Below are 257,987 nucleotides of genomic sequence, written 5' to 3'. Positions count from 1 at the left end.
CGCGCGGGGTTGGTGACCTTTTCTATTTTAGTTGGCAATACTACATAAAACATGGCAAGTGGAATATGCTGATTTGGCAGACAGGCGAAAGATATGATCTTTTTTTGTCATCTGCACAAGTAGACGGTAAAGCAATCAAAACATTTGATAAGTAAAATTGTTACGACTATTCGTAAGGGTCACGAGTTACTACCGATCTGAAGGTATTTGTGAAATAAGTCGTCTTGAAGACGTGTTGGGAACCGCTGTATACTATATATCACTACGAATACAGATGATAGCTAAGAGCAATATCAAATGTTAGGAACTTACACGCTTGTTGTTTCAAACGAATTTGCCCTTCTTGCTTTTCGGGACTCCAAGATGCATAATTCACTGTTCCGAAAAAGGAAGTCCAACTAAATTCGCGCATCGTGGTGCCGTGCATTTCAGCCGGAAGTTGATAAATGTAATTGATCATCAATGTCAATTATGGCTGTAAAATAATATGACCGTGGTAGGGTTTACCTACATCAAATAGAAATACACTTTAGTCCAACTATACTGGAGTGGATACCCTTTTGAACGGCACATGACATGACCCTTCCAGAATACTTGATTACTCCAGCATTAACTTCCAATTAACGTATAATCGAAATTATCGTTGTTGCTGTTAGTCGTGGGTTTTTTATCATAGGCGCAGCCACTCGTAAAATTGCCTTTGTACCGCTTCTGTTTTCGACTGGTAGATTGTGACGCCAAACGTGTCACTATATGTCTCAAATCACGGTCAAACTAAAAAGACGGATGTAACCTACGTGATATTCGAAAATGGGAATATATGTTCTGCTGGAATAATACGACAAATATAACTAAACTTTCACATACTCCCCAAATGTGGCCCACCTCAAAATGCCCCTGTGGCCCACCGGTTGAAAATCGCTGTTGTAGAGACAATGCACCTGTTTGATGCGGGTGTGATCAGGGTAGTTGGCCTGCAAAGTTGTTGCGATCATTGCTATGCGATACCGAATGCTGTGCAGTGTGCATGCGTACTTTTTGTATAATGTTTGGATTAAAATTTGACGACAGACTGCCGAAACAGCGCGCAAAGTACGTTGTTATTCCAAAACTATCGCATAATGTTGGTGCTATTATATCCGACTTATTTACATACCCGCTCGCATATTGCCGATGGTGGACTCCTGCATGTGTGACATGTGCGCTTAGCCAGTAACGCGCGAACGATAATCATTGAAGACATAAATCAATGCTGGCTGTAATGATATTATTATTCCAGTCCAATCCATTATGAAGGTAGTTACGGGTATGCTCAAGCTGTCTTATCCGCGTTGAAGCTGCTGCTGGAATTGAAATGGAAATGGAATTCGGTTGATAGATAGGATTGGTATTGATAATGTGGAAATTTCTAGTGCGGCTGAGAATTTCGCAATGCTTTGCGGTGTAGAACAATGGTTCTCAACCTGGCGTGCGTGAAAACATTGAAGTGGGGGGGGGGGGGGCGCGAAGAAGCGGTCAACTGAAAAAAAGTTTCGCGCTTGGCGCGATTTTTGTCCAGTTCACGCGTGTTTCTCATTCCAATTTTCTCATAAGTCGAGTCCGAGTCAAGTCAGGGCATTTTAGGGCAGTGACTCAAATCAAGTCAATTCATTCACAAAACGTGATTCTAGTCTGACTCGAGTCATCACATCACAGGAATATAATGCCAATGTTCGTGGTCGCACCGTTATAAAAATTCCGATTCAGAAGATCCCCGTCCTTAAAAAGCCATTTGGTCTGTTCTATTCACCAAATGTGCACTGACAGAATATGTCAGTTGCGTTAAAATATTCTTCACCTATCCCACTTTCATTAGGGTATGTTCAGTTGGTTTATTACGGCAATCCAATAAACCATTTTCATGCCGTGACTCATAATCGTATCCGTAGACACCCGAATGCTGATTTATAAGTAATTATAATGAACCAAATTCTAATAATCCTTTACAACTGAATCATACGGAGGGGCAACGCCGCATCACTACCGAAACAGAGGGAGCATATAAATATGCCAACACATATATCGTCCCGCAGGTTAGGGTCGGTATTTTAGTGGTTTATGACTGTATGCAATCGGCCAATCATTGTATTTTGGGAAATTCCATTGTTTGCGAATACAGGTGTTGCTACAATAGAGCACCAATGATCCATATGTTATTACATAGCAGTGGTTGGGAACCTTTTTCGTCCGAACAGCCATATTTGCCATATATTTCCCTTTTCAACTCCCAAAGAGCAATATATGTCAATCGACTATTACGTCACAATTAAAAATTCGTGACGCCATATGGTAGCACTAATTCGAACTCACTACATGGGATTCGTCGTGTGCTCCTCACATGATGGTTGCCTTATTTGAGCATGCGAAACTTGAGTTAAATAGATCTTTTGCAAGTTACATCTTTTTAATTGTATCAAAACAAGTAACATTTCCAACAGAGGTAGACAACTGTAAAAGTGTGACTCAACTCTTTGCACACTTTTACAGTTAATGCGCCTTTGGTGTTTCATTACTGATTTGATTACTGATGGCTTTGTAGTCTTGCTAGATATAATTGGCGAGGTTAAGCTTCATACAAAATTTGAGACTTTTTTTCAGTTCTACGAGAGCGTTGTTCGTCTTGATGCTCCATTTGAATGCGAGGAGGCATGATCATATAAATTAGTGGCGCCAAACATGGTCTCTACAGTAGTACACTTTAGGGTTGGGACTTCGGGATCAAGTTGGAGATCCCGGGATTAGAAAAGTAGTAAAATACACATATAAGCCACACAAACAACATTTATTTATTCCTTGTAATATTGACGCAAAAGCATAAGAGCAGCAAGAGTATCATCGTTTTTACCAGGGGTCTCGAACTCAAATTTGCTCGCGGGCCAATTTCGTGGTTTCTGATGACGCGGCGGACCGCAGCATCAAATAGGGGTATGATATGTATTTCCAAGTAGGCCCTACTTGACGAACCTTGCAGACTGGCATTCCATACACATTGCGATAATGTGATTCACTATTGTAATATTCACGTTTGCTACGAAAAAAGTCATATTTTAAAATATTTTATTAAATATATTGTTGTGCTTGGCATAATTTGGCGAAATAATGAGTTATAGACAGTTAGACACCATGCGAGACGACAAATGCATCATGTCATCGTAAAAACTGTCGCGTTATAATTTCGCAGGTAGTGGACATTTGACATATGATAGCGATGCAGGTTTCTGGAGTGGAGTGGATTTTAAGTTGTCAAAACCAAAATAAGAAATTTTGTCGAATACTTGAAAATTCAAAATGCCGACGCGGGCCGCAAAAAATGTTCTCGCGAGCCGCGTGTTTGAGACCACTGTTTTAGACAATCCGCCGAGTTTTGTGACAGTGCTTCATTAGCAAAATAAGAGATATGGCGCTACGTAAGCCTTGGTAGATGCTGTTTACAAACCCCGAGAATTCATTGGGATTAATCCCGGGATCGGGATTGCATCAAATCCTGGGATCCCGGGTTCGGGATTTCCCGGGGTCCCAACACATATACCCACTTTAAGGTGTGATACGTCAATGATATAGGGTCAGGGGAGGAAAGTGAGGCAGTGCCTCACCTGTCGTCAGGACGAGTGAAGGAACATTGTGAAACCTTCCATGACTATTGGTATTTTCTATTGATGTTCATTCAATGACTAGATTTTGTACATCTCGACTCCCAAAATCACGCAATTTGCATATTTATTGTTTGAAAAGAGAGCGCGAAACGAGAGGTAAGACACAAGTGAGGCACTGACGGACAAAGCCTCGTCTGTGATAGCGCAATTCGTCGTAAATAGCTTAGAATAAATAATCACTAACATTAATCGAATGTAACTGTCGCACCGATTCCGAAAATCTAAATATTGATCGACTTCCCGATTCTCAGAGTATATTCGCAGGTAACATAACGTTGCTCTACACGCCTCGATTTCATTGCCAGTACTACAAAGCTACTTACCAATGAATGTGGATAGCTATGGCGTTGTATGTAATTTGAGTTTGTAATTGTGAATGTCACTTCCACGGCAGTTCATTTCTCGCCGCAGATCAGGAAAAAAAATGTGTATTTGAAAACTGCATTGTCACACAGGCGTCGACATGTCTGCTATTCTCTTTGATCAATTAATGCAGCGGTTCTCGAACAGGGGCGCGCGGTCCTTCTAAGGTCCGCAAGACAAATTTTAAGGACCGCGAAGCACGTTTCACAAAATTCAAACGATCCAGAAAATTCAAAATTGTTGAAATATAAAACATTTCAGACAACTTTTTTTAAACCAAACTCGATGGTGGCCCAACGTTATATCGTTAATCAACATAAAGGCGAGTGTTTTGGTGCAGAATTATTCAATTTCCGCAGGGTTGTAATGACTCGAGTCATGACTCAACTCGAGTCCGACTCGAGTCACGATTTTGTGAATTTGAACCGGTTGAATGTGATTCACGATATTAGAGTTATGCGTTCTCAGCCAAATATAGCCGAACTGGTCGCAAGAAATCGGCTACGCCCGTCACATTGACACCGTAAAATCAAACGTGTTGTTTTGTGTTGTAAGGTACCATAAGTCATTAAAAAATTGCTAAGGGGCAACGCGTTTCGGGAATTATTTTGACAAGTTTGAGAGCGGGTACATCGAATTCGCGAATGATATTGGTCGTTGGCGTGACGGCAATTTAAATTGAGGATTTTGAAAAAGGATGGCCCGAGCCCCTACCCTAAATACGTCATTGTCTTGACCTCTCTAAGACATGTTTGATTGTTTGTAATGCCATGAGAATATTTATCTTGACGGTGATGAAAATTTACTAACAAGTTAGCACAATATTGATCAATTCAGTGCGAAAATAAAAACTCGGCAAATAGCCATATCTTATACCCAAAATAGCCATATGGCTCACGAGCCATAGGTTCTCGACCCATGATACAGGGATATCCCTGTCATAATATATAGGCTTGAACATGGAGCATCCCACTGGAAGAAGTTGTTTGTTTTTTGCCATCGTTTGGCTGGTCCAGGCCGCAGGCAATCAAAAGGTTTAAATCCGCAACACAATTTGGGTTTGATATCCCCATGCGCCTTAGTAGTGCGAGTGGGTTGATGAGGCGCAGTGTGGTATTTGTTACGGTCTTTTTGATCGATTTGACCGCTGCTGAGCAGGATCCCTGGTCGTGCTTGGTCAATGGTCACCATTTCACCGATGCACCAAACGCTTGTGTTTGAAATGGTTATTTTCAATATGGCAATATGGAAGGGTGTTAATGTTCCACTATGATTTCGGAATTGGCATATGTCCAGACGGCGTTCTTCACCTGTTGTGTTCGTGTATGTACATTGGTATCGTTTCACTCTCCTTTGTATAGGACTACTAATCACCGCCAATCATTATTTCCACGTGTGCCTTGCTTTGTATTTAAACCCTGTGTTCTGTCATCTGCTAGTCTTTCGTTAAACTGCTGATCGCTGTGGGTCGCTGGTCGTATGAGTTAGTGTTTCGAGAAGGGCTAGAACGTAAGTGGTGGCGAAATAGCGTAGCGGTACAATCCGCAGCTGCAAACACCAGTGGGTTGCGCGATCAAGACCGACCGAGGTCGACTCCAGAATTCATGCCCGAGTATCGAAGATTTATCTAGGCTCCTCCTCGCCATCTCATCCGCGTAGACGATGTCTTATAAAAGCCTAGAAACTGGCCGTGCTACAAGTCGGCCGCTACGGAATAAAAATGCCTGGTGTAAATTACCGTAGTAATCGACTAACACCATGACTACCACAAACAAACAAACCTAGAACGTAACAAGTAGTGTCAAAAGAAGGACTCGAATCCACGCCTCCATCCGGAGAACATACCCGTGGGCGTGAATACAGTGCAACGCTTACAGCGATGGGCACTAACGCTCATGTCTTATTATCAATAGGGCTGGGCACAATGATTCGAGTACTCGAATCTGACTCGAGTATTAATTTTAATGATTCGAGTCGAGTAATAAAAGACGATTCTTTTGAGTAGTGAAATTATACGCTCCTCGCAACTCAAAGTTAATTTACTAACGAGAATTATAGTTTTGATACTATTTTCCACTGAAGAAGCCTTGAAACCTTGATTGGCCGTGTCGCAGCATACGAGACATAGTACAAAGCCACGAACGTTAGCAAAAATAACACCTTCCCGAAGTCATGATCCTCCCACAACATTGTCAAAAAGCACAATGAAATCGGTATGATCGAAAAATGCCAAGTATCTTTAATGTGACGGACAACAGGCACTTTATGCTCTTTCTGGTGACATAAAATGTACATATTTGAACTGTGACGTATTAAATTATGTTATATGATGACATACTGAGTGATACTCGAATACTCGACTCGAAGCGTAATACATGATTCAGAATCGAATCACTCAGGCACTAGATTTTGCTCAGCCCTACTTCTCAATACTACATTCGCTATAAACCGACTAATCAGCACAGAAACGCCAACGGTTTATCTCGCCTACCGAAAGTTCCAGTACCCGAGTTTGACGAACGGGAAATTCGTGAAAACGCGGATATCGTTCGTGCTATTAATATTGCATTCGATGGCTTATCGTTAACTCGCAATAAAATTCGCGACGCGAAGCTGAGAGACGAAATCATGAAACTAGTAAAATTATCTGTCAATTATGGCAACTGGAATCCAAACAAGCACGGTGATAATTTTTCATGGTTTTCGTCTCGCAAACATTCGCTCTCTCTTTCAGCTGAACGACGACATATGGTCTGTCATGATCAACATCGATTGTCTTCAGCGCGTAGTACGTCTTTAGTCACTTCGGGCGCGAATGACATTTGGGAATCGCCAAATGAAGAAGATGGCGCGACGTTACATCGCATAGCCTTCCATCAATCCCGACATTGAAAATCTCGTAAGAGTTGCGACGCTTGCCGTAAAGCAATAAGAGCGCCTGATCGTCAGTGTCGCGAATGACCCAAAACTTCTGAAAGCTTTGAGCGGATTCGCTCGGATTTCGCTAGTCCAATAAATAGTATAATGTTTCTCGTCATCGTCGATGCGCATTAGAAATTTCTTTTGTTAAAGTAATGAATGTCGGGTGTTGGATGTCGGATCTACCACAACCTCGTGTGTAATTAAGAGAGAATTCGAGAGAATTCTTTTCTACCGAAGGCTTGTCCGTAACAATCTTCACGTATGGCGGTCCGCAATTCATATCGAATGAATTCGATTCCCTTTTTCGGATTTGGCAATCAGCCATATTGTATCACAGTCTCTTCGCCCTGCCTTGAACGTCCAGACTTTAAAATCTAGGTTGGTAAAAAATTGTGACTGAGGAAAGGATATTCATTTCATGCTCCAAACACTTCTCGCTACATACTGATGTGCACCGTACCCGGCCATCAACTGGAAAATGCTTGCTGGCAGCCGTGCATTTTGTTAAGTTTGTGCTCGTCCTTCGATAAATCGAAACCGGTTACGCCTGAACAATAGAGCTGTTCAAAAATACCTTTTTTCTGGATTCCCGCCATTCAGTGATTAAATTGTCGCTGCACACCAAATGTGGTTCAATTCTAACAAGTATATAAGGCTCCGCAGATCCAATTAAAAATTTTAATTCATATGGAAAAATTAGAAAAAAATGTTTAAATTTTTTTTGTCAACCCCGTGAAATTGTTGAGCTGTTTCCAGAGACGATGCAAACCGAATTTGACTCAATTTCAACTAGTAGAAGCCGGGTTATTTGAATTTTTCGATGGTAATTCTCGGATTATCCTTGATTGGTGGGTAAACTCATTTCTGTACATTATGCATATTTAAATTTTTTTCATATATATATATTTTTGGGGTGTTCCCACACCCTATTATAATCGAGAAATTAGGTTCCTAGAAAATCGCGCCAAGCGCGGAAAATATTCCTAGATAAATAAAATCTGCCCAAAAGACTATATTTTATGTTGATTTACGAAATGATTTGGGTCGCCTACGATATTTGTACATTTAAAATAACTTCCATTTCACTTTTTACAAAAACATGATTATAATATATTTTGAGCAAATAATATAACAAATATATTACACTTTCAATGAATATACAATTTTTCAAATAGCTCTGTGTCCCACCTCAAAATACTCTTGTGGCCTACCAGTGGGCCATGACCCACAGGTTTAGAACCCCTGTTGTAGGGTGATCTTTCACCCACATACAGAATGCGCTGAAAGACAGTACGGCCACACGGCAGCGCTAAGCGCAAATTTTTTTCAAAATTAATAGATGAATTTGGTTGATAATTGTTACTTGCATCGGTCTCCTAGACCGTCCACGTCACGGCTACTCGAAAGCCCGACCTCATTGTTGTGTAGGCACACTGTGTATGTGTTATATAGTTTCGCGCAAGCGCGTAGAAATTTCCAAATTCAAAACTGAATTTTGTCAATAATAATTTAGTAATTGCATATTATTTAATTGCCCACATGATCATATTTACCGGTAGAACTAAGGGATGTGGTGTGTTTGAAAGTCTAGAGCACGTTAATTATAGCCTATATAATAAATTAATTGTACATCTAATGTTATGGTAATTAATCTGTTGCATGCTATTATTTCGTGACCTCCCGGCTGCTATATTTGGACATCGGAATCGCACAAATGTACCAGAATAAACAAAAAAAACAGAACCTTTTTGGTGAGACACAATCGATTCCAAGTTGTCATCACGGGGTGCGGCATTTTCTCAACTATAGTTATAGCCAAGACAGGACTATTCGGTTCCGACCATGCAGGCATGTATATATGAACAACTGACAATTGAACATATATCAACGGTGCCAAAATGCCTAATATTAAACTAAATTATTTTTTCTGAGGGATGGGGTACGCAACGCATATTAACCCCCTTAAAATCAAGACATGAAATCGCCCGAAGCGCGAAGAAAATTTCAAGTTTATTGATTATGCCAAAAATACTCTATAAATTTATGTTTATTTACGAAATAATTTTGTATCTCCATTCGTGCTCGCCCCTCCTAATTGGGGGGTTAGGAGTGCGACTTTGGTATGTCCCTACACACGTTATCATTATATGATTTACCGGCAGAGCAGATATAGAAGCGGAGTCTTCAAAGATTTAGAAGGCACGCAATTAGCCTACTCATCTTGAGCTATATATGTTCATATCGCAACGTTAAGACTATTCATGAGTTTCTTGAGGGTGAGCGTCGGGCGGGCCACTTGCAATTACTTACTTAGTTGAAGCTATAGCTGTTATTTCGTGACCTCCGGAGAAAGACGTCGCCACTCAGAAGATCGGTCACTAGTACCACAACCAATTAACAGAGACCTGTGCTTGGTGAGATGCTCACGAATCCCAATTTGTATTTTTTCACAGAGCGAAATATTTATTGCCTCTGATCGTCGCATTTGTACCGCGGGACTCAGATTGCATGAACAGGGCCATCCTGCGATCTTCGGCCATGGTTCTATCGCCGGTGATCTTCCGGGGATCGCACTTCGTGTTGGCTAAAACTTGTCTTCCCTGGTGGCCCCTTTGGCCCCCCTCATGGCTAAGCCAATGCCTAGAACGTAACAATTCGCTGATCCCTGGTCAGTTGTAAGATCTAATCCAATCATTTCTTCTCCAAGGGGACACCAATGGTAGGCAGTTATCGGGCTATCGTTATTGCAATATACTTGAAGGTATTACCGAAAGCCCGTTCTTTGAATCGTAAGATTAATTACTGGTGATGCATAAGTGGCGTAATCTACGCAATATACATTCAGCAGAAGCTTGCACGATGCGTAATGTTTCTGACGCTTTTAGACAGTTTGAGATTACTAGTGGACGATCAGCTTGAATTATTTTCTTTTCCTCCCGCGCCAACTGCAAATATGTTCCGTCTGAAGAATTTCGATACGAGGTTGTGGGCAGTTGCATGTGCCTACGGTACTCTGGTAAGTTTTCAATGTAAATAATTCAATCAATCAGGTTTATTAATATTCTCACCGCTTCAAAACATCACAAAACAATGAAAAGACAGCAAGGTGTCGAAACAACTTGGAGTAGCCTTTAAAAAGGGGCATTGCCCTCTAAAAATGATGTGGCCTCAAATTGAAGGGAAAAACGAAAGAAAAATTTCGGCCGCAGCCGTTTTCTCCGGAACGCCACCGTAATGGAGCTGTAATGTATTGAAATTTCCATAGTTGCATCACGCTCTAGCAGTCACGCAGAGATCGAACTTTATATAGTTGTCAGTCGATGTTCCGAAGGAAATATATCGTACACGCCAAGGTGGTTTGGATACCGCGTTCAACGTAAGATGATGTCCAGTCAGGAGATTTATGTCAAAGTCGGGCCTAGTGTATTCTATTTCCTTCATAACATCGGCTGACAAGTGACAACTATATAAAGTAGACTGAGAGACAATAAATTTTTCATGGCCTCCTGGAAAAGGCCCTCAGGTTGTAAGCCCCTGATGTAGAGGATGGTTTCTCTTCGGCAATAGGGGTTATAATTTCATCTCATAATGGCGGAGCCGAAATCTAGTGCCCCGTCTTATTTCGTTGTGAATGAACTGTCCTTTCATATACCAGTCCTCTTTACAGCTGATGTTCGCCAGCATCTATCTGCTGTTCATCCCATTCATGTGGCACCGTGGAATTTTTGCACGCGTCATGGCTATGATACAAGGTAGCGCAACGATCCGTGAGCATACCGTCTCTTAAAATATGTCAAGTAGCCTACCAATCGATTCTGATTGTAGGCTATATCTTTGTGACAAAAGTAAAATCCGTAAAATCTGGACATTTGCCAGGGGACAATTTGTCAGGGGAGAATTCGCCGCGTTCTGATTATACGATTTACTGGAAGATCGTCGTTTTCCTCTGCTTGGCATCATTGTTCGGCGCCATACTTTCTATAATGTGCATTAGAGGGATACGGAAGGTGCGTTTTTAGTAAAGGCCAAATCTTCGCATGTGCTGGCTAACTCGGTCGTTTAATTACTATTTCGTTACAGGAGCACCGCTGGCTGATGATTTCGTATCTGGTGTTCATGATTATCCTAGCCCTCCTCGTGGTTGTTGGTGGTTCATTGTGTATTTCCGAACTTTTTCAAAGGCTGGATCAACTCAACCATGCGATAAATTCGGAGACTATGGCGGTTGGTAACAGATAATACTGGTCTACACGATTTTGCGCCAGGATTTCTCTGGGTCATTTTTACCCAATATTCGGGCGCTGAATCCGAATCTGGTGTTATTTTTGTTCCATCACATCACGTTTTTGAAATAATATAAAGGTCGATTATTGTTACTACTTTTTCGGGATACTCAAGTAGATTTTGCTTACGTACAGTACTTAATGAAGTGGTTATTTTGTCAGACTACTTCCATTTCTACCTGAACACAATGTGAATAAACTATTTACTCTTGCAATTTGGATTTTGCGTTAGTCGAGAAGATACATCTTGCGATTTCGTACGTGCAGCCACCTCCGAGTAACAGCCAAAAGAATGCGACTATCCCAACCAAACATACTTAAATACTCATGCACATACCGACTGATACATACTCCTCAGACCTTTCATTTTCGTCTATCACTTGAAGCATTTTTGACATGTCTAATGAATTTAAACTTCCGCTATACTAAGGAAATACAAATGCGCATGTTCTACAAAAGAAGGCCAGGCAATAAACCATATATAATTCCTTCAAAATCAACTAGGTCAGAAACAACTTTCCTCGATTGCGATACAATGTGACGGTATTTTCAAACTCCAAAAAATAGTATGATAAGCCCACGCGCTCAACTTAGAGTGATAAGCAGGTAATGATGATATAGCCTACTCGTTCAAGGTAGCATGATTGATAACCATTTTGGTTCTTTGGAAAGGCAGATACCCTGTGTATTTTCATAATTCAAAGCAAGCACATAGGACCACACATCTGGGTAGGGTTGCATTTAAAACAAAAATCAATTTAAAACAAACACGTTTAAAACAAAGCCCTTGTTTAAAACATTTTTTTAACCATGACGTCAAGAATATTCAATTGTGACGTCATATTAGTTTGGCATTGACAATTGAAAATATAGGGTAAATATAGCTCCTTTGACGAAATATCTGTACTATTGCTGCTGAACCGACTATTCTGAGGGTTCCAACCATCCCATATCGATATACGTCGGTTGTAGCGGGTGGTAATTGTCCGTAGGCTCATATAACATGTTTTTTTGGAAAATATTTACACAATTATGGCATAATTTTACAACTTGTTTAAAGCATGGGCGGCCAACCTTTTCGGCCAAAGGGTCACATGAGATTTGCGAATGATTGCGTGGGCCACTTGAATGTTGATGACCGTTTTTAGTCGTCCGATAGGAGCGAACCGGAATAGGTAACGATGTGAACAAGACTATTACTACGCATCAAATCGATAATAGTTATGTACTGAAAAGTCATTGTGCATAGCGCACTCATCACCTAACCGCGCGAACCGCGAAAATTTTTCAACTTTAATTAATGAGTTCGGCCAATACTAATGTCACTTGCATATATTGCGGGGCACATCTGCACATCGCTGGGCGCTGGGCTCATTTGGCAAGGACAGGATTATTCGGCGCTTAGACGCATAAATATCAAAGATTTCGGCAAAGTGCGTCGATCATGTATCATTAAAGGTTTTATCGCCGACCATCTTTCTACGAGTGCAGACGCGACGTTGGATGTTGGACGACACGTTCTCTCATTATTGCGAATAAAGTCAGACTCAATTCAGTAAATTGGGCGTATTTTAATTTTCGGGAGGGGGTACTAAAAGCAATAATTCGAGTGACAATGAATGGCGCCAAATCATGTCAAATAAATCTACCACGAAATATTTTACGTTATGGTGACATACGAAGATCTACGAAAAATATGACTGGCCCCTGGCTACGCTAATGCCGCGGAACTGATATTTTAGTCATCAACGTCCAAAATTTCGCGGACAGGCTAATCAAATTTCTGGTTGGCCTTGCAAGTCCACAATAAATTATCCGGGTCATATAATATTTGATACTATAACTAACTTTGAGAATTATCTCGCGGGCCACTCAAAATCTTCTCGCGGGCCACGGGTTGGCCGACCTGGTTTAAAGTATGTTTTAAACAAAGTGTTTCAAAACACCGTTTGTTTTAAATGCAACCCTACATCTGGGTGATATACAATAGAGTGCGCAATTCTTCTCGACATTTTATACGAACCATATAATGCTTATTACTTACAAAATTGGTCGTTTTACGAAAGAGCAGCGTGCAGTCGCAAAATGAATAGACCGATTAAGTAAAGAGAATGATGGTAACTGAGTTAAGCATGGAGGTACTAAACACAGCCTTTAAACCATTAGCGATGTATCAAGAAGAAAACAGCTACCAACTGAAATGGTTACATCCATATATATTTTCAAATTTTGAAAAGAGGCCCTGATTGAAAGAACAGTCAAAACAACTGGATTAAAGTTGACTGAAAACTCATTCCTCTTGTTCAACAGCAGCCCAGGTTTCATCATAGATGATTGCTGTTTTACACTCACCGAAATGTCACCAACAAAGTCGAAATTTGCTCGATTTATGATATTGAGCAAAGTTCGTAGCGAAAAATTCTGACGAGATAAAACAATTATAAACGCAAAATCGGATTCAGCAACCAAATATTAACCAAAATCAATCACGAAATTTTTTGACGAAAAACACTATTGGAATTTTTAGGCCAGTGTAATTGAAACATTCTTGTTTCCAGGAAATGATAGGGGTTGGCAAGGCGATTGTGGTTTTAATGTTCCTGCTGCTGTGTTGGGTATTTGTGAGTATCATTTCTGTTAATGATTAAGCAGCTATTCTATCACTCTCAGGCCTATTGGTTAATGATTAACACTTTAGCTGCCAATGGGAATTACCAGCAAATGCCAGCAAACAATGAATTTTCGACTAGTTGCAAATCTGGCAGGGATCGGTCATGCTGATAACTGGTAACTTTGTGCATCTGATGACAATTTATTATAAAAATATTGCAATTATTTTGTTGCTTATTTTATGAAAAGCCACCTAGTGATCAAACCAAAACAAGGGTGTCCCTATCCAATTGTATACAGATGTGATTTTACAAAATACTTCAGGCAACGAAAATGCTTGATAATGACAAGTCTATTGAGTACCCTCGATTACAGCCGTAATCCGGAGTTGAAACCAATTGCGGACTTTACTGTACCCATTTGAAAAATATCCTAAATATAGGATCACTGGCACTTTTGGGGATTGTGTGAAATCCTGAATATAGGATTGTTGGCAGCGAAAGTGTTAAGCATGGGGAATGATTCATTAATCAACTATTGGCTATTGGTTCCGTATTATTTTCTATTCATTTCATAATGACACGCCGGTTTCGGCTAATGTGAAAACGCGAGCTTATTGGCGTGTGGCAATGTGTAGTCTATCTATACATGCATGGAAAAAGATTTAGGAGGGCGTATGAAATTGAGTGGGTTAATTGTTTTAACGCTGTAATATAATTTTCGATACATACATTCCAGAGCAGTTACCTGGTAACAGTAATCGCGCATGTTTCTCCGTAAATATGTAGATTATCCTATATATCATGTTTAACAAATGCGTATATTCCCCACTAGAAACCATTGAATTCCCCATCGATTGGGACCCACTGTACTACACGCATCTAGCATGTCACAAAACCCCTATTCGCGAACAATGCAATTGGCAAAAATAATATGGTTACGGACGAAATAAGTTGGCATACTTCTATGATCCCCTTGCTTTAGTCGTAATCCGGCGTTGCCCCTGACGACCCTGCTTATGCGTTGTGGTGATTCCAAGATATTTAAGTGTAAACGTGAACGTTGGAATTTGGCTTATTAATAAAAAATCGCGTGTCGGGTTTCTTTAAGTCCGCAGACCTATTGGGTCAGAAGTTGCACAGCAGTGCGACCATAGATACTTGAATTGTATATTTGTTTAACTAATACAGTGGTTCACAACCGGTGGACCGCGGCACACTAGTGTGCCCTTTACGTCTCGCAAGTGTGCCGCGAGCGATTTTTTCAGAAATTTTGAAATTATGCGCAAAATAATTCTAGTCTATAGCAAACAATTAATAATCTAAATCGAGTTTGATCTGAAGTTTGAACATCTAACATATCAAAATTGATGTTATGTCCGCAATCAATAACCCTCTTGAGTTCGCTTTACCGGACATATCGCGTGCCTTGAAGACTTAATTAAATTTTGCACAAGACGTTGATTGATCGCGGAGAAGGGCAGACATAGCGGCTCCTGTGCGACAATGCAGTATTCTAATTCTCATTGTCTCCCCAATCACCGACGATAAATGTCACATGCGATAAATGAACTCCTTTGGGATTATGACGTTCGTGTTTACAAATTCAAGTTACAAACACGGCAACAGCAATCCACATTGCGATTGTTAGGTATGGTGCCGGCAGTTCCGTTAAAATGTAGGCTTGTAGAACAACGTTTTGTATCACAACACAACGTTGTGTTGCTGTCGACGGATATGAGAATTGAAAGAAGTAAAGTAGATCAAATTATATCAGTCAACAAATCTCTTCGGCGCTGACGTTATAATCTTGGTTTGTTGAAGGTATAATTGAACTGATGCGGGTGACTGTCAGTAGGACTATTGAGGTATCGCTATCGTATCCTCAGGCGAGCTACACGATCTGCGCGGAAAGGCATTGTATAGCCGGGTATAGCCTACACCTCCTCGTCTCCGTATTCGTTAGAGGCGATCGTGCTTGACCTATTCGACCGAATGCGACAGTGAGCAGATTAATTGTCAAACAAATCTTACGAAATAGTATCTAAGGACAGCCCGAAGTTTCTGTGAAGTCGTTTATCAAGATGGCCACTTTTAATTTCGTCTGAAGACGTTCTGTTTGTTGTAATCTCGACGGGACGATATTCTGGCGAGAGGAAAACGATGTCTTTCTATCACGGCTTAGTAAGCTATATGAGGGACGCTTCACGTACAAAAGTTTACTTATAGAAGTATTAAAATAGAGAAGTTTATTTCAAAAGAAAGAAAGTACAGAAACATTTTGGATTGACTGCAGAGGTGGTCACATTAGTCAGCGTTACTACCGGTTGATATAAGTATTCTGGTAGTTTGTAGATGCCGTAAGCCAAAAAAGTTCAGAACCACTGTGATGGGCGCCGCGAACTATTTTTCATTTCCAAAGGGTGCCACGAGGTCAGAAAGGCTGAGAACCACTGAACTAATATATTCTTCATGTAAACTGCAACTGCCTACAACGGTTCCGCGTTGGCGCTTTCGCTTCTATGAATAACTATTTTTTGGTCCATTTTTACACATAACTCTGAACTCAGTGTGCTTTTTTTCCTTCTCGAAACAATGTCACTGACTCGTTCCCAATGGTTACTAATGTTAACCCACAATGTTGCTGTCGGGTGGTTATGATGTGACCTATGAACAATTGAAAAGACTCGACATTTGCTGTATTGAGGTATTATTTGATGGAAGTATTCTCTGTAAAAAATCTCCACATTTGTTACAGATGTGCTGGATAATATAGGCCATTTTCAATCTATGTCAAATCGCTTCGCGGGCTGGATGAAATCGCTTGGCGGGCCGTATGTTTGACACCCCTGATTTAAAGACAACAAAGTTGCTCAACGCGTATAAGAAGGAAAATAATATTAGTTATGATTATTCCAATCTAATTATCATAAAAACGAATGGTATTCGACCGCCGTTGCGTTACAACTTGTATTTCGCTTATCGTAATTTCCAGTCCGTAAACTACCAAGAGAGTTTTAAAAGCGTAGGCTATGAGAATGTAGAAGTTATATGAGTATTTATATCAATTTGTTAAACTTGGAAATATTTTCTGCGCTTTGGTAGGATGATCATCAGGCAATATATATTTGACGTAAACCATCAACGTAATTCAAAAATATCCAGCTTATCTTGTAGCGGCGCTACGATATGCCGGCCTCCAAGACGCATTGTAACTTGAAGAAATCTGGTTATCTCTGATAAAAGAATGCACAGTTGTCAGCTGGACAGTGGACACCCTGTTGTAAGCTAATCAAGCTAATGAGTGTGACCCACAGCTTGGGGGGGAATGGACATTTGATTCGCTGACGCAAAATGATTGTAGCGATGTAAAATAACATTTCAAAATATATTCTAATGCAGTGGTTTCCAACTGGTGGGGAATTCCCAACTTGTGGGGAATTTAGGGGTTTCTAGTTGGCAATAGACTCACCTGTGAAAAAAATCTTTACATTGTTAATTCATTCATCAAAGGTCTTTGTGTCTTTGTCAAATGCCAATCGTATCTCTAATATATCTTAGCTCATTTGCAATTAAGCAATTCGTATGATCAGTGCTTCCAATTAGCGAGAATCGATGGGACCTATATGATGATCTTCCGCATATAGGTAGTTATATATTCGTATGCGAAATGGTGTGATTGAAATCATCTGATTCGTTATAATAAGAGTCAATATGTATATGAATATGTATTCACTCGTGATCGAGACTCGCTCATTGTTGCGTAACCGGACTCGTTACATATTAAATCACATATTACATATTAAATCACATATTTCTTTCTTTTAGAGTTATAGTAGCGTGCGAAAGCATAGCTTATGACGGCTTATATCTGTAATACGCATAAGTTCTTTAACACCAGGAAGTTTATCTGAGCCATGCATTATTTGGCATTTACACATGTAAATTGATGACATCTCGCTACATTCGGAAAAATTTCAAACCCTTCCTATTTTTCTGTCGGCTTACATATATAGTTTGTGGAGGCGCAACATTGCGTTTACGGTTACCAGTTCACTGCTCAATAATTCTATTGCGTGCTGTTCAGTTTTGGGGGTCTATAGCATTATCACCGAGCTTCTAGCTGTAAGACTGACGACTTAGACAGACACCTTTACAAGCCGAACCCGAAGTGTATTCCCCAAGCAGACCACATGCATGTCTGCTATCAAACCAATACAGGAACCCTTCGCCGGGCTCAATCAAGCATATCACAACACCACAGGGTCTTAACTTTCACCAATAGCAAGTCTTTAAAAAAACAAAATCTTTCCAAAGTTTCTTGGAGGGAGCAATTTTAAAGGGTACATAGAAATATAGATTTCAGGTTGCGGGAAATAAACAAAAATAGGCTAGGAACCAACCGTCTAATTTGACAATACCTTTGTTTTATGTAATTTTGTAGAGATGTTACTGCTAGCTGTGCGTTGCCACACTGCATTAACATGTCATGAGATTCGGTTGTGATTTCCAAATAATCCCGCGTGTATAGGCTACGTTACGTCTTTGATGATTACGCATGATTACGCTGACGACATATGCTATAAAGAAACCGGGGATATCATCGATGCATCAGGGTTGTTTAAATGTATAATTCTATCCAAAATAATTAGAATATAAACGCCGGAACATTTCACCGCACCAGAAATAGAATTTCACTTGAGAGGTTGCGCAAGTTGCAAAAGTATGGAAAAAGTATCAAATATGGATTGGAAGAATGTTGCTATGGTATGGAAAAATTGTTAAATATGTTATGGAACGATTGGCGCTGGTATAGAGTATGGAATAATCCCATTCCATTCCATATCACACCATGCCCTGCTTCTTTCGTTGCGACGCAATTGTAAAAACTTGTTTGACTTACGACGCACCACTTATTGTAGCTTTTACAATAATAGCCTGTCTCGTACCAGCCGTGGTGAATTATTATATGCGATCTATAATTATTACGTAATCAAAAGTCTGATTCGAAAGCGGTGTAGTGGCACGCACCCAGTGCATCCTCCCGCCTGAGCCTTTCGTCACGCAGAAAAATGACGTCAAATGGACTTTCTGCTTTCTTTCTCGTAACATTAATCATATTTTCGTAAAAACGGCTCGTTGAGCACGAGGTACGAAAATAGTAGTAAATACCATCATTACTGACTAACATTTGCAAGTTACTGTAACGCAGATTTCTCGATCATTAAGAGTTCTTAAAGTATGGGTCGCAAAGGGTACAATTTTAGGTCGCCACAGCACCAATGAGATCTGTTAACATGTATGCAATGATTGTTGAATTTCTTGCAATAATTTTATTCGTGCTTTGCGCGATTTCTTGCTATTAGTGTTCCACAGTGGCGGCTCGTCCTATAGGGCAACTGGGGCATTGCCCCACCTAAAATTCTGTTCAATAACAATTTAACCATTTATAGACGCACAGCAATCAATATATACCGAGATCACAGCGAAACCCGCGTTCTTCTTGTGCTTTCGCTTGCAAACGCCCATACATAGCGAAGTCTCTGCGAAAATCGAATTCTCTTCTGTGTTTTCGCTTTGTGAATGCCTAGCCGGGGCTTGCCCCGGTAGCGCTCATAACAAGCTTTCACTATCTATTCTCTCAAAGCCGCGCACAATAAAGAAACGGTGATTTACTCTCTGCTATTCGTAAAATGGCCGAGCAACCGGGGCAAATATGCTTGCTCGCCCCTAAGGTGTGATGTAACAATCGTATCTATATCTGAACTCGGTTACCGTAATATGCGTTGAGTCGACCTTTGCTGGAATAGGTCGATTTTGACGGTGTTTCGCACCATGATATTTCTTGAAACTTGGTATGATATGTCGTGAAGGTAGTATTTAACACTGCTCCAAGTTTCAGGCTTGCTACTTAAAGATAATGGTAGTAATTCCGTTTCCGAAGTTCAGTGTGTGCTGATCTATCATGTACATAGTAAAGCAAACAGATTTTACTCAAAAGCCGGTATTGGTCTCCATTGATTTTGACGATGTTCTATACCGAGATCGGTCATGACATTTGGCACGATAAGTGTTAGTATCGACCGCTGTAACAAGTTTTAAGTTTGTCACTGAACTATGTGGGTGGTAATTTCGTTTCCAAAGTCGAGTAAGAGCTGACTCTTCATTTATCGCCAACAAATTTACGCAAAAGCCGTTATTGATCTCTATTGATTTCAACGATGTTCCATACCTAGATCTGTCATGAGCTTTCGCACGGTATGTCTGGATTTTAGTATCGAACACGGTGCCAAGTCTTAAAGTTGACACTCAATGATTGAGGCAGTTATTTCGTTTTCGAGGTCGAGTATGGTAGAGATGCGCGCTGATCTGATACTTAGCCTACCTACGTCATTGCGGATCTCACGCAATAGCCGGTGTCGGTCTGTGCTAATCTATAGTCTGCGTTGCATAACGAGATCGGTGATGATATTTCCAATGGTATATCTCGATGATCGCATGAAACAGCTGACCAAGATTCTCGGTTTGCATTCAAATATTCACATAATTTTATGTTTGCCAATGTCCATTTCACTGTGAAATTGTGGCCTTCAAACCATTTGCTTACAATCCCCTGTCAAATGCGATAGCTATTTCATTTTCGATGTCGGCTAACAGCTGATCATTCGATCAGCCTATTCCTCGATCTATTTTACTCAAAGTTCGGTGTTCGTCTGTTTGTATTGATTTTGACAGTGTACCATACCGGAATGGGTTATGAGATTGCGTATGCTACTTCTCGATGATTTCTTGTAACAGTATACTAAGTTACGGCTTTTATTCACGTATTTATTGATTAGTATATTTTCCAACGGCGATTTCGCAGCAGACTTATAGACTGTAAGCCGTATGTGTTGTGTCACAGTCTCCAGTTTCAAGGCCAAAATGTCCTATGATGTTCCGAGACCGAAGTTCCGAGGCTGCTGTCCTTAGTTCTTCAAAGACCATTCAAATTGATGTTCTGGATTCAATATGACAGGCCCAATCTATGAGATAAGAATTGCGTATGTGTCCGAACTCGTTGACCTTTCCAGTTAGGCTTACGCAATCTCTCGAGTTCTAGTCATTGGAATGAGTCAGGTCAAGTCAAGTGCGAACATGAATCGTATTGAATCTTTGCTCCGTACGTAGTTTACGCAGTTGTCTTTAGAGCGAAAATGAGAGGTCTAGAAGTTGTCCAGTCTATTGATCCAATCGTACGCCGGGTGCCTACGTTTTGGTTGCCTATTATCACCTGGTCGTAACCAGAGATGGCCACAGTCCGGTTCAGGAGCCGGAGCAGGATTTCAATGTTTTTTTACCTGGCCGGACTGGATCCGGATTTTGAATTTGGGGTGACGGTCGGATTTTAGCCGGATTTTTTTGCTGTGATATGATTAATTAGCATTGTTCTGGCAGGATTTTTTCGGATTCCGAACTGGACATTCACCAGCCGGATTTCTTTGGACTATGAATTTCCAATTGCCAGCCGGATCCGGATAGATTCGGATCCCGAAATTTTGGAATCCGCCCATCTCTGGTCGTAACCACCAGCTCAGTGGTCGTAACACACCAGGATCGTGTACGAAACACTTTCGGACGGGCTTAGAAAAATTAGGGTCTATCGATTTGCGTAATCTATAACTATACCATGAAATCATAACGCATGCTACTAAGGATGACCTGATACTTGATTCGTGGCATAGGGACGATTCTTAGTTCACGTACATTTTGTAAAATAATCCTTTGTTAAAAAATAAATGAATAAAACATTTGTTACCACACTTCAAGTCACGGCTCACCGGCAAACCTCTCGCGGCACCTACGTTAAAATCACTGTTGTCGGGAAATTCATGTGAGCATCATAAAGTTACTTTTTTACGTTGGAAAACGCCATTGTGACGTCATGTTGATAAAAGTCGCTCGCAGCCCTTGCCCCACCACCCGATATTGTCACGAGCCGCCACTGGTGTTCCAAGTGTTGGGGACAGCAGCCATTCGCGAATTTTATTTTAAAAAAGAACACAAATCGGAGCAGCGTATCATTAGGTAGCTCTCTTTGATAATTATTGATTTTATATTGCAAGCCATCAGGCAGAAGCATTAAACAGACATGTGGATACTGCACCCCGTCGACGAACCGGGGCTTTTGTGTCATAGCCTACTCTTAAAAACGATTGCTGCCAGCAAGCATTTTTCACTTGCCGAAAAGGTATTTAGTTTATGATGGTTAAATTCAAAACGAAGGAAAAGAATGAACTTTTCAATGACACACTCGATGGCTTAAACCAGTAGCTTACTTGTTGCAGATCTGCGCATCTTCATTTTCTTTTTGTATAACGATTTTCGGTAGATTTGTGCGGATGACATATGTTTTGCAAAAAAATGCGGATGGTGCTCCAAAAGGTTGAAAAGCACTGCTCTGAATTATGACGTCGCAATGGTAATCCCAGACAAATGTACGGACATTTGTCAACGAGTATATGTTTATTTAGAATTTATAATTCTTAAACAGGGGTCCGCGGACCCTTGAGGGTGCGACGCACCAAAGTAGAAGGTACGAGATGCAATGTGCAATTATACGTTATTTAATAGAAAATTGATCAAAATGTCCAATCACAATAATTCGTTGGCAAAATTCTATAAAGATCACTAGTCCCTTTGTACCCATATGCGTCGTGCATTGTACCCAGTATTGTTTGGATGCTCAGAGGATGTTCAGATTCCAGGAACATTATGCACCACGTTTCCATTCCGTCTCATGAGAGACCAATCACTCTGCGACCACCCGGGGATACAGTTGAACTTGCTCGATAAAAGCTTTTATTCCTTGATACGACTATATAATAACTATAGTATGTAGGTTATTATAGTCTCCATTGATCTCGAAGAACACTTGATTACAGTCACGTTAAACTATCCTCGTGAGTTATTGGGTATGATTGACGAATGTTTTTCGTCCTTACTCGAATGGATAGCATTGATTGCGTCAGATTTCTGATGTCATATGGGTGGCATTCTAAAGGTGGTGAGTTATGGCTCGTTAACAACCGCACGCGTCGACATTAGGTTGATATAATTTCAAGCGCTTCCTGGTATAGTGCTAGTACTAAATACTAGGGATGGTGTGAACGCGAGGTTCACGTTCGTGTTCTGTGTGCGAACCTCGGAAATTTAGAGGTTCGCGTTCACAACAGAACCTCGGTAGGTTCTGCACTGTGAACCTTTTTCATAGATTACAATTTTCACTTCATTGTAACATCTTTGGTTCAAATTTATTATATTTCAACTGCGGGCCACTCTATGTATGGCGCTGGCAGCATAAAAAAACCAACACTAAACGCACATGCACTTTGACAATCTAAAAAGTTTTACTTGCTTTGTTACAATAGTTTGCTCGAAATATCCAGCTTTCCGTTTGTGGATATTTAGTGACACTCTGCTGTGAGCTTGAGCCGCAATCACACAACATCACGAGCCGAATACGTGGTCATGGTCAGCGAATGATGCTTATTCAACCAATCAATGAGATTGATATCGTTTTCTGATGCAAAAAATCTAGCAGGCGTACGGGGTCAATCTTGAATTCATATCTTTACTGTATCATTAAAACCAAATCCGTGCGATTGAGGTGTTGGCTACTGCCGTACAACTTGTTAATGGGGTAATATCTGTAGCAAGTATAGAAACCCGTTTTAAACTCAATATCAATGTAGCAATACCCAGACGCCGAATACATTGTCCGGTCTGGCCTAGACATTCAAGGCGTAAGCTTATATTTCTTCTTAAGTCCTCGCCGAAATTGTTGGCAAAGCGACGGAAGATATTGATTTTATGGGAGTATTATATCCCTTGATTGCCTCAGTTGATACATTTAGCGGCGTTTAAAACACCAATATGTACTTCAGCATTGAGGCCTTATATGTGGCCCGAGTCGTCGCTAGGTATCGTGTATATTAATATAGGTTATCGCTTCATTGAAAAATAGAGATGAAATTAGCAAAATGACGTCACGTGACGTCACGAGGTTCACGTTCGTGTTCACACAGAACTTTTCAAAAAGGTTCGCGTTCACACGAACCTGAACCTTTCAGAGGTTCACACCATCCCTACTAAATACCAATTGATAGCTGTGTTGGCTACTCGGTTGTTTTAATAAATTCCCCGGGACTGGTCTAGTCATGCATCTTGTCTTCACAGATCACGCCCATCTGCGTGGTGGGCATTCACTGTCAACTACTGATGAGTGGTACCACCAGAGGATACACAAGTGCGGCAGTGCCCCTTGAATTGCGATCGATGGATGTCCAGACCAGGAGCCTCCGCGGCATGAATAGGTCGTAAAATCAGCTGGAGGTATTTTGAGCCGTACGCGGGACCGGGATGTAGGCTATATACAACCGTACAGTGTACAGTGGACAAGGACATGAACATGGACAAGTTTTCAGCACTTAATTTTTGTGTTCTCGTAATTGCATATCCCTTATCTATTCGCTTGTAAATTATTGTAGACCGTGATTGTATTCCGCCTTCGCGTCCGCCATAGCCGTGCAGTTGCATACAGTTTACTTCAATAAATGATTGGGCTTACGTCTTTTTGTAATAAAGTATAGTTACTGTCGCAAAGGCTCAAGTTCTCGTGCGATAAAATTAGATCAGTCCCCGGGAACCGACTGCAGGAGCGGTGAATAGCGAAGCGGTATGCTATACACAGATACAATGCCGATGGGTCGCAGGGTTATCTTGAGCAGTGCCCGCCAACCTTTGGGGTGACCTCAATATAAAGAAAAAATGAAATCAGCATATATACATGCGATCCCATTTTGTTCTCCGATACGGATAAAATAATTGTAAGTAGACCTAATGCTGAAGTACGTATACAATTAGGCCTGTAGATAAATGCTGGATTGCTGGTACACATACGGTAAGTGTTTCGAAACAATTATTTTTGTTAAGCTTCAATTTATTAGTGAACTGGACCTCGCGAACGCAGAATTGTCAGTGTGCTTCAAAGTTTAATTTGCAGTTGGAGCCTCGTGAATGTAAGTGGTAGGTAAGTATTGAAGGGGGAGGGGGGGGGGTTAATGGGGCTTAACTACTTAGATTTTCGCCACAGCACGATATCTGGCGATAATGACTGTTGTACTTATTCGATGGTGTACTATTCTTGATATTGCCCATCCACTTAATATCGTGAATTCGATGACTGGCCCTATAGTATGTACATCTGTGAGTACGGACTGTGGCATTAGTGGTATTTTATTCCGCTCGACGGTCTGAATTAGATTCGCCCTGGCACCGTCATGCTTGGGGCAACGGAGGAGGAAATGCTCCACGTTTTCTTTGATCCCGCATGCATCACAAAGGCCATTTTTCTTCATAACAGATACCTGGCGTCAACTAGGGACATTGAATTAAAGGACCAGCGGTCTGCTACACCAGTCTACAATCTAATTAGGATTCCAGATTCCCTGCTGGACCCTATCAGCTACCCGAAATGGGAAAAAAGATGGGTGAGCGTTTGTTTCGATACCGCGTTTGGACTTCGACGTATGGTATTTTACATATTGGCTCATATCATGCAATAATGGAGAATATCCTGCAAATTTTAATGACAGTTCAATTAATGACAGTTCAACGAATTTGAGTACAGTTGTAAATTTGCCCAGCCGTCTTCTACTTCCAGTTTAACGGGTGTAGGCCTCTTTGTAGTTTACGACACAGAATTATTGGGACAGCTGGGCGATATTTTTAAGGGGTTAAGGCGTAATATTTTGTAAATGGCACCTTTTTTGACATCTTGCGAATTTGAAAACCAGCGTCGAGCATAAGTCTACGACCCCTTGTCCAGTTCTACTTCGTCAAACTACTTGGCAGAGACAACGTGGTAAATTTCTACTCGGGTACAAGCGGAGTAGAGTTTTCTGAGTAAATAAAAATTAAACTTTTACAGGTATAGTTTAATTAAAAAACAAAAACTGTCGAGTGTGGAATTAGTCACAAATTACTGGCCACCCTCGACCGCTCGAGCACATTTTTGTGACGCCTTTCGTTTTCCGATTCAAGGAATTTTGGCATGTCTTGTTATGTTTTTTATTTAATCGTCAGATTATATTTTCGTCTGCCAAAGACACGCACACAATGCGATGCGATATACAAGACACACAATGGGTGTATTGAACAGACAAGGGGATGCTAAAGGACCCACCAGTTGGGGTCTCTTACACTGGCATCAACCTCGACCTAGTCACAGTCACAGTCTTCTTCGATATTAATCTTCTCTTTGTCGGTCGGTCGAATACACTGGTCGTTTTACGGCAGGCCGATATGTGATTCCTGATCTCCCTACTTTCAGTGCAGCAATGCCCGGTTTCGTTGTAGGTTTTTGTGAGACTCCCACGCTTCTAATAGTAATTGAAAGTTTACGACTCCACTTCTGCTAAAGCAGCCCTATACCACTAGTTCACCGGCATAATAAACAATAGTTTCGATGTCGAACTCCGTTCGTCCACCCGATTTTGCCCAGATCAGCAGGCAAAGCTAGAGGTCATGCTGTCGAATCTCAGATTCAAGTTCCGAGGGTAGTTGCACTGCGGCTTGGACGACGCGAAAAACATCGCCAAAGTCGTGGCGAGAATGATCGAAGACGGATGCGTAGTTCAAGTCAACGAGCGGCTGAACGACGGCCGATCGAATCCATCACGGTGAGGGAACGCGAGATAATGTATCGACACATAGCTCTGACGTCGCCGGCTAACGACGCTAGGACTCAGACAAGGAGAATGCGATATTGCCCGTGCAAGATTGCTTGCTTGACGGGAAGTCTTTCCGGGTGCAGTGGTGCACTCTATGATTATATGATCTGTCCGAACGCTGGTTGAATGTTTTCGGCTTGTTTATCTGCCTAATAATAGTTATCTATTCAATTGTTTCACTGCACTGAAGTCTTTGAAATATACGTCGACTTACATTACATGTGCATGTGCACAGAGGTGGTCAGTTACGAAGTACTTCTACTTTTTCGAAGTACTCAAGTAGTTTTCCTCTACTTCTGGTATTTGATCAAGTAGATCTTTTCCCGCTATTTCTACTTCGTAATATTTCGCGAACTACCCACTTACTTTTCGCTATTTTCAGTTTGTCAAGTAGAAGTAGTTTAATCGCCTAATAAGAAAAGATAGCCTGAGGAATTTCGGGGCTCTTTTCACGTACTACCAACATTTAATTTTCATAAAAGTCATGTAATACCCAGAATTTTCGTTGTGCTTCGCGCACAGTAGATATGTTGAGTTAAAAATATGTTTTAACGAAAGTATCGCTGAACATAATTTAAATACCGGGTTGCGTGGTTCCGTTCACACCGTATTGTCGCCTATATCAGATATTACATCACAGTAAGTATGCCCCCCCCCATAACGTTTGAAAGTACCGTTTCGCAATCTATCAATTACCCATTATACCTAGCAGCCCATGACGTGTCCTAATCTGAAAAAAAGTGGAATTTGACTTTTTTAACGTTACAATATATTTTCCGCTTTTTAGAAGTAGTATTTGTATTTTTCTTTCAATTACGAGTATTATAGGTTGAGTTCTAATTATAGTTTCAGTTCTTTTGTCTGGAGAACTTACATGTTGAAAGATGCAAGCAAGTGCATAGTAATACCTTTAATTTCCGGAAATAAAGCTACACAATATGGCATTTTTACGATCCAGCATATTTTTTTCCAACGTTTACTAATCGCGTTAAGTGTTTACACCGTATCCGATACAACTTCTCTGTATTGCTCTTCGACTAAACTATACGGGCCTTATAATATGGGGAAGGGCGCCATATCATGACACTTTCTAAAACGGGCTGTTCGAGTAAGCAGAGGATTAGTATCACATTTCCATATCATTACTATCATTTTCATCCCTTAATGCAGACGAATGCTTATGCTGTCCAAATTGGATACCTCCAGCTCCAGGTATGCATCAATATGAATCAAGCTCTGCACCTTTCGCATAGCTCAATTTGCAGCTTTTGACAATCCATGCGAACGAATCACGATCCTTTTCACAGCTACTTACTTACTTACTTGAGTAGATTTTAAGTCAGTAAATTCTACTTCTACTTCAAGTAGTTTTGGGTTGCTTATGGAAGAAGTACTTCTACTCGTACCTGAGTAGATTTTTTCGTCGCTTCTTCTACTTCTACTTGAATAGCTTTCTTGACTACTTTGACCACCTCTGTATATTTGAGAATACAAGAGAACTGATACGCAAAGTTTACCATATAGTCCTCATTGCCAGATTTAGTATATATAGCAGACAGGATCCGACACCTGATAAATCGGCACTCATTGACATCAGTGCCGCGTCAGAACAATCACTATTTCCCCAAATCGGCGACCATTTTAGATAACCAAATGTACATCGCTAATTTGTAATCAGTAATTCTTGATCAGTCGACGCGACGCCATCTCTTTAGAAACATCTATTTCAACCCGAGTGGTCTGAGAAATACCATCTCCGCTCTCCATCGCTCCGCTTCTCTAAATTATATTGCATTTGCACTCGTGAGCGTCCACTCCCGTGTTTTTAATATAATCGTTGGTCTGAGCAATCGCATCTGCAATACGCCTGGTGCGCAAGGCATCGTCGCTGGCATGAACTATCGCGTCTCAGGGTTCGCTTTGGCTCCTAACCTCTTTTGTGTATCTGTATACAGTATATACACTGTATAATGATTAGCGATCGTTATTTCATCATGGTTCAACACAAAAGTGACATCGCAAAACACAATGAAATCGAATCGCCGCGAACAGACTTCAAAGTGCATAATTGATTTTCGCTAATACCAAAACAAACCATCGCTGGTAACTTATTATACGCACGAAAATTAACAGCAATGTAAGATGCCAGGATGCCAATGTCTGTCACGAGGACAAGACGCCAATAAATAGCATCATTTTCGTTGGCCAACAGCTATTTGATATCGATACGAATGAATAATATTGATATGGATACTTTTACCATCCTCGTTGTATTTCAAGAGACAAAATTAGGTCCATATTTTGTCCAGTCCCATAGTAAAGCATATAGCAACAGAACAGATTTGGGTCGAGTTATCTTTATCGCCACCGCGTGTCCAAAATGAAGTGGAACTCCCCCATTCATAGGACAGACCGGATCACTCTCACTCTTGTCGCTGCTCAGTGCTCACTTGTTACTGAGCAGCGGCATCGTTATTTAAGACGTCATTATTGCGTCACATTGCAAATGACCAGTCACAATGCAGAATTCGAGGTTGATTTTGAAGGGTTACAGGGCCAAGAGCACAATAAAAATTTCTATCTTCGTAATTAGTAATGCGGTAGCTTTCGATTGATACACGTTTTATCAAATTTAGCGCTCGGCAAGCCAGTGTAAATATTCCCGTAAGTTTTCTTGTGTCAACTGAAGAGAATTACGTAATCCAGACACAGTGAACCAATCGATTTCGTTGTGTTTACTGCACCAGAAATGGTTGGATTCCCAAATTCTAGAATTCAAATCCGTTCGGCTTCGGCTTGCAATTTGAAATTTAAACCGGAAAAGTCCGAATGGTGAACTTCCAATATCATGCCAATTCTTCATATTTCCGTAGAAAATCTTGGTAAAATCCGAGTTTCAAAGCAAATTCAAAATGCGGTTAAAGTCCGACTACGTTAAATATCGATGAAAACCTGCTTATGGTCTTAAGATGGCTGAAGAAGTGTAGATAAATATGTTACTAATTATGCTAGATATTCACTGATGCAAATTTTGGTGTCAGTCTCAACAAATCCATAAATCGTTCCTTCGAATTGCCTGAGCTCAGGAATGCAACTTCCACAGGAACATACAATACAGTGCTGGTCTACGGTCAGTGATTTGGGGCAACTGATATCTGAAACGTGACTGGCCGTCTGTTCGAAATAAATCACAGAAAGATTGCGAAATACAGAGCAATTGAAAATGAAAATAACTTGGTCAGGAGGAAAATAGGAGCGGACAGACATATTTACAATATAGACAGACACGCTATATTGAGACATTCTGGCAAGTTTGACAGTCAACGACGGCATCACATCTTTCACAGTTACTGGTGCATTTAGCAGCCACCCTTCCTAGTCGTGAGATCTCGGTCGGAGTCTTGCATTTCGGGCATTCGTACTTTTCGAGGCGTTTTACTTGGAAGGCTTCCGCGCAGTGTCTTGGGTTAAATCCCACGTAAAACTCCACTCTGATCTTCTGCTTGCTATCTGATGATACGAAACCATAACGCTGCGGATTGAAAAACACGGTGACTTCTGGTTTCCGCGCTCCATCGAGGACAATATGACCATACCAGATGTGACAAGTGGAAATCTTTCCCTTGCACACCTTGAGCTTGGCTGCTTTGTCTTTCTTGAAAAACGTTCCATCCCATTCGCCTAGTAAATTCCGGTGGATAAGAGTCAAAAATGATTGCGAATTGTCAATACATCCCAACCACTCTGTTGTTCTCTCCATAGCAGCTGACGGAATCCTCATGTCTTTTATGCGTTCTTTCAGACTATAGGACGTTTTGCTGTACATGTTTGTCAATTCTCCTCTGACCCCGTTCAATGCCAGAAGGGTTGTCAGCACGTAGTGGTAGAATGTTGATAAAGATCCGTGCTCATTTTTCTGATCCCACTTTTCCACGCGTGAATGCACCTTCTTTAGTGTGTAGCTGTAGCTCTCCCTCCGTCCGAGGAGTGGGTGGCGGATAGCCTGTAGCCATTCTATCATATAGTTTGAAATGTAAGAATGCTGCCATTCGTTGCTCCGGGAGTCGTTGAGTACACCTTCGTATAATCTGATTAGCTGAAGCACGACCTTTTCGCTCTTCGCGTCTTCGTAGATATGAAATTTGGGATAGTTACCGTTTTTCTTCGTCATTTCGATTTTCAAAACAGCAATGTGACATTTTTTAGAGTATGTCGACTCGTCACGGCCCATCCAGTGCTTCAACGCCATTTCACTGCTCTTGAAAAACGTATTGAAATTGTTGATGCATGTGTCCAGCTCATCTTGCGGAATTTTGTATTCTTCAGCGTACTGCGTACACTGCACAAGCAACTGATCACAGACGCTGAATGATTCGAAAACGAATTTTCCCAGGGAACAAAATGGGATCGTTTCTTTCTCAAGACTCGCTATATTATTGCGAGTGATTTTGTTGGCGTAACCTGCTATCATCAACCGAACTTTAATCTCTCCAATGTACACATAGTTCGGATTACAACCTTTTTGGTAATAATTCTTGCTCTTGCGAAAATTTTCAACGGCGAGTCCCGCTTTTTCAAGAATACTCTCGACGAGTTTTTTGTTAGGCGCGCTTCTCGATTCTGTAATTTCATATCGTATTTGTTCGTTTAAATAGAACGCGTACATGCTGTGAATTCGGTGTAGAACAGGGTCACCGTCTGATATCGATCGGCTTTCATCACGTCTTTCCCCGTCCTTTTTCTCTTGGTGTCTAACGCGGAAGGCATCCTGGAAGCATATTTCGGCATCCTGGAAATGTTTATTTATGCCATAAAACCTCCCGAGATGAGCATGGAATTCTGCATTCGAAGGGAAATTTTCAACCAACGTCTTTAAGATACGCTTCCTGCTCTCATCTTCTGCGACATCGTCCACAATCCGTGAATATTTCGATCTGCTCCCGAACTCATCATTCTCACCCGCATATTGGTAATTTCGCTTGATAAGAATATTGGTCAAGATATCTTGAATGTGCGAAGGAATCCGCTTTGCAAGCATAGGCGATAGGTTCCTCTTAACAAATTCTATGAAATCCACTACAATGTCGCATAAGTTTTGTCGCGCTTCCAGAGTCAAATTCCGTCCTTGGTTGGGATACTCCGGATATTGTCTTTTTACAAGAACTTGTTCCAGAATTTCTTTGGCAACAATGAAATAGCTGATTTTCCATAGGTTGACGCCATCTTCAATCACAAATTTTTTAGCCTGGTGAGGCAAATCTTCAAGTGTAACAACATCTTCGTCGTTTTGCAACAGTAAATTGGAGAATAATTGTGACGGTAAAGCGCAGTGACCGTAGTAAAGTGCAAGGGAAAGATACATCAGCACTCTGTGCCAAGGTTTGAGTTCGTCACCCTTTGAAATCTGCAAATTTCCGTGCACGTAGCTTTTGACTCCGTGATATTCTGAATCGTAAGCAGTCAATCCGTATTCGAACATACAATGATCGGATCCTCGATTTACGTCATCAGTCAATTTAGCTAAAGCGCCTTTCCGTTTCGGCCTTACTGACGAGAAAATAGTCAATAAATTGTCAGCCTCGGACTTCGAAACGTTTTCAGGAACCCATATAAAATCTGCTGTCTTCTTCGTTGGTAACTTTTTACTAGATGAATAAAATCTCTGCACGTGCAGGACAACAACCTTTTCGTATCTACAGGTCTCGAGTAACGTCTTCACATCCAAAGGACTACTCCCATCCACCAAAACCACGGCGGGTAGATGAGTCTCATTGCGAATGAAACTCAATCTATTTTTCACATCTTCAATCGAAATATTCATGGATAATAATTCCAGACAAGGCGCGTAGGTTCGTAGCTCCCACAAAAGCCTTCTCGAAAATGTTGTTCCACCACCACCGGGCGGGTGAAAAATTGTGACAATACCAGACTTGCCTGTGTCAATATATTGATTTCGAACAAATTTAATCGGATCGGGCGAAATATCCCGGTTGGCGACATATTTCATCGACGCTATGATCTGCCACTCAGCTTTCCCTCCTTTCAGGAAATCTTGTCCATTCGTACTTAAACTCTCATCGGGAACTTTACTTTCATTGGATCCAATCACATCAAAACACACGGACAGCCAGTTCAAGTCTTTCTGGCTTAGAATGAACGCATCGTTTTGGCCATCCGATAGAAATTGAGGCAACGTTTTACTTTCGCACGCATTTAAGTTTTCTTTGCTCTTTTCCTTGATCCATCTGCAGATAGATAGAATCGGTACGACACAAACTGACTCTTCCAATCGAAGACGCTTCACCATCTGACCCAGTTCAGATCGCCTGTCCGGCTTTGAAGGTGTGCATAAGACGGAACAAAATTTGACCTTCTGACTTTTGAGTACGAATCGAAGACAATTCATGAATATGTCCAAACGCTCGTCATAGTTACACGGTTCCCAGATCACAACAACCTTCAAGACTTGTCTCGCCACGCAGTGATCTACCAACGAGTTCAGATGTTTCGACACGACCATTTCATCCAGCTCGGGGCATTCCACGAAATGTTTAAATTCACTATCGCAATATCCGTTGATGAACACCCAATTCGTTGCATTGTCGTTGATTGATTCAACGCTACTATCCTTGGCGTCAGAAATAGTGACGTGCCTCAATGATTTTAGTTTTTCCTCCACGTTTGCTAGCACGCCCAAAGCTCGACTCTTCGGATCAAAATCAAAAACTTTCAACCATGGTACTTTCGCCAAGTTTCGTAACCCAGGAATTCTTCTGCTTATTCGTCCGATTACTAATACATTGGAATATTTGGCATCGTTTGGATCCGGAAAACCGCTGTCTTCCAAAGCCTGGGTGTGCCGATGATACTTGTCATCTTCAGGCATGTCATCAAAGTCTTCTTCGTCGGAATCTACCAGAAAAGGGTTGTATTTTATTCAAAGGAATACATACTGCGAAAGTTAGAACCGCAGAGGTATATACGCAACATGCTGTGTATGATATGACAGGGGTGTTCAATAGGGATGGTGTGAACCTCTGAAAGGTTCAGGTTCGTGTGAACGCGAACCTTTTTGCAAGGTTCTGTGTGAACACGAACGTGAACCTCATGACGTCACGTGACGTCATATTGCTAAGTCCAACCCTATCTTTCAATGAAGTGATAGCCTATATCAGGGGTGGGCAAACTTTTGAGCCCGCGGGCCGCATTCAACATCTGAATCCGTTCGCGGGCCGCACTATATAAAATTTGGATTATAAACCAAAACGTATTATTGGTATTTGATTATATAGTGATGGCATGGAGATAATATATATGCTTACTAAAACAAACCAAACATTGTTCGATACGCGTCAGAAACAGTGACAAGATATTTCATAGGCTGCTGGTCGACCAATTAATAACCAATTTGTCAAAACTATAGAGATGAAAGTCGGTTGTCCCGATTCTTAGAACCGGATTGAAATTTAAATCTGTGAGCATCGATCTGCTCATAGATTTACTAATTCCACTTTTGGTCCAGTTCCAGGACACACAATGCTGACAGCATCATAACCATGTTAGCTTCAAGCACGCTTCTACTATGTGTAGATAAAATATAAATACCCAATTCTACGCATACAGAGAACGAATCTGCCTAAGACACGCGCAAATCGTTTTTTATAAGCACATCACTGAAATAAGTAAAACTGGAATGGCCAATCCAATCCGAATTATGTCAATCTCGTTTAGGATTTCTGTGATGTTTAGCAGTTGAAACCTTTCAAACTGCGTGGGCCTTGAGATCGGGCTCTCGCGCCAGAAATTAAACATAAAAAATAATATAGTCAGTATTTACCTTAGAACAGTGATTCTCAAACTTCTTAAGACACGCCCTACCCCTAATGATGGTGAAAGATTTCGCGTACCCCTTATCGTAATATCTCTAGACGCAACCAGGATGCTAGCACACCTAACGGAGAGTTTGATGGCATGGAAGGCTACTACTGTGGATGAGAGATTTTTAAATATGAAATTCAGACTTAAATACAGAGCATATAATGATGAATGACATGTAAATCGCGCGGAGCGCGAAAAATTTTTTCAGTCGAGCTCAGCTTCGCGCCCCCCTCCAGATGCTTTCCCGCCTCCAGTTTGAGAACCACTGCCTTAAATCGTGGTAAAATATACTACGAAAATGTTCCTGCATCAATTCGATTTTTAGTACGCGTTTTATCAATATTTTTAATAAGTTTCTTTAGACGCTCGCGGGCCGCACAATATGGTGTTGCGGGCCGCATGCGGCCCGCGGGCCGTAGTTTGCCCACCCCTGGCCTATATTAATGTACACGATACCTAGCGACGACTCGAGCCACATCATTCCACAATGCCGAAGTAAATGTTGGCGTTTTAAACGTCGCTAAATGTATCAACTGAGGCAATCAAAGGATATGATAGGCTACTCCTATAAAATCAATATCTTCCATCGCTTTGCCAACAATTTCGATGAGGACTTACCAGGGAACATAAGCTTACGCCTTAACGTTCTAGGCCAGACCGCACAATGTATTCGGCGTCTGAGTATCGCTACATTGATATTAAGCTGAATGTAAAACGGGTTTCTATACTTGCTACCGATATTACCCCATTAACAACACCTCAATCGCAAGGATTTGGTTTTAATAATGCAGTAAAGATATGAAGTCAAGATTGACCCCGTACGCCTGCTTGATTCTTTTGCATCAGAAAACGATATCAATCTCATCGATTGGTTGAATAAGCATCATTCGCTGACTATGTATTTCGCTCGTGATGTTGTGTGATTGCGGGTCAAACTCACAGCAGAGAGTCACTAAATATTCATAAACGGAAAGATGGATATTTCGAGCAAACTTTTGTAACAAAGCAAGTAAAACTTTTGAGATTGTCAAGGCGCATGCTCGTTAGGTGTTGATTTTTAATGCTGCCAGCGCCATGCATAGAGTGGCCCGCAGTTGAAATGCAATAATTTTCAACGAAAGATGTTATAATGAAGTGAAAATTGTAATATATGAAAAAGGTTCACAGTGCAGAACCTATCAAGGTTCTGTTGTGAACGCGAACCTCTAAATTTCCGAGGTTCACACACAGAACGCGAACGTGAACCTCACGTTCACACCATTCCTAGACTGTTCAACCCTTGGCCCGTGGGAAGATCCTGAGTCGCCCGCAGGGTACATTTCGCTATGAATTATATTTATCAACTTGATTTTCAAGGTAATTTATGTCGAACTTACATTTCGGGGGGTACAATTGTTTTCAAGTGGCTTATATTGAATCGCAACACACATTTTCCAATTTATCAGTCCACATTCATTCCACACAATTGTTATCGTGCTTCAAGAGTCAGTAATACACCTCTTGCTTTCTTACTTCATTGAAGTGAATCTGATATCAGAGACTCGCGCAAAATGCCTTTATTCAACATCAGATACTTGAAAGAGCAGGATTGTTCTCGGATGAACCAAATCAAATCTCCGGTGACATCACCGTTTTGCAACAACCATTAGGAAGACTCCCTTTGCATTGCTACATCCTCTATTCCGACCAATATTGTCGAACTTGGACACTTAGAGAAAAACAGTGCCAAACTTTACATTCAAATGTCGAATCGACATGCACAGTAAGAATTTTATGACTTTATTCTGGCTGTGTTTGTAATGCTTATAATTGTAAATATAAGGATGACACATATTTCTAAGATTCGAATTTTGGTGTGAGGGTTTTGCTAAAAAATTACAAATCAGCCATTTCTAAGACTACAAATTGGTAATAAACTGTAACACTACAAGCGGGCCGCGAAATCATTCGTAAACCGTATGTGACCCTTTTCCCAAGGGCTGGACACTAGGGCTCTTCAAAAATGACTTTTTTTCTCAAATCGTACTGGCTACTTGATAAAACTGTTAGGTTACCTAATTTAAGCCTACACACAAAATTTGGTTCAATTCCAGGCAGTAATCGCTTTGCTACAGGAGAATTAAGTTTCTATTTGTGATATAAAAATAAATAACGAAAAATTTGAAAATTTTCTGTTCACCCCATGAAAGTGTTAGGCTGTCAACAGAAACGATGCTCACCAAATTTGGTTCAATTCCGACCAGTGGAAGCGGAGTTATTGCCGTCGAAAACTTTGGATTTGAATAAAATAGTATTTACGGTGAGCACAACTATAATAAATAAACAAAGAATCGGTCACCGTAAATACTATTTTATTCATAATCCAAATTTTTCGGCGGCAATAACTCCGCTTCCACTTGTCGGAATTGAACCAAATTTGGTGAGCATCGTTTCTATAGACAGCCTAACACTTTCATGGGGTGAACAGGAAATTTTCAAATTTTTCGTTATTTATTTTTATATCATAAATAGAAATTTACTTCTCCTGTAGCAAAGCGATTACTGGCTGGAATTGAACCAAATTCTGTGTGTAGGCTTAAATTAGGTAACCTAACAGTCTTATCAAGTAGCCAGTGCGATTTGAGAAAAAAAGTCATTTTTGAAGAGCCCTACTGGACACCCCTGATATATACGCTACTTGATGCCTACCTGCATGATCCAAGTGCCCGCGAACCACAGACTGTGTCGCGAAGGTGGTAATAGCGTGGTACATTTCTTCGGCGGTTAATTTGTTGATCGTTGTGATTGGTAAATGTTCAAACTCTCGCGGTTTTTCTTTTACAGTTTTGGTAAGGAGTAACGTATTGCAGTGAGTAGATTTGACGAGAATCCCGGAAAAGAAATTCATCGAGCTGTTCACGAATGTTCCCGTGAGAATGAATATTCTGAATAATAAAGATGAGACATATATTACAAGTGAAAAGTAACTAAAACGCAGGATGATGCGCTCCCCGGATTATGTGTGTATTCACCAGTTTTACTGCGAATAAAGAAATTAATAATAAAAAGCTCAAAACAATACTTTTGACGATCAACTAACTCATGCATTGATATATGCGTGATTGCACATTTGTAAGCAAGATATAAGATTATCTGCTACTGTAATTCTGGTGATAGCCATTGACTAACCGTTACGTCAGTTGCCAGGAATAAATAGTCAGGTCAGATGTGTATAGTATGTCGACATGTAGCAATGGTTGAGTCTCTGTGGTCACTTTGAGGTGCGCATCACAGTACATTACCTCCGGGATGATGTATCGACTGCTTTGATATCCTTCTGACTCGGTCTTTTGCTGCTGTTGCACGCCACGGAGCGTACTAAGAAATCCGCTTCCTCCAACTGTGTTTTCGTTTTTGATATTTGGGGCTCCACATTTTGATCATATACCAATATGAGACTCTCACTGACGTCGTGCCTCTCCGTATGAGTTCCGTCACCTGAAATTGATACGACAATTCTAGATTCTAAGTAATCCCTCCATTACGCCAGCTATTGGATTCTGGATCTTAACAGCAACAATTGAGCAGGCCATGGCTTGCTAAATTGATGAGATATGAGTGCTATGGAAAGTTATTGTTACGAAGAAATGACAAATAGGTATGCATTAAATCAGTCGAAGATGAAGTAGCGCAAACGTCAGTTCCGCCACAGTGTCATATATGGTGTGGACACAAGCAAATCTCACGGCTCAGTGAAATTGGTCCACGTCACACTTTCAATTTGCCTAAAGGCAATTTGACGGTAATTTTTCACCAGCTCGCCGAGCACGAAGTTTGATAAAACGGGTATCAATCGAAAGCTACCGCGGTACTGATTGCGAAAATATAAAATTTATTGTTCTTTTGGCCCTGCAACCCCCCAAAATCAGCCTCGAATGTTACATTGTAACGAAGTTTGGCATTGTGACGCAGCCATGCCGTCTGAGCAGCTCAGGAGCAAGTGCGCACGAGAGTGAGAGTGTGAATGCTCAATCGGTTGCGCAGCAATGACCAATACGCTTGCGATTTGCGCTGATCCTCACCTGCTCCCAGACGGCATGACTGCGTCACAATATACCAAACTCCGTTACAATGCAACATTCGAGGCTATTTCTTTATCTTATCTAAACTATTTACGTATCTGCGGTTGAAGGAATAGGTATGGATGAAAAATACATAACAGATATATCCATAGGGACATGTATTTGCTCTGCGCTACATGTTAACCGTCGCAACTCCACGATTCATACTACAACATCGGTTTGCGAAGTCGATAGCGCATTGTTACATTGTGCTGCGATTGTTGGATTGTTAGCTAAAAGCAGGTGACGCATGTCTAACTGTGCCTCACTCCAGGTCATTGTTTCTCTGCATTGCCATTGTACGTAACAACGCCTAATTTTACATTCCTTGACGATTTTGAGGGAGTTCTGATGTTCTGACGTTATTAATGTGTAGATTTTCGAGATCAGTACCACAGTAGCATTCTATTAATACCAGGTATTACAAATTCTGAGCTGTGTATTAGGGCTGTTCAAAATAAAAAAACTTTTCCTTCACATTTCACTGGCTACTTGATAAAATTGTTAGGCTGGTTAAAAAACGCTGCACACCAACTTTGGCTCCATTGCAACCAGTAGAAGCGAGATTCGTGCCGTAGAAAGTTTTGAATTTATCATTAAAAGACAAAAAGATACAATTTCAAAATTTTTCTGCCGACCCCTTAAAATTGTTAGGCTGTCAGTAGAGGTGATGCAGACCAAATTTGGCCCGATTCCAACCACTAGAAGCGAAGTTATTGCAGTAGAAAAGTTTCTAATTCCATGATTTTATAATAAATAATTAAAGAATTAGTCACCGTAAATACTATTTTATTCAAATCCAAATTTTTCTACTGCAATAACTTTGCTTCTAGTGGTTGGAATTGAGCCAAATTTGGTCTGCGTAATCTTTACTGACAGCCTAACAATGTCATGGGGTGGAATGATAAATTTTGAAATTTTATTTTTTTCGCACTATGTTATTGAACTATAAATATGTGAATTTCGTGATTTTGTATTTAAAAATGTTTCAAAATTGGTCATTGATGAACGTCGATAGAAAATTCACATAATTATTGGTGTGTTTTTCATTGAAGGTTTTCACAATTTTATTTTACTCATAATGACGTCACGTGAGGCACTACTGAGTTCAACTAACCCGCACATTCAAATTCCGATTTCGACGCTTGAAAATCTGACACCAGCTTGGCAAGCGCTGCTGATGGGTTGCATTCTCTATCCTCTCGATGCGACTCCCAAAATTGCAGCATTCGAAACTTTTGTTCGCGTATGTCGTCCCTATAGTTAGCCTTTATATCGTCAATTTCATTGTCGGGGATATCCAATTTCCGGCGTGCAAACTCAAGCCAATCCGTATTCTTGATTTTTGCTATTTCCTCGTAGCAAACATCGGCAAAATTATCGGCGCTCCCTCCCGATGACATTTCAGCGTAATATACCTTTTGTCATAAGGTCTTGTGATATAGATAAACCTAATCAAGACATTCAGCTTTACATGTCCTGAGAGGCCTATGGAACAACATACATTGTTCTCGGCTGTGAAACACATATCAGGTGTTGTCATCTTTTGAGTAACTTAGTCAGATTTAAGGTCGTGCTGATAGCTTCTAGAAAAAACTATAACGCCGCCTGCCCGTCTATTTCTCCATCGTGAGATCGGAAAATAGAATCGAAGAATTACCCTCATGGATATATATATATTCATATTGATTACACTGCAGTTCAGATTTCCTATGCTCAAATGATAAGCGGAAAGTTACCGTGAGCTATGACAGTGATATACCATCACTACCAATTCTCTACTCAACTGCGTGTACGACTGACAGGGCTGTTCAAAAATAACTTTTTTCCCCGGAATCCAGCCATTCACTGATTAAATTGTCAGGTTACCCTAAAGAACGCTGCACACCAAATTTGGTTCGATTCTAACAAGTATAGGACTCCGCAGATCCAATTAAAATTTTTAATTTATTATGTAAAATTGAAAAAAAAAATTCCAAATTTTTCTGCCAACCCCATGAAATTGTTGAGCTGTCTTCAAAGACGTTGCAAAACAAATTTGAGTCAATTCCGACCAGTAGAAGCGGAGTTATGTGAGTTTTCGATGAGAATTCTCGGATTATCCTTGATCGGTGGATAATCCGCGATTTATCAACGAAAAACTCACATGACTCCGCTTCTACTGGTCGGAATTGACTCAAATTTGTTTTGCAACGTCTTTGAAGACAGCTCAACAATTTCATGGGGTTGGCAGAAAAATTTGGAACTTTTTTTTTCAATTTTTCATAATAAATTAAAACTTTTAATTGGATCTGCGGAGTCCTATACTTGTTAGAATCGAACCAAATTTGGTGTGCAGCGTTCTTTAGGGTAACCTGACAATTTAATCAGTGAATGGCTGGAATCCGGGAAAAAAGGTTATTTTTGAACAGTCTACAGCCTATCTTGCGTTATTAGTCGCTATATTTCTATCCCCCGATTCCCAGTAGGTGGCGAGTAAAGGACTATACAATACATACTTTTATCCATAGATTAGATATACATCAGTAGCGTATATTGACGGTTGCCTACCTACACGTCTGCAACTCTTACTCAAATTTCTTCACATATTTACTGCGATGCACCGATCACAGCAATACTGCTCGTAACCTCTTTTCTTCACCACTTTTTTTTCAGAATACTGCTTTTCTGCCTCCATCCCAGGTGATATGAAACGGATGGTTTGATTTCTACGTGCGTAACATGCATAACTAATAGTTAATAAATATCCACCTTTATGCATTCATTTTGTGTAACGTCCCCTGTGGTATTTTAGGCTAAAAAAGAGGACGTTCGGTAGCCCTATTTATGGTGAATACGTGATCAAACATGAAGGGATTTTTCGTCGGTTCCCACACAGCACAAGGGACGTACCAGCGCTATGTCAGCCCCGCTAAAGAAAAACGCTGCTGTTGAGCCCCGATAGGGTAATCAACATAATATATGGAGATTCACCCAGACCCGTTTCCACTACAGGTTATCTCATCACTACCCTTTTTACATACGATTCACAGAGACAGACACACGATCTCTTCATAACACACTAAGGCCGGTAATATTGGATTCACGAATGAGCCGGAATAGGTATAACTACTAACGCAAGACAATCGTCAGGTCCCTGAGGTGACCATCGGAGAAGCAAAGTCACTTGTCAGCCAATATTCGCGAACTCTCTGGCGGAACTGTACGGGTACGCATGTGAAGATAAATGGATGCATTATAAGCGTTTCCATAGTTGCATTTCAACTAAAATCCTGTCAATGCATGCATGTCGGCAATTTGAGGTCATCATGTTCCGTCTGCGCTCCGGCCACTGTAGGCTTAACGCTCATTCGTTCAAAATAGGATGATCAGATGCTCCGCTATGTCTTCATTGTAATATCGCCGAAAACGTCGACCATTTTCTACTAAATTGTGCAGGATATGATTTTCAGCGGTCCTTTCTCATTGAGTCAAGCCGTAATCATGACATTCCATTCACGACTTATAACCTCTTGGTCCAGCCCGAGCTATTAACCCCTGCGGCTGAATTCGTCATGTCGTAGAATCGTTTGATTTTTGATCCGTATAGCCGAGGTCGAATTACATTGCAAGGGTACTTATACCAGGAGGAAATTACAGACCGTGGTGCACCGGACCCTTAAGGGAGACAAGCGCCACTACCACTTTTAACCATATTAATATTAATAATGATATATTTAATTCTCATTAACTCATTAACTCATGAGACATATCCACAGATTCCGGGTAACGTTCGATTCGACATGATCCAAAAGATCACGGTATTGGGCATGGGCACTATGCATATTCTTCGGGAGGCCTTGAATGCACCACTGGACTAAAATTACACTTGTGAATCACAGCATAATTTCTGTAATATCGATCCTTCATTTTCAATCATCTCTACCTCTGCTCTGTAATCCTTGCCAATTCTTCATCTACTGCAATTATGTAATCTGACTTCTCCATGTATTGCATATGAATAACAATTTGACTGTATTACTGAAATTTTAAAAATTTACTCCAATCTCGCCATTTTCCTTTGGGGGCAGGTTGCTTCCCGGATTATGTGTGTATTTACCATTTCTACAGTGAATAAGGAATATATTTAATTCTAGCGACATACAGCTAGGGTTCAGAATAGTTTTGCTATCAGCCTAGAAGCTAGCCGTGCTTCAAGTCTGCATCTATACGGAATAAAAATGAGTAAGATTGGCCTGGTGTGAATGACCATAGTACAGTCGAAAATCGCCATGAATACCAGAAAAAACAGCAACAGATAGTGGGCCATGACGATAAAATTAGGGTTACCATATTTTGGAAATATGAAAAGAGGACACTTTTCAAAATTTCCAGACTTTCAATACTGGAGTATAATCCGTAAAAATGGACGGCTGGACTGCTGACTTCCTATATCTCAGTCGAATTTTAACCTATATCTGATCAGAATTTTCAAAATGAGGACAAAATCTCAAAATAGAGGACTTTTGGACGTCCTCCGGGGACACTTTCAAAAATGTCTAAAAAGAGGGCAAATCATCTTAAATGTGGACGTATGGTCTAGGGATGGTGTGAACCTCTGAAAGGTTCAGGTTCGTGTGAACGCGAACCTTTTCGAAAGGTTCTGTGTGAACACGAACGTGAACCTCGTGACGTCATATTGCTAATTTCAACCCAGTCTTTCAATGAAGTGATAGCCTATATTAATGCACAGTTGCACACGATACCTAGCGAAGACCCGGGCCCCATAATGTCACATTGCGGAAGTAGCCTATATATTGGCGTTTTAAACGTCGCTAAATGTATCAACCGCGGTAATCAAAGGATATAATAATCGCATAAAATCAATATATTCCGTCGCTTTGCCAGCAATTTCGACGAGGACTTACCAGGGAAGCTAAGCCTACGCCTTAACGGTCTTGGCCAGACCGGACAATGTGTTCGGACTTCGGAGTCTGAGTATTGCTACATTGATATCGCGCAGAGTGTAAAACGGGTTTCTATACTCGCTACCGATACCGCAAACAACAAGTTATACAGCAGTAGCCAGCACCTTAATCGCACGGATTTGGTTTTAATGATACAGTAAAGATATGAAGTCAAGATTGACCCCGTACGGCCGCTCGATTCTTTGCATCAGAAAACGATATCAATGTCATTGATTGGTTGCATAAGCATCATTCGCTGACTACGTATATCGCTCGTGATGTTGTGTGATTGCGGGTCAAGCTCACAGCAGAGAGTCACTAAATATTCACAAACGGAAAGCTGGATATTTCGAGAAACTTTTTGTAATATAAAAGCAAGTAAAACTTTTAAGGTTGTCAAGGTGCATGCTTTTTAGTGTTGATTTTTTATGCTGCCAGCGCCATGCATAGAGTGACCCGCAGTTGAAATGCAATAAATTTGAACCAAAGATCTTATAATGAAGTGCAAATTACAATTTACCAAAAAGGTTCACAGTGCAGAACCTACCTAGGTTCTGTTGTGAACGCGAACCTCTAAATTTCCAAGGTTCACACACAGAACACGAACGTGAACCTCGCGTTCACACCATCCCTACGGCATTGGTAACCCTAGATAAAATCGTCAAAAGTCAAAGATCACGTGGTTATACACCAGCCATACTGTTTAGACTATTTATGAGGTTCTCTCTTCGGATGACCCCATTGTACATTACTGAAGCATGCTGTTATTTCGTGACCTCGGGCGATGTTTTTGCTACTTAAAATATATAGGTATTGCTGACATGTGCCAGACCAAACTATTATGGAGACTTTTGCGAGACGCTCGCTACTCCAAATAAACATTTCATCACGAGGCGCATCATTATCCTGCGCAGGTTGCATTTGTACCTTGGGGCTCAATTTGTAAGGAAGGGACTATAGGAGCAGGCCATTTTCGCCTATAGACAACGTCCATTGGACATATCAATATCGTAGGTTTCCGCCAACATGCGGCAGTGTTCACGGTTCTATCTCTGCCAATCTTTTTATCAGCGAACTTCATCAAGTCCCATGTTGGCCGAAACTTTATACATCTTGGTGTGCCCTCCTGATGCGGTAATTGCCGGCGCCGAAATGCCCGCAGGTTGCACAGCCCTAGACTAAAGCGCCCCAACGAAACCATGCAATACTAGGAATATACCGTTTCCTAAAAATTGCGAATACAGTTACACCCATTTCTGTCAATGAAGTGACGCGGGATGGTACCCATATTAAAATCAAGAACACTGGTGACACTAAATGGAAGGAAAATTTATAGTTCTACTTAATGTTAATTTAAGAAACAATTCTGGGCCCCTCCATCTAATTGGGGGTAAGAGATGCGATAGGTTCGGCTATGGGCACCTAAGTTTCTAATTTAGCAGAGATGCCTTTTTAATATGTTCTTCCATCTGTATTACTATGTGTGTAAGCGTAAGCGGTGTGTTACAAAAAGCCTAGAAGTGGGCCGTGCTGTATGTCGGCAGTTACGGAAAATAATGAAGAATATCGGCCTGGTGTAAATGACCATAATAGTCGACAAATACCATGAATAACACAAAAACAAACAAACTATGTGTGTGCCCTCTGTATTTTAACCTTGTAAGTTAAACCTTGGTGAGTGTTTTATTGAAATACTACTTGTGATACCAAATATCGACGAAAGTTCTAATATACCAGATTCTGATTTTAGCGTATCCGCAGGATCACTTCCTGCTTCTACGTATTATTGTCTTTATTTTCCTTGGTATGACAATTCGCCAATACTTCGTAACGTATTCCTGACTGGCTGTGATTTTTTGCACCTTCACACGTTTTAATTCTGGATTCGTCCTTGGTCGTGGAGACGTAGGCTATATGTATCAGTGTATCACAGTAAGTAGGCCTATGTATCGCATTGTCGTATGCCCATTGCAAAATATATTTGGGGCGACCTGTCTGAATTACCTTTTAAAGCAGCTTAACAGACATTTCCTGTATCTTACTCTGTCAAATTCCTCGCTATCACTTCAGATACTTTTCAATGATTTGGAAAGCACCATTCGCGTGACAAGATGCGCATATTTCCGTGCTATCAATGTAAATTTATACGCGGCCCGACAGATCTAGCGCCATTGATGTCAAAACAGTCAAATATTTATTGACTAGCCTTCCGCAAGTTGATAATAACAGTCTCAAAAATAACACTCTAAATAGTCTAAACAATATTACTGATGCTAGATTGCTAGAGCGCTTCAATCGAGAGTGTATGACAGTACTTCAGGCTGTAAACATATAGCTGATGTATTGTACAGCTGATTCAGACAACTTCCTCTTTTCAGCAAGTGATCAAATTCTCTTTCATGCATCGATGCGTAATAGTTTCGTTGCCTGCAAGTCGAGGACCGAGGTTCATCTATTGGACAACAGTACAAGGACGCTGCCAAAACGTGATGGCGTCGTGTTCATTATATTGTAGGGAAATGGATGCTGAACGTCGAACATTGAACTCGAATGTGTAATGTTCGCACATCCTTTGGCCACTTGGCTGGTTTCAATCTATATTTCCTCAAGAACATTACTTTCGTATTTATACTATATGCGTTCCTTGAACTGTCTTGACTCAGGAGTATCTGCGCTCCGAATAAGTAATGTTATGGAAAGCTGTTGTGTTACTGATTCCGTTGTTACAGAATAAAGACTTTGGATTCGTTTTGTACTGTATACTGTTCTACGAAGACACGGAATGTAACATAATGTTAGAAAGTTCATTACGAACGCGACATAATTACATCACTTGATACTGCGATGTGGCGGACGGAAACGCACGCGAATATGCAATACACATGCGGTATCGCTACAGCAGAAGACACAACTCATTTAAGACGTCGAAAATGACGACCCTGCAATTTCGAGTTTAAAGTTTTGATTTATATCGTACCTGTATAGGGGCCGCAACTGCCCCACGCAAAACCCCCCAATTGAGTGGAGCCAGAGCTCGAAGGGGGCTCAAAGTTATTTCGTGGATCAACATAAATTAATCAGTATTTTTGGACATTTATGCAACCTTATGTTAAGTTTTCTTCGCGCTTGGCGCGATTTAATGTGGTCAAATATCTTGATTTGATTATGAGTGCCCCTCTCAAAAATAAACACCCATGATTAAAGAAAGAGGCATTTCCGCGTTGACTATGACCGTGTCTCGACACACCAAGTTATATGAAGTTATATACGCCCAACATGGGACTACGCGAAGTGTGCCGCCATAGAGATCGAGCAAACCTTGGCCGAAAAGGACCGCCTCATGTTGGCCGAAAACTTCGACATATTTGTCTAATTGTCGATAGGCGTCAAAATGACCTGGTAATATGAGCCCCACAGAGCAAATGCCACTCGCAGAGAAGAATGATGTGCCCGCGAAGAAATACCAATTTGGAATTGTGTGCGTCTTTTAGTTTACTCTGGTATAGGTTTGTGCGATTCCATGAATATAATTTGAAGATATAGCAGACGGGAGGTCACGGAATAACAACATGCAACAAAGTAGTTAATAACAATCGGCCCACCCGAATATGTATTATTAATAATTAGGTGACACCACCTCCATCAGCTCTACCGGTAAATCTGATTACGTGGGCTGAGAGAGAATAAACAATTTATAGTAGTAGGCTATATATCAGTGATTCCCAACTACGGCTCCGATAGCAAACTCAATTTAAACAAAAAATATAAATTCACATTCAAAAATTAGCCTACCTTTGCTTGGCTTGGAGTCTGGAGTTTATAAGTAGGGGTGGAGACATTCATCAGCTGTCGAGTAGCGATTCTCTATTCGTAGTAACGATTTCGTTACTCAACTCACGTCAAAAAGTATACTCACACTCAAATGTGTTCGAATCGGCACTCAAATTTAAGTCAGCTCACCACCAGCCTTAGTGCAGGTGATGTTGCAACACATTTTCCAACCGTATCTGACCATCAAACCAATGGATCATTCGATGCGTACAACAGACTTAGCAGCAGGGTTGTAACCAAGTCACAAGGTTCCGAGTCACAAGTCAATCGCACTTTTATAGTTTTGACTCGAGTCCGAGTCCAAGTAATTGTTTGGACTGTTCAGTCACGAGTTAATGTCCTGTGGAACCCACTTTTTACAACTCTGCTCGGTGGTGACGAATGCTTCACATTCATAATATACTCATTTACCTCACTTTTAACAGTTTCTGGTAGCATTTTAAGTACCGCAGTACTGATAGACGAAACATTAATAGTGTGCTAACTTTACTATTCTTCGAAATTACAATGAAATGCCTGTCTTGGTAGACCCATTCTCGAGTCATATGACTTGGTCCGAGTCATGCGCAATGACTCGAGTACAAGTCGAGTCAATACAAAAATTGACTCGAGTCGGGTCGAGTCATTTTGCATTTTTAATAAAATGACTCGAGTCACCAAAAATTCGTGACTCGAGTCATTACAACCATGCTTAGCAGCAACGTTATTGATGAGTTCAACCGCCGCATTGACGGAACGAATGCTTTTTTGCCCATGATGAAAATGTTTTCAAATCTTATTGCATATCATGTGGCCACTGCCCCTAGTAATTTTCAACTTGAGTTGCTAAATGTGCAGTCAGATATCGAGATCAAGCAATTATTTAAAAGTGAAGACTTACCTGAATTTTGGAGTCAAGTTCCAGAGAGAAAGTATCCCAACTACTAGTCAGCAGCCTTCAGGATTACCGGACCACGACCTAACATATCAATGTCGATTCCGCTAAATGCCACCTTATTTTGTCTCTTGTCTTTTATATTCTCTGCTTTACTTTTCATTCAGTATGCATGGCTCTTCTCTACTTCGCCTGGGCCAAGGCGGGTGTCTGATTTCAAAGACTACTCCAAGTCGTTTCGACACCTTCCTATCTTTTCATTGTATCGCAGTTGTGTGGTGTTTCGAAATGATGAAAATATTAATGAACTGATACTGATAGTGATACTCGATAACCAGTGCCCAGAAAAACGATTTTTCACAATCGACTGACCGATGACCACCTCAAGCATTTACTGCGCACTGCATTCTCTGCAATTACGCCTTTCTTTGACAGACTTCTTGAAGCTCAAAACCAATGCCAAGTTGGCCATTAAATTGATTTGCGTGTTTTTCTTTTCTTGTTGGTGTTGCTATTCGTTGGTACGTGCTTTCATGCTTTATAATATTTGTTATGTTTAATGAGTGTATTCGTGCGGCTCCAGACGTACTCTGAAATTTAAAATGCTGCTCTGACACAAAAAGAGGTTGGGAATCACGGCTATAGCCTATATGCAATTACCAACACTATTGGCATATTTCAATCATGAATTTAGAAACGTTTTGCGCTTGACGCGACTAGACGACAATAACTCACTGACTATTGATTATAACTTTGCTCACAGATAAAGTGGTGAAAACGTTCATCCCAAACCCCTATAGGGGGTTTCACTCCAATATGGGCTTTGTGTATTTGCGATGCCTATCTTCAACCGTGGAAACGTAGTACCTTCTTACGCTGTCTGCCTGTGAAGAGGGCTAGTTGGATAACAAACAAGCAAGTCACTACCTTCGAGTCACGAGTCATATCGAGTCATTGCACATTTTGACTCGAGTCAAATCAAGTCAAACGATTTTCGAAGGTGACTCGAGTCAAATCAAGTCACTGGTTTTTTGGAGGTGACTCGAGTCAAGGCGAGTCAAGTCAAATCAAATCAAGTTACGAGTCAAGTCACAATTCATGTCAAATTGAATTTTCGAAGTATGAGTGATGATTCAAAGTCATTACATTTTGCTAGATGTGTGAAAGACAGATTGTTTGGTCATACATCTTGAATCAAATAACGAGTATATAGTTTATTATACATGCAAAAAGGCGCTGTATCATTCACCCACACGCAGATCTGATAATAAAATACGTGTGTCAAAATAGATGATCGAATACGATGAGCATAGAGGTTGAAACAAATTGATTTGGTACCCATCTACACATCCGTGAGAATATAAACGCATAAACTATATTCGTTCGATTCAAATCATAGAAGAGGGCTGGTTAATGTGGGCAGCGTGATGTGAGTACTGAGCCGTCTCCGAAACAGAGATACGTTGCTATTAGATTATTATACTGCTAGTACATACACGTAAGCTGTGATCATTTCGTTTTCGTTCAATTTATTTGTGGTGTAACAATGGAGGATAAGGGAAAGGTACAATCAGTGAATGACTGGCCGCTCTCACAAGTCACACCAGTGTATCGTGAACAATCCGAACCAGGGTTGTAACCAAGTCACAAAGCTCCGAGTCACAAGTCAATCTCACTTTTATAGTTTTGACTCGAGTCAAGTCGAGTCATATTCAATTCACCACCGAGTCAAGTCCGAGTCCAAGTAAGCGAACAGAGGGTCGAGTCCGAGTCATGGTATTATGACTCGAGTCCGAGTCCAAGTCATTGTGTTGACTGCTCAGTTCCCAGTTAAATTCCTGTTAAACCCACTTTTTATAACTCTATTTGGTGATATCGAATGTTTCGCATTTATAATATACTAATTTTCCTCACTTTTGGCAGTTTCTGGTCGCATTTTCAAGTGCCAGTACCAATCTCAGCTCAGTGGTACCAATAGACGAAATTCCAATAGTGTGGTTACTTTACTATTCTTCGAAATTGCAATTAAATATAGGTCTTTGCCGTCTGAGTCTCGAGTTATGTGACTTGGTTCGAGTCATGCGCAATGACTTGAGTCCAAGTCGAGTCAATACACAGATTGACTCGAGTCGAGTCGAGTCATTTCCGTATTTTGAGAAAATGACTCGAGTCAAGTCGAGTCATGAGAAAATCGTGACTCGAGTCGGGCTCGAGTCGAGTCATGACTCGAGTCATTAAAACCCTGATCCGAACACAAACAAGATACAGAGATATTTAATCGACTCCGTTTACTTGATGACTTGAAATTGACTCGTAAATATTGCTCCGAGTCACGAGTCAATCCACATTTCTGAAGCTCCGAGTCAAGTCAAGTCAAGTCATTTTTGCAAAGTGACTCGAGTCAATTCGAGTCATACGAAAATGTTGACTCGAGTCATCCCAACATGGCAAACAAGTCGTCGACTGAATCACAGAGCCTCTTCAGTTTATATATTTGTAAATCTGACTCTAAAGGGGTCGGTGCTTCACCAACCCGGAACATCACCCCACGTCACTGTCGCCGATATCACTGGAACTTCAGTCCGTTACAGAAATTAGATGAATAAAAGTGATCCGAGCTACAAGCCCGCAGCTAAAACCACAATTGGAACGCAAAGGAGCTGGAAAAGCCGAACAGTTACACAGAGCTGTGCCTTTCAATCTGTGTGACGTTTCGCACTTGTGCGAATGAAAAAATTGCAGTGCGAATGACGAAGGTGGTGCGAATGGTGCGAATGAAAATCAGGATCAAGTGCGAATGAAAATCGTGAATAATTGTTAATTTCACTGACGTGAAATAATTCATGTAAGCCTAATAAGAAATTGAAGGTCAGTGTAACTTTTGTAGTTGCGACGCAATTGTAAAAACTTGTTTAACTTACGACGCACCATTAATAGTAGCTCTCCCAAACCTTAGTGAATTATTGTTTTAGTACTATAATTATTACGTAACCTAGTTTGGAAGCTGGTGTAGTGACCAAACTTGGACAACTAAATAATTCTAGTTGTCTAATTTCACTATATTAGAGAGAAATGCAAGTAATATAATTCTAATCTAATTTGTGAAACGTTTCAATGCTCTAATTCTAATTCTAAATTCCTGAAAATACCTTGTTGTCCGCGGCATTTTGCAGCGAGTTAGCAAGAATACCCTCTCGCGCAGGGAAATCCTGTGCCAAGCCACTATCGCATTACTTACACCGTATACTTCCAATCATAGTAGTGATTGTGACGAATAATAGCCATGCGTTAGTATAACTCCAAAGCCGTTTTAGCCAGTGCGGAATAGTGTTGTTGAGCACAGACGAATAGCATATTTTGAAATAACAGCAATAAAAATTTGAAACCGAAATCAATTTCAGCATTCCAAAATGCTTTACTTCGCGTTCTTCCATAATCACAAATCAGATCGCCGGCCGCATGTGGCCCGCGTCTTGGTGACCCCTGGTGAGTGCAAAGCGAGTCAAGCTTGGTGAACAGACGTTAACCATTCTCATGGTTATGGGAATGCGTTGTGATTTGCTGTGAAATGACCTTTATTTTTGCCGTATTTATTTCTCATTCACAATTTCATTCAATTTCCAAATTCCAATTTCAAATTCTAATTCCAAATTCTAATTCAAATCTAATTTGGAAATGCTGACAATTTTCTAGTTGTCCAAGTCTAGTAGTGGCAGACATACAATACATCAGCCCGTCTGAGCCTGCGACAGGCTGGAAAATGACGTTAAATTGACTTTCTGCTTTCTTTCGCTAAACAATCATCATATTTCCGTAATAACTGTTGGAGTAGCGCGAGGCACGAGAATAGTATACTATAGTACTATAGTTTACTATAGTAAATACCATTATTACAGACTTTGCAAGTTACTGTAACGCAATTTTTTACCCCTTCAAGGTTTATTAAAGTATGGACCGCAAAGGGTATAATTTTGGGCCGACACGGTGCCAGAGCTATCTGTTAATATGTATGTAATATTTGTTGAATTTATTGCAAAAAATCCTGATATCCATATCCAAGATCACGCTGTAGGGTACTGTTGCTAATAAGCGAGACACGAAGAAAATATGGCTTTATCATGAGAATTCATGATAAGATTTGTCCGACTGGTTTTCTGGAAAACATGATCGAAGACCGTTGGGATGAACTAGTGTAGGGGTGAGCAACGATAGAGTTCAGGCCTATGAGACTCATTCATTTCGAGGCCAGCCACTTCTATGTCAGGCCACATGAAGAAGTAAAGTTTTGGCGAACAAACCGCTGATAAGATGCTGTCCCAAAAACATAAGCGGCGACAAAACCTTGGCCAAAAATTGACCGGTGCTGATGGCCAAACCTTTCGATATGGATAGGATATGCTCCGTTGCAAGCACAAAATAGTCCCGTTCTTGTAATCTGAGTACAGTAGTTACAGTAGTACAACTGCGACACGCAGGGGAAATTAATTCACCATAATTTGAAATCGCATGCGTCAGACATGTTTTGTAGAGCTGTGTTGGGTATAGATTTGTGGTGCGCGCGTTCTGAATGTCATACATGTCAGTAAAATCGTAGCACACTACTGTAATCAAAAATGAATTCCTTTTCATAGGTGAGGCTCGGGTGGTCGCGAGATGCCCCAAAAACTCACATTTTGGCGGTACTCTGAGAAGCTGCTTTACCGTTAATAAACTGTTATGAATTCTCAAGTTAGATTGAGCCAAAGAGCAGAACACACAGTATCGTGAGTTTATTTGCTCTTCTCATTTACTCGCGAGACAGAAAATGGGAAATCGAAAAAAATAACACAAGTTGGAGCAACGTATCATAAGGTAGTGAGCTCTAATGCGCCTACTCTCCTTGATAGTTTTGGACCTTATTTTTCAATACATCAGGCAAAAGCCTCAACACAAACCGTAGCCTCCGGGGCCTGTGTCATCTCTCAAAAACAATTTCTGCCAGCAATCATTTTTCACTCGCGAAAAATACGCTGTCTTTTGGATAGGAGTGCAGAACAGATTTCAAGACCTGGCCATCCAAGCTTGTACAAAACCCAACAACTTGTTTGGCCGAGAATTTTAAGGGTTTCAAAACAATCGAAAAAAGTTGATAGCTTAAGCTACATAGTAGCCAATTTGTTGCACATCTGAACAAAATGTTGTTAAGTATCTTCATCTTCTTTTTGTATAACAATTTCAGGCTAGTTTGTGCGAATGGAGCTCAAAAAGGTTGAAAAGCACTGCTGCAACCGATATCACTGGAACTGCAGTTCATTACAGAAATTATATGACTATAAGTGAGCCGAGCTACAAGTTCGCAGCTAAAACCACGATTGGAGCGCAAGGGAGATGGAGAAGCCGATCAGTGACAGAGAGAAAGAGTAAAAGTGTCCGCAAGAGTGAGAAAATCAAAGAAAATATGAACAATATCAAAGTTAAGTTGTGGTGCACAAGGCCCGAATATGACGATAAGCGTCACGGGACTATAATTTACGCATATCACAGAATAATTTCAATTCTTCATTTTCAATCATCTCTACCTCTGGAACCCTTGCCAATCCTTCATCTACCGCAATTATGTAATCTAACCTCTTCATGCACTACATAGGAATACAATTTGACTCTATTACTGAAATTTTAAGAAGTTTACTTCAATCTCGACATTTTCCTTATGGGGGCAAGTTGCTCCCGAGATTGTATGTGCATTTAGGCTACCATAGTTTCACTGCGAATAAAGGATAATGATAATACAGGAATAACAATTCACTAAATCTCAGAAATTTTTAAAGTTTACTTCAATTTCGACATTTCCTTAGGGGACAGGTTGCTCCCGGAATGTGTGTGTATTTACCAGTTTTACTGTGAATAAAGAATACGAAAATATCAATCTATTATTATCCAGCCTAATTACGGGTTACAGCACCATGGCTAATGAATAATGTACCGCATCAATAAGGTACATAACGAAATGATATCTTCACTTCCTCGCTCGACACCGTGAGTGACAATTTTCACGTATCCAAGTTTATGAAAGTCTTACACGGCGACATATCACTGAGTTCCAGTGTAAAGCTATGTATTAATGTACCGCTACGGTTCAATTTTGTCGTCTTTTCCGTAGTTATTATGCTGTGTTTTACGCCGTTCTTTTGTCCTCTCGTGAATGGTTGGGGATCGCCTCCGTTCAGAAGTCGATGAATAAAACCTTTTATTAGTGACTGGTTCATTAAATTGCCAATGATCTTACATGAGTGTGCCTTACTTCACACGATTATTTTTCAAGTACCTTGTTGATCAATTCAATTGCCTGCTTCGTTAGCGAACACAGGTTTTCGGACAACATTGCGTTGGCTATCTCAATCCGGTATCATTAGTTAAAATGGAGCAACTCGCCTTGGATTACAAAAACCAGGTAATTATTTATATGCGCTGGTAGCAAGTATATCCATCAATTTGAGATTTGTGAATGTGTGCGTATTAGTAGGCTATACTTCTGCATGGATCCTACATGCTGATAGTTCCGTGTAATGCGCAATCACTAAAGTTGATATATAGTGTTTAGGACAGGGGTTGGCGATTGTAATTTTCCCAAGGGGACAAACTATGAGCAGAAAATACGTCGGCGGGCCGTGTCTAAAATTTAAACTATATTCTTAGGCGCAATAATTTTATTTCTAAATTCAAAGCAGTGAACTACATTGTTAACACGCGCAGATGAGCGGATGTGTTAATACTAGCTAGCCTAGTAAAATTTATTCAACTATTTCAATACTTTTATAGTCACATAAACCCCGAAAGACGTTTTTCTAATGTATGGGGGATATTACAACGTTTGTCCTGGTCTCTGCCTCTTGAGCAGTGTGTAGCTTGATGAAATATAGCCTTGTTGTCTGTCCGCATAATGCAGACTTAAATTATACTCCTTAAACACGCCAATCTGCTCGCCACAAACTAAAAGGACGGGTTTGCCTCTGACTCCAGTGCACAAATATTTAGTGCTCTTGGAATTAAGAATTTCTGTTTTCATCCCTCCCCTTTCTTATTATTGTAGCGCCAGTTCATCGTTTATGGGTGATCATGATTGCTTATTATGAGCACTGATTGACTTGTCTCCGTAATTAGGAATTTGGAAACGTATCACGTAACAATTTGAAGCGCAGGACGCGTAATGCGTGATGTAACAATGGTAGCAAACATGGTTATAGGGAAACAGTGACTTATTGTGACTTAATTTGTTACCGAATACATGATGAATCTTGATTGTGCGATTGGCTCTTGTGTGCCTTCTAAATGGTAAATAGCCACTGCCCTGGACACATTCTGGATAGTGCATTGACAGCCATACCTCGCTCACTCAAGATTGAGTAAGGCAACTGCAGAACGACTGAAACAGTCAGAATATGTATCAATAAGGTCACGCATCTTATCCTGAGATGGCATATCTATCATCATATCGTAATATTTAACTTGTTGATCCAATTGGAGCTTTTGGCCGCAGTACTTGACACATGTTTTGTACGGTGGATATACAATTGACTTCTTTTTTCTAGATTGATGCATTGTTCGTGCAAGATCAAGACAAAGAGGAACTTTACGATGCCTTGCAGCGTTACAACGAGTAGGCTAATTGAGTAGCCTATACTTTGTTGGCATTTTACCTCCTTAGATTGACTATACTTCTGCTTGCGAATGGGTTTGTATTCCACCATGGTAACATTCTGTACCACAGGAAGGAACTGGATATCACACAGCTAGTAAGGAGCATGAGACGCATCGTTTCTCATCCGCAACAGCTCGTCCTGTTCGACCATTCCCGTTGCCTCATCAGACATGAAGATCAGCAAGATTATGAAGAGGTTATGCCTCGATTTTCCCTAAGGTCGGTGTGCTGGAAAAGCTACAGCGCAGTGGACCGGTGTAGTGCCCACAGCCCCACATACGCTTTATAACTTTAGCCTAAAAATGCAATGGTTCTTGAAGTATTGGTGTAATAAGAAGAACTACATAAGTACATTAGTAGTTAGTACATGACCCATCAAAATAATATACTCGTGTGATTTAGAAGCAATATGGCTTACTGAAACAGGCTTAAAGAGCGATCGAGGCGCAGATCACGGCCGGTTAACTGAAGTGAGGTCCATAGAATTATAGAATAGAACAAATGATATGATGTACTCAAAAACTGGTTTTATTTCGCGAATTTGGCCTTGAAAAAGCACTATGCTTGAAAAAAGGGTATCAAGATGACCGGAAGAAAGTTACGCTTTCCGGATTATTAGTATCAATGTATAGATTAATTGATAAGCTAGCGGACTCCCTTCACTCTGTGTGCGAACTCGCATTGAGAATCACTAGCCAAATGCATCGTCTCATTTTCAGTCATACAAAAAGTGTCCTGTTATCGGCAGTCGGCAAAGAAAAGATAGGGTTGAGCGTACGAGGTGGTCTGGAACACAGCATCGGGATTTTCGTCATCGAAGTTGTGCAAGGTTCTCCGGCCGAAAGATGCGGTATTTCAGTAATACGATCACATTTGAATACACAAATTGTGGATATTGGAAGGTACTGTTATGATTTCAGGTCGGGGACGAGATACTGCTAGTAAATGGATATAACGTAAAATTTTGTACTCATAAGGAAGCTATCAATCTGATATCTCGAAACAAAACCATGCTAGCAATCAAGGTGAGTTCGAGTTGTGAATACAAAATTTTCAATCTGTTAGTGTCCTTTGTGATTGGTGGTTACCCCTAAGCGATTGTATGGAAAGACATAGGTAAGCACTGATGAATTTTTCACAAATCTGTTTTTCTATCCGACTTGAAGTATTTCTTTTTGTGGATGAAATTTCATATTCGACCATATGCGCGTCGAATTTTCATTTCATATACAATACATGTAAAACTTACTTGGATAAATCGCTTTGCATTGCTTTAATACCAACCCGGATATACATTGTTGTGTATGATTTCAAATTTTCTTTTCGTCCGGCATTGCATAATTGCATCATATTAATAGCAAACCGCCAACAAAATACCTCCCCAATTGCATGACGCCAGCCACAATAGGATTTGGTTTTGATAACTTTACAATATAGCCCAATTCAGGCTGCTGATCAATTGCAGTGTTTTGAACTGATGAATGTGACGGAGCTGCATATGCTTAGTATGATTACCATCGAAATTTCAAATCTGCTAGAGTTTAAGTTTTCGAGCACCTTATTGATATGCATTGATTAAATTCTTTGGATATCCACGAATATGTTTTCCTGCCCCCGGGTGAACCAAAGTGCAACTTTGACTACGTGGTATTATTGAAGTCGAAATTGGAGTAACTGCAACTGAGTTGGCTAAATCCTGCACTTATTCAATGTGGAAATGGTCATTCAGTTGTTATTTTACGCAGGTCAGTCTGTCGCGGACGACACTACAATATTTCGCTATTTAGAATGCCTCGCTATTTTGACACTCGCTGTTTCAATATTCTCTATTTTGAACGCGCGCTGTTATTTTCATCTGTAGGTGATGATGGCTAAGAATAACATAAAAAAGAACAGTAAACATCAGTATTTAAATTCATATTCATTTTAAACAGGACCGGGCGTACGACAGACAATTTGTTCATGTCGGGCCATAGGAGTTTGTGAACCAATGTCAACACACTCGTTACAACGAACTGACTATGTTCCGTTGGCTTCAGATACGACATGCAGGAATGTTCCCTGTTCCGATTGCCAACACGCAAACCTTCCAGTGGGCGTTCGCAGACAAGGACATCCACGATGTCTCGAAAAAGGAAGGCCTTCCCGGTAACAATCAGGAGAAAAGTAAAATGGTATTCGTGGAAAGGGATGGAAATGCAGCATTAGGATTCAATGTTGTGGATACGAAATCCGGTAAAGTTGAAGCTATATTTTATCGAGGTCACAATGCAGTGTTACTTTCTGACCGCATTCTACAGGTGACCGAGCCGGATTTCTTGCCAGATCTAATTTTACAGTGACTAAACAATAGTAATTTGTTTAGGAGAAATATGGTTGAATATACAATCGCTACTCATATCCATGGCCCTAGCCTACATGAATATCACCAACGACTGCATAGTGCATATACCACTTACTTTTCCGCAGGCGTGTATGTATCTTACGTAAAGGATAAATCTCCCGCCGACGAAGCAGGAGTTGTCGCTGGTGATGAGATCCTGACAGTCAACGACCTGAAGCTACGTAAAGCCACCACTCCAGAGGTCACTCTATGTAGAAACCCTCCACTATACAATTTGTCCAACGTTGTCATTATCCCGATTGTCAGATTGTATGCGCTTTGAAGCGTCCGGGGAAATTACGAATGGTGCTGCGTCCTGCACATGGACCTCACAACAAAACCTCTCGAAGCGTGAGCCTCAACTTCTCAGAATCGGTTTCCGAGGTAGCATTGGTATTAAAGCTACACAATACAATACATCGATTGTTTCATTGTTTGACTTTGATTTGCATAAAATGGGACGCAGCACTGCGAAGACGATTCACGAATCGAAGAGAGAATTGACGAGCTTTTCCAGTCAAATTTGGCCAAGAAAGCTGAAGAAATACATCATAATATTCAGAAGTGAGTCGCTATTCTTCTCTTATGCATGTATACTGTATATTGGGACAGCGCTCTCGGCAATTTGGCCAAGAGAGCGGAAGAAATGCGTCATAATATTCAGCAGCGAGGTATTCTTGCCTTATCCATGTATAGTAGGGCAGCGCTCACGCCACACAGAAAATGATGCTTCGAATATTGGTCCGTTATCAGAGCATCAGAGTAGTCATCGTTGGTACAAGTAGAAATAGAAGTAACATCGAAGAAGTAGCGAGTTCCAAGTAAGCATTCTAGTCTTAGGTTTTTAAATGAAATGTTTTAGGTAAAGGTCCATCGGAAAGTAGAAGTCGCCGACCACCCCTGGCCAGTACATGACTTTCCTCTGAAGTGGCAGTCAGGCCATGGCATGAAGTCGGCCATTGGCAAGCATTTACCTGGGCCAAAAACTATCGCGAGGAAAGATTTTCTATATTAGACTCGACTTTTATTGAAATCCATCAACGGCGCTTGTGTCAGCAGAAGGAATTTTTGCTCAATCTGAATTTTAGTCTAAGGCTACCGCGGCATGAAATGAGAATAGCACCTAATTCCACTTCATCTGGCAGTTCATTTCATTTCTTCATTTTTATTCCGTACCTGCCGACTTGTAGCACGGCCCATTTCTGGGCGTTTTATAAGACACCGCTTAGACGGATGAGATGGCGAGGAGGAGCCTAGATAAAGCTCGAACACTTTGGTATGAATTGTGGAGTCGACCTCGGTCGGACTCGAACCCGCAACCCATTCATGTTGCAGCTGTGGATTATACCACCACGCTATCTCGCCACGAAATGAGACCAGCGCCTAATTCCACTTGATCTGGCATTTAAGGGAAGATGAAAATGAGGTCGCAAGCAACGTCAAAAGCCCCGGAACCGAATCTGCGAATAAAACAGTAGCACCATTGCCGCCGCCGCCGCCGCCGCCGCCACCACCACCACCTCCGCCGGCTCCAATGGAAGTCGAAGCCGACGTACACCCGCCTGCATCGCCGTTACACGACACCATATCACTGGCTAGTGAATTCCCTCCTCTGCCTTCGGATTTGGATTCGTTAATCGACGCAGACACCAGGTCTCTTCCGATCGTGCCAAACGATACGACGGGAATGGAGGCTATGCAAAGGCAGCAACTGTCAGTCGATAGGAGGATTTATGAGTCCAATGAGGTAGTAGATACACTATTATTAGGCCTGTTTAGGCCTAAGTTTCATTTCAACTACGGTAACTCATCGTAACATTTGCAGGAACGCTTTTCGAATAGCACACAAGAAAGCAATTCATACTGGAGGGAGAGGCTGAGACGAATTAGTAAGTTTGGTCAGCTACTCTTTGCGATTGTATTGTCGTCAATTGCCTGGACCTATAACGGTATCCAAGATGCCCGGTGTGTCAGCAGGCACCATTTGCAGATCCTCGTTACTCACCAACAATTATAGAAATTCGAAAAAGCTACTTTGTGGCTTTATCGATGATTCTCCGATATGGAAAATGATGGCTTTACCTACACAAAACATTGTAAATATATTGTAAAAACCTGCTATGTATACAGCGGCATCCTTCGTTCCATTAACTGTGAAGGATTCAACTGCATGCTTATTGCTTATGTTCACATATTACGTAATTGATAATAAATAACTAATGTATCAAACGGAGCTTCTTCATCCCGTTAGTGTGGCGAAGAAGAAACGTAGGTGTTGCACTATAAACGCCCGCCGGATCTCTTGAATTTCAGTCGATCCACTGGGTGGATGCCGTCATACAAGATACTTGCGTCATTGCATTGTCTCCACATTTCCATATCATGTTCTTCAATCTCCATGATGGTAATTCGTAAGAAACAAAAAACGTATGCGCAGACGATAAGAATGAATGATACGAAGGTCGGCACTCGACATATTGTTAGGGAACGGCGTCTTTCTACGTCTCAATGTACTCGTCCTTCACTTGCAGTAAAACATTTATTGAATTGTAGGTCATCGAAGACAGCAGAAATTGGAGTCCGAGCTTAGAGAACGTCTCAAAATTGAGAGGCAAAAACGACTTGCCCAGGAGAAGTGTGTACGAGTAAGTTCATATTGCACGTGATTCTAATCACATTCATCTATTAGTGGTCAAAGTAGTCAGCGTTGGTTATTGAGTACAAGCAGCAGTAGGGTTACATTTAAAACAAAAATCACTTTAAAACAGACATGCTTAAAACTGGCCCTTGTGCCCATGTTTTATAGCTATGACGTCACGAATGGTCATAAACGGACAAAAAATATCTTTAACCATGACTACATCGTTATGCTGTATTTTACCGTCTGCGGTTAGCACCATCAGAACATCCATTCCGTACCGATGATCTATATCTTCGCGCTATAACTGTTGAACCGACTACGATATCGACGGTTTCAACTATTCCATTATGTATACGTTGACTATATCAGGTGCTAACCGTCCGTAGGTTTTGTCGATTGTATTCACGCAATTGAGGCATAATTGTACAACAATAGAAAATTAAAACATTTTTAAAGGCATTTTTTAAAACACTGTTTAAAACTAGTGTGTCACTATAGAATGTAAAGTTTTCAGTTTTTCGTTGATAAAATCCTCGTATTATCCACCAATCAAGGATCATCCGAGAATTATCAACGAAAAACTCAAATAACGCCGCTTCTGCCGGTTGGAATTGAGTCAAATTTGTTTTGCATCGTCTTTGAAGACAGCTCAACAATTTCATATGGTTGGCAGAAAAAATTGAATTTTTTTTTTATTTCCTCTAATAAATTAAAAATTTTAATTGGTTCTGCGGAGTCCTATACTTGTTAGAATTGAACCAAACTTGGTGTGCAGCGTTTTCTAGCGTAACCTGACAATTTACTCAGTGAATGGCTGGAATCCGAAAAAAGTTAATTTTGAACAGCCCTACCCAACATGGACCCTAACCCACCTCCAACTCTAATGTTCCCCTATAACCCCCCACGGCACGTAAAACTTCCCTATTTGAGAATAATAATTCGTATTAAATGAATTCATAATGCAAAATAGATTAAGGGCTGAATTTACCGAGGCCGGATATACCGAGGGCCGAGTTGACCGAGGGCCGAATTTACTGGCCGAATTTACCGAGGGCCGAATTTACTGGCAACGACACGGACATACGGTACTATAGTAGCGGCGCAATTTGTAAATAAACACTTAAACAGTTACACGCACGAAACAACACGCACTAGTGAGAAATATGTAAGTTATAGAGAAAATCTTTTTGTCTGCATAAAATAGGTTTGTTCAACTGAATAATGGTAGACTCCAACACTATTAAATGAAACAAAGAGCTACCTCGCGCAATGACAGTAAACATATTGTCATTATAGTGCTGTGCACACTACACAGGCGAGGTTAAGTAAGTAGTTCCTAAAAATAGGTAGAGATGTTCCATACTTTTAGCAGTTAATTGGAGGCGGCTGTACTTCGAAATTGCAGAGTGCAGTATCGCGATTAAAATGACAAAAGACACTACAGCTAGGTGCAATCCGTGACACAGGGATATTTCTCAAACGCAACATGCCCCTAAACTACTTTTTATTTTACAAGATAAAAAGTGTGAAAAGTATATGTAGTTTTGCCTAAAGAAGTATTCATTAGAAGTGGAAATAGTGTAAAAACATAACTAAGTAAGTGACGCAAGTATAGGCAAAACCTAGATGAATATCATATCATCATATTATATGTTCCCCGTAAATTTCTACACATACGGTAGCGCGTCGCCTATCATCCAATGTCTCAAATTATCCAGCTTCATCGCATTCGGCAAGAATTGAAAGAAACAGAGCGAGAAGAAGCGAGGCTGCAGAAACTATTGGCGGAACCGGAAAATATCGACGACATTCAATACAGCGTGGGCAGATACGGTTACCCGACCACTACAGCGGAGAGTGTCAAGGGCTTTCCGTCGTCGGAGGTATACGGGCTGGTAACGCGGGTAGCAGGAGTGATTCTGTAAATAACACGACTTCAAATAGAAGTATCATTTCCCAGGGGTTAATTAATTCGTATTTCTAGTATAGGAATACCGGTTATTCGAAACCTATCATCAGGGTTGTAACAAAGTCACAAGGCTCCAAGTCACAAGTCAATCTCACTTTTATAATTTTGACTCGAGGCAAGCAGAGTCATTTCCAATTCACCACCGAGTCAAGTCCGAGTCCAAGTCAACGACCAGGGGGTCGAGTCCGAGTTATGGTATTATGACTCGAGTCCAAGACCAAGTTTTGTTGAACCCACTTTTGTAACTCTGTTTGGTGATATCGAATGGTTCGCATTTATACTATACTAATTTCCTCACTTTTAAAAGCTTCTGATCGCATTTTCAAATACCAGTACCAATAGACGAAATCCCAATAGTGCGGTTACTTTACAATTCTTCGAAATTACAATCAAATGTCGGTCTTGACCGTATGAGTCTCGAGTCGAGTAGAGTCATTTCCGTAATTTGAGAAAATGACTCGAGTCAGGTCGAGTCATCAGAAAATCGTGACTCGAGTCGAGTCATTACAATCCTGCCTATCATAACGTTTTCATACATACGTTGTATATTTATACGAGCCGTGGCATATCACATTCCATACTTTTCGCCAGAAACAACCTGCCCCAGCAACTCCTGGTTAGTATAAAATAGGTTTACCTTTACTCAGGGCCGAAACAGCACTTCTTTAGCCCCTCCCTTCCCCCTCGACAAATAAACGTTGGTTTTGCCCCCCTCCCATACGTTGATAAATCCAATTTCTGCACCTTGTTGTGAATAAAGGCATCAACTAAGATGGAAAAAGGCTGTGCACCAAGTTTCGACAAAATCATGTTTTGAGCGTATGGAGCAAGAACTCCAGTAACTATGGTTGCAGTCTTGGTCTTGGCCCTTCAAGCTTCGTTTGATACCTTTGAATTTTTTCTCATAATCGTCACGAAAAACGTTTTTACGCCTGCTCATTTTAACTAAGCAGATTTATCCTTATTAGTAGCTAACACTATCTGTACAATAATTTAGATAAATTTATCAATGATTTATAGCTATACTTTCTAACCCAAGTGCCGACGCCCTTTTTCAGTACGCAATAAATGCTGCCTTCCCCATAGCTCATTCTGCTGTAAACTAAATAGCAGATACCTGGAACTGCTGTTTACTGCTAAAATGACGTCCGCTGCGACAGCTTGGTACATCCGAAACTGCTACACCACTCACTGCCCTAGCTATCGCACCACTTCGAAATCAAATCCTGTGATGTGTACGCCACGGGAGTTCATTTCATTTATGATGTCATAAAATCTCGACTGAAAAGCATAATTTTAGAATATTATGCAACTATAGAGATTACAATCTCTATAATGCAACACAGATACCATAGGGAAGCGATCGAAGTTCTGTATTTGGTGAAAATAAGACAAAACAAGGACGGAGGTCGAAAACAATGTTATTTCTTAGAAATAAGGACAGTTGAGTTTTCTGAGACGTGCCCCTTCAAAATAAGGACAAATCTTAGAAATAAGGACGGTATGGCAACCCTGTATGTAGACCATAGTTGTGAAGGTGATCACTAACGATACTCAAGTCGTGGTACAAGCAATGTTCCCTCTAAGCTGCGCACGTGCGCAAATGCGCAGTGCTGAGACGGTCTCTGCGCACAGAAAATCTAAGTTGCGCACAAAAAATCCCAAGTGATGACCTTTTTTTAGTAGTTACGCACTGTTGTCCAAGGGTTTGCGCAGTGAGTTTGTGAGTGTGCGCAGACTCGTCAAGAATTAGAGGGAACATTGGGTACAAGAAATGAATTAATGAAATAATGACTGGAATGAGTCTTTGTAAACGATATTATATATGAAAATATAATGTTTGTTACGATCCAACAAATAGACGCATAATCTAAAAAAACCTGTCTCTCTAAAAACCACTTTCTGTTTGATAAAAGTTACAGTTTATCAAAAGGAAGTTGTTTTGTGTCAAAAAGCATTGCTGTAGAATTAGAATTGGAGTAGACTATAGCGATTAGCGACTATAGAGAAAGCAATGCCATTCATGGCAGGCTGAGTCTAATTCAAACAGCAATAACTGAAGTCTGCAAAGTACCGTTCAGCGAATATTGGGGATTATGACTTGTATTTCCCATTACAGTGATTAGAATCGTTGATCAAACAGTCAAGGTAGTGTCACTGAGAGATGCGATTTCTCAACTATACTTCCGTGGTAATGATACATTAGGTTCGTTGTCAAATTTCCTTTCGTAAAATGCAAGTTTGGCTTAAAAATACTTCTATGTGCAATGTGCAATTGTGCATGTGCTGTGCAACGACGGAATTGAAATACGGCTCAGGTAAAAGAAGAACAAGTCTATAAAAACCAGAACACCTTATTACGAGAATTCGAAACTTATAGTATTTTTCGTCCTTTTGTATGTCAAGTGTAAGTCATAAGCGCTGAGTGATAAAATTATTTCTACATTCCAGTTCAATCTTACAACGCCTTTGAACATGGTCAATAACCAAATCAAGAAACCGACTCCCCACGACGCAAAAGAAGTCAAGTTCAGGCCTGTACCCTCAACCATACCACACACAGGCCGATTCGAGCACAACGCTGTTCCGAAAGTGAGTTGCATTCGATCAATGTACACTGTACAGTGTACAGTACATGTACAATACATAAGTTCATCAACCTTTGCTCTTGTAATATAATGATCATCGTGATGGCGACATAGCCAATAGTAACTCAACACAATATGTATGCACAAGTGTCGGATAGTTTATCCATGCCTATAAAGCTAAATAGTATTTATGCTACCACTGTCTTGTTTCAATCAATCAATTAAACCAAATCAAACTTCCCGTTGAGTGCCATCATTGAGGAGCGCAGCTCTGCTGGATACAGCGATATTTTGCCTTGATAATCTCGTTATTTTCAGAGGTCGAGTGTGTCGGTGACGAGGTATGAAAAGGAAGTTGACGGGAAGCGCGTAGTAATATCGGAAATGAACGAAAATCAAGTGAAATCAGGTATATGTCACGAGTTCAATTCCTTATTTACCGCGTGGTATAAATCAATCAATCTCCATGCAGGTTTCTCACGCCGGTCTTCTGACGTCAGAGGCATGGACATGGCGCTCATGACTACCCCGCTGAACAATCATTTGATTTCGTCGCGCCAAATCCCGTACTCCTTTGCCCGTGTAAATACTGTCAACGAAATGTAAGTGCTGCTTCCAAGGTACGACGAAAATGGGGACTTATCCAGAGTCGGATTCCCGATCATTGTGAAATCGGAATTTGATAAAACATGTAATTTTGAAATATTTTGATCCTAAGCTGGCGAATTACTGCACATAGAGATGGGGAAACTTCGTAGATTTCTGCTCAAGCACAAGTGGAAGTAGCGATTTCAAAGTAAGTAAAATCGTAAGTCTTCTGGGCTTACTGGAAGCAGTCTAATGGCATAACCACCTGAGTAAGTAATTCAAGTAGGCATGTCCTGTTAGGTAAAAAATTAAATGTTCAAGGGCCATAGTGTTGCCTAAAATACCGAATACCGTTACGCAGAACTGGAAATAGTCTAAAATAACAATCACTCGAGTAAGGTGTGCAATTCGGGAAAACCTACTTTAAGAACTCCGAAAAATTACTAACACTTCCTTACTGACCACATTTGACCGCAATTACCGTGTGACAACTTGTTCTTGGCGTGGTATCACTGTAAACGTAACGTTCAGATGTGGATTCGATACTGGAATCCGTGACTGAGTTTTGATTCACAATTACGAATCCGATCATGTCTGGTAAATTCGGAGTCACAGTTTTGAAGTTTAAAAATGTGGATGGGCAAGTGCAGGTCTGTGACCTTACCGGGCGCTTTCGACGACTTCGATTTATGTTCAGAACATTTTTCTGACGCTACGAATCTCGACACCCGATGCACACCAGCGACTATACTTCTGCTGCATTGTCCGATAATGAATTCACCGCGACCAATGGCAATGCAGACTGTTTCCGATCAGTAAACGCGAGGCCAATCGCCGAAGTACATTCACGTATATAAACATTCTGCTTTGATTAACGGCAGAAGTTGCTGAGAGCAGTGTTTTAATTACGCTTGCAACCGTATGCGCCATCTAGTGCACTTGTGTAGTGACGTATAGCCTGGGGCTAAAGGCGACAATGTCCCACAAATATACGACTTGGATATTGATTGTGATGTGATCTTATGTTCACTACGTAACGTCACGTCATTTTCGAAACATTTGGTTCCCGTCCCAAATTCTCATCCCAGCTACACCATCGTTTTGCGCGCAGCATTGAATGGAATTTCAGTCGCTACCTGTATTTTATTATTCCCACAAATTTGGACTGTGCCCGCAGCTTAATTTCCCTATATCACCAAATAGTAATACGCACATACAACTGCACGACAATTAATTTCTTCGCTTTTCATCTCTATCTGTTTTCTCTGCGTATACGCACTTTCACGGCTTATAGTACTTCGCAATGCGCACACGTAATAGGCCTACATGAGAGTCGTGTATCGGTACTGTGTAGTGTGTACGTCAATTGTACCATGTACGTTGTTTGTATTTGTTGGTTTTGAAAATTTAAATTATTATCGTAACATCTTCCGTGACTCATTTGTACTGTAGTTTGTCTGCGTAGTCTACATGTGATGATGTTAATCGCGCCTAGCCCTCGAACGTTTCTTTTCCGGGGGAACGGACGCGGTACATAGCGATGCATTCTCAGGCTTTATTAACGATGCTGTTATTGATTACGTCGTAGACGCGTAATCCGGCACGGCAGTGTGCACTTGAGAAGTAAATGCTCTGCGATAACAGCGGGCTCATATTTATTGTCTAGTTCTAGCACTTATTGCAATTCAAGGTATAAAGTTGTCGGCACGTCGCTGATGCCGAAAAGCTATTCATACGACACAGAACTCGACAGTTACAATATCTTGACTGCATCGCTGCGCGACTTGTGTGTGAGTCGGTTGAGCACGAATTCAAACAAAATGAAGAATATTAGCACGGGTCTTTAGGCGTACATCAGAATGTTGTTCAGTAACCTCTCGCGGTCTGTAACGAGAGCAATATACGTAAGTATATTGCGAGAATGGCGCGATTGTTACTACAAACTCACCCGCCGCGCAGTCTTTGCTAAAATTGAAATGTACGAAAGGGGAATAGTTCTTTTGCGAATGTAGGATTCCGTTGGTCAGTGGATTGATGCAGTGGCAAGTGTAACTAGCCAGGTATTCGCATTTCACTGCGAGATAATGTCCGTCCGGTCCGCATTCTAACAAGTAATAACGAATGTCGTAGATTATTATCCGAAGTTCACACCAATGCGTGACAATATACAATATGCCTGTCCAGATTGCCACCTTACAACAGGAAAGAAAATGGATTTCGATTTCCAGACGAAAAAACGACGAACGAGATTGCGATCACTTTGAATTCCCATTCAAGCTTCTCACAGACGGTACATACAAATTATAATTTGAAGATTTTGATCAGTTCGAATTCCCCGTCCAGTTATAATTATAATTTGGATTTCACGTCTGTGCAAAGATGGATTGGGACGGGAGATTTGAAGTAGTCCCGAATTTACTAGTCATTGCCAATGATAGTTTGATCACAGCACCACTTATCGCCCTGCGTTGCCACAGGTGTGTGGGTTTGTGTATTTTCTCGCATCTGCGGAAAGTGGTCTCTTGTGAACTGCAGCGTAATTCATAAAACCTATGCAAGGGCATGCAATATAGCGGTATGAGCAGCTTTTATCGAGACAGTGGATGTCATGGTACGAAATAAGGATGCAGTTTGTGTCGGATATTGTCAGTGGCAAGAAAACAAAACTGAAGACAAAATGTCGATTTACGTAAATTGATAAGGTATTTATCTGCGTTATAAGATCAACCTCGTCGATACTATTTTCAGAAGATGTGGGTGGGTGGGAATTATTTAGAACTCCTAAATAGAGTCACAGCGATTTCGTTAACCTTGTCACGTTGCAAGACGAATTCTGTTCATGCCTTACCACGTGTTTGCTAACGCGTGGGCGAGATTTATGAACATCAGTATACAAATCATTTCGATATAATTAGGCCTAATACAAGTATAAATTCGTCACACTCAGATAACTGGTTGCAACAAATAATGTTAGTCTTACCCGGAACGAAACGACGTGGCATGCCCGACTTTACTGCCGCTGAAGAAGAAATCATGCAGGGTGTGTTGATCGGGGGCGTTGACGGAGGCGAAGGGGTAGGTCGCTGAGGAAGAGTCGCCAAGCTGTGTGACAGGAATACATAACTTTCCGTTAATAATCTAGCAATATTGAGTATATTTCTGGTTGATATCAGAAATGGTAAAAGTGTATTAAGCGTTGCTACTCAAGTAGAAGTAGAAGCAATGCCGAAAATTTCTACTCAATTGAATGTAGAGGTAGCAATTTACAAGACATGTCATAAGTACTTCAAGTTGAAGTACAAAATGGAATATCCGAAAAGTACGCAAGCAAGTAGTGTATAGACTTAAGGAGTAGATTTGGGAGAGGTGTCGCATAATTTTAGGAGTTAATCGAAACTGGCTACTTACGAAATTACAATAAGACGTATATCTTCACGACCAATGCAAAATGACTGATGACACTATAAATAAGTGGAATATTCGAAAATATAGATACCCCGTCACCGTGATCAATGAGCTATTTCATACTTTTTTATGACAATTTCACACATAAGCGTGATGCAAACTTATCCACAAACTTCTTTACATTTCAAAGTCCAAATCGTACAAACTTACTATAGTTTTGTCTAGAGACTGTTCAGTGTTCTCTGTTCAGAATAGAATTGGAAGTAGTCTAAAACATATCCAGTTAAGTAAATAGTGCTTGTAATAATAGATTATTCCGAAAAAGTAGAAGTACCTCCTGATCAATCTGCTCTGGTTGATATCGAAGAGGCACACGATTCGCATGTGCATAGGCCTACTAATCACCTCTGTATCTTCGGTATCATGCATTATTAGTGGCGAGATAGAGCAGTACTAATCCGCGGCTGCAACGCCAATGGGTTGCGGGTTCGAGTCCGACCGAGGCCGCCTTCAGAATTCCTACACCTAAGTGTTGGAGGTTTATCTAGGCTCCTCATCGCCATCTCATCCGCGTAAGCGGTGTGTTACAAAAAGCCTAGAAGTGGGCCGTGCTATAAGTCGGCAGTTACGGAATAAAATTGAAGAATATCGGCCTGGTGTAGATGACCAATATGACCATAGTAGTCGACAAACACCACGAATACCGCAAAAAATGTATTATTAAGATTTTGTTTTACATAATATTGCTCAGGTTCAGTTAATTTCCCTAAATCGGATTAGTATACTCGAATCATATAGTTGACATCATTACCAAGATCCATTTTCACTCTTCATTTCATCTGATTCGTCTACGCAATCCGTAGTACCGTCACACAATTGCGAAGAAGAAAGACAAAGTCGAATCCCGGAATTCACACAAGAATGAGAGTAATCATCACAATCTGTTATGAAATAATTGCAACTTTATACGGAATAAAATGGTAATAAAAGTTGGCGAAAAGCCACACCTGTGTACAAGTCAGCGGATCCAGAAAACCCGGTTGATGGTATCACTAATACTTCATACAGCTTTCCGGGTTTCAGAGTATTTCCGGTGTCAAAGTAAAAATAGCCGTCACTGTGTACGTCTGATGGCTCAAGAGTTGTGTAATAATCTGCCGACACGTCCGCAAGGTACTGCAAATGAAATTAAGAGATTACATTCACAAGAATAAGCGTTCACTGAATGTATGGACCTTATCCGTAATGGGCTGAGAATAGCTCTTGATCTCATTCAGCGGAGGATACAGGTTATCTATAATTATGTGACAATGTTACGAAATAATCGCAATTATCAATCTTATTGTGAGTCAGCCTGAATTGACATTTTCGGTTACAACGGCAGTTACTCAGTGTTAGGGTTGCATTTAAAACAAAAATCAATTTAAAACAAACATGTTTAAAACAAGGCCCCTGTTTAAAACATGTTTTTATTCTTTTTATAAGCCATGGCGTCACGAATATTAGCTTGTGGCGTCATAGTGGATTGACATTGACAATTTAAAATATAGGGAAATATAGCTCCTTGTCGAAATATATGTACTATTGTTGTTGAACCGACTATTTTGAGGGTTCCAACCATCCCATATCGATATATGTCGGCTATATCCGGTGGTAAATGTTCGTAGGCTCATACAACATGTTTTTTGGAAAGTATTTACACAATTATGGCATAATTTTACAACCTAATAAAACGCAAATTTTTTAAAGGCCTTTGCTTAAAACACTTGTTAAAACATGTTTTAAACAGAGTATTTTAAAACACCGTTTGTTTTAAATAAAACCCTACTCAGTACTAACCTTTTCAACCACATTTACGTAGTACTTGGACGCGTAGACGGTCGTCTTGAATCGCACCAGAGCTGACCTTTGCGTTGCCTGTTAAATATTCCCCGTTAATTTTGCGCAAACTATGCGTATCAATGATGCGTTACCTCTTGAATTTCGATTTCAAATTCCTTTGCTGGAGCTCCCATTGCAGCCACAACCAACATACATAGCGCGCATGATCGGATTGCATCCATCTTAGATTCAAATAATTATCGAAGTAGCACTTATATATATCTATAAGTATAAGAAGTCTTGACTATTTGGTGATCTGCCTCGATTTGGTGCACTGTTTATAGCGTTCACAGTGTTTAGTGATCACTGTTCCATTTAGGTACTAGAGGGCACTTATTATATAGTAAATTTAGTATGTTCTGGACTCAAATTGATTGTTTATCGCCACAATTAGATCACGTCGATATTACAGAATATGGGAGTTGGTTAACGATTGTCGGAATCATTACACCGCAGGACACCTGCAATTATAAAATTAAATCTTTATGCTCCGCTTCTTGTCGACATACACGGAGTGTAACTCTGGTCTATAGCTTCATTGTGGTGTATATTATGGAAAATCTCCTCGACTTTCAGCATTCTGCCATTGTACACGGCAAGAGCTGGCAGTATCACAAGAAATATTGCAATTGTGAAAGCACTATCCAGCCATCTATCAGTGCTGCAATATGGTTACTTTCTTAGCAATTCAGCTTATAATATAATATATCCTATAGTCTGAACTAAGAGCTAAAAGAAGAGAAAAATCGTTAAAAACACAAAATATGATTACGCTGAATTCTCTACTACTAGAGTGCATATTTGCGATCCGAAGCTTCTGTCGGATATTTATATCTGGCCCGCCTGTTAAAAAGGTTGCACATGTACTTTACCATTGTACGTACAGGTACATTGTACAATGTACATTGCACACTGCACTCTGCACACCCCTGGGTGGGAGTCTAAAGCGAAACGCTCCGGTATTTCGCATTATGGTATCTCGCTAATGAAGCCAATAGAAAGATAGTCTTTCACCTAAGAGTCGTCGGCAAATGAATAGTCCAACTACAAATCAAGAATTTATATAAGTTTCACTGGAGATGATTGTTGCGATAAAATGTGTAAATAATTTCACGGATTTTTCCGCCCACTATTGAACATCGAGATTAGGTAACATGGCTAAAGATAGGTAAATCCACGATAAGGGGGAATTTTCCTAATTACGTCACACTGATTATTCATGTACATTTATACATTTTAAATCATTTCGTTCTTTCAAGTCACAGCCCTTGATGTTTGCCGGCACCAACCATTCGTCGGTCATCAAAGTCCAATACAAGTGATTTCGTTTCAGAATGATCGCACAACTATGCACAGCTCTAGTTAGGATCGTAATTGCCTAATCGGAAGCGATTTTAATTCCACATATAAGAATTATCCCCACGACTTACTACGGTTCGCAGTGAGAGTCATAATAACAAATACAATGCCATATTTCTGCCATATTCTGTGGGTCTGAATCTTTCTAAGGCTGGCTTCCAAATCCCAGCCCCCATTATTACAATGCTTCTTTAGTGTCTTACATGGAAATCCAAGGTTTGTAGGCTACTTACTAAATTCGTCATTAGTCGGTGGTGCAGCTATTGTCCGAATCTATAAAATAACCTATACCAGCCGAATCACAATAAATAGAAACCACTAACAAGCCCATATAGCATCCACTCCTCAACAAGCCAATAGGCCTTGGAATGCAAGGAAAGGGTATGGAGATGCTTTGTCCAATGCCGAAACGCATATAGAGTGCAACGCTGCAACCATCACCTAGATGTCACGAATCTGACGAATGGTGTCGTCTTTTATAGAACGGACGTTAAGAGCCAACATCGGATGTCTAGAACGAAACCGATAGCGAATTAAATAGATTACAAATGTTTTACACGAAACCATCGCGTCGCGTTTATGTTGATACAAAATAATAGACAGGTACACCGGGAGACTCACGAACTGTGAAGACATTTTCCCCCGGGCAGCGTCAAACAAGACTCTCTTTTGTGTCGACCCTTCCAAGTATATCGTCATTTCGGCTCATTAGCGATCGTCACGGCACTGAGTAATGCACAACTTCGGCGAAACGACGGATGTATCACCACCTGCTCATAACATGAGCATGCGCACGCGTGAACGTGATGTAAATCGTTTGTAAATCACTTGAAACCTCAAAAGATTTCTCGCATGTTCTACTAGATTATGTCGTAGGCGATTCTTATTTGGACTATTATTTGCAGATTCGTGAAGTGACTTGAAGTAGCCACTTACTTATAAATCTTATAAATTACTGGTATGTTGATTCCAACATCAAGTCGAGTGACCAACATTCGAAACTCTGATATCGAGAGTTTGAACCGGAAATGGCATTTATACTACAAGTGTTTCTCCAGATTTCTAGATGATGCCAAGCGACACACCTGCCACTCCAATGTTGGCCCTCATATCAAAGATTTAACATTTTAAATACATATATCAACCAGTGATGAGAGAGAGGATTGACACGATCTACAGCTGCAACCTACGGGTGGGAGTCCGATCGAGGTCGACTTCAGAATCCATTAATAAGTGTTGGAGGTTTACTAAGGTTCCTCCTGCAAGCGGGCCGTGCTACAAATCGCCAGCATATGGAATCAAATTAAAGAATATCGACCTGGTGTAAATGATCATTGCAGCCTAAAACACCATGAATACCACAAAAACAAACGTGATGTTCACTATTCGGTCAGTGGTGTGTTTTACCGAATATAGCCACAAAAAGTCATATATACTAAGGGGATGTGGTTTGGAATCGCGGTCTGTGGACACAATGCGTGATTACGATCAAGTTACTGCTTGTAATTCAGCTATTGGACCGCATATTTTATCCCATCCAGAATGTGCTAATCATTACAATGACAGTCAATTTTCTATAGTTGCTCGTGGCCGTTCTTTTTTTCATTTTAAGGTCCTGAAATCTACGATCATAAATAAGTTGCGAAAGACGATTTTCTGTCACCAAAAGAAGCGCCTCTACACTATCGGAATATTTCATTCATGTTCTGTGTTGTTGTTCTCGGTTATTTATAACCGAATATGTAGCCTACTCGTTAGCGTTTGCTATGTATCGTTGCTGCCGTATCATCTCTGTCTAGTCCAGGGGTGGGCAAACTACGGCCCGCGGGCCGCATGCGGCCCCCCACACCGTTCTGTGCGGCCCGTGAGATTCTAAAGAAACTTTTTAGAAATAATGATAAAATGCGTACTAAAAATCGAATTAATGCAGGGACTTGATTTAAACTTTTCTTAGTACATTTCACCATGATAAGTATATGGAAGTGGTTCTCAAAAATGGGTGGTGCACCATCCTAAGTGGTGAAAGCATCTGAAGGGAGGCGCGAGGCTGAGCTCAACCGTGTTGCATTTTTGTTGTGTGTGATGTTGATTCGTAATGTGGACAAACAAAGATTCTCTCTCTCTCTCTTTCTCCGGGGAGCAACTCGAGGATAAAAATAAATATGTAAGAGAGCTGTAAAAAGTTACCATGAAAGCTATTTAACTTAATACCCGGCCGATCGAGATAGCATTATGGCAGAGCGTCTGACATTTCATTGGTAGGTCGTGCTGGGTTCCATCCCTGGCCAGGGAGAACAACAACTTGCACGAGAAACTAGCATCCGTGGCATCCCCGCTAGGCGGAAAGCACTCCAGCATACCAAGAAGGAAAAATGTTCGTGCTGACTTGATATAACCTTACGCTAAGGCACTATCGCGATGACAATAAACCCCTTTCAGTGTCATTCGATTGGAAATGCTGTCATATCTTTTATAGGTTTCAAAGATACTTTGTAAAGCGGTGTTTTATTTAGAACTCACGACCTTTCTCTCATGTAGGAGTGCTTTCCGAAGGCCTCAATTATTTGTACATTCACCGACTCAATGCTATACTTATTCATTTGGTATTGTAGGACTACCTTTTCCATATATTTTTATAAAATACAGCAAACAAACAAATCGGTTTGTCCCTGTTTTCCATGGACACGCCGGAGATGCGATATCAGTGGCGGACGAACAAAGCTTCGAAGAAGTGTGTACGACGAACAATCATCAAATCAAGATTGCGATACATATAATGAAAAGATATGTGGGTGCCGAAACGACGTGGAGTTGTCTTTTAATCAGATACCCACCTTGGTCTAGCCTCGTGCACGAAAATCAGAGGCATGCGCACACTGAATCTAAGAAAGGAGCATAAAAGGAAGTGACGCAAATGAATGCGGCATGGTCGATAGTAGAGATGGTGTGAACGTGAGGTTCACGTTCGCGTTCTGTCTGTGAACCTCGGGAATGTAGAGGTTCGCGTTCACAACAGAACCTTGGTAGGTTCTGCACTGTGAAACTTTTTCATATATTACAATTTTCACTTCATTATAACATCTTTGGCTCGAATTTATTGCATTTCAGCTGCGGGCCACTCTATGCATGACGCTGGCAGCATAAAAAAATCAAAACGAGCATGCACTTTGACAATCTCAAAGATTTTACTTGCTTTGTTACAAAAATTTGCTCGAAATATCCAGCTTTCCGTTTCTGAATATTTAGTGACTCTCTACTGTGAGCTTGACCCGCAATCACACAACATCACCGGCGACATACATTCAAATGTAGAAAGCGAATGATGCTTATTCAACCAATCAATGAGATTGATGTCGTTTTTTGTTGTAACAAATCTAGCAGGCGTACGGGGTCAATCTTGACTTCAGATGTTTACTGTATCATTAAAACCATATCCATGCGATTGAGGTGTTGGCTACAGGTGTATAACTTGTGGGGTAGCCTAATATCGGTAGCAAGTATTGAAACCTGTTTTACACTCTGCTCAATAAAATGTAACAATACTCAGACGCCGAACACATTGTCCTATCTGGCCAAGACCGTTAAGGCGTAAGCTTATAGTTCCTGGCAACTCCTCGTCGAAATTGTTGGCTAAGCGACGGATGACATTGATTTTATGGGAGTATTACACCATTTGATTGCCTCAGTTGATACATTTAGCGACGTTTAAAACGCCAATATATACTTCAGCATTGTGGCATTATGTGGCCCGAGTCGTCGCTAGGTATCGTGTACATTAATATAGGCTATCACTTCATTTAACGGTAGGGTTGGAATTAGCAATATGACGTCATGTGACGTCAAGAGGTTCACACCATCCCTAGTAGATAGGTCATTGTAATTGGTTTACTAGCAATTTTTATCAGTTCAATACACCACAAAAATGCGATACAATTAAAAGATAGGAAGGTGTCGAAGGGACTTGGAGTATAGTCTATGGAATCAGACACCCACATTGGCCTAGGCCAGGGGTTCTCAGCCCTTTCTTGGCCGTGGCCCATTTTCCGGTTTAGAAATGTGCTGTGGCCCACCTGATATCTTGAAGTCATAATCCTGTTTAATTCGTGGTCATGGACAGCGCCGTAATGCCTATTTCTCTAAAATATGCGCATTTTCTCTAACTGATGATATTGAAATCTCGATCTCCCGGGATATGAAATCGCGCGAAGCGCGAAAAAAATTTCAAGTTGAATAAATATCCTTCAACAAACGACCAACGAAATAATCTTGGGCCCCTCCGAGCTCCCCCAATTCGGGATGTGGGTGCGGCAGTTACGGCCCTGGTAGATCATAAGCTAAAACTCCTTTAAGTAGATTATTTTCGTCCGCTGCTCCATTCGCGTCGCGAAACACAATGATCAGATCCCCGCACTGTGTAATTGGGACTTTAGTGATACTATTGTGGGGAATATTATAATCATTCTGGGCCTGTATCGAACAATTCATGGTGAATGGGGTAGTACAGTGAAGTGGAGAAAGATTTTTCAATATGCATGATGTATACTTCGTATGTCTTGTACCAAAACAACTGAAGTTGCGATGTCAGAACATTCAATCCAATGATACAATCAATTCCCGTGACTCTTTCAGTATTTACAATGATTTCTAGACCGGATATTTTACACCCACTTCAAAGATTAATGCGCTCCGATAAATCCTCAATCCATCAAGATTCGTTGTTGCCGTGGTGCAGTAGGCTATACCTCCGCCAGAAGTTGCTAATAATTTGCAATTATGGCTATGTTTAGCTTGCAATAATACGGCCTGCCGAAGTGCGGTAAATCTGTACATCAATTGCACTTCATTGCAAGTTCATTGCATAGCCCTTTCAACGGCGTACGACATATGACTTTGCCGGAATACTCGGTTACTTCAGCATTCTCTTCCGGTTATTATACGCTTGAAATTATTTTAGTTGCTGTTAGCCGTAGGACGTAGGTTGTCACAGCCAGTAGAAAAAGCCACCGTTTCTTCCGAACGTTTTCGATTTGTACATGCTGACTTCATGCTTGCCACTACGTCTAATCAGAGTCGGATGAAAAGCTTTATGTAGCATACGTATAATTAGATAATACGAATATATATTTTTAGCGGAAAACATAAGAAATATTACTAAACTTGCATTAATACTGAAATTTTCAGAATGGCTCTGTGGCCCACCTCAAAATGCTCTGTGGCCCACCAGTGGGCCATGGCCCACCCTTTGAGAACCCCTGGCCTAGGCGATGCAAAGAGGAGGCATGCATGGAGGAGGCATGTGCTATTGTGTCCGGTCTCGAGGAATGACTATAAATTTATTCAGTAGAAATTGTTTGTATTTCGACTTGAATGCGTACATGCTCGCCGACTGTCGGATAGCCGGCGAGGTGCTGTTTTACAATGGAGGTTCGGCATCGGCATACTTGATAGTCGCGTTTTGACACCTGTCCTTTCATTGTGTCGCATTTTTGTGGTGTATTGAACTGTAAAACATTGATAATAAACCGAACCGAACAGAGTGATACGATTTCTTGCATTCCATCCTGTTGTTCTTCGAGGACGTGCGTGTGCTGTGTTGGTGCGCTTTTGATTACGAGGTGAAATAGTCGTTGAAATTTGTGGGACGGTGACCGTCATCGAAATGATATATCTACATAAGCTTGGCAATTGCCGGCTTCCTCATATCTTCTATGTTTAGTCTCTAGAACACTAAATCTTTTGAGTGGCGATTTATCAGTTGCACATCCAGGCCTCCTTGGGACCTTCCTTGGCTTTATCCGATGTTGTGGTATTTGCAGTGGGTCAACCGTATTCTTGGAGGAAGCACGCAAAGAACTTCGTATTATCTCACGTATTGCAAGATGACTTTTCCCGGCCGGCTTGAAGACACCGGTTACGAGGATCGGTTGCCTTTGGTCAAATAAATATTGAGTTTTATTGGTCGATAATGCCGTTTCTGCTATGGATTTGGCTTTTGCGTGAACGAAATTGCACTTTAGCTGTTGCTAGTCTGAGTGATCCATGAAAACTACCATGAATATTCGCAGTAAATGCAAAAATTGCTATTACAGTACGTAACTGCGTATGCGTACCCCCGTTATTGGTTGATTGATTGATTAATTGATTGACTCTATAGCCACACTATACATGCCAAGAGTCAGTTGGAAAACAAAGTGAAAACCATCAGTCACTCAGAGGGTGGGCATTTGACGCAGGCTACTGATGACCTCTGGGAAATCCAAACCATTAAATATTGAGACTGTCAATGATTTATTGATTAAGCCTAATTGTTTTTTATTGATCAGCTGATGATAAAAACCTTCGAAGCCTTTATGCTCATTCAAATCTATTTATTCGTCTATTTATTTTTGAGTAGTTGCAGATTTTGAAAAGTGAGTAGGTACTATACCATATTTTGGAATCGGGAAAGGAGGACACTTTTTCGCAATTTTCGAATCCAGAATTCTGGAGAAAAATCTTGATAAAACATTAAATTTTCCCACTTATTCGTGGTCGATTGACTAAAAAAAAGGTAAACTCTCCCGCTTAGCGCCCAAAATACAGTTATTCCCCTTCATGTTTACAGGTGGCTGATAAAAAAGGTCATCTACTATAACTAGAAACAACTAACTAGAAAACACGTGTCGTCGTTTGGCGTGAATCGTGATACTGGTCTTCTGTTGTGTCACGTCTTGCAGCCATTGCTATCTCAGGAGTCCTCAGCGTCGTAGCCAGGGGATGGGTTTTGGGGTTCGAATCCCTTCAGATTTCAAACTTGTACTGGTGGAAAGCCGATCTGATTGCTAATTGCTATTAAACCAATGATGATGATTCAGATAGAAATGTATGAGTTGCTGCGGATTTGAATGATGTTATAGTTAGTTAGTTGCGGATTTTTAAAGATCTTTAGATCTAGTTGCGAGTTTTGAAAAAGGAGTAGTTTCAGTTCTATTTCTAGTTGCACTTCTTGAAATTTGAGTCATGTTTACAAGTCTGGTGCCCACGTTGAAAAATCGATATTCATTCGTCTCTGCCGACGGACTGGTGACTAGTGATGCGTGCAAAATTTCTGTCAATATCATTGGGGTGCAGCCCTTCCGCTTGATGTTGATAGCGCATAGCTTCTTGTAGACTGCTGGACGGCCGTATGTAAGATTGTTGTCTGTACTCCAAATCACAAACCGAAGTCGAGATGTCACTGCTACTCGTGGTGAGGCCATCGCGGTGTTCTGACTGTGTGTTGTGGTCTGCGTTTTTATATATCCTGTTAGATGACATTTCTTCCACTTGACTAAAAGCGGGCAGTCAGGTCTGTTTCCTTTATGAATCCTGGAAAGTGGTTGCAGATATGCCGGCATCGAAATCAGTAATCACGAGTAAAAGTGATTCAATATGTGCATCGGGCTTGCCGGCTTGATAGAATTAATTGAGTATATCGGAGAACGATAGTTTGTAATGTCGCAAATAGCAGAACGCGGTGCTAACTCGTTGAGTAGATAAGGATCAGACTATCGTTAACGGATTGGTGAGCATTGCATTGCCGTGTACTATTAAGTGTTAACCAAGTGTACTATACCTTCCTTGGAAATGTTGTTATGATTCGATAGGAAATGGACGGGCCTGAAAGGTGGTGTTCTGCAGGCCCAAAATGAGACTTTTTTCTGATAACTTGCATTGTAGTAGCCTACCAAGGCTTCCATCATATTCATTATAACCTTTGAACTATAAAGATGAACTTGCAATGGCTGTGTATTATAATTTACGGTATCTGATCACATATAGTAGCATAGTAGTAGCATATTATGCTGCTAATACAGTGATTAAGACATACGGTAGCTGCATTTATGCAGCAAATACAGTGATTAAGGCCATCAGACTTACCCAAGGTCGCACTTAACAATTCAAACTCAAGGAATGTGTCCATTGTTTTGTGAGCTGTCTGTCACTCTGTTCGAAAATTTTAGTTAAGATATTCTTGAAAAAAATTTGGTTTGTAAGTATTTTTATGTAAATATTTTGATTGACAATATTATATTATGTAATTCGATGCATAGCTTGTCCAGTTGTCCAGTCTCTTGTAGTCGGGTGATTACAGTTTTGAATACAGTATTATACTATTCTACTAATTTTTTAATCTTGACCTCTACTCAGTTTGTTTTACTATGACATAATATGTTAGAATATAATATAAATGTGATACTCGTAGTCATACCTGGATAGCCTAATAGCCTACCGTACCTACTACCATACTAGGTAGGCAATATCTTGTGTTGAACAACCATTCAATCCTTGATTTATGTGAGGATGGAAAATAACGGATTTTCATTTCTCAGATAAATTGATAACTCTGTATATATATATAAATATATGTCTATTTATCTTGGAAGCTGTTGACGTTGCACTAGTTTGACTTTGGAATTTTTTAAAAGATGTCATCGGCTACTGGTGGGACTCGGTGAGTTTTGAATTAAGTCGAGCGAATTCGGGGCTTTTCAATGTATCATCATTGGACCGCCTTCATGTTATGAAAACTTGATTTTGTATTGCACTGAGCAGTTCAGGCATTTTTATGGAAATAAAACGTATATAAACTGACAAGACTTGTCTTTTACCTATTACTCCTTCTGACAGCATTGAGATTACTGCTACTAGTAACTTGATGCAAATAATGTGAGAGTACGGAAATTTCCTACATCGCTGCCAAATATCTGTATGTTTCTAATATTGATATATTGGTGACGTAATTGTTGCCAAATTCATGTTTAATTTCCTATGATTATTAGATGTTACCGCTACACAATGTTGACACGTTGTAGACTGGCAAACTTTTTCTTCGCAATCGCTAGCCTAAGCAATGGTTTCATGTAGGGATGTAATCTCGTCCTATAATGTATAACTGACAAATATGAAGTGTCTAAAGTTTAACTGAACTGGAGGGAATTAAATGTGTTCATGATAAGTGAGCAGAGTGTAATTATAACCAGTGGCATACCATATTTTACACAAGAACGTGTGACTGAATAAACCATTTTAGCTATGGCACGAAATATTTTTCAGGTTGTAGCCCAACAACCCTAAATACAATGATAATGGTTAGTTAAATATTGTTTGGTCAAAAGTCCTTTTTGCAATGCGGGCCAAAACAGGTGTTGTAAGTACAAGTGATTGCAGTATATGAATAGATCTGGTATGAGTATCAAATTACCAATGTGAAGATATGGAAAAATGAAATGTGGCCTAGTCGACACAGTGAGCAACCAATAATATAAATGCAACCAACACATGTCGACTTGGATTTATTCTTCCAACTGGTATTTGCTGCTTTAAGCAGCCTTGGCTTACTTGCTGCAATCATAATACGCACTGTGCTCAGTACACGATCGCCTGTTTTCTTGATTCATGTCATGCTGCAATGACATTGCTAATAGAATTGATTCCAGGTATTTCCGAAGTATTGATTATCAGCAGGCATAACGTGCCAATAATGTGTCTTTTTCTAGCATATAAGAGTCTATGGTGAAGTTCATCACACATGCCTATCTGGTACTCACTTATCTTGTATAATTTATCAGCTGTTCCGACAATCTGATATTATCTCTTCATTATTATTCATATCTAAGATTTTATTGCAAAATGTATATTGCTTCTCCACACATGAGTATCAACATTTTGAAACAATGTATTTATCCTACCATAAACGATTTAATACATAATTGGCCAATTACTCATCTAACTTAAAAAAATTGTACAAACTTGAATATGGTGTGGTGTCTAAGAATTCTGATAGTACCCTATCTTTGCATTTTGCTAAGGTGGTAGTTACCAGAAAGGTTTGCGTCATTTCTTGGTATTGAAATCGTCAAAACCAACCGGGAATATGGCCTGTGCATCACAGCCATAGGATGCAGTTTTAAAATAGGCTTACTCCAGCATGTCGTATGTCCTAATACATGTTTTGAAATTTCAGAGGGCTATCAGTCCGTGCCATATCCCCTATGTTGACTAACTGGTACTTCCATTTACTTGATACTTTTTAAATATGTGGTATTCCACTTCAATTGACCAGAACCTTATAAAAATTTATAGTTCTAGTGAATAGTGCTACGTAGAGATTTGCAATACTGCTTTGACTTTTAGCAATGTCCATTGCTTGTTGAGCTACTTTGAGATTTATTTATTCGAAATTTTCATTCACTTTTCAGCGTTTTCAAAAAGAGCAGCCCAAATGGAAAGGTGAGTAGTGAGTATGCACCATATTAACGCTTATGAGGTGGGTGTATTGTATATGATATGACGTTTGCGCGTGTGCCTCCTTGACCGATTTCTCCATGTTGGCACGTCCCAGACATCGGGTAGGGGTAGTAGGCTACGTTTTTTGAAAATCTGAGACTTTTTCGATTCATTTGGTACCTTACTCTAAAATTTTGGTTTGCAAAAACAAAAAAACCTGAAGAAATGGTTATCACCTAAAATTTCCAGGTATTTTCCGAGTGGGAAACATTGTCGGAAATTCTGCCAGAACATCAGAAGCCGACTTGTACAGTATTCTGTGTCAATTTTCACCGTTTCGAACATCAAAACGTGTTATGGGGAATTTTCTGAGGGGGATTTGTTAATTGCAGTCACGCTTCAGGGATTTTCAAGAACAAGCCCAAATTCATAACGGCATACTAATCATAAACTGGTTTACTATGTCTGCAAATGGTTGGATATGACAGAGGAAAGCACACTGCGTTGTTTTATGCCATAAACCGTACGGTAGGGGTCCGATTGAGTCTTGATCATGCACTTGACCTTGATGACCACTCACTGACCACGCCCATTTGTAAATTTTCCGTGTATTTTTCATTTTTCGAGATCTGACCATGGTTGACGGCTTGTTTGAAACCAGGCAGCGGTGGCTACGCGCTAAAGCATCATTTTTGTCTCTCTGACGCCATCCTGGGGTCAGACTTGATGAATGAGAGAGAGAGATTTTTTGGGAGAAAAATTTGTTTATTTAAGCTTATTGAAAAACCGTAGACATGGCATGGGGTGTCGATCAAGGGCGGAATCGGTAGAGGCCTATACTCTGCCCACTTTTAAACTGGAATAACCCAGATTCAAATTTTGGTGAGGTCTCGGCATAGGCGCCGAACCTGGGTATGCAAGGTATGCCACGCATACCTAGACATTTTGTTAGGTATGCGGCATACCTAGAATTCGGTTTGGCATGAATCGGCATAAACCCCGATTGTGTTATTTAGAACAAATCGCAATGTATATCCGTTTACGACATTACCTGCTGCCGCTTATGTGAGCGAGGTAACCCGCTGCGCGCGGCCAATTAGCGAGATTCGTCTGTGCAAAATGTAACGCGACGCGATTTCCCGCTAAGATGATCGCGAAATTATGTCATTGATTGCCGTGCGCTCGGCAATCGTCGCTTGGGACGCTTGCCTGATTTGTCGCGTCTCCAACAAGCCTAGTTTCACTGGCTTGAAAAATCACATCAGCAGTAGGCCCGGTGCGTACTGTACCATCGCTAGCCTGCACTATCGCATCTGCATTGGCGCGCATGATACCATCGCTTGCCTACACAATCGCATCTGCAACAGGCCTGATACGAAAGATATCGCTGGCCAGTGGCCAACTATCGCGTCTCTAGCCTAGCATGCGTTTGCTCCAATCTCTCGATGGCTTGGAGACGATGCCGTTAGATGTATGCTGATTAGCGATTGTGATTAAAGAGTGACATCGCTAAACTGAATGATATCGAACGTCCGCCGACATGTGCGATTGTGCGGGCGCCGTGCATGCGTAATTGAATTCCGCTAATACTTAAACATTACTATCAGAAGATGTGTGTCAAGGCTTGAGTTGTAAAAGACGAGAAAGGTTTGAACAACCTGAAATCGGTGCCATTATAGAACAGATTCCATAACAACTCGGAAATTTTGCTTTGTGCAAATCGTTGCCCAGGTTACGTAATACGCGTTGATAAGAGTCGTATTTAATTGTTCGCGAGCGATCAGAGACTCGCTAATTTACGGCACTTCCGGACTCGTTGACAAGCTTATCATACGCGCAAGTTCGTTAACACGAGGCGATTGTATAATCGGCATTTACGCATGCACTTAACCCTCATGAATTGATGCTACATTTACCCTAATTATCAATTCCGTCAAATTATGACGTCATTCCTTTGTGACGTCATCGAACCCGCATACCTAAAGAAAATTAGTGTTCGGCGCCTATGGGTCTCGGTGTGAATTTGAAAAGTGATGGTCAGTTCTGCAAATGTGAAGGGTTAAGGTGCATTCTTCAGGGTGTAAGCTGGTGACCTCGAAATAAATTGATGAAATTGAAATGAGAACATTGGATTTGTGATATAGTAGAATGGAAGATATCACCAACCCCAAAATGATTCCAGTTAGTGAAGTACTTAAACAATGATATTCACTTTGTATTGACTAATGGTATTTTTGCTGACTAAAGCATTGGTTTGAATCTTTGAATATATGACACAGTGAGCCAGGATTTTTTCATTGGACTTGAACTTCAATTGGTCCACTACTGGACTTGGTGTGGCATTAAAAGGATCCTGTTATCCTCACCAGTCAGCACATGTTCAGACTTTTTTGTCACACTGAATAATTATGAGTTGTCTTACTGATATGTGTTTATCTGTTTCCAGATCACTGCATATTTGGGCAAAAGAGACTATGTAGATCATATCACACACACAGATCCTATTGGTAAGCTATTGAATTTTGAAAAATTTTGTATTCAGTGCCCAGTAATGCATGTTGTGATAAAGCTAGGTGTGTGCGTTCCCTTTCACGTAGTGTAGGAAGTGACGTTGACTCATTCCTCATTTCTGTGTATGTTTTAGGGATTTTAGTAGTGCACGCTGATCATGTTAACAAGCCACCATTGATATAGGAATTTTACATACAATTCTACAATTGCTATAGCCCAACATACACTTGGTTGCTTATTGTCGAAGCTTCACCAATTACTCTTATGACTTTGCATACGCACAAGGTAGGCCTAGTGTAGAACAATTGGTTGTTTTTATTGACACACCCCTGCTCAACTTTCTGACAGTGTGGCAACTCTATGCAATGTAGCTTGTTATGTGCTAGCTTAACGATTGTTTCTTGTAAGCAATCAATCCTGTAACATTGTTAGCGTTATTTGTTGAAGTTTGCTACCTTCCTTTCGAAGGTATTGTTCAGTAGGCCTAGGCAAAAAGGCAGAGTTTCAACTCCCTGATTGCAATATTATGGATATCGGTATACGGTAATAATATCACAGTCGAGTACTAATTACAGTATTAAATGACGCACTGTCACAATATTTCACACTAATTCTTAACTTTTTCTGGATATATCCCTAAATATATTATCTATATCTGTATCAATAATCTTCCAGTTACAGTGAGAATTTGGAATTTCAGGTGGCCTACTGTGCAATTTCATACTGTGTTTGGATTAATCATCTTATCTCTTCCAAGACCCATTTGGGTAGTTTTCAAATTGTGTAATCTTCAAATCTTTCAATAGCCATTTCAATGACACCATGAGGCATAGTAGTAGATTGGTCCTTACCATGAGACTTGGATAAAATTGAAAATTTGAATATCACTCCATAATAAAATGCATTATGTTTGTTGTCACTGGGTCAAACTTGATGATGATACTCCTGGTTGTAGCTTTGAATAAATATTCCCTGTGGAGAAGTCTAATTGGCAGGCAAAAAGATTGCCTGTGTCTTTGCACATATAATTATGGTCACCTACCTAACTGCAAATACTGTATGATATCGTTTCCTGCTTTCAAGTGCCTGTGGTTGAATAATAACAAGGTGGTCTTCATTAGGTATGATGGGATTCTAGTCAAAACCAACTAATGATGTAGTGCCATTGAATTTCAAGGAACTAATTAGAGTCTATGCATGATGATAAAAATATATATGGTGCAGTCGTCTGCTTTTCCTGCATGTCTAAATAAGTTCCATGCGGAAATGCATAATAACCAGAATTGAGGGTAGCTCTGCTGCTCTTGTAAACATTACTAGGAATGTATGGAAGTTTATTGCTATGAAGGTTATTTGTATGGTAAAAAATTCAAACATACACGGATACACTCCAATTTTATGGCGTAATATGCTCAATATGCTGTGCCTGAACACTGGACAGTGCACAGTCGAACATATATTGCAAGTTTGGATTATTACTCTATCTGTGCTCTAAAAATCGAAGGCATGCATTATAACGATGCGTTTCAATGGGTTGTTTGGTTCTACGGAAGAATGGAATTTCTTTTCTATTTCATTCTATATCTATCAATAAAATCAGAATATTGTGTTGGGTAAGGTTCAGTGTAGGACGCTTAACATGCACTACCACACATAATACTCAGGCCCCAAGCTTCGAATGGCATAACAGGAAATGTGGTCTTTCTATTTTTGTCTACCTGTTCCATTTCATGTCTATTTAGAATGAATGTGACGAATTCCATAGTAGAATGCATAGGCCTACCTGAACAAAAGTAAAATTTGTATCCAACCAATTTTCATAATGCACATGTTTTCAGATGGGGTGGTACTAATAGACCCGGAATACGTCAAAGAAAGAAAAGGTAACGTTTTTCACTCAGTAACGTCCGATGAACAAGGCTGAAGGCTTGTTTTATTCTAATAGTATTTGCGAAGCTTTTGTGTGCATTCCGGTATGGACGCGAGGACTTGGATGTACTCGGATTAACGTTTCGCAAAGATTTCTACACTGCTACCAAACAGGTGGGCCTACTGTACCGAAAAGTGTGAATTGGATTACCAGGAACGAAACTCTACTGAATTATGCTGTTTCAGCATCCAGCACGCTGAGTTATATTTAGCTCAACTAGAAGTGTTTGTTTGATAAGCTGCCTACTACGTCTACTCCTGTAATGTTTTGTTGTTAATTCGCATGGTACTTTAGGTGTTGATTGTGAATAGTGGGGTTGTATCTTGGCGTATTCTATTGTAGATTAATTTATGATCTCTCTCATTAACCTACTAAATTGAATATGATAAGGGTTAGGGTTTGCTTACCAAGAAAAACATAATAATATGAGGAATCTATAATTACATTGACCACCAAGTGTATCAGAATATTAGCTAATTTCGTCCAGTTATAAATTGCCCTTAGTGGGAGTTGGAAACGAATTCAGTTTAGCTAAAGGCAAGTGCAGGACTAATATCTTTGTCATCATCCAGTGAGATATCACATATTATAATCATAGTTCTCATCATTTCTATCGTTTTCACCGTTGCCTTTCCACGAGTAAGACTGGCGCGGTATTTTAGTAATGACTTCTGGGCTCTGACAAATACATACCTGTTGGTCACTTGTATCTGTTCAGTTTCTAACTTTCAGCCTGTTACAGGGTATTTTGATTTGCCTGCAATTTTTTTTCATAATGAGTGTTATTTGCAGTCTTGAAATGAGTAAATGTAGATTAGACCGTCTTTTCATATCACGAATCGCCTGAAATATGTGAATATTAGTCGGTTGCTATTACCTTATTAATTGCACCGCCTTATTGTAATTAGTCTGGTCATTACACGTTATTATTGAGCTGTGAGACCTCCCTGTGTTAGAAGATCCCTTTCCTAATTTTGAGTCTTTAAATTAACTCTTTTGCGAAACCAGAGTTGGATCACAGGCTGACTATATCGTTACTTTCAATTCAATAATGTCCTTAATATTATACATGAAGTAGCTTTAATCTGCCACACATTCGTATGTACTGCTTTACTGACTAAATAAGTATATGTCAACTGGTCATAACTAGTAAACGAATCCATGTTTTGTAACCATGCCTCTGTTGGCTTTCTCATCATGGTAATTAATGTCGCAATGTCCATAGACCTTCTGCTTTAGAAATTTTCTCTTATATTTACTCCAAATTTTCGGATATCTCTGCTCGTTTAGCAATGTCGTGAATGCGCTGAAGGACATTATTAAAATATTAGTAGTATAGTAGGGCTGTTGGGGTTTATATATATATATATATATCTTTAGTAAATATCCTTGATACGGAATACGGAAAGCCTCATCATCCACTTTCTTTTCAACGAATACTATGATTTGGTGACGATGTTGTCTAATGGACTGATGAAACCATGTGATTACATGACCGAGCCGGTGCATTTATTGCTCACTATGTATGTAATTACTACATTGAGTGGATGGCAGCATAGCGCAAATTCGTGTTCAAATTCGTGTAATGAATGATCAGATCCATTGGACGTGAGACGCGTGTCCGGCTGTCTGCGTTACCAAGCATTCATTCGCCTAACGCTCATTTAGTACTTGTGCCCTATTGATTTTATAAGGATGTAATAGTGTTCCGCATGTTGAATGATTAGCAAACTTCCCGCAATTCAACGTATGATATTGTTATGACAGCAAATATATAAATAAAATATACTTTGATTACACATAGGAAACTAGCTTTTTGGTGTGCCTTTGTGCAGAACTCGCTCCCTGATGACTGAGATTTGAGTCGGAAAATGCCTTTCATTCTTGTTGTGCGTATACCCGGTGGTGAATTCTAGGAACGGTCATGTTAGTTCTGGATATAAATAGTCTAAACTCTTCCAATCAGTAATTCCATATACTCCATGTGTCCGCCTGTATGACAGCTCTTTCCCTTTTACGTCATATTTACGCATGGGAGTTTGGCGGTGAATAGCGTATTTGAAAATTCTATGAGACGGAAGTGAGTCTTCGTGGTGGAAGTTGTTTGACTGTGGCTCGAATGGAAAGCGATGGTTTGGGGAATAAAGGGAATGCAGATCTCTCACCTTCGATGAGTGTGCAAATGTTAACCGCTAACTTTTGACGTCTGATGCCGCTCATGTGTGCGGTACGAAATTCCCTGTTTTGCTGTTAAAGTTCTAATTGCCATCGATACCGTATTCTTTTTGGTTAATTACGTAAAAACCTGAAATTTGACTGCTAAATCGAGACAAAATTTGCCTTTAGCAGCAGTGAAATGAATATTTTGATGCGGAAAATCGCCCTACTGATCATACAATTCTTTCGTTAAATCAACGTTCTCGAATGCCGGTATGTTTTGGCTGTGTATCAGTTGGTTAGGTTAATGCAGTCTGAATATCGTCGGTTCGTCGTAGCACTGTGCTGCCCAAGTTGATTTCTGATTTGCACAGCATAAATTTGCAAGATATGCAGGGTGTATTGAGGTATCTTACCAGATTTCAGAAATGTCTAATGTACGAAACTTGCTGACAAGGAGAGGTTCAATTTCAATGCTGATATTTATTCAAATACTGAGCTGAGTTGACTGGAATTTATCTGTGATAATTGTTTCAGACACTTAGTTTATTAGGACAAATCACAAGCCAAAAGATCAATTTAGCTTTTTTCAACCACCAATCAGGAATGCCCCGCCATGTGGATTATGCATAGGCACCCCTTTTCCTTTCGCATTATGTGGAAGTATAAATCACACCAATTGATCACGTTTTTTTTTGTATGCTGTTCGTATATTTTTGCACATGAAGTCACGCCGTTAACTGTATACGTAATACTGTTATCAAGTACAGTGCCAAATTGTCTACACGCCTGAAAAAAAAATTACCGGGAAAAAGTGTGATGGTTGCAGTTTCAACTGTGTATATGCCATAAGTACAGCAACTTGGTCGTCTAATTCTGGTTATAGATGGTCTTTATATGGCCGATGAATAAGGTTCCTTGCAGGAGGACCATCTCCATTAAAAGCAAGGTGATATTTCACAGTGCTCTGTGGCCTCGAAATTACCTGTGTACAAGGTTCCCTGCGTTAGTCGCAACTTTACTTTCAAACGAGTCAGACAGAAAATGTGAATTGACCGCCCGATATTAAAATAGGCATAAATTCTGAATAGCTCTGAGTGTTGAAACCAAGATTCTGCACATTACATTAGGTACCGTATGCCATATGCTATGTTGTAGGGAAATCGTTTGTTGTAACACACCTGCGTTTAAGATCCAAAGTAGTTTTAACATCTTCTTTGCCATTTGACTTTCACCGTTTATGGGTTGCCACAGCTGATCACTGATCTGCATTGTAGTTAGGATGATGGGTTTTATTCCCTGTTGCTCATCCTAGAATGCACCTGGTTTCGTTGCATGCTCATTGCTCAAGTTGAACAGGGACCCGTGTGCGACTATCAATGATGTTATGCACTTGTCAATTGTGTACAGACACCTCCTTAAAATCGAAAGCACATGTGAGTTGTGCACCATGTATATGTGCAAGTAGGTACGATAAAATAAATCGGGGATTTACAAATTCTAGGTTTTAGGAGTTGGGCGATGTTTTGATCATTTAACTCATACTCGAGTCTGAATTGAAAAGTATATTCGTATTGAAATAAACCTGAATATTTTCGGCTGGCACTCAATAATCGTATCACCAAATGTACTATTCTCTACTAGTTCCTGACGAGTGTCAGCCGAAACTATATGGGTCTCTTTCAATGTGAATATACTACGGACGGTTTACAATGGTATATCGAAGTTTTGCACCTCCAAGAAGCTCTTCGAATCTGAATTCTATTTCTGTGTATCAAATTTAATATCCAGGTTAGGTTGAATGCGATGCTCTTATCGTGACTAGCGTTTATACAATAGTGAGCACCGATTAGTGAGCGTCCTTAGTAGTTACTGATACAGACTAGTGTAGCTGTCATGATTGAGACAGTAAGCCTTGCGGCTTGCGAGACACTGGGTAATGATGTTTGCGTGGAATCACATCCATTTCACTTTTGGAATCAGATTTTTTTGGCCGATCGATTGTCATGTAAAAGGCACTTTGCGTAGATAATATTATCAAATTTTAATGATTGGCGGTGAAGTCTTAGCTTTGGCGTGTCGTACAAAAATATGATGCCTTTTACGTGTGATTCGAGATCATATATTTTTCTTTTGCTGGACCAAATGCCGGCTTACCGCATTCTCCTGTGAATGAAACCTGAATATTTCGTGTGGTAATTGTATTTCAAGGTCACTTATAGTTCTATTTTGGTGACCTATTGTTGAGGAAATCTGATTTCCTTTGACAATATCTAGGATTGAAACCACATGGTTATACAAAATACATCTTGTGTAGTAGGGTAGTAGCTATATATAATATGTAATTTTGTATAATATATAATAGGCCTATGTTATGTAGTTCAACAAATTTTCCCTAACAGTTCTGATATGGATGGCCAAGCTGAATTACTTGCTGTTATTGATCACATGGGATGAGTATTCTTGATGTAAAATCTCCTTGTTGTCACTGTACGGATCTTTAAATTGCCTAAGACATTGTGTACGTATTCCACTTAACAAGCCCTTGGAGACGAATTAATGCTTTTCTACAACCTTAATATGGGCACAGGACATTATATATTGATTTTTAGGATTACCCATACGGATTAAATCAGGATTTTGGGTTGGTGTGGCTGCATGAATATTGGATTGCCTGAAATATGCATTGGAATAAGCTTTATTAAGAGTGCAGAGTGCAGTCACCAGTCACCATGGATTATGCGACACTAGTGCTTTTTAATCTCTTAGGAGGCTATTGCATGTAATCTGAAGATTATTCACCTTAACTAAGTTTACTGCTGGTCGGATTATGACTAATATCCTGTTTGTTGACATTGTGGTGTTATAATGGGAAGTAATCTTTGTTTCTAAAAGATACTCGTATTGTAGCGGTATTTCCCATCAGACACAAAGTACAGGTATCACCGGAGATTTAGTTGGTTGCATTTCAAGATGTAGCATTATGAGTGACTTGTACTTTGAGTTAGAATCTATCTCTCAAATCTATCTTGGCAAGCCTTTGAATATTCAATTTTGTTTGATGAAGTTTCACCACTCATATACTGCAATGTTATTTTTTATGTTTATTTAAATGCCTCTCTGAATTGACCATTGCCAGGGTGAATTGATGCCCGTCATTGAACTCAAGCATTATTTTCTCAAGTGAGGTTGGATTCAATCAACCATCAACTGTAACAGTTTTCGGGGGAAACTTTTTTGTCTACAGAGCCATATTGGTTCTATATTTTCATATGTATTTTCCAAAGCACCATACAACAAGTTCAATGCACTATGTCACCACAATTCAATATTTGTGACGTCCAGTTCACAGGAACTCTAAGTTCAGTACATGGTATTTGTCATGTGCACCATATTTGCAGTGCTAAAATTGATTTCATGTTATACCACCCTATTCACGCCACACTAAATTTTACCCTTTACTTGAAGATTGCAACCTTCCATCTCTGAGAGCCATGCAGCATTCTGAAAAGAGCTATAGGCCTATACGGTATATATTGATTAAATGATTAATGGCTCCCGATCCATTATTTTCGGACCCAAGGCCTAGAAGATCGTATTGATGATTTAGGCATATCGATTATGTAATGATATGTCATTCAGGGAGATGGAACATGCTGCTTCATTATATTCATGGATTTATGACTCTGCAGTGTAATTAATATTCAAAGCAGGATTAGTGCTGTGTTATTACCGCATCATGGATATGGTAATTGATGCTTCAAGACACCGGATTGATCACCTTAATAAGCTTGAACCCGTGTAACAGGGATATCTGGACAGACTGTGCATAGTGTGCATACTCATAGGTGTAGTCACTTTACTATATGTTGTGAAAGCAGTATTGGTGATTTCTCATTTGCTGTCAATCAAAGCCTTGCATGTTTGGATTTATGGCGTAGAAAATCATATCTCCATTCTCCCAATTATGTGCTTGGAAGTCCTACAGTTTATCGAGACATAGAAAATCACACGTGCCGGTAAGCCGACAGACAAATTTTAGGCTCAATTCAATTATCTCTTCAAATTTTCAAGCAATTTATAGCACAATTTTGCACATACCAACGTCAGGCTGATATTTATATAGTCTATATATATCTATATATTTATATAATCTGATGCTGCCGTGATTGTGTGGATTTTTATCCGATTCACCATTAATTGACCCTTTGCAGGTATACCCGCCTGAAAATGAAGATGCGAAAAAACCAAGAACGCGATTGCAGGAGCGTTTGATGAAGAAATTGGGCGAAAACTCTTATCCCTTTTTCATTGAGGTAAGTGCTGCTAGTGTATCACAGGAGTGAAGGGATATAGAGCAATGTCCTGCAGTAGTTTCAAAAATAGAGGCGCAGATAGTTTTTTTCATAGGCACTATTAATATGAAAGTATCGTGAAATTAAATAAACCTCAAAAGCAGCACTCGGATTTCAAGTCGAACAAGAATGAAATATTGTTCTCAGATAATATCCGAATATATAAACCTATATAGTTTTCGAATCAGATTTCCTGCAGCTTCAAGGTTGTCATGTAATATGGTGCGAAACTAGAGGTATAATCTTTGGTGTATTATGGTAAATTTCATAGCGGCAAGTGACATGAACACTGACCATGATGGTACAGGGATATCTAGTTAGCCATGGCTCTTAATTTTATCCAAGAAATGCAGGTTGTCCATTGACTGAATGATATGAAATACATGTAATTGAAAATTTCTCCTTCTTCACAGCGGGATACAATTTAGATATAGCTTTGAGCAAGGTATGTTGCAACCCATTATGTTGGACTATGTCAGTTTACTGTTACTCATTATATGAAAGCTTGGCTACTGTTCGTTTCTATGGTCCACTAAACATGCCTTCAGCTTATATGACGCCATCAGTACAAGCAATGGAACATATCTTGTTGCTATTCCGTTCATGCATGAGTAGCGACCAATAATAAATGGCTCTCACTCAGGCTTTTTGTGGTTAAGTCTGTGTGAAGTTTCTGGAGAGGAAAAATAAAGGAGCATTTAAAAGTACAGCAAAAACACTTGGGATTGCTTTCAAGAGATACCACAGCCCAATCAATATTTTAGTCTGCCGGGACCAGAGAGCTACAGTGATCAATATATCAATATATTGGTACTGCAGCATATCTTATCTGAAAGGTAGTCTTATACATTCAGCAGATGTATAATTTCACAGTATAATTTCACGGTGCAATGTCATGGGATGTTTGGGGAATCTCAAGTACGTTTTTATGATTTTAAAAGGCTGATTCCGCCTACTTCTACTAACTGATGAGTGCCACATAGATTTTTTCTATGATTTTCACGCATTTGACTATTATGTCCATGATATTTGTAGCGCTATGATGTAAGCTGTGTTATTCAACTAGACCAGATCTGGAAGCTTGTCCATTTCACTTGCTAATTCAGGGGTTCTCAACCGGTGTGCCGATTGGACTGCTCAGATGTGCGGCGAGCAAACGTGATTAACAAGGTCGACTTGCATCAAAAATTAAAGAATCCAAATTCTGAGTGTGCTTCTATTATTTTCACCCAGTCCAGACACACAATGTTAAATACAATGCCATGAGCAGACAGAAGGACGTCGAAACGACCAAGCGCGGTCTCGCAATCTGACATCATCTTCCACCTAATGACAGTGTGGCAGTGTTCAATTATGATCTTACTTTTTGAGGCTTCTTCGCTTATTTCATTCTTTTTCTTGAATTGGTAATTGATCGGGTCATTCTTTCTTTGGGTAAGACGCTATGGCCACCGCGACGTGGTGAGGAGAATCCCAGATGAACCTCTTGACGTAGCAAAACTTGCAAATGCCTAGAATCAAACTGGGGCGTCCACCGTCAATGCTGTTGGTACGCTAACTCTCCCACAAATAGTAGTATCCGGGAAGGTGATTACTATACGAAAGGTCATCAATTGACCTTTTTCTGTTCATTTTTTCAGTAATCATCTTGAGTCTTGACATATCTTCGACATCTATGGTCATTGTACACCAGGCCGATATTGCCCATTATGATTCTTGAGATGCCAACTCACAGCGGGACCCATTTTCGCTCCAGACATTTTGTAAGACACTACTTACGTAGAACTGATGGTGAGGAGATAGATAAACTTCGACACTTATGATGGGATTCTAAAGTCGGACTCAAACCGAAGTCGAAAACGTTAAGAACCACTGTACCAATTGGTCAAGTATTGACAGAACCCCTGTCAGGTCATCTATAAAATCAAGGATTGGTTACACTTACATCTTACCCAATATATATATCTTAATCAATAGGATATCTTGTTGCTACTAGACTGGTAATCTTAGCGATCGGTGGAGACAGTCAGATTAGCCATAGTTAACTATTCTTTATATAGTTTTGAATATTGAAAACTGTTTATCAGAAGTAGCTGTAGCATAAGATCGAAACCTGAGTAAGTATTGTGCAAGTAGGCAAAACCGTTTATTCACGCTAGCTCCAATTGTTCATAGCACTGGCCACATCTTTATCTGTAACGACTCCCTACGATTTGTTGTAATGCACCAATACAGGCACCTACGCAGATGGAAGGGTTTGAAGATATCTTAAATTTACAAGGTATCAATTTATCATAGTTACGTACATGCGTTGTGCGTATATGCCGATAATACAATGATGAGATAAGCTTTTCGTGTTGACGAACTTGCACGTATCATATGTATAAGCAGGTATAAGCTTCACTTTCACACGCTATCATGAAAACTCAAAGAGAAACAAATATGTGAATTCATTTGCATGTCAGAGTCAGATTACCAACGAGTCTGGCCTGATGCGCGTCATACTATAACATCACAGATTGAGATGTCAATCAGTCCATTTCGCACACGAATGTATAGGATTCTTGGAGGTACAGAACTTCAATATAAAATTGAACATTTTATTCGTATTGAAAAGAACCGGAATATTTTCGGCTGACACTCGTCAGGCGTAACCGTCAGCGACTAGTAGAGAATTGGAAACTAACATTGTGTATCAACAATTGCTACAATATTCGGGTTCATTTCAATATGCATATTCTATTCAAATGGATAGGCCAACGCAATTTCAGTGGGGGATGTTAGATTACGTGCTTTCAAAAGAACGATGAGATAGTGATGGTAGTCTCAATTGTACACGCCAGTGAAAGCACAAGAAGAAAGCCATCTTATATTTTGGTCGAAATAGTACTGTGTATCAAGGACATGGTTACAATGTATAAATATGCTGGTATTTGACTTTTGACCCCTCCCCTCTAGCTATTTCACCGCATCAGTAACCTGTCGCTTCCCGAAGCAATCGTTGAAGTATACCGCAACTTGCATATTTTACAGGTCCCATTTTTTTTATTCCAGGTACCACCGCACTCGCCCTGCTCGGTAACATTGCAGCCCGCCCCTGGCGACACGGGAAAACCGTGTGGCGTCGATTATGAATTGAACACTTACGTAGCGGACGACGCGGAGGAAAAATTACATAAACGGTACTTGCGATGGGTTGCTCTCGAAATTGCATTTCCGAATATAAGATCGTCTTTTACGTTATTTGCAATGGAATTTGTTTTATTTCCGTGGGAATTCGTGGAATTGATTACAGTGTTTATTTGTGATCCTGGAAACAGCGCCACTTTGAGGAAGATACAATTACCGGTGGAGTACCAATGCGTTGAACTTGCGGTAGTTAATGCACTCTGGAAGTAGTGAGGTTCTATTCTGTAGCGGTGATTGAGGCTGTGCACAATCAAGTATCACTAGTTATGTTGTAATGGTATGGATGATGTGGAAAGTTGAATATGTGTTATTTATGCAACCACCAACAAAATTATGCCGGCTCTGCGCCATAGTGACTGAAATATAATATCATATTACTTGCATGAGTCAATATAATTGAAAATGTAATACCATCCTGAGAGACACTAAAGCACAGTCAAATGACACACGGTGTGATGTTCCCCCCACTTCCTACACTGATGGACATAAAAAGTCAAGTGGAAGGTCAAAAAGAGGTATGCCAGTTTCGTTTTCAACACGCCTTCAAAATGCATGCGCATGACCACTTGACCATTGATTCCCACCACCTAGAAATATGAAACCTGACTATAAAGAAAGACCTATGTCCATTGTCCAAATAGTGATTGAAGCCAGAAAAGTCAAAATCACCAAAAGGGGATGCAAGAAAATTTGGTGCTTTTCGATATCAGTTGATTTGAGTATCACGCGCTGTTATTACAGCTGCCATTTATACCGTCAGTGTTCACGGAAATTGTTCTGCGCGATTTTCACCAATCTTTTCCCCTTTTTAGGAACTCCGTCCGTCTTGCTATACGAAAAGTCCAGTATGCTCCCAATAAGCAAGGGGCCCAGCCGATGGCAGATTTACGGAAGGATTTCCTAATGAGCGACAAACCCCTATGCATGGAGGCTTCCCTAGACAAGGAGGTGTGAAGACTTCTTGCATATCTAATGTACCGTGTGGGCTCGTTCTGCTCGGGTGACCCTTGAACACTTGAAATATGCATGTCGATTCTGAAATCGACAATGCGTGCTGTTATCATCACCTTTGGGAATTGAAATAGGCGAGATGATGTGTATTTGCGAGCTGGGTTTGGCAAATGACGCCGGTAATTGCGTAGTTTGTGCCGTTGGGGTTTGAATGTGTAATAATAACGATTGCACTTCGGCGAATTTATTACGGTTGCTGATAATGCGGAAGATTGTTTCGGATGGATGTAGTTCATATGTAGAGCTGGGCAAAATCATGTACCTGAGTCTGAGTGATTTGATGCAGACTCGAATAGTAGGCGACGAGTCTTTGGGCATCACTACTTGTGATGTCATAACAGTATGAAAGATAGGGCAAGTTCAAATGCGCACCTTTCATGCTACCTCAAAGAATACAATGCCAGCTCTACACATAAAAGTAATTTGGCATTTTTGTGCCAAGCCATCGCACTTTGCGACGGTGCTGTGAGCTGATCAAGCCTTCACAGATGTCATTTCCAATAATGCGCATAGCTTTGTGAAGCAGGTTTAGGATGGTGCGGTACGACCAATTGAGGTTTCAAGGCTTCCATAGTTGAAAATGATATCTAAACCAGGGGACGCCCACTCAAAACGGGTCGCGGGCCACTTTTCAAATTCCGTAAACAAGCATGCAATATTGAGACAAAAATGCCACACAGTTTAGCCACCACGTTTTTAAAACTTTACGCCAGTACAATGCTGCGCTCTCAAACATTTGCAACTGTCATAGTTAACCACTAAAGAAGCAATACTTTATAAAAGTAGCCCAAATACAACAAGAAATGTCATGATAATCGATTTCATCTAATTTTGAACTATGAGCTGCACACGATAGCTGTCAATGCTTTTCAACGACTAAAAACACTAAGGAATCAATATTGGGGCAGGTGAGACGCGTTAATATAGCTGAAAGACTGTCTCCTAAAGCTTGATCTTGTAGGAAATCCCTAATCTGTTTTCTAAGCGCCTTGGTCTTGACACCCGTCTGGGTCATTGAACGTCAGAAGTCAATAAGCCCAATTGCCCATCCATATCGGCTGATTCTCCCCTATTTTTAATATCGATATATGGACACATTAGCTAGCCTATGTCCAGTCCAGTATGTCCTTAATGTCTGCGGAAAGACCAAGCCTGGAGCGTTGCCTGGTATGGGGTCCTTTTGAGTGCTATTCCTGTAGCAGATGCTTTTGATTCTTAATAACCGGATTAAATCGGCCTGACGGAATTTAATAATACTGAAATTGAAAATAAAGTTCCAGGAAGCGGTAGCCCTCCATTCTATTGCTTTCAGAAAAAAGATTCCGGGCTTACCGAATATAGCTTTTCAGCGATGTTTGAACCACAGATTTCGGAGTCTTTAACTCTTGAATATAATGTTCGGAAATGTTTGTGACTTGATAAGCTGCTGGCCCTTTTTCGATTTGCATGACATTAAAAATCATATGGTAAATATTGATTTCTTTACGAGGATAATGTCTGCTTCGAATGAGATCTAATTTAATAGTGTGACCTGATGTTTTGACAGCGGGCATATAAATACGTTGCAGGGGAGGTCAATTTTTTTTTTCGACTCCAAGATGTTAAAACATATTGATGTTTCTGTCTGTGACCAGACTAAGATCGATATTGATGCCACTACAAAGCCTACCGTGTTGGTAATGAATGTTTACTCTGCTGTCATGTCACGATCATTTGATAATAATTTAGCTGCTTTCATTCGCCCATTCAATGTACCAATGCTGACGCGACAATATTATGGTTAGAGTTGAAGATGCTGTGTACCATCTTGCTATTGGAAAATTTCTTTCTAGGCACATGGCGCATTCCTTTCTCAGTGTGATTTTGTAATTTCCAGTCGATTTTCATCATTGGTGTACCTAAAAACAGCAATTCCAGTAGGATTTCTGGAATGATCACGCCCTATTGTGTTCTGTTACTCTCTGTTTTATGAGCATTTTTATGTGTGAAACTTGAAAATCAATAAGTAATCCTTTGAGAATAGAGAAGGCATTACTACGTAATTGAATGGTCACAGCAGGCGGGCGAATACTTGAATTTTTGCGGACTCCCAGCTTATTTTTGGCATCCTGCGCACGCCAGATGGATCGTGGTTATTAGTGCGGCATATATTTTTCACTTTGAATTGGCGCATACTTTTTATTTTGTTAGTTGTTTGTTTTGCCTATAATCCGTAAATCCGTGATTCAAAAAGGGATAGAGTATATTTGCAATTTTCATGAGGACCACGTTATGACGATCAATTCAAAATCTATTAAAATAATATTCTGCACAGTGCACACTCCTGTCTTTTGATGTCATATATCAAGTGGGCTCTATAACCGCTGTAGGAACGAAATCAAATTTTTCCATTTTTCAAGCCGGATGCGGCTGAACTGGCTTCTTGTGGTTTGCTTTGATTTCGTTATTATTTTTGGTGTCAGCGTGAATCGATACCGCAGACAGCTGTCCGATTTGAGCCTTCCGTTTCTTGAAATAATTTTTATTGATTTTTGATACTTCTCAATGACGAGCCGTTGAGCTGTGGGTTCATATATTCACTGGCGAATATTTGAAGCTTGAATTGAAGTTCCAGTGGGCAGCAAAGATGATTAATGGCACCAAAAGAAATGTCAGAATTCAGAACATAAAACCTACTTTTGAATGTCAATCCGTTGACTAAAATCGTTGGCTGTATTATATAGCCTACACTGAACCCGACATTCGTTGACTATGCAGCCTAAGTTCGTCATAAGAGTAGACTAATCCAGATTCGAAATAAAGCCAATGTAGCAAATTGTGCTGTAACAATTAATATAGCAAAAGGTCAGTGTTTCCATCATATAGTTTCGTTCAAACCTTCTTTGTTGCCTTTAAATGAACGAGTGTTTCTGTCCGATTATTGTTAAATTATTGGAACCAATCCATAAATTTCGAATCCAGAATGCTGATGACAAAATTCTTGGAATCTGTCAGTATTTTTGAACATTCTCATGTAATAGGGGTATCCCTTCGCTACAAACAAATAATGGATTAATTAATAGGCCTAGTCACACAAATCTGATGATAATCTCGGCTTGTGTCGTGAAATAATCATGAAAAATGCATCACCTCTGTTCGAAAAATGTGTGAATGTGTGCCCTCTCCTCAGAATGAATAAATGAGTGAATTTTCCAAAATATTTGGATGTCTAACAAGTTTGTAATGAATGACTCGAGTCGTGATTTTTTGATGAGTCGACTTGACTCGAGTCATTTTCTCAAAATACGGTAAATGACTCGACTGTATTGACTAGACTTGTAATCGAGTCATTGCGCATGATTCTGACTAAGTCATATGACTCAAGACTCGGACGGTCAAGACCGACATTTTATTGTCATTTCGAAGCATAGTAAAGTAACCACGCTATTGGGATTTTGTCTATTAGTACTGGTACTTGAAAATGCGGCCACATACTGTTAAAAGTGAGGAAAATTAGTGTATTATGAATGTAAACTGTTTGATATCACCAGAGTTGTAAAAAGTGATTGTAACAAGACTTTGACGTGAAACTGAACAGTCAACACATTGACTTGAACTCAGAGTCGAGTCATAACTAGGGCTGGGCAAAATCGAATACCTAAGTGATTCGATTCTGAATCACGTATTATGCTTCGAGCCGAGTCGAGTATTCGAGTATCACTCGTTATGACGTCACAACAGAATGAAATATGTTAATTTTCAAATATGTACTTTTTATGCTACCACAAATAACATAATGCCTGTTATCCATCACATTAAAGATACTTTGGTAATTTTTTGACCATACCAATTTCATTGCACTTCTTGACAATGCTGTGGGATGATCATGACTTCGGAAATGTGTTATTTCCAGTAACGTTCGTAGCTTTCTACTATGTCTCGTATGCTGCGACACGACCAATCAAGGTTTCAGGACTTCCTCAGTGGAAAATAGCATCAAAACTATAATTCTCGTTGGTAAATTAACTTTCAGTTGCGAGGAGCGTATCATTTCAGTACTCGAAAAATTCGTCTTTTACTACTCGACTCGAATCGTTGAAATTAATACTCGATTCAGATTCGAGTACTCGAATCATTGTGCCCAGCCCTAGTCATAACACTATGACTCGGACTCCACCGTCTGCTCGCCGACTCGAACTTGACTCGACGGTGTATTTTAAATTGAGATTGACCGGAGCCTTGTGGCTTCGTTACAACCCTGGAGTCTGCATGTAAATTTTTGTTTTCAGCTGTATTATCACGGGGAAACGATAAACGTTAACGTGCAAGTCACCAATAACTCTTCGAAAACGGTGAAGAAGGTGAAAATATCAGTGCGTCAGTTTGCTGATATTTGCCTGTTCTCGAGCGCGCAGTACAAATGCCCCGTCGCCTCGATAGAAGCGGAGTAAGTTGATTTGTCGGCTTTTACCTGTCATAATTGATGAGTCGCGGTTTTTTAAAGTTTTAATTTTTTGAAACTTTTGAAGTGATGTTGCATAGGTTCATGTTTTGGAAATGGGAGTATTTACAATTGTAGACCTACAAGGTTCATCTGATACACTGGTTGAAGTGTAGAGGATTGCTGCAGCTTGTAAGGTGGTTCAGTACAGGCTGCTCCACAAGTATAGTATATTGTAAATGCTGGCCTTGTGGGATTTGGGGATTGATGCATAAGAAGCACCTCTGTATGCTCATATACATGAGCCAGTGCCTTTCATAGGGAGGATTGGATTGAAAACACCAAAAGTCACTAGCGCAATAGATATTATTAAACTGGATACAATCTGTGACAGAATGCAAAACATGGTCCTAAACTGCCTAGTAAGTAACGCATTTATATCGGATCGGTATTAAATGATATCACATACTACCAAACAACCCATAAAAACCAGTTAGCCACACATCGATTCGATAACTGCATGCTTCTCCGCCATTTGCTAATGTATTTACATGAGATTCTTTGGCATTGTGCCGGTCTAGCTGGCTAATTTCATTATAATTTAGCAAGGACTGTAATGCATACCCTCAGAATTGTTCAATATCTACACATGTAGGGATGTAATAAAACCACCCCTTTTCAAGGAGGCTAAAATGATGTTCTGTTGTACTAGTCACGTCTCTGGAACAGATGTAGGCTACGTTGTATCAAGCTGGTAGCTATTGATTTGTAAGATCAGTTACTTTCTAATCAAATCAAAGTCCAGTTTTAGGAAAGGTATTGACCATTGACGGGGAAATCACCATTGTAATTGAACTGTATCAATAATGATACCACGAATGGGCTCTGTAGGAAGCTCACCAAAGCTAAGTCGTCAACTGAAACTGATTCATTCGGTGAATTATTGATGTGTACATTTAAAACTGTCAGGTTTATTATTCCCAATGCCTATCGGTGACTAGACTGCTGTGACATCTACTGGAATTATTTCATGTACTTGTCTTACCACGCAACACTGTCTGGTATCTATCAGTTTGCAGCATTCCTAGTGAAAGTTTGTGTTATTTGCTTACAGTATTTGTTTTGGCTGTGGTGGTGGTGTGTTTTAGTGCTTTCTGACACCTGTACCGTGTGGAATGTAAGCTTTTAAAGCCGGTTCGTTTGTTTGTTTGATAAATACCCTGTCTGTTGAGGAATTCACGTATCTAGTTGAGAATGAACGTCTTTCAACTTGGACAGGTTTAATATCTTGTCTGGTGTATTCTGACATGGGTTTTTGCGTCAATTTCATTTCATTAAATTGTGTTTAATCAACTCTCTGAATAAACTCTTTGATGGTTGCTAGCCATATGGCAACCTGTAATATTTGCCTCATCACTGAATTCCGGATGTGTTTTGGATATACTTATAACATACTTATTAGTAATGTATTCATAATAAAGATATATTAACACGAGAAGCTTCCGAGCTGAAACTTTTCACTATCATTATCCCCAATATGGAAAATCTCTTGTCGGAAATATTTTTTTGGCACAAGAGGTCGTAAGCAAGGTAGTTACTCACTCGTTGGTCAGTAACAAAGTATTTCTACATCCACCTGAACCAGTTTTTGGCCGGATTACTTAATTTTAACAATTTGGATTTTGAAACGGAGGGAAAGCATTTTTTGGGATAAGTTTAAAAGACTTTGGTGAATGAACGAGTGAAATATTCCCCATATCATGGCAACTGTATACACTCTAGAGGCTTTTACCTACGTATTTCTTGTGTCATTAGACATTTTCTGTTACTCGCAGAGCCACCTCAGATTAACCACTCAAACTTTTTAGACACGCCCCCTCTTTAAGATATTGAAAACCAGAATGCTAGCAATCCCAACGGATAGTTTGATGGCGTGGAAGGTTAAGACTGTTGATGAGAGAATTCTAAAATATGAAATTCGCACTATACACAGAGCAACAACTATGAATTGGCGGTAAATCGCGCAGAGGGCGAAAAATATTCTCAGTCGACCATAGCTTCGTGTCCCCCTTAAGAACCTTTCACGCCCCCCAGTTTGAGAACCGCTGAACCAGAAGTACTAAAGCCACTACAACCCTCGACCAAATCTACTTTTTGACACTAGTTCTGGTTACCCTCGAGATTTTTGCTGAACCCGATATGGGCTGCATGTGTCATTGCAATAAAATCTGCATAATCCTGGTGATCGCGGTCTGCAACCTGTGGCCCTTTTCAGCGACCAAGTGTCTCCCAGTTCGACCCTGTGCAAAGTCTACCAGATCTGCCCGATCCTCACCAATAACAAAGACAAACGGGGCCTGGCGTTGGACGGTCAGCTGAAGCACGAAGACACGAACCTGGCCTCGAGCACTATGTGGGTATTCTGGCGGGTGCGGCTTATCGAACGGTGGTTGGAGTGGTAATGGGTTGCTGTTTGGTTTAGAATCAAGGACGGGGTGCCCAGGGAAAATCTGGGAATCATCGTCATGTACAAGGTCAAAGTCAAGCTGGTGATGGGCGGATTGGGAGGGTACGCGGTTTTATTCATTATTCTAGTTATACTCGCTGGGAGACTTGGTTTGTTTATGAAGTCTCACGTACACTGCGTCATATCTATTTCATAATTAATAGGCTTTTGGAAGTACAGAACTTGAATATAGCAGCAAATTATATATACTGATGTTGCCAAATTTATTCCACTCGAAGCTTTTCGACTGACTCTGATCAGGAGCGAACGCCTGTAATGAGGTTCAGCAAATTAGAAATATAACGTCACAACGGCAGAATTCTTACTACAAAATTTGAAAAGTGACCTGAGAGCTGTTTTGAGCTGGCGACCCTGTTGTGAAGACTATAATGGTAAGATATGTAGTATAATGTATGTGGATGTAATATGAATAATTGAATATTATAAATGAATGATTTGTGATATTTACTCAGTCAAACTCAGTGAAAGAAGTCGCCATGCAAAAAAAATACGATCCAGAAGCAAAGCAAACATGAACAAAATTTCTAGTAGGCAAGGAAGTAGATTGTACAGTTATTATTTTCATGCGCTTTACGCTTCCCTTCAGAGAATGCAGCCTGGAACTGCCGGTGTCTCTGATGCACCCTATGCCGGCGCCAGATCCAGACGCGGCTCCACCGTCGTCCAGCAGCAGTAAGAAGTCAGAACAAAAACCCGCGTCGACGGAGGAGAAGACACCGCCTAGCGGCGATGCTGGCGACGATCCAGTGCTCACACCGAACCTCATCTCATTCGACACCAAGTAAGTTCCCAGTATTTCTAGAGCCAGTGACGGAGGACGTGGCTAACTACGTTTAAGATGCACCTGTAGATTTACCAGGCTTAGCAATTCATTATATTTTCGGTGTAATCAGCGTTGGTGCTCAAGTATGATAATCACCTGTGGCTTTACCAGCCTATGCCTGGTTGATATCATTGTCAGAGTGGTCCGCATTGGTACTCTACTGGAAGTAGAAGTGCCAGCATAACTTTCTACTTGGCTACAAGTGCGAGTAGTGAATTGTGATAGGCTGACATTGCTACTCGCCTATAAGCCGTATCTGCTGGGTGATTTTTTGTAATTGTTATGTCAGTTTCGCTTGTAAAAGTCTAAAAAGTGAGTACAGTTGCCAAATATCTTTTACTCATAAGTATACCAAAACCATGATCACATTAATGGTACGTGTAGGAGAATCTGCTTGAGCCCTCTGAAAAAGGACTTCGCCGCTGTCCACCTAAGTTTGTCAGTGCAGCGAGAATGCTGTCGAGGATCGCAGCCAGGCCCATTTACCGACTGGTTCACATTAGTGGCTTCCCCGAGGACTTCCTCTTTTGAGTTCTCGAGTATTTTTTTTCGCCAGGGACGAACCCGATGACATCGTGTTTGAAGATTTCGCTCGAATGCGTCTCCGTGATGCGCAAGGTACGCTACATTGATCTCTTCCGTGTTTTTACTAAGTTTTCCCGAAACGATGACTCGCAACGCCTTGGCGATCTGGTGACTTTGAGAATCAAAAATAATACCAACATCAATCGCGTACATTTATTACAATGATATATGCGATAGCTTCAACTCCTGTGTCGTGATTGGACGTAAATCGTGAATTGAACAATGCGATTTTGAAATCGTCTATCGCTACACCCGAAGGCTTCCATTCCGGAAAGATGGCTTCGATTGCTGATAGTCCCTTTCTAATAGGCTGATTTCAACATAATGGTCTGGTTACGATCAATGCTAGTGTAGTCCTATGTGTACCAGTGTTGGGATCAAGTCACTACCTTCGAGTCACGAGTCATTTCGAGTCATTGCACATTTTGACTCGAGTCAAGTCAAGTCAATCGATTTTCAAAGGTGACTCGAGTCAAGTCAAGTCACTCGATTTTTGGAGGTGACTCGAGTCAAGTCGAGTCAAGTCAAGTCAAGTCACGAGTCAAGTCAAAATTCAAGTCAAGTTGTCTTTTCGAAGTATGAGGCATGATAACGTCATTGCATTTTGCTAGCTGGCTGAAATACAGATTGAGTGGTCATTGATTTAGAACCGATTAACGAATATAGAGTTAAATATACACGCAAGAAGGCGCTGTATCGCTCACATATACGTAGAACTGCTAAACCTCAGTTTATAGTTACCAGCCAAAAAAAGAATAGATGCGATTTGATAAGATGCAATACATTACGCATTTACAAATCGATATGATACAATTCCAGACTGCGCCAATAGTTGAGGACTGTATAAACTATAGTCGAATTCAGTTTCAATAAAACAAGAGGTTTGGCTAAGGTAAAAATAGAGAACAGAAATTACTTTACTATACTAGTTTACGATAACGTAAGCTATAAGCTTCGATCACTTCGTTTGCGTTCAATTTATTTGTGAGAGAACAATGGAGGCTCGGTAAAACGCACGTTCACTAAATGATTGGTCACTCTCACGGTTTAAAGGCGTTTCGCGAACAATCCGAACATATGCAAGATACAATGATTTTGATCGACACCGATTACTTGATGACTTGAAATTGACTCGTGAATTTTGCTCCGAGTCACGAGTCAATCCACATTTCTGATACACCGAGTCAAGTCAAGTCAAGTCATTTTAGCAAAGTGACTCGAGTCAAGTCAAGTCATACCAAAAAGGTGACTCGAGTCTGACTCGAGTCAAGTCATGACTCGAGTCATCCCAACACTGATGTGTACAAAACTTGTAATTTGGCCTTCAATCGGTGAAATTTGTAAGTCGCTGTATTAGCAGCCCCGATTAAACTGTGCCCACGGGGGAAACCGCACACAGAATTGTAGTTCAGCCCGCATTCGACGTCAAGAATACTCTGAAAGTTCCTGTATAGCGGTCCCGATTAAATTGTGTCTGCCGGGACGACCGTTCACAGACCTTCCGCGACTGATGTCAAGAATACTCTGTAAGTTCCTGTGTTGGCAACCCCGATTACATTGTATCAGCGGGGAATTCCGGAGACCCAAAATAGGGTACCGAGATTTATCCCGATGCATTATATGCGTTAATGCGTTGATCAATGTCTTGTTTTAGTGCCAAAACTTTGGCGCCGTAGGCCCTTGGGTCTCCTAGGAAACTCTGATTCGGTAACCCGCGTAGAATTATGTTTTATGTTTTACGACCTGCACTTCCCCGTCTTTCTCAGCTGTTTAAGAGCGGCCCGTCAACGTTACTCGCGAGCATGGATGTGTAGTCAATGCACGAATTCGGTCTTCATTGTGACTCGACATAGACTTGCGTGTTGTCCGCCGTTGGGATGTTTTCTTGTTTGTGTGACCGTTCGCGTTTTCTCACCGTCGATTTGCGGAAGGACTCGGGTCTCGGCGATAAAGGCTCGAGAGCGCGGATGTCTTGCGTTGTCTTGGCACGAAAAGTTGTTTTCTTTGACGCAGGACTGCATTTTTACGATGATGTTATGGATTGTTATCGTTTGGCATGTTGGCTGCTGCCGGCCCTCCTTGTTTTCCGGATCAAGTGTACTCTCTTATCCACGGCCATCGCCAATCCGGGTCAAAATTTAGGTGTTTCATCTGATCGTCAACTATGTTCTCCATGAAACTTAATGTATACAGTAGTATAGTATATTCCACATTGATATCAACCCGAATTTTTTCGGCCGACACTCATCAGGGTCAATCGTCAGCAACTAGTAGGGATTTCCAAAGAACTTTGTTTATCAACAGTTGTGTATCAAGTTCTTATGAAATCTCTGCTAACCTCGCCTTGAACCAGGGACCAGGGTTGTCATGACTCGAGTCGAGTCTTATTTGTGTATTGACTCGACTTGTACTCGAGTCGTTGTGCATGACTCGGCGAATTCTATATGATTTGGTAAAGTCTCGTGTATTGGGACCGGTTATTTAAAAATAGGCACAATTTCGTATTTTGAATAAACATGTTTGGAGTGAGCAAAATCGGTATATTATGCATTCGAGGCCTTGGATATCACTCAAGAGTTCCGCAGAAGTGGGCTTAACTTGACTTGGACTCAGTATTCGACAGTAAACACTTTGACTTGGTCTCAAGCCGTTGGTCCCTGACTTCGACCCGGACTTGATTTGGTGATGAAGGAAATATGACTCTAGTCTCTTGTTTACAACCCTAATCCTACGGTACCCAACCAAACTCTAAAGTAACCCTACCCCTCCATTGCAGATATTGAGTTCCATGGATGATCACATGAAATGCTATGAATTTTGACATATTGATAGTGAACATTGATTGATGAGGGTCATGGGGAGCATTCGATGTGGATAAGAAAGCACACTAGATCCTGTTTTCATGCATTTTACCCGGGACTGGGTTTTTGGGATTTGAAATTGCGCTAAATCTGTCTTTCTTTTATAATCCGCTGACTGTAGTAGTGTTTGCGGCGATAAGTTTATCGTGTATTTCGCTATTCAGGTTTTGACGACATCGGATTTCGTAACGCTGTCTGAGTTTCGGCCGGGACACGTCTTTTAAAACGTGGGTCGCGCAAGCTTGGTAATTCGAAGTGTTAGATTTCGTTGCCTGTTCGATGTTTTTTTGCCGTCGAATCAAACCTGTAATCGGTGGTGATCTGCTTTGGAAATGATATGTCGGTCGAAGTTAATATCCGGGTTGAAATTGTCACGATAATGAATTTTTAATACAAAGGAAACATATATCTTTACACCTACGAATGCCGCAGTGAATATGTGAAAGTAACTGGGTGCGATTCAAGCCCATACATTATTCACTTTGTGAACACCACAGTGTACGTGCGATGATACGTTTCTGCAGCATTATACTGGAAATATGTGATTACGAGAGATTTCGAGCTATACGGCAGGGGTGTGCAACCTTCGACCCACAGAAAAAAAATAGATTCCAAACGCCTATTTGCAATGGTGTTGGTTCATGATTTAGCTCGGTCTGGTACGTTTGAGCTAAGCTCCAGTAGGCTTGGAAACGCTAAAATATGCATACGTTACTTTGCACATATTGTTTTTGACAAAATGTATTCGATTTTCTGGCAAAACGGCGCGATTTTTTTCTTACACCTGTCCATGATAGGTATGTGTAAGCCTGATATTGAATTTTATGGGTTAGTCTCGCCATCACCACTACCAATTGATAAGGAGATGGTGGGCTTTGCGGCTGCTGCAATTATTATCCATACTTGACCCGTGGCCAGAATGGTTGCACGCCCCTGCGTTACCGGTACACGGCTTGTCGGTAGGCGGCATGATGTTGTTTTATTTGTCAGACCTGATTTGAAATTGAAATCTTCACCTTGAATTTTATCATTTTTTACGTTTGAATTGATTTCAGTCCTGTTTTACTATGATTTGAAGCTTACCCGTGTCGATAAACCGTGTCCAGGGTAACCGCGAAATTGAGGTACTAGCTGGCAGGACAAATTGCGTTGGTTCATTACCAAAATTAAAAAAATTCCGGTACTGTGCCGCCATGTATTTTCTCACATAACCAATATGGTTTTGTACACGAAGAAAAAGCGAAATATAATGCATTCTCCCTATTTGCTACAAATCGTGTAACATGAGTTTTTTGCTCTCGCATATTGCTGAATAACTTTTAATGAATTTACAGTTAGTAATGTCTGTACACATGTGCCTTATGATTCGTAGTTGTACGGCCCTAATATAGTAATAACCCCATATCTCATGAATATTATTTAATCGTGTTGTGTGTTTTTTTTTTCTAGTTTTATTGTCGTGCAAGCTCGCAGCATGTTCTGATTTTATGCGTGTTATCGTTGGTTACGTTACGATATGTGTAGTTGTCACTCTGAGCAAGTGTGTTATATGAAGTGTTGCGTCGCTCATTTATGCTGTCGGAAGTGCCGCGATTATCTTTGTTAATGTTGAGTGTTACGCTGGGACACATATGGTGGGGTGATCAACAAAGGCTCGAGAATGGGGCGATTACAAGGTCATGGCCCTAAATATATTACAGTCGTGAAGAGTTTAATCTATTGTGACCGTGATGTTATGTAGAAATGTTCCCTTATAAGGTGGCAGTTGGGCAATAAATAAACAGACTGGTCACTCGGGAATCTAAACCAGGTCAAAGTACAAAGATTTCAAATCTAATATGTGTCCATAGAAAATTTCAAATGCGAAATGACTCCAAATCTACGCCATCCTGGGTAGTTTACTGCCACTACCATGTCACTGATGGTATTTTGTTTTCGATCACACTGGGTTTTTTCCTATCTGGTTATTTGGTGGTGGCGCTAGAGTTGAGCATCGGAAGAACGCGCCTCCGTGATCATTTCTGGCAAATGAAGCAATGCCATATCCCACTAGCGACTAGTTAATTTGTTGTAAGAATCCAAAATATAGGAAGGAGGTGTAACCCATAAACGCAATGTTAGATGATTGCTTTCGTTACTGTTGGCCAGCATTATCTGCATGGTGTTATGTCGCGTTTGTTACTGTTCCGTAATGTATTCGTATTCACGCGACCGTCCGCGACTTGTATGCATTGTATCATGATGTAGTGTGCCGTGCAATAAGCGAATTAACCACGCCCTTTTCAGCTCGCCCGACCCCCGTCAGATTACGTATTCACGCGTTGCTCTATCTTCTCTTTTTGCTGCAGACTATTAGACGCTGCGTCGCCACAGTCTTCCATGCCAGCGGCTATTTACTGACCGTCGTCTGCGGTGTATCTCGGTGTCTCGTTTAACGGGAGGGACTGACTTTTTATCGTGTTTTCTTGCTGCTTTTAGTGTCGATATTATTAACCCGGCGGGACGTCGAAGAGCTATGAATTTCCGGCGTTATTGTGTGATACGATTGCGTCAACGTGGCGCAGTTTTAGAGAGGACCCGCATACAGACGGATGAATTATTTTGAGTTTTATTTTCTTTGTTATAGGCGTAGAGAGTTCCTAGTGGTCGGTTGAAGATGCACGCGATACTTGCACTGATTGACGCCTTTCCGAGATTCTATTTTGATAAGTCCTGGGGCTAGCGAATTTGATGCTTGAAACGCGATCTGTGTATCAACTCCAAGTTCTAATGAATTCCGTTGTTGATACCATTTCCGAAGTTCGTAATCTGCCCAAAGAGAACAAATATTCCAGGAAGTGGCACGAAGGCCCAGCATATAGTTGCCATTCAAATAAATACCCGCTAACTTATTTCGATTTCGACCAATATATACGAATCCACTTTTTGACACCAAAATCGTGTCCACTTTCGCCACGCGCATGGCCGAAGTTCTTTTTACGGCGCTAATTTGGCCGTAACGCCGATGCTTCGGTCTCAGCATCTATCAGCTTCATACCTGCCCAGTCCGCAGTTGACGCATAGCTCGCGACGAGCGTCGCAATTGTGTGTAGCGATAGCTGTCGGACGTGTCGTTGTAGTCTTCACGAGGTGTTGTTGTATTGCCTTTATTTTATCTTGTAAATTTGTCGAATGTAATTTAACTTGTTACTTGGAAATGTTTAACTTGTTTTCCGTGACTTCAAAATTAATATCAAAGTTTTGACTGCGTCAATTTGTTGTGGTCGGTGCCTGTGTGCGGGTAGGGTGACACTTATGTTGTTGGGTTGGAAAAGGATTGGACAAGCAGCTCTTTCGATTAGTTCGGCTGAATGACGAGCCTCGCAAGGACGCTCAAATTATTGACTCCCGCGTTATGTGGTGTCGTGCACAGAACACGTGTTTTAAGACTGACGCCGGCAATATCGATTTATCATACATCCCAGGAACGGGGGTGTGTTAGTGCCAATACTCAGAGCACTAGCTAAATTAGGAAGTCGAGGATATTCCATATTTTCAACGAATGAAGTATCCTGCTGGCATGCTCTTGTGCAGAGGTCTCAAACTCAAATGGGCTCGAGGGCCAATTTTTGATGACGCCGCGGGCCGTAGCGTCAATAATATGGATATTAAATGTAGAATTTCCAAGTAGGCCTTATGTTACGGAACCATGCAGACAGGCATTCCACAAACATCGTGGAAATGTAATTTTCTATTGCACTATTCATGCTTGACACGAAAAAAATCACATTTTCAAATATTTGAGTAAAGTTGTTTTTGTGCCGGGCATGATTTGTTAAAACAATGCGCTATAGACATCATGCGAGAGGATGCATCATGACCAGGGCTGTGGAGTCGGTAAATTTTACCACCGACTCCTGAGCATTTAAACCTACCGACTCTAACAGTACTACCCATTTACTTCGAAAATTATATGCCACAGTGACGGTTAAATGACTCATAATCATTAAACATATGCAAACATTATGAAACATATGATTACCGTTGGCATGCAAAATTGTTTCATTGTGGCACACAGCTCTAATTATTCACTATGCATGAAAGATTGCCTTTCTAAATATCCTTCCCTTTTTCATATTTTATCAGTTTTTATAACATGGACTCTATAATAACCTAATATGTATGAATCATTCAAACACAACATTTAGGCCTATCAAATCCTGTATAATTAAAATGTAGATAAAACAATCGAAGTGTGACTCTTGTGTATGAGTCAGCAACTAATACAGAGATGAGCCTTACTAATTTTCTCATTACACACTGTACTGATTACACTGCACACACACTCTCACAACTATTCAGAGGTGGTCAAAGTAGTCACCGTTGCTACTCAAGTAGAAGTAGAAGTAATGCCGGAATTTCTTCTCAAATAGAAGTAGGAGTGGTGGTTTACAAGAAAGTAAGTATGTAGGTATTTTATGCTTACTTTTGCCTACAAAACTGAAAATTGTCAAGTAGAAGTAAAAGTAGTCTAAACTCATAACTACTTAAAAAGTAGTGTGAGTGGGAAAAAACTACTTCAAGTACTCCAAAAAGTAGAACTACTTCGTTACTGACCACCTCTGCTACTAATAGACATTGGTCATCAACTAAATTTAGGAAGTAGTCAAATAACATATGTCTAGTCTACATGCACTTAGTCAAGTATTCAATGACTAGGACTTGCAGTCTTTCTTAATCATTTGTTCGACCCAAACAGCTAATAAGCCACACAACAAATATTTTTAATTTGGTCAAGCGGGAAGGAGGGTTTGGTTAAATTTACATCAAGTTTACAACCAGACGATATTGCACGAAATTTTTTCAAAGGTAATGAATGAATTCGATCAGTAAATATGTTACTTGCATGTATTGGGGGTCGCCTCTGTTTAGCAATGTGCTCATTTGGCAAGGACGGGATTATTTGACGTTTCAGACATACCAATAACGACGGTTTCGGTGAACATGCCTCTGTCATTTTGTGCAAATGTTTCATCGCCGACGATCTTGCATCGAGCGCACAAGCGAAGTCGCATGTTGGAAGACACGTTATTAGGCTATCTCCTAATTGCGAGTATAGTTGGACTCAATTCTGTAAATTGCGCATATTTATAATTTCCAGGAGGGGTTCCAATACTAAATGCAAGAAATGACAATAAATCATGCAAAGTGCTAAGAAAAATTTCAAGTCAAGTAAATGTGCTATAAATCTGAATATTCTTTTCACATCGCAGCCATAGGAGGTCATGAAATATAGGGCTGGGCACAATGATGCGAGTGCTCGAATCTGAATCGGGTATTAAATTTAATGATTCGAGTGGAGTAGTAAAAGACGATTTGTGCGAGTAATGAAATTATACGCTCCTCGCAACTGAAAGTTAATTTACTAACGACAATTATAGTTTTGATACTATTTTCCAATGAGTAAACCTAGGAAACCCTGAATGGCCGTGCCGCAGCTTACGAGACATAGTGCAAAGCTACGAACGAACGTTACTGGAAATAACACATTTCCGATGTCATGATCATCCCACATCATTGTCAAGAAGTGCAATGGAATTGGTATGGTCGAAAAAATACCAAAGTATCTTTAATTTGACGTATAACAGGCATTATGTTCTTGTGGTGGTATGCAGGGCCGGCCAACCCGTGGCCCGCGAGAAGGTTTTGAGTGGCCCGCGAGGTAATTTCCGAAATTTCTAATATCAAAAATGGATTGCACAGATTGTGAACTTGCAAGACCAACCAAAAATTTGATTAGTTTGGCCGCAACACTTGAGATGTGATGACTAAAATATCAGTTCCGACGCATTGACAGATCCATCAGCCAGTCACATATTGGTATATCTTCGCACACTACAATAAAGCAGAATAATTTGCGATAGATTTATCAAAAGTAAAAAAAATTCTACAAGCTTAGCGCAACATGTTGTCACTCGATTCCTTGTTTTTAATATTGTTTCCCTTTTTGTGAAAATGGAAGAACGCCTTATGTATCAGATTGAGTCTAACTATATTCGCGATTACGGGACAAAGTGTCGTTCAACATATGCGACCTTGCGTTTGCGCTCGCAGTAAGATCGTTGACTATGAAACCTAGGCACGGAAAGATTGACGCATGTTGGTCGCAGCTTTCGATATCGATATGTCCATGCGCCGAATAGCCCAGTCCTCGCAAACTTAGCCCAGCGATATACGGCAGGCCCGCAATATAGTCAAGTGACAATATTATTGACCTATAAACTTAAAAAAAATTTCGCGCTTCGCGCGGCAAGTGGCCCGCGCAATATTTCGTCAATCGAATGTGGCCCTTTGGCTGAAAAGGTTGGCCAGCCCTGTATAAAAGGTACATTTGAGCTTTGACATAGTACACTCTACTGTGACGTCATAATGAGTAATACTCTACTCGACCTAAATCGTAATGTGTGATTCAGTTAGGCTTACCATACGTCCTCTTTTAAGAGGATTTGTCCTCTTTTTTTAACTTTTTTGAAAGTGTCCTCGGAGGACGCCCTTTTGTCCTCTTTTTTGAGATTTTGTCCTCTTTTTTGAAAATTTAGGTCAGATTTAGAGCAAAATGCGAGTGATATGCCGCAAATTAGCACTGAAGTGACGCTCCGGCGGGTATTTCGGAGTGAAAAACGGTGATTTTAGCTCTGAGCGAAAAGATGACCTTTTTTTTAGTCATCCACCTGGCAATGTGGAGAGAAAAACGTTTTTTGAGCTCTGAGCGGAAAAGATGACCGTTTTTTTTAGTCAACCGATCGCAAAGTGGGAAAAATTCACCGGTTTTTGAGAATTCTACTCCGGTTTTGCAAGTTGCAGATTTCTGAAAAAGTGTCCTCTTTTTAGATTTCCAAAATATGTTAAGCCTAGATTCAGTATCATCGAATCACTCAGGTAGGCTACTCGATTTTGCCCAGCCCTAGAAATAACCACATGTAAAGAAGTAATTATGCCAACGGCCCGCCCGAATATGCTCATTGAGCATTGCTCAATTATCATTACGGGTCCTAAATTTTCCAAGACAACAGCTCACTCAGCTCTGCCATTACTCTGACTACGTGTCTGAGAGAGGATAAAAAATGTATAGCAATATTTATGCAATTACCAATATTACTAATCGTTTCAATCATAAATTATGGAATTTTTCGTGCTTCGTGCGATTGGACCGGACAAGACGCCATTTACCAAGCATAAGAAATCTCGCGCTTAGGCAGTGATGGAAACGTCGATTCCGATGTGAGTCTGGGGGGCTAAGCCCCAGAAGTCGGGTTTATCACCCCATTGGGGGCAAGACCAATGTGTTTTGTGGGGGCTGACGACGTGCTGTTTCGACCCTGCTGGCACCCAAACATTTTCAGCTTGTGGGAATTGTAGCGCACTATAAAACTGATGAAATGCTCGCGACATACAAGAGAACACCCAGCACCTGGGCCAAGGCGATGCAGAGAGGAGTTTGTTTGGATTGTGGCATTCATGGTGTTTGTCGACTACTATGGTCACGGTCATTTACACCAGGCCGATATTCTTCATTTCAATTCCGTAACTGCCGACTTATAGCACGGCCCACTTCTTGGCTTTTTGTAAGACACCGCCTACGCGGATGAGGTGGCGAGGTGGAGCCTAGATAAACCTCCAACACTTATATTTGTTGTAATCTGTAGGATTGCCAGTAAAGCTACTCAGACAGACGCGTACAAACTACCCATTTATTTATAGTTGATGGTTAACTAACTAACTAACGGATTTTTGAGTATTTCTAGTTCTAGTGGCTGATTTTGAATATCGAGTAATTGCAGTTCTAGTTCTAGTTCCGCATTTTGAAAATTTGGTATAGTTCTAGTTCTAGTTGCGGATTTTGAAAATCGGGTGATTCTAGTTCTAGTTCTAGTCGAGAGTTCTAAAAATTGAGTAGTTGTAGTTCTAGTTACGCTTTTTGAAAATCCAGTAGTTTGTACAAGTCTGCTGTTTGGTGTGTACTAGAGATGTACGGATCATGGTTTTTCGGGAGCTGGATCCAATCCTGTTCGGTGGAGTGAATTCCGGATCCAATCCTGACCCTGTTGGTAAAGATTTTCGATTAAATGCACCTTGTACGACCACAAACGATGTGATCAGATATCCATAAATCTGACTTTGGTGCACAGTGAGTGCGCGGTCGTAAAAGGAACAGTTTCACATCGTCCAAACCCTCACGTTCACACTCGCACTCTATGTCGCTAACGCCGCCAAGGGGCGCTAGTGGCCACTTTAAGAACCACAGCTGTAAATTAATGTTGTAATCAAATGATATGCATTAAATTCATCGATATTTCCGCTTCCACGGCCCGCTTCGAATCCGCGCAAGAATATTGGAAATCGCAATGAAAGACGACATCGGACATCAGTGAGGGTTACTCATGCATGAATATCTCCATGGAGACGGTTTTCAATCTCGCTTGTTATCGTTAGAAATCGAACTCCGCAAAGCCATGCACGCTTGAATATTAGATATTTCTGAGCGATTTAGTCACAATATTTTATCACAAAATCCGACAGGTATTATTCCATATTCAGCAGATATATATATATATATATATACGGGCTATGTATCACTGTATCAGGTCATCACGATTTTGGCGAAGGGCTTGTTCAATCTATGTTTTTCAAGATTTCTGGAAGTGTGTTTTGTTGTGATAAGAGCATGACATAATGTATAAAAAACAGTATCATAATACATGTAGAATACCCTCGTTTATAAGTTAGCAATGACATAAACTTGCAATAACATAACTTGACTGCATATAACTGCTGTGGACACATGCAGGCTTTCAGACAGTTGTATTTAATTAAAAAATGTTGGACAAAATGATATAATACCTAATTCGGAGCAGAAACAGCAATAGAACAACATTTTGAATCATGTAGTCATAGCTGTAGTCGTTAAGTTTTGACGTGTAGATGTGGATCATAATAGGCTAGCACTGTATCTGTGTGATAAACTGATAATAGTAATAGGTAATACGATGGAAAAGTGACTGATAAAAACAGAAAAGAATACAGTAGGTCTATATAACGTATAATAAATACAATTTATTCATAAGTATATAGAATAGATGAAAAATTCTAGGATGGACTAGATACAACAAATAAATAGGAAGAAAACGTATGTAACAGTTTTAAGAGGCAATTTTAAATGATATTGTGAACATTTCTTGTAAATTAATGACAGTAAGTGTAACAGAACGATAATATAGCACATGCATTTATACTGATGTAGAAAATCAATATTATTTAAAATATTTTCCATGCAATGCTCTAAGAACTCTGTTAAAGTGGTCTGCATACTGGTGGAATAGATTCCATATCTTCAAACTGGCTATTGATACATAGATTTATGGTGCCTGTATGCAGTAGACGGTATGCCACCCCATCATAGAAATATGATGCTATTAATGGCATTGGACCTGCTGCATAACGTTACCAATTTTGGTACATTACTGATATACTTGAACGCATGCTGAGTAATTCTGCTATAAATTCAGATATACTGGTATAAATGGGTCTTGTGTCTGATATTTTGTAAAGTAAAACTGATTCAAAATGTCGGACGCCGAAGAGCCCGTCGCTGTTGCTGATGGGAATGAAGAGCCTGCAAAGTCTCCTTCACCTGAGCCAGGTAAGCTAAGTTTATGATTATCCATTGTAGATTGTTAATTTCGCTGCAATAATGTGTTAAGTTCTAGCATCAAATTTCATACCATAGGTAACTGATCGTTCTGATTGCGTGTCTAATGGTCTGTTGGACGGGGAGTTGTGTGTACTTTCAGTACTAAATTCCAACTAATAGAATGAAATTATTTCGAAAAATTGCAATGTAACTTTTGATTCATCACTATTCTAGTTACCGTATACTTCACATTAGTTTCATCATTATTGTATTGTCAAATTCAAGCCCATGACATTCATCCCTTTCATACATACTATCAGGGAGAGGAATGCAAACAATTAGCTACATTGTGTAGCAGTTGTGAAGTTCATACAACTCTGATTCCGACTTATACAGGTGTATCCCATAATTAGGCTATGTTTTGTAATGAGAAAAATAGCTTTAACCATGATTGAAGAAGCGGGGCCTGAACATTTACTTTAATTACAGGTGATGTTGAAGACGCAAATAAAGGAAATGAACTCGATGAGTTGGTAAGCTTTGGTCATTTTATTTGATTCCGTGAGTTGATCCCTTTTATATCATCTTCTATCACTTTTCATTCAGTGTGCATGCCTCCTTTTTACATCTCCTAGGCCAGGTGGGTGTCTGATTTCAAAGACTACTTCAAGTCGTTTCGACACCATCCTGTCTTTTCATTGTGGTGCATTGAAATGATGAAATTGTTAACAATAAATTGAATTTAATTGAATCTACAGCGCAATAATAGTGAGCATGTACTTGATAACTGATCCAACATGAGTTTTAACAAAGCGTGAAATGTATCTTTTGGTTTTTCGCATTCACAATGTTCGATACTGAACAGATGGAGGCTGGACTTGGGATCACATTACTTGACCGGTACCAGTGATTATTTCATTTGTGGCATGCCGACATTATCAAAATTATTTTCAAATGCTATGAAATACCGCAGTTTTATTACCAACGCGAGTCGCACACTCACATCGTGATATTGAAAGGCCTATTAATTTTCTATTTCAGTGTCAATATCGCAATTTTTAGGATTTGGTTCAATATGATTACTTCCAAGTCCTTGTCTTCATTTTGGCCACAATGTTTTTACATCTAAGGTTAAAAAGGTGCGGCAGTGCGTAACGCTGGCAGGCATGTCACCTGATATGTGGACCGATGATCATACGCCTATGATGGGCAAATTTTTCACCGACCCGGATACAAGGCTGCTGGTTGTCTACATTGACAAGGTAACTATTCTTTGGTAGAAGATATGTGGAAGGTACATTTTCCATACCGCTAGCAAATGCTAGAGTACTGCTAGTATGCAGAAGGTTGTTGTGTGCTTTAGTTTTGATTGAGACTGCTCCAAACTCAATTTCGTTCGTTCCTTGGCCTAGCTGCACCAAGAACCATCTGATATATTTTCTACATATGGGTACTTCTTAGATACAAACACCATACTGAGCTAAGATTGCCATGGTTACTCGACAGGTATGTACCCAATGTGACCTGGGGGTACCATTTATTATTAGTTTTCAAAAAATACACGAGCACCATCATTCTTACATCAGTACGTGCTTTCTTGCAGGTCAACGGTCTTACCGTCGATACTGTTGTTCCTAACCAGGAAAATGCCAACGAGATTGCCTATTTTATATGGTGAGTAGTTTGCAAATAATCAGTTATCGGCCGTGTCTAATGGAGCCATTAGTATTCTGAATCCGAGATTACCAGATAATAAATGAAATTAAATGCTGAGATCTATATCTGTTGTCTGTAGGAACATCAACAATGTTTAGTGTTTTTTAATTGCCCTAATCCCAAACTAAATTCTAAATAGAAAATCTGTAATACAGATTATTGTAGGCTATCATCAGCTAGGCAGTAAATTATGGCAGTAATTGTGCTAAAATCTTTGTGATGTGTTTTCTGTTCCTATTAGAATATATTGATGATATTTTACATCGTTTTGGAAGTTGATTTCGTCATCCCTAGAGACATAATAGGAGGTCTACCAATATTCCTATAAACAATCTTCCGGTGTAGTCGTTACGAATAAATATTGCCATACTCTCATTAGCATCAAAAGCCCTCCTGAGGTAGGCCTACATCCTAAATTCAGGAAGAAGCTTGACTGATGTGCTTTTTGTAGAATGGGAGTCTTTTTTCTACCGTACCTATGACACGAAATCCACCATGTTTCGTTCATTTCAGCAAGGAAAAAGTTTCAGCCATCACGACGGAGAATTTTCATGAAGTCATACAGTGGGGCTCCGTCCGAGCGGGATATCTCGACACGCTCCTGCGCATGATGAACGTTATTTACGCCCCTATGTTCTTCCAAAACAAGGCCTGGCCCGACAGCATCAAAAACGACTTCAGCTCGCAGCTACACAGGTAATGTGTGGGTTCTGATTTCACTTTCTTCCTTACGCTTCGACTTCAACATTTTTTAATGTCAGGTTACTTTTTACATTTTAAATTTTGTTCGGTAGAGAGTAGTATCACGGCAAGTGGGCGATGCGTACACTGTATGATTGAAAAATTCATCCTGAAAAATTCATGTTTGTGAACAACTCGGAAGGAAATAATGTCGGAGTCATATGTAGTGATTGGGACACTAGAACCATTAGGGCTGGAGATATTTCACGATTGCACTTTGATAAAGTGATGCTGCTAATCTGTCATGAAGGGATTTCGCCCTGACAAAATCACAAAAGCAGTTTTTGAAATCGCTGAAAAAGAAGTGTAAGTAGTCCAAAATAATAATAAAAAAAGTTTGAAAAGTAGCGGTGCCCAATTTGAGTTGGCCTAACCATAAAAAGAAGTATTTCATTACTGACTGCCTTCTGATACTGACATTTATCTCAACTACCTAATGTGGTAATATTTTTGTGCAATTTAATATATATGAATGTTGTTTTCACTCTGTGATCCATGAATGGAGTCCAATAGTTATTCAATTTCACTCCACCCCTTCTATGTTCCATATGTCATCTCATTATCACAATATGAAATTATCAATTTTAGATTTCTGGCCGGTCTCACCGATATCAAGCACAAGATACAAGGCAAAACTGTGTTGTATATTCCCAACGAAGGATTGATGCAGGAGCCAGGAGTGTCGGCCAAAGATAAAGAATTCGTACAAAGGCTAGAAAGTACGGTATCAAATGTCATTTGTTCTATTCTTCAACGTACTGACGAGGCACTTATTCGAATCTTTTACCGATGTCGTAATAGGCCTGCAAAATTACACCATGGAGAGCATATAAATCCAGATTTGGAAGCGTTATATTTAATACTGATTAAGCATAATTTGACAAAGTTTTATCGAGCATCTGATGTCGACAACCTGTATTACTGTGTGTTAAAGAGAAGCATATTCTACCTCACATGTCTGAGTCTTAAACATGGTAATACCAGGACCAGTCAGACCATTTTTACATTGCTGATGTCATTCGAAAACGTCATGGTAAATTACTCCATTGAAACATGCCTGGTTTAATCAGGGTACACATCCCTAATATGGAAAAAGATTGGAGCTGATGTGATGTATATATATAATATATTCTACACTTAAATCCTTGTGCATCCCTAATCTGTGGTTAATTTCTGCGCAGCTGCGACGCTTCACTGACAGAGCATAATTTTGCAAAGTTTTATCGAGTATATGATGACGATAACCAGCGTTACTGTGTGTTAAAGAGAAGCATATTTTACCTCACATGTCTGAGTCTTATACACGGTAATACCAGAACCAGTCAGACCATTTTTTCATTACTGATGTCATTCGAAAACGTCATGGTAAATTACTCCATTGAAACATGCCTGGTTTAATCAGGGTACACATCCCTAATATGGAAAAAGTTTGGAGTTGATGGGATATATATATATTATATTATATTCTACACTTAAATCCTCTTGCATCCATAATCTGTGGGTAACTTCTGCACAGCCGCGATGATTCATTGGACAAGGCAAATCAAAGAAGTGCTGAACGCGCAGGACGCCTTGGAGACATCGGAAAGCTCTGGGCCGCTGGAGGAAATAGAGTTTTGGAACAACAGATGCATTGACTTGTCAGGTATTGTTGTGGTGAACAGAATTCACTTGTGAGAGTCTGTGATATTGGAAATGATGTTACTCACCTCATTATCTCGTTTTCTGGGTTTCTATTGTATTTTCAATGAATGTTGTTGCTGTATTCATTTGTTTGGAACTACCCACATTGGAAAAGCTTCACAATTTAAAAATTTCGATCCACAAAATTCAACAAGTTTCCTGTTCTGTGGTCCGCGTCATCTTCTTGAACATATGAATCTTCCTTTTCTGTGCGAGCATGACCTTTTTCCCTTCAATCCGTACCACAATTGTATTTTAGGATTGAGCGAACAGCTGGACAAACCCGGGGTGAAGAGGATACAGAAAATCCTCGAACTAGCAAAATCGTCCTACGTAGTGCCTTTTAAGAAGCTTTCCAAACTGATACAAGTAAGTTTGTGTGAGGGATTCTGCATATTTTGTGCATAGTTTGACAGTTACTATGTACAGTATGAAATGAAAACAAGTTTTAATACAAAATAAGTCAACTCTTGATTTTATTCATGATTCCATACCATATATTGCTACTCTTACATAAAATAAGCCGTAGAATTCAAGTGTAAGTGAGAAAAATGTGTCTTATGTGAGAGTAATTATTGCAGTCATTATTCAGCTGGAAAAATTTGCGACACGCCACATATTTCTGTTATTACAGGATGGCTCCGCTCAAGCGCAGAGCAATCTGAAATTCTTATCGCTGCTGAGAGAACCGTGCGAGGAACTGAACAAGGCCACCCCGAAAAACGTGCCGACCATTTTACCGAAGCTAGTCAGTTACATCCGCGTGATATGGGTCAATTCCGAGTTTTATAACACCAGGTAAAAGCTTTTTTGATAAACACAAAACCCTTTGCACTCATACACACACTTTTTTTACTCGCAGAGAAAGACTCACGGCGCTGTTTCGGAAACTTAGCAACGACGTGATCAGAGTTTGTTGCCGTGAGATTTCCCTCGACCGAATTTTCGACGGATTTGTCGACAGCAGTATCGTGTCGTTGAATAATTGCATAGAGTGTTGTCTCGCTTGGAAGGGTATCTACAACAGCAATTCGCAAGTTCATCACAAGTAAGTCTGAGAGCCATTCGTGTAGACTGGTAATATCACTTTACTCAACAACCAAGTTACTTCTGTGAGTACTTGCATGCGCTAAACACTCTCTAGCATGTTTAGAAGAATCGGAAGCTTATCTTGGTCCCTCCATTGCTTTCCTTGCAGTGTTACATCAGGTATTGATACTACTAGGCAGAAGTTTGATTGAAAAGCCGTATGTGGTCTTTCTGATATCTCCATATCCGTTCATTACCTGGTGTCTTGCGTATCACATTGTACATTGCTTTATCAGCCTAGGGCACGTTTTTGCAACTTCATCAATTTTTTTACAGCCTCCGTCAGCTTCCGAAATACTCGGAAGTTATATACTATGGTGTTTAAGCTAATTTGGAGGATTCTTATATTGCAGCTTTTTGCAACTTTTCTCCATTTTTTCTTGCAACTTTTTGTAACTTTTTCGATTTTTCATAAAACTTTTTGCAACTTTTTTCGATTTTTCATGCGAAGCTTTGCAAGTTTTTTCGATTTTTCATGCATACTGGAAATATTTGGCACTATATGTAAATAGATCGCTATATTATTTCACTGTTGTTTAAATTTGAGGTCCTTTGTGATTTGACGTACATTCAGGCTAGACCACCGAAAATTATATTTTCACAGGGTTAATTTTTTCAGGCTATAGATCTTGTTGACGTCGCCAACACTCAGTTTTGCTACAGTACCTTGGATACGGATCGATTCTAGTATCTCATACCCTAATAATTTCAAGGATCTTGTCCTTGAATGCAACTTTTTAGTGCAACTATTGTGAAGAATAAATGCAACTTTTGTGAAAATTAAATGTAACTTTCCACGGACTTGACTACAACAAAAACTTGCCCTATTTATCACCTGATGAATGAGCGGAGCTCCAAAAGCTCGTGCTACAAATTAAGTTATATATATTTATAACTGTACGTGTAATAGGTTGTGAAATCTGCCAAGATCTTACGTTTATATGTATCGTCTCCTATCGACGCAACAAAGTATTGTACATTGCGTGTCTTGAGGCGATGAAAATCATAGAGCCACTCATTAGGATTGTGATTTGCCTACTCTCTCCTGGAAAGTAGATACGTCTTGTACGTGGGATCAGTGAATTCAAATTTTTCATGCCTTTCGTGTGAATAAAATAGCTGCTGTAGCTCAGTGGTTAAAGAATTGGTCTCGCAATCCAGGTTCCAGTTTCCAATCCAGGCTGTTGCCCTTAACCAACCACAGATTAGTACAATCTAATCCAGTTATGCTCCTCATCCTGGGGAAATTGACAGGGTCAAGGCCGGAAGGGTTTATTTATTTAGCATCAAATTTTTCTTAGCCTTGTTCCATTCCTAATGGTTGAATGTTGGTTCATATGAGTGGATAATCATAGTGATCTTATGATCGATTCTATGCACCAAATTTGAAATTGAAATTTTAAATATTTGTCTACTACTTCGTTAATAAAACTTATCAGTCTCAATTTCACTGTCACTGTCTCAATTATAGATTTTCCAAGAAAGGATGGATTTTGGACGAAAGCTCGATTTTCGCACAGGTGGACGCCTTTATTCAACGTTGCAGGGACTTGCTGGAGGTTTGCGAATGCCAGAAGCACTTTGCGAGAAGGTGTGATTTCCGATAATCGATATTCTACTTTAACATGGGAATCGCACCAATTTGCCGGTCTTGACATAAGGGACTGATAAAAAATAACGTATTGTGTACCGTTGCAATATTGATTGGCTTGGCGCCAACTATTTTTGGGACATGGATTTCACGAGTGGGTAGCAGGGACTGGCAATCCTAAACACTGCATCGACAATGTGAATTATACTACAAGGTGTAAAATAATAATAAATGTGGCACGGATTGGCTAATTTTGAAATCATCTATGTTCAACTTCACTGAAAGCCAACTATATTACCGAAACACGGGTTGACAGACCAACATGTTGTCAAAATGTACACTATTTATAGCATTGGTTGCCGTCAATATATTGACGTGTTTCCAAGATGCTGTGTGTTACTTTTTTTTCTCACATTTGTATTTTAAGAGCTTCTTGGAGGTACAGAACTTCAATATACAATTGAATACATGTTCGTATTGAAATGACCCCGAATATTTTCGGCTGACACTCGTCAGGGGCAATCGTCAGCAACTAGTACAGAATCGGATGTATATGTCCTTTCCGATTCTTTACTAGTTGCTGACAAGAACCCCTGACGAGTGTCAGCCAAAAATATTTGGGTTCATTCCAATAGGAACATACTACTCATTTATGTTTTATTAGCTAATCTAAAGTTTTGAGGTTAACGGCTTCTGTAGTAAGATGCTCTTGGCCTGGGTGGCTCAGATTATGTGATATGGAGCCTCCTGTCTATACCTTGCTTATCTGGAGCTTATTTCACATTCCACGAAATTGCATATTTGTTGTGCATGTTATTGATTTGTAATGTTGACGACTAAAGATTCTCTCTCTTACTGACATGCACCTGATCCCGCGAGCTACTCTCTCACAATTTGCCAATCTCTCTTCCAGGAAGGACGGTGACAGAACGCCGCTGCCCAGCTTCCCAGGACAGCGTGGACCGGACATCGCCAGAAGCCTGCTCGAGATCGAAGGCACTTTTGAGAAGCATCTGCAAATCTTGAGAACGGTCAAGAAGGGAATATTGGACGTCAAAAATACTTCGTGGCACGATGACTACAACAGGTGTGATTGTGTTTTCATACGTAACTGTCTGTACGCTTAAACATTCAAGCATTACCTTTTGATTGAAAATCCTTTTAAAACCTTGAAATTTTGTCAATCTAGTTACTTTCACCTTTTTTGAAGAAATTTAATTTGTGGTCAAAGTGACACTCGTATAGCGCAACATTGCTCTTACTTCATACTCAAAGTTTTGTGTGTGAGAGAGAGAGAGTTATTTCTTGATTCGTCCAACCGAAAAGAAAATCACAATAGCGCATGAAAATGATTACAAGGAATCTCAATGGTGTAGCACAGCTTTTAATCGTTATGACTCTGGGTAGGGTCCACTGGTCTGATCACACCTGCATTCAACAATTAGGCGCACAGGTGTTATTTCTCAATTTGGTTTTATCTATTGTTTACCGAATCTTCGAATAGGCATTTTGACCACCTCTCAAACGTGAAATTTATTATTTCACCGTTTTCATTATGATTCTGAAACCCACTCAGGAAGGTGATATTCTGGCGGTATTATACAGGTGGCATTATTCAAAAAAAAATCTGACCATATTTTGAAGGTTAAATTTATTATTCCATCCTTTTCATTTTATGCTTCACAAACGCACCCATAAAGATGGTATCACATACAACCGTTTAGATCTATCCAACAGCAAATACCATAATTTGTCAGATTTATTGTGAATTTTCTTCACAAGCTATAAACAATGCTGGGCATTTGTGTGCAAAAACGATGTTTTCTCAATCGTCAGATTCCGCAGTGGCGTAAAGGACCTGGAGGTCATGACTCAGAATCTGATCACGTCCGCGTTCGAGACCGTGAGCACCGTTGACGAAGGCGTTATGCTGCTAGACGTTTTCCAAAGCTTTGCCGCCCGGGAATCGATAAAGCGGACCATAGACAAAAGAACGGTGGAGGTACGTGTCAATTGAAATGCCTGTAACCAAAGGTGGTCAAAGTCGGCAGCATTCGTACTTGAGTAGCAGTAGAAGTGATGCCTGTGGAAGTATAGTGATTTCCAAGACACGTTAAAACTATTGTATGGGGAAGTCTATAATGAAGGTCTGAATAGCACTTGAGTAAGTGATGGAAACATATCCTATAACTACTTTATACCTTACCAAATCCAAAGTGCAAAAAGTAAGTGGTTTTGCCTAAAAAAGTCTTTAGCAGAAGTGGAAATAGTCTATAAACACTACCACTTGAATAAGTTATGCAAGCTGTCAAAACATTACAACTACCTACTCAGAAACAATAGAATGACTTCGTTACTGAACACCTACATTGCTTTATATTTGGATATATGAAACCCTTTTAGTGATAAGTTTGTCAACAACTTGCAGCGGAAATGGATAAATATAGTTTCTGACGTCGCAGCAATTTGAAATCTCGTTCGCAGGTCTACTCCATGTTCAACGACGTCTTGAATAACGTCAAGAAAGAACTGAGCTACAAAGCGACCAATCTGATGCCGCAACATCCGAAATACGCAGGCGCCGCGCACTGGGCTCGTGGATTGAAAAGGAGGATCGACCGACCCATGGAGGTTGGCCTTTCTTTTTATCAGGGCAAGGAACTAATGCAAACCTAGTTTTTTTATTATGGATTCTTGAAATATATGTAGCCACAGAGAATCTAATTCTTACTGAATCTGGTGCTCGAATGAAAGTGATTTGCGAAGGCTGTCCGAGTGTCCGTGATGAGTATGCTCTACTTTGTTGGAGTAATGAAGTGTTCACTGCATGTTCAAGTTGTTTCCTTTGATATACCTCAAACCAGAACTATATTTTCATCTGATTGAGACATGCTGTTTACAATGCGATTCAACAAACAAACACATTGCTACAGTCATTGTCATTGCAGCAGTGGCATTAGATACTAATACTCCAGCTTGATAACTACTTTTACTCCTGCTTTAACTGATTTTTTAAACCAAGTTACTCACTTTTCACATTCAAAATATTGTCGGGTTCTATGTCAAAAGTCAATAGCAACGCCTCATGCTGTGATTTACTCATAACATAGGCCCTGGAGATAGTCCGTGGCCGAACGTACATTCACAGGTACATTCTACAAGTTACCACTCTAACGTATCTTGGTTTTCCATAGGTCCTCAGCAAAGCCCACTTTTTGCCCGAAATCGGCCTGGGCCAGGAGACAAGGACGGCGTATTCTCAACTCGGTCAAGCGCTCGACGAATTCGTCCGAAAGACTTTTAACGAGTGGACCAACACTGTCGACGACCAATGCGTCAGGCGGCTAGACAAATCTCTCATGCAGAAAGGAGCTGTGCAGAAGGATATGTTGAACATGAACTTTGACAAGTAAGAGAGATACTGGAAACATAGATTGAGGATAATTTTGTAAATTCCAGAAAATTTTCAGGAAATTTTGGAAAATATGGTGGTAAAAGTATTGTCGTTGGTACTCGAGTAGAAGTAGAAGTAACAAAGTAAATCTCCACTAATGTAACATTAGAAGTCAAGTCAATGTTACTTTTATACTTTTGTCTCGAGTCAAGTTGAGTCATTTTCAATTCATCACCGAGTCAATACCGAGTCTTTGTACGGACGGTGAGTCCGAGTCAAAGTGATAAGACTCGAGTCCGACTCCAAGTCATTGTGGTCACTGTTCAGTGTTCAGTTTCTAGTTCAAATAATGTTCAACTCAAATTTTGACCACTCTGCTTGGGTGATATCGAATGCCTCACATTCATAATATGCTTATTCGTATCATTCTTACCAATTTCTGGCCCTAATTTTGATGTACGAGTATTGATAGAGGAAATATCAATAATGTGGAACTTTACTATTCTTGGAAGTTGCAATGAAATGCCTGTCTCAGCCGTCGCGATTTTCCAAATTTAGGACAACCCTAGTAGCCATTTTCAATCAGACAAAAGTAAACTGCAATAAAAATTTAGGTATTCCAGTGAAATAGTATGGAAGGATAATCGCGATCTTTTTCAGGGAGCTTCTGAAGCTCTTCAACGAAATCCACTACTGGGAGAGGTTGATGTTCGAAATTCCTCACTACGTAAACGAGGTGTACATGAAGAAAGAGGAACTGAGGAATCTCCGGGAACACGTCCTTCTCGTCGTCAGGTATGTTAGTGGCAAGACAAAATTTAAAATATCATTTTAATCCCGGCAGACAATATATGAATATCGTTGAATTTTTTCACTCATAACATTTTAACTGATGCTCATAGCTATGGAAATTAATGTCGAGAAAATATGGGAAGAATTTGTAATGTGCCATATTAGCACCAGATTATATGTCTCGATTTTCATGTGTGTGTATGTATGATGTACATATATATTTTCTCATTTGCTTTATTTCTTCAACCTTTTGTCGTACACCACAAATTGCACACAAATACCACAAATAGTCTAAAACATATGAGAAAGTAGACTCGAAGCAGACACAAAGTAGACATCACCTCAAGGCTGACTCGAAACTGAATTCATTATATTAATATCACAATTCATCTTACAAATGACTTTCATATTCACCCAGGGACTACAACCGCATCATATCATTACTGTCGTTTGAAGAACGTGGCTTATTCCGAGAGAGAATTCGGTCGCTTGATAAAAAGATCCGTCCCGGGCTGTCGAAACTCACTTGGGCTTCGAAGGGAATTTCGGAATATTTTGTAGGCGAATGCCGTGGCCACGCTAAAAAGGTAAGAATCTACATGAATAATGTCTACTATGCTTGCAGTAAGACTCTGTGTATGTAATGAATATTATATCACAGTATGTGGTATCGCCAAATTTAAGATTAAGACCAGCAATGTCAATGATGACAGGGGTCACAAGCCTAACTGTACAGTTATCATAACAGAAGTGCATGTAAACCTAATTTATATATTAGCATTAGGAATCAAATCTATCTGCATTATTCAAAATTCTACTAGTTAGAATCGAGGAAATAATTAGCCTGCAAATTGGTATTAGTGAATTGCAACAACATTTTGACTTTTTGTCATATTCAGGTGCAAGCCATCGTCGACGATTACAAGGCGGCTAATCTGTCGATTGCACGCAGCTGTCGTAAGATTAGCGAGCTGCTTCTCGTGTCTTTGGATGGAAAGAAAATCTATGAGGTATGTGTGACAGATCTTGCAAAACTCGCCAGATCACAACCGCACGTGACGGAATTGCTTGATAAGTTTTAAAAATGATGTCATTTGCTTGAAGAAACCCAGTCATAGTAGAAACGAGTGATTGATTTCGACAGTGATGTATTTCGACAATAGAATTCATCAAGATGCTTGCAAGATGCTCATACAACTATAATAACTATGTGATGTACATCGTTGTAACTACATCTCCAATGCAGCAGGGGACACCCTTGAAAAACCTGCCGCCCCCATGATTAACTTGCAACCGTCTGTGTTCATGACCGAATGTAAATAAACTCACGTTATAGGACTTGGAATTCCAAGACGATCAGTTTGCTCACCGAGACAACATGCAGAGGAAGCTTGACGAAATTCATGCCGGCATCATTGCGACGATGAAGAATACTTACAAAGTTTTCATGTCGGATGGACAAGAGGTGACGCAAAAAGATCAGAATGTTTTTTTTTAATGGCGTTAATTGAAAATGATGAATGGATACCAAAAAGAGTTGAACCAACTTGGTGAAGTCAATCCATCAAACTTTCCTCTTGGCCTACAAATATTTAAATAAATATGTAGGAATACATTAAAAAGAGGCATACACTTACACAGCTCTACAGTCAATTAGAAATAGCCATATAAATATGTAAGACTTGTTTATTCAGAGACTAATGATGACGTATGTTTAATTCTTTGTTCGTTTGATGTCACTATTTCTTGATAATATTGTATGCTAAGACTTGTTTTTATTTTATTTCTAAGGTGTATACTCATTGGGTACGCTACACGGAACGCATGGATCAGCACGTGGAAGACGCCTTCCGTTTGAATATCAAATGGTCGTTACAAGAAATAGCCAAGGCTGTTACGGATGACGCTAAATCCACGCCGAACCCGCTGTTCCGCGTCAAGGTCAAACTCGTGTCTGGGAAAAAAGACATTCCACAGGTACTGAATAAAATCAACATTTTTTATGAAAAACCGAAAATTAGTCTGGTAGTTTTGTTGTGTTGAAGTCTGACTTACAACCTATAATCTACAATTGTATACTGACTCAGAGAAAACTAGCATTCTCAACCTATTACGATATTCCTAATTTTAATTCTTGAACTTGGAATATATTAGTTTTGATTTAGATTTTTTTCATCAATGCTGGCCCAAGTCTCCCTACATCGGTCGATGTTAAAAAGAAACATCTATTTATTTTAGTGTGTAATTACCTCAAGGATAAACGCTTTCATTGCAATTGTGGAGACATTTAGTTGAAATTGAATTTGTGATAATATGTGTTGTTAACTTTGTGCGGATATCCCTAATCTCCTTGCTCTAAGCTTTTGTTATTCATTGATTTTGCCACCAAGAATAGGATTAGAGTTAGGGTTAGGTTTATGTTACGAAAGATTAGAACCACCAATGACTTTTAATTATTGTAAAGGTATGGGTATCGGATTTGGTATGTGTTGGTAATCTGTCGGTAATTTAATCATGCAAGGACTCTTACTATGTATGCCTTATAACTCGTGTAATTCTTTGTGCTTCAGGTTGGATTTTCACCTACCCTCGACGAATTAGCTGGAATAGTGAACACCGTAAGCACGCAACTGACTACGGCCATCGCGCATTTCAAGAGATTGCCCGAGTTGCTGACCAAGTCCAGAAAGCAGCAGCTTTACGAACCCAAAGAACCTGTCCACACAATCATCGGTAGGATTGGGCTTGTTTTTTGCGCCTGATTCAGTAGCTTGGTTCTTTTGAATTACCCCTGACGAGTGTCAGCCGAAAATCGAATATATTGTTCAATTGCAAATTGATGTTCTGTACCTCTAAGTGCCTCTTAAGACTCTATTTTTCCAAACCTATTTCAGAACGTGACGATGAAACCAGAAAAGTCCAACGCATCATCCACGACGGTATGGAGTTGAATGCAACGCGCCTCGAAGAATACCTCGGGACCTGGAGCATTTACCAGGAAATCTGGGAGATCAACAAGGACGCCTTCATAAGGAGATACCAGAAACTTGATCCTCCCGTGCCTAGCTTTGATTCCGATATTGCAAGGTATTTTTTCCGTCTCCGAAGTAGGCCTACATGTTATGACACTAATCTTCACATGTTTTATGCGAACTCAGCCTTTATAAATGCTAAATTAACCCCAACCCGAGGTGATCAGTGTTGCTACCTGAGTAGAATTGACCTTCAATTTCCACTCAATTACAAGTAAAAGTAACAATTCCCAACACATATCACAACTACTTCAAGTGGACAACTCTAAAAACTACTCAAGTAACTATTCGATTTGGTTGAGGGGTCACATTCTTTAGAAGTGAATTGGAGGTGGCTACTTTAGAAGATGTAACCTAACCCATCCTTAACTTTAATCTAAGTGTTGCATGCTGTTGTGTTACATGTTATTGTGTGGCATGTTATTGTGTTGTATGCTATTGTGTTGCATGCTGAATATGTCTGCGGACCATCTCTTCTGTCTGCTTTTGATAGTAGTTGACTATAATAACATAAGCGGACGTTAAATAAAGTGTGCAAGTAGGTAATAATTAATTGAGTACTCCTGAAAAATACAAGTACTTAGTCATTGACAACTGCCGCCTAACCCTATAGTTAACCTTTTCCCTAACCCTAACCTATCCTTAACTTTAATTCACACGCTCAAGTGTTGCATGCTGTTGTGGTGCATGCTATTGTGTTGCATGTTATTGTGTTGTATGCTATTGTGTGGCGTGCTGATACGTCAGTGGACCATTTCTTCTGTCTGCTTTTGGCAATAGTTCGCTATAATAACGTCAGCAGATGTTAAATAAGTTGTGGACGCTACTAAGGTCTTACTTTTACCTATATCGTTTGCCATTGGCTCAACAAAGTATCCATTCAAAGGTACACGGAAGTGAGCAACAACGTGCAAAAAGAAGACACGGTCCTGCAAATTCAGTTCGTTCTGGTGGACTGCTCGCCGCTGAAATTCTCCATCTTGTCCCACTGTAACGAGTGGCAGAACAAGTTCACGACTCTGCTGCAAGAAATGGCGACCGAGAGACTCACTACGCTTACTACGTTCCTGCAATCGAACGCTTCAAAGTATGTCACTTGGTAGAATTTATCACGGCATCATAGCTGTAATAATGATTTGAAAGCAGGGCTCAGATGTTTTTGTAAATCTACTCTGAGAATTATACGTTTGTTACATGTTTAGTTGTTATTTCTACCAAGTGAATCAACATATTGCTGAATTAAAAATATTCTGCTCGCCGAAAGAATTGAGTTAGTGACTCTTCTGTAACTGCAACGAAACTTTGTATTAATATTTGAGACATTTGATTAGATTTTAAAGTAGTTCGAGTCAGAACATTTAATATCCCCAAATCTGATTCCGAAGGGTGTTACAAATAGTCTGCGACTCCATCAAGTGAAAATGTTACGAAAGTCCGACTCCAACTCAAACAGGTATCTTTTTGCGGCCACAAGGAAAATGATAAGTTAGATCTCATCCGAAATAATGTTGTATTTCTGAACCATGACTATTTCGTGGCGCTTCGTGACCATTGTGAGGCTCGATCACTGCTTCCTAGAAATGCCGGTCAATGAATATTCATAGCCTTGTGCAATATGCTTAGCAGATAATTACCAGGGACGGTGTTTTCTTGTTTTATATTTTATTCATTCTTCTAGTGAATATCAAATTGTGCGTGTGAAATTTGGTTTATCCATGTCGCGCTCACGGTACTTCATTCCTATAGGGTGAGCATGCCGCCCAAGACTTTGGACGAGCTCGGCGACAGCTTGGACCTTTGGGAGAGCCTCAACTCTGAACGTGCCGCCACCGAAGCCAAGATACAACCGATTCACGAGCAGTTTGGCATCTTGGAAAAGTACGAAGTCACCGTGCCGGAAGAGGTATAAATACGTCCGCCGTGTTATTATCGCTTAATTTGTGAATCTTATGCGCAAAACCACTGCTCAACACCTGCGCAGTAGTAATCACAAATGATTACAACTGCATAGTGATGGGATAACGTCTGGTACAAAGTGAAATCCGAAATTCGATCAATCTCGATTTTGAATTCTGAAATCTGTTCACAAAATAACCGAAAGTGATCCGTACCCGACTGCCTTCGGTCATGTAAGAAGGATGCTTAACCACACGATAATCTCTCTTTTCTGCCAGACGACTCAAATGCTCCACGAGCTGAACGACGAGTACATGAAGTTCCAACAGTGCCTGCTCGACGCCGACATCATGCTGAAGAAACACAAAGAAAAGTTCAAGTCAGGCCTGCTCACCCAGGCAGAAGAATTCCGAAAGCATGTAGGCGGCCTGTGCTCCGACTTTTTCCAGCAAGGGCCTTTCACGAGCGGCTTTACCAGCGAAAAGGCGTTGGAGGTTATTGGGAATTTCAAGTAAGTGGCATTCAAAGTAATCAGCAAGTAGACATAGACAGCGTAACTAAGAGAATGCTTAGAGTGAGCCACACAACGACCAGTTACTTACTAATTACTACTGGAGATTACTGCAGTAACATCTAGCTGTTCAACCTACCAGGAAAACACAAACACAAAGCATCAATAGGCAAAGTCTGATAATCAGTTTAACCACTGAGCAACTGCGATCTTTTCTTTCATTTCTGTTACGAATTTCAAGAGCAAAACACATTGTTGTTCAACACAAGTTGAAATTTAACGTTCATGAGTTGAAAGGCTTTTATTTTGACTGGACCGGAGTGTTTTCAGCGGTCGTGTAATGCTGTTTTACAGATATTGCGCTCACAAACCCTCTCTCTTATTCGAAATTTTATGCTGGTGACCTCATATTTTGTGATGCGATTGTTGATGTACAAAGTTCTCTCCTAGTTGCTGACGATTTACCCCTGACGAGTGTCAGGCGAAAATATTCGGGTTCATTCCAATATGAATATACTACTCAAAGAAATATCTAAATGAAAACAGTCCAGTTCAGTATATCAGTAATTTTTGCATTTAAAAACAACACAAGATTGATATAAAATGATAACATAAGAAGAAGTAGAAAGGACGTGTAGTGTTCTTCCAATAAAACCCTCACCTTGGCCTAGCACATGTTTATAACGAGTGTATACACTGAATGAAAAGTAACAAGGTACTGTCACACAGAAAAGACAAGCAATGAAAATGAGGTACATGGAGGCCCTATCGGTAGGCAAGATAGATATGTCTTCTAATCCCTCGACTAGTATGTATTCAGTATTATATGCGTGTATTTTGAAGTGAGAGTGGACAAGAGACATGCTCGACGACTGTATGATTGCCAGCAAAATAACGTTACTCTGTGCGGGGCCCGTCATACTTCGTACTAAATTAATGCAATTACGTACAGGAAAAATGTATCTGACCTCAAGACCCAAGAAACGTCCCTACGCCGCGGCCTCGGCATCTTTAAAATCGAACAACAGCCCTCCAAGGACCTAGTCGGCCTGGACAAGGACCTTGACTACATCGAACAGGTAAGGTGTTTTTTTGCTGGGCCGCTTTCGCCAACTTTTTAACATCCATTTTTCGCCCGTAGATCTGGGACCTGACAAAAGAATGGGAGGGACTCTGGGACGAATGGAAGGTCGGACAGTTCAAGGACCTGGTCACGTCCGACATGGAGATGACGGCGCAGGGAGTCTACAAAAAGCTGAACAGGTTGAGTCGAGAATTGAAGGTGAGATGTCACATATATTTAAACTTTATTCTCAATTGCGAATAAAGTTTAAACTGCATCAAATTTTATCTGATTTAGAAATTTAGATCCTAATTTAGAATGCTTACTGACGCGATAGAGTTTGTGGTCTACTAAGTTTATAAAAGTAGATTTGGTCGAGGTGTCGCTTACTTTTAGTAGCCAATCAGAGGCCGCTACATTCTAAATGGAAATATGCGTGGTTGTGGCTAACACAAAATGACTAATGGCAGCTTAAATAGGTGTTGTTGTTGATATTATATTCAGTTACCTTGATACTTATGCTGTCATGATCATTTTACATGACAAGTGATGCAAACCTATCTGAAAAATGCATTATACTTTACAAAATTCAAACTGTAAAAAATAAGTAGCTTTGCTTCAAAATCTAGTAGAGTAGAAGTGGAAGTGTTCTAAAAACACAGCCATTTGAGTAAGGAAAGTAAGTAAGCTAAGCATATTTGACTTACCTACAGTGGCTGTCATCAAGATAATTGTAATGAGATGAATCCTAAAATATCGAGTCCCAAGTCAAATCCCGGAAAATCATGGAGCCTAATACAGTAATACAAATCCACATGAGTAGCGCTAATCGATAACTATTTCCATCAGGACAAGCATTGGGAGATTGTCGACCACTCGAAGGGCCGTATCGACCAATTCAAGCGTACCATGCCGCTCATCACGGATTTGAAGAACGAAGCAATGCGAGACAGGCATTGGGTGCAAATTAAGACCGAGGTACGAAGTGCACGAGTTTCTTTGAAATTTCTGCTTCACCACGAGAGTTTTTTCTGTCTTTACAGCTCCAAAAGCAATTCGACCACACAAGCGAAACGTTCACTTTGGAGAAAATTATCGAACTCGGGTTGGACGCGTATGTCGAACAAGTCTCTGAAATATCTTCTGCCGCTAGCAAGGAGTTGGCTATTGAACAGGTGCCTTTTTTTATTAATATTCAATGCGATACACTAGTCGCATCTGTTATGCTATGAGCTGGGCTGACTATTTGTTCAATGCTCATGTTCATGAGTTGAAATTATGAATGCATATTATGGAATTCAAAGGAATCAACATTGAAATCACAGGACCAGGCTGAACCGCGTGTTTGCCGGATAAGACTCTGCATCCGATACTAGCATTTTAGTAGAATATTCATGGACTACCCATGAACAATATCACTCATTGTATTCTATTTTGTATCATTCATGCAACTACAAAAGAAATTATGCCTCGTCAATATGAATTAGGCACATTTGACAACCAATCACTCATGTTTACTTAATATTTGTACGCACTTGCATACACCAACCTAAAATTTATTCCGGAAGACACCATCATCACGGCATCCAATGCAATAAATACCACTTACTTTTTCGGAAATTACCTCTATGATAGACTCTTTATTCCGTATCTGCTAGATGTTTTGTGATTCCCAACGCAACAAGACTCCAATATTATGTTTAGACACTGGAAGAAATCGAGAACGCTTGGAACGATTTCGTACTGGATATTGTGCCGTACAAAGAACGTGGTCATTACAGGTGGGTGTCTATCATTTACCTTATATCCGAATGAAGCAATGTCGCTTGTATTAGGACGTAGCTCAATCACCACACTATGTGATGACATTATCCAGGCAGAGATAGTAGTTGATGAGATGAGCCAAAAATACCTCAAATAGATTTGAAAAAAGTTTCAAAAAGTATTATCAACGATTATTGTTTTTGCTTGTATTTTCTAATAACTAGCAACAACCATTGAATGACAAAATAAATTTTTGTAACTGATGCAGAATTGAAAAACCACGAATCGAAAAACATAACAATTCTAATATTTCAGTGAAGTAATATCTTCTTGACGTAACCCAGCATGTACATCAGCAGGATACTTGATAATCTATGTGCAATTGGTGAAAAACACTGTGAAGGACGATTAGTGATTGGTCATTACAATTTCAAAAATTCGAATGCAAAAATTTTTTATAAAGGGGCTGCTAGCTACAAAAAAATCAAGGCAGGAAAAATTATAATACACTGCGTCCGTATGTAAGTCTTCTAGTACAGTACTCTTCGATTGGTGCGCACCGCTGTGTTCCACCTCTGAATTTAGTGAAGACTTTCAAAGTATGATACATCCGATTTTGGTTTAGGCTGCGTGGGACGGACGAAATTTTCCAACAGCTGGAAGACAATCAAGTCACCCTTTCCACGATGAAGGCTTCCCGATTCGTGAAGGCCTTCGAGAAGGTGGTAGACAAATGGGAAAGGACTCTGTCTCACATCATGGAATGCGTGGAGATGATACTCACCGTTCAGCGACAGTGGATGTACTTGGAGGTGCGGTGTGTCGTCTTTCTATTTTGTCGCTAATGCCGTACTGGCTTAGTCACAAATGAAATCTGGCGGTGGATTTTAATTTTGATTTGAAATAAAAAGGAATTTAAAACAATTAACAGACTTGGCTTCGCAATTTTTTGAGATTTGGACGCGCAGTTTCGATTAATTATGAATTTTTGTACAAAGCAGTCGCTTGTGATTTTAGGCAAATATTAACGACACCCATTCTAGATTTGGTTTGAAAGTGATGTTAGAGAAACTGGAATAAAAACTGATCTTGACGTATTGATATGGTGCGAAATGTTGTTTTCTTGCTGAAATCTACTGTGTGGTTTGAGTGAAGCCATTTCGTTTCCAAAACCACAAGGAAATTGTGACCGGTGCCATCCAGACAAATTTAGGAACACATTACCCCTTGACTCGAACTCCCGAATTTAACAAGCATTTTAAGGACTCTAATTTGAAGGTATTTTGCAGAACATATTTTTGGGCGAAGACATTCGCAAGCAGCTGCCTCGCGAGTCTTCCGAGTTTGACGAAGTGAACGCAAACTGGAAGATCATTATGACGAGATTGAGCAAAGATAACAACGCAAGGCGTGGCACTCATCACGAAGGTTTGTTGACATTACAGGCACGGCCCGAAGTAAACTTTTAGGTTGCTGAACAAATTTTCAGTTATTAATGGAAGTTACAGTGGAACACAATGTTGGAATTGAGACAAGAAAACTTGTGTTTTATAATTGCTGGAACAAAATTTTAAATTTGTAACGAAATACATTCCGGATCTAGATCAGAATTTGCCTTTGAAGTTTTGGAATCAGTCAATAGATTTTCTGTATTCGGATTTTCCATTCTGTGTGATACTTCCCAAATAAGGGCTTGCACTATCCTGGGGTTCGCGTTAAAATATTTGTATTCCTTCAATCATTTCCTGTATTATTTGGGCTCTAACAAAGTTAAGATTCGACTCGATTTTCTAATTCAAATTCGAAGAGAAAATTTGCCATAATTTATTTTACTTGCGCGTTACTATTGGCGTAACAGCGTACTATGGATAGTGCTTCTTCAGCATCGGAATTTTTCCAGGCATGCTCGAACAGCTGAACGACATGAACACCAAGCTGGAAGAAATCCAAAAATCGCTGGACATGTATCTCGAAACCAAGCGCCAAATCTTTCCCAGATTCTACTTTTTGTCCAACGACGATTTGCTGGAGATTTTGGGACAGTCGAAAAATCCAGAAGCGGTGAGTTGCTAGCATTGGGCATATTTATTCTGTAGATTACATATAAGTCGCATTTACTTTTATGTGTCGGCATTGGTTTTCGATAATACGTGGTAATCCAAAATAATATGATAGTAGCTGTGTCATTAGTTATATCCACCTTGTAGCGACAACACACCAGTCACATTTTCACTTATTTCGTTGAGTAGACAATGGTTTTCAATTCTTTTATTACCAGATAATTAGAGTCACAGGTTTTTGTAATCATGTCGTCCAAACTCCTAAAATATCATGCACAATATTACAATAAAATATTTTCCACAAGGGAAGTTTCACATTTTTGTTGACATCATGCCCAGGTCTTGCGTAGATGCGAATGTTACTGTGGTTTGAAATGACTTTATTGTATCACAACGCTACTACTATATACTATCACACACAAATCTGTGACGTCTTGCTACATCGACACTCTTCCAAAAGGTACAACCGCACCTGAAGAAATGCTTCGACAACATCAAGAGCTTGCAAATGAAAAAGATTCACGGCAACAAAATGGAGGCCGTCGCCATGAACTCCTCGGAAGGGGAACACGTGGAGTTTGGGAACCCTGTGATATTGGAAGGTGGGTTTGAATCATTATGTCACACAGATAATTCGTGTATTTGCAGGTCTAGGCTGGAAGTAAAGTTTCTATGTGAATAAAAAGTATCTAATATTCTTGTTGATAATTTGACTCTTAGTGGAGAGGGAGGTGTATATCTTTGGTGTTGATACTGAAAGAAAATTGTGTCTCTCGCTCTCACGAAAGTGTTGTTTCCTCAGGACCTGTGGAAGCCTGGCTTTGCGACGTCGAACGCACCATGCGATGGACTCTGAAAGAAGTACTCAAACAAACCAGACTCGCTCTTAAGAAATTCCTCAGCAAAAGAGACAAGTGGATGAGAGAATGGCCGGGACAAGTAAGCTGCTATTTTTATGTCAAAGCTGCGGGCTACATTAATCGACGTTGGTAATCACAGCCTGTCATCACGGCGAGCCAAATTCAATGGACTGCGGATTGCACGAAGGCTCTTAACACTGTGAAAGAGAGAGGCGACAAAAAGGCGCTGAAGAGCATCAAAAAGAAGCAGGTCGGGTTATGTCTATTTTGTTGGGCTTATCGTGACAGGCCTAACGTTATTTATGAACTGCTGTGCACGAAATTTCTGGGTTACTCACTCGTTATCTTGTCCAAAGAAGCTGGGTAGCGCAACAAACAACATCCTCTTGTATATATACTTGTTATTCTTCCTATATTTCGAATTCGATTTACCACATATACAGATGTTCTCTCCTGATGAGACTCAGTCAAAATGCTTGAAGGGGGATAACTTCGGCAATGTGGACGTATTGTTTTTTCGATATTGAAGTTTTTTACCTCCAAAAGCCTATTTTAATTGTGCTTCGGCTACTGTGTTTACTACCATACCGACAGAGTATTGCTACTCGAGTAAATATAGAAGGAATCTCCTGTAATTATATGCAATTACAAGTAGATGTAGCGACTTTCGAGATATCCAAAACTACTTAAAGATACAAAACTACTTAAAATAGAAGTAGAGAGTACTCGCAAGTACTTGAGTAAGATCTTTTGTAAATTAGATTTGGTCGAGGTATCGTATACCTTCATAGTCAGTCCGAGGCGGGCTACTTTTGGGATAGTTACCGACACAAGATGACTAACGCCACTAAAATATTCGGTTGCCGTAATACTGGGGCCATTTCGTCCAGTTGTTACGGCAATTTCTCCTTTACAAAATCCATTCCATAAAAAGTAAGTAGTTTTGCTTCAAAAACCGTTACGTAGAAATGGTGGTCACGCCTAAAACATTTCCAGTTGAGTAAGTAATGCGAGTAGGCAACGCACTGTATCGCTTCTACATGGCCATGGCCAATATATATTTGCTTTCACTCCCTCAGGTCTCCATGCTGAACAAATATTCGGAAGCGATTCGTGGCAACCTCAACAGAAACCAGCGCTCCAAAGTCGTCGCATTGGTAACCATCGAAGTGCACGCTCGTGATGTCATCGACAAACTCATCAGGACAAACACCAGCGACGTAACGGCCTTCGAATGGCTCATGCAGCTTCGAGTCTACTGGGATAAGGTAAGCTTATTCGCCGACTCACATTTACTGAGATTAATTATACATACTGGAATTGGACTCTGAGGCCGAATACTTTTCTTGAATTGTAATCAAAATTTGGATCGACTTATCACTTTTCACTAACTATTATTTTATACACAGGACATCGACGACTGTGTCGTCAGGCAGACAAACACTCAGTTCCAGTACGGATACGAATACCTCGGCAATTCCGGGCGTCTTGTCATCACGCCTCTCACTGATCGGTGCTACATGACTTTGACCACGGCCTTGCATTTGCACAGGTCGGTAGATTTTGTGCTTGAGCTGGGAGGATATTTGGGATGATAACTATTTTTTTCTATCTTCCGTTGAGCAATGAACTTCATATTGTTGGGGATTCGGACTTGGCTCTGCAATCAGTTGCGTTCATTTGAATTTAAGCTTTCTTTACCAAATTTCTTGAGTGGTGCAGCAATTTAGTTTATATTATATAATCAGAAATCAGTGTTATACCATTCTTTATTCGTGGTTCTGGCGTCATAAAGACGAAATAGTTCCTAACCTTCGACTCTTCTAAATCGTTCTACCGGCGATCGTTACTGATGAGATAAATTCAACGTTACAAAATTCTTGATTGATGCGACTTTTGTACTTTTTCAAGTGGTACATCGAGTTTTGTACTTTATTTCTCAACAATCTTTTATTTATTAGAGGCGGCAGCCCGAAAGGTCCCGCCGGTACAGGCAAAACGGAGACGGTGAAAGATTTGGGCAAAGCCCTCGGCATGTATGTCATTGTGGTCAACTGCTCGGAAGGTCTCGATTACAAGAGCATGGGAAGGATGTACAGCGGTCTGGCGCAGGTAAGCGCTTTTAGCCTTGTCTCCAATTTAGTAACTTGGCATGCCTCATGTAGCCGTTAGTCGGATGGAAGTAAAACAAAGTACGTCTCAGTAGAGGCAGGATAGGACATTTGCCCACATTACTTCCCAAAAAGTTCCCAAACCTACATCTTTGGGACTGGGGCGGATTGGGCGCCATTTCAAGACTACATTTTGTGGTACCGATACATGCAATAAACTGCCACTCAGTTGCTCCAGTTTCAATCGTAAGACAGCTGTTTGTCAGCAAAATTCTTAATGCGAAAAGTAAATAATTATGTGTCTTAATGCAAGTAACTTATAACCACTCAAGTGAGTGCAATCAGTCGGATATATTTGAGTACTCGGAAATGTACTTCATTACTGACTGACTATATGTATGTTCTCTGGAATGTCAGTATATTAAACACACATCACTTGATTTTATAATCAAACCTTGTAATGATTCCGTTTAAGTAGTGCGTCATTACGTTGTTGATATTCCAGACTGGAGCCTGGGGATGCTTTGATGAATTCAACCGTATCAACATCGAAGTATTGTCCGTCGTGGCGCAGCAGATTCTGTCTATCTTGTCAGCACTTTCCACCGGACAGCAGAGATTTGTGTTCGAGGGGAGGGAGATCAGCTTGATCTGGTCTTGCGGTATCTTCATCACAATGAACCCAGGTACTCTAACCTTGACTAGCATTGAGTGTGTAATTACTTGTGTATGAGTAATTGAAAAAAATTTCACTCTTCCTACATCCAAGTCTAGCAGACTACTGAATATTGTAGTGAACTGATATTTGTGTTGTAATGCAGTGTGGGAATCTGAAACATTTCAAAGTGCTGGTGGAATTTTGATGATGCCCCCGCAAAAAGTAATTTCACTTCAAAAATTGTAAAAATCCAAGTCAGAGCTCTGTAAAATAAACCACCATTGTACTGCCAATAGAGAGAACCTAGTTAAGCACATGGAATAAATAGAAGTACCTCGTTACTGACCAATCCTGTATCCTATTGTCGAAGGGTACCATTCTCGACTTAACTCTGGCATTGTTTCCTGGTTTTGAGATAACGCCGAAACTTAATCAACTGGATTAACCACTACTAATCCTGACAATATCTCCCTTCTTTGCATTCCAGGCTATGCCGGTCGTACCGAACTGCCTGACAACTTAAAGTCCATGTTCAGGCCCATTGCTATGGTTGTCCCTGATTCCAATCTCATTTCCGAAATCATCCTGTTCGGTGAAGGATTTGGAAACTGCCGGGTATATCGACGATTGCGAATCGAAATTATGATGTTACAAACGCCCGTTTTGTTCAGATCCTCGCGAAAAAGGTCTACACCCTGTACTCTCTCGCTATTCAGCAACTTTCAAAGCAAGACCATTATGATTTCGGGCTGCGTGCCCTTGTGTCGGTACTGCGGTACGCTGGTAGGAAGAAAAGAGCCAATCAGGACATGTCAGATGAAGAGGTGGGCCTTGTACAATGGACTAAGCACATAGGGAAAACTACATCCCCCGAACATATACATTGATGCAGCCTTTTACAGATGTGGTCATCAAATTTTTTCCGCCCATTCTATTTGCGTTTCCTCATTTCTGATGGGACTGATTCTGGTCTAGTCTTTTATTTAAGATTTTGATAGTGGATTTTTGTTGCTAGGAATGGTGTCTTCAGTCATTGCAAATATGTTGCTTAACTGACACCTTGAGGCATGAAAGATATTTGATATATTTTGTCGTGGTAATACAAACACGATAGCTAAATTCAGGTGCCTTTAAGACCCTATCCTTGCTCAGCTGATAACAGGGTTGTAACCAGATCACAAGGTTCGAAGTCACGAGTCAATCTTACTTTTATAGTTTTGTCTCGAGTCAACTCGAGTCATTTTCAATTCACTATCGAGTCAAGTCCAAGTCAGTGAGTAGAGGGTCGAGTCCGGGCCATAGTGTTCACTGTTTAGTTTTGAGTTCAATCTGGTTCAACCCACTTTTTCCAACTCAGCTCCAGCGATATTGAATGGCTCACATTCTTAATATCGTAATCTTCCGCAGTTTTAAGGTTTCTGACCCAATTTTCCAAGTATCAGGAGTGATAGACGAAATACCAATAATGTGGTGACCTAACTATCCTTCGAAGTTACAATGAAATGTCGGTCTTGGCCGTCCTGGTCTCAAGACATATAACTTGGTTCGAGTCACCAAAAAATCGTGACCAGAGTCGGACTCAGGTCGAATCATGACTCGAGTCATTACGACACTGGTTGATACCATTCATTGTGAGTTGAAATCCTAATTTAGTTCTAGCTTCTTCAACCTACCAGATATAGTAACGTTTCAAAAAGTAACGATTCCTGGTAACGTAAAATGTTTGCTCTTCAGATCTTGCTGCTGGCCATGAAAGACATGAACGTCGCCAAACTGACATCGGTCGATTCTCCGCTTTTCAACGGAATTGTCAGCGATTTGTTCCCGGGCATCGATTGCCCAGTTATTGACTATGGAAAGGTATGAGGCCGCCGTCTCTATTATATTATATTATGTGCTGGAACTTACCTCTTTGTTGTTTGTCCACTTTTTCTAGGCTATTTCACATTGAGTTTGCATGTTCATCGTGCACTTGCTCATTGTGCTTGTATAGATTGATTCATTGAATTCAGAACACCATTTCTAATCCTTCCTTTTTTCTTTCAATGTATGACAATGCTCCTGGTATTTCGAATAATTAATTATTATAATTCCAATACTGATTTGATAGTATTTGGCAACTTTTAAATCGGTTTGTGTTAATGAAATTCTTTTCAGTACCGTTATTTGGTATCAGGTCTTGTATGCTGTCTACTTTGTCTACCCTGGTGTCCTTCTATGAACTTTTCCAGAACTTACTTTAGGTTAAGTGCAGTCGGCATGTAATTCTCCAGTACATGGCTTCAGCATAAAATTGCACTGTGCGTTTATTCGATATCTTGCAGATTTACAATATTCGTAATACTGGAATGTGTGACAGTATCTTGTACTTGATCACTCTGTCGAAGCAGAAACATGCATTTCACGCTGGAATCCAACAGAAATTTTGAATGATTTACCGAAACTTGATCGAATATAGGACTTTCTGCCCATTTTAGCTTCGAGAAGCCATCGTTGCTGAGCTGACCGCCTCCAAGCTACAAGTCATCGACCACAGTATTCTGAAAGTGATCCAGTTGTACGAGACCAAGAACTCGCGTCACTCAGTCATGATTGTCGGTCAGACTGGTGTCGGGAAATCTGTGACGTGGCGCGTGCTGCAATCGGCACTGACTGCGCTTAAAAAGAAGGGAAGCAACGAATACAACATCGTAAAGGTGAGATGCCGCTGCCATCGGTATATATTCGATCTAGTGTACCTTGTGTTCATGGCCAGCATTGAAGACTTTTTCTTTTATTCCTATTGGCTTTGAAAAGGGGACGTAATACTATACGCCTATTATATAACTCCGAAAACAGGTCGTAATGAATAATTATGCCAGAGAAGGATGGTATCGTGGCAATATGTTCTAAAATTATGCTAATGGGTAACCTTTTCCAGTTATCATTCTTCTTTACGGGCCTTGGCAAGTGCACGTAATGCTTGTTTTCAAAGACCGAATTTGCAATATCCGCGGTGCCAAACTGGACAATTTCTCAGACAGTCACTGGAATTCTTGTTTTCAAAAACCTTTTCTGTAGTCCCAGGACTATTCAATCAACCCAAGGTCTTTGTCTTTGTTTCTATAACTTTTTTATTTAAGTTTGATTCCTTGCTTTCAAAACCCGCATTTTCCGTATTATTAGGATTATCCCGTCAACCCAACAGCTGTGTTGAAAATGGCTTGCTGGCAACCCTGGACAGCCACTTAATCTTTGTTTTCAAACACTATTTATCGTATTCCCAGGATTATCCGATCAATCCTAAAGCCCTGTCTCTCGGCGAGCTCTACGGCGAATTCGATTTGAGCACGAACGAATGGACCGACGGCGTCTTGTCCAGCGTTATGCGACAGACTTGCGCCGACGAGAAGCCCGACGAAAAGTGGCTGGTGTTTGACGGCCCCGTCGACACATTGTGGATCGAAAGCATGAACTCGGTCATGGACGACAACAAAGTGCTGACGCTGATTAACGGCGAGAGAATCAGCATGCCCGACCAAGTAAGGAAGGAATTACATCCAAAAGTGTTATCTACAGCAGTACTTTCAATGAATTCTTTGCTACATCTGCACCTCTTTCTGCATCACCTTTTTTTTAATTCAGTTTTTTTTTAGGTGTCTCTCTTATTCGAAGTGGGTGACCTCGCTGTCGCTTCTCCTGCCACTGTCAGTCGTTGTGGAATGGTATACTTTGACTATAGGGATCTTGGTTATAAGCCGTACGTAGAATCGTGGCTTGCAAAGAAAACCGACAAGGTACGTGGGAACAGCGTTACTATTTAACTCACAGTCTTATTTTCGAAAACAGTCAATGTGATGATTTTAAGTAAGGTATTATAATATTTTGATTTAATGTACGGTGTACATCATAAAGATTTACCTCTAGTTCGTGTGTAAGAGTATCTGTAGTTGAATTGTACCTGTGAATTTGCCGACTGTGACCAGCAAAGTTTAGGATCTGAATTATATGCGTTGTGAGCTAACCTCGTCAAGACAAATTCGTCGTGTGAGGTGTAGGCTTGTGTCTTTATAGGGCGCTGTACCTCTAGCATCAATCCTCTACTATGAATGTTTGTTCATTGCTCAAATTACTGGTACAAATGATTGTGCCAATGCCGTTACTGTGTGCATTGGAATGCATTATAATTATTCGTTCACACCAATATATTTGACATTCAGGTCATGGTCCAAGTGCTACGAGAGATGTGCGACAAATACCTCGATAAAGTTCTCGACTTCAAGTCCCACCACTGCAAAGAACTGGTGCCGATAACGGAAATCAATGGCATACGCTCGCTTAGCAACCTGTTCGACGTTCTGGCGACGCCGGAAAACGGGGTGAGTAGATAATGACGCCAATGAAAAGTCTCTTCGCGATTACGATAAGGTAATATCTAGTCGAGTTAAAGATTTTAATTCAGGTAGCTTTCAGTTGTTTGCTATTCGAATTCAAGATATGGTTTTGCATGTCATAAACTAGAGGAATTTTGAACTAACAAAGTTACTCCTATATGATTGTAATCTCATCGAGTGCCAGTTAATACAAGGTTCTGTCAAGCGCTTGAGTGCAGATTTTGGAAACGGCTGAATCGAATTATTCTCCATTTCCAACCAATGCCAATGGACATTTCGAAATTCGCACTCGGCTTTGGTTCTTATCTGGCATCTGTTTCAGGTTAATCCGAGCGATACAGAGAACTACGGTCGTATGCTGGAGCTTTATTATCTGTTCGCATTGATCTGGTCGGTCGCTGCGTCTTTGGATGAAGACAGCCGCAGGAAAATGGACAACTTCTTGCGAGAATTGGAAGGGAGCTTCCCCAACAAGGTAATGATTGTCCCGACTTTGATGCATCGTATGTATGTGAATATCTGGTGATGGATATTCTACCGACGTTGCTGAAAGAAGGTGATCAAATTGATAAAATACAGCCAACAGGCCCTGTAAATGTAGTGCTCTGAAATTACATATTGAAAACATTTCCGGAACTTTCGCACGAAAAGCTATTAGTGATAGTAACTTCCGAAGGTGATATCAGCTACTGAAAATATGAAAATATTGATTGTATCCTGTATCGAATGGCCAAGAGATATCAATATCAATGCCTTTTTTTACAGGACACCGTGTATGAATATTACGTCGACGTAAAGAATCGTACCTGGGCGAACTTTGAGGACAAATTGCAAAAGGGATGGAGATACCCGGCGAAGTAAGCGATTGCCTGAGAAAACTTTTGACATTTTATTCACAGAGCGTGAACAATTGTCATGGATTACATCTGCACCCAATTTTGAGTAATTGTAATCAAGAGCATTATAACAATGATCAAGCATCACTCGATCTGTTAAATTTCAAGTATAATTGATTTTTTTTTGCAAGATTTATTTTATCGTCACATAATGATACAGGCATTTGTTTCTATACGTGTGCCGCGTAATCTGTGGTTCATGATTCATGACATTGTGATTGAGTGCTAGTTTCGTGAGATACCAAGGCAGTGCAATAGATTGCTTCTATTCTTATTGCGAATTTGATACGATACAATTGATGTGAAGCGAATTATGTAGAACCTTGGTTACTATTCTTAGTGATAGCACCATGAAATCTTATGAGTTTGGTATATTCGTGACAGAAAAGGGACTGTGTTGGTCATAGTGGTAACATAGTGGCTGCTGATTGATTTTACGTAACGCAATTTATTTTAGGTGCGGAATATCCAAAATTGTCGCTTCTCTTTCTCAAAACGACCATGGTTATTTGTCACCCTTTCGTTACAGTGCGCAATTCCATCGTATCATGGTACCTACCGTTGACACGGTCCGCTATGACTTCCTGGTTTCTCAATTGATAACCAAAGGAAAGCCGGTCCTACTCGTGGGTCCCGTCGGCACCGGTAAGACGTCTGTGGCGCAGAATGTCTTGCAGAAATTGGACGCCTCTAAATACAGCACGCTGACGATCAACATGTCTTCTCAAGTGATTATGAATTTAATTTCTTTTCGTTTATTTCGGTTAATTACACTATCCAGCACTTGGTCAAGTGTCTGAACGAGGCGTGTCGTGGATCCAGTGTTCCAACCGGGTCACCTTGCTCTATGCGTGAGTCATCCGTGGCGAATGAACAAGACACCTGTATATTCATTTTCAGTCTTATTTCAATTTCACTCACAAGTCCGATTTTCAGCAGTTACATTTCGACTGTTGGAAATACTTGCAGAAGATTTGAGATTTTCATCTTAGTATTTTTCATTCATCGTGTCGGCATACTATGGTCATTACGGGATGTTTCATTCATTGTGGGGATTTGTGTAGTTTCCTCGGAGCCTCTGTCAGTGAAAAAACTCAAAAACCTCTCATCGATATGTGAGTTTATGACGTCCCGCTGAATTATATATCCCTCACTTGGCTTAAATGTAATTTACGTTATCTTCGTTAATTCGTTAGAATTTGTTATAGGTACATAAAATACTTGGCACTATTGTGTGATGTCAAGAGATCGTATAACATGTGATTAATTTGTCATTTTCCGAGTCTCAACCTTATGGGTCTTGATCAATGCATTCCCCTCAAGTTCATTTACTACATATTATTGGCAGAAATTTGTCACAAACTGCGAGCTGCAATACTGGTCACAATTTCCTCATGCGGCAGCTTACCTTTGCGTTTGGGTGCGGGTCACACCAATATTCCTCTCAACTTATATCTGACCCCTAGACTTCGTCAAACAACGTACAAGACATCATCGAGAGCCGCGTTGAAAAGCGCACCAAGGGCGTCTACGTCCCGATGGGCAACAAAAAGATGATCACCTTCATGGACGACCTCAACATGCCCGCCAAAGACACCTTCGGAAGCCAACCGCCGTTGGAGCTGATGAAACTGTGGATCGATTACGGGTTCTGGTACGACCGTCTCAAGCAAGTCGTGAAATACGTCAAGGTTTGTCATGTCCCGTTTTATATTCGGTTCATTTCGTTACTGCAGCATTGTTTCAGGACATGTACCTGCTGGCAGATATGGGACCACCCGGCGGCGGACGTCAAGTGATTTCGGGTCGATTCCAAAGCAGATTCAATCTCATCAACATGACTTTCCCCAGTGTGAGTTATCGTTGATTCTTTTTTATAAAACGGGTGTTTTTGATGAGAAGAACTACTGCTACTCTTTCTGAGTACTCAAGTAGGTTATGCCTATATGTTCCACGTATGTGGTTATCTTTTTGACTACTTGAGCTTCGACTTCACAGTTTTTTAGGCAAATCTACTTACTTATGTCCGAGCGAAATGACCCCTATATGACATTAACTTAATGTATTTTAGAAAATACTACTCAATTGTAGTGTCATCAACCACTAGTCAATGTATGAAATTGATTTAAAAATTTGATTATATAATATACAATTGATTCATCACCGCAAAGCTGATACGTGGCCATCAAAGGCCATAAATTCTGCAATTGGCAAGCATCTGTTGTATAATCTCGTTGGTGCGAAAAATCATTGAGGCGACAGATTTCGCGTCGTTAGGAGGAACCGTTCACAATTTCATTTGTGTGCCTTGGAGTCGACGTTTATCAAAATACACCAGTCAAGGCTGTGCCAACGAAAGGAGTTATAGTACATTGAACGCTCTCGTATTCGAAATTTCACGCTGGTGATGTCATATTTTACGCTACGATTCTTGATAAACAATGTTCTTTCCAATTCTCTACTAGTTGCTGATAATTACCCCTGACGAGTGTCAGCTGAAAATATTCGGGTTCATTTCAATATCAATATACTATTCAATTGTATATTGCAGTTCTGTACCTCCAAGAAGCTCTCCATATATATATTATAACGTAGTATTATGTCGTTGAGCCAATAGCTGACAATGTATGGATTTTTCTTGAAACCCAAGAAGTTGATGTGTCAGCCTGAGCTTACGAACACTTGATTACTAATTTCACCAATCTTCTCTGCTTGGAACAACGTACCATCGGGATGGAAGTGTGACCGTTGCAGCCATCTAATATTTTCTCTGCATGATACATTGCAGGAAACCCAGATCAAGAGAATATTCGGCACCATGATCAACCAGAAACTACAGGACTTTGAGGAAGACGTCAAACCGATCGGAGACGTGATCACGCAAGCTACTATCGATCTGTACCGACTGGTTGTGGAAAAATTCTTGCCAACTCCGGCGAAGATTCATTACCTTTTCAATTTGCGCGACATCTCGAAGGTCTGTTGGAATGCGCTCTTTTAATTGTATCATGTTTTATGGTCTTTTGATTGTAAAATGTCTGGTGACGGTAAACATCACACCGTCATCTGAGTTCAACTTCCCCTGGGTTTGCTATAGAACAATAATTTTATTACTGGCTTGGTATAGATGAATTTGATCAAATGCACACACGGGAACGCATTTTAACCTCAGGCAATTTCCTGTTAGGCGCTCAAATCTCAGACCATATGAATGTGTTTTTCGGCAAATTTCCATCTGTGTGAAGGGCTATGCCAGCCTTGGTTACGGTGAAGTGAGACAGTTTTGAACCTGGATCATGGTTGTCTTTTTGTATTATAGTTGTTGCGATTTGACTGGAATTTGACATAATTTGCTACTGAAAGGCCGAAATTCCATTACGGTTGCGGGACTCCAATTTTTACGATATATGAAGCCTTTACCAAGCCATTTGCAAAATTATTCAGTATAGGGGTGATTTTTGTATGTATTCACTAAGAAAGGTCGTCATTCTCTATCACATTCTCCCAAACTGTACCATACTGCGTCAGATTCATTCTGCTTCACTGTCTCAAGTTGCAGTAATAAAGGTCGTAATAATGATCTTGATAGCCTACATCTTGGTACATCCTTTGTGCAGGCATTGTATGTCTCGTTGATGATTTTATTCTTCGCAGATCTTCCAAGGATTGCTACGCGCCAACAAGGATTTCCACGATACCAAGCAGGCCATGACCCGTCTGTGGATTCACGAGTGTTTCCGCGTCTTTTCCGACCGTTTCGTCGACACTCAGGACAACGAAGTCTTCATCTTGATGATCACGGACCGCCTCGGGACATTGTTCGATCAGACGTATCACAATCTTTGCCCGAACAAGCAACCGCCCGTGTTTGGTGAGTTGAAGTGTGTTAAGCTGAAAGTTACTTCGATCCGTATTTTCCTGCTCACTGTGATTTCTCGAAAACCCTTGAAGGGTGTGCCTTTTTAAAAAAACGGATTTCAGTAATGGTCAAAATACCTGAACATATATATATGCCAATAATTTGTATAAAACCTGAAATTTCAATACTTTCCTTCTCAAATTTTGTGCTTAGGCCACAGAAACTGGGTCTTATGCGTTGAAACTATTTTTTCTGAAATATACCGTCATTTTTCGAATATAGTGCGCTCCCATGTATAATACGCAACGTTTAAATGGCGTGAAAATTCTGAGAAAAAGCATGTACCCATGCATAGTACGCACCCGGCATTCGCAGCACGTGAATAGTTGTGTTTTAGTATGTGATGTCATTCGGTTTTGCAATGTCACTGCTGAACAATCATGACATAACCATCGCTAATCATAATACAATTAAAGGCATTGTCTCCAAACGATAGTAGATAGCAGCCAAAGCCTGCGAGGCCGGCGACGCGATAGTTCAGGCTAGCGACACGATATCTTGCGCACGAGGCCTATTACAGATGCGATTGCTTAGGCCAACGGTTATGTCGTGCGCACCAGGCCTGTTTGAGATGCGACTGATTACGCCAGCGATGATATCTTGCGCTTATGGCCTCTTGTGTATGCGATTGTTAAGGCCTGTCGTTGACGCGATGAATTAGCAAGGATTGCCGCGCGCTTGCAGCAATCAACGACCTAATTTCGCTCGCGTACAAACGGCAAACTAACTCAGCAGGAGATCGCCTGCTGTGCAGACGGCTCTCGTTAATTGGCAACACTCTTCTCGCTAATTGGCAGCGCGTTACACTCTATAATACGAATTACTGGGCACGATGTCTGGAAGTGATGCGCGATTGGAAACAAACATGACGAAAGGAGTGATTTCAAGTTTTTTATCGGGGGAGATTTTTTCAAGGCTTGTCGTACCCATGTATAATACGCACCCGCCTATTTTAGGGCAAAAAATCGGTAAAATTTTGCGCATTATACATGGAAAATTACGGTAGTTGGAAAATATTGCATCTTATAACTGATTTGTCTCCTATCTAGGTGATTACAGTAGATAGAAAGTTATTGACAATGACGCATGTGTTTGAAACATTAGAATGCAGACGTGTTACGTCCTCAACCAGTCTTGTATGTTTAGTCCAGCGTAGAGACATACGATGCAGAAATTGAATATTTTTGCATCAGTATTATAAGGCACGATTAGCTCCTTGTTTTTTTATCATTTTTATGACATGCGTTTTATTTCAGGCGATTTTCTGAACGCCAACGGCGTTTACGAAGATTTAACGGAATTTCCGCTGGTCAAGAAATACATGGAAGATCAGCTTGAAGATTACAACATGACTCCGGGCTACGTCGGGATGGACTTGGTTCTTTTCAGAGACGCCATTGAACATGGTATGCAGAATATGTGACCTAGGTGTCGAACTAGCCATTAGTGAAGAGTATCAAAGTGAGGAAAACGAATGCAATAAAAAGTCCGTTTTCAAAATCGCCCAAAAATCTACCTAGCGTCAGTATCAGTTTGTTGTAATTTTAACAATTTAAAAACATCGCAATATTTCAACTCAATGGAGTCGAAAGGACTTTGATTTGTCTTTTAATCAGCCATCCAACCTGGCCTATAGGATGTATAGCTAAGAGTCATGCACAGTGAGAGAAGTGTTATAGAAAGTCGCATAAAACGGACAAGTGCTGAAAATGAATTGACATGTGTTGGTAGGCGGCATCAATATGTTAAATTGTGGTCTGGTAAGTCCTGATCGCCAGGTTTTCAATGACTCGAGTCACGATTTTCTGATGACTCGACTTGACTCAAGTCATTTTTTGAAAACACGGAAATGACTCTACTCGAGTGACTCGACTTGGACTCGAGTCATGGCGCATGACTCGAACCAAGTCATATGCCTCGAGTCTCAGACGGCCAAGACCGACATTTCATTGTAATATCGAAGAATGGTAACGTATCCACGCTATTGGGATTTCGTCTATTGGTACTGGTACTTGAAAATGCGACCAGAAACTGCTAAAATTGAGGAAAATTAGTATAATATAAATGCGAATCATTCGACATCACCAAATATAGTTATAAAAAATGGGTTTAACGAGACTTTAACTGGAAACTGAGCAGTAAACATAATGACTTGGACTCGACCCTCTGCTCGATGACTAGGACTCGGACTTCTCGGCGGCGAATTGAAAATGACTCGACTTGACTCGAGTCAAAACATTAAAAGTGAGATTGACTCGTGACTCGGAGCCTTGTGACTTGGTTACAACCCTGCTGATCGCTGACTAGTATTCACTCTGTAGAAGCAACTTGTAATTCGAATTGAATGTGGGCGTGCTTGATGACTCTCGGATTACTGGCTAGATACTGCTCCGCCGTCCATACTCTTCCACAGAGCATGAATGTGTATGTATAGCTGATTAGAATAAGTCTAATGAAGGACATAAATTCCTCTCCTAATATTACTGAATAACTGACCAGTTTAATGATCGAAGATTCCTCGTTCACAAATTTCCCGCAGTTCAGACCAAATCTAAATCAGAAGAAAATTTATTTCCTGTGTACTAAATTTCTGCGTGTCTTTTCAGTCGCTCGGATAATCCGCGTTATTCGCCAACCCCGCGGTAACATGTTGCTGATTGGTATCGGAGGTTCCGGACGTCAGAGTCTGTCGCGTTTGGCCGCCTACGTGTGCGAATACACCACCTTCCAAATTGAGGTGTCGAGACATTATCGGAAACAAGAGTTTCGTGACGGTATGAATCACAGATTAAACTGTAGTCGTGTTCAGTCAGGTTCTACAATTTTGATTCACATTTCTAGATTTGAAGAGGTTGTATCAGCAGGCCGGCGTTGAGAACAAGCCCACTGTTTTTCTCTTCGTTGACACTCAAGTGGTCGATGAAATCTTTTTGGAAGACATCAATAACATTTTGAGCAGTGGAGAAGTTCCCAATTTGTATAAGGTAGGCATTGGATCTGTATCATGCTCAGCTGATAATGGATATGTCCTATCTTTCCTACTGGGTTCCGCTCCAAGATGTTTGTCTGGAATGACGCGGAATTTGTGATTCAATTCCGCCAATTTTGTAGCCATATACACTAAAAAGCCTCATACATAGTCATATATATAAATATTGTAGAAATTGAATAATACATCCGTATTTAAATATACCCGGATATTTTCGGCTGACACTTGTCAGGGGTAATCGTCGGCAACTAGTAGAGATTTCAACATAATTTTTTGTATCAATAGGTGTATCATCAAGTAAATGATGTCATAGACATACAAGAATATGAATAATCAAGGAAACAGATGGCTTAGGCTCAATGTACTATATTTAGATTGTACATAAAGTCCTTCTGTTAACACAAACTAGGTTGAGCACTGTCAGTCGGGAATATTCGAGTTTATTTCAACATTAATATATTCAGTCATATATTGAAGTTCAGTCTTCAGTTACTCAACTCATTCCAAAATATCATAGACTGACATCACACTGCTTGCATTCACAGCCGGATGAATTTGAGGAAGTGAAAAACGCACTGGAAGCAGATGCCCGAAAAGAAGGCATCGCGGAAACAGCGGATGCAATATTCCGCTTTTTAATCGAGCGAGTCAGATCAAACCTGCATGTGGTCTTGTGCATGAGCCCCGTGGGAGACGCCTTCAGGTAATCGTCGCCGTTTGAACGCTGGTTCAATTGTTACGAGCCTTCAACATGCATTCAGAAACCGTATCCGTCAATATCCTGCTTTCGTCAACTGTACCACAATTGACTTGTTTACCGAATGGCCCTACGATGCCCTGTTGGAAGTAGCTGAGAGATATCTCGAAAGTATGGATCTTGGTGAAACAGAAGATGTGAGTTAACCTCGCTGCTCTCTCTTTTCTACTGTTCTCTCCTGTATTTTTTCGTTCTCTCTTTAGGTGTTGGCAATTTACACTTTATCTCTCCCATACAGACTTGCGCAAACTGCTGGATTTCAAATTGCACGACTAGAACCAGAACTACTCACTTTTCACAACTCGCAACTAGAACAATAACTAATCACTAGGGCGTTTTTTTTTTGACATGTCAAAATTTGTCAAAATTGTTCATTGAGTCAAAATTTTTTCGACTTCTGCATTTCGTTTGTATCGTAGATTTTGCACTGTCGATCAACATATCATTTGATATTTCACAGCTTTTAGCCTACTTTATAGGCCTACCGTTGTAAACGGCTAATTGTCTTCTCATTGTGAATCATAAACGGTCAAATAAAAAAAAAATGTAGACATGGTAATATGGTCAACGTACCGCAATATCCTAACTGAAGAAAGACTTCTTGGGCATTGCATCATTCTGACACAAAGGAGCGCATGATGAAAAATTGTAATGTAGACAACATTGTCAGAATGAAGCAACACGGTTTGTCACCAGCAGTGTACGCACAACTTGAGTGTTGTCAGCCAACAAGTGCTGCTGTTGAACGTCCTTGGAAAGTTTCTTAGTAAGGACATGCGCTTTCTACCCAAGAATGTAGGAAGGTATCTCTCGTTGTACTAGAAATTTTTTTCATTATTTCTACCATAATACGTATTGTAACCACTGGAATTAATCATAGGGCCAGATTTCGTTAAAATATTGTTTTTTTCATGTAAAAAGTTGCCTGTTTCTAGGCCAGAAACGCTTTTCCAGGCCAAACTACTTTGTTAGGACAGCCAGTTCTAACCAGAAATGAAGATAAGTGGTACAATTTTAACATTATGTGGGAAAACACCTAATTTGCATACGTTAGGTCAAAATTTGGTCAAAATTCAGTTTGTTTAGGTCAAAATTTTCCTTTTTTGAGGTAAAAAAAACCGCCCTACTAATCACTGTTCAAAACTCGCGACTATACCTAGAACTGGAAACAAAACAACAAAGCTGGCAAGCCAAGCAACTAACCAACTAAAACACATCTAAATAGAATCAATTCCGAAACAGCACACTAATTTTTATTTCATCATAAAGATCTGCTTTCCACATGATCATCAGGGCAAGTTTGAAATTGGAGGGGCTTTGAATCGCAGAACCCACCCCTTGGCTATGCCGCTGTTAGTAGTGATGACTCTTAGCTAGCAACGGCGCCAAGAACATCACATAACAGAACACCGGTATCACAATTCACGCCAAACGACGACACATGCTTTCTAGATGTTTGGTAGTTGAAACTAAAACTAGAACTACGCATTTTTCAAAGATCAGCGACTACAACTAGAACTACACAAAGAACAGTAGTTAGTTGACGGTCATCTACATTATCAATTTGTATAAGTCTGCTCCCGTACAATGAACTTGCAATCATTTAAAACCAATTCTTTTTTATTCTGCATGCCTTTTATAAATTTTCTCCTTTTCCTTATATCTTTTGTATGAATTCTCTCTGGTATTTTGTGATTTACTATTCAAGTGTTACGTCTTCCCGATTTTTGTAGATAAACAAGAACGTGGCGCAAGTGTTTGTGACGATGCATCGATCTGTGGTTGATTATTCCGCAAAGCTGCTTTTCGAGCTGAAGAGGCACAACTACGTGACACCGACCAATTACCTGGAGCTTGTGTCTGGTTATAAAAAGTAAGTGTCTATATAATGTTTGCTGTCGTTAGCATATTCCATACTTGTAATTTCTTTGCAGACTATTGGAAGAGAAAAGGAAGGAACTCGGGGATCAAGTGAACAAGCTTAAAAACGGTCTCGAGAAAATTGACGACACGCGTGCCAAAGTGGAAGCGATGTCCATTGAGTTGGAAGATGCCAAAATTCAAGTAATGTTCCTTACATGCTAAAAATGCAGTGAAATTTTATGCTTTATCATGATTTTGGTGAAACATTAACTGACACTACGAAAGTTGAGCATCCAACCCTTGAGCAGGTGACTTTATAACCCCCAAACCATCCTTAACCCCGAGATTAGCCTCTACCTGGACCCTAAATCTTACCCTAATCCTAATGTAAACCCAAATTCTCAAGTGTGGTATGCTCAAGTGTCGCATGTTCATATTTCTATTGACCATTTGAATCACGAGCCTAAGTGATAACTGTACTTATATTGTACTGACTCCTGACTGTCGTATTTTTTTGGCTGTTGGAATGGTCAGCAATGAACCAGGCTGAAAATCTAGCTGATATTTTACTTGTAGGTGGCCAAGTTCCAGAAGGAGTGTGAAGAGTATTTGGTTGTAATCGTGCAACAGAAGCGCGAAGCCGACGAGCAGCAGAAAGCCGTGTCGGCTCACGGCGAAAAGATTCAGGCCGAAGAAGCCAAGTGCAAGCAGATGGCTGAAAACGCCCAGCGCGATCTGGACGAAGCCGTCCCGGCTTTGGAAGAAGCTACCAAGGCGAGTGTCGATTTCTGCCCATTTTGATATGTGATATGTAAGTGATTATTACAAATCCTCTATACCAGTGGTCGGGAACCTATGGCTCGCGAGCCATATATGGCTCTTTTGGGTATAAGATATGGCTCTTTGCCAATTATTTATTTTTGTACTGAATTGATCAATATTTCAGCGACTTGTTGGTAAATTTTCATCACGGACAAAATAATTATTCTTGGGACAGTATAAACAAGTCTTTGAGAGGTAAAGACAATGCCATCTTCGAGTTTAGGGGCTCGGACGGACCCCCTGTTTTCAAAATCATCTAATATTAGTGACTGTCACTCCGGCGGCCAATATCACTCACAAATTCTATGTACCCGACTCGAAGTCTTGCATTGTGCGATACGTTGATTAATCAAAGAGCATATCAGATATGGTGACGCCCATTTCAAAGCGCAGCTTTCGTATACACATTATCTTCCTGATCTACGGCGCGAAATGAAATGTTGTGGATGTGACATCCACGATTACAATTTCGAATAAAAAAAAAACAACGCCATAGCTATCCATGTTCTTGATTGGTAAGTATATAGCTCTATGTAGTACCGGCGATAAAATGTATGCGTGTAGCGCAGTGGTTCTTAACCTTGCCCCCAGCGCCCCCCAAGGGGCGCTAGTGATTTTGAAGGGGGCGGAAACGCTCAGGGGGCGATATGGGGGGCGCTGGGCTCAGGTGGGCGGTATGGCGGCGCTGGGGAAAAATGGCTTCGCAGTAGAATGAGTAGATGATGTGGTGGTAGGACATATCCTTAACGAGTATTCAGAGCAAATTAACACCGAAAACTTCGTTAGATATAGCCTACAAAATACATATCGGTTTAATTGTCGATGGGCGCCTAAATGACTGGCATCGAATGTTCCTGTCTTGGCAATCTGAACCCCAGAAGACGAATTCCATCTGGCAGGGAAAAATTATATGCCAGTGAAGAAATGCCAATTTGAAATCGTGTGCGTCTTTTAGTTTAGTACGATTGGGCGACAGGGATATCTAAAACTAGATATTCCTGTTGGATGATTCTATATTTTTTGACATAGCAGACAGGAGGTCACGAAATAACATCATGCAACGAAGTCATACCAACGGGTTCGCCCGCCCAAATATGATTAATTATTAGTAACGGGTCCTACAGTTACCAAGACACCTCACAATGTTCGCTTTACACAGCTCACTGCGCTGACCCTTGGAAAACAGTGCGTAACGACTAAAAACGGCCATAACTTCGTGCTTGTTGTGCGCAACGTAGATTTTCTATGCGCAGAGACCGTGTCAGCACTGCGCACGTGCGCAGCTTAGAGGGAACATTGCACCTCACTCAGCTCTACCGGTAAATCTGGTAACGTGAGCAGAGAGGACAAGAAATTGATAGCAATATATATGCAATTCCCGATCTTACTGACCAATTTTATCATGAATTATCGAAGGTTTTCGCGCTTCGCACTGGCTCCCAAAAAGTACAGCTAATTCCGTGCAAAAGCGAACAACGTAATGGGGGGCGGTCGGTTTATCACCCTATGGGAGTCCAAGTCCAAAGTTTTTTGCGGGGCCTGACGAAGTGGTGTTTCGTTCCTGCCAACGGGTATACGCCAAGATGTATAATTATTATTGAGGGTCCTACCTTTTCAATCACACATCGCTCAGCTTTACCGGTAAATCTGTTTACGTGAGCAGAGAGAGGATAAAAATTGATCTCAATATACGTGGAATTACCGATCATATTGCCCAATTCAATGATTAATTACTGAAATTTTTCGCGCTTCGCGCGACTAGGCGAGAATAGCTGCCTCAGTAAATGGACACCTAATGTAGATGACTAGTAACAGCAAATAGCGGATAGCCGAATGGGGTCTGGGCTCGAAGCCCCTCGGAAGTTTGGTTTATCACCCGATGGGGGGCCCAGGACCAACGTTTTTTTTTTGGGGGGGGGGCTGACGAAGTGCTGTTACGGCCCTGGTAACGAATTAATTGTACCTACGGGCACGCCCGAATATGTTTAATTATTAATTACGTGCCCTTTATTTTCCCATACAACAGCTCACTAAGCGCTACTGGTAAATCTGATTACGTGGGCTGAGAGGATAAAGAGTTCATAGCGACTTATATATGTAAATACCACCTATTCATTCATGCATTATAGAAAATTTTGGTACCTAGGGCGACCAGGCCACACAAACTTTGCTGACCATCTAAATCACACTGTGGGGTTCTTGGGGGCGCAAGGCAATCGTTTAAGGGGGGTTGACGAAGTGCTGTTACGGCCCTCCCTCTTACTCATTGTATTTATTACATTCCTTACAATATGAGGTTGGGGGGCGCTGGAGCACGATAATTTTTGAAAGGGGGCGCTGGAGGAAAAAAGGTTAAGAACCACTGGTGTAGTGCAACGTTATGTTACCGCCGAATACTTTGAGAATTGAGAAGTCGGTAAGTATTTAGGTTTTCGAAATCAGTGTGACAGTCACATTCGATTAATATCAGTTATAATAAATTCTAAGCTACCTACGATGGATTGCGTTATCAATGGTGAGGCTTGGCCCATTTGTGCCTTACCTCTCGTTTCGAGCTTTATTTTCGAACAATAAATACCAATTTTTACAGAGAAAATATGGCGCGCACGAGGAATCCCATGTAGTGAGTTCGAATAAGTGCTACCATGACGTCACGAATTTTCAATTGTGACGTAACAGTTGATTGACATGTATGGCTCTTTGGGAGTTGAGATGGAAAAAATTGGTCAAATATGGCTCTTCGGACCAAAAAGGTTCCCGACCACTGCTCTATACAATGTATGGAATTGAGCAAAATGAATAAAAAAAATCCAGCCACAAATCCAGAGCAAAATGAGCAGAGAATCCGGAATTCACGGAAAAACCAAGATGTAGTCCGATGGGAAATCCTTTTTTCCCCCCTTTTTGCACCTTTCTAGTGAATGGTCATCATCAACAGAACCAATTTTAAGAGTATTCAAGTTGCGCGTGAATCGTTGTGCAACTTGTGCGCTACCGTGGTTTGGTTGAGAAGACGAAATTTGACAGGATTTTTTAGTTGAAATATGTTGCAAAATTATCCCCCAGAAACAGTAAACCGTAATTTACGGGTAGGTGCAGGTGTTATTTTATTCCGACAAAAGTAGGGAGAACCACTGGACAACATAGAAAAGTGATAGCAGTGGTATCATCGCAATATGAGGCTCCAAAAAGACAAATTTTGAACTCTACGCCTAAAAGTACTTTTAATACTACTGTAAGTGCTTTGCAAATGACTGGTATTCCCTGTCAAACTTGGAACACTTCTTGCCTCTACCACTTTTCAATTGAATATCACTCTACTTCTTACCTATAGACATTGGCAAATACATCGACTGGCTCAACTATGACGTTCTGACAGACCGATATTATCGAATGATATATAATGCCAATTTTTTTCTATCAGGCGTTGGAAGCTTTGAATAAGAAAGATATCACCGAGATCAAGTCGTACGGCAGACCGCCTGCTTTGGTGGAAATGGTGCTTCAGGCTGTCATGATCTTGAGGGGGAGTGAGCCCACCTGGGCCGAATCAAAGAGACAGCTTGGTAATTTCTATAAAACCTGTTTTACGCTTCCTATTTGTGATGTTCCTTTTGATATCCTGCAATTTTTGTATGCAAGGTGAACTCGCACTTAGGCGTTCATAAAAATTTCATTTGAAAGAATTTCAACTATCAGGAGCCTATTGTAAGACAGGGTTTTGTTGAATTAAGTTCGTAACGAAGTCAATCCAGAAATAAACCAGATAATTGACCCCGGAATTGATAGTATACATGGGAAACAATCTTCCAACATCCCTACGCAGTTCTACATTGTTAGATTAATTTGTCCCTATATTTGGGAAGGTGTGTTTTATCCAATTCAAATTTACGGCTCAGCAGCTTGCTAAAACGCGACCGTCAAGACGCCATTCGAACTAGAACCTTGAAACCAATATCTGATTTAATAAGCGCAGATAACAATACATGACACTTGAGAACAGATTATAATCTACGTTTAATTTGGTACTATTCATTACTGAAAAGCACCTGGGACTGTTTTAGACGCCATAACCTTATCCTTATAGGTGACCAAAATTTCATCAAGCAACTTGTTCACTTCGACAAAGAAAATATGTCTGACCGTGTTTTGAAGAAAATTGGACAGCAGTACGTCGCGCACGCCGAATTCCAAGTCAGTATTACAATCCTTATCCTATATTTCTCTTGAGCACGTTCGATTTATGTTTGCTCATTAACTCAATGCAATATCTCTTTTGATACACAGCCTGACAATGTAGGACGTGTGTCGACCGCAGCCAAATCTCTCTGCATGTGGGTCAGAGCCATGGAACTGTATGGCCGTGTCTACCGTGTCGTGGAGCCCAAGCGACAAAGGCTTGCGATGGCACAGGAGCAACTAGCCGAAAAGCAAGCTTCACTCGCCGAGGCCCAACGGAAATTAAAGGAAGTACAGGACAAAATGGAGAATCTCAAACGACAGGTGCGTCACTGTGACTGCGTGTCTGTGTTTTGGTGCAGAATTGACTTGTGTATTGATAATATTACAGTACGATGAGAAAACAAAGCAGAAGGAAGAATTGAGGAAGAAAGCTGAGGAGACTGAGATTAAATTGGACAGAGCAGGAAAACTTGTCACAGGTAAAATATTACTCCTAAAATCATTATTAGTTTCACAATAATACCCTTTTTCACCTTAATTTTAGCATTGTCCTATCTTAGAATAGTTGAAATTAGTTTCTTCTCTCTGCTTTTGGCTTCCGCTTGTTGATTATTAACATTCAGAAACATAAAAGGAGTCAATCAATTACTATTTTTTATATTTCAAATTGGATATCTCCTATAATGCTTCTCCATTTTGCTATAATTTCCCCCATACTCCATTAGCACACTATGACCTCATTGATATCCTTGTTGCTATTTTATTTTCTCTGTTCCACTTCAACCTCAACAATAGACACTTACGTGACCTTTGACACGAACCAATCAGGTTGCAGCAGGATGTAAACAAAGAACAAGCCCGGGCAAGCTTACTATGAGCTCTTATGGGAAAAGGTTGAAAAATGAAGGTTTTAAGCAAGATTACGTTGAATTGGGGATGACTGGCCTTAATGAATAGTAATAGCGTAGAGCTAGTATGTGGTTGCAGCTTTTAATCTAGGATGAACATGAATGGTGGCAAGTACGCACCAGCGTGCTGTGTCCAAATGCACGGGTTTTTGACAACTTTTCTGATTAAGCGACGATTGTTGTATACTATACTATAGGATTGTGGTAATGCATATTTTGACGATTTCATAGGCTCCAGGTCTCGAGCTAAATTTTCAAGCATATCTCATGTTCAGAAATATATATACTATAAAATATAGCTGCTGCCACACATCACAATTTTTGTGTATTGATTATGAAACTTGAAAGCTATGGAGATTCTATCGAATTTATGGATTTGAGTGGAACAGCATCTTCTTCTAACACCGCGGAGAAAGCTACGAAGTATTTCATGGAGCGCTATGCACACGATTTAGGGATAAAGATTGAGGAGACAATCCACTCTTTTTAGAAGCAATATTCTAGTGAACAGCCAATGTTATAGCAACTTGCGGAAAAGTGAGATAACACACTCAATGGAAATACACGTTCTCGGAAAATCCATTATTGATTCGTCTTGCACTTGTAAGACAGGGTAAGTAAGGAAAAAGACATTTTTTCAGAGACTCCTTCAATAGATATTTTAACCATGATTTATTTTCATATTAGGTTCTGATATATGCTCTCATGCATATGCATTGATTAAGACAATCCAGCACCTGAAGCTAAAAGGACTACATTGTGATTTGCATCAGCATCAGTGAGCTCCATCGTGATTGACAAGCAATCTCTCCACCGTACTCGCAACCGATCAACTCCTGCCTCAAGGTAGATTTTGGTGTATCTGGTGTCTTCAGTTTTATAACATTCCATCAAACACAAATAATCCTAGAACATTTTCATCTGGAGAATTGTTCATTCAACAAATTGGGCATCTAAATGAGCTTCAATAATGCACACCACTGGAATATCTAGACATGCACTGTTGGTACAGACTGACCATGGCACCGCGCAATTACGATCCGTAGCATGCTATTAGGCATTACGATATTGACAATGGAACTGAATTTGCACAATTGCCGAATATGTTGCGTCATTCATTTTTAATTTTCAATCTTGAATTAGAGTATGCAATTAGTCCATATATATTTGGTTAGTTGTGATACACAATGCTGCATAGTATGACACCAGACAAAATTTTATACTCCTTGATTCTTCCGATCAGCTGTTCAATATGAATACGTTCTCTCGCCATCTTTCTTGTTGTGGAACAGTCTGGCTCAGGCATTTGACGGTGTGTAAATCACGTGCAGGAATATTTAAATCTAGATTCAATTTCTTGATTTCAGACTCAATGGTGAATCCCTTTTCTGCCATGATAGCATTGCCTGGCTCACCATAGCTGAACTCCATCATTTTCTTACATTTCTTGTCGAATCCACATATTTAACTAATATTTCGATCTGAAATGCTCCCTGTAAATAGTTCCTGCACAAAAGTAAGTGTACCACAATCCATCAATCCTTTCAAAGTTGTATGTGATTTATTGACAGTCAATAATCATTCTAGATTTGAGAAATCATGAATGAATGCAAATGGTGCATTTTTAAGAACCACATATCTACATGGCCAAATCGCGATTTAATGAAGCAGTTACATATGGCTGACCCAATGGTTAAATACTATGCTTACAGCAATACTATAAATTTGACGTCAGTAGGATAAGTTGGGCAATTCAGAAAGAATTTAATGTAGTCTAGCATAAAATTTCAGCTTCTCCGCATCTTTTAACATTATGATGCTCCTCTGAGAACTGAACTTCACTAGCAATAATTGTCCGTCAATTTGTAATTTTCCTGGACGAGTTTACTGTTTTGTGCTTCTATGCTTCTTCCAGAAATTTGATTTTCTTGCGTTTTATCCATCGACTTCCTCTTTCTGCAGCTTCATAAAAGATATCCATCAAGCCTGCACAAAATATATAATATGTTTATTTTACAGAGCAATACTGCTGTGCAGGCACCTATCAAGGCGTACTCGTCCGACTCGTACAACGTATCACCGCTACCAATTTCAACTATTCGTCTCATTATTGAATATATTGTTTTCAACAATTTCAATACATTACACACCATCAAGCAACAAAACTGGAGTGGAATAAAACGAGACACACCAAGTCGATTGTGGCATCAAGTGTGACTGCATTTCAGATTGGACTCATTTTGAAACACAGAATTGTTTTATCTAGATCAGTGGTTCCCAACCTTTTTGACCTATCGCCCCCTTTTCAAGGTCAATACCGATCATGGCCCCCCAAATTTTGTGTACCGAAAATTGGGCATACAAACCTGTAATCATCGACAGGTTGACTAAAAAAAAGGGTCAAATTTTCGGCTCGATGTCTAATTTGACACACTTTTGTAACTAAATTTCCGTGGGTTGACTAAAAATAAAAAAAAAATAAAAAAAATGTCAGCCGTTTTGACGCGTCATCGTCCCCCCGAATCGCCCCCTTCGCTATTTTCGCCCCCCTGTCGCCCCCTTCGTCATTTTCGCCCCCCTAGACCGCCAAATCGCCCATGTTGGGAACCACTGATCTAGATTCTAGATTATGTCACGATTCAATATTTTTGGTACAATAATAGATATGTCATTTTCTTAATAAAATGAGAATTCAGATGACTACAAGGAAGTCCACGTGCCTTTATCCAGATTTTACATTCTTCCATGCATGTCATTGGCTCTGGGAAAGGTAAAAGCGCACACCAGGAAAGGTCTGGGTAGCCATCTCCATGTTACGCAGGCTATTAGCACAGTGTTTATCCGGCATTTATCCTGATAGATTCAATACACGAGCTAGAACAAAAAATGACGATTTCAGCCGGGAACAGATCATGTTGCCTAACATATATCATATTAATATGATCATTGAATATGCAGACAAGTGTCCAGTGTAACAGTAATTTGCTAGATAATGATACAGACTGTAGACTACTATATACAAATGTCGATTCCATAAATAGAACGCATATAACGCCACATAATGGATACCACACATATCCTGACTCAATATTCATCTAATACATTCTATTCGCTACGACAATCCTATAGTATACGACTAAGGATAATACAGCAATAGTTGCTTCATCCGAGAAGTTGTCAGAAATTCATTCATTTGGAGATACCATGCTGATGCGTGCTTGCCATCATTCATGCTTATTGTAGGTTATAACACTGCATATACATACTAGCTCTACGTTATTACCATTCACCAAAGCCAGCTATTCCCAATTCAATGTAATTTTGCTAAAAACCTATATTTTTCAACCCTTTTCCATAAGAGCTCATAGTAAGCTTGCCCGGGCTTGTTCTTTGTTTACATCCTACTGCAACCTGATTGGTTCGTGTCAAAGGTCACGTAAGTGTCTATTCTCTCATTTCTATTTCCTATTCTTTTTTCTCTTCATTTGCATTCTCTTATTTTCAGATTCTTAAACTTTTCTCTCTTAAAGCTAAACTCTTGATTATTGTAAATTCATTTCTCTATTTTCCTGATGTGGCATTAGAATGGAACCCATTTCAACGTCTGCAATTTTCAGGCTTGGGAGGAGAGAAGATTCGTTGGGAAGCGACCGTCGGTACTTTGACGGAATCGCTCGGATATCTTGTGGGCGATTGTCTCATCGCTTCAGCTTTCTTATCGTACATGGGACCGTTCCTCAGTAACTACAGAGACGACATGGTCTCTAAGATATGGCTGAAAATGGTGAGTACATCCAAGTTATTAAATCTGATGCTAACTGACGGTAGCAGCTGAATGGTTATCATAGATCCAAATGATATATAACAGATCACTTTGATTTTAAATTCAGTCCATTTTCCTTTATTTTCTGTACTTTTCAAGTCATGTTTCCAAATATTCTAACTAGTCTGATTATCTGAACGATGTGAAAATATTTCATTCAATGTCTAACTGTACTGTACATGTCTCATAGTCTGCGTGATTTTCTTTTACTGTTATCTGAGGCCAAGGTGGGCGTTTTATTAAAACACTACTCCAAGCTGTTTCCACACATTTTCGCCATTTCATTGTATCACAGCCTAGTGTTGCTTTGAACTGATGAACATATTAAAGAAGAAATGAATGATAAAATTTCATATAATTCCATATTTATTAATAGTGGTTATGTTGCGTTTTTGATCATGAACAGCTCTTACTTCGGAGTACTAAAACCGCGTAGTTTCTGGGTGTGACTTGGACATAAGTATCAGTCATTCAAGTAATTAATTAGGACATAACGTAATCGACTCGATGACGCCACCAGCCCAAACACTACCATCAAATATCTTGCAATAGACTATTTTCCACTTTTTGGCTGCACGCTATGGTTATTATTCACGAACTGGTTTATTTGCAGGTTCGTGACCTGTCCATTCCTTGCACGCCAAGCTTTACGTTTGCCGAATTTCTGTCAAAACCGACGACAGTGCGAGACTGGAACATCCAAGGATTGCCTTCCGACGCTTTCTCGACAGAAAACGGAGTCATCGTCACGAGAGGAGACAGGTAATGCAATCGATTCCGACCAATATATATTGAAAAAGATTGCAATCCGACAATGCTAAAAGGTTGCAATGTACACGAATATTCGTTTTGAGATGATAACTTGTTGATAAACTGACAATTAGACATTTTATATCAGTTGATGTCGAAAGCCTGATTCTAAAATTTCACAAAATTAGGAATATGAAGAAGGTAATATGGCTCTGGCTACTTTTTTCATGGTACCTATCCAAATCTTCACCTAAAGCCAAAGGATAACTGACTCATGATCTGCTGTACCTTGCTCCGTTGCATTATAGCCGTAAGCCCCCGTGTCGCAAATATGTCAAATTTGATAGGTCTACCCTCTATTATGTTGTAATTATTTGATTCTCAAATCACTAATTTTCACTTACAATCGTGAGGTAGCAGTATTGTTTCTGCATATACTTTTATGGCATTTTAAGAGCTTCCTGGAGGAGCGGAACAATATGAAATGAATACATCTTAATATGAATATGCTATTCAATTTTATGGCATTTTGGAATACTTTGACCAACTCTCCGACATCATTACCGCGCCATCTTTTCAACACCCAGATGGCCGCTGATGGTGGATCCGCAAGGCCAAGCCATCAAGTGGATCAAAAGCATGGAGATGCGTCGCGGCCTGAAAATAATCGATCTTCAGCAGCACGACTACTTGAGAACGTTGGAAAATTCGATCCAGTTTGGTACACCCGTGTTACTGCAGAATGTGCAGGAAGAACTGGACCCGTCTCTCGCCCCTATCTTGAACAAGGCATTGACCAAAGTCGGTAAGTGGAACTAGAGTCTGAGGGTGTCAGTACTGAGGTAGTTCTACTTTTTCAGGGTAGGCTAAACTTCTTGCTTTATACCAGTGGTTCTCAAACTTCTTTAGACACGCCCCCCTTTATGAGAGTGAAAAATTTCACGTCTCCTTCGCATGCCCCCCTCACCCCTTTAGATGTTTTCATGCCTCCCTCGGGGGCGCTCCCCCCAGTTGAGAACCACTGCTTTTTACACTGTGAATGTTTAGGAGTATAGAATAGTTTTATGATATACTTGCATCACTGCTATGAGTGAAATTGTCATGACAAGGTATCTAGGTAACTGAATATATTTTTGAAAGATATTTTGTAATGTCAATGGACATTTTGCGTTAGTTGCTAAGATGTATTCTGCAATTTCGAACATAGCCGTCTCCCAATAACTGCTACAAATATATCCAAATAATATCCGGTTGTGATGTATGACAAGTTGAGTTCACAGAAGTGTACGCCGTGCATTATATTTTTATACTTTTGTTGATATCCAATGTTATTTCCAATTCTCCACTAGTTGCTGACGAGTACCCCTGACGAGTGTCAACCGAAAATATTCGGGTTCATTTCAACGTGAATATACTATTCAATTGCATATTGAATTTATGTATCTCCAAAAAGCTCTTTACGTCATATCTTGCGGGTATTATTTAATATCTTGTGAAAATCCATTTAGTTTAAGGTCTCTCGATTGCTATCCACGATAACAGCTCAGTGATACATTGTCCCAAACTAGTCTGTTTTTGGCATGTACTTGATATAGATTAGGTTTGCATTGAGCGTGTTACTTCTATGACATCTGTGACTTTGTTCACTGCATGTCTTTAAGCCGTGTTTGGTAGGAAGCATTTGTCCAACACAATTGGTAGTATGCTACTACTGTGACTATTCGGAACATCTTTATCGAATATTTACTATAACTCAGGCGGCAGATTGCTGATTCGTCTCGGCGACAAGGAAATCGAGTTCAACCCCGAGTTCAAGTTCTACATCACGACAAAATTGTCGAACCCGCATTACGCTCCGGAGGTGTCGACGAAGACGTCCATCGTGAATTTCGCTGTCAAGGAACAAGGTCTCGAAGCGCAGCTTCTGGGAACAGTCGTGAGAAAGGAGAGGCCGGAATTGGAAGAGCAGGTGCATTATGCGAATTTCGCAACGTATTTTTATGAATCCGACTGAATAAATGCCGTAAAATGACACTCAAAGCAGGCTACTAGGCTAAAAAAAATTTTGACAAAATTCATTCAAATTCGTTGATTGGTACGTAATCCACATTAAACGTTATTCCTCTATCATAGGATAATTGAAAGGAATCAAGCCTGTAATTTGAATTAGCCCTAATTTCAAGCCCGTAAAACACCTTAGGTCAATCCAAATCCAAGATATGGTCTCATCACTACATTCGCATCTAAATTTGGAATTAAGGAATATGTTACAACTTAATCCTAATCAAAGTTCATAATTTGTTTTGCTACTACAAGGCAACACATTGATGTCAGTTGAAGGACACTGGTGAAGCAATAAGCCCTTCATTCAAACAAAATTTGTACTCAAATACTCAGGATAGAATAGGCATATGTCAAAAGTCTACACGGTAGTAATAGCAACATCTGATTTAAAAAAACGTATAAGTCAAGGCCATGACCAAAGCGAAAATACATGATGATATATGAAATTCAAAACCATGTCATGATGCTGATGACATCACTGATAAATGGCGTCGTGATGGGTTTGAAAGGCAATCTGGAGAATTCTGCCCATTTTCTATCAACCAAGATCCGTTTATTTCATTTACAGAAAGACAATCTCGTGATCAACATCGCCGCTGGCAAGAATAAAATCCAAGAGCTGGAAGACGAAATTTTGAGGCTACTGAACGAGGCGCAGGGCTCTTTGCTGGACGACGAACAGCTCGTCAACACTCTGCACTCCTCGAAAATCATATCGGCCGACGTATCGGAACAGCTTGAGAAATCAGAACAGACCGAGAAGAAAATCGATGCCGCCAGAGAGGTCGGTGTTGCAAAATATTAAATCGAAAATTCAGCCAAGCTTCTCCGATACTGATACTGGTTCAGATATGTATTTAGAGTACATCACACGGGATGTGAAGGGTCTCTTTCATGCTATGATTGAAATAACAAGAGCTGGCAGCGATTCTGCAGATTTGCTATTATTCGAAATGCAAATTTAGTAACAATCTGAAATTTCAATTTGATCAAGTCGCCCCGATCAAGTGCTCATATCTATGGTGGGCAATTTCTCAGAAAAATTATCAAATTCGAATTAATATAATTTTGTATCACTCAAAAATCAAAATTACCTGTCAAAAATTGCAAATTTGTACCTTACGGTACTTGGTTGAGACATGGTTCTTGAATTCTTGGAATTGAGATTTCCAGAGAGTTACCGAAAAAAATTGCAATTCAACCAAATTTTGTTTACGAAATCATCACAAATTTGATTGGCGCTTGTAGTTTAATGAGTAGATAGTTTTAGTAACTACCAACAACTTGAAATAGTCACATTTACGAATGAGCTTCGGATCGAAATCAAGAATTTTAGTTTGAGACAAGAATTTCTACTTTTATAGGGTTATCGGCCATGCGCCGCAAGAGCTTCCATTCTCTTCTTTGTGCTGAACGACATGGGTCGCATCGATCCCATGTATCAGTTCTCACTAGACGCCTACATCGACCTGTTCAATCAGTCTATCGACAGGAGTCAGAAAAGTTCAAAGCTTGAAAGCAGAATTGAAAACCTCAACGAATATCACACGTACAGCGTATACAGGTGATATGATTTGGCGTATGCTTAGATTGCTTACTTTTGATCAATTGTGTTAACACTTTATAGTCTCCTCCTCTTAACTGTAGTTTACCGTATACCACCTTTTGCAGGTATACTTGCCGGGGTCTGTTCGAGAAGCATAAGCTGCTGTTCAGTTTCCAAATGTGCGCAAAGATCCTGGAGTCTTCCAACAAAGTCAACATGGACGAATACAACTTCTTCCTCAGGGGAGGGATTGTAAGTTGTTGATTTTTCTACTAATCTAAAGTGCTTAGTAGTGGCTGGAAGGATAAACCTTTTAAGATAGTCTTTTTAAACTTTTCATGCTCGGAATCTGTGTAGCTTGGTGATAAGGAGATAGTGTCGTAGACATTCGGAATCTTCTAAATCAGTGGGTCTCAAGGTAGGTGATTTCACCCGTTTCAGGGTCTAAAATTACAGGGAGGAGGATATGCCATGTCTTCAGGCTTTTGTTTGTAAAGTCGAATGTTGGATCAATAGAAATTGCTGCTAAAGTGTTATACTCCAATACTTTTTCATCTTGCTAAACTTGCTCTTCATAACAAGAGATTTGTACTATGTGGTCTACCTTGGCCTAGGCCCATCTGCTGATTTCTTCTCTCATAAAATGGAGTGAAGTGCATTCAAAAACTTCTTTTCACTTTTCAAAATTGAGTATTCAAAAGTGAGTATTTCTGCATTAAAACTGTTGAAGTTATAATAGATTACAAAGAAAACAAAAGGAGTAGAGCAAGTAATACATGTAGATAAATACTACTTCAGTACTCCTGGATAGTAGATTTACATCACTAGTAATGATCTCTGGCTTTTAGCGGGACGATAGTGATGGTAAGCTTGATAGGGGGCGATTAGCCTTTCATTGATTTCTTTCTCCAAATTACGACATGATCTTGCATTGACACTGTGAAAAAGCACAGATTCGCAGACCGTTTTCTTTGCGTTACCAAGGTCCTGGACAGAGAAGGCCAAATGGACAACCCCTGTCCGAATTGGCTGGCCGACTCGTGCTGGGACAATATCACCGAGCTGGACAAGCTGACCAATTTCCACGGGATCATGTCATCATTTGAGCAGCACCCGAGAGACTGGCACGTCTGGTTTACCAGCTCAGAACCGGAGACAGCTGCTTTGCCTGGTGCGATAATATTATCATTTTGTAGCTTTAATGAAGTGCTAACAAAACAGGATCATAAAATATCCAATGTTGTCCGACGTAAACTACAAATCCACTCGGCCGGCGCTTTCAAAGAAACGATAAGCAAATTACTGTCATTTTCGCAGACAAGTTATCAATGTGAGAAAGAGGGCGTTGTAGTTTGCTGGAAACACTCTCAGCATGCATCTAGTTATGACAGAACGAAATTATGAATGAATTATGCTAAGAAATATTAGGATAAGATTTGGGATACAAAAAGAAGGAGTATTCAACCTTGAATAGATGGTGTTCCGACATTGAAATCATCGATAAAAGTTCCTTTTCTTGAATTCAAACTGCGTTTCAGGGGAATGGGAAAACTCATGTAACGAGCTCCAACGTATGCTGATCGTGCGGTCGCTTCGTTCTGATCGAGTCTCGTTCTGTGCGACGAGCTTCATCGTCAACAACCTGGGGCAGAAATTCGTGGAGCCACCTGTTCTCGATATGAAGCAGGTCGTCGATGACAGCACGACCAAGTCACCGCTTATCTTCGTGTTGTCTCCGGGAGTGGTGGGTCTGAAATTGAATTTCTTTTATACTCTCAGCTGCCTGTATCACTAGTGAAGTACATATGCCTTTCCCAAGCTCGATACAATACAATTGGAGGTTCTATTGTCTTTATCCGTTCCCACTATGCAATCAAAGTATTCATTTTTGGTACTCAAATGCCAGTGGAAGTAATATGGTAAATTTTTGTACACGTACAGCTAATTGTAACGATTTCCAAGACATGTGATATGTACTTCAAGTTGAAGAGCTTCTCGGAGGTACACAACTTCAATATACAATTGAATAGTACCGTAATTTTCCGAATATAGTGCGCCCCCATGTATAATACGCACCCTTAAAATGGCGTGTAAATTCCGGGAAAAAGCCTGTACCCATGTATAGCACGCACCCTGCACTCGCAGTACATGAATAGTTGTGTTTAGTATACTTTGTCGTTCTGTTTTGCGACGTCACTGTTACACAGTCATGAGATAACGATCGCTTATCATAATACAATTAACGGCATTGTCTCTAAACGATAGTAGATAGCAGCCAAAGCCTGCGAGGCTGGCGTCGCGATAGTTCAGGCTAGCGACCCGACTTCTTGTGCGCAAGGCCTATTACAGATGCGATTGCTCATGCCAATGGTTATGTCGTGCGCACCAGGCCTGTTGGAGATGCGACTGATAACGCAAGAGATTATATCTTGCGCACATGACCTCTTGTGTATGCGATTGTTAAGGCCTGTCATTGACGCGATAAATTATCAAGGATTGCCGCACGCGCTTGCTGCAATCAACGACCTAATTTTGCTCGCGTACAAACGGCAAACTAACTCTGGAGATCGCGTGCTGTGCAGACAGCTCTCGTTAATTGGCAACACGCTTCTCGCTAATTGGCAGCGCGTTACGCTCTATAATACGAATTCCTAGGCACGATGGCTGGAAGTGATGTTCGATTGTAAACAAACATGAAGTAAGGTGTGATTTCAAGATTTTTATCGAGGGAGATTTTTTTCAAGGTTTGTTGTACCCATGTATAATATGCACCCCCTATTTTAGGGCAGAAAATCGGTAAAATTTTGCGCATTATACATGGAAAATTATGGTATATTCATATTGAAATAAACCCGAATAAATTTTCGGCTGACACTCGTCAGGGGTAATCGTCAGCAACTAGTAGAGAATTGGACAAAACATTGTATAGTGACAATCGCATCACTAATTATGACGTCACCGGCATGAAATTTCGAATAATCGGGGCGAAGAAAGAGCTTAAGCTTAATGAACTATTTTTAGATGGTACGCGAAATCTTTCTGTAGGCACAAATACTTGAGTATATTCAAAAACTAGATGCGGTCAACTTCTACCAGTTAAACTGCGGTGTGCATATTCGCGACTACCGCGGTGCAATTTACGAAAATTAATTCAGATATTGGGGTACATGGCTATTTGTTCCGGTTGGTATCTCAATTTAACTAGTAAAGGTGATACAAACGTAGCCCAAAATTACTTTCTGCTTAGCAAAATCCAAGGTGTAATAATTAATGAGTTGTACCTTAAAAAATCATAGAAATGGATGTAGTATTAGTACTAAGTAAAAATTTACGGCTCCTGTCCTGTCGTCAAGCAGTTTACGAACAGTTATCTGTACAAACGAAATTGTCACAATCGACGTTTTCCTATGACTCACGGTATTTCCATAATTTCAGGACCCCACGAGCGGACTTCTGCAACTGGCGGAACAATGCAGCATGGGTCATCGGTTCCACGCCCTTTCCCTCGGTCAGGGCCAAGCCCCCATCGCCACCAGGTAGGGGTTTTGCCACACGTTGTAAATAGGGCTGTTGGCAAAATTTGGTACACGACTGATTTGATTCTGAATCGTGTGTTAGGCTTCGAGTCAAGTATTGGAATATCATTCATTGTGCTGTGGGAAGTTCAGATATGTTCTAGACCACATGAAGGTAATTTGGTACTCTTTCGACCATATACGTTTCATTTCACCTAGTGAAAGTGCTCTGGGTTGATCGCCACATCGCAGAAATCTCATTTTTGCTCACATGCATAGCTTTGCACTACGTGTTTGAACACCAAGATGCGACCTATTGAAGTTTCAAGGTTTCCGTGTGTTAGGAAAAAGCATTGAAACTATATTTACCAGTTGATAACACGAATCATTTTGGCATCCCTAAATGTTTCTTTGTCCAGTGTTCAAATTTTCCTGCAAGTCAGACGATTTCCTATCGATGATTCCAGATAAATTTGATCACAAACCATGACCGTGTACTTTTCAGGATGATAAAGGAAGGGGTCAAAGACGGCAACTGGGTCTTCTTAGCCAACTGTCACTTGTCCTTGAGTTGGATGCCTCAGCTTGACAAGCTCGTTGAGCAACTTCAGGTATGTTTGGCGTGACACGAAATGTGGTCTTGCTGTTTTAATTCCGGTGGGTGATTGTCGTACAGATCGAAGAGCCTCACCCCGATTTTCGTTTGTGGCTGAGCTCCTCGCCGCACCCCGATTTCCCGATCAGTATATTGCAAGTCGGCATAAAGATGACCACCGAACCGCCAAAGGTTAGTAATCTATGACAACGGTATTGGAATCTTAGCATACTTCTAGCTAGAATTCAAGCAAAATAAATACATAGTTGTATAGAACTAGTTTCATACTTTGCAGTTCTGCCAATAAAATATAAAAGTTTGATGAGTCCAAGTGCACCTTCCAGGTACAAACGACACGCTGTCCACAAGAGTAGTATAGTTCGCCGTTTTCCACCATAGCGTATGGTGCAAATTGGGTAAATGAAACTTTCCAGTAAGCAATTTTGCTTTTACGGCAATTCCAATCGGTGAAAACAGTAAATTACACCAATTCTTATGTAGGTATATCCTAGGAGTGGATTTGGTTCTCTTTTCGTGTAACACCTCAAGAAAGCACAAAAAGGTGAACTGAACTGAATCAGCTACACCCCTGGGATATATCGCCATAAGGACTGGTGTATTTGACTGCCTTTCACCCATTGGAATGAGTGTGAAAGCAAAATTTGGTATCAGAAAATGCCCACGCCCTGATTTGCACTTTACGCTATAGTAGAAATTTGGTTACCACACCTATTTTGTACATAATAGTTAACTGTATTATCTCGAGTTACCCACCTGATGCTAAACAACCACATATCAGCAACTCACCGTCAACGACATAATAAAACGTGCTATATTCCCTGGTATTTGTCTAAGAAATTTGCATGCCTTTGTTTTCTTCACAGGGCTTGAAGGCGAACATGAAGAGATTGTACCACCTCGTCACGGACCAGATGTTCAACCGTTGCTCGAAGCCTTCCAAGTACAAGAAGCTGCTCTTCGCTCTGTGTTTCTTCCACTCTCTTCTTATAGAGAGAAAGAAATTCCTGATGCTCGGATGGAACATTTTCTACGGTTTCAACGATTCCGATTTTGAGGTGTGTGCAACGCTTGATTGCGATGACTTTTGCGTTTGCTTGCATGTGAGACGTAATTTTTTTGCATAGGCCTACTTCAATTCAAAGGAACAATAAATTTCAACGTTTTTCAACTTTCAATTTTGCCACATTCGATGTAAAAATTAGAATGCTGCGTACACCAAAGACCAAATACGAGTAGCGATTCCGATATATGTCAAAACTGATTGTAGTTGAAGTAGAAATTGAAGGTTTGAATGAGTAGTTTCAAATAGCATATTTGGTCGAGAAGTAGCATACTTTGGCGGTTAATCTGATGTGACTCTTTTCAAAATTGCAATGACAATCTTTGCGACTAACGCAAAATTACCAACGACATTATAACTAGGTGCATTTTCGAAAATATATTCAGTCATAGTGATGCAGGGGTTATTTTGCCCCAGGAGTTGATGATAATTTCAGTCATATAAGCATATCACAAACTGCAGGGTTGTAACCAAGTCACAAGGTTCCGAGTCGCAAGTCAATCTTACTTTTATATATTTGACTCGAGTCAAGTCCGAGTCCAAGTCAATGAGTAGAGGGTCGAGTCCGAGGCGTAGTGTTTTGACTCGAGTCCAAGTCATAATGTTCACTGTTCAGTGTTCAGTTCAATTCGGTTCAACCCCCTTTTTTCAACTCTGCTCGAGTGATGTAGAATGGCTCGCATTCATATATAGTAATTTCCCTCAGTTTTAACAGTTTCTAGCCCTATTTTTAAGTATCAGGACTGATAGACGAAATACCAATGATGTGGTAACTTTACTATTGTTCAAAGTTACAATGTCTTGGCCGTCCTAGTCTCGAGCCATATGACTTGGTTGCAGTCGTGCACAATAACTAGAGTACAGGTCGAAATATTTGGCATGTTTTTACGTGGAAACTACTCGATATGCTACGATTTAACTATTTCCGACAGGTGTCTGAAAATCTGCTCTCGATTTACCTGGACGAATACGAAGAAACTCCATGGGATGCGATGAAATATCTGATCGCCGGCGTTAACTACGGCGGCCATGTCACGGATGACTGGGACCGGCGACTGTTGATGAGTTACATCAATGATGTGTTTACGCCTAACGCAGTGGACGAAGCCTTTTTCAAGTACGTCAAAAGCTATCGTGGCGGCAAAGTCCTGAAAATTGGGCACTGTTCTGTGTATTGACATTTGGTGGCGTATGTTCAATGTCATCGTCATGAGAATTCGAATAACAGACACTGCAGCATTGCATTGCAGCAATAAAGGCCATTGTCTCACTTGATCTGTATCAGAATTATAGCTCACCAAATATCGTAGGTTAGACCTGTCTGAATACTTAACTTTGAGAAGCCCTGTTGCTGGTCGCCAAGATCTTCTTAAAACACAAAGATTACTCAAGAATACGATTATCGTTCAGACATCGATGCAAGTAGGTTTAGCAATGAATCTCATACCGTTCTCTCGAATTATTACGACAGGATGCAATATCGATTGCCAGAATACGGCACAATAAATATACGAGATGTAACTTCACGGATGGATGATCGCAGGGGATCTCCTGCAACACCGACAGATAACATTAGGCTTGTGCCAATGTTGATGATTACCCCTGACGAGTGTCAGCCGAATATATTCGGGTTTATTACAAAATGAATATTGTATGCAAAGCATTAATGTAACCTTAAAACTCGTATGGCTATCCTCTACATTGGAAAAAACCAATGCCAACCAAGTAGAAATGTGACCTTCACGGCTGAAAATACACTAGGCTAAGTCCAACCACTTTACTTTCCCAGTTATATCCTCATTCTCGCACACTAACCCATCTCATAAATTTTTCAGGCTTTCAAGCCTGGACACGTATTACATACCGAAAGACGGCTCCCTGAACGCGTACAAGGAATACATCAGCATGCTGCCAAACGTCGATCATCCTGAAGCGTTCGGCCAGCACCCTAACGCCGACATAGCCTCGCAGATCACGGAAGCTCGAAACCTGTTTGAGACCTTGCTGTCTCTGCAGCCTAAAATCGCGACAAAGGCCGGCGTCAGCCAGGAAGAGAAGGTGAGCCTGGCTCTCGAGGTAGAGATTGTCTATGTAGTCTGCGTTGCTGCTCGAGTACAAGCAGAGGTGCTCAATATCCGAGTACTTCTATTTTTGAACTACTGGAGTAGATTTTGTCTACCTACTCTACTGACTCAATTGGGTATTATTGGTGGCTACATCTATGTCTGCTTCAATAGTTTACGCCAGGGGTCATCAACTCAAAACGGGTCGTGGGCCACGTTTCAAATTTCGTAGAGCCCGCTAGATGGAATGCTATTGCCATCGCCGAAGCCTGTTCAGCTAGTGAGGAATAGTTATGTTGGGTACAGGAGAATAGCTTATTTTGAAACAACAACAATATTTTGAAACTGGAATCAATTTCATCAGTTCAAAACGCTTTACTTAGCGTTCTTCCGAAATCTCAAATCAGATAGTGGGGTTGCATAATTTCAGAAGGTGGCTACTTTTGAAATCGCTATATGTATCTTTGCGACTACCACAAATTGTCTGATGGCGCTACAAATAGGTGATATCTTTGAATGTATTTGTATATGCCTGGGGTCGGCAACCTTTTGCTAGTCACGGGCCAAATTTCGAGTGTGCAACTTTTTGGCGGGCCGGAATTTTTCTTAATACTATGTTTTACGCTCACTTCGATATTTTATCCTACATTGCTGCAATCTCAATCATACCAATCATAAAACACAGTTATTTACACTTCAACAACGCAGAATAAATGTGACAATTGACGCAGCTTGCTTTGTGAAAGGTTTTCAACTTCTGGAAACAAGTCAGATGAAGCAAGAATCAGACCATATTCTAAATGGGCGTCCGAAATACGTGATCTTAGCTTGCTCTTCGTGAATTTCATTGTTCAAAACTATTGCTCACATGCGTACGTGCTACCAAAAATCGATGCAATGTCTTTTGCATTGTTGGGCAAGCTGGGATAAAGATCAATTTCAAGAACGTATACTCTTTATCAAAGTCATGCAGCTACATGATCTTTGTATGAAATTTGTCATTCAATCCAACTGCATCGCATTTCAAAAAGGCCCATTTGACATTTTAAGGCAATGCTATTGGCGTCCACATTAAATGGACATTAAATAAATTAAATTTATTTTGTATATGAAGGAATGTCGGAAAAGCGGGTGAATATTCAGTAATTAGATTTCGTATCACAGTTCCAAATATAGAGTTGGTACTAGGTTTTCTCTCCTCCAGTATAGGGAAGTGAGCATAATTTTCTCTGTACTGTTGAAATTCTCCGAGCCGCAGATTTGTTTCGAATGCGCCTCAACATCTCATGTATTCAGTTGTTTTCCCCCCCGAAGTTGCAAATTCAATTTGTTCAGATGTGACGTTAAATGTATCAGGAGAGCAAGATTAGATACACATTTTCGATTATAAGATTATGAGTCGGCGATATTTGTATTTTCGAGGAAAGGTGCTATTTCATTTCTCAGTTCATAGACTCGTGCAAGCATAGCTGCTCAACTTAATGCGCGAACATGGTAGATATACATTACATCGCCATATTGATTCTATGCTTCTAATCGGCGATTCAGTTTGTGAGACAAAATCATATTAACAGTTTTCATCATTGTGGCCAAAACACTTCAGGTTTGTTGTCTTGGCGCACACTGCCTTCTGGGAATTAAACTATGGATAACTAACCTACGGAGGCTAGTTATCTGTAATTAAACAGTGTGAGTTTGTGATTTTGTCATTGCGTCTGAGATATTCCAAGCGTTTTTGAAACAGAGGTAGGACACCTTTATTGTCACACCCCATCGGTAAACCCTTCAAAAAGTATGGAATACTTTCGGTTGCGAGATACACCCGATTGATAAGCACTGATCTAGTCTACTCTATACAGACAATCTTCATCTCCTACTTCAACCGCCTTCGTTTTATGGCGTCACAATAGACTAATACAATGTAGGAAACTTATATCGTAGCAATACCGCATTCTTTCCAAGCAGTGCAGCACTGCAGATTGAAAAGCATTGTGAAACGGCGGGCCGTATTCTTGTGATAACTAACATTATCTCGCGGGCCGGTCGATTTCGCTTGGCGAGCCGGATCCGGCCCGCGGGCCGTAGGTTGCTGACCCTTGGTATATGCACTATGCAGTTACCATGATATAGGGGCAATTTCACTGGTAAAAGGAATGCAAAGTTATCCCGACACTACTCTCTGCTATTCGAGATCCTAAGTGTGAAAAGCAATCAGTTTGGTACTGACCATCTCTGCTCAGGGTATATTTTTGTTCAAGTCAATATTTCAGTGTCTAGTTGAGTCTTGAAATCAGTATCAGTGTGATGGTTTGAGATGGTGATTTTCCTTTTATCTTTCTAATTGCGACGCTCATTGATTGTACATTGGGCTCTTCATGTTTTACCCTTAATCTGTGCTGTACGATTTTCCACTGACTTATCCACCGAAACCATGTCATTTGCGATTTCATCCCCTCCCATTGTCTGGTTATAAATTTTTTGGAAGCATATTGATGAGATCCTTCTCCTAATTCAGGTACTGGAACTGGCCGCAAACGTTCTGAAAACCATACCTGAGGAAATTGATTACGAGGGAACAGAGAAAATTTTGTCGGACGACCCTTCGCCTCTCAACGTCGTGCTGTTACAGGTGAGACACAAAACGATGGAAATTTCAATGTTTTATTTTTGGTATTTATTTTGCGTCTGCCACTTCACATATTATATTGAATGCTAGCAAGCCCTTGGACATGTATATGGGAGTCCAAGTTACACTATAACTGAAAGCAGCGATTAGCAATCGCTATCAGTGATATAATGCGTTTCCTCGATAAAGCTTATTTTCTGCCGATATCGTAATGTGACCTATCTCCGGACATGGTCAGTAACGAAGTACTAGTTTTACGGAGTAGCCTATTTATGTAGGTTTTGGACTACTTCTACTCCTAGTAGTAGGCAAATTAGGCCTGTAATACTTACACTTTGCAATGGGTGTCTGCTATCGCTTTTTCCTCTAACCGTATCACCAATTCCCTCTCAGGAAATCGAGCGTTACAACCATCTGCTCCGCGTCATTCGGACATCTCTCGTCGATCTCGAAAAAGGAATTCAGGGTCTGGTCGTGATGTCGGCCAATTTGGAAGAGATTTTCTCGTGCATATTCGAAGCCAGAGTCCCGCCGATGTGGGAGAAGGTGAATGATTTACTATTTCTTCCATACGTTGCACTGTAGTTGAAACCTCACGTAAATGTGTTGCTAGCATGAGTGGTCTGTAACGAAGCACTCCTACTTTTCGAAGTGATCCAATTATGTTTTGCCTGCTGCCAATTCTTATTGTTCTTCCTTAACAGCTCTCAGTTTTTGAAGCAAGACTAGGCATAGAATACTGTTTTTCTTACTTGGAAATCGTAGGCTCTCCCAGGGTTGTAACCAAGTCACAAGGCTCCGAGTCACAAGTCTATCCCACTTTTATAGTTTTACCTCGAGTCAAGTCGAGTCATTTCCAATTCACCATCGAGTCAAATCCGAGTCCAAGTCAGTGAGTAGAGAGTAGAGTCCAAGTCATAGTCTTTTGACTGGAGTCCGAGTCCAAGTAACTGTTCAGTTATCAGTTCAATCCTGTTCAACCCACTATTTTCAACTCTGCTCGAGTGATATAGAATGGCTCGCATTCATAATATACTGATTTTCCTCAGTCTCAACAGTTTCAGGTATCATTTCCAAGTATCAGGACTGATAGACAAAATACCAATAATGTGGTGACTTTACTATACTTCGAAATTACAATGAAATGTCTGTCTTGGCCATCCTAGTCTCGAGTCATGTGACTTGGTTCGAGTCATGACTCGAGTCATTACAACACTGGACTCTCCTAACATTTACTGCTTGCCCATGTGGATATGTTTTAAGACTGCTTCCGCTTTTAAGCAACTGTTCTTCAGGCAAAACTTTCTGCACTTTGGATTTTGTAAAATATTATGTTTGCTTCTCTTACACGAGTCAATATGTAGTGAAAATGGGACAAAAGAGCCCCTGTATCACGGTAATTGAATATAGTTTCGAAATTCACACCTGTTCACAGCTTCAACGGTAATTTTGTGTTAGTCTCAAAGATTCATGATGCAATTTCGAAAGTTGGCCGTTCAGACCGCTAAAAGTATGCGGCCATTCGAACAAATCTACTTTTTGAAACCAGTAACTTGAGTATTTTTGAGATCCTCATTGTCTACCTCTACCTGAAGTATTCTTGTCTTCTCTTAGAAATCATCACATCTACTTGTAATTCAGAAGAATTTACGGCGTACTTCTACTCCGACTTCAGTAGCAATGCTGATTATTTTGTCCACCTCTGATCATAAAAGAAATTTTTCAGGCTTACCCGTCTCTCAAGCCGTTGGCCGCGTGGACCAGAGATTTAGTGTTGAGAGTCGAGCAGTTTGCTAAATGGGCTGAGACCGCCCATCCGCCCACCATCTTCTGGATGTCTGGATTCACGTTCCCAACCGGTTTCCTGACAGCGGTTCTGCAAACTTCGGCCAGGGCCAATGCGGTAAGTCAATTGTTTGGGGGTGGTCTGTCCGTCATTTGGTATTCTACGCTGGCTCAACTTAAAATAGTATGATATTGTTTTAGTATTTTGTTCTGAACCATGTCACCAAGCTGCCATGGTTCTTACTGTGTACTATAGAGTGTGATGCCCGTATGTGCATTGTACAGGAAGCTTAAGCCATCTGTTCGAATATACCAATTTCCATGCCTGTTATTTGGTGATAATATCGTTGGGTAGCTAAAAACTTTTTAATCGGGAATTAGCATTTTAGCTGTACATTTTTTTCTAAATTAGATTAAAATTAGAATTAACGCAATGTCGCAATGTCATTGAACGTGGTGCTTGAGGCCGTCAGACGATAAGCGCCAATTCTTTCTGTTTATTAAACTACAAAACTACAACCAAATTCGCAAAAACTCAGAAATTGAAATTGATTCCGAATCAGAAAGAAATAAAACAATAGTCAGGTTCAGTTCATATCAAATCAAAGTTTGAGTTCACAAGCATAAGAATGTAGCAAATGTCTGTACACCAAGCTTGGCTCGGTTCGCGCTATACAGTTCACCGGTAGCATTTCCCACATTCTGTTCTGATCAGTCAAATTATCGTTTTGTCCAAGTCTGATACAATTCTCTTTCTAATTCTTCACTAGTTGCTGGCGATTACCCCTGTCTACTGTCAGCCAAATATATTCCGGTATATTTTAATACTGTTATATTATTAAACTCTAAGTATCACGAAACCAAATCGCATCAATTTCGTTACGATGCGACAAAGGAATCAAAGTTATCCGCATGTCTTCCTATTCTGACAGGTCTCTGTCGACTCGCTGTCGTGGGAGTTCATCGTCTCCATGATGGACGACAACCACATCACATCGCCGCCAAAAGATGGCGTCTGGATAAAGGGTCTGTTCCTGGAGGGTGCCGGATGGGACAAGAAGTCGGCTTGCCTGGTTGAAGCGTCGCCCATGCAGCTGAACTGCCCGCTGCCCACCATACATTTCAAACCCACAGAAGCGAAGAAGAAATCAGGAAAAGGTTTGTAGGCTTTGATGTTATGAAGTCATTTGTGTTCGCTTGGTCACTGATAGATCCGTGCTATTGTGTCATCGTTAAATTCTCATTGTCACTAATAGTGTTTTCAGCCAATCCATGCAAAGGTGGTCTAAGCAGTAGGCTAGCTACTGAACTTGTAACGCCGTAAATTTCTACTCTATTACACGTAGAAGTATCAATTTCCAAGGCATGTCGAAACTGCTTTACTTGTAAATAGAAGACTAAAGGTCTGAAATAGACTCGGGTTTTATAAAGGATAGTTTTATAAATTAGATTTGGTCGTGGGGTCGGGTACTATGTTCAGAATTGTGACATTTCTTTTTGTATCTAACAAAAAAGATTACCGGCACTGCTAATCGATGCAACTTCGGAAAATGTATTCAGTTACAGTTGTGCAGGGGCTATTTCGATCAGTTCTTACGACTGTTTCACTCAGAAATGCGATGCAAACTTCTTCCGAATCTACCTGGTATGTTACAAAATTTATCGTCAGCTACTAGTAGAGAATTGGAAAGAACGTTGTATATCAACAATCGTATCTCGAAATATGACGTCACCAGCATGTAATTTCAGAACAAGAGAGCGTTCAATGTACTATTTTTAGATGGTACACGAACTCCTTTCGTTGACACATCCTCGGCTGGTGTATTCTGTGAACGGCCCCTTCTAACAACGCGGTGTCTGTCGTCCCGATAAGCTTTCGCACAAGCGTGATTATCCAACAGATGCTAGCCAATGGCACAATTTATGGCCTTCAGATTAGATCAAAATAATACCTACACAGTTCGATTTTCAAATTGGATTAGAATTGTAGATACTCGTCGTGAATCCAAGTTTGATTAGTGTAATGGTTATGCGTCCGGCTTCTCGAGCGGTAGGTCGAGGGTTCGATCCCCGGCCGGGTCATACCAAAGACTCGAAAAATGGTATCCGCAGCTATCCTGATAGGCGCTCAGCAATCACGGATAGCATGGAGGAGAAAAAAAAAACGGGGGCGCAGACTAGATGACCTCATGGGGCCGTATCGCAACTCCGTCGCCAAAGCATCTCGAATATCATATCTCTCTCTCTCTCTTATGTCAAATCATTCTCGTGAGAATTGAGAACAGCAAATATCTGTACAGGAAGCTAGTCTCGTTTCTCACTATATAGTTCTCTGGCAGCAATTGTAGGAAAACCAGAATAGAAACATTTCTCAAATTAGATTAGAACAAAGAAACATTTCACATATTGGATTAGAATTAGAATTAGTCCGCCACACGGTACTTATTAGTGGCAGTCCAAATCCTATCACTTACACCACAAGTAGGACATCTCCGTTCAAACCTGACTTTTGTTGACAGGCATGTACAGCTGTCCGTGCTACTACTTCCCCAACCGCGCTGGGGCGACCGGGCGTGCCTCCTTCGTTGTGGCTGTGGACCTCAAAGCCGGCGCCGTCAACGCAGACCACTGGGTCAAACGAGGAACCGCCATTCTGATGTCATTGGACCATTAGAGAATTTGTGTCTTCCTTTTTATGTATAGTTGAGAATGAGCAGTGTTATCTATGCTGGATTTTTCGTACCTTTGAGCATTTTTCCCCGTTTCGAGTTTATATTCCGTCTGGCACTTTGTAGCGACGATGCAATGAACGAGTATTTTGAAAGAGAGATAATAAAGCGATATTTTTGCATGTGGTCTGCGGATAAATGTGTCTTATAGTCGTTTGTTCCGTCGTTAGTGGACGCAGAATTGCAGAATGCAGACGTGTACACATGTGTAAAGACACGCAGAGAGACAGAACTTTTTGAAGAGACTGTTGGAGCTGCAGAACTTCAATATCATCATCATCAGCATTGGTTTATTAGCAATTTTATCAGTTCAATACACCACAAAAAATGCGATACAATGAATAAATAGGAAGATGTCGAAGCGACTTGGATTTGTCAATGGAATCAGACACCCACCTTGGCCTAGGCGATGTAAAGAGGAGGCATGCACACTGAATGAAAGTAAAGAAGGCAGTATAGAAAAGGAAAGCGACAAGAATAGGGCGGCATGTCATGGGAAGCGAGATCGATAGATCAGTCGTGGTCCGGTAATCTTGAGGATGGACAATTAATTAATATATTCATGTTGAAATAAACCCGGATATATTTCCGACTGACACTCGTCCGGTGCAACCGTCGGTAACTAGTAAAGAATTGGAAAGAACGTTGTACATCAAAAATCGTATCACCAAATATGACTCGAATGGCATGAAATTTCGAATAATCAAGACCCGTTAGTTTTTTAGGCACTCAACCATCGGTTCTCTGAACAGTGTCTGTCTGCCTCAACTCTCAGGCCGGTACGCAAAATGTCAGACGCTCAACCCTTATCACTTTTTGGAGAAATATAACACCGACATATCCCACATCACAATGATGCAGGTATATAATCATAAAAGTAGCCTAAAACCAAAGGTGGTCAGTAACGAAGTAGCCTACTTCTACTTTTTTGAAGTACTCAAGTAGTTTCCCTATACTTCTGCTACTTACTCAAGTAGATCTGATTTTCTCTACTTCTACTTCGTAATATTTTGTGATCTACTTACTTACTTTTCGCTATTTTCAGTTTGTCAAGTAGAAGTAGTTTAATTGAATAGTATATTCAATTGTGTATTGAAGTTCTATACCTCCAAGAAGCTCTTTAAAAGTAGTTTAATCCCCCAATACGGAAGATAGCCTGAGGAATTTCGGGGCTGTTTTCACGGAGTACCAACATTTAGTATTCATAAAAGTCAAGTAAAGCCCAGAAATTTTGTTGCGCTTCGCGCACAGTACACTGTAGTTATGGAGTGACAAATATGTTTTTCCGAAAGTATCAGTGAATAGAATTTATATACCGGATTGCTTATGGTTCCGCTTACACCGCACTGTCGCCCATATCAAATTTTTCATCACAGTAAATATGGCTCACCAAAACGTTTGAAACTACCGTTTCGCAATCTAGCAATAGACACTTACGTGACCTTTGACACGAACCAATCAGGTTGCAGCAGGATGTAAACAAAGAACAAGCCCGGGCAAGCTTACTATGAGCTCTTATGGAAAAAGGTTGAAAAATGAAGGTTTTAAGCAAGATTACGTTGAATTGGGGATGACTGGCCTTAATGAATAGTAATAGCGTAGAGCTAGTATGTGGTTGCAGCTTTTAATCTAGGATTAACATGAATGGTGGCAAGTACGCACCAGCGTGCTGTGTCCAAATGCACGGGTTTTTGACAACTTTTCTGATTAAGCGACGATTGTTGTATACTATACTATAGGATTGTGGTAGTGCATATTTTGACGATTTCATAGGCTCCAGGTCTCGAGCAAAATTTTCAAGCATATCTCATGTTCAGAAATATATATACTATAAAATATAGCTGCTGCCACACATCACAATTTTTGTGTATTGATTATGAAACTTGAAAGCTATGGAGATTCTATCGAATTTATGGATTTGAGTGGAACAGCATCTTCTTCTAACACCGCGGAGAAAGCTACGAAGTATTTCATGGAGCGCTATGCACACGATTTAGGGATAAAGATTGAGGAGACAATCCACTCTTTTTAGAAGCAATATTCTAGTGAACAGCCAATGTTATGGCAACTTGCGGAAAAGTGAGATAACACACTCAATGGAAATACACGTTCTCGGAAAATCCATTATTGATTCGTCTTGCACTTGTAAGACAGGGTAAGTAAGGAAAAAGACATTTTTTCAGAGACTCCTTCAATAGATATTTTAACCATGATTTATTTTCATATTAGGTTCTGATATATGCTCTCATGCATATGCATTGATTAAGACAATCCAGCACCTGAAGCTAAAAGGACTACATTGTGATTTGCATCAGCATCAGTGAGCTCCATCGTGATTGACAAGCAATCTCTCCACCGTACTCGCAACCGATCAACTCCTGCCTCAAGGTAGATTTAGGTGTATCTGGTGTCTTCAGTTTTATAACATTCCATCAAACACAAATAATCCTACAACATTTTCATCTGGAGAATTGTTCATTCAACAAATTGGGTATCTAAATGAGCTTCAATAATGCACACCACTGGAATATCTAGACATGCACTGTTGGTACAGACTGACCATGGCACCGCGCAATTACGATCCGTAGCATGCTATTAGGCATTACGATATTGACAATGGAACTGAATTTGCACAATTGCCGAATATGTTGCGTCATTCATTTTTAATTTTCAATCTCGAATTAGAGTATGCAATTAGTCCATATATATTTGGTTAGTTGTGATACACAATGTTGCATAGTATGACACCAGACAAAATTTTATACTCCTTGATTCTTCCGATCAGCTGTTCAATATGAATACGTTCTCTCGCCATCTTTCTTGTTGTGGAACAGTCTGGCTCAGGCATTTGAAGGTGTGTAAATCACGTGCAGGAATATTTAAATCTAGATTCAATTTCTTGATTTCAGACTCAATGGTGAATCCCTTTTCTGCCATGATAGCATTGCCTGGCTCACCATAGCTGAACTCCATCATTTTCTTACATTTCTTGTCGAATCCACATATTTAACTAATATTTCGATCTTAAATGCTCCCTGTAAATAGTTCCTGCACAAAAGTAAGTGTACCACAATCCATCAATCCTTTCAAAGTTGTATGTGATTTATTGACAGTCAATAATCATTCTAGATTTGAGAAATCATGAATGAATGCAAATGGTGCATTTTTAAGAACCACATATCTACATGGCCAAATCGCGATTTAATGAAGCAGTTACATATGGCTGACCCAATGGTTAAATACTATGCTTACAGCAATACTATAAATTTGACGTCAGTAGGATAAGTCGGGCAATTCAGAAAGAATTTAATGTAGTCTAGCATAAAATTTCAGCTTCTCCGCATCTTTTGACATTATGATGCTCCTCTGAGAACTGAACTTCACTAGCAATAATTGTCCGCCAATTTGTAATTTTCCTGGACGAGTTTACTGTTTTGTGCTTCTATACTTCTTCCAGAAATCTGATTTTCTTGCGTTTTATCCATCGACTTCCTCTTTCTGCAGCTTCATAAAAGATATCCATCAAGCCTGCACAAAATATATAATATGTTTATTTTACAGAGCAATACTGCTGTGCAGGCACCTATCAAGGCGTACTCGTCCGACTCGTACAACGTATCACCGCTACCAATTTCAACTATTCGTCTCATTATTGAATATATTGTTTTCAACAATTTCAATACATTACACACCATCAAGCAACAAAACTGGAGTGGAATAAAACGAGACACACACCAAGTCGATTGTGGCATCAAGTGTGACTGCATTTCAGATTGGACTGGACTCATTTTGAAACACAGAATTGTTTCATCTAGATCAGTGGTTCCCAACCTTTTTGACCTATCGCCCCCTTTTCAAGGTCAATACCGATCATCGCCATCAAATTTTGTGTACCGAAAATTGGGCATACAAACCTGTAATCACCGGCGGGTTGACTAAAAAAAGGGTCAAATTTTCGGCTCGATGTCTAATTTGACACACTTTTGTAACTAAATTTCCGTGGGTTGACTAAAAAAAAATAAAAAATAAAAAAATGTCACCCGTTTTGACGCGTCATCGCCCCCCCCGAATCGCCCCCTTCGCTATTTTCGCCCCCTTTGTCCATTTTCGCCCCCCTAGACCGCCAAATCGCCCATGTTGGGAACCACTGATCTAGATTCTAGATTATGTCACGATTCAATATTTTTGGTACAATAATAGATATGTCATTTTCTTAATAAAATGTGAATTCAGATGACTACAAGGAAGTCCACATGCCTTTATCCCGATTTTACATTATTCCATGCATGTCATTGGCTCTGGAAAAGGTAAAAGCGCACACCAGGAACGGTCTGGGTAGCCATCTCCATGTTACGCAGGCTATTAGCACAGTATTTATCCTGATAGATACAATACACGAGCTAGAACAAAAAATGACGATTTCAGCCGGGAACAGATTATGTTGCCTAACATATATCATATTAATATGATCATTGAATATGCAGACAAGTGTCCAGTGTAACAGTAATTTGCTAGATAATGATACAGACTGTAGACTACTATATACAAATGTCGATTCCATAAATAGAACGCATATAACGCCACATAATGGATACCACACATATCCTGACTCAATATTCCTCTAATACATTCTATTCGCTACGACAATCCTATAGTATACGACTAAGGATAATACAGCAATAGTTGCTTCATCCGAAAAGTTGTCAGAAATTCATTCATTTGGACATACCATGCTGATGCGTGCTTGCCATCATTCATGCTTATTGTAGGTTATAACACTGCATATACATACTAGCTCTACGTTATTACCATTCACCAAACCCAGCTATTCCCAATTCAATGCAATTTTGCTAAAAACCTATATTTTTCAACCCTTTTCCATAAGAGCTCATAGTAAGCTTGCCCGGGCTTGTTCTTTGTTTACATCCTACTGCAACCTGATTGGTTCGTGTCAAAGGTCACGTAAGTGTCTATTACCTATCCTATCGTAAGTGAGCAGCATATGACGTGTCCTGCTAATCTGGAAAATCCGGCTTTTTGAAACGTTACACCCGATTTAGCACATCACTTTTGAAGCTTTATGGATAAAAGACATGAAAAATATTTTCCGCTATTTAGAAGTGGTATTTCTATTTCACTTTCAATTCCGAGTATGATAATCGGAGTATCATACTTTGAGTTCTAATTACTTTCGGTTCTTCTGTCGGCAGAGCATACATGTTGTAACATAAAAGCAAGTGTAGTAATGCCTCTATTTTCCGAAAATAAAGCTACACTTAATATAAATTTCACGACCCACAGTATTTGGCATTAACGTATACTAATTGCGAAAAGTGTTAAAACCGATACAACTTCTCCGTATTTCTCTTCGCCTAAACTTGGGGCCTTATATTATGGGGTAGGGCGCCATGCCATGATATTCTCTAAAACGGGGTCTTCCAGTAAACAAAGGGTTAGTATCGCATTTTCATATCAATACTATAAATTGCATCCCATGATGCGAAAGAATGCTTATTCTGTCGAAAATTGACACCTCCTGGGATGCATCAATACGAATCAAGCTCTCTGCACCTTCCGAGTTGCTCAATTTGCATCTTTTGACTGTCCATGTGAATGAATGAAGACTGTATTCAAAACTATACTTACTTTCTTGAGTAGATTTAAAGTCATTCAATTCTACTTCTACTTCAAGTAGTTTTAGGTTGCTCATGGCAGAAGTACTTCTACTCGTACTTGAGTAGATTTTTTCGTCACTACTTCTACTTCTACTTGAGTAACTTTCTTGACTACTTTGACCACCTCTACCGAAAACTACTGTCGAACTGATTCCGAATTTAGATATTATAGTCGGGTCGGGTCACTGGATCCATCCCCTCTCAGGGAAATCGCTCAGAATATGAGTAGTGAGGGGATCCTTTTTTCGTGCAGGCCAATCAAATTACGCCACGTCATCCTAATTGCCACGCCCATTTTCATACCCTAAGGGTACATTCATCTGCTACGTCATCTGTGCCACATCATCAAGCGCCACGCCTATAGTGCCACATCATCCATCCATTGCTATATCATCGCTGCATTGATTGCCGCATCTTGATACTTTTCTCAGATATTGTATTATGTGTATTTAGGACTAATATCATCCATCCATATTTTTTAAACTTGATTTTATGTGTACAAGTTACGGTTTCTGCAGTTTCCACATTTTACGACTTATGATTGCCGCGTCAAAACTTACATTGGCACTTTACTCAGTCTCCTTGAAATAGCATTGTTTAGTGTACGAGTTCATTTTATTTCGAAAAAAGAGCATATCAATGATATCGTTGATCGTTATTGCGTCGATTCACTAGCTGAAATCCTCCAGATCGGTTGATGTTTCGAGGTACACCGCTTTGCTGCCGTCCGACACTGCGATCCGAGTTCTTGCGTTCGATCTGACCGTTTTGTTTGATGTAGCGATCACTGGCTTGTAGTATATACTATACGAGCGGAAGGTCGGGATTATGAACAACTACGCTAGGCGAATAGATGACGAATTCATCAGCTCGCAGTATAACCGCTACCTGTATAATGTTTGCATGTCGAGTATAAGGGTATTTAACTCGGCACTAAAATGCCAACGGAATAGCCGCAGGGAGCCGGTTCTCGTTGCTATAATTAAACGAACACCTTTGCCGCAGGTACGCGATCACCGACGTTATAATGATAGGGACAAATTAGCCGCATGAAAGCGAGTCTAATGAATATAACGACAGACAACAAGTTAGTTGAAAAGTAAAACTAATCGTGACCGATGCAAGACGGCGTGAAACAGCGCTTTCGCTCGATTCTTGTAGTGACCAAAATTCATACGATTCAGTCCTTTTCATGTCACTAGAATAAGGGTGACAGTGAAACGCCGCCAGCGTCTTATAACGTAATAATGTAAGCTGCGTCGGGTGCTGCTATAATGTTAGGAGCGAATATAGTAGAAAGTCCACGTCTGGACACCTGTATGCAGATGCGCATACTACCGTAGTAAAACGCATAACAGAATGCACGCAAAATTCGATATTGCTTTGTGATGATTTTGATGTTGTTCCATACCGATTGGGAAGATAGGACTCCTAATTTCCTAACTAACTACATAATCCCTAGTAACATAGTCGGACGCATAATGGAATTTACGCAAAATCGGTATTGCTCTGCGATAATTTTGATCACTATGTTTTGATAATAACTTGCTTCCGAGAAATAAATAACATTCATTATACGTTAGATGATACTTTTCCTTGATATTCTATTATATGTATTTAGGGCTTATGCGACATCACTATGTTGGCGACAGGCCTGATTTGAACACACTAATTTTGCGAATTAAACTTATCGCTCAACACGGACCCACATAAATGCTCCACAATTCTTGACATATAATATACTGAGCATATAATAAGATGACAAAACCTATAGTTGAATACTCCGAAATGTACAAGTACTTTACCTTTTCACGACGTTTTTGTAAGATGAATACTAATTTTATTGAAAAATAAAAATTATGTTCTCAAGTAGGTTTTTGTCTACACGCACCAACAACTCAAGTAGTTATGACACAGGAATGATTCATTAAGTATATCGCAAGCAGACCAAACCTATAATTGAGTGCCCCAAAATGTACAAGTACTTCGCTATGTACTCCCTCCACGAAAAGAGTGACTAGGTTTTAGACTACTTTATCGATTTTCAATGTTGCGCAAATACCACAAACTTTGCTAATTATGTTCTCAAGTAGGTTTTTGTCTACACGCACCAACAACTCAAGTAGTTATGACACAGGAATGATTCATTAAGTATATCGCAAGCAGACCAAACCTATAATTGAGTGCCCCAAAATGTACAAGTACTTCGCTATGTACTCCCTCCACGAAAAGAGTGACTAGGTTTTAGACTACTTTATCGATTTTCAATGTTGCGCAAATACCACAAACTTTGCTCGCTTTCAGAGCTGGCAACTAAATGCAAGACAGACTTTAAGCGCTCCGGGATAAAATGTAATTTTTTTCGCTCTTTTTTATTTCTTTAATAAAATTAGTATTCATTTTACAAAAAAAAAAATTCGTAGTGCTCAAGTATAAGTTTTCAAACCATCACCTTAACAAAATTTTCAGAATAGCAACTTTTGAGATATCAACTCTGAATCGACAAACCAATGAACAATATTCAAACATGTTACACCCCCGTGTTTCCATGAAAATAACAAGACATTACACATTCAGTATACTTCACGATTGTTCATAGATACCAAGTATTCGCGTAAACGAGGTGTGTGACATTACATACATCATGGATAACATCATGGCCGGTACTACAAGCATCATGGATTACAAATTCATGTTCTGATTGAAAGTATCTGACAACTGTGAACTAATTCTTCAAGTTTGTTCATTGTGGCGTAACGACCATTTTTACGAATCCATAACTGTATCATTTGATATCGTTGCTCGGTTAAGTTATAGCAATCCATGTATTGACATTCGGCAATTTCATTGTCAGATAGCTCAAGTTTTTCGCGTGCAAACCTATACCAGTTCATCAGGTCAATTCGATCCATTATGACGTATATATCATTAGCAGTAATCTTTGACATATTCAATCTACAGCGTACAGCGAATAATCACGTAATAAATATTATACGTTGTATATTGCCTTGCACTTGCTTCAACTGCAATGTTGACGTAATCATATCTCAGCGTTACTGGAACTAAGCAAAGTCGCTCTCGTAATATCTAAAGTAATCGCATGTGACGTAATCATGAACATGCTGCAATACGCAATTGAAAGTAATCAACTTACGCAATGACGTAATAAATATCTCAGCGTTACTGGACTGGAACTATGTCATCTCTCACACAACCAAAACCTCTCTCGTATTGGAACCACACCCACATCAGTCAAATACGCGAACCATGCACAACCATATACCCAGACTTTCGTTGAATATTCACGACACCAACAAATCTGTACATCTCCTTTCCCTCGACATCAATTATAGAATCCTCATCCCAATGCGCAGTACGAATGGTGGGTTCATCGGGTGTAAAATCCAAATCAAATGACACCAAGGTCTGCTTTCTCATTTTCAATATTTCCACCACCGCGTCTTGTCTGTGTCTTAGCACTACCGTGTGAGGATGTCGAAATCTATGGGTGCTAACACGGATGGACATGATATTCTTCGATATGATCAACTGAAACCACGGATGTGGTGGGTTAGAGTCTTGTCGTGATGGTCCGTTTCGAAATGCAAGCGGATGAACTAGACCAAAAGTTTCGAAGATGTGTTTTATAATTGCTCTAGGTGTGAGATAGACATCGCACTCTTGTGGGGAAACAACACGAATTCAGTCTTCACACCGCAGAAACACAGCCGCTTGGTTAACATCACAAAACCGCAATTGAACTCAAGATTGCCATACACGGAATCGCTGTTAACGATGTCTGACTGCGGCGTTTCGACGAGTAACGAATTCTCGTATTTGGTATTGATTGTGACACATAGTCAAAACAGCGACAGTTTTCACAACCCGATACATACATTGAACCAACTGATGTAAGGTGAAACACTACGTTCGCAGCAAAAAAGTTTGCAGGGTATGACCACCACCAACATATAGAGTAGGCCTAGTGAGTGAGTAATTATCCTACATACCCCGATTTTACTATATTCCGAGATCCGGATCACGATTCAAGTCTACCTGAGAATCCGAACCACCCTGTGAAGTTGATATATCAAGTTGTGAACCGTGAAAGGGTTGTAATCTCGGTGAAATAGTGTGCGACACATTTTTTCACAAGTCGAATGCATGTCGCTTCATACTAAGACCATGTCACGGTCAAATATGTGTGTTTTTCTGTCTCCAAGTCAGCTACCCCCACATTGAATGTACAGAGTCGGTGCATGTATGAGACTTCAGAACATGAATTTGTAATCCATGATGCTTGTAGTGCCGACCATGATGTTATCCATGATGTATGTAATGTCACACACCTCGTTTACGCGAATACTTGGTATCTATGAACAATCGTGAAGTATACTGGATGTGTAATGTCTTGTTATTTTCATGGAAACATGGGGGTGTAACATGTTTGAATATTGTTCATTGGTTTGTCGATTCAGAGTTGATATCCGGATCCGGGTCCTAGTTTAAGTTTTAGAAAATATGATACCGACATCCCGACATCTTTCGAAAACAAAACCGTGATCAATGCTTAAGAGACCATTTTTACTATTTTTCATCGCCATAAGTCATTCTGGACCGCGAAAACGCATTGTACGATATAGATGAAGCTTATGCAAATCCTAGGATACTCATTTTCAAAGTAGCTTAGATCTCGAAATAAGCTCTGACTCGCTATTCTCCTCAAAGCATGGAAATATCACGAGTATCACCTTCGGTCACTGAAGAAAAGTATGAAATTATATCCGAAGCATATTCCTTGACCAGGAATTTTATCATGTACGAACTCGACGGCTCATGCGTTAAGGTAAATACGAAAGCAGAGAGAACCTTACGTCGAGTTGGGGATGAAATGTTCGAGCGACATCGAACTGTCCTAAACGCAGTCTCCAAACGTCTCCGCTATGGTGATGTCGAAGTCAATGAAAAATATAAAGAATATTTACCCGATGAGCGAATGTTCCTGATGATAGCTGATGAAATTTACAAAGATACCAAAGAAAATTGGGGTAGGATTGTCTCCCTTTTTGTGGTCGGTAGCATTCTTGCTCGCAAGAACGAGGATGAACATCACGGGGACCATATAGAAGCTATCATACAGACAGTCGGAAATTACATTGCTAGCAGAAGACTAAAGTGGATTATGAAAAATGGAGGATGGGTAGGTGATTTACATGCTTTGCTTAGGAATTATAAATTATCTTTTAGCATGGATATATAGTGTATCTGCTCTCCAGAGCCCATATCATCTCTCGATGATGAAACTCAGCTTTACCCTCCAATTCGGTTCCCGACACGATAACTTTCCTCCGTACGATCATTAGTGCTTCTATTTTTGTTGCAGGATGGCTTTGTAGGATTCTTTGATAATACCGCTCTCGACTACAATAAAGTTTGGAAGGGACTCGTGTTTGTCGGAATCGGACTGACATCTATAGCAATGGCATTATCAAGATAATGGATGTTCGTATGTTTTGTCTCATGTAATATTTTAAGAATAAAATTCTTCATCGTTTAATCGCATCCATTTTACTGTAGGATGTATACAGTTTCTTCTGAGAATACTCGAAGGATTGCGCCATATGGAAACCTTCTTTATACTTTTAATTTTTTCAAATTTCTACAGAAAACGCAGTCGAATACCGACTTTTACGCAAATCTGTTTTGCGAGAACATAACAGAGACCTACACATAGTCAATTTTATTTAAATGCATTGCGACGCTGTCACTTGGCTCTTAATTGGGTTGTTTCATCTGAAAGAACTAATTTTGTCTGTTATAATACTTTATTAGACTTGTATGGCGAGGCGTCTGGTATCGAGAAGTGAGATCGCAAGCAATCATTGAGTCAGTCGTGATGTCTGATTGGGAGTGTCGACCTCTTATATCCAGCAAGTGTAATGTGCCATATTAGGCCATAAGTATCGTAGGCCCCGCGTGAAGTGTACAAATTTCGATGTTGCGCAAATACCACAAACTTTGCTTGCTTTCAGAGCCGGCAACTAAATGCAAGACAGACTTTACGCAAAAGTTGCTATTCTGAAAATTTTGTCAAGGTAATGGTTTGAAAACTTATACTTGAGCACTCGTACTTCTTGAGAATACCCAAGTAGGTTTTTTGCCTAGATGCACCACATAGTCTCAAGTCCTTATGATATTGGAGTACATCAACTTCATGATAGCTAGAGTATTAAACAGTAATATACCTAGAGTACTAACGTTTTACTTACTCGGAAATGACTACTTCTACCTTATTTTAAAGGATACCTCGTTCGAAGCGAAATTGTATGTGGTTTTGGATAACATCCAAGATGTAGGCTCACTTTGAAGGTTACTTCGTAAAACTCAAATATTGCGCAGTGAGAGTTCGCAAATTCTCGAAGTATTTTTGTTATTTTTATTGCGATAAGTCATTCTGCAGCGCGAAAATGCGTCGTAGGATATAGATGAAACTAGCACCACTCATCAAGACCGCTGAAAACAGTACGTTTCAACATTTAGTAGCAGTAAATTTCTAGTAAAGTACAAGACGTGATGATTTCTGAGTGAGTTAAAAAGTATTGCAGGTATAGTTTAGCTGAAAACCGAATACTCTGAAATAGAAGTAGATGCAGTGTAAATAGTTAATCACTTGATTAAGTTTAGCGCAAGCAGATAAAACCTATACTTGAGTAGTACAAAATGCACGAGTACTTCGCTATCGCCTCCCTGCACGTAATAAGTGCTTTTACCGATACTCGTCGGTTTCAGTTTAGATAGAATTCAGAAACCAAATAATTTCATAAACATAAGCTAATTTAATGAATTTACTCGAATGTACTATGCCGCGCTGATAAGATTAATTATAATATACTTATCATGTTACAGCGATTTTTCTAGCGTAGAAAATCTTTAAAATGTAGTAAGCAGGCCAAATGAAGATATTCGTTGAGTTGAATAAACATAAAAAATACTCTAGACCACTTTATCAGTACTTTACAGTTTCAGTTTTAGATAAAATTTGTCCCTTTCACCTATAATTACATCTCCTCGCTATCTAAACATGTTTAAAATATATTATTTGCGATGATACGAACCCGTGAAGTACTCAAGTAGCTTTTCGTAGGATATAGATGAAACTGACAACACTCACCAAGACCGCTGGTCCACTGAAAAAAGTACATTGTAGCAGTAAAGTCCTACTAAAGTACAAGAAGTAATGATTTCCCAGTTAGTTGAAAAGTAAGTATTGAAGGTATAGTTTGCTGGAAAAAGCGAAAAACTCTGAAATCGAAGTAGATGCAGTGTAAATAGGTAATCACTTCATTAAGTATAGCGCAAGCAGGCCAAACCTATACTTGAGTAGGCCTACTGCAACATGTACAAGTACTTCGCTATGTTCTCCCTCCACGTAAAAAGTGACTAGGTTTTAGACTACTTTATCGGTACTCGACAGTTTTAGATAAAATTTGGTAAGACTTTAAATTTTAAAGTAGTTTGAGCTTACGATTGTATCACCTTGACAAGTAACATTATCAGACATGAAAATGATACTATCACCTAATATAGAAGTTAACACGCGTCAATGTGCTTCGGAATTCACGAGAAATTGCTTACTAAGAGAAGTATATTCTTGTATACACAATAGTGAAGAGAATCTTTAAAATGTAGTAAGCAGGCCGATGGGTATTCGTTTAGTTGTATAGGTTTCCATATGGCGCAATCCTTCGAGTATTCTCAGAAGAAACTGTATACATCCTACAGTAAAATGGATGCGATTAAACGATGAAGAATTTTATTCTTAAAATATTACATGAGACAAAACATACGAACATCCATTATCTTGATAATGCCATTGCTATAGATGTCAGTCCGATTCCGACAAACACGAGTCCCTTCCAAACTTTATTGTAGTCGAGAGCGGTATTATCAAAGAATCCTACAAAGCCATCCTGCAACAAAAATAGAAGCACTAATGATCGTACGGAGGAAAGTTATCGTGTCGGGAACCGAATTGGAGGGTAAAGCTGAGTTTCATCATCGAGAGATGATATGGGCTCTGGAGAGCAGATACACTATATATCCATGCTAAAAGATAATTTATAATTCCTAAGCAAAGCATGTAAATCACCTACCCATCCTCCATTTTTCATAATCCACTTTAGTCTTCTGCTAGCAATGTAATTTCCGACTGTCTGTATGATAGCTTCTATATGGTCCCCGTGATGTTCATCCTCGTTCTTGCGAGCAAGAATGCTACCGACCACAAAAAGGGAGACAATCCTACCCCAATTTTCTTTGGTATCTTTGTAAATTTCATCAGCTATCATCAGGAACATTCGCTCATCGGGTAAATATTCTTTATATTTTTCATTGACTTCGACATCACCATAGCGGAGACGTTTGGAGACTGCGTTTAGGACAGTTCGATGTCGCTCGAACATTTCATCCCCAACTCGACGTAAGGTTCTCTCTGCTTTCGTATTTACCTTAACGCATGAGCCGTCGAGTTCGTACATGATAAAATTCCTGGTCAAGGAATATGCTTCGGATATAATTTCATACTTTTCTTCAGTGACCGAAGGTGATACTCGTGATATTTCCATGCTTTGAGGAGAATAGCGAGTCAGAGCTTATTTCGAGATCTAAGCTACTTTGAAAATGAGTATCCTAGGATTTGCATAAGCTTCATCTATATCGTACAATGCGTTTTCGCGGTCCAGAATGACTTATGGCGATGAAAAATAGTAAAAATGGTCTCTTAAGCATTGATCACGGTTTTGTTTTCGAAAGATGTCGGGATGTCGGTATCATATTTTCTAAAACTTAAACTAGGACCCGGATCCGGATATCAACTCTGAATCGACAAACCAATGAACAATATTCAAACATGTTACACCCCCATGTTTCCATGAAAATAACAAGACATTACACATCCAGTATACTTCACGATTGTTCATAGATACCAAGTATTCGCGTAAACGAGGTGTGTGACATTACATACATCATGGATAACATCATGGTCGGCACTACAAGCATCATGGATTACAAATTCATGTTCTGAAGTCTCATACATGCACCGACTCTGTACATTCAATGTGGGGGTAGCTGACTTGGAGACAGAAAAACACACATATTTGACCGTGACATGGTCTTAGTATGAAGCGACATGCATTCGACTTGTGAAAAAATGTGTCGCACACTATTTCACCGAGATTACAACCCTTTCACGGTTCACAACTTGATATATCAACTTCACAGGGTGGTTCGGATTCTCAGGTAGACTTGAATCGTGATCCGGATCTCGGAATATAGTAAAATCGGGGTATGTAGGATAATTACTCACTCACTAGGCCTACTCTATATGTTGGTGGTGGTCATACCCTGCAAACTTTTTTGCTGCGAACGTAGTGTTTCACCTTACATCAGTTGGTTCAATGTATGTATCGGGTTGTGAAAACTGTCGCTGTTTTGACTATGTGTCACAATCAATACCAAATACGAGAATTCGTTACTCGTCGAAACGCCGCAGTCAGACATCGTTAACAGCGATTCCGTGTATGGCAATCTTGAGTTCAATTGCGGTTTTGTGATGTTAACCAAGCGGCTGTGTTTCTGCGGTGTGAAGACTGAATTCGTGTTGTTTCCCCACAAGAGTGCGATGTCTATCTCACACCTAGAGCAATTATAAAACACATCTTCGAAACTTTTGGTCTAGTTCATCCGCTTGCATTTCGAAACGGACCATCACGACAAGACTCTAACCCACCACATCCGTGGTTTCAGTTGATCATATCGAAGAATATCATGTCCATCCGTGTTAGCACCCATAGATTTCGACATCCTCACACGGTAGTGCTAAGACACAGACAAGACGCGGTGGTGGAAATATTGAAAATGAGAAAGCAGACCTTGGTGTCATTTGATTTGGATTTTACACCCGATGAACCCACCATTCGTACTGCGCATTGGGATGAGGATTCTATAATTGATGTCGAGGGAAAGGAGATGTACAGATTTGTTGGTGTCGTGAATATTCAACGAAAGTCTGGGTATATGGTTATGCATGGTTCGCGTATTTGACTGATGTGGGTGTGGTTCCAATACGAGAGAGGTTTTGGTTGTGTGAGAGATGACATAGTTCCAGTCCAGTAACGCTGAGATATTTATTACGTCATTGCGTAAGTTGATTACTTTCAATTGCGTATTGCAGCATGTTCATGATTACGTCACATGCGATTACTTTAGATATTACGAGAGCGACTTTGCTTAGTTCCAGTAACGCTGAGATATGATTACGTCAACATTGCAGTTGAAGCAAGTGCAAGGCAATATACAACGTATAATATTTATTACGTGATTATTCGCTGTACGCTGTAGATTGAATATGTCAAAGATTACTGCTAATGATATATACGTCATAATGGATCGAATTGACCTGATGAACTGGTATAGGTTTGCACGCGAAAAACTTGAGCTATCTGACAATGAAATTGCCGAATGTCAATACATGGATTGCTATAACTTAACGATATCAAATGATACAGTTATGGATTCGTAAAAATGGTCGTTACGCCACAATGAACAAACTTGAAGAATTAGTTCACAGTTGTCAGATACTTTCAATCAGAACATGAATTTGTAATCCATGATGCTTGTAGTGCCGGCCATGATGTTATCCATGATGTATGTAATGTCACACACCTCGTTTACGCGAATACTTGGTATCTATGAACAATCGTGAAGTATACTGAATGTGTAATGTCTTGTTATTTTCATGGAAACACGGGGGTGTAACATGTTTGAATATTGTTCATTGGTTTGTCGATTCAGAGTTGATATCTCAAAAGTTGCTATTCTGAAAATTTTGTTAAGGTGATGGTTTGAAAACTTATACTTGAGCACTACGAATTTTTTTTTTTGTAAAATGAATACTAATTTTATTAAAGAAATAAAAAAGAGCGAAAAAAATTACATTTTATCCCGGAGCGCTTAAAGTCTGTCTTGCATTTAGTTGCCAGCTCTGAAAGCGAGCAAAGTTTGTGGTATTTGCGCAACATTGAAAATCGATAAAGTAGTCTAAAACCTAGTCACTCTTTTCGTGGAGGGAGTACATAGCGAAGTACTTGTACATTTTGGGGCACTCAATTATAGGTTTGGTCTGCTTGCGATATACTTAATGAATCATTCCTGTGTCATAACTACTTGAGTTGTTGGTGCGTGTAGACAAAAACCTACTTGAGAACATAATTAGCAAAGTTTGTGGTATTTGCGCAACATTGAAAATCGATAAAGTAGTCTAAAACCTAGTCACTCTTTTCGTGGAGGGAGTACATAGCGAAGTACTTGTACATTTTGGGGCACTCAATTATAGGTTTGGTCTGCTTGCGATATACTTAATGAATCATTCCTGTGTCATAACTACTTGAGTTGTTGGTGCGTGTAGACAAAAACCTACTTGAGAACATAATTTTTATTTTTCAATAAAATTAGTATTCATCTTACAAAAACGTCGTGAAAAGGTAAAGTACTTGTACATTTCGGAGTATTCAACTATAGGTTTTGTCATCTTATTATATGCTCAGTATATTATATGTCAAGAATTGTGGAGCATTTATGTGGGTCCGTGTTGAGCGATAAGTTTAATTCGCAAAATTAGTGTGTTCAAATCAGGCCTGTCGCCAACATAGTGATGTCGCATAAGCCCTAAATACATATAATAGAATATCAAGGAAAAGTATCATCTAACGTATAATGAATGTTATTTATTTCTCGGAAGCAAGTTATTATCAAAACATAGTGATCAAAATTATCGCAGAGCAATACCGATTTTGCGTAAATTCCATTATGCGTCCGACTATGTTACTAGGGATTATGTAGTTAGTTAGGAAATTAGGAGTCCTATCTTCCCAATCGGTATGGAACAACATCAAAATCATCACAAAGCAATATCGAATTTTGCGTGCATTCTGTTATGCGTTTTACTACGGTAGTATGCGCATCTGCATACAGGTGTCCAGACGTGGACTTTCTACTATATTCGCTCCTAACATTATAGCAGCACCCGACGCAGCTTACATTATTACGTTATAAGACGCTGGCGGCGTTTCACTGTCACCCTTATTCTAGTGACATGAAAAGGACTGAATCGTATGAATTTTGGTCACTACAAGAATCGAGCGAAAGCGCTGTTTCACGCCGTCTTGCATCGGTCACGATTAGTTTTACTTTTCAACTAACTTGTTGTCTGTCGTTATATTCATTAGACTCGCTTTCATGCGGCTAATTTGTCCCTATCATTATAACGTCGGTGATCGCGTACCTGCGGCAAAGGTGTTCGTTTAATTATAGCAACGAGAACCGGCTCCCTGCGGCTATTCCGTTGGCATTTTAGTGCCGAGTTAAATACCCTTATACTCGACATGCAAACATTATACAGGTAGCGGTTATACTGCGAGCTGATGAATTCGTCATCTATTCGCCTAGCGTAGTTGTTCATAATCCCGACCTTCCGCTCGTATAGTATATACTACAAGCCAGTGATCGCTACATCAAACAAAACGGTCAGATCGAACGCAAGAACTCGGATCGCAGTGTCGGACGGCAGCAAAGCGGTGTACCTCGAAACATCAACCGATCTGGAGGATTTCAGCTAGTGAATCGACGCAATAACGATCAACGATATCATTGATATGCTCTTTTTTCGAAATAAAATGAACTCGTACACTAAACAATGCTATTTCAAGGAGACTGAGTAAAGTGCCAATGTAAGTTTTGACGCGGCAATCATAAGTCGTAAAATGTGGAAACTGCAGAAACCGTAACTTGTACACATAAAATCAAGTTTAAAAAATATGGATGGATGATATTAGTCCTAAATACACATAATACAATATCTGAGAAAAGTATCAAGATGCGGCAATCAATGCAGCGATGATATAGCAATGGATGGATGATGTGGCACTATAGGCGTGGCGCTTGATGATGTGGCACAGATGACGTAGCAGATGAATGTACCCTTAGGGTATGAAAATGGGCGTGGCAATTAGGATGACGTGGCGTAATTTGATTGGCCTGCACGAAAAAAGGATCCCCTCACTACTATTATGCAGCCTTGAAATTTTAATTCAAAATTATTGTACGCAGATTTAGTACACGAGTCGCGTGAATAGATTCAATCACTTGACTGAATTTTCTCTTGCTCTTTCCTAAATACACAAATTTAGTTACCTAACATTCCTTTATTATTATAGATTTTATTGAATATATACATTCCTATTGAATACATTCGAATGACACTGTTCAGGGGTACTCGTCAGCAGCGATATAGTGGGGTATTAAAAAGAACATTATGCATCATCAATCATGTACAATGTTGTTTTGTAGTACTTGATGTCAGAAAGAACGCTTATCCACTCCTTAAAAGTTGGATATGGAACAGGTGGTCAATAACGAAGTACTGATAGTTGTCGATGTACTTCCAAATTATATTTTGCTTTTCCAACTTCAAGCGGTCCGTGATTTTTAGACTATTTCTAATTTAGTTCAGGTTTTGGTGAAACTATCGCTACTTCTAGTCCAGGTAGAGGCGTAACTTTTTCGCGAAGAAATTCAGACGAAAATAGACTAGTGACGGAATATAATGTAGAGAAAGAAAATCGAAACTCCCATACCATGCCAACATCGTTCCATACCATACTTGATACATATTCCATACTTTCAAATACTTCAATATCATAAGTATAGTACCTTTTATAGCACCTATATTATTGACATTTGGTATGTCATTATTGCTTAAGCTAGCGAATCTAATTCCTGGCAATAGTTTTACAGAGTCTGTTCTGGTGAGGTTTAGTTCACGGTGGTGATGTGCCATGTACGTCTACTCTACAGCTTCCGCGAGCAAAATGAGATAGTGAGCAGATTGTTATCTAGGACTATCAATAAAAGGGACTGGCAACATGCGGCCCGAAACAAGATTTTTTCCGGCCCGCGGACAGTTTCCCGTCTTACATTCCGGACAGTTTCCCATCTTGCATAATAATGTGGCCCGCGGCCCCAGTCTGCCGAGATTCCCCCCTACTTGCCTAAGCGTCAAATTTTAGTGACTGTGTGTTATTATATAGGTGTGCGCATGTGCAGCGTGCGAGAGCGGAGCTTACGCGTAAGTTCGTCGAAGCGAGAAGACTTGCAATATCGGCATTTACGATGTTCTCAACCCTAATGAATTGATTCTTGGTAAATTTTGGTTACCGGGCTTATCAAACGCTTTGAAATCTTAATTAAGGATTGCACCATGAGTTAGTTGATCAGAGATAATTAAGCAGACACGGCGGCGCCTGTATGACAATGCTATTCTCAAATCCACATTGTATTGTCATTATCGGCGAGAAATGGCTTTGAACTGACATTGCTGTCGATAACATACATTCATTAAATACGATTTATTCCTTGTATACATGGGCGAATAATTTATCCATTCAGCGATCCGGCCCGCCAAGTACCTAATTTTCCAATTTTCGGCCCTCTGACTGGAGAAGTTGCCCGCCCCTGGTCTTGACAATTGAGAGCAGTGTTCATTGGTGGCAAAAAATCATCCGCCGGATGGGAACCGCATGTTTGGATTTGGACCACCGTGTCATATAAATTCCACTTTGCAGGCGGTTTATTTGATGCCGCAAGCTACCGATCATCATGCCCGCGCTGCGGAACGGTTTTCTCAACAAAACAAAACACTTGCAACTGTCTCTTACAGCGATCGCATTATAGTCAATTTGCGATTAGTCAAATTTAGATATAATGCGGTGGAAGTGACCTATAAGCTTTCTAATAACTGTACGAATCTATCATTACAAAATATATATTGGTCTAAACTGCAAACCGATTGTAGTGAAGAACATTGAGATGCCTCTTGAACTTGTCGCGAAAGTTTCTGAAAGACAATCGAAGTACTTCGCGATTTTTTGAGTCATCAATTCAGGTTCGACTTTGTATTTTCTGGAAGAACAGATGATGTTCTTGAGAGTGGATGTGAATAATATAAATTACAGTCGACGAGACCAATGAAATAACGATAAGTAATTTGTTGATTTCATGCTCGAAATTAAGTACGTTAATCCATGGATCCACACCCATAATTGTTATTGAGCTGTCATTGTGATGGGGACAAGCTACGTCAATGAGAATTGCAATTAGACCACACAATGTAGGACACTAACCATATTGGTTGCAGTACTGAATAGCGTTGAGTGACAACAGTCAAGATTATTTTGGTCGTACACTATCAACGCGGTGGATCGGCGTGGGATATTGATCGATAGTTCGGTGGTTTGTTCATATACTCTCCAACATAACATGGACATTTGTAGCGTATCTAATGATAGTTCGAATCACCTCGTATCACACGTTTCCCAGAATCTTTTGAATATGCTTTACTAGATTATTATTTACCCATCAGAATTATCATCGGTAGAAAACGACGACCAATGACAAACAACATCTCCCGCAATTATTCCTCTCACCAAAAAGACAGAGCAGTCTGCGAACAACAATCCTGGAGGCAGACCTGTTAAACAGATTATGAAATTATGTGATTTGGACCTTCGACTCCGTTTTTTCTTGTAGATGACGTCGCGTCAGTGGATGACGCGGAAACGGCGTAGGGCGTCCTGCTCAGTTTTACGAGTATCTTCGCGGTGATGACTTTAGCCGTAAGTAAGCAACGATGAAGTCTTACTACTGACTGCGTTTGACTGCGTAGATCATAAAATTCTCATCTCGAAATTGGCGCGTTACGGACTTCGAGGCCCACAACTTGAGCTCATGAAAAGTTACCTCACTGGACGCCAACAAATGGTTGCGATCTCAGACACCTTGTCCTCTCCTCACCCGGTGACCTGTGGTGTGCCCCAGGGCTCAGTACTTGGACCGGTCCTTTTCACCTTATATGTCAACGACATTTTTGAAACCTCCTCATTGAACACCACACTGTTCGCTGATGATACTCACCTCCTCTCTTCCGCATCTTCGACGGCAGAGCTGGATGCCCTGACTGGTGACCAAATGCCCAAAGTCCATGAGTGGACGGCCCAGAACAACCTTTGCATAAACGCCTCGAAATCGCAATTGCTGACAGTCAATTCAAAAAATAACCTAACCGTTAATATCGCTGGTCAGCCCGTTTCCAACACAGATAATGTTAAATATCTCGGAGTTTTACTGGACTCGAACATGTCCTGGAAGAGTCATATTCAGTCCCTAGAAACTAAATTATCACCGAAGTGCGGCCTGTTCTACAGTCTTGGGCGCTTCATGCCAGCATGGGTTCTCCTGATACTCTTTAAATCCTTAATCCAATCGAAGTTACATTATGGCATCCTCTGTTGGGGGGCTGCCAGTAAAACTGCACTCAAGCCACTGCAGAAACTACAGCATAAAGTGCTCCGAATCATAGCTAGGGCCCCAAAGGGGCCTGGCTGCCCATCCAATAAGTCGCTGCTGAAGAGATTCGGCGTCCTAAATATAGAAGATATGCGGAAACTAGAAATCGCCAAGTTTATGTATCAGTTTCACTGCGGTCGTTGCCCCGAATATTTCAATGACTTCTTTACCTCTGAATCAAAAGCGCACAAGTACAACACACGCGCGTCCACGTCGTCCAAATATCATATGATCGACCGAAAAGATCATCGCTCCATCAAATATGCCGGACCTGATGTGTGGAACAGTATCCCGCCGGCCATCCGACAGTCGACGAGCATGTCCACATTCAAGTCGAAATACAAGCAATTACTACTAAATAAATACAGTCCATCCTTAAGATCACCGGACCACGACTGACCTATCGATCTCGCTTCCCATGACATGCCGCCCTATTTCTTGTCGCTTTCTTTTTCTATACTGCATTCTTTACTTTCATTCAGTGTGCATGCCTCCTCTTTACTACGCCTAGGCCAAGGTGGGTGTCCGATTCCATTGACAAATCCAAGTCGCTTCGACATCTTCCTGTCTATTCATTGTATCGCATTTTTTGTGGTGTATTGAACTGATAAAATTGCTAATAAACCAATGATGATGATGATGATGATGACTTTACATTGCAAATTATTGAATGAGATAAGCTGCTGGGAATAAGAGCAATGGATCAGATTTTCCATTTTACGGCCGTACCTATTTCATTTCACTTTTTGACAATATTGAACGACTTCACAATAATGTCATTGCCACGTACCAGTGCAGCTTCGCGCTACATTTAGATGATGGGAACCGAATAATATCGGATATCATAGTGTCTGTATATCCGAGAGAATGCTAATCGTCTGATTAAAACCTGTTAATCGTGGCAACCTACTTCCTGGATTAAAATTTTCACTACACGTGTCAAAACGACTTCAAGTGCGAAGTTACGATCGAAACGTATACTCGAGCAAGTAGTAGGGATGGTGTGAACCTCCGAAAGGTTCAGGTTCGTGTGAACGCGAACCTTTTTGAAAGGTTCTGTGTGAACACGAACGTGAACCTCATGACGTCACGTGACGTCATATTGCTAATTCCAACCCTATCTTTCAATGAAGTGATAGCCTACTAATGTACACGATACCTAGTGACGACTCGGGCCACATAATGCCACAATGCCGAAGTACATATTGGTGTTTTAAACGTCGCTGAGGGCGGAGATAATTAAGTGTGCTGATCCGGGAGAATGCTAATCGTGTGATTAAATACTGCTAATCGCGACGCATGAAGGTGAAGAGGGTTACGCGCGATGGTTAGTCGCGGTGTCCCGAGTTTTCAATCAAGTGGCGTTATCTGTTGCATCATAATGCGAAAATGCGTTATATATTGGCTGCTAGTTGGTGAATAAAACTAGAGATCCCACAATCTCCATAATGAAACAGCAGCCTGCTGACGACGATACTGCCACTGTAATAGGTAGAATTATCATCATCGTGAAATGAAAGTCGTGTCCAATTCGTACGGTACAGCTAAGAAACGGATATCGCTTTGCAATGGTGGGTAGTCCTACATAATTCGGTGATTGTTGTTTAGTGAAGCCATAACCTAGGAGACAATCGGCACAGTAATTATCGGGAATAATTAGACGTAGGAATGGTGCGCAGTTTCTATACATAACTAGAAATCTATAGTTGTTCCAGTTTGTTAAATCATGAGATTAACACTAACTTTATGCGCCGCGATCAACCGGTTTGCTCAATCCTGGGTTGATAAATCCTGGCGAACGTGCTAATCGACTTTATTGCTAATCCAACTTTATTATCTTCGCCCTAAATGTATCAACTGAGGCAATTAAAGTATATAATACTCCCATAAAATCAATATTTTCCGTCGCTTTGCCAACAATTTCGACGAGGACTTACCAGGGAACATAAACTTACGCCTTAACGGTCGAGACCAGACCGGACAATGTATTCGGCGTCTGAGTATCGCTACATTGATATTGAGCTGAGTGTAAAATAGGTTTCTATACTTGCTACAAATATTACCCCATTAAGAAGTTAAACACTATACAGCAGTGGCCAACACTTCAATCGCACGGATTTGGTTTTAATGATGCAGTAAAGATACGAAGTCAAGATTGACCCCGTACGCCTGCTAGATTTTTTTCATCAGAAAACGATATCAATTTCATTGATTGGTTGAATAAGCATCATTCGCTGACTACGTATTTTGCTCGTGATGTTTTTGATTGCGGGTCAAACTCACAACAGAGAGTCACAAACGGAAACCTGGATATTTCGAGCAAACTTTTGTAACAAAGCAAGTAAAACATTTGAGATGGTCAAGGTGCATGCTCGTTTGGTGTTGATTTTTAATGCTGCCAACGCCATGCATGGAGTGGCCCGCAGTTGAAATGCAATAAATATGAACCAAAGATGTTGTAATGAAGTGAAAATTGTAATATATGAAAAAGGTTCACAGTGTAGAACCTACCAAGGTTCTGTTGTGAACGCGAACCTCTAAATTTCCGAGGTTCACACACAGAACGCGAACGTGAACCTCGCGTTCACACCATCCCTAGCAAGTAGTTTCGAACAGTAACTTGATCAAAGAATCGCACACCTTTTGCAGTCGATGGCATCAGGTGGCTATATTCGAAATTACAAGGTGCATCTTCGCGGCCAATTCAAAATGAAAACATCACCACCTCAGCAAGCAGTAAAAGTAAGTAGAAGTAGAAGCAATTGGTTACTGACCAATTTTGAGTAGTATAAATGGCAACATTGACCACCTCTGGTCGAACGACAATGAACTTCGAAACACGAAGCAAACGTTTCCTTGGCTGAATGGTTTTTGAGAAATTGACATTTTTAACTGCCTCCGGCAGTCAATGAGCTCGTCGACTTCCAATACGTGTATGTATAAATAATGATGGTTCTATGCTTGTCTATTCTTGTCGTACCTTGACGGCGGCTGGATATAAAGCAGAAGCGATGCGAGATCGACCGACGTTATTTGATGTTTCTTGCCAAGGTGGCGTGTATTGATGTGTTCCACCGCTCCGAGGTCGACTCGAAAATCCAAGATGAAAGTTTCTCTTTGTGTAGGCCTGGCTCAAAATGGCACTTGACTTTAGATGACGAAACCTTGTGAATAAACAAAATACCGGAAAGTGAAATCTATCTCGTTGCATTTCAGCTCTTTAATATCAATATCAATATCTTTGCAAGACGATAAACAATAAACATGTCCAACTTAGTTCTGGGTCTAATCATAAATGCAGCTTTGTGGACGGATGCTACTGATTCTTCCGTCAAGAAAACGAACGTTGGTTTGCGATGCAGCACTGCACCCGGGTCTGTCTTATCCTCGCTGGTCGGCAAAGAAGACTTTTCGATCACATGTAGCGATGAGAGGTCAAGTGCCCAATCGGAAAAGTTGCGGGAATTAGATCGCAGACTGGTAGCGACTGAGAAAGAATTAAAATCAACCGTAAGGACTCAACTTCAATGTTGATTTCATCTTTCCCAGTCGCGAGATCTACTTTTCCTATGCTAAAGCGAAGCCTATGTTGTCTATGCAGAGTTTCTTGTTTTTTTTTCGCGCGGATTCTTAAATTGTTTCGTGAATCTTCGTGGACTAACATGTAAAAAATTATCAGTACTACCATGGACGATGGCATCTGTATTAATATTGTTACGGCCCACTGACGTGCGGTGAGGCTCATGGTTGGTGAGGCACTGACCCCTTCAGAGTCAAATCTACAAATTTACTAATCTAAAATGATAGGTTATTCAGTTGACTCGTTTCTTATTACATTAGCACTCTTCACACACACGATACGCAAGAAGCGACTATATATAATATATAAAGGTATGGATGGAAAATACATGAAAGCTCCATCAGTAAGGAAATGTTTTTGCTCTGGACTGCCCGTTGGCCGTCGTAACTACGATTAATACTACACCATCGGGTTGCGAAGTCGATAGTGCATTGTATTATCCCTATCCTTATTGTCACATGCGTTGACATTTTGTCAAAATTGATTATTCGTTTGAGATTGCTCTCATCCCTTATGCATGCACTCGGTCAACGATATTCAGTGAATAACTTCTGAGAAACTTACAAAGGTAGCAATTTCAAAATAGTAGAGGGATTCCACAATGAGAAATTTGCGATCACCTTAATATGCACATCAGTTGACAAAATGTCAACAATCAGATACAATAGGACAGTGGTTTTCAACCTTTTTTGTTTCACGGACCATTTTTTTGACTGTCACGGGCCCTCGCGGACCCCCTCAAGTTCTAGTTAAAATTTAACTCAATTATGGTGCTCCGTCATCTGCCTTGTGCAAATATGAACTGTAGGCTTGTGATAAACCGCAATAAAATGACTTTTATTGAAAATACCATCGTACTACTTATGTAGAAATTGGGTAGATTTTTTATTATTTCAAAGCTGATTTTGCAGCTGTAATTCTTGTCTTGAATATTCCGCGTCTTCGATTTGATATAAGTGCCGAAAATCCAGCTCCACAAAGATAGATTGAGGCTAATCTAATATTAATGCGTAAGACTTCCGACGACACTTTTGGTGTGATCGCAACATTTATAGCACCAATACGAAGATACATGTTTTAATGAACATATCACGTCCAGCCTAGTCATTTTTATCTAGCATGTCATCTTTAAGTTGTTCTGGAAGAGTATATTATGGGTATGTATATTACAGGATAAATATCTTTCGTGGCGAGGTTTCAATCCCTTCGTTCAAACAAATTACGAAAAATACTTCAGGAACTTTTATTTCAAACAACTGTTCACTAATTTGATGAGACTGACAACTTCAAATCGAAAAGATTTCGCAAACATTACGAAGTCACCCTGATTGACCTTGCTATCTCCATATTTTTATTTTTTCCACCGACCCCAAGAAAACGTTTCTAAACAGCAATATGTTTGTATCATTGAATTATTAGGTGTTTTCCCACGTAATGTTAGACTTGTACTACTTATCTTCATTTCTGGTTGGAGCTGTATATCCTTACGAAGTAGTTTGGCCTGGAAAAAACTTTTTTGCCTAAAAAACTCACAAATTTTTACATGACAAACTTTATTTTAACGAAATCTGGCCCTATGAAGATTTCCAGTAGTTACATTACGCATTAAGGTAGAAATAATTAAAAAAATTGTAGTGCACCGAAAAAAGCTTCCCTACATTATCGGGTAGAAAGTGTCTTTCCTTAAGTAGCTTGACAGGAATTGAGAAAGAACGTTCAACAGCAGCAGTTTTAGGCTGACAACACTGAAGTTGTGTGTGTGTACACTGCTGGTGACAAACCGTGTTGCTTCATTCTGGCATTGGTTTCTCTACAGCACAAGTTTTTATCAGGCACTTCTTGATATAAGAACCATGCAATGCCCACGCAGTCTTGCTTCAGTTGGGATATTACGTTACGTTGAGCATAATACCATGTTAACCTATTTGTTTCATTTGAATGTTTATGATTCACAAGGAGCAGACAATGGGCCGTCTACAATGGTAGTCCTATAAAGTAGGCGACACGCTGTAAAATTTCAAATGATAAGTTCACCGACAGTGCAAAATCTACGAAACAAACGAAATGCAGACTGGAAAATAGTTTTAACTTTGTAAAACATTTTTTACATTTTTTGACCTAACGCTACAATATTGACTTTTTTTTGACACGCCAAAAAAACGCCTTAGTTATCAATCATTTTGCAAATTGGAAGGTCTCGCGGACCCCCTGAAATTGCTTTGCGGACCCCCGGTTGAGAACCACTGCAATAGGAGTTTGGAATTTAATGTCACTATGGAGTGGCTGGCTATTGTCACAAAGTGATCAACAGCGCCTTGCGGAATGTTGCGCTTGCATCTATTGAACCACTGTTCTGAGTCGGAGTTAGATTATATAATCCAGTAAAATATTTCTGAACAGTTCTGTTGCGACTATTTGATACCCAATATCTTTGGCTACAGAAATCACAGGTCGCCCCCTCTTTAACAAAGTCTGGGCATGATATGTTTTCAGCTGTACCTTCTTTCGAACCATAGTAATTTATGATTGTATTTTGAGAGTCGTCATAAATTTCACATGCCTTACTATTCAGCAGCAGAAGACACGCCGGTCAATGTTGTTGCGGTAAAGTGCAGCCAGCCGGCAGTATAACCTACTATAAGCGTTGTGGAGACACGATACTTCAGTCGGGAACAATAGCCTACGAGCTTTTGCCGATTTCAGATGTAAAGTGTATTTTTTTGTCAGCTGAATGTAAGGATTTTTGCCGGTACGGTATATTGACGCAACCGCCTCGGCTTGATGCTGCTCCAGGAATTAAACTATTCTAGTAGTCGTTGGTACTCAAGTAGAAGTAGAAGTGACTTCGTGCCTTTCTAATCAAGTAGAACTGGAAGTATTAGAAATTACAAATTCGAATTTCCCCACTGTACACATTAATTTTATCTGCTGTCGCATTTCTACCGCGTGGCTCAGATAACAGTGACATGACTATTTTCAACCATCTCGGCTCCCAACATATGGGGCGCTGATTTCGGGCGAAGCTTTTTTCACCGTCGATCTTTTTGGCAGGGCAATTTTCGGAGAAGTATTTTGACCGAAACTTCCGCCATCATGTATATCGGTGTGTCCTGAAGCAAAATTTTGTTTTGACTGAGACAGTTCGGCCCTGATTAGCGGCATACACACATCCCAATTTAATCATTATCAATAATCTGACGCAGACCCTCTTAGCTCACAGCCTTTGCTACCTAACAACGAGGGGCTTCAACTTTTAATATATTATAAAAAGAAATATCCAATCAGCAAAAAACGATTACGAAACGGACTGAATCTTTCAAAACCACGTCTATGACAACAGGAGACTTCATAATGATTATGCTAAATCAACAGATAATATTCAAGAATTTTCGAATCTCTTCATTACATTCGCAAACCTTACTGTTTGGCGGGAGGATCATTTACTTTTTAATCGTGTAATTGATGTATCAACTGATTTGCTTTGAACGCAGGATTTAATTACTCAACTTTTTTGAATCCTTCATACGATTTTGAATGCTTGAGTGCTACTCGAGTACTCAACTCAAAGTCTAATATCGATTCAGAAGCGAATCCCACTCGGGTACCCGATTTTGTCCAGCCTCACTGATAAGTGCTATAAATTTTGTTTCCTAATTGTGTGTGTCCTTAAACGTCTACAAAACTGTGAACGTAATGGCATGTAACACAGTACCTATCAATTGTATCAACCTAAAAAGACCATAAATATCACAACTGTGGGCACATTTAATGAACTAAGGTTTGATGTGGTGGTGTGTTTGTGTATATAACAGGGGTGACCAACCTTTTTGCCATTCACGGCCCCATTTCGACTACTCATGTAGCTTACGGCCGCATTCCAGGGCATATAGTCTCAATGAACTAGCTGGACGCCCAATGCCCATGTTAGAGGGTTTATGTTCATTTCTGGTGAACTCCGGGCTAATCTATTCAATCATATAGGCTTGCTATACGCGCCGAAATCGCGAGTGGCCACTGGTAATGTTCTGGGACTGTACATTGTCATTTTCACATTCACTAATGAATTTCATGATTAATAATAGTAGTTTTACATAATACTATCAAACATTTATCCTTTGTCGGCCCATGGATGTGATCAGATTCAGCGGTAGAGTTGTTGGAGGGAGTGTATTCGAAAATTTAGGGCAAGTTATAAATGATGAGATGATGCATCTTCGTGTGGGCTGATTGTTATTATAGTCACTTTGTTGCATGGTGTTAATTCTTGACTTCCCATCAGGATTGTCGGTATAGTAATGAGTAGGCCTACACGATTCCGAGTTGGAATTTCCATATGGGGTGCATCTTTTTCCTCTGCTGTTCGAGCCTGTACTATGGGGCCTCTAATTGCAAAGGGCCCTACTACATCAAAACCGAAAAATGAAGTCAAATTGAATCGCACAGCTGCAGGTTGGCCACCTCTGGTATATAAAGTTTGGAAAAACTGATAAAATATGTAATTAATATGACCGCAATAATTAAGATTTATCGATCGCGATATCTATTTTACGTTATCGTTGGCTGGATCTAGAAAAATCAAAGCATATTTTAGATGGGCCAGATTGGACAAATGGTTACGAAGCAAATTCACATGCACAACGGCTGGTTGAAATCAAGAAATTTTCTTTTCAAAAACTTCGATACCTTTGCGGACTACAAAACCGCAAGAAGTCGGTGTCTGGGATTCGGTGGAAGACTCGCTACGCAGATCTTGAGACATTTTGAAACTGTGAGGTGAGAATGTTCGTCTGTTCCATATGTCAAAATATTATTCGCTACTACAGAGACAGAATTTGCCATCGAGAGTATGCGCCATACTGCCTAGGGATGATGTGGCAAGGTCCATGTTCACAAGAAACCTTGATAGGTTCGTCACTAGGAAACTTTTTGTAATACGTTCAAATATACGAGAAAGTATTTCACCTCAAAAATATTCGCAAAAACGAAAGCGTGATGTCCATCACCTTGTGTTCCACTAAAACAAGATGCATTTTGAAAAGGTTGACCGAGGTTGTGTACCTCATAAAGTGAACTCATTAGCACAGGATATAAGTAAACCGTAACTCGCATATATCTCGGCACCACATCTATTGGTGTCTGAGCTAGATTATTAAGCTTCGTCGGCATCCAGTACTTTTCTTTCCTCCACACTCTGAAGCAGTGATTCTAAACGCTGGATCAGTGGATGCGGCGCCAGCCAGGGGGAAATTTGGATTTTAAAGCGGGCGATATGTGGTCGCTGGGCTCAGGGGGCGGTATGGTGTCGCTGGAGAAAAAGCGTGTCACACCAAAAGGTCATCGCTTTGAATGGACTGCCGAATTACGCACTTTTCTTGTTTTGTGGTGTTGACTAAAAAAAAGTCATCACTTCGACTTTTTTTCTGCGCAGCTTAGATTTTCTCCGAGGAGAGACCGTGTCAGTACTGCGCAATTGCGCACGCGCGCAGCTTAGCGGGAACAGTGGATATAGAGACTATATATGACTATATAGTAGAACAATAGTTTTATATATCCCTGAGTTCTCATTGCAAATTGTCATTAGACAAAATCTGTCAAATCTCGAAATTATCGTGGCGCCCCTCGCGAAATATGTACCGACGATATTTTGAAATATCTTTCCATGAAGGTAGTGGTTTATTGAAATTAATTTAAAATGAATTAACGCTAAAACACTCCCAAGCGCGGGTTATTTTCGAACTTCGTATTATATCATACAGTGGACAGCCTACCGAAATCGAGGAAATAGGCCCTGTCTCACTCTTGAAAGTGAGAGCCTTTTAAATTAAATTAAACATTAAAAATGCTTTTAAGCTTTTTGGTCAAAATGATGAACTATAAAAATACTTTTATTTGATAGCTACAAAATTAAATCGTCAGCATATTTATTCATCGTATCCTAAACTTTAAACGTTCATGTGGCGTTGTGGGTCACAACACTAAACAGTAACAGGGTGCAGTACTAAAGTCAATTTGAGCAAAAATCTCCACCATAGTCTCAGTTGATAATTACTAGTCACATAAAGCAATTAAAAAAAACAATGCAATTAACTCGCCTGTATTGCCAAATGCCAATGACAGAGGTCAATTCACAATTTTGCAAAAAAAATACAGCGCGAAACCAAAGGTGAGACACAGACGGGCCAAGCATCACTTGTGATAGCGCGATCCATCATAGATAGAATAACTGGTATTGACCGAATGCTATTGTCGAACTGATTTCAAAAATCCAAATATTAATAATGTAGGAGCACCAGAACCCCCTCAAGGTCGTAAAGAAATATAATATTCGTCCTTGTTACGTGCAATGACTATGACAGCGCAGAGAAACAATAACCAGATGAGGAACAGATGGTTTGCCTCACTCATTATTGTTAACCATCCGACAATTGCAGCGCAGTGATATAATGAGATATCGACTTCGCGAACTAACGATGTAAAATGAATCGCGTAGTTGCGATGGCCAACATGCTGTACAGAGCAGATGCATTCCCTTACTGACGGAGCTGTTATGTATTTTCGATCCACACCCCCTTCAATTGTGTATCAGCTATGATTTTGGGTTTATATAATTGTAACTATGACTCCAAAGCGGCCAGCGCCTCATCAACCATGAATCTCACCGCACATCACCGGGTCCCTCTGTAGAAGTTCGAAATAGGACATATATACATCTATATCTGTCGACTCCCTATATTTTAACGTCTGTAATGAAGACAATGGGAAGAGGGTGAAGTCAGTTTAGGATATTCGGATTAAGAATTGGCTATTGAAAATATTTCAGATATGATTGAAAATACGGTGACCTTATATGGGGTTTTGTTTTGTTGCTTTGTGTGACTACTGAATTAACAGAAAAACTGGTATAAACCGTAGAAAGATCCTCAGATTGAATTTTATTTTGGAAAAGTTGATCGAATTCTACACCCAATTCTTAACTTTAACCTGTATGTATTCGAACAAAGCAGCCCGCTTTATCTAACGTATATACAAGGTTTTAAATTACAGAACTAAACTGAATCATTCTTAATGGCACGATGAATGAATTCACCAACAGGTGACCATAGTATTATAGTTGTAAGTAACAACGCAGGCTCTACGGCAGTGCTTCCCTGCCGGTGGGTCGCGGAGCTATTTCAGGTGGGTGGCAAAGATTTTCAAAATATCACAGTTTCCTATTCAATATGGCAAGCACCTTATCTTCTCGCGATTAGTCGAGAAAATACACGTTCTTATCCTCTAAGGTTGTGTGTTGTAAGTTGTGAACTTGTGACCAGGGCCGAAGCCACATTTTTCAGCTCATCTCGCCCAAATAAACACTGATCTTGGGTGCAATCGATGTAACTTCCGTGGCCTTACTATGCATCTGGTCGTTAAATGATTTGAATGAATTATGTCAATAATATTAGTTCTTCCATATATTACTATATAATTTCGATCCTCTCTCCGCACAAATGGTCAGAGTTAGCGATATAGCTGATGGAGAATGATGACTCAAATTGCCTCGCGGGTCTGATTCGAACTTTTTGATCGCTCGCGGTCCAGACCAGTCAAATGATTCCAAAATTTTACCTCATGTCATGACCTTTTCACTTTATTATCATGCATATATCTTACATTATATCATGGATCAGAGGGGTTCTATTCTAGCTACACTCAATTCGCAAATTTATTTGTTTTTTAAAAATAAAATCACGATCCTGGTTTTTCTGAAGGTCAGAGACATTTCGAGTCGGAAGTAATACAGAAGTGCGACCGCAGATATTTGAACTTTTTTTGTATAAATAATATATTCTTCATGTAGCGTGCATATGACGGTTTCGCATTGGCGTTTTTGCTGCTGTGAATAACTGCTTTTTCGTCCATTTCCCCATTAAACTCCGAACTCAGAGTGCAGCACCTCGAAATTTATCGTCAATGTTATCGACATGTTCCTAATGGTGACTAGAGTGAAACCATACGACACCCTTGTCGGGTGGATGCAATGTGGCCTATGAACATATGCTTTACATTTCTTGCATTGGGGAAATATTTGATGATATCATTTCCTACAAAAGTATTTCAACATTTGTTACAAATGTTCTGAATAATACTGTAAGCATTTTTCAATGTACTCAGAATGGCTTCACAGGCCGGATGAAATCGTCTAGTGGGCCGTATGTTTGACACCCCTGTTGTACATAGTTAAGTCATGTTCATGGCACACCGATAAGATTATTTATCAGCATAATGCCTGTGCGCACTGCACCACTGAGCTATATAAACATCGTACACCCGGTGGTTGCCAACCTTTTATGGTCGTGACTCCATTTCCAATTTGAAAATGTTCCGCGTCCCAACTCAAAAGTTGATGAGCTGATTACTAATGAAAGGTCGATGCCTTTTCCCAGACTTACTCACGGCCTGTTTTGGAAGCTGATTACGTTCAAAATCTTTGAGAACCCCGGAATGAAGGCAAACCACCCCCAGGTTTAGAACCACTATCTTTGAATAAATCATCCAAACGGCCTATTAAACCGACTATATGAATATACTGTTATCTTGTAATTGTAATTGCGATTACAATTACACTAATTTTGGTAAATGAATCTTATTTACATTTTATTTTTGATCGCAGTTTTTACGAGTGTAGCAGTCTCCATATTATATTATCGCATAACCATTTTATGCGATACTATAAATCGCGCGGAGCGCGAAGAAAAATTTCATGTAGCATAAATCTACCCAAAAATAATATTCTTTGTTGATTTACGAAAATATTATGACCTTACTTCAAGCCTTCAAAATTCCGGACATTTGGGCATATTTTAGAAATTCCTCCCGGACGCAGTTTTGACAGTGAAATTCCGGACACATCCGGGAAATTCCGGACGTATTGCAACCCTAGCCTATAAACCTGTTATTTTGATCAAATGGCGTTTCCTTTTTTTCCTATCAATCTCGACTCGGAGTCCAGCATGCTTGTTTCCCAGATAAGATCACATAAAAGAGAAAATATTAGTTAGCAACGTTGACATATATATGCACACTTCCAGGTTTATAATTTCCGCCAACTATATTTCGTCCCAACCGAGAAGGCCCTGGATCGGATATGACGACATTGCGACGGAAGGTCAATGGGTGTGGGCTGATAGAGGAGCTACTAATGTACAGACAACCGAATGGAATACCAACGAACCAAATTCATACGAAGGAAAAAACGAAGATTGCGCTCACCTTGTTGGTAACTCCAGATACGTGGTGTTGATGAATGATCAGTCTTGCGAAGAAAGACAGTCTTACATCTGTGAGATCGACTTGGATGACTTTTGATTCGTTAAAGCATTTCGCGACGGCCACCTACCTTTGTGGCAGCTATGCTCTATAATGCTCCTTGCGGCAGTTATTGTAGTGATGCCTCGTGTTGTATCTGGCTCTTTGGCCTCTAGACGCTTCAGCGATCGGACGCCTAATAAAGTCTCTGCAGCATGTGTTGTATAGTGGGTGATCAACTACGGACGGAGGACATTTACACCTTTACGGAATTGATGTATGAATATATAATACAGTTGTTGAAAAAACAATTCGTTTCAAATGCATAACTATACAGTGATGGGTTTCGATATCAGGGCTTGCTTTCGGCGCGTTCGGGAGCTCCTGTTGATAGAGAGACAGCACTCAGTTCTGTAAGTACAGCTGGAAGTTAGAACTAAACATTTCAGTCGATATGAATTCATCCTGGAATGCACGGCAATCAACGGCGAAACGACCCTATTAATCTTTATAATAATCAACAAAATAATTACATGCTTCATGATAACTAGGGACATTTTTTTGACATGTCAAAATAAGTCAAAATTTTGTCAAAATTAAAAAATCAAAATTTATTTGCAACCTGATTTTCGTTTTATTGTAGATGTTTGCACTATCGGTGAATTTATAGTATTTGACATTTCACAGCTAGAAGCCTACTAGGCTTACCGTTGTCTGTGGCCCAGCGTCTGGTCATTATGAATCATAAACTGTCAGATGAATCAAATAGGTTGGCATCGTGTTATGCTCAACGTACCGCAATATCCTAACTGAAGCAAGGCTTGGTGTGCATTGGTTCTTATATCAAGAAGCGCATAATACAAATTGTGATGTAGACAGCATTGTCAGAATGAAGCAACACGGTGTGTCACTAGCAGTGTACGCACAATTTCAGTGTTGCCAGCCAAAAACTGCTGTATGAACGTTCTTTTTATATTCATGGCAAGCTACTAAGGAAGGTGGACACTTTCTATCCAAGAATGTAGGAAAGTATCTTTCGTCGTACTACAACAAATTTTAATTGTTTTTACCGTAATGCGTGATGTAACTACTGGAATTCTTCATAGGTCCAGATTTCGTTAAAACAAAGTTGTTTCATGGAAAAATTCGTCAGTTTTTAAGTCAAAAAAGTTTTCTCAGGCCAAACTACTCCGTAAGGACAGACAGTTCCAACCAGAAATGAAGATAGGTAGTACAATTCTAACATTATGTGCTAAAACACCTAATTTGCATACATGAGGTCAAAATCTTGTCAAAGTCAGATTTTTTAAGGTAGAAAATGTCAAAAGTTTGATTTTTGAGGTCAAATCTTTCGTTTGATGATAACGTGTTGAAGTAATTTGCATATCGTTATAAAATTGAAAACCATCGTTTGTAGCATTTTACACCCCTATTTTAGCCAACGAATAGGGCATAATATGACTTTCAGGATTGGGCGACGCCGATTAGGAAAGAATGACAGTGAGAATTTTAGATGCTTAGTGGTTCCCGACCTTTTTACCTTGGGGACCGGTAACAAAAACAAATTTTGCGAGCTGGCGAACTTTACAAAGCCAAGAGTAATGAACTACTACCAATGGATGCAACTCGAAAGCTAACATTGTAAACTTCAACTTTTCTGCTGTCTTTTAGATATATTTTGTTATATTTCTGTAAATTGAAGTCCTGTTACAACCACAAACTTCATTTAGACTGCATGGTTTATTTTGAAAATACTGAGGCGTCGCTGTTTGGTGATGTATGCATTACTGATATACTCAACACGAGGCCAGACGTCATTATGTCCGGGACCGAACAATCACATTGTCAGCCCCCCCCCCAAAAAAAGCTGGCCTTCTGCCCCCATAAAGGGCCTTCGTGCCCCACTTCGCCTCTCCACGGGAAATCGCTGATGTAATAAGTTTAATGTCTTTGTCAAGCCTTATTAACAGCGTGAACACAGCGTGTGTGTTTTCACGACAGCTTCTAAAGCATGTGTCGTCACACATACTCAACGCAAGTTTGAAATATTACGCAATATTCGAAATAAATTACTCCGAGATAGATATGTTGCTGTTTCCAAGGTCCAGATATGTTTCTCTTTCTAAGTCTGAAAGAACTTTTAAAATCTACTCTTCCTCCTTTTTACATCACCTAGGCCAGGGGTTCTCAAAGGGTGGGCCATGGCCCACTGGTGGGCCACAGAGCATTTTGAGGTGGGCCACAGAGCTATTTAGAATTTCAGAATTGTTGTAAGTTTGGTAATATTTCTTATGTTATTCGATCGCTGAAAATATATTCGTATTATCTAATTGTACGTAGGCTACATAAAGCTTTTCATCCGACTATGATTAGACGTAGTGGCGCGTATGAAGTCAACATTTACAAATCCTAAACGTTACGGAAAAACGGTGGCTTTTGCTAATGGCTATGACAACCTACGTCTTACAGCAACTAAAATAATTTCAAGCGTATAATAATTGGAAGATAATGCTGAAGTAACCAAGTATTCCGGCAGGGTCATATGTCGTATGCCGTTAAAAGGGGTATGCAATGAACTCGCAATGAAGTGCAATTGATGTACAGATTTACTGTACTTGTAAGCTAAAAATCGCCATAATTGCAAATTATTAGTAACTTTTTGCGAAGGTATACTGCACCACCTCAAGGAATCTTAATGGATTGAGGATTTATCGGAGCGCATTAATCTTTGAAGTCGGTTTAAAATGTCCGGCCTGGAAATCATTGTACATAATGAAAGAGTCACAGGAATTGATTGTATCATTGGATTGAATATTCTGACATCGCAACTTCAGTTGTTTTGGTACAAGACGTACAAAGTATATCATGCGTATTGAAAAATCTTTCTTCACTTCCCTGTAGTACCCCATTCACCAGTGAATTGTTCGATGCTGGCCCAGAATGATTATAATATTCCCCAGCCCCACAATAGTATCACTGAAGTCCCAATCACACAGTGCAGGGATCTGATCATTGTGCTTCGCGACGCGAATGGAGCAGGGGACGAAAATAATCTACTTAGGAGTTTTAGCATATGATATAGCAGGGCCGTAACTGCCACACCCACACCCCCAATTGGGGGAGCTCGAAGGAGCCCAAGATTATCTCGTTGGTCGTTTGTTGGTAGATATTTATTCAAGTTGAAATTCGCTTCGCGCGATTCCATATCCCGGGAGATCGAGATTTAAATATCATCAGTTAGAGAAAAATGCGCATATTCTAGAGAAATAGCCATATGGGCGCTGTCCATGACCACGCAATAAACAGGATTATGACTCTAAGAGATCAGGTGGGCCACAGCACATTTTTAATCCGGAAAATGGGCCATGGCCCAGAAAGGGCTGAGAACCCCTGGCCTAGGCCAAGGTGGGTGTCTGATTCCATAGAATACTCCAAGTCGCTTCGACACCTTCCTATCTTTTCATTGTATCGCGTTTTGTGGTGTATTGAACTGATAGAAATTGGTAATAAAACAAAACAAAATGGGCCGTGCTATAAGTCGGCAGCTCGGAATAAAAATGAAGAAAATCAGTATCGTGTAAATGACCATAGCGTTGGACAAACACCACGAATACCACAAAACAATTGTCGAGAGTATGGGAACCAATATGACGGATATATTTCCTTCCGGAAAAATTACATGTGGCAACTATATAAAACATACCCAGGACACACGTAATAATCACCCAAATAAACACGTAGTAATTAGCACGCCAAATTAAGAGGTGTGGCGAAACATTTTAAAATCGAAATTTGGGATCGCGATCAAAAACAAATTTGGGAAGCAAGTATTGCTAAACGCCGCCGAAGACCGTTCGGCTGCTTTAATCTGAGGGCGTGCAATTGTATTTCGAGGCCATATTTTCCGCCCGCGACGGGACACATGAAACATGAAGTTTTGACCTACATGCGGTTGCAGCCAAAGTGCGGTGCTCAAAACGCAGGATAAATTCGATAACACCTTGGCCCAACATGACCGTTGCTGGTTGAACAAAACCTTCAATATGGATATGCCTGGTCTTCGAAATGGTCGGCACCGATAAGTCTCGTCATTGCAATCTGAGCCCCGCAGTACAAACGGGGCCCGCAGAGGAAAATAATTCACTCCGATTTGAAATCACGTGATGCGTCACACTTGTTTCATAGAACTGCATTGTGTACATCTGGTTGTCTGCGCATTCTCTAGTTCAAACCTGCCCGTAAATACGTAGCATATAATCACAATAAAACTACATTCATGTCGATGCGTGAGGCTTGGGTATCGAAATGAAATGAAACGAAACTCAGATTTGGGTAGTGGTCTGAAAGTTCAAGAACCGCTGCTTTTGGGTTTAATGTGTCTTCTAGAGCGTCACAGCATGTTCAATGTCGAGACTAAACAAACATCTTAAAACCCAGGCATATTTATTTCTATTATGAAGTATCACGCACTTCAGGGTTCGGTATGAGCTGTCAATAACAGTCTCCATTTTGTCTAGGCAAGTGGTTCTCAACCTTTTTCACTTTGCGGAATGGTAATATTTCAAAAAATATTTGGCGGACTGGTGAACTTTCAAAAATTGAAATCAACCCAAAATGTAAAGTATGGAACCGTTTTTTCAAGTATATGGTTCTACAGAGTGACAATCAGATCGTAATCCACAATATCAGGACCGAAAAAGCATTTCGTGAGTCCACCCCCACAAACATTGGTCTTGGGCCCCCACAGGTTGAAAAGCCAAACTTCCGGAGGTTGCGAGGCCGAATCCGGTCTTCCATCGATCATCCGCTCCAGCTTTGCGCCTGGTGTCATCTGTCTGTCAGTTCAAACGCCGCGGGCAGCTTGCAGCAGGGCATAGTATGGTATGGAAGTATGGTATGGTATGGATCGATATTTTGGTATGGAATATGGAACAATGCAAGTATGGTATGGAATGGAAGATTTTAATCTATTGTATGGAACGACATTTCCATACTTCCATACTTTGGTGTTTTATACATTTTATCGTGATCTGTGCAAGCTTCATGAAGCGTACGTTGTTCGCTGTTCACGGAATACGATCGCTTTTGTTATGTGTGAACGTGAACTATTGCAGTGCTCTTCAACCGGGGTTGTCGTACACCCTAGGGTGTACCAGAATTTTCAAAGGGTGCACCACTCGGATGGTGTGTACAGGGGTGTACCAGATCCACATTATGATGAGCCGATGATACGATGACTATAGCTATCACAAAAATACGCCAGTTTATGCTTCAATACAGAATGACTGGATGTGCAATATCGTACAATGTGATGTCATAACCAAATGTTTCTAATCATTCAACCTTTGGTAATGGACTTATTACTTCCTTTTCGAGTAGAGCAGGGTGGAGTTAGCATGTGTTCAGCTTGCGATATCTGTCTGATGATTCTCGAGGAAACCACCGCTAAATCTCGGACATTTTGAATTGGTGCTTCCTGCGGCCAGCTTGCGAATAGCGCAGAACACATGCTTACGCAGCCACGGGGTCGAGTTTGCGAACAACTGCGTTAGATGGTGGTCCAGTAACCTAGAGCCCTTATTCGTATTTATCATTTACTATACGTTGCAGCCTTGCTCAAATGTCCATCCTTATTTCGGCTAGGCCAGAGGTGCTCAACCTGCGGACGTATACGGCCTCATTCAGCCGCATAACCATAATTTTGCGACATTCTACACATATTTAAATTAGCGTGTTTTGGCAACCATTATGCAACCAATTGTTGCTGGTTCTATAGTCTCGGCTCTGCCATGTTTCTATGCGTCGGATGTTTATCTAGGCTCCTCGTCGCCGACCCCCTGTTAACGTAGCGTCTTGAAAAGCCCAGAAGAAGAGTAAACCGAGCTTCAAAGTCAGCAGCAGAGTCCTGAAAGTGGACGCACGTTAGCGAGAGAGAATGAAGAATGGGAGTGCGCGTGCAAGCGAAAGTCGTCCTCATTACCCAAAGCAAAAATACTAAACTTTAGGAAATGCACTGTCGTGGCGCACAAATTCTAAACAGGCGATTATCACCACTGTCATTGATGTGTAATAAAAATATTAAGTTGATTAATCAAGGAGTATAGCAGACATGGCGATGCTCATTTGAAAACGCAGTTTTCAAATACAAATTGTCGTGCTGATCTACGGCGCGAAATGAACTGTTGTTGATGTGACATCCACAATTACAACTCTAACTACAAACAACGCCATAGCTAACCCCACGTTCTTGATTGGTAAGTATAGCTCTGTGTAGTACCGGCGATAAAATGTATGCGTGTAGCGCAACGTCATGTTACCACCGAATACTTTTAGAATTGAGAAGTCGATAAGTATATAGATTTTCGGAATCAGAGTGACAGTCACATTCGATTAATATCAGTTATAATAAATTCTAAGCTACTTATACGACGAATTGTGTTATCAACGGTGAGTCTTGGCCCGTCTGTGCCTTACCACTCGTTTCGAGCTTTATTTTCGAACAATAAATACCAGTTTTTACAGAGAAAATATGCCGCACACGATGAATCCCATGTATAGTGAGTTCGAATTACTGCTACCATGATGTCCTGAACTTTCGATTGTGACGTAACAGTTGATTGTCATGTATGGCTCTTTGGGAATTGAGATGAAAAAAATAGGGCCAATATGGCTCTTCGGACAAAAAAGGTTCCTGACCACTGCCATACAGGCACCGCCACGTCTGCTTCTCTCTGATCAATAAACACGCGGTGTAATCCCTAATTAAGATATCAAGACGTTCGATAAGCCCGGTACCCCAAATCTTCCAAGATATCAATTCATTAGCGTTGAGTAGGTGACGAGATAGCGTCGTTGTTCAACTGTGTGGATAAATTAATCTCGATATTGAATTCATGCACCCAGCGTCCTCTACGAAATTTGAAAAGTGGCCCGCGAACGCGGCACGTTTTGATTTGGCGACCCCTGGCATAAGCGGTTTCTTGGGAAAGCCTAGAAGTGTGCCGTGCTACAAGTCGGCGGTTACGGAATCAAAAATAAGAAATATCAGCCTGGTGTAAATGACCATTGTAGTCGACAAATACCATGATTACCACAAACGACATTAGGGTTGAGTACATCGTAAATGCCGATAATGCAAGTCTTCTCGCTTCGACGAACTTACGCATAAGCTCCACTCTCTCGCGCTGCGAATACACGTATATAATAACTTACAGTCACTAAAATTCGACCTAGTAAGCAAGTAGTGGGGAATCTCGGCTGACTGGAGCCACGGGCCACATTATCATGTATTACGGAAAACTGTCCGCGGGTCGGGTCCGGCCCGCGGGCCGTATGTTGCCCGCCCCTGGTGAAGACCCTCAATACAACCGATGACAAAATCAAACATATAGCATCAATCCTTGTTAACTCATTTCTACCGGGACTTCCGGCATCAAGGTATGCGTGCAAAATTTCAATTATTCAGCCACTAGTAACAACGGACATTTGGCATGAGCAAACGCATGTCTTTGAATACGCGGTCACTATCAACAAGTATAATTATTCACACGTTTATAAGCTGCTGCGGATATAATATGTCATCAATTAAGTATCTATATGCAAATAATATTAAGCCGTTGATTTAAAATCGGTTAGCGTCAATTACCGCTACACCCTGATGACAGAACCTTCACAGCATTTGCCGCTTGCGGTTAGCTGTACCAATTTTGTTGGGATACCATATTTGCAAAGTCTCAATCACTATGACAAGGTCAGCTCATCAAAATAGAGTGAGGTAAAGGAGAACTACGTTGCCCCTTCCATCAAAGTATTATATGTTACCAGTCGATCCATGTGTGACGCGTTTGATTTTAGTCTTTATCAAGTTCTTCTTTTAAGTGCAGCTAGTTACTAGGGTCGCAAAAGAAAATGGATGAATTTATGCATTCTGCAAATCGGTGAAACTATATTTGTACATAACGTAAAGCAGAGGTGGCCAACCATCGGCCGCAGAAGGAAATTTGTGCGGCCGTGAACACGTAATTCAATTAGTATGTGTTGGCGGCCGTCGACATACAATATGAATTTAAGAATTGACTCGCGATTTCTTAATATATTTTATTGAATCTTAAAAAAAAATTTGCGATTGGCGCGATTCAATGTGACTTCATTTTTCGATTTTAACATAGTAGGACCCTTTGCAATTAGAGCCCCGCAATACAGATTCATACAGCAGAGGAAAATGATGCACCCCATATAGAAATACCAACTCGGAATCCTGTACTCCTCACTATACCGACAATCCTGATGGGAAGTCAAAAATACCAGCATGCAACAAAGTGACTAATAACAATTGGCCCGCCCGCGGACGCTTCATCATTTATAACTTGCCCTACATTTTCGAAAACACCCCTTCCATGAAATCTACGCGTGAATCTGATCACATCCATGAGCTGAGAAAGGATAAATGTTTGATAGTAATATGTGAAACTACTAATATTAATCACGATATTCATTAGTGAATCCAAACAAAATTGCACTTAGCGCGACAATGTCCAGACCCAGAACATGACCAGTGACCACTCGCGATTTCGGTGCTTATAGCAAACCCATATCATTAAATAGATTAGTCCGGATTTCACCAGAAATGAAGATAGACACTGTAAAATGGGGATTTGGTGTCCAGCCAGTTTATTACGACTATGCCCCGGAATGCGGCCGTAGGCTAAATGAATAGTCGAAATGCGGCCGTGAATGGAAAAAAAGGTTGGCCATCCTGATGTAAAGGATTCATATTCAGGGATCAGCAGATCTGGCAGAATCTTTCCACAAATGCAAATAACTTTGACCTGCGCGTGTTATGGGTCGGTGACAAATGTTTTCTGTTTTGGGGGCTATAAAATAAATTTCGATCTACGAATACATTTTCTTTGTAACCTTCGACGCGAAAAAGCCAGCAATCACTTTTAATCTGAAGTTTGATAAAACGGCTATCAATGGAGAGCTGCTGCTGTACTGATCACGAAAATACAACTTTTATTCTGCTCATGGAACCTCCAAAATCATCCTCGAGTGTTGCATTGTGATCGAGTTTGGCATTTGTGACGCAGCAATGCTGTCTGGCTCTATCTCCCGAGCTGCAGTCTCGTTTTGTCATGCAGAATTGTTACGTCACAATGACAAACTCGATCACAATGCAACATCCGTGATTGATTTGGAGAATTCCAGGGCCATGAGCCATGAAAAATTTATATGTTCATAATCACTACAGCGGAAGCTTTCAATCAATACCCGTTTTGTCTAATTTAGCGCTCGGCGAGCCAGTCAAAAGGGCCGCAAAATTGCCTTTATCTAAATGAAAAGTATGACGTAGCCCAAATGCAGTGATTCGTTCAATATCGATGTGCCCACATCATTTGGGACACTATAGTGGAATCATCGAAAGTGACTATGGAACGGCAACTCACATTTTCCAATGTTATGTCGAGCTTGACGGCTTCTAGCAGTTTTGTTCAATCGTTGTGTTACGAACTGATGTTATATTCGTCCTCAGCAACCTTAAACACCCCAGTGAATACTATTGCTCTGTCAACAAAATTTATCATTTGTAGACCAGTGCTATAGGCTTACAAAAATTGAGGCAACAACAAGTGACATAACGATGGGAGCGCGTGATGGCGTCACATTGACGGCTACGTCGGGTGCATTCACATCAGGAGCGGTCGTATCAGGAGAGGTAGTCGTCATCGAGGTGGTGATTTCGACTGAGGTCATTTCGGTAGAGTTCGCAGTGGTGGCTGCAGTTGTTGTAGTTGTAGTTGTAGTTGTTGTAGTTGTAGTTGAAGTCCCACCGTCCGTAGATTGGTTGCTTGGATCTAGAAAAAAGTAGATGCTTAAATTCTACAGGGCGTTTGCTTCCAACGAATTCTACAACTCACTCAAAACGATGGCGCCGACAATAAGGCCGACAATAAGGACGGCGACAATAAGGACAATGATACGCCACCTGTTGAACAGCGGTTTCTGTGGCGAGCTAATTGCGTTCGACTCCATTATCTGCGTCGTACGGTGTGCTTGACCGTCCGCCTCCACAGGGTCTGTTATATCTAGGGTTGCATTTAAAACAAAAATCAATTAAAAACAAACATGTTTAAAACAAGGCCCTAATTTAAAACATGTTTTTATTGTGTTTTTTTAAAGCCATGACGTCACGAATATTCAATTGTGACGTCATAATAGATGACCGTTGACAATTGAAAATATAGGGTAAATATGGCTCCTTTGACGAAATATCTGTACTATAACTGTTGAACCAACTATTTCGCGGGTTCCAACCATCCCATATCAATATACGTCTGCTAAATTGGGTGGGAATTGTCTGTAGGCTCACACAACATGTTTTTGGAAAGTATTTACACAATTGTGGCATAATTTTACGACAAAATGCCTTGTGTGTGTGAAACCGTTATATGCCTGTATGTGTTTCAATTCCTCGTCGCAGATTCCAACAATAAAGTATTGTACCGGTTGTTGAATGCATCAATAACGAAATTGTTAATTCAGTAGTATTATACACGGGGTTTATACCCCCTCCAATCAGCGTCGAGTATTTGATCACGTGACATCTGTTAACCAATCAGAATACAGAACAATGTGGGCGTGATTCCAATACGAGAGAGGTTTTGGTTGAGCGAGAGATGGCATCGTTCCAGTCCAGAAACGCTGAGATATTATTACGTCATTATTGCGTGAGTTGATTACCTTCAATATGATTGCGTATTGCAGCATGTACACTGTACAGTATTGATTACGTCATATGCGTAGTTGATTACTTTAGTTATTTCGAGAGCGTCTTTGCTTAGTTCCAGTAACGCTGAGATATGATTACGTAAAGATTGCGTCTAGTTCCAGTCCAATAACACTGAGAAATATTTACGTCATTATGATTGCGTATTGCAGTTGAAGCATGTTCCAATACGAGAGAGAGGCTTTGGTTGCATGAGAGATTGCCTAGTTCCAGTCCAATAACGCTGAGAAATGTTTACGTCAGTAGTTATATAGATCGCTCGCGAACGGCCATTGGTCTTATGGGCCCGCTCGACCGGTGCCTCGAAAACTCGTGTTGAACCGGTGACCCTTTTGACCCCCCCTTCCGCTCGACCGGTGCCTGGGTTGGTATAGGCATCTCTCGACCGGTAACCCTTTTCGGTATAGGGATCGCTCGACCGGTGCCTCGAAACTCGTGTTGAACCGGTAACCCTTTTCGGTATATGCATCGCTCAACCGGTGCTAGTATAGATATCTCTCGACCGGTGACCCTTTTCGGTATATGCATCGCTCAACCGGTGCTAGTATAGCCATATCTCGACCGGTAACCCTTTTCGGTATATGAATCGCTCAACCGGTGCTAGTATAGCCATCTCTCGACCGGTAACCCTTTTCGGTATATGAATCGCTCAACCGGTGTCGCGGTGGTAATTCATACTTTCGGGTATATGCATCTCTCGACCGGTGTTGAACATGTATCAAGTAAATAGTCATGTGAATGAATCTTTGTTAATGTGTATATCGTGAAAACTCGCGGTCGTGACTCGCCTTTTTTGCTATAGGCGATCGCCATTGTTTCTTATGGGTGCGGTCGCATGTCGCACTTTCAGGTGTAGGCATCTCTCGCACATCGCATGGAAAACTCGTGGTGGCATGTCGCACTTTTAGGTATAGGCATCTCTCGCACATCGCAGACTCGCCATGTGTTCTTATGGGTGCGGTCGTGATTCGCCCTTTCAGGTATAGCTCGTGGCGGTGATTCGCCGTGAAAACTCGTGGTCGTGACTCGTCTTTTTTGCTATAGGTGGTGGCGGTGATTCGCCTGTCGTGTATTCTTGCGGGATCTGTGGTGATTCGCCATTGGTTCTTATGGGTGCGGTCGCATGTCGCACTTTCAGGTATAGGCATCTCTCGCACATCGCATGGAAAACTCGTGGCGGCATATCGTACTTTTTGACCCCCCTCTCGGTCGCACATCGTAATGTGTTCTTATGGGTGCGGTCGCATGTCGTACTTTCGGGTATAGGCATCTCTCGCATATCGTATTGAAAACTCGTGTTGGCACATCGTACTTTTAGGTATAGGCTCCGGTCGCACGTCGCACTTTCGCGTATAGGCTGCGTCGATAATGTGCCTGTCATGTATTCTTACGCGATCTCTGGTGATTCGCCATGTGTTCTTATGGTTGCGTCGGCATATCGTACTTTCGGGTATAGGCATCTCTCGCATGTCATATTGGAAACTCGTGTTGGCACATCGTACTTTTAGGTATAGGCATCTCTCGCATGTCGTACTTTCGCGTATAGGCTGTGGTGGTGATTCACCATGTGTTCTTATGGCTGCGGTCGCGATTCGCCCTTTCAGTATAGGCAATCTCGCGTGGTGTTGAATATGCATCAAGTAAATAGTCACGAGTATCGCTAAACAGGAAATTCACTAAACCGCAGTGCATTGTGTGATTTTGAAAAACAGATGTTTGCGCTTGCGTTTTGATATGTGTGACCCACTAAATACATCCGTTTTGGAAACACGGCTTGTTGTGAGGATTACGCGCGCGCCCTATATTTCGAATGACCTGCGCGCTGAATTTTTTCCTGTGCAGCTGTTTCGTGCTACAGTATACTGAACTATCGTATCGATTATTACACTAATCCAGTCAGTGCTATTACATTCAGGAGTATTCAGTATTCAGCAGCAACGCGAAAAGCGCGATCTATATTCAGTATTCAGGGGCGACACCAAAATATGCATCAAACATTGTGTATTGAGAAACAGTAGACACATATACATATCATTCTTGTAGCTCTAGAATTCGGGTTAACTGGTCAATCTGCGACCACAAACGGGTAGTTGCTCGGTTTAGAAGTCGGATAAATCGTCTGAACAAGCTCGGTCTGAAATAATCCTTGGTGGGATTCTGTAAAATGGAATCACAGTGATAGTTTATGACTTGGTGTTAAAGACATACCGATCACTCACAAGGTAATATTTCGGTAATTAGTTTACCACAGAGCCGGCGTAGACGGTGATTCGAAAACCAACAATTTGACACTTTCTGTTGGTCGCTATATGTTTTGACACCTCGAACAGTGGCTGACTTTAGTTGCACGATAAGAATTATGAGAATATTCAATAAGAGTGTCAATTTGTCAACTCGAAATGAAACTCACTACACAAACCAAGTTGATTCGTATCTGAATGTGTTAATTCGGTACAATTCTAATTATTTTGAGAAATCTTTTCGTGATCTTTTGATTCGACCATAACCCGAATATTACTGACGCCGACTTTCAGCTACATCGAATTATTCGCACATTCCACGCCGCTATTTTCGCACTTATAGAATCAATACCAACTATAATTCTACAAGAATCAAGAATCACAAGTATGTACATTATACAGTTATTGTCTTTATCAACATGAAATCAAACTCTTAACAAAAACACGCATCTTATCACTCGTCAACTCTATCATGAAAATCCTCGAGTCCTTATCATCAAAAATGTTATAGCGCGGCGTCGGAATCCATTCGTGAGATGTACTAAAGGTAAATCCAGATAATCCAAAATGAAATATTTGGACTTTGACATAGTCTGAATCGAAATATATTGACAAACATGACTACCAACTTTGATCCAGTCACATTTCAAGATCATACTTTGAAACAATCCTTGAAACTTACAACTCTATTCACGACTGAGTTTTCCGTTTATCAAATAGAGTTTCAGTAAATACTATCGCGATATTTTAATGTGTTACTACACACAATAGAATCAATCAATGAAATAACACCTGTTGTAAATATTTCAAACTTGACAACCACTTGTGCATACCACGATCGACTTGTGACGCGATGAGTTAAATCGGAATATTTCAATCTATTTGTCGAAACCTTGAACAAACTATCAGGTTATTTTTTGTTGCAATCTAGTGAACGGAAATAGTATTACGTCTCAACATTTCAACATCTTCCCATACACAAAAGAGTAAAATACAAAAAACCTTGTCAAGTCAATCCGTTTGTAACTTACCCAACCAAAACAAAAAGTATCCTTATGAAAAGTAGACAAGACTACGCAAGTAATCACTACAACCAACAAACATATCAAGTTCGGTTTTAGGCATATACCACCAACTCGTCTTATTGGAATGTCAGCAACTCTTTACGGTCATAGTTACAACCACATTATCTAATTTACCCGACCAACTCGTCATGATCATTCCTGAAATCAACACAAACATGACCACTGACTTGAGTTAACCACAAAATAGCATCAAGTTTTAAATCCGCTTGCAGCTGACGGATTATTCGAATACATCGATGGAGAATATTATTGAACTCGTCGGTATTGTTACTTCAACAAATTACACCGACTGCGAAAGTTAATATCGAATGGTAAGACTTGATCACATATTTATTGATCACAGACATGACAACATTACCGAGATTTTATAAACTAGTCATATTACTCTACACATCTATCAATATCAAAATGCGAGTCATCCAATTTTTCTACTAAAGTAACATTTCACTTTCGGATTCGGATTCGGTATAGTCATACAAATTGTATTAAATCCAACATCAAAACTAAAGGACTTTTTTAGTTCATTGAAATCAAATCATTCGTCTTCGACTTGTGCTTTTTTAGATTACCCGCGACAATTCGTTTCGAGTGAGTTGTAACCGAAGTCAAGATATCTTTGTGTCCACAGATATGGAAGATGAATATAGCTAACACAATCACGAATCGACGTTTCAGAGTATTTCACGGATGTAATAAACTTGTTAGTGTCACCTATCTAAAAGTACGCACGCGTTCGATTTCCATACCGACTGTTGCGATGTTTAGGATTCACTTACAATAACCACGGGTGAGGATTTAACATCAATGTCGTTACTGTCGGAATTCACAACAGAGAATTGAAACATTACACAGGGCGAAAATATCTCTTTGATATCAAAGCACTACACCAAGCACACGATTAATACTCCGCTCACACTTTCTATAATACATGCTAAATGTAAAATATCACGAGGTCGCACTCTAAGACTTTGATCATTATAAAAGTAAATTGGAATATGTTTGCTAGATGCATTCAAGTCAGCTAGAAATGTCTGGTGCACAACAATCGTAATATCAAGGAAGTACTTGCTACACTATAATTCACTAAACGTGTTTTGTATTGTTGTTCATTTGTAGTATTGATTGTTTTTGAACCCTCAAATAATAATTCCCGATATGAAACTAAGCCGCCGAAAGTCGTTACCATCACAAAGAAACAATTTACACGATGTTTGCCAAATGTATCCTATAGTTAGGTGTACTGGAATTATTTGTAAAATACACTCTGGTAAAGAAATCGAAAAGATATCCTACACCTAAATCTGATAAAACCATTTTGCACTTTGTGTTCGTCAGTAGTATCCATTTGAATTTTTCCATTTCCTCTCGTCAAAGTAGATGTAATAATAGTCGCTAAAGAACTTACTTGGATGTGTTTGAATTCTAGACATAGTTCTAATTTACTCGACGCAAGACCCAAGAACAACCGTAGTTTACAACCGTGCACACATATCCAAAATATCGCACACTCCGCTATTCCTAAAGTACAAACACCCGATACAAAACATTACTTGTTGTGTTGTTGCGGCATCATCTTCACAATATCACCCTCAATACAAATGATGTTTATGTGTAACATGCTATTGATTTGAATCACACCCACCTGACGGAGGAGGATTTACTCAATCTTTACAAAATGGATATTGACCAACATCTCATCGTCGGATTGTATCTGTTTTGCTGGATATGAGTTATGTTAGTTTAACAATAAACAAATTTCACCCTCTTGGATTATGAACACAATGCGTTAGCAGTCATTCAATATTTTGTTTGTGTCAACTAGTTACTTTGTATGTTACTCCACAACTCTTACAAAAGTACGAAGGATATTAACATCACACTAAGTAATTAACTTTACTCGATATTCTCGCATTACGAAACTAAAGAATGGTTGGTTAGACTCTATCACAAGACCTTTATTGTCTGAATGGGTGTTCATGTATCTTAATAATCAAATAGTTCAACACAGAACTAGTACTAACAGAAACATCAGAGAGTTGTTTACACAAAAGTTTGTATATGTGCTCAGTATGCGAATACCATGTGTAAGTCCAGCACAATTGCGGTATCCATCCTAGTTTAGTTAACACAAATTTATTACAACGGGGCCACGTAAACTTTCGTGAAAGAAAAGCATACTCACTCCCAGAGGGTTATGTCAATGCCATAGCAGTACCCCAACAACAAAGTACATATGTTTTCTAGTCACGGTCCTTACATCTTTCACATAGATCAATCTACTTTGCTAACGAAAAGTGCTGAGTCATCACATGATCGCCCTCACAACAAAACAGCTAGTAGATATTATCATTCAAAACATTCCTAACCCTCTACACACCAGTGACAAATCATACAACGAATATGTTTTGTGGGTCGAATTGTTGTTCAGTATCAAGTCTACCTGTTGAAACTTACATTAAAACAACACAGTCACAATTCAATTAAAACCACGAATCTATTTTCATTTCGTCACATACAGAAAAATAAATTTTCTTTCCCCAACACATACTTGTAACCAATCGCTTTCATTAAACACACAACTTCATAAAAGTATTTACTTTCTACAACATAGACATTCCGATGTAGTCAAGAAATATTTTTATTAATCAAAATCATCGATTTCTGTTTACGGTGTTACTGTGTGCATGTCATACACGTGGGGCCCGTATTAAAATGGACACGACACAACTGAATGTAAGGAGATAGAAGTCTATCGCATAGATTTACATGTGGTCTTCGCTACGGTTTCAAAAAAAAAACGAATCATCTCTTTTGCATTGATCTAGACCGAGCAAGTTAGTTAATGACCATGATTGTGTTTGTCATATGCGAATGATAGGGTTACTGTCAAATCTACATACAACAACCTTCTGACGATCATAATAGCAATTTCATTTTCCGCCGCTTCGTAACTGTATACCCCCAACTCGGCTTTTTTGTTCATCGACAGCTGCGTTTAACAAGACCAACGACACTGAACCCACGACGTTTACCTATGTAAAATTACCACTTTCACTTGGCAGTCCGTCGTTTACCTGGCTAAACATATCATTTTCACTTGGAAATCTATTTTTTCCCTGGGTAACAAACCTTTTTCACTTGGAAATATATTTTTTTCCCAGGGTAACAAACCTTTTTCGCTTGGAAATATATTTTTCCCTGGGTTACAAACCTTTTTTTTCACTTGGTGATCCGTCGTTTACCTGAGTAAAATATCATTTTCCTTTGGGGATCTGGCGTTTACCCAGTGTAACAATACATTTTCTCTTGGCCATCTAGCTTTTCCTAGAGTAACAAAACCATTTTCATTTTGAAATCTGACAAACACACCTGACAATTTGATATTTTTGTATATTGTTACAATGGATAGCGACAAAATATACACCAACAACAACTCCAATACATTTGTGTAATCGCATATTCACTTGTGCTGATGCAACCCATCAAAATCATCGGTTACCCACATGTAATGTGCTGTTGTACATCGACGTTTATGTTTTTGGAAAATTGGACAATAGGCTTCGATAGTTCTGTGATGTCCGGGTTCGTGCTTTGGATTTTCCAGAGTCAAAATGTCTGAATAAAACACCTCCTTGACGATGGTTGGTATGTGGATAACGGTGTTTGGAAAACGCTTGGATTTATGTCACCCATCGCGATAACAATTCCAGGTCGAGTTTTCCCCCGCGTGTTTCCTATATTGTGTCTTTATTGGTCATGTATGTCTCGACATTCAGTTTGAAATCGGAAACCCTGATAAAGTATGTAACCGGATCCGGATATCAACTCTGAATCGATAAACCACTGAACAATATTCAAAGTAAACATGTTACACCCTGTGTTTCCACGAAAAAATACCATCCAGACATACGTCGCGCTTGTTTGCCCACATCAGTATACGCGTAAATGGAGGTGTGTGACATTGCATGCAATGTGTTGGTATACAAACATCGATCCACAGACATTATCATAGCCGGTAGTTGTGATGCAGATCGAATGTCATCACACCCGATAACAATACCAATAAGCCACATTGCAATGACTCTGAGTCAATCTGAAGCATGACATACAGACACACATACATGGAACCGTAACATGGGTTATTCGCACGACGGTGAAAGTGAACTATACAGCATATACCAATAGAGCGTTCACAGTCGAATATGCGAACCATACTTTGAATATTGTTCATTGGTTTATCGATTCAGAGTTGATATCCGGATCCGGTTACATACTTTATCAGGGTTTCCGATTTCAAACTGAATGTCGAGACATACATGACCAATAAAGACACAATATAGTAAACACGCGGGGGAAAACTCGACCTGGAATTGTTATCGCGATGGGTGACATAAATCCAAGCGTTTTCCGAACACCGTTATCCATATACCAACCATCGTCAAGGAGGTGTTTTATTCAGACATTTTGACTCTGGAAAATCCAAAGCACGAACCCGGACATCACAGAACTATCGAAGCCTATTGTCCAATTTTCCAAAAACATAAACGTCGATGTACAACAGCACATTGCATGTGGGTAACCGATGATTTTGATGGGTTGCATCAGCACAAGTGAATATGCGATTACACAAATGTATTGGAGTTGTTGTTGGTGTATATTTTGTCGCTATCCGTTGTAACAATATACAAAAATATCAAATTGTCAGGTGTGTTTGTCAGATTTCAAAATGAAAATGGTTTTGTTACTCTAGGAAAAGCTAGATGGCCAAGAGAAAATGTATTGTTACACTGGGTAAACGCCAGATCCCCAAAGGAAAATGATATTTTTACTCAGGTAAACGACGGATCACCAAGTGAAAAAAAAGGTTTGTAACCCAGGGAAAAATATATTTCCAAGCGAAAAAGGTTTGTTACCCTGGGAAAAAAATATATTTCCAAGTGAAAAAGGTTTGTTACCCTGGGAAAAAAATATATTTCCAAGTGAAAAAGGTTTGTTACCCAGGGAAAAAATAGATTTCCAAGTGAAAATGATATGTTTAGCCAGGTAAACGACGGACTGCCAAGTGAAAGTGGTAATTTTACATAGGTAAACGTCGTGGGTTCAGTGTCGTTGGTCTTGTTAAACGCAGCTGTCGATGAACAAAAAAGCCGAGTTGGGGGTATACAGTTACGAAGCGGCGGAAAATGAAATTGCTATTATGATCGTCAGAAGGTTGTTGTATGTAGATTTGACAGTAACCCTAACATTCGCATATGACAAACACAATCATGGTCATTAACTAACTTGCTCGGTCTAGATCAGAGGTCTCAAACACGCGGCCCGCCAGAGCATTTTGTGCGGCCCGTGACGACATTTTAGATTTTTATTAATTTGACAATATATAAGTGTCACATATATCTTTCCAGGATATAAAGTGAAAATTCCCACTTAAATTGCTCCGAAAGCCTCAAACTATTCATCAAACGTCACCATCACATCAATTGCAAACGCTACAATGCAGTGGAAGATTCGCTATTTCGCCACATTTCCAATTCATGATGACAAATCCTGACCCTTAGACGAAACTTGTGAGTTGGACTTAGACGCGACTTTTTCTAAATTACTCAGACTCGGGCTAGCTCGATGGCAAAATGAAAATGACTCAAGTGGACTTGGAGTGACTCGGAATGCCGTGAATTTGTTAGAACCATGGACGCAACAAACTAATCGCGTATCAGGGGAATAGTAATAGATAAGAAGGTCACAGCTTCGTATTTCGCTAACTAAGCAAGTGGTTATGGCAACCATTGGCAATCTGTTAGTTACATCTTTGGTCGCTAAACCATGTTATTAAGACCACTTAAAGGTATCGAGTACCGCAGTGGGACGCTCCAACGATGTAACAGCAATGGGCCGTTCGGCGTTCCGACATTTCAATCACTAGGACACATTCATTAATATATTTATATTATATTTATATTTTTCTGCTCCAATATTTGAAGATATTTGGCGATGAGATTAATAGCCTACTTATCAGAAGAATACCCGAATCATGGATTGGAATTACAATGCTCAACTTGAGAATGTTTTGGTATCAGATCACTCTCTATTATCGATATGGTAAATTCAAAATATTCATAGTAGCTGAAAAATAATAACCCGATAGCTTTTATGATGGCATCATACATATGTCCGCCATATGGTGTCTATATCATATAATTAATACATATCAAGTACAACAACAATTCTATTCAAATCGTTATAAATGTGATGATTCTATTCGTGCCAGGCCTAAATTGGTACAAGAGTAAATCACATTTCGACGATGTGTGTTCACTGTCGGTTCAGTGTCTGTTGGATCGGCTCACTTTCAATAGGAATTCATTCCCGCAAAATAAGGCCTACTTGGAAAGACATAGAATACCCCTATAAAAGCTGCGGCCCGCGGCGTCGTCAAAACTGAAAAACTGGCCCGCGAGCACATTTGAGTTTGAGACCTCTGGTCTAGATCAATGCAAAAGAGATGATTCATTCTTTTTTTTGAAACCGTAGCGAAGACCACATGTAAATCTATGCGATAGACTTCTATCTCCTTACATTCAGTTGTGTCGTGTCCATTTTAATACGGGCCCCACGTGTATGACATGCACACAGTAACACCGTAAACAGAAATCGATGATTTTGATTAATAAAAATATTTCTTGACTACATCGGAATGTCTATGTTGTAGAAAGTAAATACTTTTATGAAGTTGTGTGTTTAATGAAAGCGATTGGTTACAAGTATGTGTTGGGGAAAAAAAATTATTTTTCTGTATGTGACGAAATGAAAATAGATTCGTGGTTTTAATTGAATTGTGACTGTGTTGTTTTAATGTAAGTTTCAACAGGTAGACTTGATACTGAACAACAATTCGACCCACAAAACATATTCGTTGTATGATTTGTCACTGGTGTGTAGAGGGTTAGGAATGTTTTGAATGATAATATCTACTAGCTGTTTTGTTGTGAGGGCGATCATGTGATGACTCAGCACTTTTCGTTAGCAAAGTAGATTGATCTATGTGAAAGATGTAAGGACCGTGACTAGAAAACATATGTACTTTGTTGTTGGGGTACTGCTATGGCATTGACATAACCCTCTGGGAGTGAGTATGCTTTTCTTTCACGAAAGTTTACGTGGCCCCGTTGTAATAAATTTGTGTTAACTAAACTAGGATGGATACCGCAATTGTGCTGGACTTACACATGGTATTCGCATACTGAGCACATATACAAACTTTTGTGTAAACAACTCTCTGATGTTTCTGTTAGTACTAGTTCTGTGTTGAACTATTTGATTATTAAGATACATGAACACCCATTCAGACAATAAAGGTCTTGTGATAGAGTCTAACCAACCATTCTTTAGTTTCGTAATGCGAGAATATCGAGTAAAGTTAATTACTTAGTGTGATGTTAATATCCTTCGTACTTTTGTAAGAGTTGTGGAGTAACATACAAAGTAACTAGTTGACACAAACAAAATATTGAATGACTGCTAACGCATTGTGTTCATAATCCAAGAGGGTGAAATTTGTTTATTGTTAAACTAACATAACTCATATCCAGCAAAACAGATACAATCCGATGATGTGATGTTGGTCAATATCCATTTTGTAAAGATTGAGTAAATCCTCCTCCGTCAGGTGGGTGTGATTCAAATCAATAGCATGTTACACATAAACATCATTTGTATTGAGGGTGATATTGTGAAGATGATGCCGCAACAACACAACAAGTAATGTTTTGTATCGGGTGTTTGTACTTTAGGAATAGCGGAGTGTGCGATATTTTGGATATGTGTGCACGGTTGTAAACTACGGTTGTTCTTGGGTCTTGCGTCGAGTAAATTAGAACTATGTCTAGAATTCAAACACATCCAAGTAAGTTCTTTAGCGACTATTATTACATCTACTTTGACGAGAGGAAATGGAAAAATTCAAATGGATACTACTGACGAACACAAAGTGCAAAATGGTTTTATCAGATTTAGGTGTAGGATATCTTTTCGATTTCTTTACCAGAGTGTATTTTACAAATAATTCCAGTACACCTAACTATAGGATACATTTGGCAAACATCGTGTAAATTGTTTCTTTGTGATGGTAACGACTTTCGGCGGCTTAGTTTCATATCGGGAATTATTATTTGAGGGTTCAAAAACAATCAATACTACAAATGAACAACAATACAAAACACGTTTAGTGAATTATAGTGTAGCAAGTACTTCCTTGATATTACGATTGTTGTGCACCAGACATTTCTAGCTGACTTGAATGCATCTAGCAAACATATTCCAATTTACTTTTATAATGATCAAAGTCTTAGAGTGCGACCTCGTGATATTTTACATTTAGCATGTATTATAGAAAGTGTGAGCGGAGTATTAATCGTGTGCTTGGTGTAGTGCTTTGATATCAAAGAGATATTTTCGCCCTGTGTAATGTTTCAATTCTCTGTTGTGAATTCCGACAGTAACGACATTGATGTTAAATCCTCACCCGTGGTTATTGTAAGTGAATCCTAAACATCGCAACAGTCGGTATGGAAATCGAACGCGTGCGTACTTTTAGATAGGCGACACTAACAAGTTTATTACATCCGTGAAATACTCTGAAACGTCGATTCGTGATTGTGTTAGCTATATTCATCTTCCATATCTGTGGACACAAAGATATCTTGACTTCGGTTACAACTCACTCGAAACGAATTGTCGCGGATAATCTAAAAAAGCACAAGTCGAAGACGAATGATTTGATTTCAATGAACTAAAAAAGTCCTTTAGTTTTGATGTTGGATTTAATACAATTTGTATGACTATACCGAATCCGAATCCGAAAGTGAAATGTTACTTTAGTAGAAAAATTGGATGACTCGCATTTTGATATTGATAGATGTGTAGAGTAATATGACTAGTTTATAAAATCTCGGTAATGTTGTCATGTCTGTGATCAATAAATATGTGATCAAGTCTTACCATTCGATATTAACTTTCGCAGTCGGTGTAATTTGTTGAAGTAACAATACCGACGAGTTCAATAATATTCTCCATCGATGTATTCGAATAATCCGTCAGCTGCAAGCGGATTTAAAACTTGATGCTATTTTGTGGTTAACTCAAGTCAGTGGTCATGTTTGTGTTGATTTCAGGAATGATCATGACGAGTTGGTCGGGTAAATTAGATAATGTGGTTGTAACTATGACCGTAAAGAGTTGCTGACATTCCAATAAGACGAGTTGGTGGTATATGCCTAAAACCGAACTTGATATGTTTGTTGGTTGTAGTGATTACTTGCGTAGTCTTGTCTACTTTTCATAAGGATACTTTTTGTTTTGGTTGGGTAAGTTACAAACGGATTGACTTGACAAGGTTTTTTGTATTTTACTCTTTTGTGTATGGGAAGATGTTGAAATGTTGAGACGTAATACTATTTCCGTTCACTAGATTGCAACAAAAAATAACCTGATAGTTTGTTCAAGGTTTCGACAAATAGATTGAAATATTCCGATTTAACTCATCGCGTCACAAGTCGATCGTGGTATGCACAAGTGGTTGTCAAGTTTGAAATATTTACAACAGGTGTTATTTCATTGATTGATTCTATTGTGTGTAGTAACACATTAAAATATCGCGATAGTATTTACTGAAACTCTATTTGATAAACGGAAAACTCAGTCGTGAATAGAGTTGTAAGTTTCAAGGATTGTTTCAAAGTATGATCTTGAAATGTGACTGGATCAAAGTTGGTAGTCATGTTTGTCAATATATTTCGATTCAGACTATGTCAAAGTCCAAATATTTCATTTTGGATTATCTGGATTTACCTTTAGTACATCTCACGAATGGATTCCGACGCCGCGCTATAACATTTTTGATGATAAGGACTCGAGGATTTTCATGATAGAGTTGACGAGTGATAAGATGCGTGTTTTTGTTAAGAGTTTGATTTCATGTTGATAAAGACAATAACTGTATAATGTACATACTTGTGATTCTTGATTCTTGTAGAATTATAGTTGGTATTGATTCTATAAGTGCGAAAACAGCGGCGTGGAATGTGCGAATAATTCGATGTAGCTGAAAGTCGGCGTCAGTAATATTCGGGTTATGGTCGAATCAAAAGATCACGAAAAGATTTCTCAAAATAATTAGAATTGTACCGAATTAACACATTCAGATACGAATCAACTTGGTTTGTGTAGTGAGTTTCATTTCGAGTTGACAAATTGACACTTTTATTGAATATTCTCATAATTCTTATCGTGCAACTAAAGTCAGCCACTGTTCGAGGTGTCAAAACATATAGCGACCAACAGAAAGTGTCAAATTGTTGGTTTTCGAATCACCGTCTACGCCGGCTCTGTGGTAAACTAATTACCGAAATATTACCTTGTGAGTGATCGGTATGTCTTTAACACCAAGTCATAAACTATCACTGTGATTCCATTTTACAGAATCCCACCAAGGATTATTTCAGACCGAGCTTGTTCAGACGATTTATCCGACTTCTAAACCGAGCAACTACCCGTTTGTGGTCGCAGATTGACCAGTTAACCCGAATTCTAGAGCTACAAGAATGATATGTATATGTGTCTACTGTTTCTCAATACACAATTTTTGATGCATATTTTGGTGTCGCCCCTGAATACTGAATATAGATCGCGCTTTTCGCGTTGCTGCTGAATACTGAATACTCCTGAATGTAATAGCACTGACTGGATTAGTGTAATAATCGATACGATAGTTCAGTATACTGTAGCACGAAACAGCTGCACAGGAAAAAATTCAGCGCGCAGGTCATTCGAAATATAGGGCGCGCGCGTAATCCTCACAACAAGCCGTGTTTCCAAAACGGATGTATTTAGTGGGTCACACATATCAAAACGCAAGCGCAAACATCTGTTTTTCAAAATCACACAATGCACTGCGGTTTAGTGAATTTCCTGTTTAGCGATACTCGTGACTATTTACTTGATGCATATTCAACACCACGCGAGATTGCCTATACTGAAAGGGCGAATCGCGACCGCAGCCATAAGAACACATGGTGAATCACCACCACAGCCTATACGCGAAAGTACGACATGCGAGAGATGTCTATACCTAAAAGTACGATGTGCCAACACGAGTTTCCAATATGACATGCGAGAGATGCCTATACCCGAAAGTACGATATGCCGACGCAACCATAAGAACACATGGCGAATCACCAGAGATCGCGTAAGAATACATGACAGGCACATTATCGCCGCAGCCTATACGTGAAAGTGCGACGTGCGACCGGAGCCTATACCTAAAAGTACGATGTGCCAACACGAGTTTTCAATACGATATGCGAGAGATGCCTATACCCGAAAGTACGACATGCGACCGCACCCATAAGAACACATTACGATGTGCGACCGAGAGGGGGGTCAAAAAGTACGATATGCCGCCACGAGTTTTCCATGCGATGTGCGAGAGATGCCTATACCTGAAAGTGCGACATGCGACCGCACCCATAAGAACCAATGGCGAATCACCACAGATCCCGCAAGAATACACGACAGGCGAATCACCGCCACCACCTATAGCAAAAAAGACGAGTCACGACCACGAGTTTTCACGGCGAATCACCGCCACGAGCTATACCTGAAAGGGCGAATCACGACCGCACCCATAAGAACACATGGCGAGTCTGCGATGTGCGAGAGATGCCTATACCTAAAAGTGCGACATGCCACCACGAGTTTTCCATGCGATGTGCGAGAGATGCCTACACCTGAAAGTGCGACATGCGACCGCACCCATAAGAAACAATGGCGATCGCCTATAGCAAAAAAGGCGAGTCACGACCGCGAGTTTTCACGATATACACATTAACAAAGATTCATTCACATGACTATTTACTTGATACATGTTCAACACCGGTCGAGAGATGCATATACCCGAAAGTATGAATTACCACCGCGACACCGGTTGAGCGATTCATATACCGAAAAGGGTTACCGGTCGAGAGATGGCTATACTAGCACCGGTTGAGCGATTCATATACCGAAAAGGGTTACCGGTCGAGATATGGCTATACTAGCACCGGTTGAGCGATGCATATGCCGAAAAGGGTCACCGGTCGAGAGATATCTATACTAGCACCGGTTGAGCGATGCATATACCGAAAAGGGTTACCGGTTCAACACGAGTTTCGAGGCACCGGTCGAGCGATCCCTATACCGAAAAGGGTTACCGGTCGAGAGATGCCTATACCAACCCAGGCACCGGTCGAGCGGAAGGGGGGGTCAAAAGGGTCACCGGTTCAACACGAGTTTTCGAGGCACCGGTCGAGCGGGCCCATAAGAACCAATGGCCGTTCGCGAGCGATCTATATAACTACTTACGTCGTAGTGCGTATTGCAATTGAAGCCAATAATGATAACGTCAATATGATTCCGTAGTTGATTGCCTTAGTTATTACGAGAGCGGCGAGAGATTGTATAGTTCCAGTCCAATACGGCATTATGATTGCGTAGTTAATTGCCTTAGTTATTGCGAGAGCGGCGAGAGATTGTATAGTTCCAGTTCAATACGGCATTATAATTGCGTAGTTAATTGCCTTAGTCATTACGAGAGCGGCGAGAGATTGTATAGTTCCAGTCCAATACGGCATTATGATTGCGTAGTTAATTGCCTTAGTTATTGCGAGAGCGGCTTTAGTTGCATGAGAGATGACATAAATGACGTAATCACATCTCAGTTTGACTTAAGCAAAGCCGCTCTCGTAGCGACTAAGGCAATCAACTACGCAAAGGGCGTAATCATTATTGCAAATTTACCGCCGCCGACACCGCCGCGCTCGCTATTAATAAATTGTCGCGACGCACCTCCCGATCGCTCGCTATTAAACATTTGTCGCGTCATTACCACCCGCCCGGTTGTAAACATTTTATTCTACATGATTTCAATGATCAAAAAAATATTTTAGTTAAATTATCGATTATCTTGTGTTGTTGATGAATTATTTTGTACAAAAGACGTTCAATGTTATAATCTACATCAGTGCTTTTCAACCTGTGTGACGGTTCGCACTTGTGCGAATGAAAAAAAATGCAGTGCGAATGACGGGCATGGTGCGAACGGTGCGAATAAAAAACCCGAATGAGTGCGAATGAAAATCGTGAATAATAATTGTTAATTTTTCTGACCTGGAATAATTCAAATAAACCTACTAAGAAATTCAAGGGCACTGTAACTTCTGTTGTTCCGACGCAATTGTAAAAACTTGTTTAACTTCTACGACCCACCACTAATCGTAGCTCTAACAAGCCGTAGTGAATTAATATTTTCGCACTATATTTATGACGTAACCAAAAGCCTGGTTTGGAAGCTTGTGTAGTTGCAGACATATAGTATATCAGCAGCCCGTCTGAGCCTGCGATAGGCTGGGGAAATGACGTCAAATTGACTTTCTGCTTTCTTTCGCTAAACAATCATCCTACTTTCGCAATAACTGTTCGATTAGTGCGAAGCACGAGAATATTAGTAAATACCATCATTACAGACTCACATTTGCAAGTTATTGTAACGCAAATTTTTACCCCATCAAGGGTTATTATAGTATGGACCGCAAAGGGTATAATTTCGGGTCAACACGGTGCTAGAGCTATCCGTGTGTATATGTATGTAATATTTGTTGAATTTATTGCAAAAAATCTTGCGATCATTTTTACAAATCCAAGGTCACGGTATTGGGTACTGTAGCCAATAAGCGAGACACGCAGAAAATATGGCTTTATCATGAGAAATCATGATAAGATTTGACTGATGAACATGGTCGAAGACCGTTAGGATGCACTAGTTTAGGGACTAGGGATGTGCAACGAGCGATTTCAGGCCGATGAGACTTATTCATTTCGAGGCCAAGCCCTTCTACGTCGGGTCGCATGACGACGTAAGGTTTTGGCCAACAAACCGCTGATAAAATGCGGTGCCAGAACATAAGCGTCGACAAAGCCCTGGCTAAAAATGACCGACGCTGGACGGCTGAATCCCTCGATACGGATATGTTCCGTTGTCGGCACGGAATAGTCCCTTTCTTGCAATCTGAGTAGACAGTAGTACAACTGCGACACGCAGGGGAAGTTAATTCACCCTAATTTGAAATCGCGTGCGTCAGACATATTTTGTAGAGCTGTGTTGGAGAGAATTGTGGTGTGCGCGTTCTGTATGGCATACGTGTCCGTAAAATCGTAGCATACTACTGTAATATTAAAAACGAATTACTTTTCATGGGTGAGGCTCGGGTCGCGAGATGCCACAAAAACTCAGATTTTGGTGATAGTCTAAAACTCTGCTTTAACGTTATTAAATTGTTATGAATTCTCAAGTTAGATTGAGCTAAAGAGCAGAACACACAGTATCGTGAGTTTAGTTGCTCTTCCCACATACTCGCGAGACAGAAAATGGGAAATCGAAAAAAAGTTAGGGCTACTTATCATAAGGTGGCGAGCTCTAATGTGCCTACTCTCCTTGGTCGCTTGTACCTTATTTTCCAAGAGATAGGGCAAAAGCCTCAACACAAACAAATGGGTTTTTCACCCTTTCGACATACTGGAGCCTCCTAGATCTTTTTGTCAGCTTTCAAAATCGATTTCCTCCAGCAAGCATTTTTCACTCGTGGAAAAAAAGTTGAGAGAGAGAGAGAGAGAGAGAGAGTCATTATTTTCATCCAACCAAAATACATAACAATAGTAGTGCAGAACAGATTTTAAGACCTGGCCATCCAGCACTAGTAGACGTTCTTGTACAAAACCCAACAGCTTTGTCCGAGAAGGGTTTTAGTGAGACTGTTGAAATCAAAACGAGCGAAAATAGTAGCCTTTTTAATGACACACTTGATCGCTTAAGATACACAGTAGCCAATTTGTTGCACATCTGAACAAATAAATGTTGTATTGTCATCTTTTTTTGTATAACAACTTTCGGTTAGTTTGTGCGAATGAAATTTATTTTACCAAAAAAGTGCGAATGAAGCTCAAAAAGGTTGAAAAGCACTGATCTACATGATTTCAATGATTAATAAAAATAATTTAAATAAATCTCACAAAGTAATAATATAAAAATTGGCTAATATTGTGAATATCTATTCATTGCGAAATTAGCAATTATCTCAAGTTGTTGATGAAAATGATCGGCTTACGTTGTTATAAGCACCAAAGCATGATTTAACTAATTTTTAAATATTTCACTTTTTAAATATTATTACTTTGATTCTAACTTTGGTATAAAAATTATTAATCATATTTTTTTCATTATTCATTGAAATCATTGTAGCTTATAACGGGTGAACACCTTTTTATTAATATTGTTGCTTTGTGAATATCTTATTGATTTTTTTTGTTAAATTATCGATTATCTTGTGTTGCTGATGAATTACTTTGCATAAAAGACGTTCAATGTTATAATCTACATGATTTCAATGATTATTAAAAAATAATTTTAATAATAAATCTCACAAAGCAATAATTTGATATAATTAGAGCATAATATTGATTTTGCTAAGCAACCAATTATTACAAAGCTGCATAACATTGGACTGATATCACAGTGATATTTATACAAATGATAAATAGTATTATATTTATCGATCAATCCTAATTTTGAAAATTTAAAAATGAAGCTCGCAGTGTCTCTGAAAAGCGTGCGTAACTGAAACAGGTTGAATAGAACTAGATTAGAATTAGACTTGGAGCTACATCTGAAGTGAAGATGTTTCAGCTTTACTTAATAGTTCTATGTCAATTCCACTTAGTAATGCGAATGTGACAAGCTACAGCTAATTCTGTTTAGAGATAAATTTGCAATAAAACGTACATTTCGACCACGTTATTTTTATGCTTGGGAGATATTACTTCTATCTAGGGCTATACTTTCGCTTTGCAAACAATGTAAAAAGAATAGAAGCGACGTTAGCTTGGTTCTCTGGGGACATCTATGCCTTTGTCAGGAATGTTCATCCAACGATTAGGTAATTAAATACGCGCGCTTATCAATGCGTCTCGAAAAGCTAGTTGACTGGAAGTGAATACCCTAGACAAGTCCGAACCTGAATATATTGCAGCATATTAGAGATAGCTTGTGCAATACCCCTAAATACAACAAAATGCGGAGAGTTGATATCGCAATAGGTGCGCGGTACTCGACAATAACAAAACGCAATTGTTCGAAATTAGTGGATCCCATACAGCATTGCTAGCTCTAAATACTTAACCGTTGAAAAATCTATTCCCCAATGAGTTAGACAACAGTGCGTTACTCGTAGCGATTCAATGGTATACTCTATAATAAAAAAAAACGCAAATGACTTAATGGATATCACTGCTAGCTCTAAATACTAGTTGCATAGCTGAGGCTAAATGCCGTAAATAACTGCTGGGTTGGCCGAGTGGTTAAGGCGTTGGACTTAAGTTCCAATGAGCAAGTGTTCACGTGGGTTCGAATCCCACACCCAGCACTGTTTGCGATCACAGTATAATTATATAACGCACATGCTTGTCCAGTGATCCAGGGATCCTCCATTCAATTTCAATCACGTCTAGGCTTCGAACCCCACACCCAGTACGTTTTATAGGGATTAATATTTTTTGACTCAAATACTTTTCCAATGTACTAACGTTTTACAGTACGGATTTTGTAGAGTAGATAAAAACTACCTTTTGAGTAAATAGCGAAGTACTTGTACATGTTGGAGTACTCAAGTATTGGATTTGCCTTGATATCAACATATTTAATCATGTGATGATCTATTTACAGCGCATCTACTCTCTTTCAGAGTTTTCGGTTTACAGACAAACTATAACTTCGATACTTACTGATTTACTCGCTCGGAAATCGTCACTTCTTGCACTTTACTAAAAATTTACTGCTACTAAAATGTTAAAATGTACTTTTTTAATGGCCTTGATGAGCAGCGTCAGTTTCATCTATATCCTATCATGCATTTTCGCACAGCAGAATGACTTATCGCATCGTAAAATAGCAAAAAATACATCGAGAATCTGCAAACTCTCACTGCGAAATATTTGACTTATACGAATTATCCTTCAAAGTGATCTTGCATATTGGATATTATCCAAACCCTCTCGATATCGAAATAATTGTACATTTGGAGTACTCAAGTATAGATTTCGCCGGCTTGCGCTATACTTAATCAAGCGATTATCTACTTAGACTTCATCTACTTCTATTTCAGAGTTTTCAGTTATCAGACAAATAATACCTTCAATACTTACTTTTTTACTCACTCGGAAATCAGCACATCATGTACTTTAGAAGAAATTTACTGGTAATAGAATGTTGAAATGTACTTTTCCATTGGCCTTGATGAGCGGGCCCAGTTTCATCTATATCCTACAATGCATTTTCGCACTTCAGAATGACTTATCGCAATGAACAATAGCAGACATACATCGAGAATTTGCAGAGTCTCACTATACGATAATTGAGTTTTACAAATTACCCTTCGAACTGAAACTACATGTTGGGTATTATCCAAAACCTCGTAGAATTTCGCTTCGAGCGACAAATCCTTTGAATTAAGGTGGAAGCAGCTATTTCTCACTAAGTAAAATGTTAGTATTCTAGGTCTATTTCTGCTTAATTCTGAAACTATAATGGATTTGAAGCAGTACAATATCATAAACACTTGAGAGTATTTGGTGCATGTAAACAAAAAACTTACTTGAGTATACTCTGAAGAAGTCAACACTTACTTGTTTAGCCGCTCGGAAATCATCACTTCTTGTACTTTACTAGAAATTTACTGCTGATAAATGAGTAATCGACTTTAGTCGATATTCTCGTACTACGAAACTGAAGAATAAATAGACGCGTTTTCGTACTATAGAATGATATAGTCTCTACAAAATGTTTTTTGATATCAAAATTACTTTTTTTTACATGAATGGTCACGTATCTTAATATTCAAATAACCCAACACAGAACTAGTATTACAAGAATATCATAGTTCTTGTACCAAAGTTGTATATGCACAATATATGTTTAAGGTAAGTCCTACACATTCATAATTTCGTCCTAGTTTGTATTTTAGAAAATATTATACCGACATCGCGACATCTTTCAAAAACAAAACCGTGATCACTGTTTGAGAGACCTATCAATGTCATCACAGTAATCTAGTTACTTCCACAAAAAAGTAGATATGTATTTGACTTACGTTCCACAAAGCTAACGCGCAAACAATTTACTTTACTAACGAGAAGTATCGAGTTATCGAATGACTTTCCCTTACATCAAAACAAATTGAATGTAGATTGTAGAACTACATTTCTAACGTTCCTGACCCTTTAGTAGTGTTATGGGAATCGTTATACGCCCGCCAATCCCAGAAGGCCACGTCGCCTTAATTGCCACGCCTACATTGCCACATCATCCGTCCATTACCGCACCTATAGGACGCCCCTTGCCACATCATCCACCCATTGCCGCACCTATAGCACACCCATTGCCACATCATCAAGTGCCACACCTATAGTACCACATCATCCAACCATTGCCACATCATCACCGCATTGATTGCCGCATCTATATGGCGCACAGCGCCGCATCAACCAGCGCGATGTCGATTGCTGCACATATGACACTCATTGCCACATCAAAACTTACATTAGCTAGAATCGAACCTGGTTTGGTTGGGTGTAATTTCACGTCGCTCACCACCAGGCTATTGAGCAAACTAGCCGTATTGAGCTGTTTTGAGAATGTGCCGCCGATTCTCTCTTAAATTCCGAGACTTGACAACACCTTTTTCGAGTAATAACACATAAATGTAAGACTATGTTCGTGTGTACTATAACACCTGTGTCATCATTAATTAGCCACTGATTTTGAGGAATTCTGCGAATGCAACTTGATAATGCAGATATCGCAACCATAAATGCCTACAATCACGCGAAAGCTCATGCGCCGCGCATACTGTCGAATACTATTCCAAGAAATTGACGCGTGTAAATGTGCCACGAATATAGTTGCTTACGATTCCAAGAAGTCGGGCCACATCGACAATGTGAATTAGAACATTATAAATAAAGTTGCGTTTCCAAGAAATGCCGCGTTGGCGATCCGAATTAGAATGTTTACTTCCGACGTAAAGCAATTCGCATTCTGAAAACTTCACATTTCTGATACAAGTATCGTAATGTACACAGCGAATGAGCCAGGCATCGCAGACAAGGTAAGATCAATGTATTTTCGTGTCAATTTAAACTAAATTTAGCTATAATTTCTCGATGCAGCATTAGCTTACGTGGATTGTGCACACAGATTGAATTACGTTGAGATTTCTCCAATAGCTAATAACGTAAAAATGAGTTCTGTGCGCGGCTATAATGTTAACCGGCAATATAGCCGAAGTCGCATAAATTCGAATGTATATGCAAGTTCTCTGTTAAGGGTAGACTATCTACCCTCGCTTATTACTCAAATCTCGCTGTGGTTACAAATACGGCATGCTAATGCGTTGAGTTTGAAGCTAAAACATCCTATTTCATGCAGCCATGAAGACTAGCACCGCAAGCCCGGAACTATTTACAAGCATATAATGACAAGGCAGATTACGCAACACTAAAGGTGGGCTATTTCATTTCTTGACCATATTGAAAAATCGACAGCGTACCGCGTATAGCAATAATTGTTCGATGCAGCAATACACTTCAGATTAAGATATAAGCTTTTAAGCAACAGTTCTTCAGGCAAAACTTTCTGCACTTTGGATTTTGTAAAATATTATGTTTGCTTCTCTTACACGAGTCAATATGTAGTGAAAACGGGACAAAAGAGCCCCTGTATCACGGTAATTGAATATATTTTCGAAATTCACACCTGTTCATAGCTTCAATGGTAATTTTGTGTTAGTCTCAAAGATTCATGATGCAATTTCGAAAGTTGGCCCTTCACACCGCTAAAAGTATGCGGCCATTCGAACAAATCTACTTTTTGAAACCAATAACTCAAGTATTTTTGAGATCCTCATTGTCTGTCTCTACCTGAAGTATTCTTTTCTTCTCTTAGAAATTACCACATCTACTTGTAATTCAGAAGAATTTACGGCGTACTTCTACTTCGACTTGAGTAGCAATGCTGATTATTTTGTCCACCTCTGATCATAAAAGAAATTTTTCAGGCTTACCCGTCTCTCAAGCCGTTGGCCGCGTGGACCAGAGATTTAGTATTGAGAGTCGAGCAGTTTGCTAAATGGGCTGAGACCGCCCATCCTCCCACCATCTTCTGGATGTCTGGATTCACGTTCCCAACCGGTTTCCTGACAGCGGTTCTGCAGACTTCGGCCAGGGCCAATGCGGTAAGTCAATTGTTTGGTGGTGGTCTGTCCGTCATTTGGTATTCTACGCTGGCTCAACTTAAAATAGTATGTTATTGTTTTAGTGTTTTGTTCTGAACCATGTCACCAAGCTGCCGCGGTTCTTACTGTGTACTATTGAGTGTGATGCCTGTATGTGCATTGTACAGGAAGCTTAAGCCATCTGTTCGAATATACCGATTTCCATGCCTGTTATTTGGTGATAATATCGTTGGGTAGCTAGAAATTTTTTAATTGGGAATTAGCATTTTAGCTGTACATTTTTTCCAAATTAGATTAAAATTAGAATTGCAATGTCGCAATGTCATTGAACGTGGTGCTTAAGGCCGTCAGACGGTAAGCGCCAATTCTTTCCATTCATTAAACTACAAATCAACAACCAAATTCGCAAAAACTCAGAAATTGAAATTGATTCCGAATCAGAAAGAAATAAAACAATAGTCAGGTTCAGTCCATATCAAATCACAAGCATGAAAATGCAGCAAATGTCCGTACACCAAGCTTGGCTCGGTTCGCACTATACAGTTCACCGGTAGCATTTCCAAGAAAACCAGGCATTAGATTAGAATTAGTATTGGTGTATAGAAACGTTTCACTATTGAATTAGATTACCCGCACTCTGCTCTGATCAGTCAATTAATCTTTTTGTCCAAGTCTGATACAATTCTCTTTCTAATTCTCTACTAGTTGCTGGCGATTACCCCTGTCTACTGTCAGCCAAATGTATTCCGGTATATTTTAATACTGTTATATTATTCAACTCTAAGTATCACGAAACCAAATCGCATCGATTTCGTCACGATGCGACAAAGGAATCAAAGTTATCCGCATGTCTTCGTATTCTGACAGGTCTCTGTCGACCAGAGGTGGTCAAAGTAGTCAAGAAATCTACTCAAGTAGAAGTAGAAGTAGCGACGAAAAAATCTACTCAAGTACGAGTAGAAGTACTTCTTCCTTAAGCAACCTAAAACTACTTGAAGTAGAAGTAGAATTGACTGACTTTAAAAGTACTCAAGTAAGTAAGTAGTTATGAAAACGATCCTAATTCGTTCACATAGATTGTAAAAAGGTGCAAATTGAGCTATGCGATAGGTGTTGATGCATACCAGCAGGTATCCAAGTTTCGATAGCATAAGTATTCGTTCACATCATGGGATGAAAATGATAGTATTGGTATCGAAATGCGAT

The 257,987-nt window shown here is 40.1% G+C and overlaps 9 protein-coding genes, 4 long non-coding RNA genes and 1 other non-coding gene across 21 annotated transcripts; 10 read left to right on the top strand and 4 right to left on the bottom strand.

The window, feature by feature from the left end:
* Nucleotides 1-10,857: 10,857 nt before the first annotated feature.
* LOC145437336 (uncharacterized) lies at nucleotides 10,858-24,513 on the top strand. The gene is made up of 4 exons (XM_080314539.1): nucleotides 10,858-10,984; nucleotides 11,058-11,201; nucleotides 13,819-13,881; nucleotides 24,088-24,513. Exons 1-4 carry the CDS (start codon nucleotides 10,961-10,963, stop codon nucleotides 24,229-24,231), a joined length of 375 nt encoding a protein of 124 aa, XP_080170665.1. The 5' UTR covers nucleotides 10,858-10,960; the 3' UTR covers nucleotides 24,232-24,513.
* A 4,097-nt stretch (nucleotides 24,514-28,610) lies between these two features.
* On the bottom strand, nucleotides 28,611-40,380 carry LOC145437335 (uncharacterized). Its single transcript, XM_080314538.1, has 4 exons — nucleotides 39,738-40,380; nucleotides 37,802-37,997; nucleotides 37,209-37,444; nucleotides 28,611-33,554 (listed from the first exon to the last, which is right to left on the bottom strand). The coding sequence occupies exons 1-4, from the start codon at nucleotides 40,021-40,023 to the stop codon at nucleotides 29,932-29,934; spliced, it is 4,341 nt and encodes a 1,446-aa protein (XP_080170664.1). The 5' UTR covers nucleotides 40,024-40,380; the 3' UTR covers nucleotides 28,611-29,931.
* A 13,818-nt stretch (nucleotides 40,381-54,198) lies between these two features.
* On the top strand, nucleotides 54,199-67,546 carry LOC145437350 (uncharacterized). Of its 2 annotated transcripts, none has more exons than XM_080314554.1 (17): nucleotides 54,199-54,701; nucleotides 55,840-55,907; nucleotides 56,019-56,168; nucleotides 56,669-56,807; nucleotides 56,870-56,974; nucleotides 57,989-58,184; nucleotides 58,419-58,534; nucleotides 58,600-58,716; nucleotides 58,799-58,896; nucleotides 59,743-60,079; nucleotides 60,158-60,221; nucleotides 60,886-60,977; nucleotides 62,692-62,856; nucleotides 65,394-65,534; nucleotides 65,849-65,939; nucleotides 66,003-66,132; nucleotides 66,816-67,546. In XM_080314554.1, exons 1-17 carry the CDS (start codon nucleotides 54,669-54,671, stop codon nucleotides 66,826-66,828), a joined length of 2,055 nt encoding a protein of 684 aa, XP_080170680.1. In that variant the 5' UTR covers nucleotides 54,199-54,668; the 3' UTR covers nucleotides 66,829-67,546. The 2 variants fall into 2 exon arrangements, with proteins under 2 accessions (XP_080170680.1, XP_080170679.1); XM_080314553.1 differs by having other exon boundaries at nucleotides 54,304-54,701; nucleotides 65,849-65,945.
* A 210-nt stretch (nucleotides 67,547-67,756) lies between these two features.
* LOC145437353 (uncharacterized) lies at nucleotides 67,757-71,681 on the bottom strand. The gene is made up of 7 exons (XM_080314561.1): nucleotides 71,497-71,681; nucleotides 71,363-71,440; nucleotides 70,531-70,699; nucleotides 70,335-70,464; nucleotides 69,099-69,220; nucleotides 68,067-68,222; nucleotides 67,757-68,002 (listed from the first exon to the last, which is right to left on the bottom strand). The coding sequence occupies exons 1-7, from the start codon at nucleotides 71,584-71,586 to the stop codon at nucleotides 67,962-67,964; spliced, it is 786 nt and encodes a 261-aa protein (XP_080170687.1). The 5' UTR covers nucleotides 71,587-71,681; the 3' UTR covers nucleotides 67,757-67,961.
* A 9,409-nt stretch (nucleotides 71,682-81,090) lies between these two features.
* LOC145437351 (beta-arrestin-1-like) lies at nucleotides 81,091-112,633 on the top strand. 7 transcript variants are annotated; one of them, XM_080314556.1, is made up of 16 exons: nucleotides 81,091-81,236; nucleotides 82,984-83,014; nucleotides 85,458-85,518; nucleotides 87,361-87,405; nucleotides 87,468-87,565; nucleotides 93,824-93,925; nucleotides 97,019-97,146; nucleotides 97,966-98,101; nucleotides 102,433-102,590; nucleotides 104,860-104,997; nucleotides 105,067-105,153; nucleotides 105,698-105,892; nucleotides 106,491-106,552; nucleotides 108,016-108,045; nucleotides 109,545-109,607; nucleotides 111,729-112,633. In XM_080314556.1, the coding sequence occupies exons 1-15, from the start codon at nucleotides 81,211-81,213 to the stop codon at nucleotides 109,577-109,579; spliced, it is 1,332 nt and encodes a 443-aa protein (XP_080170682.1). In that variant the 5' UTR covers nucleotides 81,091-81,210; the 3' UTR covers nucleotides 109,580-109,607; nucleotides 111,729-112,633. The 7 variants fall into 7 exon arrangements, 6 of the variants coding, with proteins under 6 accessions (XP_080170682.1, XP_080170684.1, XP_080170681.1 ...); XR_013914641.1 differs by lacking the exon at nucleotides 108,016-108,045 and having other exon boundaries at nucleotides 108,286-109,607; XM_080314558.1 differs by lacking the exon at nucleotides 108,016-108,045.
* On the top strand, nucleotides 83,021-84,826 carry LOC145437359 (uncharacterized). Its single transcript, XR_013914642.1, has 2 exons — nucleotides 83,021-84,724; nucleotides 84,768-84,826. It is a non-coding gene; the product is annotated as an uncharacterized LOC145437359 (long non-coding RNA).
* A 6,262-nt stretch (nucleotides 112,634-118,895) lies between the features above and the next one.
* LOC145437332 (dynein axonemal heavy chain 2-like) lies at nucleotides 118,896-187,419 on the top strand. Its single transcript, XM_080314537.1, has 86 exons — nucleotides 118,896-119,059; nucleotides 119,540-119,583; nucleotides 120,181-120,312; nucleotides 120,654-120,724; nucleotides 121,280-121,462; nucleotides 122,096-122,226; nucleotides 123,024-123,152; nucleotides 123,450-123,559; nucleotides 123,825-123,988; nucleotides 124,053-124,238; nucleotides 125,751-125,870; nucleotides 126,784-126,957; nucleotides 127,707-127,872; nucleotides 128,355-128,501; nucleotides 129,065-129,279; nucleotides 129,925-130,059; nucleotides 130,475-130,643; nucleotides 130,956-131,066; nucleotides 131,393-131,521; nucleotides 131,848-132,033; nucleotides 132,627-132,789; nucleotides 132,951-133,143; nucleotides 133,975-134,175; nucleotides 134,835-134,991; nucleotides 135,263-135,495; nucleotides 136,448-136,574; nucleotides 136,637-136,777; nucleotides 137,408-137,536; nucleotides 137,602-137,733; nucleotides 138,263-138,339; nucleotides 138,948-139,134; nucleotides 139,612-139,750; nucleotides 140,223-140,383; nucleotides 140,843-140,984; nucleotides 141,185-141,321; nucleotides 141,382-141,492; nucleotides 142,322-142,510; nucleotides 142,652-142,794; nucleotides 143,204-143,354; nucleotides 143,859-144,039; nucleotides 144,499-144,626; nucleotides 144,683-144,835; nucleotides 145,746-145,871; nucleotides 146,489-146,707; nucleotides 147,278-147,532; nucleotides 147,647-147,787; nucleotides 148,211-148,369; nucleotides 148,707-148,859; nucleotides 149,150-149,241; nucleotides 149,810-150,008; nucleotides 150,747-150,971; nucleotides 151,028-151,132; nucleotides 152,069-152,257; nucleotides 152,935-153,151; nucleotides 154,456-154,605; nucleotides 155,806-155,973; nucleotides 156,041-156,183; nucleotides 156,734-156,891; nucleotides 156,950-157,082; nucleotides 158,679-158,818; nucleotides 158,880-159,009; nucleotides 159,385-159,582; nucleotides 163,055-163,196; nucleotides 163,718-163,824; nucleotides 163,918-164,133; nucleotides 164,201-164,291; nucleotides 168,338-168,504; nucleotides 169,157-169,305; nucleotides 169,881-170,098; nucleotides 171,051-171,262; nucleotides 171,926-172,141; nucleotides 172,722-172,921; nucleotides 173,029-173,155; nucleotides 173,888-174,074; nucleotides 174,442-174,647; nucleotides 176,339-176,439; nucleotides 176,924-177,029; nucleotides 177,095-177,205; nucleotides 177,898-178,089; nucleotides 179,027-179,211; nucleotides 179,930-180,152; nucleotides 182,673-182,786; nucleotides 183,177-183,329; nucleotides 184,510-184,686; nucleotides 185,501-185,726; nucleotides 187,088-187,419. The coding sequence occupies exons 1-86, from the start codon at nucleotides 118,984-118,986 to the stop codon at nucleotides 187,240-187,242; spliced, it is 13,434 nt and encodes a 4,477-aa protein (XP_080170663.1). The 5' UTR covers nucleotides 118,896-118,983; the 3' UTR covers nucleotides 187,243-187,419.
* On the top strand, nucleotides 164,694-167,058 carry LOC145437333 (uncharacterized). Its single transcript, XR_013914636.1, has 3 exons — nucleotides 164,694-165,333; nucleotides 165,408-165,566; nucleotides 166,740-167,058. It is a non-coding gene; the product is annotated as an uncharacterized LOC145437333 (long non-coding RNA).
* LOC145437334 (uncharacterized) lies at nucleotides 166,263-168,177 on the bottom strand. Its single transcript, XR_013914637.1, has 3 exons — nucleotides 167,924-168,177; nucleotides 167,441-167,594; nucleotides 166,263-166,706 (listed from the first exon to the last, which is right to left on the bottom strand). It is a non-coding gene; the product is annotated as an uncharacterized LOC145437334 (long non-coding RNA).
* Nucleotides 187,420-189,050: 1,631 nt separating the features above from the next.
* On the top strand, nucleotides 189,051-191,149 carry LOC145437331 (uncharacterized). The gene is made up of 3 exons (XR_013914635.1): nucleotides 189,051-189,452; nucleotides 189,527-189,685; nucleotides 190,859-191,149. It is a non-coding gene; the product is annotated as an uncharacterized LOC145437331 (long non-coding RNA).
* A 5,990-nt stretch (nucleotides 191,150-197,139) lies between these two features.
* Nucleotides 197,140-198,529, top strand: LOC145437356 (induced myeloid leukemia cell differentiation protein Mcl-1 homolog). The gene is made up of 2 exons (XM_080314564.1): nucleotides 197,140-198,172; nucleotides 198,356-198,529. The coding sequence occupies exons 1-2, from the start codon at nucleotides 197,702-197,704 to the stop codon at nucleotides 198,467-198,469; spliced, it is 585 nt and encodes a 194-aa protein (XP_080170690.1). The 5' UTR covers nucleotides 197,140-197,701; the 3' UTR covers nucleotides 198,470-198,529.
* A 2,239-nt stretch (nucleotides 198,530-200,768) lies between these two features.
* On the bottom strand, nucleotides 200,769-202,333 carry LOC145437357 (induced myeloid leukemia cell differentiation protein Mcl-1 homolog). The gene is made up of 2 exons (XM_080314565.1): nucleotides 201,126-202,333; nucleotides 200,769-200,942 (listed from the first exon to the last, which is right to left on the bottom strand). The coding sequence occupies exons 1-2, from the start codon at nucleotides 201,594-201,596 to the stop codon at nucleotides 200,829-200,831; spliced, it is 585 nt and encodes a 194-aa protein (XP_080170691.1). The 5' UTR covers nucleotides 201,597-202,333; the 3' UTR covers nucleotides 200,769-200,828.
* Nucleotides 202,334-212,660: 10,327 nt separating this feature from the next.
* Nucleotides 212,661-222,514, top strand: LOC145437330 (C-type lectin LmsL-like). Its single transcript, XM_080314536.1, has 3 exons — nucleotides 212,661-212,940; nucleotides 217,602-217,783; nucleotides 222,082-222,514. Exons 1-3 carry the CDS (start codon nucleotides 212,695-212,697, stop codon nucleotides 222,356-222,358), a joined length of 705 nt encoding a protein of 234 aa, XP_080170662.1. The 5' UTR covers nucleotides 212,661-212,694; the 3' UTR covers nucleotides 222,359-222,514.
* Nucleotides 222,515-252,834: 30,320 nt separating this feature from the next.
* Trnal-uaa (transfer RNA leucine (anticodon UAA)) lies at nucleotides 252,835-252,917 on the top strand. Its single transcript has one exon. It is a non-coding gene; the product is annotated as a tRNA-Leu (tRNA).
* The last annotated feature ends 5,070 nt before the right edge of the window (nucleotides 252,918-257,987 follow it).

This window comes from Botryllus schlosseri, chromosome 4 (assembly GCF_051294905.1).
Source record: "Botryllus schlosseri isolate E-star chromosome 4, Bs_hap1, whole genome shotgun sequence".
In the NCBI taxonomy this organism is placed as follows: Eukaryota; Metazoa; Chordata; class Ascidiacea; order Stolidobranchia; family Styelidae; genus Botryllus; species Botryllus schlosseri.
Note: the sequence above shows the minus strand (reverse complement) of the source record. Positions and strands in the feature narration are given on the sequence as shown.

What these genes read in the sequence shown, in the direction of transcription:
- LOC145437351 (XM_080314556.1), top strand. Translation starts at nt 81,211, where the DNA reads ATGTCATCGGCTACTGGTGGGACTCG. An exon ending in CACACACACAGATCCTATTG is followed by an intron (nt 85,519 to 87,360) that starts GTAAGCTATTGA and finishes ACATGTTTTCAG; the next exon opens with ATGGGGTGGTACTAATAGAC. An exon ending in ATACGTCAAAGAAAGAAAAG is followed by an intron (nt 87,406 to 87,467) that starts GTAACGTTTTTC and finishes TTATTCTAATAG; the next exon opens with TATTTGCGAAGCTTTTGTGT.
- LOC145437332 (XM_080314537.1), top strand. Translation starts at nt 118,984, where the DNA reads ATGTCGGACGCCGAAGAGCCCGTCGCTGTTGCTGATGGGAATGAAGAG. An exon ending in TGGCGACGCCGGAAAACGGG is followed by an intron (nt 148,370 to 148,706) that starts GTGAGTAGATAA and finishes CATCTGTTTCAG; the next exon opens with GTTAATCCGAGCGATACAGA. An exon ending in TCAACGTCGTGCTGTTACAG is followed by an intron (nt 182,787 to 183,176) that starts GTGAGACACAAA and finishes ATTCCCTCTCAG; the next exon opens with GAAATCGAGCGTTACAACCA.
- LOC145437335 (XM_080314538.1), bottom strand. Translation starts at nt 40,023, where the DNA reads ATGTCATCGGGAGGGAGCGCCGATAATTTTGCCGATGTTTGCTACGAG. An exon ending in GTCGATACATCATCCCGGAG is followed by an intron (nt 37,445 to 37,801) that starts GTAATGTACTGT and finishes TTTATTATTCAG; the next exon opens with AATATTCATTCTCACGGGAA. An exon ending in CGGGCACTTGGATCATGCAG is followed by an intron (nt 33,555 to 37,208) that starts GTAGGCATCAAG and finishes CTTTTCTGGTAG; the next exon opens with ATTCCGACGAAGAAGACTTT.
- LOC145437356 (XM_080314564.1), top strand. Translation starts at nt 197,702, where the DNA reads ATGGAAATATCACGAGTATCACCTTCGGTCACTGAAGAAAAGTATGAA. An exon ending in TTATGAAAAATGGAGGATGG is followed by an intron (nt 198,173 to 198,355) that starts GTAGGTGATTTA and finishes TTTTTGTTGCAG; the next exon opens with GATGGCTTTGTAGGATTCTT.
- LOC145437353 (XM_080314561.1), bottom strand. Translation starts at nt 71,586, where the DNA reads ATGGATGCAATCCGATCATGCGCGCTATGTATGTTGGTTGTGGCTGCA. An exon ending in ACGTAAATGTGGTTGAAAAG is followed by an intron (nt 70,700 to 71,362) that starts GTTAGTACTGAG and finishes TTTCATTTGCAG; the next exon opens with TACCTTGCGGACGTGTCGGC. An exon ending in AAGAGTGAAAATGGATCTTG is followed by an intron (nt 69,221 to 70,334) that starts GTAATGATGTCA and finishes CCTGTCACACAG; the next exon opens with CTTGGCGACTCTTCCTCAGC.
- LOC145437336 (XM_080314539.1), top strand. Translation starts at nt 10,961, where the DNA reads ATGTGCATTAGAGGGATACGGAAG. An exon ending in GCATTAGAGGGATACGGAAG is followed by an intron (nt 10,985 to 11,057) that starts GTGCGTTTTTAG and finishes ATTTCGTTACAG; the next exon opens with GAGCACCGCTGGCTGATGAT. An exon ending in TGCTGCTGTGTTGGGTATTT is followed by an intron (nt 13,882 to 24,087) that starts GTGAGTATCATT and finishes TTGTCTTCACAG; the next exon opens with ATCACGCCCATCTGCGTGGT.
- LOC145437357 (XM_080314565.1), bottom strand. Translation starts at nt 201,596, where the DNA reads ATGGAAATATCACGAGTATCACCTTCGGTCACTGAAGAAAAGTATGAA. An exon ending in TTATGAAAAATGGAGGATGG is followed by an intron (nt 200,943 to 201,125) that starts GTAGGTGATTTA and finishes TTTTTGTTGCAG; the next exon opens with GATGGCTTTGTAGGATTCTT.
- LOC145437350 (XM_080314553.1), top strand. Translation starts at nt 54,669, where the DNA reads ATGGAGCAACTCGCCTTGGATTACAAAAACCAG. An exon ending in CCTTGGATTACAAAAACCAG is followed by an intron (nt 54,702 to 55,839) that starts GTAATTATTTAT and finishes TCTTTTTTCTAG; the next exon opens with ATTGATGCATTGTTCGTGCA. An exon ending in CCGAAAGATGCGGTATTTCA is followed by an intron (nt 56,808 to 56,869) that starts GTAATACGATCA and finishes TTATGATTTCAG; the next exon opens with GTCGGGGACGAGATACTGCT.
- LOC145437330 (XM_080314536.1), top strand. Translation starts at nt 212,695, where the DNA reads ATGTCCAACTTAGTTCTGGGTCTAATCATAAATGCAGCTTTGTGGACG. An exon ending in AGAAAGAATTAAAATCAACC is followed by an intron (nt 212,941 to 217,601) that starts GTAAGGACTCAA and finishes AGCATATTTTAG; the next exon opens with ATGGGCCAGATTGGACAAAT. An exon ending in AGACATTTTGAAACTGTGAG is followed by an intron (nt 217,784 to 222,081) that starts GTGAGAATGTTC and finishes GCACACTTCCAG; the next exon opens with GTTTATAATTTCCGCCAACT.